Source organism: Athene noctua, chromosome 27, assembly GCF_965140245.1.
Source record: "Athene noctua chromosome 27, bAthNoc1.hap1.1, whole genome shotgun sequence".
In the NCBI taxonomy this organism is placed as follows: domain Eukaryota; kingdom Metazoa; phylum Chordata; class Aves; order Strigiformes; family Strigidae; genus Athene; species Athene noctua.
The window spans coordinates 4748354-5017536 of NC_134063.1; the positions used below are offsets into that span (position 1 = coordinate 4748354).

Here is a 269183-nt window from a genome sequence, read left to right on the forward strand (position 1 = left end):
GAACTGTAATACCAAAAAAATCAAGCCTACACCCAAGGTTAGTTCAGCTGTTTTATCACACAAGCACTTCCCCCTCCGTGTAACTGAGGGGGGAGAGGCAAGAGAAGGGGCTGATGGAAAAGGCAGGAACCTCTTAGGTAAGATTTTCTTGATGGAGAAAGCAAAGGTGAAACTAAATATCAACAGAAGGCATTCTTGAGAGCATGTTTCCTTAAAGTTTACAGGGAGAAAGGGTTAAGAGACCAAGACCAAGTTGTGACATTTTTTCCCCTTATAGAGTAGCTCCAAAAATTATTAGAACACCTTCAAGCAGTTGTTCCACATTTCAGGTTTCTGACACCACTCTGGCTCTTGCCACCCAACTTCATGGTGTCATAAAGCAGAGCAAATTTCACCGCAAGACAAGCAGATAAGCTTTAGCTTATCAACTACAGTGGATGACACTTCAAGAGCTTTCTGAAGGGCTATGGTTTGGATGCCAGCTTTGTGCAAAATTTTTAGAAGAGCAGTCCCCACTCTTCACTTGCCCAGGATCAGAAATGATACTGGTACATCTCCCTGTGAGAAATCATGGGGAGGCAAAGGAGCAAAGTCCTGCTGACACGGTCAAGCCCACCATGAGGATGTCTTTTCAGTTCCCATTACTGTAAGAAGAATTTAATTTTGGAGGCCACACAGCTCTCCAACTGAGCTAAGGGCAAGAAATCCTGTCTTTGGCATATAGTTTCAGCTCTCCTCCCACAAGAATTCCCATTCAGGAACAATCATTTCTAGTTTGTTATTAAAACTGTATTTGTTGCAGGAGAAGGTGACATATCCCACCTGCAGCAGCTGTTTCCTGACTGGAACTGACACACCTGTATGCACAGCCCCCATGGGAATACTCTACATTAGAAAAAAAAAAATAGGTTTTTTAATACATTTTCAGTTCAGGCCTTCAGAATGGCACTGACACAACTGAAGGTAGAGGATATTTTATTTATTTTTTTAAAATCAGCATTGCCACCGGAGAAAAATTAAGCTACCAGCCTTTTGCTAAGAGTGGTCCTTGATTAGGTCTGAATACAGGAAAGGGAAGTCCCCTGCACCCTGAAGACATTCAAACACTAGTGCGAACGCACAAATGCATCATTTTAAAGACCAATTCATACTGTCATAAACTGACAACCATGAGGAACATTCTTGCTTGACACTTCACAAGAGAATACAAATTCTAGTTTACTGAGCTCAGTTTACAGATACTTTTGCAAGCATAGGATGTGCTGCCAGTAACGGATGCTGTGACTGAAATCTTTAACTTGCATTTATTATCAAAGTCATACTGTTTACATCTGTAATGTCAACAAGATGCCACAACTACAAAAAAAGATTGTGCACATTGCAGTTTCAATGCAAAAAACAGTAAAATGGAAATCCATTTGTTAAAAAAGTAATTAAAATTACTCCAGAAGCAACTGAATTGTTTTAACACCTTTACATCCAGTCAAATTAAAATGGTTAACAAGAAAAAATACAAATTCAAAAATCTGGTATCAGTGTTAAAAAGGCAACTACTTAAGCATTTCTATCAATTCGCACGTCAATCTCCCTCCCACGGAGCTGTATCCCATTCATCATACGGCAGGCCCGCTCAGCTACTTCTGGGGACTCAAATCTAACCACACCACATCCTTTAGACTTCCCATTCTCCATCTTGATATCAGCATACAGCACATGACCTTAAAAAGAAAAGAAAGGGTCTTGTTTAACCCAGCAGGTACCACATAACTGTCTGGCAAATCACAGTTCTCTACCTCAAGCCACAGAAAGCACACCTTTAGATGCTGCCATTAATTTGAAACTTAAAGCTGCTGGACAACTTTACCACGTCACTGTTTCAAAGAAGTGCTCTCAGTTTAAGTGATTAATTAAATCAAACGGGTTCTCTCAATTCCCACTCAAGCAGCAGCATCAGAAGTAGATGAACAGAACAAAGCACACGCTAACAAGCCCTGTCCAACTCGTCAACACCCACTTCACATCACAACTGATGAGGCTGGGACTTGATTTTGCCATCAGACAAGCAGCACAAAATACTGAGGAGCAAGGTCTGGGCACAGCAACTGCTGCCATAAAAAAACCTCCCCGAAGCTGAACAGCACACCTCAACAGTCAGTAGCTGCATTCAGAATTTTTTCAATTTTTTTTTTTTTTTTTTTTAAGGACAGTTTTCCCAAACAACTATGTTCACTTTGATATAAAGAATGTGTGCAGGTGTTTTTCAGCAACTCTCAGGACTTCCATATCTCTATTTCTATCTCTTTCTGCAACTGCAAGGAGGTTATTAACCTCGGCCCCTGAGAGGAGGAAGAAGGCAGCAAAGGCTTAGAAAAAATATATGTTAAGTGGGTTATCAACTAGCCAGGCATTTGTTTCTTTTTAACTCCACAGAATTCTTGCTGGTATAGCTGGGATAGTAAACATCCTCACAACACTTGTCAGTGTTAAGATCTGGCATTTCAGTAAGTTTGAGTGAAATTTTAAATACCAGTGTCAGGGACATACAGAGCCAGGATATACTGTTTAATTCCTATTTAATTCTCAGAGTAATTACCAGTAACTTACCACATTCATTAAATTTATCTTTCAGCATTTTCCATGTAAAATCAAAAGGCAGCTGTGAAAAAGAGAAGAGCAGACCGTTACTGAGGATCTGTTGAACTACTTGCAAGCACTGCCAACTCTTCAAAACATGTTTTCCATCCTGGGACAGCCATTGTTCAGCATCTTCATTTACAGATGCAGAAAGCTCTTCTCCTGCTAAGGAAATGGCTTCAACTCACAAAAGCCTACCTAACTCCACCTTTGGCAGCATCTAGTATTAGATACTCTGACAAGGCAACCGAGCGCAGATGAGATCAACATGTCAGTACCAATTGATTTCAGGAGGAAGGAGAGGTAGGAAGAAGGCTACTCACATTTCTCACAAATATCTGACAGGCTTTTCTGGCCACCCCAGCTGCAGGTCCTCCAGTTCCTCCAAGGGAGCCTGCAAAATTGCCTGCAAAGTTTCCACGTTCCATGTCCATTGTTCTTTCAAAATTGCTTCCCATTGCAAGTCCCATTCGATCTATGCCTGCTCCCATGCCCTGCCCCATAGCAGGACCCATTCTTTCCATATTAGTGGCTCCAATGCGCTCCAAGCCCATTCTCTCCATGCTAGCAGCACCCATACGATCTATTCCTATTCTTTCCATGGGAGTGGCACCTATGCGATCCAAACCAGCTGGCATTCTCTCGATCACCTGCCCCATTCCAGTTCCCATTCCAGCAGGGACCATACGCTCCATGCCTATGCCCATTCTATCCATGCCAGAACCCATACGTTCTACACCTGATCCCATCCTGTCCATCGTGGTGCCAACGCGGTCGATGGCAGCACCCATCCTCTCGATACCAAAGCCTATTCCAGAGCCCATTCTTTCTATGCCAGAACCCATCCTCTCAATAGCTGGGCCCATCCTCTCAATGTTAGGAGCAATATGATCTATGCCCAGAGGGGCCATTCGGTCAATGCCTGAACCCATTCGCTCCACGTTGGAGCTCATGCGATCCAAAACAAGACCCATCCTGTCTATCTCTGACCCTACTCTCTCCATCCCATGCCCCATCCCGGAAGGAATTCTTTCTATTCCCGAGCCCATACGATCAATGCCAGGTGCCATCCTCTCAATCCCAGGAATGCTGGCATTTCCACCACCTGCAACACAACACACAGATTATCAGTAATCACACAGGGACAAAAAACCCTAATGCATGCTTACACTACTGAAATGCTTCAAGCTCTACCATTACTCAGAAAAGTTACTGCAAGCTGTGTGCTCTGTTGCTGCAGAATATGAAGAAAAGTTTTATTTCGGATGGTAAGAAGAGTACTACTGGTGATTACGCAGACCATCCTGACTACAACACGTGACTTAGGGGAGCAGTCATCTCAGACCACACGCTACAGTTGGGATGGAGAAAAGTTTATCCCTTCGCTAAGGAGCTTAACTTCTGTATGCACAAAGAAAGCCTTTCAAGAAAAACAAAGGAGAAAATTTTGAAGGCATAGGCAAACCTAGGAGAAAATCAGGTGACAAAACTGATTATTTTAAATATAATCTTAGCTGCTGGCTGTCCTGTGCAGTACACTGGGGATTACACAAGAAGAATAATAATTCAGTAACTGAAATTACAGTTCAAATACAGATTGCTTAGAAGAGGATTGAAATCACATCACCCTTGCGACGCGACTCAAAGATTGCTTCTGCCAAGCCAGGGAGATTTCTATGAGAAAAGCTTGCCCAAACCTAAGAGCCTTCTTATCACCAGAACCGAAAAAAACAGAAAGCAAATTCCACGCAAGAACCACAGCAGAATGACCATTATAAAGTCACAAACCATGCTTGGCTTTTTAATGTGGAAATATAAAAAGGCTGCCTGTGCCGTAAAACATAAGAATAGGGTTTCTGTATCTGCTACATAAAATCCCTTGGCTGAGTTGTCCTGACTCTGCTATAGAGTCTTCAAGTTCCTGCAGTAAAAGGATCACTCCCCTCCAGCTTAGGCCATTTTTCTGTTGTACGAAGGATCTTGGCCATCTATCAAATCACGTTTAGCACTGAGCTCTGCAAAAAAACCCTAATTCAGTTTGATTCTTATATAAGGGAGCCTTGAAGAAAGCATGCTTAAATATTTTTAATATTTAATGAAGAGAAACAAGATATGTAACCCTGAGATGAGCTCAAGAAAACTGAAGCAACCACATTTGTGAACAACACTCATCCTGCTTCAGTATTTTGAGCTTCAGTAGACCTTAAACAGCAGTATGGATCCAGGTTACATGATGTTTATACTTGTACAAGCAAATTGGCTTTTTTTTTTTTTTCATTAAGAAAAAACAGCAATAAACATTTAGTATTTCTTCAGCTGAAAACTGAAGCATTTTGGTTTTAGTCTCCTAGAAAAGGGCTAATCCTGTACAGGCAGGCAGAGTCAGCTCTTGGTTATGAAATGTTGTGATTCAGTCATTAAGCAAATGAAGTTAATTCTGTAAATTGGGAAGGGGAAGAGGTCTGCCTACTTGGAAATATTTAGGTTCAGCTTTGTTTCAGAAGTTCTGCAGTTTTGAGTAATTCATTACTGAAATAGTCTGATATTTCCAGAGAATCACTGGGAAACTTGCTAGGAACCCAGATGTTATACAGACAGCAGGAAGGAGCAGGACTTTGTTTTCACTGAAGAAAATATAGTATCTTGGCAGTAGCATTTCAAAAATGGACAACAGCCAAAGCTGACAGTCTAAAACCATTTTTTCTTCCTATAATCTTTTATCAGAAAAGTTTTAATGAATAACATTGCTTATCTATTTAAATATTATCTCCCTCAAAACTATTTTTTATTGCATTATGAGAGATATATATAAAAAAAACCAAAACCCAGTGAGTTACCGTAACTGAATTGCTGCTTTAAGTGCTTTGAGTTTTTTTGAAGGCTGTATTTGCTTTGCAACCTTAATTTTAAGAATATTTGTCTTTTTTTAATGACTTATACAAAGATCACCTTTCTTTGCATACAAGATCCATTTTTATAGTCATCTGAGTTGTACCAGCAGCACTATACTGCATTTCACTTTCTTTAAAAATTAAGTTACATCAAGTTAGCAGAGCACAGCAATAACAGAGCAATCTCAGGAATGGGCTGAATCAAGCTGTACTCGCACAGAACAGATGCTCACAGAAGACATTAGAAATGTTCAAGTTCTGAATCTTTCCATTAATACCTTTTGTCATCTTGAAGCTGCTACAGACAGAACAGCCCTGCACTAGCCTTGCTCAGTTCAAGTAATATTTTACACTGAGTTATCTGCTATATTGATAGTCTTCCTTTTCCCACTAGGGTTCAAAAGGAAAGACCAAGAGAACACCCCTGCACTGCACAAGTTGCAAGGCATTCTCTTCAGTCATCTGATGCGTGAGTCTATACCAGATTCCTAAAACGTCTGGGAGGAATGGAAGGAAATTAAGGTTTGACCATATTTCTCCTCCCCTCTGCCGAGGCTGCAGACTATGTTTTAGTGACAGGATTGGGTCATGGATCATTCAGAACCTTCCTCTTTGCCACACACATATGGGAGTTTAGCATGAAGTTTCAAGGCACAAGACATGTGCAAGCCCATGAAAACTGTGATGTTTCCTGTTGCATCTGAAATTCCATTACACAGCCCCACAGATCACTGCTACCATATCCATATCTGCCTTCTGTAGAGCTCTTAGGAGTTTGATCAAAACCAGACTACTACAGCAAATATATATAAAATACAGCCTGTTTTGTTACAACAAAACACACACAATTTTTACATACAGTTCAGATATGAAAAGCAGGTAGAAGTAGTACCTAGCTTAGTGTATTTACCTATTCCTCTCTCCAAGGTCTCTCCAAAACTACGAGACATTCCCATTTCATTTCTTCCAAACTCTCTTTCAAATCCTCCACCCATGGCACGATCCATCTCTGAAAAGATTAAGTCAGACATATTCTTCAGGGTGTCAAACTGACTCCTGAGAGAATATTTTAATACAGGCATAATTTTTAAAGATTAACAGCAAGGTAAGTTTTTTTCCTTAAGTTCTCCTGATCATTTTATCATGCCTTCTTGAGACCAAATAAAGCAGGACGCATCTCAGTAAGGACAAACACATTCGAGGCAGCCACTCTGCTCTGGAGACGTCTTTCTGGTGAATACAGACAGAGCACACTTCATCTCTTTCTAAATTAGTCCTTCAAGAGAACCTCAACGCATCAATTGTTGTCTACAGCAGAGGCCACAACCAATTTGTGCACACTGTGTTAGCTGTAAGCATTAAGTTTTTCCAGTAAAAGCTGAGAAGAGGGAAATGACCTGTCCAGAAAGTCTCTCCAGTGTTACCTTTCCAGAGAACACAGGTCAGGAGTTGAAAATAAAAAAAAAAAAAAAAAAAACAAAAAAAAACCCCACACAAAAAAAAAAAACACCTAATGCCTACCACTCATTCTGCCCATGTTCATTCCAGCTGGGAAGCGACCAATGTTTTCCATGCCACCAAAAGGACCTTCCATTCCTAAAAGAAAATATTTTTCAGGGATTCTTTAGCAATGCATTTCAACTTAACGCTACACTTCACCCACATAAGCTGTTTTCACAGAACATTTCCACAGGCACCAAGACAACTCCGTATCACAGATGCGCAAAACAAACTTTGGTGAGAATTTAGTCACACTATCTCCTAAACCAAAGGCAGTTTTAACAAGTTACATGACAAAAACATTGGTCATGTTTTATCTGAGGTGTTAACCCTTCCCCATCCACCTACAGCAGTTATTAATACTCAAAAAGAAACAAGTTATTACTAAATTAGTGACAATTTCAAAGAACACAAATGCCTGCTAGACGTATATGGCTACATTTACATGACTTTGAGAGCCCAAGCTATATACATGTCAAGAAAACACAGCTTACCTCCCATTTTATTCATTCCAAAGCCCATGCCTTCCATTCCCATTCCTCAAAATAAAAGAGAAAGCTTTATATAGCAGACGTAATTCTACAAAAGTTCAGCCATTAGACTGGCTGTAGAAACAGAGACCATACAACATGTCCACTGTTTGGACTGAAGAGCTTACATGTGATAACTCCGAGTAGATTGCAACATTCCTTCTCAGAAAACAAAGCAGCAAAGGGGAAAAAACCCATAGGCATTTATAAATTGAAAGCTGAATGTGTGCTACTTTTTAGGTGGCTCTTTTACTTGTGCTGTTTAAACATACCCTAAACAAAGATTTGCAAGCCCACTAATAAGTGTTAAAAGTGACAGATGGTTTTAAAAGTTTAATGTATATTTGCAGTGTCTGCTGCTCATGCTCAAGAGTCAGAAAATGAGAGCTGTGCCTTGACCACAGTGAAAAAAAAAATGGAGCAGTCGGTTAAATTCAAGTTTCCATTATCAAGCTCATTACTTAGCTCAACAAAAACTCATTTGGCTTTAACACTCCTAATACACTTCAACTTTTTGTGTAGGCAAAACAAAGCTATCTACCTTCTACACAGCTTAAAGCTCTCATGAAACAAAAGCATAGGAGTAATCTTCTTACCTCCAGGTCCCATGTTGCCCATTCCCATGCCTTTGTTTAAATGATTTGCATCAATAGGTTGACCTCCAGGTCCTAATCCCATGCCAATACCACCAAGACCATCTGAAGAAAATATTCAGATATCAAAAAAGCCTTCTTTCCATAGTTTGACAAAACAGCAAGTTTTATTCTTAAGTAATTGACTTCCATTCTCCAAAAAGCTTGCTGTGTTCCCACTTTGGGGTGTGTACTTAAAGCATGAAAGCGTATAGTAAATCCAGAGTAGATGTGTCTTGAAATATACTAAAAACTATCTCAAATATTATTTTTTTTTCTCATAATCCATTTTCCAGCTTACTACTGAGAAAACTTGCTTGGTTGGTTGGTTTTAAGCTGACTCCTGAAAAATAACTGGCTAGAACACTGCTTATTTTGTGCAACTCCTCAATCTAAGGAGAATCGAGTGGGCAATTTGGTATAAAGATCTTCTAACCTTTGCACAGTATTACCCTTGATTGACAAATGGCTTATTTCCACCTTTGCCAAGGTTCTTCCCTTGTAGGAAAGAATTTCACCACAAAGTTCAACCTATCATTATGATAGCCACCTATAGAATTCAGAGCACACAGCCAGCCTCTTCTCTGAGCAAACAAAGTATATCAATCCCAGGCATAATTTTGAAACTTCCTGTACCCAAATGAATTATTCCCCAGTCCAAAGAAAGAAGAAAAAGCCCTCATATTTTCCTCATAGTTAATCAGGAAGAAAGCGTTCTCTGCTTGCACTTGCATTAAACAACAGCTTAATGGCATTCTTTGCCTATGAAAAGAGGACTTCCTCATTTACAGCTCAGCATAATAAACACAGGCAGTGTTGAATCTTGTTTTAAAACAACACAAGATACCCCTTCCCCGCCCCAATAAAGGCCAAGAAACAGGCTTCCACTGGTATCTGTCAAATTTTATACAAAGATAATTAAATTGGAACCCAATGACTTTCTCTTGAAAGAGAAGTATATCGTTATAGAAAGTCAAGGCAGCAGTAAAACCCATGAATGATACTGCTGCTGAATAAGGCTTTGACCAATACACAAAAAACTGAATTAAGGGATGGATTGGTTGATGATCACTAACATTGTGCAAGTTAGCAGCACACAACAGGTTTGGTTCCCATGCCTAAGAAAACAGCAACAGGCTGAATTAACAGAATTACGTTAAACAGCCACACTTTACACTTTTGCTGTATTTAAACAAATTAAGCCTGTGTTCTCCCACCTCTTAACTCTTCCCTTCCAGCCCAGACTCTTCCTGTTCAATACTTTCAGTATCTTATCACAGCATGGTTGAGGTTGGAAGGGACCTCCTGGAGATCATCTGCTCCAACCTCGCTGGCTTGAGCAGGGCCACCCAGAGCTGGTTACCCGGGACCGTGTCCACGCAGCTTCTGAGTATCTCCAGGGACAGAGACTCCACAGGCTCTCAGGCAACTTGTTGTTCCAGTACTCAGTCACCCTCACAGTCATGTTTCTTTATATTCAGATGGAGTCTCCTGTGTTTCACTTTATGCTTAATGTCTCTTGCCCTGCCACTGGGCACCACTGAAAAGAGCCTGGTTCCCTCTTCTTTATACCCTCCCTTCAGATATTTATATACAATTTAGAAACCTGAAGACCTGGTAGATTCTCAGGTCCTCAATTCAGCCCTTTCAGTTGAAGGAAGAACATTAGATATCCAGAATACCATCACATAAAAGGGGGCACACTTTTCCCTACTGACTGATTAATTACGTTTCCACTAAATCCCACTATTAACAGTAGTTTTATAAGGCATCAGGGTCTTCAAATTGCCACTGAGAGATCTGGAAGCCTTGAGAACATGAATGGGATACTGTTTTAAGACAGGCTTCTAGCTACGAGCTGAAAGAGGTATCCAAAAAAAAGACTGAGCAACTGCTCCTTACTATTTCCCCCTTTGATATTATTCAGACCATTTGGATCCCAGTTTTCCAAAGCCTGAAACAGTCTTACTGGGGCTGGGATTGGGCCCCAGTTGCTGAACAGCAAAATAAAAAACAGAACATGTTCAATCATGCAGGAGAGACTTACGAGGAAGTTGTTGAGGTCGCTCTGGAGGAAAGAAGTCTCCTTTGGGAAAGGCTCGTTCATCCTAAACACAATTCAGTACATTAAAGTTTGCGAGAAAAGTAAGAAATTATTTCTTCCTTAAAAAAAAATTAAAATACAGAAATGTAAAGCTAAATCGATCTTCACTGTATTTATGACTGTCTTATAGCAAAATAACCAGAATTAACCTTCCCCAAAGGCATGGGTTGACATCATCAGGAATTAGGCAATTCACACATTCCCCTCCCCGCCTCACCTGGTATTTCAACCCAGCCTTGAAACCACACATCATCCAACATCAAGAGCACAATTATCAGTTCAAAAAGCCGTAAGAATTTGAACATACTTACCATTTTTACATGCATCGGTCTGTCAAACAGCAGCTGCCCATTAAACATTGCTGTTGTTTCATTAAGGATCATTGTTCAAGTGCTAGAACCACACAAAGCCCTAAAACTTTAAGCATTATCTGATGCAGAGTACAGAACCCCAGTCAGAAAACCACACCTCTACAGGTTGCTTCTTAAGATATTGTCCACAGATTATCAAAAATCCTTCTGCCTTCTCCAAAAGCTTTGAAATGCAAATAACTGAATATTCAAAGAATGGCTGTTAAGATTAAAATACAAGTTAAAAATACTCTTCTGGTTAAGTTCATTAAAAGATCGCTCAAAATGTGACTCCAAACCAGTCTAGGTGTCTAAATGTTTCGTCAGTAATTTTAGCCACTTAAAACAGGAGAAAAACATGCAAAAGTTCTCAACATTTCCATATCAACAAAGAGCCAAATTTTGAAATACACCACACTAGTGAATCATGTGAAATTTGTATAAGTCTTTCTCCCACACGGCTTAATTTTAGGTACACATGAAGAATGGAATTAACATTGAAATAGAAACTTTGGGAGGGGAAAGAGGGAAGTATTTTCCTCCTTTCCATACCACAGCCACAAGTTGAGAGATCACGCACACTGTAGCATCTGTACTTTGTGGTGGTTCAGTTTGGTTTTTGTAGATTCCTGCGTAACAAACCTTAGCTTGCACTGTGTAAGGATCAAGGAACAGAGGAACACACTAGGTCATGCCATCTGACACTGCAAATGGGTTTGTTTAATTCCTATGATGGAGGTAAAGGAGGAATGCAAGACAAAAGTTTTCTCAGAAATAGCATTTTAATATTAGCTACAACCTAGAATCGTTTGGGCTAGAAACACGTATATTCAGTGTGGGAAAGAGAATCCACTTTGTTAATGATTCTAAGCAAACAGCAACAATTCTTTCAAGATGGCCTTTCTTCTCTTTTCTCAGTTTTCCTTATATTTTTCATTCACTGCAATGCCTTGACTTTCTCTGACACAGCAATATCCTTACTTGTAATACTACAATTTATATTTTCATCTTTTGTTTATTAAGTTACTTGCCTACTATTTACCATCGTTACTCTTCAAGGATACATATAGCCTGAACAGCCTCTATAGCTTGCTCAAAAGTGACAGTGCCGATCCCACGACTTTTGCCATCTTTATCTTCTAGTATGTCTGCCCGAACCACAACACCGGCCATGCTGAACACTTCTTTCAGTTTCTTCCAACCAACCTTGTAATCCAACTGAAAGACAAGTGATATTGGAAGTATGAAAAAGATTTCCACCAACAAACAGCTTTAATGTTTGTACATTTTGTTTCCCAATATGAGCAATCTTAACAAACAGTCTTCACAGAGATAGGATAAAATTTAAATAGTAAAGAACTCTACGGAGTTTAATGCAACATTCTTGGATTTGTTCAAAAGTACAAATTAGCAGACACCATAACATATAGGATTCATCCTAGTTTACAATTTAACTAGCACAGATAATCAACAAGACTAGCCACAGAGTAAGTTACTACTCAGTTTTACTGGACCAGAGCTGGAAATCTAAGGCTTTTCTTCTAATTCACCAGACTTAACTCTGTTAAAACCAAGATATTCTGTTCATGGATTACACAGCACTTACATTTGCAACAAAGACAGTGCTTCCCAGTCTCCCTGCCTGTAGGGCATGAATGATCTCATTGGGTATGTTGGGATTGTTGAGTATACTGGGCGGGATATTGATCATGCCGGGGCCGCCAGGGCCTGGACCAATACCCATTCCACCAGCTGCTGCCATGACCTTCTGCATCGCTCTCCTGGCGTGCTCACCATCAGGATCCTGCAAAAACAGAAACAACAGACTTGGTTCCCTCCATATTCCATTAAATGCGCGGGGGTTTAGTGGCATGTCTAAAACAGTCAAAAGAAGGGCTTTCCCTTTATACAGGGCTATCTGCTCCCTATAGCTCTCCAGCCAACTACTTCACATGTCTTTGCCGTTCACCAATTTATTTTCTTTTAACCAATATGCCAGCACTCTTCAAGTTATCAAGTTATTCCTGTCATGCATTTCCACCGATTCTGACAGTGGTTATCTCTTACTCAATACCAACAATAAACCTCAGTTACATCTGTTCCAAAGACTGATAAACCCAGAACAGCACTGGAGAGGCTTTGGAAGACAAATGCCAACTGATCCTTGGCATCTTCAAAACAATGCAACAATTCCTTTACTTTGCACTTGGACTTCTTTACAAAAGAAGACACAGTGTGTACAATTTCAAGAAGGTTGGTTTGGGCAACATTTTATTTTTACCCCCCACGTTGGCTTTCTAACCCAAAACACCCCACCTTCTAATGTATCCCCCTATCACTACATAATCTCACAATTTTAGGACATGCTAGAGAACATGAAGCATAGGATGAAGAATTCAAGGAAGGAATTAAGATTAATTATTGTCACTTCACTTTATACTGAAAGTGAAGGTAATTACCTTCACAATACAAGGCAAACTTATGTTACTTAAGTTGCAAATGTCACACTGTATTCAGTGAGCAAAATGCACCAGCACTGCAAGACTGCTGAAGGAAGTGAAATGTCAAATATAATTGATTAGTCAGAAATACAGGTGCTTTAAAAATAAAAGCTATTCAAGTTAATTTTAATCTTGATCCGAATTTTAAGACTAAACAATAGCACATTTTGAAAACTAGAGAAAAGATAGCTTTCACATGATTGTTTCAGCTACAGAAAATCATAGTAGTCTGAGGTGGAGAACACATTAAAGTGAATACAAGTCACTTCTCAATTTAATTTTCCTATTTCACTGTTAAAATAGGGTATTGCTTAAAACCAGATTAGCTCCAGTAGAAAGTCAAGGAGCAGTTGTCATACAAACCAAAGCCTTCTGATCAGGCACAGAGCTTTATCTATTCTGCCACATAATAATTTTTATCATGTCACTCGAATGCCTTCATGCTCCTCAGCAGTGAGACAGCCAACACGGAGAGGTACGAAGCAGACAGCCGGCAAAACTGATGCTAATGGTCATCCACAATAATCCACAAATTCATTCCACACAGTCAGACCGGGGCACTCTGGCTGGGATAAGCATTGCTAAAGTCCCTAATACTGACAAAATGCTTCTTCACTGATTTCAACTATCATTTCTGTTCTGTGTCATACAGGCGGAAATATTTAAGTATGACAACAGTTTCATGAAAAGTTGGGCAAATTACAAGTACCTCTTCAAGAACTGAACCAAAGGGCAACCTGACTTCCAGTACTAATGGTATATCATTAACAGGAAAACTGACCCAGATGTGGCTCACTCTCAATAGCTTTTTCTTCCAAGGGTCCCTTAGGAAAGTCAGTGCCTGACGAATTCCAGGTACAACTATGTTTTTCTAACCTTCCATTTCACCTCTTCTTTCCTTTAAAAGGTAGCAAGAAGTCAATAGTGCCAGAAGACAGCTTGTAGCCAGAAGCAGGCTGCTGCCCCCAGAATTCATTACTCTACTTACAAAATCTGCCAGATCTGAGAAGTGCTGCCATTTGCTGTCCTCATCCTTCTTCCCGAGCGCTCCTCAGACTACAGCAAGAAGCAGGTTACCAAGGGCAAACCTTCTGCACACATTCTCTTTCTTACACTCATGCAGACATCTTCCACTCCCCACCATTATGTGGGCAGGGCACAAAAGCACATCAAGCCTGCTTAGCCAAGAACACAGCTCACATACCCTAAGGCCAAGAGTCAATGCTAACACTGAAGCAAGTCCCTTTTTATTTTTGTTCAACTGAACCTTCAACGCAGCTACAGGTCCCAGATTGCTGGAATAAAATTTTAAACTTGTCAGTGGTTAAGAATTAACTCCTGGCAGAGCTGAGCGTGTCATACTGGTTGACAATAGCAAAGCCATTAAAATGGAAATAGATTTTTGAAGTATTTCAGACAGCAGCTTATTCTACAGAATTGTTTGTAGAATACATTTATTATGATGCAGAATTAAAAGGGAAGGCAGTCAAGAACAAACAATACTTATGCAGGTTTCTTCTTCAAATAACTAAAAAAGAAAGTATACCTGCAGTTAAAGCCAAACTCTTGCTTTGTCCAAGTTCTGCATTGCTACCATCAGCACCTATTCTTTAAATCGTTTAGTCTTGATAATCACGTTCAAACTCAAATTCAGCAGTACATGCTGATGGTAAAAAAAGAGTGGACTGTCTTTTTTTAATCCTATTTGATGAGTCCTGCCTTTTGTCAATTATTCTTATCTGCAAATGAGTCCGCCATAAATCTTGACTAAGAACTACCCCTTCACCTTCAAATTCAACATACTGAAAGAACAGATGCACGTCTTACTTCTTTCACTTTCAATGGTCTTCCACCAAGACTATGCTTGTTCAAAACCTCTGCAGCCTTTTTCATGCTTTCTTCCATCTTGAATTCAACAACACTGTGGGGATACAAGACATCTAAGAACATTGCTTATTTTTTAAGAGTTTCCTCATTTCTTGCTATAAATTCATAAGTGAACTTACGCGCATCCCTGATGAGATGATTTCACAGGCGAGTAACAGGGAGGAGAGGAGGGAAGAAAGAAGAAATAAAGTAAGTAAAAGCACAACACACACAACTTTTTTTTTTTCTTTAAAGTCAAATCACATTAGTTAGCCCTAATAGTGAAAATAAACATAATCTTACCCAATAAAGCCTTCAAAACTTGAATTCCATAAGATATAATTTCTTATGCGTTAACAGGATTAAACTGAAGTTTCTGAAGTTGTAACAAACAGAACTAAGTCCCGATTCTCCAAGAAAAATACCACACGCTTCATGTGACCTGTTCTTCCCTGTCATACAGCAAAACCCTTGCCATATTCTCTCACCCTAAATCCATATCCTTCAGGAAAGCGTGCTCCTACTATTTTTCTCCCTGTAAGATACTGTCACTGGACTAAAGGACTTAAGTACCTATGATGGCAATATACATTTACGTTTAGGAATTGACTTCTCTTTACTGGCACAGGAAGTGTAGTTTACAGAACCTGCTTTTGCACACTGGCCTTACAAATTCAGCAAACCACTACAGTGACGTTTTCCAAAACACAAGTATTACATTAATATTCCGTACCACTATACATACTGCTAGGGTCCGTGGGTCATTCAAACAGCCAACGCCAACTGAACACAGTGGAAGACCACCCTAACACTGTTTACAAGGCCCCATCCCACCTCCTCCCCACCCCAAAAGAAGCTTTAAGCAATCCTGTTATAGCCACTAAGCATACACACTCTCTACCTTCCTGACTGCGTTTCGTTCCACGCCACCATACAGTTACATTTGTCATGTAGAAAATCCACAGAAGAAATCTCTCAAACACTTACCCTTGACTTTCCTTCAGCGTCCATTAAGAGCTCCACGTATGTTACCTCACCAACTACAAATCAGATTCCAGACGACACATATACCAAGGGAGAAAAGCCAAGAAAACAATGGGAATTTAGAACAATCAACAACCGTGTATGGAGCCTCTGCCTTATAAGAAAGCCCAGAAACACTCCATGTTCTCTAGACCACAAAACTGGACAATTACAGGTATGCAGTAAAGTCTTAAAACAGTTAAACATGTTCTTGATTTTTCCTCCACTTCAAAAGCCAGCTATTTCCACAATATCAGTTTCCTTGATCTTTAGTACCCACTCGTTACTTGAGGCAATCCAAATCCATGGGAAAGTCTGCAAGAACAAGTTTCCTTCACTTTACATAGTATGCAATCTTGTCTCTGTTGTCCAGAACTTGAACAGTTACTTGCTTCTTTCTGGATTTAAAGACAAACTTCCAAAAAGAGAGTCAGACTGTTCAGAGAGACCAAGAGATCACTGACTGCCTACTATTTATTTCAGCAGGTTTTCAGCTTTTTGTTAAGCCACAATAAAGTCCATTTTTTAGCTTCAATAAGGAGTATTAAACAGTCTGACATTTGCTCTCAAGACAAAACCGTCTACAGCAAAGGGCAAAACACACTGGAAAACTACATCTGCACCTTTCCTCACAAGATTAGGATTGCCTTTTTATAACCACATAACCATATCATGTACCTCCAGAATACAACTACCAAAATGGCTGCTGCCTTTGAAGTGACTGGCATACAGAAGAATCATCGAGAAAAACGTTTTTGGCTTTCTTTCTGGTTTTAGAATTCCTAGTTTTTAAGTTTAAGACAGGAGGACTCCAAGTTGCATTATATGAAAGGCAGAAAGCAGTCTTTGTGGGAAACCACGACCCAGTCTGAAGGTTGATAACATACTCTGAGTGAGGAACTGGAGTCTCACACTCAAGCAAGGGACAGACAAGAAGTGTTCAGCCTGATCTCCCTCAGGACCAGTCATTTACAGGACACTTAAGTGTCATTATGCAAAACGACCATCCTGCAAGGTCCCTCTTACTGAAAGAAAAGGAATGCTTAATGAAATCACTACTTTTTTTTCATTTCCATTTATTATTTAAACAAATAATTTAGCAATATCAGCATTCCAGCCAAAGAACAGTTAGCTAGGCAGAATAAACTCTGATCCGTTTGTGTTTTTATGAGGATAGTGTTTGAGGCTGGTAGAGACTACCAAGCAAGTCCCTTTGAAAGGGACAGGGCAGATCAGTGGTCGATCACTATCCATAGCTTCACCAGCTGAACAATAGTTCTAACGAAATTAATTCCATCCTATAATGTGAACAATATGAGATCACACAGCATATGTGGAATTGTCTCCGCAGTCTGTGTAGCAAAAGGGGCTGTGCTGTAAACAGCCCTCCTGGACTAGTCCTTGGTGGCACATGGTGGCCGTGCACCGAGTCCAAATACTCAGCATTACTAAGTCATTCTGAAGCCATCCATCTCAACAGCAGCAGCCAGAGTCCAACCAAACTTTGATCAAGAATGCAAGTGTGATTCAACAATTTATGTAGGAAGACAACAAATTCCCAGATTACCTACAATACAAAACCACTCCATTTCACAGAGGCCAGAAGTCACAGGTTGGAAGTCTGTGACTTTGCTCCTAATAACACTCCTGAGCCCCTGGATTGAGGGCTCTCCTGTCCCAACCACTAATCAAATTCAGCTACAATTCTTACTTCAGATCCACACAAACACTTCCAAAGTTTGCCAAGCTTGAACATAACAGATTAAATATGATTTAATAGTTACTATTTTAACAAATCTGAGCTCTGAACCACAGATTTCCAGGAGTCTATCACAGCAGCAATTGTTTGTCACACTCCTAAGAATCTACTATGTGCCAATTTTGCTCAGTGCTTCACATGTGAGCCTTATAGACACCTACATTAGAAACTAAACATACATCTTGAAGTAGCTGCTTTCCTTCAAAGGACATCTGAACTTCCTGAATAGCCAAATTAAAAAAAAAAAAAAAAAAGCAGGGGGAGGGGAACACCACAAATAGTGTAATAGCTCAGTAGCCAAGACACCAAGTCCATAGTACAAAACAACTGCAATAAAAACGTATTTTTTCACCTAAAAAACATGTGAAATGATTCAACGTGACACTTCTTGCAAAAGACTACTGTGTGAGGCTGGCAAAGGAATTTTCTTTTTTTTTTAAGAACATACGCTGGGTCACATTTTATTTGGCTTTTTTCTAGATCCCAAACCACAGTGTATCAGAACATCAGGCACTGGGGATAAAGCAGCAGTAGCAGACAAGGGTAACCTATGATAGCGCACAGGCAAATAAGCCATGGAAAAGTACCAAGAGCAGATATCCACGTACTAAACCTGCTTCAGAGGGCAGAAGAAATGCACAGTGATCCAGGCAGATTTTCTTTCTGCTAGAGAACAGTTGGTTTATATCGGGAAAAATATCCATAAGTGAAGAAATTTCATTCAAGCACAAGAGACTTACTTAAAAAACTCAAGTTTATTATTGGACCAGCCTCCAAAGGGAGATAAAACTTGCAGAAAATACGAGCTCTAAGTCAATGCAAGTATAATTAAGGAACATGTTCCCCATGGTGTCTTTAAGACTTATCTTAAGAGCAGACCGATTTGGTTTTTTAAACCTCACACGTGAGAAAGTTCAGAAACTCAGCGTTTCCTAAAACAAGAGACTGAGCAGAAATTATTGCAGTAACTAGAAATACAAGTCACAGGAATCTCCACTGCTACTTATCATTACAGTCATATTTTCACTCCCTCTCAAACTTTGTATCCACTTCCCAAAGTTCATCTGCACAGAAAATTAAGGTGTTCAAGCCATGCTGGTCTGTCAGAATTCAGATATTTTCCAGCCACTGTTCAGGAAGTTCAGATAAGTATGTCCAGATGGTGACCTGAGGCATGGCTGAGCTGGATTCGCTAACCCAAAGGACATACTTGGGAAGTACAGGATAACCAGCTCAGATGTAGATGTCAACTTTGAAGACTCTAAAGTTGGGCAGTATGATTTTAACAGTTAGAGACAAACCAAGAAGCTCTGAAAGGCATGAAAAGTGCAGAGAGGCAAGTCTCAGCAAGAAGAGAAACACAGAAACTGAAAAAGGAGTAAATGCTTTATATCACGGTAATTTCTTTGGCCTAGAGGGTCAAAAGTAAATACTAGAGAAGGAAGACTCTCAAGACATTACCAAAACTATACGAATGTCCCATCATCTTCTGAAGTAAAGAACTACAATCAATGTGACTGATTCAGAGGATGCTGCCATCAAGAGCCTCATACTTTCAACGTGAGGCAATTCAGAACTGGTCACGGCTCCTCCTTCATTTACAGTGTTTAAAGCTCAAGACAGACAAACTCTAAAAAGTTACATGGGGGGTGTGGGCTGGGGAGAGAGAAGAGAAACACACACACATGTACAAAGCTTTAGTTAAAAGGGGAAAAGAAAAACATTCTTCCCAAATTAGAGAGAAAAGAGTTCGCAAGCTTTCTTAGACAGTAGGGGAAGGGAAATCTCACTTTTGCATGAGAACCCAGAGAAAAATATGGGAAATTTTGGCTCTTTAAGAGCCCAGGGAGGAAAGAGGGAGTGAAAAAGCTCATTGCAGCCACTGATGAAGGGCAGTGCCTCCTCAAAAAGATAGTTGAGGCCAGGGAAAAATAGAGCAACTCAGAGCATCTACTGAAAGTAAGGGGAAAGCGAGGAAGATGTGGAACAGCACTTCCATGTTGCTCATCCATCCTTTTCTCTTTGCCCACCTAAAACTTCAGTCTGCAAGCACGCTGTGACAGAATCTTGGGCACCAAAACCCAGGGGACTCCCCAGTAACGGCTGTCTTCAGGTACTGGAGTAACAGCTATTAGTACTGAAGTAACAAAAGTGCTCACCAGTACTTAACCTCTGGGATTGTGTACAATAGCAAGAGGGTGTGAGTTACACCTTTAGGAGGCCACAAAGGTTCCAAAAATTTCTGGAAATGGAGCAAGAAAGAAGGCAGCACAATGAAGTTTAGCAGCTGCTCTTCTTCACAGAAAGTTTAAGCTGGGAAAGCTCTGTTGACACAGGTAAGTGTGCCTGCTCCATAATACAGCTCTGCCTTATGTAAAGGTGGGTACAACCACGCTAACACAAACAGTTTTCGGGGTGTCCTGGAATCTTTGAATGGGACATGAGCATGGCCTTGCCTGCAGCTGCCCCCAGCTTTGCAACAGAGCAGAACATAAATATTGCCTCATTTTACAGCTAATCTTTCTCCTTGTATTGTATGCCATCTTGCTACTCTGGTCAAGAAAAAGGTTTAAAACACAGAAGTCTGTATTTCCTAAAGGAATCGATAAATATCTCCAATTCAAATACAAGTTCTTTTTTATCATATGGTACCACCTCACTTACGCCAGCTGCCATGAAGCATTACCATTTTTCTCCCTAAGACAGAGCCATTTGTTGGGGACAGATTAAGACATCTGTTTAGCATTCAATGGTGTTTACGTTTAGACTCCACTTACATGCTGAAGAACTGCTGCCTCATTCTTCTCCTGAAGCCATTCACCAATTGCCAGTTATCAATGCTGATTACATCAGTTTAGTAGAACCTTGTGTTTGTCAGCCAATACAAGGGAGTTTCAAACAAGAACATTTTTTAATTTCATTAGTAAGTATGTCATACTGCATACCTGTAATTGAGTTTCACCAACAAATACACTGAAATGACTGAACCAAGGCATTACTCTTGAGAGAGATGTCACCTTTAGAAGACTGTACGCATCTGAAAAAACCAGGTTGCAGAAATATGAGCAGACCTCAAAGCTCATGTCTCCTAAACCATACTTACTGACGCAAACCAGCCGATTGAGGTGAATTCCTCCTACGTTCAGCAACCTGCTATGCCATTGCTGCTAACAGCTTAAGTCTTCACAACTGCCAAGCGATGGAGCAGTCATGGAACGCCTATGTTTACCCTTTGGGTACACATCTCTTTCACGTGCTCCCAAAACCTTGAACGTTTGGCCTGTAATTCTTACACTTACAAACCAAGAATTCTAACATTTAGATTTTTCCACGGTCACATTCCTGGTTCTTGGAACTACTATGCCTTGTATCGAGAAGTACCGATTGAGCAAGTTCAAGCACAGCACGAGAGCACCAATTTGGTAGAAGTCAGTGACTAATTAGAGTGAATCGCAACTACACAGCAAATCTAGACTGTTGTATTTTAACAAGCAGTCCCAAAAACCAAGAACAATGCTTCTCAATGTTTAGCGTAACAAGCCCTGCAGACAGAATGGAGAGGTTTCAATGTTCCCCTAGGAGTATCTGCTGGAATGAGCAGCTGAACAGCAAGGCAGGAAACAATCTCACACCGGACTTTTCCATCCACGTGAACTGGAGAGAAACCACAAGACACTTGGAACGGAATTCAACATAGTACTTAAAATTAGACATCTACACATACAGATACTCCTATTAACCAATGTATCTCGTGTAGCAAAGTGAAAGCATAGTTTAAGGCAAGGGACCATTCATAATTAGGGCCTGTTAAAGCAATCTTTCAGACTGTAATTCTTTGTGTTACAGAACACCATTGCTGAATCTCAAGCATCAACACTTCACAGCCTCTAATTATGGAAGTTTCCCAGGGCTTATACTCCTGAAGTTCATTACGCGGACTCAGTTCCATTTTGCCTCCAAAGACAAACATTTTGAAACCCTTTGGAAATTTGTTCTCCCATTCGTTAGGCCACACCTTGTGAACACATTAACTATCAATCCTTACCCAATTCAAACACAAGTGAACACTGATCACTATTTTGCGAGACATTTATGACAGATGCTATGTATTTTAGAAGTGACCCACAAGAGGAAAGGTTGTATTAGTTACTCTTAGCTTGTTCTGAGACCTTTTAACGGTGGAGAAGCCAAGTATTTTCTTGCCACTCCACTGCATTTCCAAGGTGACTTGAAAACTAGTAAATTGAGTATCAGCTTAAAGCAGTAACACTACATTTAGACTCGTCACCACCTGAGTAGTCAGCTCAACTTCATCTTCTTCAAGAGATGAAGATGCTAAGGTCAACAAACTAAGGCGACTCCCATTCATATGGGACAGTTAAATAGAAGTGGGGAAGGGGGAAACACCATGACCATGATATCCAAAGCCCTAACGGTGCTGCAGCACATGCCGAAGTACAAACCTGGTTTTTCTTTTTTGCAGGTCACCCTTAAATACATTTTACTGCTATCAAACGGCAGTATGGATCTTTATCAAAGCACAAATCGCTACAAAGTTTGAGGACACAGCTATATATACACACACCAGATCAGCAGTAAATATCTACCTTTATTACCCAAAAGACATTGAAATGCTTCAGAAAGTTTTGTTGCTTGTCAAGACTAGAACCTGATGAAAGCCTCATTTTTCCCCCCTCAGAAAAATACTCTTTTAAACTCCGATGAAGCACTATTAGCTATATGCCAACATGCCTGTAAAGGAACTATCCATCTGGAAGGCTGCCAGGGAGCAGATGTTGTGCAACACCCAAAAAGGCTTCAAGAAGACCTTTTACAAAACTCATATCACTAAGTCCACCCAGAACTTCAACTCTTAAGTTTACAAAGTCAGCCACAAGTAAGATGACAGACATCACTTGGCCACCTGAGTTGTACATTACCTTTCTCTTTGACCAGGTCTTTCAGAGACTGCCACTTCACATCAAATGGAATATTTGTAATAAAAGCTCGGTATCTTTTAGCAGGATTAGCATATGGCTCAAAGCGATTTCCTCCTCTTTTGACACTTTTCTCTTTTCTTTTTTCATTTTGGCTTGGTCGTTCACCTTCACTGCAAGCAAAGAAAGATAATCACACACATTAACTACTCTGGCATTGGATCAATGTCATACCACCTCTTGGAACATAACTTGTTACATTCTTAAAACTAAACCAGAACTGGCAAAGTTTCATCCATTTTTGTTTGCAAAATTGTATACCTTTCAACCAAAGCTGGAACACTCCAGTGCTACTGTGTATTGTAACAAAGATTTCCTAATAGCAGACAACTTACATCACGAAGACCCACTATTTTCTCCCACATTTATCCAATGTAACCAAAGATTTCCATTTCTTAAGCTGAATTTCTTTAAAGCCGACCAAGCCTCGCTCCTCTTCATAATACTCCAGACCAGATATCCACCCTATTTATTTTCTCCTCAGCACGCTATACTACTTAAATACCTTTAAGTCAAATAATACATTGACTCACCATATTTTTAGTCTTACACTAGAAAAATTTTAATAAAATAATCCTCTATCTATCTATGCACTCAGGTCAATGACTCTTACCTAACACTTTTATTCCTCCTCCAACACATACAGGTTTTGGATTACACAAATTCAAAGCCTCTGTGCATTACAACAAACGTATTGAATAGTTCTTTTTTCAGAATACCAGCTCTAACAGGACAAATAAAATAAAAATCAGAAATGAAGACCATTTCTCAACCAACCTAGAGGACCATCAGGCATTAATAGGACACAAATGCCACTGAATAACAGTATTTAAAAAAAAAAAAAAAACCCAAAAAAACAGGAGAATTGAATACTTCAGCCTCAGCCTGACATGATTTCCTTAACTAATCCAATTAATCTCATTGTTCACTTTGTGCTGGTTGAAAATATGCAGAAATACATCTTTAGAAAGAATTTATGAGAACACGTTAGTCAAAAAAGCTGGAAAAGTTTCCAAAACTTATCTGTACACACACTGAGCTTTTGCTCAATTTAAAACCTTAGTAGCCCTGCAAAGTCCAAGTCACGCCAGAAAGTCTGGCTCTGATGTGAACACAATTCTGCAACAACACTGTCTGTTGCTTCAGAACCATTTCAATCACTGAACAGATACAAGAGCCTGCAGGGGAAAAACAAACAAACAAAACCAAAATACAACAGCTACAAAACAAGTATATAGATGCCTGTTTCATATTTGAGTGGGTTCCCCATTTTTATTACATAGCAGCCTACACTTTTTCAGCCACAAGAATATGTTACAAGGAAACACACAGAAATATCGTACTTTATGGATACAGCCATAACCACAAACAGAATGTGGCTCTAAGTATGGCCATCATCTATCACTACTCGCCAAGAGAAACAGGTTCTGCATGTAAGTAATATGCTGAAAAATTATTAAAAAATTAAATTTAAAAAATATTTTTAAAAGTACTCTTTTAGTTATGTACAGTACTTATTTTACCAAAAAGTGACATTTTTAGACTTTCCTCCACTGAACTTTAAAGTTTCTTGAGAAATGAAGTAATTAAAAAGCCCAAAACAGATTCAAAATAAGACAATCCTTCTAACACTTTAACTTCTGCTTGCCTGAAGAAATAACACAAAATTTAGTGCTTGTGTTAAAAGCTACACCCAGTTTTTTATGGCTGTTCCTCAAACTGGAACTATTTACATTCCCCCTGGGTTGAACTGCTGTATAACACCCTTAGAAGTAATGCGGTATGATGCAGACATTTTTTTGCAAACCTGCATTTAAGGCTCCCAAGTCAGCTTAAAAACACCTCAAACTTTAATATACCTGTAAACAACTCAGAAAAACCACAATATTTGCTGTTAAATACAAGCGTTAGCCTAGAACATATTCTTTATCATATTCAGTGTAACAAAATCCAGCCAGGTCAAAAGAAGTGTCAAGGAAAGTACTTCAGAGGTTTGATCTTTTCCTTTTACAGGATTTCAGACACCACCACCATGGGTTTCACACACAAAAGAGACAAGAACAGGCAGGCACACGTCCACAGAGATAGTTTAAAAGATGTGGTTACTAAGTATGAGAACAACTGAATGTTTAGGGCAACTTTGAAGGGAGTTCTAGTTCTAGACAGCAGAAAGGAATGAGCTCCACATCACTTCCAAAACATACCATGCCTGTGAGTATCCCTCAGTTTGAAGCACAAGTGAGATGAAATTCCCACAGTAGCTTCCCCATCCCAACAAGGAACCACTCTGAGTAACTGTGATCCATTTACACCGAGACTAATGTAAAATCTACAGAAAATAATGCACTTAAGCAGTTATTTTCAGAAGATATTTTATCCACTCTGATTTTTTTTTCCTTGGGTTACAGAACTGAAATGCTTCATCAAGACTAAATGAAACTTCTCCCATTTGTAATACATGTCGAAGTAAAAGGGAAGCTCTTGTTTCCTCCAAAGAAATAGACTATTAGGCACATTGCTCTGCAAGATTTCTTCAAACATGCCACCTAGACCTAGTAAGTGTACCAGAAATCACTGAACACAGCAAGAATCAAAATCCACTACAGGCAGATCCCCCTCTTCCCCCCGCAAGGACACAGAAAATATGTTCATGTGACCACTGGCATTATCACTGTAGATGCATTAGCTTTGCTACATGGAGCTTGATACTAGATAAAAAGATAAGCTGTCTGGAGAAACTCCAAAATATAAAGGGGGCCGGGGGGGGGGAAAATCAGAACAAAGTAGACATCTGTACTTATGCTTCCAGTATTAAACCATCTCCTCATATAAATCAAACTACAGATTACGTGTTACCTAGACCTGCAGGCTCTGTTACAGTCGCCAAGAGTGAGCTTTCCGAGACATAAACAGAATCCAAGATATGAATGTCCTCCAAATACCAGCTACCCAGAGGAGGAGAGAAGATGGGAAGATCCTTCCCTAGCCCAGGCTAACATGACATGTCATCGCATCATGTGCCATGCTGACACTGGGATCCCCACCCTCTGGGATCAGGGCTGCCTCCGCTCCTGAACAGACATGCCTGTCTCTGCCTGGCAGGAAGAAGGCAGAAAGAGCTGCGTGAGTGTTTTTTCAGTTGCCATAAGCACAGCTGAACTATTTTGTGCTGGAAAAAAAATAGATACAGACGTTTTGCCCAAAAAGTGACACTTGGAAAGCCAACTACCTTCCCGGTCATGTGAAACACAGTGCACAAACCCTGAGAGCAGAGGCAGATGAGAGCGTTTTTTTGAACTGAGACACACCATCATCTCATCACCATATCCGTATTATCTCAAATTAACTACAGACCATCGATCTGGCCTCTATCATTCAGCTCTGGGCCACACTAGATATGCAACATGCCTGGGCATAACAGCCTGCAGCAACCAGCAGCCTGACTGACACACAGCTATGTAACACACCTTCAGGAACAGCAGATAAAGAAATCTGACCTCAAGTCTGAAACATTACTCACAGAACCATCAGGTTCAAAATGCCAATTCTTATCTCCGCAGCATGCAAGGCCTGGGGCCAAAAATTACCCAAAGAAAATGTGTTCTTTATTCCACAGATTCTGTATTAAAAAAAGGCTTTGCTAACTATGAAGTTTTCCAAAATAATGTTAGCATTAACACAGGAAAGTGACCAGCAATTCAAGCTTCTTCTGCTCATCATCCTCACATTTACAGACCTTGAACTGTAACCCCTGCACTTTTTTTAAAAATCTCTGTAACATTCTACTGACATCAGAAACACAATCCTTATTTAGTGCCTGGCATCACCTTCAAGCTCCTGCTCTTGAGGCATTTGTCTCTCGTGTTCCTAACCCACTCCACAACCACGAAACAGAGCACACTTTGCTCCAAATGTTGCAGCAATATGAGAGATGACTGTCCGAGAGGAACTTAGTTATTACAACCCGCCATTGACAGAACAAAAAGTCAAAATCCATCTCGCTGGCACAGCCTGTACGTCATGGAGAGGCTTTAAGTTGTCCACTAAGGCCCAGCAAAAGCACTTCCTAAGCGGGATACGCAAAGATCTGCAGGATCTCCCTGGCCGCCGTACCCCGGGGCCTGCGCAGTGCACACAGCGCCAGGACGAGCAACCGGCTCCTTCCCCGCTTCGACCTCAGGCGGCGGGAGCCCCCGGACGCGCCTTCCCGGGGCGGCTCCACGCCCGCCAGCCTCGGCGCCGCAGCGGGTAGGGCCCACCCGGGCTCCCGGGGCGCGCCCGGAGGCGAACAACGGTCCCAGCCCCAGCAGCGGCCCTGACCCCAGTCCCGGCTCCGACGACAGCCCCCCCATCCCGGCTCCGGCCCCCCCTTCCCGGCCCGGCTCAGGCCAGGCCCGCGGCGCGGGAAGGCCGCATGCGCCGCAGCAGGCCCAGGCAGTAGCGCGGCCCCACAGCGGCCACCCTACCTCTTGGGAGGCGCATCCCCGGCACTGCTTGCCCCGTTAGGTGGTGGCGGAGCTGCCGCCGTCGCCGCGGCGGCTGCCGGTTCCTCCATTTTGCCACCGGCGCTTTCCGTGGCCGCCGCTACCGCCGCCGTCGCCGCCATTTTCCCAGCGCTGCGCCTTTGTGTGAGGAGAGCCCGCCCCGCCGGCTGCGCGCGGGGCACGCCGGGACGGGGGCCGGGTGGCGACGGCGCCTGGCGGCGCTGCGCATGCGCACTGCCGCACTCGCTTCCCGCGCAGCGCTGGCGGCGCCCGAGAGCCGCGCCCGCTCCTGCGGCCTGAGGGGACCCAGGGGAGACGTGTCTACCCTGTCCCCGCCGGCGAGGTAGGGCGGGCCCTATTATCAGGATTACATAGCACACTGCTGCTGAGGGACCTTGGGCAGGATTAGAGCACTTACCGCCATGCATCACCTTACGCACACACACTATTTCCCTCAAGCTAAACCCTCCAGTTCTGTGGTGTCCCCTTGCACCAAGAGGGTTGTGCCCAGAGGGCTCCTTTCTGCCTTCCAGACTGGCAGTCTCCTGTTCCATGATGCCAAACTCGGCCTTGTACTCCAGACAGCTCCTGTGTGGGCCACACAGAGCTCCTGGGGGTGGCTCAAATGTCAAAACGGGGGTCCCAGGCTGGGCAGAGGCCACACAGAGCTCTGGGGCACAAGGGGAGCCCAGGAGCAGGTTGTGAGAGGCCTCGAGGAATGCTGAAGGGGCACAAGGAAGTTTGGGGAGACTAAGGAAGGACTCGGACATCCTCGGTGACATAGAAAGGAAAAAGACTGTTTGGAGGCATAAAGAAGGGTTGTGAGGGAAGCAGGGGTGCCCTGAGGGGGCATGGGAGGGCCATGGGGCACAAGGAGGATCTCTTTGCGATGGGCCTAGGGAGGCCTTGAGGGGTAAAAGGCAGCTCAGAGAACTAACGGGGTCCTTGGGGTGGGATGGGAGGGAAAAGGGAAGTCTAAGGCAGAGACAACTCCTCCCAGCTGCCCCATGCCACAGCACTCCCGATGTGATACCTGATGGCATCTCCCCCAGCAGGTCACACAGGAGAGGCCATTCCTCCCACATCCAGGAGGTCTGAAGGGGCTCTGGCTGCAGCCACAACCTCCCCTGTGGCCCCAGGGCTGACCCAGGGGGCTGAGGAACCTTGGGGTGCTGCAGGAGCCCCACGATGAGTAACCCCCTCCCCGGGGCAGCCTGTGGAGGCACTTTTTACTGAGTGCAAAGGCACAGAGACATGAGTTAAATTAATAAAGCAATTGTTTATTAATTAATGCCTACACACAACACCCAGGAGTGAACCTGTCACCCGAGGAGCTATTACCAATGATCAGCCTGGTAGGGAAGGGCCAGCTCCTGCTCCTGCTTGTGATGCGGCAAGAAACAAAGGACCTGCCAGCCTCCCCCCTGCCCTCTCCCTCAGGGATAGGATTCAGCACTGGTATTTGAGAGGAAAACCACCCCGTTTTCACCCACCTGTACTTCTTCCTAACCTCCAGAACAGAGCCCTGCAGGAAATTTTCACAGCTCACAGCTCATTTTTTACAAAATACAGTGATAAACTCTTAACCCCCGAGTAAGAAACCATACACTACAAACTCAGAACAACGAACCATAAGTGAAGGACTCCAAATCCTCACTTTTAAAGCAAGAAACACCAAAGCACACACAAGCAGAGAAGCAGCGGAGTTTCCCTTCACTTGGAAGCACAGAGCACTTCCACTGAACCTACCTGCAACACCAAAAGCACTAATATATCTGCGTTAGGGATAATTTTTTTTTTTCCCCCACCCCAACGACTGACAAGAAAACGCCTCACAGAACAAACTACTGCAGCTGGGGGAATAGTTCATATACAAAACAGACTCTTTTTTAGCCCATTCCTGACACGATGAACATCAGTCGTCGGAACGCTGGGCCTGCACCTCGTATCGCGCTGAGGAAGCCGAGCCCCAGCTCCCCGCTGCCCCCCCAGGACCAGCCCGGGCGCGGGGCAGAACCGGTGGAACCTTTCATCGGGTTGCGGAGACCGGCGGACGCTCGGCGTCACGGCGGAGGTGGGAAGGGAGCCCTGACAGACAGACAGCAGAGACAGCCAGTAGCAGGCGACAACCCGCCGGGCGGCTCTCGTCTCACCAATGAGCGGCGGAGGAGGGCGGGACTTCCCGGAAGTGGGTAGCGGTGCTGGGGGCAGCTGTGGGCTGGCACCGGTGTCTGAGTGGGGGTCGCAGCTATGTCGGAGCGGAAGGTGTTGAACGTGAGTTGGGGGGGGGGGTCTGGGGGGTCCCCAGGCCGGGGCTGGCCCTGGGGAGGGTTCCCTGATCGCTGCGGTTGGGCCTCAGACCGGGGGTGCTGGGCAGTCCGCGCTCGGCTGGGGCGTCCTGAGGCGGAGAGGGGTCTCCGAGGGGACTCGGAGGCTGGGAGGGGGGCGGTTGGGGCGGGGATCCCCACACTGGGGCTCCTGGCAGCGCTTGGAGGGGGCTGGCGGGGACAAGAGGGTTAGGCCCTAAAATCACGCTGGGGGGGGCCTGAGGCCCTGGATGTACAGACACACACACCCCGGTTCCTGGCTCTGGCGGGCAGTGGTGGACGGGCCGCTTGGCCCCTGAGAGCGTACCTGGCTAGTAGGGGCATGCTGGCTCCTGCTGCGTGGAGCTGCTGCCTGCGGCTGGTACAGCAGCCGGGAGCCTGCCAACCACTGTTCTCGCTGCTCTGAGTGACTCCATGCCCAGCACACGCATGTCTCTGCTCTGTCTCTGTAGAAATACTACCCGCCGGACTTCGATCCTGCTAAGATCCCAAAGCTCAAACTCCCAAAGGACCGACAGTATGTGGTGCGGCTCATGGCCCCCTTCAACATGCGGTAAGAGGGGCTGTACCGGTCAGCAGGAGACAGAGGTGGAAGAGAGGAGTTTGCTTGGGTATTTTGTCACCTCCATATGCTGCAGGGGAGCTGCTGCCAGCAGCCGTTAGAGGTGGCACAGACCGCGAGAAAAGGGGCGAGGGAGAGGGAAGAGATGCTGTGGGTGATTTTGAGGTTGTTTGAAGAGTAGGGACTGGATTTCCAAAGGTGAAAATAACCATCACTGAGCTGACATGGCTTGAAAATCACTTGGATTTTTATTGGTCTGTTTCTTCCCCTTTTTTGACATGTTATGGACTTCTCTTTCTCCTTTTCTAGATGCAAGACATGTGGTGAATACATCTATAAAGGGAAGAAGTTTAATGCCCGTAAGGAGACTGTTCAGAATGAGGTGTACCTGGGACTTCCCATCTTCCGCTTCTACATCAAGTGCACGCGTTGCCTGGCAGAGATCACTTTCAAGGTGAACTATGTTTGGTACTTTCTGTGCTCTCACTTTCTGGGGAGGTTGTGCCGTCCATGGACGTTACTGGGTGCTGGCCCAATGGCGAAGGGCTGTCCCAGCAAAGAGTCTTGAGTGTGTGCTTTTTGCTATATCTTCCCTTATGATGGCAGTTTATAGTTCTGAAGTCTCGCCCATCTGTGGGTGGGCTGCAACAGCACATCGAAGGCCATGGGTGATTGTCTGCCCTGTAATGTGAATGATATTGGAAAACATTTACGTGCGGCTCTGGAAGTGGCCACAGGATGGCTGAAGCAGAATTGCCCCAGTACAATGATTTTGCTGCTTGTTTCTTCCTTAGACAGACCCTGAGAACACAGACTACACCATGGAGCATGGTGCCACACGCAACTTCCAAGCTGAGAAACTATTGGAGGAAGAGGAGAAAAGAATGCAGAAGGAGAGGGAAGAGGAAGAGCTCAACAATCCCATGAAGGTATGAGAACGTGACCTTCTCTGCAGATGGCAAACCTCTCTCCTGCACTGGCTAGCTTTCCCCAGTGAAGCAGGTGACTTCGTAGCCATTGTCTTAGTTCTTCAGGCTCCCAAGGTATTGCTGTGCTCTGGACAGGCAGGGGACAACCCTCTGCTCACAGGAGGTTTCATCCCGTGTTGGAACTTGTGACAGGCTACATCTTGCCCTAGTTTTTCCTGTCCTATTAAGACCCAAAAATGGGGATGGTGATGATCCTCTTAGTGCTTCCTGCCCTGCACTGGGGGGGAGGCAGTGCTGGAGATTGCTGGCAGGCTCTGCTGCCTCACATAAGCCCGATTTGCCTCTGGTCACCAGGTCCTGGAGAACCGAACCAAGGACTCCAAACTGGAGATGGAAGTTCTGGAGAACCTGCAGGAGCTGAAGGAACTCAACCAGCGCCAGGCAAATGTGGACTTTGAGGCCATGCTGAAGCAGTACAAGGAATATGAGGAGGAGCAGAAGCGCAAGGAACAAGAGGAGGATGAGCAAGAGATGAAGTGAGTGAGCATAAAGCATTCACAGGAGTGTGAAACCAGCCCTGGCCCTTTCCTCAGCACCCTGAGAACACTGAGGTTCAGTTCAGGGACAATTAATTTAATTTTTTCCCACCCCAAAGACTGACAAGAAAATGCCTCACAGAACAAAGGCCAATTGCTGCAGCTGGGGGAATAGTTCATATACAAACCAGACTATTTTTTAGCTTGTTTCTGACATGATGAACATCAGTCGTTGGAGCACTGGGCCTGCCCAGGGCCCGCACCGCGCTTTGCTCTGAGGAACCTGAACCCCAGCTCCCTGCAGCTCACACTCCCTGTGCTGCCCTGGGCTCCCCCAGCCCCAGCCCGGGGAGGTCATGTGAGTTGTGTAGGTGGGATGTAGTCCTGAGCGGGCTGTAAGGAGACTGGGGACAGTTTGTTATGGCAGAGTGTTTAGGGCAGTGGAGGTGAGGGGTTTTGATGTCACTGGTGGGAAGATCTGGGCTGCTGCAGGGGCCTGACTCCCCCTGACAAGTGTCCTCCCATGGAGAGTTTCTGCACCTGACTGAGGCTGCAGATCCCAGTGCTATCACCTTTGGGCACTGCTTGACCGTGACTTCTTAAAAAGCACCTGAGAAGGTGGATCCCATTGCAGTGCTACTGAACTGCAGCTCCCCTTACAGCAAAGAGCGCAGGCATGGCGCGGGGCCGGCGCTGCTTGGCGTGGCGGTGGAAGGCAGCCAGCTCTAACCCTCTGTGCGTGGCCTCTCTCCTTGCAGAGCTATGCTGGAGGAGGCCCAGAACCGGCGCCTGCTGGTAGACTCCGACTCTGACGAAGAGTCTGCAAAATCATGCACGAAACCTGTGGCGAAAATTAAACCTACGGACATCTTGCAGGAGGTGAGTGGGGGGGCAGAGACTCTTCCACCCACCGCACCTCTTCCCCCAGACCAAACCCGCTGTCCTGGGCTGCGTGTTGCCTGTTTTGTCCCTGCTCTGTGTGACGCTGAAGCCCTAATTCCTGTCACGCATGAGCAGCTTAGAAAGCCTGTGTCCCTGTGCGCTGGGCTGAAAGGAGATGGGGATCAGTTGGTGATTTTAGACTGCCTGTGCTGACAAAGCCTGGGCGGGAGCTGCCCCTGTCCTCGCTCAGGACGTGGCTTCCCTTTCAGTTTGAAAAGGACAGGCTCGCCTGTGTCTTGGTCATACTTAAGGCATGATTTCAGCACTCTGAACATTACAGCAATGAAACCACTGCCTGGGACAGCCTCTCCTTTGCTTCTGTTTTGTCCGTGTTGGAGACATGCAGAACAAAAGAGCTTTCAGTGCCCGGCTTGCAAGGGAGGGATTATCCCCACAGACAGGCCCATGCACTGCTGCTCTCCGATGTCAATCCGTGTCTGCAGGGACCTCTGTCCGCTTGGATGAATCAAAGCTGCCATGTCTCTAAGCCGGCCTGGGGTTAATCTGAGCGATGTTCCCTGGCCCGGCACTAATCCTCATGCCTGGGGGAGTTTGATTCAGTGGCTGGACCACCTGCAGGCACGCAGTCCTGCCTGGGCAGAGGTTGTGCAGCCCTGTGGCATGCATCTGGCTCCTTAATGTCCCAGGGCTAGCCTGCGGCCCTGCAAGGCTGGATTTAAGCCACAGGCAGCAGGACATTTGTTTCCAAGGGCTGTTTTGCAGCCATTTAGATCCATATCCCTGTTGTTTGTCTAGCTTGTGCCAGCTGCTGCGGGGGAGAGTACCCTCCTTGGCCGCTCCGAGCAGCTATCCTCATGTTTCTTGCTCTTTGTGCTGCTGTTCTTACCACTCCTCCTTCTCCCTCCACCCCCCCTCCAAGGCCAGGGCACCCTAACACCCCTGCTCTACTCTGCAGGAGCCTCAGCCCCCGTGTAAGAAGCTGAAGACTGAGACCTGGGAACGGAGCGTGGGCAAACTGAACACCAAGTCCCAGCTGGCCGGGCTGGTCACAGTGAGGAAGCAGAAGCCGGGTCCTGCCCTGGCTAACGGGACAGAGAACCATGGCACCACGGCCAACACCGGTAACTGCCCATGTGGGGATGGGGTGGCCTGAGCTGGGTCGTCAGGGAGGGGTCTGGCAGCACCCAAGTGCTGTTTAGCTCTGTCTTCAGAGCCTGAATGCTCTCAGGTCAGGTCCTTGTTGTGGGACAGATTGAGCCATGATGGTGTCAGAGCAGGGGGTCGTCCCTGTTTCCAGATATCCTGATAGGGGAGAGGTTCCTCCCTGGCCCTTGGGGTTAAGCCAAGGCCTTGAAGACAGACTGTCAGGGCCAGAAGCTTCAAAACAGCGTCTCAGTGCACAGATACTATTCTGGGAACCATCACGACAGCAAGATAGAAATGTGAAAACAAGAAAATTGCTTTGGTTTGGAGCCTGATTAGAAAACCTGCCAAACTATCAGAGTTTGGAAGCTTTAGAGAAGTGGTGAAAACAAGCAGAAAGGCTTTCCAGCACCTCATCCTTCACTGCTGCAGGAAGTCAGGTCCAAGAGGACCCATGGATTTGGGGAACGAGCTGATAAACTGGTAGATTCTGGGCTGATTGGTCCTAGCCTTTGGCTTAATAAATCCCTCTGCCCTCATGGGATCCCTGGGGAAGGACAGCTCTCGTAGTTGCCCCATTTTGAATCTGCTTTCCCCAGCCACCTGCTCCTGGCTGCTGGCAGGGTCTGTTCAGCCAAACGATGCTGGAGGAGCTGCCCGTCATTCAGGAACTCGGGGCTCGCTGCCCATGACGCTGCCTCATGCTCACAGCTGGCAGCTCGCGTGGCCGGAGCCGAGAGCCGGCTCCTCTCTTCCTTTCCAGTGGCTCAAATCTCCTGGGGGGTTGCGGAGGGAGAAGGGGGTTTTACAGACCTTGGGCCAACCTTGCTGCTTCTTCCTCTTGCCGCAAGGCGGAAGCAGGAGGCTCCAGCCGAGGGGGTGTGGGGTCTCCTTGTCCACCCGATTTAACCTTGCTGTCCTCAGCAAGATTCAGGCTGGGGGGACGAGACACCGGCTCAGGCTCCAGCTCTGACTGCCTCGTCTTCAGCTGCGAGCATCCAGAGCAGCGAGGGAGGTTTGTGTTTCTGCGTGAGCCGGTGGGGTTTGCCCACAACGGCTAGGGCCATACCTGATGGGGTTTCCTCTCTCGCTTGGCTTCCAGGCTCATTTCCCACAGCAACGGGCACCACATCCTCCTCCCTCGGCTTGTTGGGGGCGTATTCAGACAGCGAGGACAGCGCGAGTGACTGATGAGTGACTGCATGGGGATGGCGGGCCTGTCCCCTGCTCCCAGCTGTGACAGCAGCTGCTCTCCAGAGCCCCACGCAGAGCTGGCCTCGCAGCCGCCAGGGCTTCCAGGCCATCTGGAGTCCCAGCATCTTCACCTGCCCGCCCTGGGGTGTGTGTCCATCCTCCAAGAGGGACGAGGCCCCAGCCACCCTCGCTGCCAGCAACTGGGACCCAGATGAGCCAGTTGAGAAGTCGGCTTCCTTGGAGGAGGAGGAGGAGGGTATCACTGCTGCGTTGCAGCCAGAGGAAAGGCTCTGCCCAAACCCAGCTTCCAGCCAGCCCCGGGAGCACGGTGTGTCCCAGCCCTGCACCCAGAACGTGTTCGGCAGCGCAGGGGGCGGCTGGGACTCTTCAGTCTCTCGGATCTGGTGGTGCCCGCTGCCCTCATCCCGCGCTGATCACACCTGGCTCTGGGTCTGGGATGTGCTGACACTCCTGCGGCAATAAATGCACCTCGGGGGCCTTCCCTCCTCCCCTGCGTCCCCACAGGGAGTGGGGGGAAGGCAGGACCTCAGCACCCCTCTTTTGCCCCGGGAGGACCTGCCACTACCACCTCTCTGGCCCTGGGTGTCTCCTGACCCCCCACCTTTGTGGTATGAGCCCAAATCCCCCCCTGTTGTTTTGCTGTCAGAGGTGACACGTTCAGCAGCACAAACCCAGGGGAGGGGGGGGCTCGTCTGGCCCCACACTGCAGGGACAGGGCTGTCCTGGCTGGGCTGCCACCCGCCTCCTTCCCCTGCCCCACTCCTCCCACGCCATCCCCCGCAGTTGGTGACAAACCCTCCCCGCTGTTCTGAGAGCAACGGGGTTTGCTCGGTGTGCCGGCGGCCGCGACCCCGCAATAAATGGGCTGTGTCAGAGCCAGTTGCTTCTTCATCTTCCCAGAACCGTCATTTGTACACGGGCAGGGGGTCCTGCCCGCATGGGACTGGCAGGGGCAGCCCCAGGGACCCCCACCCCGATGATACAGGTCCACAGAAGGACTGAGCCACCCTGGGGTGACCCCCAACCCCATCTGGAGCTCTTCCTCCTCACCTACATCTCTTAATTTCCTCCTTATCAAGGCACCCGCTTCTAATTGACGATCAGCTTCTCGCTAATTAACCTACTCTCTGAGCCTCACAAATGGCATGGGCTGCTGGGCCAGGGGCTCGTGGGGTGATTCTGAAAGCTGGGGAGAACTGGCAGCTCCCCCCCCCCTCCAGTCCCAATTAGCATTCCTCTCACGTGCGTTGTAATTAGCCTCTTCAAATATTAATGCTGGATATCGGGCTCAGCCCTGGGGTTTGTGTTGGATGGGGGCTGGCAGGAGCCACTCTGTGGGGCTGGCAAAGCTGGGGGGCCCCTGGCCATGCTGTCATCCCCCCCCCTCTGCTGTGTCCTGCTCCCACACTTGTGCCCCCCCCCCAGGTCCCTGCACCCCCCAGCACCAGGCCAGGATCCCTGGAGAGGGACCTTTGTTCTGGGAAGAGACAATACAAGGAGCCCAGTCGGGCATTGCTGGGGGGTCCCCAGCCCTCCTGCCCCCCCAGTGTGGTCCCTGAGGCTCCCCCCAAACCCCCAAGCAGAGGGCGAGGCAGGGTGCTCCCTGCCCCACGACATGAGCTCCCTGGGGTGGTGTGGGTGACCCTGCAGCTGGGGGGGCTCCATGTTCACCCCCCCAGACCCCCAAAGCCCCCGGGCTCAGCCCCCCCCCGCGCTTTCCCTGTGTCCCGACCGCCCCCCCAGGGGCAGCCCGGGGGGTCCCCTACAGACAATGTGCCACCCGCCGGTGCGGGGGTGTCCTGGTGCTCCCCCACTGTCACACGGAGCGGGGGGAGGCGTCCCGGTGTCACTTGGGGGTCCCGGTGACTCCCATCACCGCAGGGCGGGGGGGGGGGGGGGGGGGGCAGCTTTCCCCTCCCGGTGCCCCCCGCGGGGCTGCCGGCGCGTCCCCCTTATTGTCCCCGCGGGGTCTCGGTCCTCCCTCCCCGATCCCCCCTCCGCAGGTCTCGGCCCCCACCCCACCCCGTGCCGGTGCCCCCCCTCGGCGAGGCGGGCGCGGGGTGGGGGGTGGGGGGGGCCGGGGGCTCCGGTCCGCGCCGCGCGCGGCGGCGACACAAAGCGGCTCCCGGCGGCGGCGGTGGCGGCGGGGGGGTCCCGGTGCGGCCGCGGTCCCGGTGCCGGGCGGCCCCGCCATGGCCAAGTGGCTCCGGGAGTACCTGGGCCGGGGGGCCCGGCGCTCCCCCCCCCGCCCGCCCCAACCCGACTACAGCGGCGGCGGCGAGCGCCGCCCCACCGGCACCGGGAGCGGGCCCCCCCCCGCCGCTCCCCCCGGCGCTGCCCTCCGCGGCCCCGCTGCCTCCCCTCGGCACCGGCTGGTGCGGGTGGGGGGCGCGGGGCCGGGGGGCGGCCCCCGCCGGCTGGAGCAGGTAGGAGCGGGGGACACCGGGGGACAGCGGCGGGGGGGGGTGGGCAAGACCCGGAGGGAAACGCGGGCACCGGGGGAGCGCGGTGAAAAGACGGAGGGGGGGGGGGCTGGGGAGAGGAACCGGGGGGCACCGGGGAGCAGGATCCAGAGAAACGGGGTCGGGGGGGGACAGGAGAGGTGTGAATGGGGCAGAGGGGACAGACGGGGGAGCAAGGCCCGGAGACTGCGGGGGGGGGAGATGGGGAACAGGGGGTGGGAGAAGGACTGGGGGTACGGTGGGGGTCTGGGGAAGCGGGGAGAGCTAAAGGATCTCGGGGGGGCAGTGGGGCACCTGGGGAGGACCTGGGGTCACTGGGAGAGGGAACTGGGGGGAGCGCTGGGGGTGGTGGAGTCACTGGGAGAGGGGTCGGGGGACAAAGGGACCGGGGGGGGGGGAGTGTGGAGAGGGCTGGGGACACCCGTATCAGGGACCTGGGGGAGCCTGCAGGGTTCCGGGGAGGCGCCCCAGGGATTGGGGACCGGGGGGGTGTGCAGTGGGGGTCCCATCCCACCCAGGACACCCACCCGCAGGGCCCCGGCGAGAGCGAGTACTCGGAGCCCTTCGAGGGGGAGCAGGACCCAGCGCCCGAGGGTGGCTGCGAGGAGCCCGGCGAGGCCGCAGGTGGGTGACACCCTGAGCACCCCCCCCACGCCAGCCCCCAGCCCCACGGGGGTCCCGCGGCCAGGCTGCCTCCTCCCGGCCCGGCCCCGTCACCTCTCCCAGCCCCTCCTTGTCCCCAGGGTGCCCGCGGCAGAGCGAGGGCCGGCGGGCCAGGCCGCGGCGGGGACCCCAACTCTACGACACCCCCTCTGAGGAGTGGGAGACGGCAGGGGAGGGCCCTGGGGTGGCGGCCGCCCGGGAGAGCCGCCTGCCCCGCGACGACGAGCGCCCGGCCGACGAGTACGACCAGCCCTGGGAGTGGAAGAAGGATCATATCTCGCGGGCGTTCGCAGGTGACGGCATCCCAGGGGACTGGGTGCCACCCTGGAGTCCCCCAACCCCGTGTCCCTCAGCCACTCCTGCCCCCCCAACGTCCCCCAGCACCCCTGGGGCCCACCCCTTGGGGACAGAGCCGTGGTGGTGGGGACATCTGGGATGTTCCTTTGTGGTCCGGCACTGAGAGGTGCCCCCCAGCAGTAGGCAGGGGTGTTGGGACCCTGCGGTGGGGTGACACCCCCCCGTACTTTGCCCCCACAGTGCAGTTTGAGAGCCCCGAGCGCTCCCCCAGCCTGTCCCGGCAGCTGCCACGGCCCCCCCGGCCCCCCACAGGCGCCAGGCCGAGCTGCCCCCCCAGCCCCAGGCACGTGGACACCTCGCTGCCCCTGGAGAAGCAGACGTGAGTCTGGGGGGTCCCTCCTCCCTGGGGTGCTAGCAACATCCCGGCCACACCTTGTGGCACCGAGGCAGCCCTCTGGGGTGGGGGGTCCCCTACGAATGCGTCCCTATGGTATTGGGTGTCCTATGGCATGGGTGTGTCCCCATGGGGTGTAGGGTGCCCCATGGCATGGATGGTCCCTTTGACATGGCTGGGTGCTCCATGGCATGGATGGGTGCCCATGGGATGTAGAGTGCCCCATGGCATGGGTGGGTGCCCATAGTGTGAAGGGTGCCCCATGGTATGGATGGTCCCTTTGACGTGGTTGGGTGTCCCATGGCATGGGGGGGTGCTCATGGGGTGGAGGGTGCCCATGGGGTGTAGGGTGCCCTATGGTATGGATGGGTGTCCATGGGGTGTAGGGTGCTCCACGGCATGGATAGGTACCCGTGGGATGGAGGGTGCTCCATGGCATAGACAGTCCTCATGGCATGGGTGGTCCCTTTGCCATGGTTGGTTGCCCCACGCCATAGTTGGTCTCCATGATGTAGAAGGTGCCCTGTGGCGCAGATGGGTCCCCGTGGGGCGGGTGGGTCCTCATGCTGCAGAGGCTGCCCCACGTTGCTGATGGGTCCAAGTGGTTGAGATGGTGCCCCACAGCATGGAGGGTGCCCTGGGGTCCCAGTGCTGTGTTGGCAGGGTGCCACATGCCGGGGTGACACGTGCCACCGCACAGGTGGTACCACGGCCCCATCGGGCGGGCGGGCGCCGAGACGCTGCTGGCGCTGTGCCGCGAGGGCAGCTTCCTGGTGCGGGACTGCGAGACCAGCCCCGACGACTACTCGCTCTCGCTCAGGTGAGCGTGGGGCTGGGGGACACACACACACGGAAACAACCCCAGGGGACAACCCAGGCATGGGGGGGAGGCGGGTCACACCGGGGTGCCCAGGCAGAGAGGCTGGACTGCCTACGTGATGCCGGCGTGTGTTTGCGTGTTCCCCCGTGACCCATGTTGACATGCACACGCGTGCAAGGGTGGCCAGTGCCTCAGTTTCCCCTCCCCGCCTGCAGGAGCAGCCATGGCTTCGTGCACGTGAAGCTCACGCGGACGCGGGAGCAACACTTCGTGCTTGGCCGCGCCGGGGCCGCCTTCCCCTCGGTGCCCGAGGCCGTGCGGCACTACACGGCGCGGGCGCTGCCCGTCCGCGGCGCCCGACACCTCTCCCTGCTCTACCCCGTGGCTGTGCAGCCCCTGTGAGCCCCGCGCTGCTGGGGACCCCCCCAGCTGTGCCCCTTCCCCTACTCCCCCAGCCCCGCAGCGAAGCACCCCCATTAAAACCCAACGTGCAGCCCCTGCCCGCGTGTGCTCGGCGATATGTGGGCACGGCGACGCTCTGGTCCCTCTTGGGGCTCAACTCTATGGTCAGGCTGAGGGAAGGTTTGGTGGCCCGGACACTGGTTCCATCCTGGTCCCACCATGTGGGCTCCCCTCTCCCAGCCCCCCCCCCCCCCCAAGGAGCCCAGGGCAAGGGGGGTGTCCGGACGCGGCCCCCCTGTCACCACAGCACTTGGCCTTGGGGAAAAAACATGGGGGTGACGCTGCTGGGGGTCAGCCGCTATCATCCACCCGTGTGGGGGGTGGGCTGATGGCACCGGCCCCCCCCGGGGGGATCCATGGCGGGGGGAGCTGGTGTTTCCTGCACAGTCGGTGCAGCCCTCAGTGCCAGAACGAAACGAGGCCACAGGACCGCAGAGGGGCTGCCCTGAAATGGGGGGGGGACACACAGGAGTCTGCTGCCTCCCAGCTGGGCGCTGCCCCCCCCGGCCCGGCACACCAGGCACGAGCTGCCGACGCTCGGTGCTCGGGGGGGGGGACACCGGATGCCGTGGGGTGGGTGCTGCGGGCGCCGCACGGAAAGACAACGAACAGGGTGGCAGGATGCTGCAAAGCAGGTTTAGTGGGGGGGTTCTTGCAGAAGGAGCTGGGGGGGTGCCTCCATCAGCAGCACATCGGCTGCAACTCTCAGGGCTGAGGGGTGACAGGGGGGGCCCGTGCACGCTGCAGCCCCCCCTGGTATGGGTTGCTTTCCATCACCGTGAGGGGTGGCAACAACTTCTTGGGGGCCCGCACCGAGGGGGCCATCACGTTCATGTAGATGATGGCGTCTGGGGGGGCACTGGGTGTTGGGGGGGCACAGAGCTGGGCATGGCCAGCCCTGGCCCCCAAGGCGTGGTGGCTGGCACAGCTGGGGGACCCCCGGGGGGACCCATTGGGTGCCCCCAGCCCCGGGAGGGGCCTGGGGTGAGCCCCAATGGGAGGGAGGGAGGGAGGGGGGGGGGGGACAGGCACGGGGGTATTTGGGCACAGGGGTATGGGGGGCAGGTGGGCGTGGGGGTACATGGGGGGGGAGCGGGTATTTGGGCATGGGGTAGGGGAGGCAGAGAGGTACAGGGGCAAATGGGGAGGGGGTATTTGGGGTATTTGGGGTATTTGGGGAGGGGGTTACCTGAGTTCCTGCGCCAGCACCAGTGGCTGAGGATGGCCAGTCCCACGAGCAGGGCTGTGCCCCCCAGGGCCCCCACCAGGCCCCACACCAGCCCTGCAGGCACACGCAGCTGGGGCCACCTCCTCGTCACCGCTGGCAACCGAGCAGGTTGGCGCTGGGATGGAGGGGACAGCGGGGACAGCGGGGACACACTTACCCACCCGACGTCCTCCATCAGCTGCTGCTGGTGAGGGGAAAGCGGTCAGGGGTGTCCCTGTCCCCATCCCTGTCCCCGTCCCTGTCCTTCCTGCACTGTGATCACCCCAAACCCACCAGGCATCTCCCGCTGGGGACCCCATCATCCCCCACCATGGCGCCATGTCCCAGGGACCCCACTAAGGCCCCCCCCCGCACCCCGCCCCTGCCGGGACAAGGCCCCCCCGGGTACCTGTGCTGACGCTGAGCTGGGTGCCGTTGCCGGTGGCCATGTCGTGGCGGGGGATCTCGAGGGTGACCTGGCAGAGGTAGCGCCCGGTGTCGTCCCCCCGCGCCTGGCTGAGGCTGAGGGTGGCCCGGGGGGGGTGCCAGGCCAGGTGGAAGCCGGGGGTGCAGGGGGCCAGGGAGGTGAGGGTGGTGGGGCTCAGGCGGGCAGCACACAGCACCTTGTACCCCACGTCCTTCACCCACTCCAGCCGGAGCATATCCCAGGGCTCGGCCACCAGCACCTCGCACCCCAGGGCCACCTCGTCACCTGCCATCACCCGCATCTCCTCTGGGTCCTGGCTCACCCGCAGGGCACCAACTGCTGGGAACAGCAACGGGGTCACAGGGGGGCTGTCACCCCCCACCCCAGGAGTCCCCAGGGCCCCCCATGGGGCTGAGGGTGCTGGGGCACCCCAGGGACTGGGAGCCAGGCCTGCATGTCCTCCCTCACCGTTGCTTCTGGCCACACACAGCTCTGAATGTCCCTCTGTCTCCATCCTGTCCCCTCCCCCTGTCTGTCCATCTGTCCCCGCTGCCTCTTTCCTGCCCCCCCCAACCATGTCACCCACCTCTCTCCATCCACCCATCCCCACCCTGTCCCCACGTCTGTCCCTCCCTCTGTGTCCCCAACCCCTCTCCAGTCCCTCCTGATGTCCCCAACAGCCCCCCTGTCCCGGTGATCACGCCCCTGTGAGCCAGCCTGAGCTCCCCACCCCCACCCCCCCCCCGGGACCCAGGCACTGTCCCCTCTGTCCCCCCAGCCAGCCCTGTCCCCCCACTCACCGCCAAGGAGGGGGATGAGGACCCTGAGCCCCCACATCCCCACACCAAAGCCAGACCAGCCACCCTGCTCTGGGGGCCCACAGCCCCGAGGGGTGTCTGTCCCCAAGCTGTCCTTGTCCCCAAAGTGCTGCTGCCCCTGAAGTCTCCTGGCCCCTCGTCACCCAGGCTGGCTCGCTGTGACGCCACGGCTTCCTGCCACCGTGCTGCGCAGCCCAGGGCAGGGGGCCGGCGGCGGGGACAGGGACGGGGACAGGGACAGGGACGGGACAGGGACAGGGATGGGGACGGGGATGGGAATGGGATGGGGACGGGGATGGGGATGGGGGACACCAAGCAAGGGCAGGGGGTGGCACCTCCTTGGGCCCCCAACCTGGGGGAAGGGTCCCAGGCCGACTCCATCTTGGCCCCGCGTGCGGGGATGTGCCACTTGGGGACCCCCGCTGGGACCCCCGGGGGGTGGACACCTGACCCCCGAGTGCCCAGTGAGGCCTCACAGGGAGCACTGGGGGGGGGGGTGTCCCGTTCTGGGAGACTCCCACCCCCCCGGTATATCAGTGCCCCCCACCCCAGCACCCCCGCGGCTCCTGCGCTCTGCCCTGGGGGGCCCAGAGGTGCCCCTGCCTTGGGGGGGGTCCCAGACCCGGGGGGGGCTCAGGGCCCCCCATTGGTGCTGGTTTGGGTGTCAGCGGGTCTCCCCCTCCAGGGAGGGCCGGGGGGGGTCTCAGGCCCCGCCATGCTCGGGGGGGGGGCGGCGGGACCCACCCCGGGGGGGGATGGCTGAGCGTCCCGCCCCCCGGACTACATCTCCCAGCATGCCGCGGGGCGGCGGCCAGGGCCACGCCCCCTGTCGGGCCGGAGGACTACGCTTCCCGTCGTGCCCCGCGGACAGGAGGGGCGGGGCGGGGCGGGGGGGCGCCGCTCCCCCTTTGTTGGTGTCGGCGGGGCCGAGCGGCGGCGGGGCCGGCCCGGTATGGGCGACCAGGTGGGGCCGGGGGCGAGGGAGGGAGGGAGGGAGGGAGAGGGAGGGAGAGAGGGAGAGGGAGAGGGAGAGGGAGAGGGATGGAAGGAGAGGGGGGATGGGAGGGGGGAGGGAGAGGGGGAGATGGAGGAAGGAGGGAGAGATGGAGGAAGGGGGGATGGAGGGAGAGAGGGATGGAGAGGGAAAGGTGGAGGGATGGAGGGAGAGGGGAGGATGGAAGGGGGGAGGGAGAAGGAGGGATGGAAGAAGGGGGGAGGAAGGCGGAGGGGATGGAAGAAGAAGGAGCAAAGGGATGGAGGAAGAGGGGTTGGAGGGGGTGAAGGTGTGGAGGAAGGAGGGATGCAGGGGTTAAGGATGGCGAAAGGAGGGAAGGAGGGGTGCCGGGGGGAGGGAAGGAGGGATGGAGGAGGGAGGGGTGCGGATGGGAAGGGGGGGGCAGGAAGAACGGAGGGATGGATGGATGGAGGGGGGATGATGGGGTGGAAGGAGGGCTGGGGGGTGGAAGGGTGCGGGAGGGAAGGAGGGAGGGGCGCGGGGGGGGATGGAGGGGCGCAGGGGGGGATGGAGGGGCGCAGGGGGGGATGAAGGGGCGCAGGGCTGCCCCCCCTCGCTGCCCTCCCTCTGCTCTCGCACACACACACACACTCTTGCCAAGTCATCCCGCTCCCGTCATGGCAGAGCCGGCGGGTGCCCGCGGCGCCTGGCACGCCTGGGCCCGGCGGGGCCGGGGAGCTGGGGGGGGGCTGGAGGGGAGGGGGGGCCCGGGGGGCACTGACGGCGGGCCGGGGGGGCCGGGCAGGAGGCTATGCGGAAGATCATCACCACCTTGGCCATGAAGAATGAGGAGATCCAGAACTTCATCTACTCCCTCAAGCAGATGATGCAGAATGTGGAGGTACAGGGGACCCTCCCCCTCCACCCTCCCCCTGGGGACCCCCACCCCGGCACAGCGGGGTCCCGCTCCCCGGTGGGGTGACACCCGCTGACACCCCGGCCGTTGTGACCAGGACAACTCATCGCGGGTACAGGAGGATCTGGAGAGCGAGTTCCAGTCGCTGTACGCGCTGCTGGACGAGCTGAAGGACGAGATGCTGACCAAGATCAAGCAGGAGCGCGCCAGCCGCACCTACGAGCTGCAGGTGAGCACCCACCCTGTGCCCGTCCCCCTCACCCACCCACCGCCACCCTCACCCCCCTCTCCCCTCCCCACCCCAGACCCAGGTAGCGGCATGTGCCAAGGCCCTGGAGAGCTCGGAGGAGCTGCTGGAAGCGGCCAACCAGGCCCTGGGGACGGCCAACGACCACGACTTCGTCCAGGTGAGTCCCCCTGGCACGGGGAGATGTCTCTGTCCGGCTGCCCCCCACACTGGGGGTGTCCTGACCCCCCCTTTGCCGGCCGGTTGATGCCACCCCAGGTCTGCGCTCACCCTGGGCGGGCACCCTCCTCTCTTTCTGCGCTGGGCACTGGGGCAACGCTGGGCTGGCTGTGCCCGCTGCGGGGCTGGGTGGGAGCACGGAGACCCCCCCGGGGTGAACCCCGACCAGCCTGGTACCCCCTTTCTCCCAAGACAAAGGGACACCATGGCAGGGATGCAGGGAGGGGGGCATCAGCGGGCATATGGGATGCTGTGCCATGGGGTACTGCGGCCGTGGGGTGCTGCAGCGGGGGTGCTGAGCTGCTGGGCTACCTCAGCGGGGACGTGGGCACGCTCTTGCCACCCTGGCACCGGAGCGGGGCTCCGGGCATGCTGTTCCGCTCTGGCTCCTGGCACTGCTGTCTCATCTGCTTGTTTTTTTTCCTCCTCTTTTCCTCTGCGCTCGCAAGGCTGCCAAACAGATCAAGGATAGGTACGGCACCCCCGTGCCCCCCAGTCCCACTAACCCCCACCCTCCTCCCAGCCAGGGCCGCGCGGCGGGTGAGCAGTCAGGGCTGGGTGGGTGTGTGGCTCCCGGCCCTGCTGACCCTTGTCCCCGTGTCCCCCACGCAGCGTGACGATGGCACCCGCCTTCCGCCTCTCGCTCAAGGCCAAGGTGAGCGACAACATGAGCCACTTAATGGTGGATTTCACCCAGGAACGCCGCCTGCTCCAGGCCCTCGCCTTCCTGCCAGGTATTGCCCAGGGGTGACAGGGACATGGGGACACGAGGGGACAGGGGACAGCGGGTGGGTTTCTCCTGGTGCAAGAGAAGGGCAGTGCTGGGGGGCACGGGGGGGCTGTGCCAGCCTGGCAAGGGGAGATCACAAGGATGATGGGGGTCTGGGGTTTAAGGGGTCTGCTGAGTGCCATGGGATGGGGTGAGGAGCTGTGGGGGGTGCCAGGCCTGGGGCACCTTGTGGTACTCCTGCCAGAGGGGTGAGAAGGTGCCAGGGATGGAGGGACTCAGGGGTGTTGGATGCTGTGCCCATGGGTCCTGCGGGTGCCATGCTCTGGGTCTCTGAGATGCCAAGCCCAAGGGACCTGTGGGTGCCCCAGGGGTCCCTGGGGGTGCTGGGGACACCCCGGCTGGCAGCAGAGCTGCAGTGGCGGGGTGGGGTGGGGGGGGACACTGGCACGGCTGCTCCTGCGGGCAGTGCCCAGCACCCCCGAGATCGACCTGGCGGAGTCACTGGTGGCCGATAACTGTGTGACGCTGGCCTGGAGGATGCCCGACGACAACAGCAAGATCGACCACTACGTGCTGGAGTACCGCAAGACCAACTTCGAGGGGCCGCCCCGCGCCAAGGAGGACCAGCCCTGGATGGTGGTCGAGGGCATCAAGGGCACCGAGTACACCCTCTCCGGTGAGGGCACGGGGGCAAACCCGGCCCCAAACGTGCCAGGCTGGGAGCAGGCACTGCGGGTGGCAGGGGGCTGGGGCTGTCACAGGGGGCTGGGTGGCAGTGCCAGGCTTTGTAGAGGATGTGGGGGTCATGGTGTCCCCCCCCAACCCCACTTTGTGACCCTGCTGTGCCCACAGGGCTGAAGTTTGACATGAAATACATGAATTTTCGGGTACGGGCATGTAACAAGGCTGTGGCGGGCGAGTTCTCCGAGCCGGTCACTTTGGAAACGAGAGGTGGGTAGCAGGGGGGTGGCAGGGCACCTGTCACCCCCCCCTCCCAGTGCCACCCCGTGCTGCCCCTTCCCAAGTGTGCCAGGGGTCCGTGACCCCTTGGTGCCAAGCCGAGCAGGGGTGGGGGGTGGGGGGGGGGGGGGGGGGACACGCGCTGACGGTGGCTGTCCCCAGCGTTCATGTTTCGGCTGGACGCCAGCACGTGCCACCAGAACTTGCGGGTGGAGGATCTCAGCGTGGAGTGGGACGCCACGGGTGGCAAGGTGCAGGACGTCAAGGCACGCGAGAAGGACGGCAAGGGCAGGACGGCCTCTCCCGCCAACTCGCCCGCCAGGTAATGTCACATCCCCACGCAGTCCCTTGTCACCCCAGCATCGCCCCCCCTCCCCGGGCAATGCCAACCCAGCCCTGCTTGCCGGCGTCCGTCTGTCCTAGGGCGGTGCAGTCGCCCAAGAGGATGCCCTCGGGGCGAGGGGGCAGAGATCGCTTCACCGCCGAGTCCTACACGGTGTTGGGTGAGAGCTGGGGCCACCCAGTGGGTGCTGGTGGGGACCCTGCAGGCACCCAGGGGTGTGGGAGGGGATGGGGGCACACGGGGGGGCCCTGAGGGTGTAGAGGGGGTGATGTAGGTGGGCGTGGAGCACCCAGAGGGGGCTGGCGGGGCTGGGGACAGGACCTGTGGGTGCAGCGGGCAGAGCCGTGCCCCGTGCCCGCAGGTGACACGCTGATCGATGGCGACGACCACTACTGGGAGGTGCGGTACGACCGGGACAGCAAAGCCTTCGGCGTGGGGGTGGCATACCGCAGCCTGGGCAAATTCGACCAGTTGGGCAAGACCTCGGCCTCCTGGTGCCTCCACCTCAACAACTGGCTGCAGGTCAGCTTCAGCGCCAAGCACGCCAACAAGGCCAAGGTGCTGGACGTGCCCGTGCCCGACTGCATCGGCGTCTACTGCAACTTCCACGAAGGTGGGTGCAGGGTGGGGATTGGGCAGTGCTGGGGTGGGCGCAGGGACTGCTACCACCATGGGCACCACCACTGGTGTGTCCTCTGTGGGCACTGCCACCATCATGGGCACCAGAGTGTCCTCTGTGGGCACTGCCACCACCACAGACACCAACATGTCCTCTGTGGGCACTGCCACCACCATGGGCACCAACATGTCCTCTGTGGGCATTGCCACCACCATAGACACCAACATGTCCTCTGTGGGCACTGCCACCACCATGGGCACCAGAGTGTCCTCCGTCGGCATTGACACCATTGTGGGCACCAGAGTGTCCACCGTGGGCACTGACACCACCATGGACTCTGTGCTGGGGGTGTGCAAGCTCTGTGCCCACCTGTGACCCCCCCACCCCTGTGCCCGCAGGGTTCCTGTCCTTCTACAACGCCAGGACCAAGCAGCTGCTCCACACCTTCAAGGTCAAGTTCACGCAGCCGGTGCTGCCTGCCTTCACGGTAAGGGGCAGGCAGGGCCGGGCAGCTCCTCAGGGGCTGCCAGTGGTGGGGCTCAGCCCCCCCCAGCCCCGTGCCAGGCCTCTCCGCCCCCCCCAGCCCAGCCGCCCTCCTGTGCCCGCAGGTCTGGTGCGGCAGCTTCCACGTCTCCTCGGGCTTGCAGGTGCCCAGCGCGGTGAAATGTCTCCAGAAACGCAACAGCACGGCCAGTAGCTCCAACGCCAGCTTGCCCTAGAGCTGTGCCCCCCCCCGCCGCGGGCAGCCCCCAGGCAAGAGCACTGAATGTACCCCGACCCCCTCCCTACCGCCCCCCCCTCCACACACTGCTGGCGGGGCTGTGCCAGCCCTCAGAGCTGGGGTGCACCAGCACCCACAGCCCTGCCAGCTGACACCCCCCCCCCGCCCCCCATTTCTATGCCACCCCCCCACCTCCGTCGCTGGCACCGGGGTGGGCACGTCGCCCCTCACCGTTGAGAGCTGCTTCTGGCCTGAAGAATAAATTGGGATGTAGGTGTGACGCGGCCGTGGCTGGGGCATGGGGCGACGGGTGGCACCAGCCCACGGTGGGGAAGGGGTTATTTTGGGGGAGGGGGGTGTCCCCCAGTGCCACCCCCACAGCACGAGGAGCCGGGATGGTGCTGAGCGGGGCACTGCCTTTATTTGAGATGGTGCCTGGGGTGATGCCCCCCCCACATATATGGGTTGGGGATGCATTGCTGCCTCCCCCCACCCCGGGCTGTGCTGCCTGCACCCCACTCCCCAGTGCCACCCTTGGGGGTGCTGGGGATGGGGGGGCAGCTTTGCCCTGGGGGGCTGGGGGGCATCGCTGCCCCAGCTGGTTCTTGGCACAAAGTGGGGGGCAGCCAGGGCCCCCCCTCCATGCTGGCACCCCTCAGTCCTCCATGAGCGCTCGGCGCAGCTGCAGCTTCTGGGCGAGCTCCTCCGTCATGCCTGTGTCACAGTGGGGGGGTGACACCTCAGGCGTCCGGGCCCCCCTCCCTTCACCACCCCCCCAACCCCACTGCTCATCCCCACTGTCCCCCAGAGCCGGTGACAGGACCCAGCCTCTGGATCCTGGCACCCCCCTGTGCCCCCCCACCCCAGCAGTGGGACCCAGGCGTCTGGGCCCCCCCTCACCGGAATCGTGGGGTGGCAGCAGGGCTTGGCGGGGGGCAGGATGGGGCGCTGAGCTGGGGGGGTCTCGCTCCCCTATGGAGAAGGGCAGAGGTCAGTATGGGGGGTGCCCCCTCCCTGCCTCAGTTTCCCCAAGCCCAGCCAGCCTCACCCTGCTCGTTCATGTAGGTCTGCTCCTCTGGGAGGGCCCTAAATGGGGGGGGTTCTCTCGGCCCCCTCGGGGGCAGCAGTGCAGGACGATGGGGGCTTGGGGACGGCTTCAGGCTGCAGGGCTGGGGTGTGGGAGCAGCCTGGGGGGGCTCACACCCCCCCCGGGTCTCACACCCCCCCCGGCTCTCCTCCCCGTTCTCACCATCCGTCTCCAGGAGCTCTAGAGCAGAGCAAGGCGGGGGGGGGGGGGGGGGGTGTTGCATCACAAACCCTCTGCCTGCCCCGAACACCCCCAAACCGGCCCCCCCAGCCCTCCAGTGCCAGCCTGAGACACCCCAGCAGCTCTGCCCCCCCCCAGTGCTACCCCACAGCACCCCAAGACTCACACAACTCCCCAGCAATCCCCCAAGCACCCCAAAGATGCCCTCCACCGCCCACAGCTGCTCCCAACACCCCCAATACCATCCTGCAAGACCCCCCCAGACCCCACTGAGTCCCCGCAGCCCCCCCAGTAGCCCACCGAGCCGGGGCAGGGGCCGCAGGCTGCCCTTGCTGCTCTCCACGAAGTACTGCACCACCTGGGCCAGCGAGGAGCAGCGATGCTGGGGGGGGACAACATGGTGTCACTTGGGGACCCCCCCATAGGTCCCCCCCTGTAGTCCCCCATTCCCTGTCCACCACTCCTGGGCCCTGGGGGGGTCCCAGCCCCTTGGGGTGATGTAGTCTCTTGGGGGTACCAGTCCTTTGTGTCCCAGTTCTTTGGGGGGGTGTCACTGTCTTTTTGAGGTCCCAGTACTTTAGGGGTCCCAGCTTTGGGGGGGTCCCAGTTCCCAGGGATCCTTGTTTTGGGGGGGATCCAGATCTTTGGGGGTCCCAGGCCCTTGGGGGGGTCCCAGTCCCTTGAGTCCCAATCTTGGGTGCTCGTTTTCAGGGTTCCTTGCCTTGGGGGGGGGGTGGTGGTGTCACGAGTCCATGGGGGGGTCCCAGGCCCTGGGGCACCCAGTGTTGGGGTTCTCAGCCCCCATGAGTGCCAGTCCCCGTGTCCCACGCCCCACGTTCCCTATTCACTGGGAGACCCAGTCGGGGGGGGGGGCCAATCCTCGCAGGGCCCGGCCCAGGGGCTCAGGTGGGTGCCTGGGGAGGGGGGACACACTGCCCCGTCCCCCCCCCATCACTCACCGGCGTGTCCACGTCGATGATGTAGCCCTGCTCCACGTGGTTCACCCTGTAGTGCTTCAGCAGCACCGCGCTGCCGGGGGGGGAGGCGCTGTGTCAGGGGGGGGGCTGCCACCCCTCACCCAGGGACCCCCACCCCATGGGGACCCCCACCCTGGTGCCACGGGGACACGAAGGCGGGGATGCAGACGACACCCCCTTCGCACAGCCCTGTGCCATTCCCCCCCCCCCCCCCCCCCAAATCCGTGTCCCCCCACCGGTGCCCCCCCCATCCCCACTCACCCGTTCATCTCCTGGCGGGTGGTGACCGAGACGCCCCGGCCGTGCCCCCCGGGGCGCAGCACCATGTTGCCCCCCCCCACATTCCGCTCCAGCAGCCGCTCGGCCTCCAGACGCGTCACCTCGAAGAAGCAATCGGGCACCCTGGGGACAGCGCTGCCCTGTCACCCCCCCCACGCCACATCGGGCCACCCCCAGCCACGGCATCCAAGCCGCCATGCTGGTCCCCCCCCTGCGTCCCCCCAACTCACAGCGGTGGTTTGGGGGGGCTGGGGGTGGCCCTGCGGTCCCTCTCCTTGCGCAGCGCCTCTGAGAGCTGGAAGAGGTGCCCGGGCAGCAGCACCAGGTCGGTGGGCACCTTCATCTGGGGGGGGGGAGCCACGGGGCAAGGGGCACTGAGGGGTCACCGCCACCGGGACCCCCCCGCCCCCTCCTCCCGGGATCCCGCCCCCCACGGCCTCGGGCCCACCTCCACCATGGTCAGGATGAATCCCCGCCACATCTCCTGCGCCTCCCGGCTCTCCGCCTGCCCGGGGGGGACACAGGGGGGACATGAGGGTGGCCTGTCCCCTGCACCCTCTGTATCCCCACACCCTGTCCCTTGTTGCCCCCCCCCAAGCCTCCGCATCCCTCTAAGCCTGTCCCCGCATCCCATAACCCCGTCTCTCTGCTTCTGCATCCCCTGTACCCCCAAATCCTGCCCCTGTGCCCCCCGTCCCCAAATTCCATCCCCTGTGCCCCTCAGTCCCCAAATCCTGTCCCCTCTGCACCCCCAAATCCTTCCCGTGCTGGCTGCTGTGTCCCCCGCATGCCCCTGTGTCCCCCTGAGCCCCCAAACACTGACCCCCTCCACCCCTGCACGTCCCCACCTGTGCCCCCCAACATGTCCCCAGGCCCCCCTGTCCCCCAACCCCCCACCACGGACACTGGGTCCCCCCCTCAGCCCCCTCCTCTGCCCTGCCTGGTGCCCTCCACGTCCCCCCATCCCCCTGTGCCCCCAGCCACCCCCGGAACGCCCACTGCCCCCCCCGTGGGGTGCCCTCACCTTCAGTGTCACCTCCTGTCCCCTCAGCCTGAGGACGAGGCCCTCGCTCCCGGCCAACACGTCCACCAGCTCGCCCAGGTCCAGCACCTCGAGGGGCTGGGGGCACCCAAGTGTGGGCCCCCCCAGCAGCCACCACCACGGACACGAGTGTGCCAGGCCTCAGCCCCCTCCAGCCACCCCCCCCATCCCCCTGCCCCTCACCTCCAAGGGGGGGGTCCAGCCTGGGGGACACCCCCGCCAGTGTCACCCAAAGGTCCCAGCCCAGGGGTCTCAACTCAGGGGTCTCACCCTGGGGGTGCCCCCCCGGGGTGGATCCTGGCTCAGGGGTGTCTCTAGGGTCCCTAAATCGCAGGGGGGGGGGGTCCTGCCTCGGGGGTGCCAGTTGTGGGGGGGGCACAGAGGTCCCATCCTGGGGGTGCCCACCCTGAGGGGGTCCTGGCCCAGGGCTGTCTCTGGGGTCTCAGCTTGGAGGGGGGGTGTAGGGGGGGGTCCCAATCCCGCGGTCCCACCCCGGGCGTCCCAGCCCGGGGGTCCCAGCCCAGGGGACATCACAGCGGTGCCAGGCTGGGGGTGCCCACCCCGAGGGGGTCCCACACATGGGGGGGGTCCCGCCCGGGGGTCCTGCCCGTCGCGGCCGCCCCCCCCCGTACCTCGCTGTCCCGGGGCCCCCCGTAGAAGGCGAGCGTGAGCCCCCGTAGCCCGGCCCACACCCTCCGGTAGCCCTGCGGGACGGGACGGGGCTCGGCTCCGCCACCGGGCACCGGCACCGGGCTCCGCGGCGGGGGGGGACAGGGGGGGGGCCAGTCACCGGGGGGGGGTCAGTGCCAGGGGTGCCGGGCTCGGTGCCGGGGGGTGCCGGCCCACCTGGTCCCGCGGCCCCCGCTTCTCCACGAAGCCCTCGTAGCTGGGCCGGGGCCGGGGCCGGGGTCGGTCCCGCCGGGGCGGGGGCACCGGCCGGGCCATCGCCGCCGCCGCAGGAGCCGGTCCCGGACAGCCCCGCCCCGGGGGCGAAGGGCAGCGGGCGGCTCCGCCGGGCCGGGGCGCAGACCCGGGAGCGGCGGGGGGGGTGCCCGGGCTGCGGGCCGGGGCTGTGTCCCCGCGCCCCCCCGGGGCGGCAGGTGCGGGCCGTGTGTGTGTGTGTGTGTGTGTGTGTGTGTCCCGGTGCCGGTGTGTCCGTGTGTCCCCCCCCCCCCCCGCCATCACCTCCCCGGGGCGGGGCGCGCGGGGCCGCCCCGTCACGTGGCGCCGCCGCGCGCACGGGGTCGGGTCGGGGGGGTGCGGGGGGGGAGCGGCGGGAGCGGCGGGAGCGGAGCATGGCAGGTACCGGCGGGCGCGCGCGCACCGGGCCCGCCCCGCGCGCAGCCCCACGCGCCGGACGGGGACACGCGCGCACACGCACCGCCCCCCCCCCCGCGCATCCACCTGCGCGCGCACACGCGCGTCCCTGCGCGTGCTCCCCCCCCCCCCTCCCCCCAGCCCCGCGGGACCGGCGGGGACACGCGCGGGGTGGGGGCACCCCGGGACACGCGGGGGGGGCACGGCCGGGCGGGGCGGGACCGACACCCCCCACACCCCCCCCCGCACCCCTCTGGGCTCCGAGCGCGCTCCGGCGACCGGCCGGGACAGGAGAGCCTCGTCCCCGTGTCCCCAGCCGTGTCCCCGTGTCCCCCTGTCCCCCAGCCGTGTCCCCCTGTCCCCCTGTGCCCGTGTCCCCAGCCGTGTCCCTGTGTCCCCGCGTCCTGCTGTCTGCATGTCTCCCTGTCTGCATGTCCCCCAGTCGTGTCCCCTGTCCCTGTGTCTCCGTGTCCCTGTGTCCCCCAGCCCTGTCCCTGTATCCCCCTGTCCACATGTCCCCCAGTCATGTCCCCGTGTCCCTGTATCCCCAGCCACGTCCCCATGTCCCCAGCTGTGTCCCCATGTCCCCTCCTTGTCTGCGTGTCCCCCAGCCATGTCCCTGTGTCCCCATGTTCCCTAGACATGTCCCCCTGTCCCCGTGTCCCCCAGCCCTGTCCCTGTGTCCCCCAGCCGTGTCCCCATGTCCCCTCCTTGTCTGTGTGTCCCCCAGCCATGTCCCTATGTTCCCTAGACATGTCCCCAAGTCCTCTATCACCATGTCCCTGTGTCCTCACACCCCCACATCCCCTCCGGGCCCCCATCAGTGTCCCCTCTCCCCCATCCCCCTTCTCCTGTGTCCCCCCCCCCCCATCCTTGTGTCCCCTCTTCCTGCGTCCCTGCGTGCCTGTGTCCCCATGTCCCTGCGCATCCCTGTCCCAGTCTCCCCATCCCGGCGGGGGAGGACCCAAGGGTGCTCTTGGAGGGGGGGGGACACACACACATACCCATGGGTGCTGCCCCCGGGGGGACCCCACACAGCGTGTCCTCCTGCAGCGCTGGCGGCCGCCTCCCCCGGGGGGGACGAGTGCCTGGAGGAGGACGAGGACGAGCTGGAGCCGGGGCTGGACGAGGCGGAGGCCGAGCCGGAGGCCGGGAGCGGGGCGAAGGCGGCGGGGGGCACGCGGGGGGCCGTGCTCACCCGCCGCGGCATCACCCTCCGCGTCCTGCTCCGCGACGGGCTCCTGGAGCCGGCCCGCGGCGTCCTCTCCATCTACTACCTGGTGAGCCCGGGGACACGGCGGGGGCGCGGATGGGGGACAGGGGCCCGGCGGGTGCCTCCGTGGCTCACCTCGGTGTCCCCAGGGCAAAAAGTTCGTGGGGGACCTGGGGGCGGACGGGACCATCACCTGGCAGGAGACGGGACAGGTCTTCAACTCGCCCAGCGCTTGGGCCACCCACTGCAAGCGCCTGGTGAACCCCGCCAAGAAGTCGGGGTGCGGTTGGGCCTCCGTCCGCTACAAGGGCCAGAAGCTGGACCAGTACAAAGCCGCTTGGCTGCGCAAACACCAGCCCAACGCGCCGCCCACCGAGGAGGTGGGTCGGGACCCCCCCGCCGGGACCTTGGGGTGCCCCCCCGGGGTGGGTGGTGGGGTGGGTGCCAGCCCTGTGCCGCCCGCAGAGCCTGGCCAGCGAGGGCGAGGAGGAGGAGATGCCCGAGGAGGAAGAGGAGGAGGCGACGAGGGAGGGTCGGGCGCCTGTGCCGGAGCTGACAGCTGCTAAGAAAGTGGAGGAGAGGAGCAAGAAGCAGCAGTGCAAGAGCCTGGCGGAGCCGGCGGGGACGGGTAAGGGGGTACAGGGGGTCCCCGGGGGGGTGACACGGACCCTGCGCAGCCCGGCAGCGGTGACGTTGCGCTTCGCAGATCACGGCCCCCCGGGGAAGAGGCTGGAGAGCAAACCCCGGGTGCCCGTCCGGTACTGCACCCTGGGCACCCGCGACTCGGCCAGGTAAGGGGGGGACGGGCACCTGAGCCCCACGGGTGCCCCCACCGGCCCCGCGGGTGCGGGAGGGGCTGGGGGTGGCCGTGGCAGCGGCTGCGGCTCTTCCAGGAACCCCCAGACCCTGGTGGAGGTGACGTCCTTCGCCGCCATCAACAAGTTCCAGCCCTTCAACGTGGCCATTTCCAGCAACGTTCTCCTGCTCCTGGTGCGTCCCCTCCCCGGGCGGGGGGGACAGGCTGGGACATCTCTGATGGTGCTGGGGACACCCACAGGGAGGGGGTGGGATGGGGGGTGTCCCCGGCATCATTTCAGGGCCAAACTGTTGACTTTAACCTTTTCCTTTAGGATTTCCACAGCCACCTGACGCGGAGCGAAGTGGTGGGCTACCTGGGTGGGCGGTGGGACACCAACACGCAGCGTAGGTAGTGGGGTGGGGTGGTGGGTGGCCCCCCCCCAACCCATGACAGAGCCACCCACCCATTTTTCCCCCCGTCCCGCCCCAGTGCTGACGGTGCTGCGAGCCTTCCCCTGCCGGACCCGCCTGGGCGATGCCGAAGCCGCCGGTGCTGTGGAGGAGGAGGTAAAGCAGCCCCCGGGGTGCTGGGAAGAGGCGGGGGGGTCCCGGGGGGACCCGGACCCACAGTGTCTGCCCGTCCCCCAGATCTGCCAGAGCCTGTTCCTGCGGGGGCTGTCGCTGGTGGGTTGGTACCACAGCCACCCCTTCGGGCCCGCGCTGCCCTCCCTGCACGACATCGATGCGCAGATGGATTATCAGCTCAAGCTGCAGGGGAGCGGCAACGGTTTCCAGCCCTGCCTGGCTCTCATCTGCGGTGAGCGCTGGGTCCCTGCGGTCCTGGGGGTGCTGGGGCTGCTGTCACCCCCCCGTCACAGCCCCGTCTCTCCCCCACCAGGACCCTACTATCATGGCAATCCCGGCCTGGAGTCCAAAATTGCGCCTTTCTGGGTGATGCCACCGCCGGAGGTGAGTGAGTCCCGGCCCCGCAGAGGGGACTATTTGGGGTGGGGGTGGCCCCAGAGCTTGTGGGGTGACCCCTCCCCCTGCACCCCCACCCTCCAGCAACGGCCCAACGACTACGGCATCCCCATGGAGGTGGAGGTGGCCTACATCCAGGATGGCTTCCTCACCAACGACGTCCTGCAGGAGATGGTGAGAGTGGGCTGGGGGCCCCAAAAACCTCCATCCACCCCAGCAAGGAAAACTCCCCAGACGCCATCGGGGGCTGGCTGGGCCTCCGCCACCCGTCCCCGTCCTGCCGTTAGCCCCGGTGACAGTGACGATCCCTGCGCCATCCCCGCCGGGCTGCCGCAGGGGTGGGGGACCACACGCCCGACCCTGGCTGAGCCCCCGGTGCCTGCAGCCCCTCTCTCCCCCCACCCAGACGCTGCTGGTGGAGTTTTATAAAGGAGCCCCCGACCTGGTGAAGTTTCAGGAGCTGTGGAGTCAGGATCAGACCTACCTGGACAAGCTGAAGGTGAGGAGGGGGCTTTAGCCAGGGCATCAGCTCCAGCCATGCCGCTATTTTAATTTTAATTAAAAATTAAATGTCCCCTGCCTCAGGGCTCCCTGGCCTCCCGCACCCCCAAAGACCAGAGCTTCACCCACATCCTGGAGCAGATCTACAGCCTCCTCAAGCTCAGCAGCTGAGGGGCTGGGAACCCCCCTTCGACTCGGACCAGGGGCCTTCCCAGCAGCCCGGGCTCGGCTCGGCAGCCCCCGCCAAGCCCGAGGGGCTCACCCAGCCCCGGCGCGGGGCAGCGCTGTGGGGGTCACCGCATCGCCCGCTGCTCCGGGGAGCTCACCCGAGGGGTCCCGGGACCCCGGCGGCTCCTGCCCGGGCGTCCCACGGCGGCGGCGGGGAGGGTGGTGGCGGCGGTGGTGGGAGTCTCGGCTGTACGTTGTTTGTGGAAGTGGTAGTTGATTAAAGAGCAGTTCCTGAGAGGCGCCGGCGTGCGGCTGCGCTGCCTCGGGGACACGGCGCCAGCGCTGCGGTGGGGGACGGTGCCGGTGGCCTCGCGGGGTGCAGTCGCCATCCAGCTACCTGATTTGGGGGACCGAATCGGGGCGGGGGGACACGTTCCTCTGGGGCTGCTCCTCCATCCCGCCGTGGCCCCCCCGGAGCCCAGCCCCGCGCTCACAGAGAACGCAGCCATTAGAAAGAAGAAAACATTTAATACTTTCGTTCAGAGATACAAGTCGAGATTTGTGGGTCGTCTTTTTTTTTTTTTTTTTTTTCCCCCTAAAAACCAGGAGAAACCATTACCAAAAAAGGTCTAACAAGTTGTCCCAGCTGACAAAACGCATTTCAATCCACCTGAGCAGGAGCCAGCGTTCCCGGGATGTGACCCCGGTCCCCACTGGGGAGGGGACAGAGGCAAGGGCCCCGAGGGGGGGCCCTTGGGCTCCCTGCGCTGCTGGGAGCGAGGGGGAGCTGCCCCGTGCCCCCCGTGTCTGGGAGCAGGGGGCAGCGCTCGGAGCACGGCGCGGCAGGGGATCGGACACACATCGACATGCACGGCTAAAAATCACTGAAAAGGGGCTGTGGAACTGTAACAGGAGCCGGGAGCAGCAGGGACAGGGATGTGCTGCAGCACGGGCCCCATCGGAGCCGGGGCTCAGAGGAGAGGTGCCAGAGCCTGGCCAAGGCCGAGGAACGGGGAAGAAGCCACTTTTCTAGCAAGAAAAACCACCAAATTGAGGCATGGGGCGAGCGCTGCCGCTCTCAGGCCCCATCCTGATCCCCACGGTGAGGGACAGGCGGGGAGGCTTGGGGCTGTGGCAGAGGTGGTATCGTAATACCTTTTCCCACCAAACCTGGTGGCAGAGGCGGGGACGTTGCTCCCCCAGAAGGAGGGTCGCTGGGGGGGGGGGCAGCACAGGAAAGGCACATGAGGATCAGCCAAAGCTCCAGCCCTGCGGCCGTGAGCCCCCAGTTGAGAGTAACTCCCCGGGGAGAGTAAGTGCAGAACCTTGGAGGGAGAGGAGCCACGACCTGCTCTGCCCCACGGTGGGTAGACCCCGGGCTGGGGCCCAATTCTGCCCCCCCCCAATTATCCCCCAGCTCTGACAGACTCGATAGAGTTTGTAATAAAGAAAACCCAAGGTCCAGAAGCAACCTGGTGTAAAATACTTAAAATCAAGGGCCAAAGGAAGCAGCCACCCCCTTTGGAGTGCAGAGGGGGCAGGGGGCTAACAGGAGGCTGGGGACATCCCTGCTCTGTCCCTGCGGGGCGGGGAGGGACAGCACAGAGCCCCAGGCCGGCCTCAGCACCCCAAGCAGGGCTCAGCACCCGCGCCACGGGGCTGGCTTAGTGTTTGATGGGTGGCGTAGTGTTGTTGTGCCATGGCATCAGGGAGAGCCGGGGTCCTGTTGGGCTGTAGGGAGGCTGGTCAGCGGTGGGGAGAGGGGTAGTGTTCAGCGGGGTGGGGGGGATGTTGAAGGTCTTGCCCCTCGGTTACGCTGGGGCCTGCCTTGCCCCCCCACCCCTGGGCCGTGCATCTCGTCTCCCCGCGCTGATGCTCAGTGTGAAGGATGCATCCCCCCTCTCCCACCTGGCTCATCCGGATGCTCGACCCAAAGGAAAGACAAAAAACTGGAGAGGGAGAGGCCTGTGACAATCGTACAGGCTGGGGGGGGGGATGGGACCTGGCAGGGCGCGCAAAGTACCGAAGTTCAAGCACCAGAAGGACAAAAAAAAAAAAATTAACCAAATTCACAGAGGGTAGGGGGGCCGTTCGACCCTTCTGGCTTGTTCCCTGGTGGCAATCTCACCCCGAGGTGACGTGGAGATAACGCGGCCCCGCCGCCGGAGAGGGCCGGTGTCAGGATGGAGGTGGAATGGAGGCTCGGCCCCGCGCGAGCGGAGGGGGGGGAGCGACGCCGTTTCACTGAGGTAGCGGAACCAGCACTTCCACGTAGTTGAGGGGGAAGAAGCCCGACTGGCCGTTGATCATGCCCTCGTACCAGTTTTCGTCGATCTGGTTGGTCAGGGTGATGATGTCGCCTTCCTTGAAGCCCAGCTCGCCGTCGTTTTCGGGTTCGAAGTCGTAGAGAGCCTTGCAGCAGGGCTGGTCCAGGGGGGCTGCGGGGAGAGGTGGGGGCAGAGGTGAGCCGGACACCCTGCACACCCTCCTCCTCCTCAAGCCCCCGGCTCGCCGGACCCGCACACTGCGCGGGGCCACCGGCCCTGCCAGAGCTGGGGCTGGCACCGATGGCTTCACAACCAGGCTCTGGCGTGCCCAGGAGAAGCTGCCCCTTCACTCTGCCCCCACAACAGCAAATCATTAACTTTAAATCCCTCACTGGCTTTTAGCTCACTAATCCCTCCACTTTCTTCCAACCACGTCCTTCGTGAGCTTCTCCCAAAGCAGACCCCTGCCTCCAGCACCCTGTGCTGCTTGGGCTTCTCCTGCTCTAAGCTGAATTCCAACCTAAATTAGATTTTAAAAGCCACATTCTTTCTCCAGAGATGAGAGAAGCTGCTGTGCAGGTCATCAGTCAATGGGGTTACACGTCAGTACGTGGTGGAGGAGGACCCCAGGGGTCCCTTTAGAGAGGTCACCCTGAGGCTGAGGGTGATGGGAGGGAGATGTCTGCAACTGCCTCCCCGGGCACAGGGCTTCCAATCCATTAGCAGCTCGGTGATGCAGGAGAGGCCCCCCCCAAAATGGGCAGAAAACCAAAAAGTCTCTTTCCCACATCTCAGTTCTGTGATTTTAGCATCAGACCTGACTGCAAAGGGGGTATTTTTACAGCAGGAAAAGCTGCTGCCTGCTCTGTCTAGGCACTAATGTTTTAGGCAGCTGTAGGGATCCTTCTGAAAGGGACTGAGCTAATACAGACCCCCGGGGTCTGCGGGACCCCCCCTCCCCTCCCCACTGCCCGGGGCTCTCCCAGCCAGGGCAGGGGAATGGCACAAAGGGCAGCCAGTGCATCGGGTCTGCTGAACATCCACAGCAAGGAGGGACCCAGCATTAGAAGAGAACTTGGAAAACACCAAAAGCGGCAGCCAAGCAAGTTCATGTTTTTAAGATTAACTTCCCAAAATACCAAGCTGGTCCCACCACCACAGCACTTCCCCCACACCAGGCTCCTCAGAGTCCTCCTGCCCCTGCGGCTGCACCACCACGAGCTTTCCCCACCACAGTGCCTCCAAGCCACAGACCCAGCCTGGCCACGGGACCCCAACGGGACCCCAACGGGACCCTTCAGCAGGAATGCTGACCCATGGACCCCACATCACACCACAACCCCCCATTCAAGGCTCCTTGTTGCCCAGCTGTGACCATAAAACCCACTCAGTGTGCCAAGGCTCTACCTGCTCCCCCAGCCCAGCCCTCCAGCAGCGGGGTACAGGGGGGGCAGCATGAGCCAGAGTGAGAGAGATCCAGGCTGGGGTGCTTGTAACCAGAACAGGGCAAATCCTCGAGACGTCTGATACCTCAGGGAAAAGCATCTGATCCCTGTGGCCTCACGTAGGACATGCCTGCGTGTTGATAGCTGCTACAACTCCTCCCCATGAGCAAAGGCCCCAGCTTTGGAGTGGTAAATACCAATATAGCGTGGCTGTTTTAATTTGGGGCTTAGCTCAAGGCTTAGCTCAGCTTAGCTTAGCTGTCCTGGTGGCCAGGCTCAGCATGGAGGTATTAGCAGCTCCAAGCAGCAGCGTCACGGAAGGAGGAGCGAGGAGGGGTGGGGAGAGATGGTCACACATCATGCAGTGCGGAGGGAGGAAACTCACGGATACTCCTGACGGAGGCCCGGGACGGCTTGTCGGATCGGAAAGAGGAGGAAGCTGCTTCCAAACAAAAAGAGACATGCTTAAAACAACGTGAACTGGAGAGAGGGAAAGGCAGGGCTCAAAGGGAGGATCTGTTAGGAGAAACAGGGTGGCCCACATGCTGTGTTAGAAGCCCGCCTGCCTCGCCAGGACCAGGGAGGGACGGATGCGGCGTGATGGAAGACGGGGAGGGAGCAGGAGATGCTTCATTTTTCCTGTCTGCCACTGCTGGCACTGACTGGGCACTGCAAGCGAGCGGCCCGAGCTGGGGACCCTGCTGGGACATCCCCAGAGCCAATACAACAGAGGCTGCTGGGCCCCAACAGAAAACAGCCCCAGTCTAGAGGCATTTCTGACATTTCTCAGAGCCACCAGCTCGTGCAGGCACATCCAGCACACCAGAAACATCATTTCCAGGCAGAGCAGTTCCCCTCCAACCCCAGGAGGCTGCTCCAGAGGCACCTATGTGCACACACACACAACACACGACAACTTTACCTGAGACTTTGGGGGTAGGATTGCAGGAGAAGCCCCCATTAGATTGGTCAGTCTCTCCAAAGTCGTATGTCTCCCTGGGTTTGGGCTTGTATTCCCGCTTGGGACGTGAGGAGGCCTCCCTCATTCTGGAAGAAGGAAAAGAAATCCGGATAAAATTAAATATGAAGCAGAATATCATGAGATCAACATATTTATCCTCCTCGGTGGCTCCACAGAGAAGCAAATTGGTTTGTAGACAAGAAACTGCACAACCCTCTGTGCTGGGGCGTTTTGAAGATGGATCTTGCCCAAGGTTTGGGACCCAGGCCTCAGAGAGAGCCACACGCCCCAGGATTTGCCACGGAGGTGTCTCAGGCACTTCAGACCAGCAGAGGACACTCGTGCTGCAGTTCCGAAACACATTTGGCAGGATCCTCCCAGAATTTCTTAATTCGAACCAGACACAGGATCCACTCAGCAGTTTCTTCAGCGAGGAAAGAACAGCAGGGCAGCATCGCCAAATCGCCCTGAGAAGGAGGGAGGCTGCCGGGCTGAGGAAGGCAGGTCCCTGGCTCCGCAGGGAAGCCCCAGATGCAGCGAAGCCATCGCTCCTTCCTCAGCCAGTGTCAGGGGACGTGTTTGCTCAGGTGAGACAGAGCAGCAGGAAGAACTGCGCAAGTCATGGCAGTCATGTCATCCAGCTCGCTCAGTATTTCAGCAGCACCTCTGTGTTTCTTGGCATTTTGGCAGCAACCACACATTCCCCAGGGCTGCTGCAGAGGTCAGGCACTCGAGGAGGGGCAGGGAGAGCAACAAGACCAGGCAGCTCCTTGGCTCTCCCTGCTCCTGCATGCCAGACACCCATCTGCCTTTCACCAGCTCCCGTGGATCAAAACTCCAGAGCAGGCGCAGCAGCACCACGTCTGCAGCAGGATCTGCCCGGAGACAGGAGGGAGAGGAGGGCTCCCGGCCCTCTGCAACTCCCTGCCAGGAGGGGGCAGAGAGGGGGGATGAGTCTCTGGAGCCAAGGAGCCAGCGCCAGGCCCCGAGGGAATGGCCTCAAGCTGCCCAGGGCAGGGTCAGGCTGGCTCTGAGGAAGGATTTCTGTGCAGAAGGGGCTGTTGGGCGTTGGAATGGGCTGCCCAGGGCAGGGGGGAGTCCCCGGGATCCCTGGGGGGGTTGAAGAGTCGGGCTGAGCCAGCGCTGAGGGATCTGGGGGAGTTGGGAACGGTCAGGGGGAGGGTCATGGTTGGGCTGGAGGAGCTTCAAGGGCTTTTCCAACCCAGATGATTCTGTGTGATTCTGTGAAAACGGGGGTTCTGGCAGTGGGCTCACAGATGGCAGCCTTTAAGGAGGTGATGCAGGTGCTCTTCCACTGGCCATCACATCATCCCCACCATTCTGCAGTCACCTTCTGGTCTTCAGTGCAACTGGGAGCCCTTGACACGGACCTTTTTGGGCCACAACCACGGCCAGCGTCCAGGCACCCTCCTTAACCACAACTGAAGGTAACGGCACAAAGACTCTCGGCTAGGCAGTTCCGGGTGACACAGGGTGACAGGCACGTCCAGCTTGTGACATCTGAGCCATCTGCTCCAACAGCATGATGCAGCTTCTGATTTGATCCTGGCTCTGGCCAAAAGGCACTATGTGGGGACACTCCCACACCCAACGCCCGCAGCGCAAGGAGCCACGAGCCCTGGCATGAAGGGCATTTCACCCTTCTCCACCCCTTCCAAATTCAACTCTGGCCTCTCTGGGAGCAGCACACCCTGCTCCAGGCAGGGCTCAGCCCAGCAGAGACCAGCTGCCCACGGCGCAGGTGCGGAGGCTTTGTTTCAGGTGTCAGAATGTGCCCGTCACTGAAGGCAGGTTGTGCATTGCTCCTTCCAACCCGGAGATGGTCTGAATTGAAGCTCTAGTGATTGCAAGAAGCAGCTTTAACACCAGGAGACAGATTTAGAGGGATGGTCAGGTATTTACAGACATGTATCACAAGAACAGGTCATGGCTGTGAAAAGAGAACACCTGCAGCACCCTGGGACTCACCTGCGTTTGAGTTTTTCTGCCAGCTCATCCAGGATCTGCACTGCCTGCCTGTGGTAGTCCAGCTGGGCATCCACCAAGGCCGAGAGCTGGCTCACCTGCTCAATCTGCAAGAATCACACCAAGGGGAGGATGAAGGGCTCTGCCCAGCTGACACGAGACTCCTGCATTGCACACGGGGGCTGAGACCACACTGGGGAATGCGTGCGAAGGGCCCCTTCCCCGGGGAGGTGAGGAGAAGGTTTGGGATTTCAGACACCAGGTGAGGCACTGGCTGAGACTCAGCAATCTACTGCTCTCTGGGCTTCCCTAGCTGTTCAAATCCTTTCCAAGAAAGCTGAGTTACCTGCCCAAACTCTCTCCTACCAGCAGACTGAGAAGAGACCAATTTGGTACCAGCCACAGCCTCTCCTCTGGCCAAGAGCTGGATTAGAAAGAGGGGCCACAGAAAGGGTAAGAGGAGTAGCAAGGCACGTGCTGGGCACTCAAGATCTGGGTTTTCAGAGAGCAAAACCACTCTTGCAAAAACAAAGAGTGGAAATTAGTGTCTAACTTCTACATCCCTTGAGAGATCCCACCCTCGTATTCCCAGAAACACACAACCCACCCAGGAGCTCTCAGCCCGGGGCAGAGGAGCTGCTGCTCCCCCCCAGGCACTCACATCAGTTTCTAGGAGGTTGTGCATACTGGTCTCTGCTACTTCCTTGGACTCTTCAAATTTCTCCATGGCCTGTCGAAGTTCCTCATCGGGGATTTTGCCCTGTCGTTTCTTCTTGTAGTCGAAGTCCAAGCGTCTGCCTTCCAGCTTCTTGAGGTGGTGCTGGGAAGAGGATGGTTATGAACAGTAAAGGAAAAGAAGGAAAAGCCAGAGACTGGGAGCAGCCAAGCTCTCCTGCTGGGAAGGCAGCTCTAGTTACAGGCCAAGTTCATTGCAGAAACCTGATCTCGGAGCACACGCTCTGTGGCTCCCACCTTTGTTCAGACTCCGGAGAGGCTCCAGTGATGGAGAACAGCAAGGCCAGGCTGCTGCGAGGTGGCAGGGAGGACCGGGCCATCCAAACTCAGCTTGGCAGAGGATTACTGCCATGGCTGCAGGGGCTTTTTACTAAGAAACAGCCCTCAACAAATTGGCATGACGATGTGATTTCACCCCCTTCCAGACAAGAACTAGAGGAAAACACTGCAGGGAGCAGCCTGGTCTGTTCCCCACGCAAGCCTTTTGGGAAGATGAAGAGTTGGCCTGCTTCTTTCAGCTCCCCGGGAGCGACGGGGATCTCTGGAGATCAGGAATTGGGATGGAAGTTCTGGGCACTGCATCCCCTGACTGCTTAGGGCAGGGCTGTTTAAATGAGCTCTGTGGCAGCCTGCAGAATTGGAGCACAGATAAGTACTGAAACAGTAGTTGGTGGTTATTTTATCTGGGACACCACTGTAAGTGAAAATTCACTTGAGAGAGCTGCCTTGTGAATTACAGGTTGGGATGGATCCTGTTACAAAGCCTGGCCGTGCTTCGCATGGACCTGTGGCAGCACACGAGAGCTGTCAAGCTCCGTGTCTCCCCAGCGAGACACCGCTGGGCCTTCTTGAGGTGCTGCCTAGAGGGAAACTTGCTCATAGCCTGAGTGTTACGGTGTAGGATCCAGGCTACTAACACAATAGAGCCAACATGGTGAAGTTTAGTGACAGACAGCCCAAACGTAACACGGCTGGGAGCTCACAGCACAAAGAACCAAATTCAGCAAGCCCAAGGTGCGTGTTGGGACGCGTGTTGGGACGTACTCCCACAGCACCCTCCAAAAACTAGGGTAAATGAAGAACCATTCAAACCTGCATCCAGGCTCATGAGCTGCTCAGGAGCAGTAGCAGCAGCGGTGCTGAGCAGGGAGGAAATAAATACTAGTGAATCTGGAGAGAGAAAGCACGCACAGTTCAGGGGAACAGACCTTGGTGCCCACCACGACAGAGCAAGCGGTTACATGCACTAATAGTCAGAAGAGGCCAGAAACAAAAGAGATGAGGAGGAGAGAAAACATGGAGGTGTTTACCTGGATCTCTTTCAGGTCTTTGTCACACAGGTTCTGGAGGGGATCAATAAAATTTTGTTTGACTTCAATATCCAGAGAGTCCTTCACTTCAGCCAACCGCTTCATAGACTCGCCAGCATCAAGAAGCGCATCGCCTTCGAGTGAGAAAAGGAAGGGAAGAGAAAGGGAGAAGGGAGAAGGGGCCAGCCAGTTAAACAGAGCCCAAGTGTGTGGCGGCTGCATGCAGAGCCATTCTGCCAAGACACCCAGCGTGTGCAAGCTCCGTCCCCCGTCCAACGACCCCACGTTTCTATCTGGAGCAAATCTCCAAGCCTGGCACGGAGCAAGCGGTGCCCGGCGTGCGAGCAGGCAATTCCCTGTTGCTACGGACTCCACACAAGACACTTGACTAACATGCTTCATTTTTTCCCCTCTGAAAAACAGGAACAATCTCTACCAACCACACAGAGAAAGGAAAAGGTATGAATATTTTTAAAAGCAGTATTTTTAAACTCCCTGCTGGCTCAGGCAGTTGCTGAGCTGCTAACTGGCCAAGCAGTGCTTTAACCTTGCTCTGCTCCTTGGCCACAGATGGCAAGAGAAGCCTGGGGCAGAGGCGCACTCGGTCTGATCCAGCCTGGCTATCCTTTTGTTCAGACAATTTAAAGCCCAGAGTGCTCTGACCAACTTTTCAAGTTTCTCCAGATGCTGGCAGCAAAGCTGAAGCCTTGTATTCTTTTTAGACACTAACCTGTACCGGGCCAACCTCATCCCTTCTCCTCCCCTCTGAATTAGAGAGCTCAGAGTTGCTTTTTGAAACCTATTTAGTTTCATGCTTTTCTGAGGCTCCTGCCACAATGACAGTTAAGCCAGACGGACTCGCAGCAAAGCATATTTAGTCCTGGCTTTTTATTCCAGTGAAAACCATTTATAGATTAAATTATTCCTGTGCAGCTTTGGCAAACCAACCATTTCAGCACTACATTAGCAGAGGAGAATACATAAGTGAAATAGAGGGTAAAGTGAAAACACCACTCTACTGTCCAGCTGAAAAAATAAATATACAAGAAGAGTTATTTCCATTGTGATAACTCTAGATAACCTGTCCTAAGGAGGGATGCGGTACTAACGCAGACATTTATCAAGTTAAGTGTTCCTTGACAGAGAGGCTATTAAAGGAAATCAGGTTTGGTGTGTTCTTCTAAAAACTTCCTTCCCCCTTGCTGTCTGTAACAACTCTGGTTCCTGCAAGCCAAGAGAGATGCAGTGCTCTGAGTTGGCCAGAGACACTCTCGAGAGTCCTTCATTGCTCCCACAAAGTAGCCAGAGCTTTTTAATTTTCCTGAGGCAAGAAGGCTCCTCCCTGCACTGGAAGCCATCAGACAGCTGTGCACTGTACCAGGTCTGTCACGTGCAGAGGCTGATGTTTTAGGGGATTAAAACTGACGTCACCGAAAGGCTTCAGCCCCCTCCTCCCTGCAAGTCACACATGGTTATGAGAAATCGCCACGCAAAACGACTTCTTGGCCACAGCCTCCCTATAGCAGAGCTCTAGCTGGAAACTGCACCATAAAACTCCCAATCTTGCTCAATCTAGTTTCCACATCACTGTTGTTCAGCTTAGAAGCAAGGAAGCCTCTTTTTCCTAAGTGTAAATTTATCTCAGTGTTTAATAAGAAAGCATTATGAGGTGGTTTTGCACATAAGGCCACGGGTTGGAATCCAGGACACTTGGGCTCTGCTCACGCCTTCCCTCCCGCCCTGGGTAGAAGGCTTCAAACTTCTTTTAAGAGCCCCCCAGTCCCGTGAGGTGACACAAAGGGTCACGCAGCCTTTCCAGAATTGAGAATAACCGCTTGGAAATTTGGCAGCAGCCTTCGCCATCTCATCTACACGCTCCTAGGGGGAGCTGGCCCGAAGGGACACTCACCGAAGTTGGAGTCCTCGCCCAGCTCCTTGCCGTATCGGATCATGCTCTCCCCCAGCAGCCCTTCCGACTGCGGGTAGCCGGGGTTCTTCACCTGCCCGCGGATCTTCGACATCGTGTTGAGCATGGTTAGCTTGGCTCTGGAAGCTGGCACAGAAACAGCCACAGCCGTGTTTGCAATTACTTGGACTTGCCAGCAGCTGCTGGCCACTGCCAACTTTTTTTTTTTTTTTTTTTAAAGATACATCCAAAGCCAAGAAGCTCTATTGTCTTCATCTACCAGAAATACCATTTGCTACAAAAAGAGAAGTTTATTTTCCAAGACAGCAAGCAAAAATAGTTCCCCACAGCTCACCAGTGAAGGCCAAAGGAGTTTCCCCAGCCCTCCCATAGTCCCTGGAGTGCTCTCTGAACGAGCTGGCTGGAAGCACGCAGGTCAGCAAGCTCCAGAGGCGATGCCTGCAAAGCCAGTCATCCCTTCCCAGCCCAGGGATGCCACTTTTTCTGGACACCCCAGGAAAAACAGGTCCCCTTCAGGGCGCCTCTAGGTCCAAGGCTAAAGATGTGTCTGTTCTTTCACTGTTCAACACCAACAGCAGCATCTTACAGACCAGGAACACCACAAGAGGGGTACCAGGATCTTCACTTGACTTGCCTAATCTTGAATGTGGGCTGGTGACCAATATCTCAGGGCAAAAAAGGTTCCCTCTGATGCCTCTCTGTCCTCTCTGCCTCTTTCCCTGGAAAACTGGGGGGCAGAGGGAAGGAGACAGGAGAGGTCCAGGCACTCACCTGGGTTCGGCTGGAGGTACTCTATTGTTCTGGTCAATACTTCTGTAACTGCCTTGCTGGTCAGGTCCACTTTCTGTGGGAAAGACAAGATGACCCAGCAGCAGTAAGGATCAGCTTGGGACTTTAGAAAGGTCACGGAAGAGTTAAATGGGCAATTTTAGAGATTTCTCTTGTTCCCTACTCACCTTTTCCATTTCCTTGAAGTCATCATCTAGCTTGGTCCCTTCAGCCCCTCCAACTTTCTCGCTGACCAGCTGCAGAAAAAGAACAAGGGAGGAGAAATCAGGCATGGTACTAACTGCTTAAAGCTCCTTATACCTCATGTAGCATGTCCCTGGGACAGAAAGGGAAGAGGGGTGATCCAGAGAGCATCTGCAAGAGAAAGGAGGGGGCAGGAACAGTCCAACACACATCAAAAAGACGTGGCTCTTTACTAACAGCGCCCCACTAAAAATCCAGGCATCTCCTACCCTCCCGAAGCGCGGCTCAGTCAGGATATTCCTCACCCAACAGAAGCTACGCAGCTCCTTAAATCACACCACACGGCTCCAACTCCAACGCTTGCTGGAAAAAGCTAGCGGCAGAATTGTCTCTCGACTCCATTTTGAGCCAAGGCTTCAGTTACACACACGGCAAAATGCAAGTAAACAGGGAATGAACACACTCTGCTCACAGCAGCCAGCACAAGAACAGAGTCTGGAGAGAGCAGAGACCTCTCAAAGCTCTAAACCAGCACTCCCAGGGGAAATGCTGGAGGAGCTCAGGATCTGGGGCACAGGGGTTTTGAATTCTTTGTAAGCAGAGGATAAAGGGACCTGCAGAAGCTACAGTAAAGTTTTCAAATCCATTTATCAAAGCGTCTCTGACGCCTGTTCTAAAACTAGTGAAAAGGTGAGATGTTTGACAAGCTGTAAAGACAGGGCTGCTTTTGGCTACTTGTGTAAAGGGCTTATCAGCTTTCTTCTAAATATTGCTTGGTCTAAGAAAAAAAAACCCGCCCCCTAAATCTCACCATGCAACTGCTTGAGCTGAAAGACAGTAAATGCCTTATTATATCCACCTAAAAGTGTCCTTCCCTGCAGCCCAAAATGGAAAATTTCCTTCCCAGCCCCATCCCGCTGTGGCAAAGCAAGTGGCAGTGCCTAGGGATGCAGGACATACACGTGGGCAAAATTAGCGATTATCTTGCCCCAGACTGGTCCAAACAGACAGCAAATTACCTACAGAGAGATCACAAGTGTTCTAGGAAACAGGCGCTGACTCCCAAGCACTTGATGCCTGCTGCAGGGCACTGCCAGGATTTATCCTGTTTGTAGTCAAAACTCCAGCTCTGGACGAACAATACAGGTTTGTTTACTTCAACATCAAATAGTTGATTTTATCTTTTTTCCTCTGGAACCCTCCTGCTCCCACAGGGATTCAAAATTATTCCTTATTTTTTTAAGGGGGGGGTGGGTGGGGTGGGCGGAAAAAGCCTTTAGGTAATCATCCAGTTTCAGAAGCACCTGGAGACACGCTGCCAGCCACGCTGCCCTGAGTGCTTGCACCTACCATACAGCGCTCAGCCCCCCCAAAATCAAGTTACCAAGCAGGACACGCAGAAGAAACGCTTGTTGTTACAAAGAACAACAAGATCTTCAGCGTTTCAGCAAAATCCCATTTCCAGATCCCAAAATAGGGAGGAGGAAAAAAAAAAAAAAGCGTGCGTATTCAAAGCCCCTCGGTACGCCAAGCACCCAGCTCTGGTGCTGAGCACAAACAGTGTGGCTCAGAGCACAGACAGGGCCGATACGCTTCTTGCGGCTGGGTGGGGAGACACCAGCAACCCTTCAACACTGCTGAGGCAGCGCAGACACCGTGGAGGAGAGACTGGGGAGCGTGGAGAGCTCTTCTAACCGACCGCTCAGGATGGAGCTGCGCAGCACCAGTCACTGCAGGGCCAAAACAAGGGTTTGAGGAGGCTGGCAAACGAGGCAAGAGCCTCTTGGGGCCTCGCTGCAGCAAGGGGAGCCTTTTTTTATCTCTTTTGGAGGAAGCACAGTTCAGCAATGGACACAAGATGCCAGACAATGAGGGATTGCTGGAGTTCACCCTTGACATTTAGACACTGGGGGGAAAGGAAAAGGTTGCTGCTCTCCTGGTTCATCCAGCTCAGCTCTGGATTTCATTCTCCTGCTTAGCCCTCAGATAAGGTCTTCGCAGGTCCACAGGACTCAGCGAGAGAGCGCCAGGATGGCCCAGTCCTGCATCCCGGCGAGCACACACAAGAGGCTCGAAGGGATATCACCATCCCATAGCTGCCTGCAGATGGGCAGCTGATCCGAGCGTGATTTCTTGCTTTTTTTGGATGCCTGCTCCGTGCTTGGGGTGCCAGCGCACACCCTGGCAAGCCAGCCCCGAGCTGGGGAGGCACACGTTCCTCTCTAGACACTCCGAGTCTAGAAAAATAACCCCACGGAGCAGTTGCTCTGCCTGCCAGGGCAAGCGCAGCAGAGCAAAGCTTGCTCCCAGCTGCCATCGCCTGTCCCCTGCCAAAAGTCCCGCAGCCTCCGCAACCAGAAAGGGCCGTGGATGGCTTTTTGGAAAGGTCGCACCTCCGGAAACCTCCTTTAGTCCTTAAGACACCTGGGAAGGGTGCAATTATCCCAAGCAATTGCATTCCCACTTTTCTCCACCCACCCACCCACGGATCTGCAGCCCAGAAAGCTGCAAATAACCCCTCTGGCAGGGAGCTCGGCTGTAATCAGGGACTGCATGCCATGTCAAAGGCACTGATCACCACAGTGATTTTTGGAGGCTTAACACCCTCCCAGAGAGCCAAGAGATGTGAAGGAGGAAAAAAACCCTCACTTGCAGACTCATTTAATCCTCTTTTTGACGTCCAAGAAACGCTACTGGTGCCCTGCTGCGAAAGAATAATAAGATTGAGGTTCTCTCACTGCTGGCTCTAATTAAACTGGGAGGATTCGTCACAGGAGGAAAGAAGGAGGGACTGTGTGCCATCCACAGTGGCTCCATCCCTATCCCCACACTCCCAAATCTGTCAGGCAGGAAGACAAACTAATGCAGATTCCCCCACGGTGCTAGCCAAGACACGAGCCAGGAGAAGCCCTCGCCGGCTCCTTGTTTAACCTAGAGCTTCACGACACGACTGGGAGCCAAGTTTCCAAGTGCCACATCGTGCATCTCATCGCGCTGCCTGCAAAGAGCCTGCGAGGGCTGGCAAATAAGCAGCTGCCTTTCTCAGGGGAGCTTTAAGGTCACCGGGAAGCTCACCCCTTTGCTCGCAGGATGGGAGAGGAAGGAAGTGTCCACGCGCTGCCTGTAGCATCTGAGCGAACCGTAAGATGGTTGGTGAAATGCTGTCAGTGCCCATCCCAGCACAGCTTCCCTCGGGGAGCAGTTCAGGGGCTTTTTTGAGGATGTGGCAACAGTTCTTCTGCACTTTTATTTCTCGAACAGCCAAGAGACACGTCTGTCTTGCACTGCTTGGGGACCTAACTGCTCACAAACGCTGCTATCAAGACAGATGTGAACGCAGGGAAGGGACTGGCAAGGCAAGACATGCAAATCGTTAACCAAATCCAGTGGCCCAAATACTCTCTTGCAGACTTATGCTGAAGCGCATCAGCTGACTCAGAGTGAAAGATGAGAACGAGTCTATACTCTCTCATTTCTTTAATCTCCCAGCCCTGCCAGGATGGGACACAGACTAAAAGGTTAAACCTGAAGCAAGCCCTGCCGCAGCTCGCAGGGTGAAGTGACAGAGCAGACGCCCTCCTCAGCCACGCTGCCGCAGCAGCCGAAGCCAAATGCTTCCTAGAGCAAATATTAGCACAAGGTGATATTGTTGGGCGTCACGGCGCAGTGAGATAAAAACTGCTTCCAAATGGGATGGCTGTTTACCTGGCATCCTAACCAAACCACGCCGCAGGGTGGGGGAAGAGGGCTGAAGCAGACGGTGCACGCAAACTCCAACAGAGAAGCCAGGAATCAATCCCTCGCTTCCCATCCATGTTTAATTAAAAGGATACTGGCAGTTAAAATATGCCCTAGATAGCTCCGACCTGAGATCAGAGAGTAGGGAGGTGCACTTAATTCAAGGCTGATGTAGGGCTCCTGCGCTGTGCCGGGGTGCAGCAGCTCCCACCCTTGGTGAGCATCACCGGGAGCGTGGCATCCAGCCTGCTTCACCTGCAGGACAGCTAATTCAGAGGGCTGAGATACGGCCACTTCTTGCCATCGACGGGCTGCTCCCAACTGTGCTTTGCAGTTTCTGCAGCTTCATTTTAAAGAGCATCAACTCCTGGGGGCTTCCATTGGTTTCCTTTGCAGGGGGCGTGGGAACACGAACAATCCCGACTTCCCCTCGCTGTTCAAAACCCACCGGAGGGCTGCCCGTGGTGGAAGATCTTCGGAAATGAAAGACCTATTGTTTAAACTAACGACTGCAGCAGGAGGTTGGCTATGGGGAGAGGCAGGAATGGTATGTGTACACAGAGGGGGAAGAACGGCACGATGAAGAGGGCTTCTCTTTTACAGCTGGGAGTGGGAGAGTAACAAGGGGAGGCTGCACAGCCACTCCCAACTTACGACACAAAATCCACGCGCCCCTCCTCAAAACTCACCATTCCTTCATCTCACCCGCTCAGCTCCAGGACAACTTGCAGCAAATAAAGAAACCTGAGTGTCCACCCCTTGCTATAGCGCACTGGGCATCCTTATGTGAACCAGACGGATTGGACAGACAGGTACCAGTCTGCCCACACCGTCACTGAAACACAGACAGATCCCAAAGGCCTGGAGAAGGACCGCGACACACCCGCTCCCATCCAAAAATCGCATTTCCCTCCTTGCTGGCTGCAGCATCGCCCCCATTAACATTCCTGCCAGGAGCCTGGAGCACAGGCCCATGCCCGGCATGTTTTGCCACGCGGCAGGTGTGTTTGGCCGGGGTGTATCTGGATAAATTTAGGAGCACAGAGGATCGGGAGAGGTTTTGTGGGGAGTAGATGAGGCTGTTCCCCAAGAGGAGATGGGCAGGCCCAGCTCAGAGCAATGGCAAGGGCTGTTCTGCACCGTGGCCTTGCTGCATTGCTCCCACAGGCTGCTGTTGGCAGAGGTGTGAAAGATGCATAGAAAAAAAAAAAAAAAAAAAGAAAAAGGAGATTTCTGTACAGCATCATCAACAAAATTCATGACAAACTGAGAGGGAAGATGCCATCAGCCAAACCTCCCCCAACTGAGGAGCACCTGCAAGGCACCTCGAAACCCAGAGGAGGGCAGATTTGCAGCACACCCCACCCTGAAGGTCCTTGTCTGCCCAACCCACGGATGTGGGAGCAATAAGTGACATTTTCGGCAACTTTCCCACAGGCCTTTATACAGTTTAAAATGGGAAATTATCCCCAATTCCCTCAGCCTCAAACAAGCAAAACACACTAAGAGAAACACAGAAAAATATTCTTTTTTTAAAAAAAACTTGCTTTCTTTTTCCGTAATAAACAGTCAGTCCTGTTTATAACACATCAAACATACGCCATCCTTGCATCCAAAAACAGTTGCCTGCAGTAGAATGAAAACCTTATTCCTCCAGTCGCTGGCATTATCAAAGCCTTCCTCTTCCTCCCCACCACCCTCCGCCTCTCAACAGAAATAAAAAACCCACAGACAAGCAAACAGACGAGCAGCTCTACCCTGGCTCCCTTCATCAGGAAAGAGCAAGTCTAGTGGAAAAAGCCAGCCCACAAAACAATTAAAAAAAGGTGCTGTAAATGTCTTGAGTCCCAGGTGAAGAGGGCTTGAGTAGAACACGACAGCCTGGGAGAGACACGTAGAAGCAGTAATTAAGGAAAACCAGGATTAACTGGGATTGCTAGCGCCCAGTTTCAGTCATGCCCAGTGGCACAGATCTGTGGGATGCTCCATAAAAGCTAAATAAAGCCATCGCCACCACCCCAGCTCAGCAAGGCGTGACTCCCTGACATTAAGTGTAATTTTCAGTCATCTTCACCGGTAACTTTATTACCACAGTGTAAGAGGCAGCTGGGCAGTCACAGCTCCACAGAGCCAACGTGAAAATTTACTCTGTCGCTGCGTGTGTGTTTAAGCGTTAAAATAGACGGGTAGCAAATGGGTTTAGTCACTTGGCTGCAGTCAGGGGGGCTTGGCAACAGTGGGGCTGCAGAGCCCCAGAAAAGCCTCCTCGAAGCACATTTCGTTTCTAACAGCGTGCTGAAGCCCAGCTGCAGCGCCTGGGAAACACCCTGGGGTCCCCCCTCGAGCACCCCACATGTCTCTGCCGCCACAGAGGCTCCTTGTGGGACCAGCTTGTACCGGGAGGTGTCTCAGGGCCGATGGCAATCCCCTGCAGATGTCTGAGCTCTGATGTGCTGCCTGTCCGTGTCAACACAAAACGTCTCATTAAAAGTTAATTGTCACCTTCCTGGCGTAATTCTTGCAAACGGGGCAAGACTGGAAGGTGCTGGTCCAGCAGCAGACACCAGTTGGGATCCAGAGCATACACCGTGTGGAGCCTCGCCATTTCGCCATCTCCAGCTCCTGGCCACAAAGGCAGCGAGCACACAGGGCTGGGAACTGGGACGGGATGACCGGGCAGTTCCCGTGGAGCAGCAGCAGCTGATGCAAACCCGAGAGCTTGCACACCACGCACACCTCCCTTCTCCCCAGCCAGCCTGCAGGTCTGTCTGTTCACATTAGCTTTGTAGATCTGACTGTATTCTGCTTCCTTAGAGGCTTTTAAGCTTTTTTTTTTTTTTTAAATTAAAAATGGAAGGCATCCATTCTTAAGGAAGGACGCTGCTGAGAGGCAGCAGACACCCCAGTTTAAGGAGAGATCGGCACGCCCACAGCAAAGCACACGCTAACGTGAGCAACTTCTGACCTACTTTAAGGAGAAGAAAACAGATCTGAGCATTTATTGTGTGGAACAGGGGATGAACAATTACCACTGGCCTCGTAACGAAGAGGAAGGCACGCTCTCTAGCAGATCCCCATGCTCCAGATAGCTGGGGGACTGGAGGCACCCAGCAGCTCTGTGGTTCTTGTGGGGCTGAGCACTGCTGCACCCACTGGACCTTCTCACCCCAAAAGCTGTCACTCTAAGGAGAGAAGACTGACAAGTGCTAGAAGAGGAAAGAGCACGAGAGGAAGTGATTTGCCTACTGTCAAGAGCAGGTTAGCAGCAGAGCTAAAAACAGAAGGTGGATGTGACTTGGCAGACACCGTCTCACCAACTCTCACATCCCCGTTGGGCTGTGGGACAAACCAGAGGAAGAGGAAGGGCAGCCGAAGCTCGTGCCCTCCTGCCTCTCTGAGCAAGACCCTGCTGCTGGCTCCTAATGTCAACCTACCATTGATCTAACCTGTCGTGGGGCACCTGACTGCTCCACTGGCCACCTAAGTTGTCCGGGTCTCCCTGCTAAATAGCTCACAGGAGCACTTCTACTCTGTTATCCAACTCTTAATCTTCTCTTGAACTTTCTTGCATTTATTTTTCCCGTTCCCACCTCTCATGAGGAGGGCCATTCCCATCCAAGACTCACCACCCAAGCACCAGCGATGCAGTTGTGCAAAAGCACGTAGAGGTGCTCCGCTGCCTCCGGACACGTGCACCAGGGAAACGTGTCTAGAAACAAACTGAGCTTTCCACCCCCTCGCCATCTGAGATGGGGATCTAGCCACTCTCCACCCAACGCCGGAGGAATTGCCTTGATTTTGAGCAGGAAGGTCAGCCCAGAACAATGAAGAGCTCCTTCCCTTCCCTCCCGACAAGGCAGAAAGCCTTCAAAGTGACCTCAGGTTGTAATCTTATCGTATAGAAACTGCAGAGAAAGAGCTGCTGCATGCAAAGACAGCTTTCTAGGGAGCCACCTGTCAAATCACCTACTCAAAGCACTATCGAATGACTCATCTCCATCCAGCAGATGGGCTCAGAGGAATGAGGACAGCATGAATTAAAAAAAAAAAAAAAAAAAAAAAAAAAAAAAGTAACTTAAGCAGCAGCCAGCAGGTCACACTCGCAGAGCTCAGGCCAGAGAAGGGCGTACAGATGTACTGCAATGCAGCCACTGCCTGTTTGCTCGGGGGATTCATCCTTTCCTTGTCTGTAGCATGACAGTATTTACAATCCTGGTTGTGATCCCTGTTTACGAGGCTTTGTGTTCATCTCGGTGCTCTCCAAGCTAACTCTTCCTCCTTCCCGAGCCAAGCAGAAGGTGGCAGCTCGACTTGCCCTGGCTAATGCCGAAGCAGGGAAGGGCCAGCCTGCCAAAAGGGCACAACGCTGCCGTAAAAGCAGACTCACCCCAGAGGAGAAAGGTTTCAGTACGCAGCTCTTGCCATGGGGAGACATTTGAAATGTTGAAATGTTCTTGCTACAGGGAACGGGGCACCTCCCAACAGTCAGCAACAGACATTTGCATCATAAGTATTTTCTCCTATTATTAGTTACTTCTCGCATGCTATGTACCAAAGTGAGACATAATTTCTATTCAGCTGGAAAAAAAAAAAAAAAATCGGGTCAAGTTAGCAGGGAAAACAAAAACACATAAGGAAAAAAGCGGCAGCTCTCCTCTCTTCCCCCGCAATGCCCTTCTCACCCACTTGCAATGACTACAGCAATTCAGAGGAAGTCCACTAAACCGAGGGGAAATGTGGAATATTTGCCTTGCATCCAGATTTCCTGCTCAACCTCCCCATGTCCTATCTCGGAAGAGCCTTAGTGAATCACAGCCTGACTTTTGCAAAGCTGCTGAGCCATCATTCCTCAGCAACTCCACCCGGCCTTCGCAGACCCAGGGGAAAAAGACGAGCAGCTCCTTGCATTTGAGACTTGGAGCCGCTCATTAGAGGGGATATAACAGTACAGAGCACTAGAAGTGCCTCCTAGTAATTGCAACCCTCGGTTTCCTCTTCTGCAAAGCTTCAATGACAAACCGAGGCAGAGCACAGAGCAGTCCTGCCCTTCAGGCAGAGCACAGAGGATCAGCCCCAACTGTCCGCCTGCACGCCGCTCCTAGGGATTGCACGAAAAGCAAGGGGGGGAAAAAAAGGAACAGGAGGGCTTACGACACCTGTAAGTCCCTGGGGAAAATACCATGGCCGTAGGACAGCTTGAAAAAATGCAGCAGACTGGATTTCTGCTCCTGTGCAAACCAAGACAGATGAAAAAACACCTCCCCAGGGCACATGACACTAACTGGCATCACCCAGCAAAAAAAAAAAAAAAGAGCAACAGAGCCTGGAGACTATCAAGGAACAGCGAAGGAAGCAAAAGAACCTCTGGATTTGCAGTACGATGAAACCAAACCAGGATGATGGAACACGTAGAGCAATTGCCTAAAAAGTTTAGTCATGGCTGCATTCAGTTTTGGGTGGCAGACAGCGTTCATGAGCTCAGGGAAGAGTCAAGGTGAGTTCCAGGCAGGTTTACTGACAGAAGGGACATCAAAAAAGATGCTGAGCTCACGCAGGAGCTCAACTGCATCAAAGAGAAGGTAAAAACCCTCTTCCTGGCTTGGAGGGGCAGAGGGAGCCCCATGCAGAGCACATTTAACAGGGACAGTGTTGGCCAAGCAAAAATTCCAGGACGGATCTAGCAATGTCTCAGTGTACACAAACATCAAAGAGGGAGAGAAATAATTGAGAACACTATAAATACGCATTTTCCTTGTTAATTTGAATACAAGGAAAAGCTTAGTGGCTATCAGACCAGAGCACAGCATCCTAAGGAAAAGGAAAGTGGGAACAAGTGAAACAGGTCCCTAAGATTGCCAGGAGCAATCCAGCAGCGACGTGCTGGACCAGATCAAACTCCTGCACCAGTTCCTCAAAGAGCTCTACATGGGGACGTCCTCCACATCCAGGTACTCTGTCGTGCTTCCAGCCCATGCAAAAAGACGCTGAACCCATTTTTGTTCTTGCTGCACATCATTAACACTTGCTAACGCTCATTTCAGAATGGTACAAATGTGAGAAAATCCCTCCCAGCACTTTGCAGTTTGCTGTCACTCTGCAGCTGACACTATGGATGCGTCACTACTGCCTTTCTCCCTGCAGGCAGCGCAATAGGTGTACCACAAATCCGGGGGGATAACATTTAGATTACGTTATCCCTACCAAGCACAGAAGTACAGACACCCTTGGTCTTTACAGTTCACCCAATACAACTGAGAGGAGCTTTCCTATGAGAACAGCTACACCAACATCTGGCACTCCAGATTTGTGCCTGCCCAGTGCCCCCTAAATCCACCCCAAAGCATGTGCATGGACACAATGTCACCAGCAAAGATGTTTTCCAAATGCTCCACCGCAGAGCTTAGAGTGAAGAAAATCAAGGGGGAAAAAACCCATTTGGCACAAACAGCACTATCTTACGCAGCGGATTTGCTTCATACACAGATAATTGTTCAGCATTTTTTTTCTTGCCTTTTTCATCATGAAGGTACCAAAGATTAAGTTTAAATATAGCGAGTCTTGTAAAGCCAAAACAGACTTGGTCAAGAAAGTGGTTAATAAATTATCACTGATGAATAAAGTCTGGGCCAACAAGAAGATACAGCCTGGTTTTCAAGCTCTAGGATGAATTATGAGCCATTTTCTCAATTAGAAAAAGCCCTTTAAAGCTTTAATCATGCAAATTTTATCTTCTGTCTGAAAGACAGAATTTCATTATGGAGATGCATTTAACTTATCTTTTTTTTTTTTTTTTTTTTTGAGCAGAAAAGCAATCTAATTAGTGACAGTATCATGACCTTTATTAATAGCCAGGTTTTAGAAGATAGGACGATTCTAAAATTCCCAGCGGCTTTAAAAGAAAAAAGACTAGTTCTATTAATAAGGTATCAGCAACAAAGCTAATTCCACACACCAGAGGCTAGAAGGCTTTTCTTCCAGAGTCTGTCTTGACGGACTCTCCATCTGCTGCAAGAGGAGCAGCAGGGCAGGTCCAGGACCTCAGGGGGACTCTGTGTGTGTGTGTGTCCCCGGACAGCCCCAGCGTGATGGGGACACCCCTGCCTGCGCTGCAGCAGGTTGGAGAGATGGCAGCACCCCAGGCACTATCGGCAAACCCACATCCAGCAATGCGGCTGCTGGAGAGGATCCCAAGAACAGCTTAACCAACCCTCCAGCTTGGGCCAAATACGGCCCTTTCCTGTCAACAGGAACCTGCTCCTGAAAGCTATGGGATTGCTGACTACAGGGATGGGGGGGGGCTGAGGGGAAGAGGAACAGGAAACTTTAAAAAAAGAAAAAAAAATTAATTATTGCTTTTATAATCAAAGGGAGAGGCCAGGAGGGGCTGAATCTTGCACTAAATCCTGTCACACAGAAGCTTATGAAAAAAGAAGCTACGTGATGCAGCAGGGCTTTCCCAGCCCAAGCAGCCCAGATCCTTCCCCCTCTGCTTCAGCTCTGCACAGTCTCCTCTGCTCCCCGGGGGCAAGGCTGGGACACAGCCATGGCAGTGGAGGGGGGGACAGACAGCACAGGAGGGAGCAGATCTGCAGGAAAAGACCCCCCCGTTGACAGGAGCAACCTCCCACACACTCCAGCTCCGGGCCCCTGACTTCACAGCTCAGGCTGATGATTTAATCAGCGCAATTAAAAAGATGGAAAGGACCACAAGCACAGCCCTCTGCAACACAGGAGTCTTATGAAATAGCATCAGTGCCTAGATGCATCACTGAGTTTCCATGTGAATGAGTTCAGCTGGCCTTACAAACCCGAGATTACAGATTTATTTTATTTCCAGTCTTTTCGGTAGTTCAGCATCCTGCTTGGGAACGGTACAAACCAGCAGCCTTCTCCAGAAGGGACAGCAACATCAACGCAGGCTCAGGTCTTGTAATAACCCCTCACGCCCCACTGCACACAATTCTCTCCCCGAGGGGCACCAAGCCTGCCAAGGCAGCCCTCAGTTTTGATTTTTATATTGATATTTCCGCAGTCTTGGGCGGGAGGAGCTGCCCCGCTCCCATCCCTCCCATTTTACCACCCAGGGTTTGGATGGGGCTGTGAGTCCTGGCAAAAGGCACTGGCATATGTAGGGATGGGGGAAGAGAAGGACGAAAAAAAAAAAAAAAATGTGCTAAAGAAATGAATCAGCTTTTACAAGCCAGTCTGACTGATCTCATCCCTATTTTGCTCTTTCCCAGGAGGAAAGTATTGGCAGGGAGAAGGGGGAGGAAGGATTTCCTTCCACTGCATCCAGAAATCATCCCCCTTGGCACCGCCCACTTTCAATAATTCACCCATACCCTGTGAAAACAGATAGATAAATAGGTAATTTTAGACAAAAAGCCCCAAGGCAAACGGGCAGGCGTCACCAGGCAGAGCAAGATGACGATGAGGAATCAGCACTCCTAATGCCGCACAATTCCCCCCCAGCCCTGAGTCACGTATCCTTCCTGCGTCCCAGATTCCCCCAGCTGCAAACACGGGATAACACTTTCCCTGTTTGACATTAGAAACGAGAAGGGGAGCAAACGAGTATGGAGAGCTGGAGTTTTCCACCGCTGTTTTCTGTCTTTGCCTTCCAAGAATCTGAGTTCTCGTTACTATTAGAGCCCAATGGCTGCGAAAGCAATCTTAAAAAGGAAAAAAAAAAAAAAACAAAAGCCAAGTTAAAGTAACTGATGCAGAGACACGAACCATCCCCTGCCTGCGACTCCAGACAGGCTGAACAATACTGAGAAAAGCTGAAAACTGCTCCGTAATGGGGCTGCTCAGCTCAGCTCCAACAATGATTAACCAGCCGAACAACATCACCGTGCCAGGCGTTTCATCAACAACAAATCATGCAAGAAAAGGAGAGGGAGTTAATATGAAAATATCCTGCACACAGTCATTTTAGCTAGACATGACAGCAGGCATCTCTGTGAGTATTCAGTTGTCATCACCGAGGCTAGAAGAGGGATGCACTGAAGTCTAGTCCCCTTCTCCAAGAGGTTTGGTTTGCTGAGAAGCGCCCTCCTTCCCTTTTTCACCTGTCTCATGTGGATCTGCAAACACGTGCATCACCAAAACACACAGCCACAGCAAACTGCTCAGGGCTTCAGGGTGTCAGGCAAGGATGCTCAGGCTGAGTGCCGAGTACAACTCCCTCCTGGACAGACCCTGGCTGGCAAGCTGAGCAGGCAGGACATCACGCTGCGCTCGAGCAAATCCGGCTTTTCTCCAGCCTCGGGAGCAGATTAATATTGAAAGATAAGCTAGGGAGGCTGCAGGGGACTCCAGCCCAGGTTAATATTAATAAAGCAAACATCAGGTGCTGTGGGAGGGGAGGTCAGGCTGGCAGGAATCAGCAAAATCCCTTGACTCCCCAGTCCAAATTCCCATTTATAGATAAGGAACTTAGAGCCTGACACTGCCAATGACCTCCCCCAGGAACTACCATCACACCACCCAGTCCTCATTCTGCTTTTGTCATCAAAGCACAGCCACCACCACGTCAGAAAAGCCAAGGAGTGACCCACTCCCAGCACCTCCTCCTGCTCCTCAGACCCCGACGCTGAAGGACAGGCCAACTCACTTGCTAGCGGCAAGGCATGGGTGTGCAAAATGCACCGGAACAGCTCAAAAAGAACATGTGAGCCCAAAATAGCACCTCAACCCCACCCTTGGGTGCCTGGTTCCTCCATTGGCAGCTCTGCGTGCTCTCCTGGGTGAAGTCTCAGTCCCAGCAAGGGTTTCCTCAGGATTTCACTGCAGACGATGCTCGCACCTTGTGCCCCGGCCTTCTGGGAGAGCAGAGGAGCCACTGCACAGAGCACCTCGGGTCCACTCTTGGCTTTACTAATTGCTGGAGGATGCAAGACAAGTCAGCATGAAGTTCTCATGCCAGTGCAAAGCAGAGACTGGCCTCTCTCAGGGGGTTGTGCCTTGCTTTAATGTCTCTGGGCACTGGCATTGCCCTAAGAGCCTCAACTCGCACCCACTTGCCAGAAAAATGCAGCAGGTGAAGATCTAATAGATCTAGAAGATCCTAGATATAAGAAAGAAATTTTTTACGCTGAGGGTGGTGAAACCCTGGAGCAGGTTGCCCAGAGAGGTGGTAGATGCCCCATCCCTGGAAACACTCAAGGCCAGGTTGGACGGGGCTCTGAGCAGCCTGCTGGAGTCGAAGATGTCCCTGCTCATGGCAGGGGGTTGGACTAGAGGAGCTTTAAAGGTCCCTTCCCACCCAAGTCATTCTACGACTGTGTGATCTCTCTGCCACTGCAACAACCACCCTGCAGCACTGTTGGCAGCGGGAGCACCACTCTCTGCTCTCCCAGCTCCACAGATCCCCTCCAGCCCCACACCATCCATGGGTTAAACCCCGGCAGCGGTGAGTTGGAGCAAAAATGTGCAGATGAACCTGGGGTGTGTCAGCCTCCACCAGAGCTGGAGGGCAGGCACAATGAAAACCATCTGCAGCAAGGCAGGGCACCGACAGAGAAGCTCTGGCCGGGGAAAGGGGCCTCGTGGGTTTGGTTTTCCATGTGGAAGGTTATCCTGCATGCTGCGCTTCCCATTTCTCTTCCAGTGGGAGATCCTGTGTTGCACAGCACATCTGTGATGTCCCAAGAAACCCACCGCCCAGCTGCACACAGAGCAAAGGCAGCGAGCAGAAAGCCAGCTCAGGCCTGTAAGAGAAAGCCCCAGAGAGCCAAATGCTGGAAGGACTGACTTAACCTCGGAAAAAAAAGGTAGTTGTTAGAAGGTATCACCTGGGGAAGGGAGGAAACAAAATGCATTTGAAGGCACAGTGCAAAGCCACTGCAGAAAGTATCTCACTCAACGAGAAATAAAGGAAATCCCAATCCAGCACGGGCAAGAGCAAATGACCACGAAGGACAAAAATAAAAAAATAAAAAAAAAAAGAAATGCCATCACTGCACAGCAGCTGCGCTCTGTCCCTTGTCACCAAACGGTCCCTGTACAGCATGTCTAGGAGCTGATTCCTCTGCCTCAGCCTTCTGAGCAGATGCCATCGCAGCACCTGGGCGCCAGGCTGCGGGAAGAAAGCTCTTAGTGCTCATTAACAACGGAAAATGTACATGTACCCGGCCGATGTACGGAGCTTGGGAATCGCGCAGCCTGTCTGGGCTGAAATGGCTGTCGGAGGCTACAGGGCACATCCCAGGCCAGGCAGAAAGCAAGCGGTAGCTATTCACATTCAAAAATATCTTGAGAGGCCTTGAGAGCAGTCATTAAACTCAGGAAAAAGCATGTACATCAAGGGCTTGCTAGTTTTAATTAGTACTCGCCTCTCCTCCTCTTGGAAAATGGTACTTTGCATGTGGAGGAGGAGGTTGCTGGTCTGTGTCTCGGGCCAGGACTCGCCAGACACAGCAGGGCATGAGCCACCGCTTGCTACCCTGGTTCCTAAGCCCAGGCAGGCCTAACAGGGTTTAGGCTTGGACCACACAGGCTTTGGGAGCACGTTAATCCTGTTCAGGATGAGAGAGGCGCCCAGGGCTAAATACCAGCTCCGTTTTAAAAAAGAGATGCCGTCTTCCCTCGCTCACCCTTGCTTGGGCTGAGTCTGCTCCGCGAGCTGAACCGCTGACATAAAAAACATGTCTTGCATCCCCAGAAGGGCTCTGTAATACCTGAAATGACAGTATTTGGCAAGCTCATTCTTGCTGTGGCTTGGTCACCTGCCGAGCCATGACTGCCCAGAGCAGAGCAGCCCATCTGCCCTGCTCCCTGTGCCAGCTCCCCACGTCCACGGGGCAGCACCTAAAGTAGCCACAGCAATACCACACCGACATGGGCTACGGAAAAGGGACCACACACCATTCCCGGGATTACAGCTGTCCCCAGCGAGCGGGCTGTGCTGCTTCTCCAGCCTCCACGCTGGTGTATAAGCCCAGGTAGGACAGTCCTGGTGTGACAGAGGGAGGGGACACGTTTACCAACACCATATCGCAACAGCACTGCTCCACCCTAGGGCTTGTCCCTTCAAACCAGTAGCTGATAACCCTGCTGGTGCCAGGCAGGGCTGCTGCTCTACGGCCAAGCAGTGACAAACCCGTTGATGCTCAGAAAGAATCAGATTGACCCAGAAACCACACAGGCAGTCGCCCTGCTTTGTGCAGCCTGCCCTATCCAGCGGTTCATGGAAAGTTTTACAGGTTTTAGGACTTAACATCAGTCTGTATAAAAAACAAATGGCGCAAGCGAAGCCATTTCTACACAACAAGGTTCCTGCAAATTCCTGAGCGTCGAACTGGCTGCTGATGGATCAAGGCTGGAGGGAGCCCCGGACCAGGCGGTCTTGTACCTGCAGGCAGGGGCATCCCACCCTGCTCCCAGCTCGTGAAGCTGCAGCTCAAAGCTGCTGTTGTTGTTTTTCCTCCTTCCTTTTGCGAGAGTGTTTTCTACAGCTTTTTTTTTTTTTTTTTTTTTAAAAAGAACATTTTGCCGTGAACTAGCAAAACCTGTTCTGGACGCACACACAGAACTACTCACCATCTGCAGCATTTGCCAGCATGACTTTTTCTGTCTTTTTTTTACATTTTTTATTTCTTTTTTTTTTAAAAGGATACTATCTCGGCTCTCTCCTGCATGTGGGCGCCCGGCTGCCTCACCCAGTGCCGACGTGGGCCCACAGGAATCAGACAGAAGCCCACACGCCAAGTCCTGCTCCCTTGGGCTACCGAGGAAGCTGAACTGGCCCCCTCATCGTGTGGAGAGGCAACAGGAATCCCAAACCTGCCGCTCCAACGGTGCCGAGGTCCTTGCAGACCTTGGTCCTGGCTCCGTTTTCCTTCAATTAACAACAGACGTGGAATGAAACATAACATTTTAAGAAAGATCTTCCACATGTTTGGTTTTGGCAGCATCTGATAGCTTTAAGGGAGCCAAAAAATAACTAATCCTCCTCTCCTCCAGCCAAAGGGAGGCCTGAGGAGTGGGACCGGTGGAGGGAAAGGGAAGGAGGGTGGAAAGGGAAGGGAGAAGAGGAGAAGACAGAAAAATGGCTGAACTGTAACCAGTCACTCCCAGTTTCCAGTGAAAGCATTTCTAAGGCATTAATACCTGTGACCCCTCACCGGGGCACCGCAAAGGGGGTGACAGCACCTCTGAAAAAGGACTGTGTCCCTCTCAACTCCTACAGAGTGAGGCGCTTCACTGATAACGGCTAAAAACCTCACACCAAACCCAGCTTCTTCGGATTAAATCAGCTCCCAGAACCCTGTGGCAACAAGAGCCGCAAAAGAACTCACAATGTAGCTGCAAATACACTCGACGTAATTGCAAGTACACCTTATCTCCCAATTTAATACACCACCAAACGCAGGCTGAGCGCTCAAGTGAAGTACGTGCACACACGCATGAGGCGAGCGGGCCACCAAGTCTGCGCGTTGGGCTACTTCTCTCTGGGCAGCTGCGCTAGGTTTCATTTTTCCCCAAGCAGCCAAAAAGGTTCCTTTTAAGAAAAAAAAAAAAAAAAAAAAAAGGACACCCGTAACAGAAAAAAACCACAAGAGGCCACACATAACTTCAATCTACAATAATTCTTCCCAAGCAGGATTTCATCAGGTGTTTTGAAATGATGTTTTTAGATTTCAGAAACATGCTACTTCTGACTCATCGATGAGCTTTCACCTCTAATTACCCTGCAACACCACCACGGTACATCCACACCAGCAAAATCCTCCTACACTGAGTTTTCAGCACAACCTTCCCCCGTGGAAGTTGTAAAAAAAACCCACGATGCAGGGGTTTGCGAGAAAGGGGGTGAGGGAATGACTTAAGGAATCTGTTATTTTGCTTCGCTGTTTAAGCAAAATGATTTTTTGTAAACACGGCCAAGAAAGGAGGCAACACACGTAGCAAACACGCTTGGGCTGAGCTTAAAGGGGTTTAAGCTTTGTGCCAGCAAAACACGGTCTGTTGGTAGGTCTGCGCAAAATGCATCTTAAATTTAAAACAAGGGCAGAAGAGCAACGACTGGGGGAAGCAAGGAGTATTTGTGATTCACGAATTGTTCCAAAAATACGTTAGAAAAAATCCTGACTGTTGATTTCAGCTGTGTTCACAAGCTGAAGGAAGGATAACTCTACTGGGGGGGGGGGTGTCAGGCTTATGAACCCTATTAGAAGCAGATTCCCACATCTGATGGGGGAAGAGCTGCAGCCCCCCAAGCTGCGAGGAGCCACGTTTCACAATCTTCACTTTAGGATGCCATAAACTCAATCAATTACAGGATCAATTTTCGCTTGGCTAAAAATTGTGCATTTGACAAGTTTTTTTCCACCATCCCCTGGCCATTCCCCATACGGGCCGGGGCTCTGGGCTCCCCTGCCAGCCCCCAAACCCCTTCCCCATCCTGCCCTCAGCTGCTCTCCAGGAAGCAGGAGCTTCCCGAGGTTGGGCTGCAGCTGCCTTCCGAGGTTAACGGGGCCGGTGACTCCCAGCCACGACCTCGAACCCTGCCCGGCCTCCACCTTCCAGGGCTTTTGTCCTAAAATCCCACTCTGCTTAGGAAGTCCAAGGGCATCGGGGCTGCTGAGGTGCTTCTCTGCCATCGCCCAGAGCCCGCACGGGGCCGGGGCTGAGCAGGCAGGATCCGTCCCCTCACCGTGCTGCGGTCACGGGCCGGTTTTGGGGAAGGTGGGCAGCACACCCCCACCGTGACACCCACCTGGACCTCGGGTGCTGCCGGCACCCAAAACCCCGGGACCTTCCAGTCCACAGTGGATGCGTTTCTCTGCTTGGGGTCCCTCCGACAGCCCCAGTCCGGGGGGTACGGGACTGGCCCCAGATCCCCCAGGTTTTCCCAAGGGTTTGAGGAGTATCCGAGCGGCCACACCGGGGACGCTGCCGCATCCTGCCCCGTCGGTCGCCCACACAGGACCGACCCTGCCCCGTCACGGCGGGAGGGGACGACACACCGAGCTCGGGGACGGCCGGGAGCCACTGGAAAGCCGGGGGGGGGGGACACCTGGAGAACCGGACGCTGGTAGGGAGGTATGAAACCATGAAACCGGGACAACTAGCGGGAACATCGGGCACTGGCGACAGACCACCGGGCAGGAATACCGGGGAGCGATGCCTGGCGGACACCGGACCGGGATGCCGGGAAGGTGTAACGGAATGTACCAGGGCACCACGGAACCGAGCCGGGCAGGCGGCAGCGGGGTCACCGAGACGGAGTAACGGGCGCTGGTAAGGGAGAAGCGGCCACCCCCGGGGCCGCCACGGCGGCGGGAGGGGCGGTGGGGGAGGTCGCGGGTCCCCGGTGCCTCACCTGGCTCGCCTTGTAGAACTGCTTCTTCAGCCCCGCCACCGACATGCTGCCGCCTCTGCCGGCCGCCGCAGGACGCCTGAGGGCGGCGGGACGCGGCGGGACACCTCCGGACGCCTCGGGACGCAGGACCCGGCCCGGCCGTTGCCGCTTCCGCCGCCGTCGCCAGGAAGCGCCCGCCCCGCCCCGCCCCCTGCCGGCCCGGCGGAGCGTCGCCACCGGCACCACCGAGAAGCGCGTTGGTGCCGGCCGGAGCGCCGCCATGGCCGCCACGTGATGCCTCCGCGCCCCCTGGCGGCGGGGCGATGCCGCCGCACGTTGCGGCGGTGCTGGGGACGGGCGGAGGGGGGGGGGGGGCTCTGTCGCGACAGCGGGGCCGGTCGGTGCTGCCGGGTCCCGTCTCTTTACCCCAGACACATCTTCCTCCTGTAAGCTGGCGCCCGGCCAGGCGAGCTGGGGAGCGGCCCCGCTGCGCTGCCGGACGCCGCCAGACGCTTGCCATCGCCCCCGGGCCCCCGCCGTGTCCCCTCGCGAAGGCCGCGGTGTCGCCGCTCGGTGTGTCACAGCGCGATCGCGCTCAGGGGAGGGGGGCGCTGCGAAAAACACCGTTGGCAGCTCCGCGGCTGCGGCGCAACGTAACTTTCCACAGGAAACAGGTACCTGTGCAGGGTGAGCCCCCGCCTCAGAAATACCTTCGGTGTGCGTGTGGGGGGAAAGCGCTAAACCCGAGGGAGCTGCGTCCCTGAGGGGCGAGGGGAGAGGCGGAGGCCGCGCCGCAGGCCAGAGCTGGGCACCCGCAGCCCAAGGGGGGGGCCAGGCCCCCACCCCTGCCAGGCTGAGGGGCCCAGTACAGCCGCAGTGGGGGCTGCAGGGAGGGGACACCGCGAGGGACACGGGGACAGCCAGACCGGGCCGGGAAGGGGCGTGGGGCGGGCGCGAAGGGACAGCCCGTTCCGGCCCCGGCACCTGCCACCGCCGCGGGGAGGATGCGGAGCGACTACCGGTCCCGAGGGGCGCCGCGCCGCGCCCGCACTACAACTCCCAGAATCCCTCGCGGCACCCGTCTGCGCCTGCGCGCCGCAGCGGCGGTCGATCATTGGCCGGCGGCGGCGCCGCCATTTCGCGCCCTGGCTCGGGCCCCTCAGTGCTGCAGCGCGGTGGCGGCTCCGCCCCTCCGCCAGGTGCTGGGGAAAGGCCGCCCCGACCTCCCCGGAGCCGGCCCCGGCGCCGCGGCACCGCTGCCCCGGCTCCCGCGCGGCGAGCATACAGGCCTCTAGCCTAGGCGTGAGGACCCAGCGGCACCCCGCCGTCCCACACCCAGCTACCCAATCAGCGCCTCCGGCGGGCCAGATTGACAGCCGCCGTCGCCAGTCAACGACGGCCGTCGCGCTAGCCAATCGGAAGGCAGCGGCGAGGCCGGGCACCGGGTCTCCCCACCCACCCTCCTCGCGAGACGCGGGCGGGAAGGGGGCGGAGCGAGCGGAAGGGCGGGTCACGTGGGGCGCGCTCCGCCTATCAGCGCGGCGAGGCGCGGGGTCGCCCCGGCTCCCGCCAAATACGAGCGGGAGCCCCCGGGGCGGGACCCGACGGGACGGGCCGGGACGGGCCGGCCGCCGCTGCCGGAGGAGCGGCGGGAGCTGCGGCGGCCGCCCGTGGCAGGTGGGGCTGAGCCGGCGCTGCGGTGGGGCCGGGGCGCGGGGTGTTTCCGGCGGCGGTTGGGGTGCGCGGGGCCTTCCCGGGGTAACAAAGGAGGACCGGCACGGCCGCCGCGCCCCGGAACCAGGCCCGGGCCTGGCTCGCCGCATCACCCGCCACCTCCTTCCTGCCCAGCCGCCTTTCCCTCTGCCTGGCCGTAGTGCGGGGGGCCGGCGGCCTGCGGCCCGGAGGGTGGGAAGATCCCCTCAGCCTGATGGGTACCGGCGGGGCTCGGCCCGGCCCCTTTGTCCGGCCTCGCCGTGCCCGCGCTCCGCCCTGGGGAGAGCTGTCGGGCGCTGCCGTGGGTCGGTTGTCTCGGGGAAACCGGTAGCTCGCTGGGAATGTGTCACTGGTGTTTATTTATTATGTTTCTCCCTTACAGCCATGGAGTGCAGAAACAAAGCAGCAGTTCCCCCGCGGAAGTTGGTACAAGGTAAGGCTGCAGAGGGAGTGTCTGTCACCCAGGGCAGCTTTAGTGTGCTAAGAAGGTGTCAGATGTTTTGTGAAATACAGTGGCTTTGCAGTAATAAACTGGCCTGAACTGGCTAGCCCGTTTTAATTTTTGTGCTTAAGAACTCATTAAATATCCTGCTATTTGATTCCCCCTTGCCCCAGTGGTTTGTATGATATGACTAAAATAATCAAATATTGTTGTTTCAGCTCGGTTGCCATTCAAACGCTTGAATCCTGTACCAAAGGAAAAATACGATGCAGATTTAGAAATCAAAAAAGTAAAGAGCTCACAAAGTGGTTTTGGTCCAAGTAAGGATTCCTCCCTAGGTGCGTCGCATGCATCCCTGGACAACGTGGAGAATGACTGCCACTTGGGTTCAGATGTGAATTTTGCTCCAAAACTTGATAACGGAAAGGGTCCGTTAGACTATTTTATACAGAAAAACACGAAAGATAACACAAATGAAACTGTTATTGTTATTGACCTGACGAAGGACTCTAGCCATAGACTAAGTGATGACACAGACAATGTTAATTTTGATTCGAAAGCATCTTCATCCCTAGCTAAAACTAATGGCGCGTTAGGAAAAGAGATAAACCAGTTGAGTTGCTTGAATTCCCCTCAGATGATGAATCAAACGGATGATTCAATGGAGACTGATGCGCCGTGTGAAGCTGTAGCCAATAAAGGTGAAGACTTGGTAGGTGGAATCCAGTCGTGTTCTGGGTTAACAGAGTGTAACAATATGGAAAACATGAAGGTAAACCAGAGTGAACTGAAGGACGTTATCTTTGAGGGGAAGATGCCTGTAGTGCTCCTGGAGGATATTATGACTGCAAAATCTCCCCTAGTCCCTTCTTTGGATGAAAGCATCACATTGGAAAATGAGACCACAGAATCCTCTCACGAAGGGGACTCAGGACTTACCAACTCCTCACTAAGCTCTCACTCTGTGAGCTCACCTGAGGTGCAGCCTGCTGCAGAAACAAAGAGAAATAATAGTCCTTTAGCTGCCTCAACGCCTGTTAGGAAGGTTGGTTATTTTCTTGGCTTTTTTTCTCAAAAGCTGTTGCATTGCAGATATGGTTTCCTGCACTTGTAGTGAAAAGGATGAATAGATTATTCATGAAGATCATGAGAAGTGTATGGAAGGTGGTGTTGATTTATTAATAACATAACTGAATTATTGCCCTTTTGAATTTTCCTTTAATGCCTACTGCTAATGGATTTAAATTTTGCCTGGTTTTGAGCTGCTGGTATGTTTGCATCTTGTAAATGTAACTTTAAACTCTGTTACAGGTTAATTTTATTTTTTTTATGAATGGCTCATGAAGTGCATGCCCTGGGACTTAATGTTTTGGTAATTGGGATAAGGACAGCATTCGAGAGCAGTTTTGTCCATTAGTTGATGTTTTACAACCTCTGTTCTATCCCCGATGAAGCTGCTGTAATTACTGTGAGAGAATGTCACCCCAGTACCAGTCCATGCAGATGCTTTTCCAGCTCTGAATTTCTAGAACTGTGGCACAGAAAATGCTCTAAGCTGAAACTACAGTGGATCAGTGGAACTGCAGATCCGTGTGAAAGGACGGAGGATGAGTTGGATGAGCCTCTGTCTCTCGGAACTGAGTGTTCAGAGCCTGTGCCCTCAGCCATCTTGTTACGGGTTCACCCTTGAGCACGGGGAGCTGCTGGGGGGAAAAGTCACTGGATGTGCAGCACTCCTGGGGATGGGCGGTGCTGTTGGTCTGGGAAGGCTGGAGCACAGGAGGGAACACCTCGAGATGAGCTCTGACTGAGCTAGGTTGTGATCTTAGTTCCAGCTTAGTAGCTCTGCTCCAGCAAGAAACCCCAAAACACTGCTTTTCTGATGCTGTGTTGAAGGGGAAGATTCGAAGGACAACAGTGCCTGCACAGGTGGCTGAAACGTTCACATGGCTCAAGTGCCTGTTCACAGCTCAACCATTTTTGGGGGGGAGATCAGTGGTGGTTTCTCTTGCGGGGCACAGTCATCCACAGTGAAACCTGCAGAGTGGTCCTGGTGAATGTGCCTGGCCACTGTAGCTAAACCTCCCCTATGGTTAGGCCGGACTGTGTCCTGTGCATTTGTTTTGCTCAACTTTGTTATTGGAGGGGAAAATGAGGAAGGTATCGAGGGTTGGGTTGATGTCGCGCTGCCAGAGGTGGAGAATTGAGTATGTGGCTCAGGTAAATGAAAGTGAAGCAGCTGGTAGTCTTCCTGTTTATGCCATCTTCAAGCCTTTTAAGAAATATTTTCGGTAATTATCCCCCTGGGGTTTAAGGAGAAACTGTCTCACAGGTGAGGAAAACTCACTGGCCTGGAGGAGGTGTAGATGAGTTAGCTGGGCCTTGGAGCTCACAATGTGACAGGTCTCCCATTTCTTCTGCTATGTGCTTATCAAGAAAAATTACCAATTCTTATACTGTTAAAACTCGCAATCTTTCATCTCTAAAATAAGTATATAAACTCAAGCAGGCATGAAGTATTTCCAGTGTAGCAGAACAAACAAAAAAAGTACTTGAATCCTGATGTAATACAATAACGTGAACAAGTTATTAGTTTCCTGTGGCGTGAAGTAAGGCTGAAATAGCTCACATGCTGCTTGCCAAAATGGGAAGTCTGCACCTCGACCTGTGTAGTTGCCTGTCCTGACATGTTTGTTTTCCCAGGTGGAAACAGCTCTGATAAACTAAAACTCCCAGTTGAACAACTCTTATTTTGTGTCAGATAAATAATCTCCCAATGCAGCTTTACACTGTGTAAACTTAAATGTGAGTACAGAAAATAAAGCAGTTGCTCTGTGTTAGTCTGTTAATCACAGAGTTTAAACATGGTACCTTATACTGCGAATGGCAGGAGGAGGAAGAGGGGGATACAAGAAACCAAGGCATGGTATGCTGAAATATTGACAAACTGCGCCTTTGACTAGTCTATGAACAATGTTCTTAAACATGAAATTCAGTTTTCCCCCTATAAATAACAGCTTTAAGAGAAATGAGAAGTGTGAACTTAAGGTGACGCGCTGGTACTAGTGGAATAGCAAGAGGGCTGTGATTACAAGAAGAAACAGTGTTAAAATATGGATAATGGTCCTTGTATTTGGGAAGTTGTATCTAAATATTATAGCAAGAGTAAGTGGTAGGATGCAAAAAAGCAAACCTAAGTTTAACTCGAAGGAAATGACTTTGCTATAATTAAATGTCCTCTGTTGTGCTCTCGTGATTTGGAGCAGCTCTAGCTTCTGTTTGTTTTTCTGCACATGATATTCCCTTGCAAATGATACTTTAGAACTGAGTAGACTAGAGGGATTTGTTTATGCAAAAACTTGGTAACGCGAGCGCTTAATGTAAACTGAAGCATTTAGATGTATTCAGACTTAAATGTAAATCAGTGAGATTAGATATGCTTGAACTGTGTTCTTATATCCTATACTGCAGGAATACTTTAGTTGCTGAATATACTAATCTGTGAGAACGATGTTAATATAATTCAGATGAAGCTTGCTGTTCTTTTAGTCAGAGTTCTAGTGCCTCATGGAAAGGGGATGGTGCAGGTCTCTAAAACTTGCATTTTGTAATTCCAGGTATCTCAGAAATTCCACAAAAGTTCGGCAGAGAAGGAGAAGCTGAGATTGCAAAGAGTAAGGCATTTTCACTGACATAGAAAAGTTAACCTGCTGTGCTTTTGCGTTGAATAGTAAGCAAAGCCCTTTGCGTTTCATCTTAGTCCACTTAGAACGTCTCTCTTCCTGATTTTCCTCACTGATGAATATGGAAGAATCTTAATGCATGCAGTTAAAGTACTTGGCTCGTTCCAGAGCTTCTTAATGCATACGTAATGAAGTGTGGGTGGCCTGCACTGCATTTCTGTGCACTTTGGTAAGAGATTAAGAAACTATAAATGTTGCTGACTGCTTGTCAAAATGCTTTTGAGAATTTTTTTCAAACCCCTTCCTGAGGGAGAGTAGGTGCAGCCTGCTAAGTGGACAGATACAAGTGAAATCTTCAAGAGCCTTCTATTTAGGGTCAGTTCCTGCTTCATCGTTCTCACCCTTCCCCCTTTGAAGCCACCGAACGTAGGTTCTGTTCCTCATTAATAAGTCAGGCAAATGGGCTGATGGTTTTTATGGCTTGCTGAAGAAACTGTTGGATGTCGCTGCTGGAAACGCTGAAGCTCCACGCTCTGTTTGCTTGACTGCAGCTAGTCAGCAAACTCTGTTCCGTAACAAAACGGCGGTGCGGTGATTTTGCTGTCCATTCCGCTTCCAGCCCTAAAATGCTAAATATAAAGGAGGCTGATGGATCACATGAGGTTCTTGAACAGTCAATGCTGGATGAGTGGGCTTTGCCTGCTGGAAAACTGGGTGTTATTTTAGCTGCAGTTGGGAAGGCCTGTGCTTATGAATTCTTATTGTGTTTCTTAGTAACTAGTTTATAAAGTTGGTAGAGGACTGTTGTGTGTTTTATATATGCTACATGTGATTGAGCCTGCTCCTGAGCTGCTTGCTTTTTACAGCGCCCTATATAGAAGTCCAATCTGTTGTTTTCTTCCATTCTATATGTACGTTAAAAATAGCACTAATGTGAGGGAGAGATGAGAATGGAAGCTTCATTATGCTAAAAATTAGACCCACCAATCCTGCTCTTAACTTCACACCGTTTTCCAAACTACCCAGTAGATTTTCACTGATTACCATGACTCAGTTCTGACAATACTGGGGGTTTTTTTTACCATTGGCACCATTTTGTATGTTGGTTGCCATCCGCAGTTATTTGTACATTGTGACACTGTTCGGTAAGTCTTGATGTTGCCAAGAAGAGATGTGAAATAAATAAAACAAAACTGAAAATACATAGTGAGGATATTTGTGTGTCTGAGCACAGACATACCCTTGTTTTCTGGTGAAGTCACCAGTGCCTACAATGTAGGGAAGCTATCATTAATTTGCCATTTTTTTAGTGAGTGTTGCACATTCTCCTTTGTGTCAGCAGACCCATAATGAGAATTTCAGTAGATTTGGGATGAAATACTGTTAATGGCAACGCTTTCAATATAATCTTCCTCCATTGTTCCTGTAGTGCCCCTTGAATAAGCTTAGAGCACCCAGTGATGTCTGATGAGCTAACATGGGGCTAACACAAGTGGCAATTTTTTTTGCGAGCTGCACAATCAAGTTTGGAGACTTGTGTTAACTGCCTGAGGTAGTGAAAAACATCATCAGAACATCCTGATGGGTTTATAATGCAAAATCAGATCAAATGCACTTTTCAAACTTATGCCATGGTAGCCCTGCGTGGATACAAAAGCATGAAGGCTTAGCTCGTGAGGTATGTATTTCCAAAGAAAGTGTTTTGGAAACAATCTGAAATATTAAAATAACATTTTAAAATAATGTAAAAAAAAAATCCCATATAATTTTGCGTAATGCTACACCGGTAATGAAGATGACTCAGATATAAAACAAGTAGAATACAAAGCTTTCCTTGATGCCTAGAAAATAGAAACACCTCCATTTGTTAGGAGAAAAGAACAATTATTGCCTTAGAGAGGCAGTGTGGGATAGCTCAGCTGGCTGAGGCTACAGGTAGCTGTGGCTAATAGCCTCGGGTCCCTTGAGAGCTAGAAATGATGCTGCAGGTCAGGCACTGGGCGGGTGCAATAATCTACTCTAGTATCTCAGCTGAAGAAATGAAGTCCTTATTTTATTCAAGTTTTTATGGCAGCAGCTATTGCTGCGCACAAAAAGACACCTTGCTTAATGGCTTCTTTCTGAACCAGGATCAGGAGCGTGCTGACAAGCTGCAGAAGTTGCAAGCAGAAAGGGAAGAAAAGGGAAGGCTGAAAGAAGAAGCAAAAGCCGCAAAAGAGCGAGCCAAGGAGGAGGCGAAGAAGAAGAAAGAAGAAGAGAAAGAGTTGAAAGAGAAAGAAAGGAGAGAAAAGAAAGAAAAAGAGGAAAAGGAAAAAGCCGAGAAGCTGAGAGTGAAGGAGGAGAAACGCAAGGAGAGGCAGGAAGCCTTAGAGTAAGTGATTGGGTTTTGCAGGTCCTGGGGAATGGCGTGGAATGATGTTTCATACCCACCTGAACTGTCCCTTCTAGAGGCTGTGCTGGTCAAACAGCATGTGCCTCTTTGTCACAGGATATATTTTAAATATTTGAACAACTGTGTGCACCAGACCCTCATCTCAGCAGTACTTTTTGCTTTCAGGCTGACCTGGGCTTCTGGTTTGAAATGGCTGAAAAGAGCTGCCATGCTCCACTGAGTTTTGCCTTTGTGACCAGTCTTGCTTGTACTTTTGCAGTTTGCTGACATGATACCCTATCTGGAAGAAGTTGCTTGTAACTTGATAATGTCATAAATACCCTTCCTTGGTATTGAGGGAAATTTGAAGCAGCCTAGCCACTTTGTGGCTATAACAGGTCAATATTTGCTCTAGAAGGAGTGAAGGGAGTCTTCTGTACAGTTAACCAAGTACAGTCCTTGACTAAATGGATAGATTATCCTCTTACCTAGCATGGGGTGGGGGGTAGTCTTAGTCAAGATTTGGGGCTTCTCACCTCTTCCTCAGTGCAAATAAACACTTCATGATGTATGATAGTTAACCTGAATTTATATTAAAGGGCAAAACTTGAGGAGAAGAGGAAGAAAGAAGAGGAGAAACGGTTGAGAGAGGAGGAAAAGGTAAATGCTTTCTCTAGCTTGTCTCTAAATTGTTCTCCTACAGTGAAATGATGTTAAGGGGCTCCCTGGCAGCCTGCTGCTGGCTGCCCAGCCACGTGCAGCGGGGCTCCCGCAGTTCCTGGGGTTCTCCAGGCATACTGGGAGTGAGCCCTTCCATTTGGGATGCAGCCTCTCCAATGTGATCTGGTGGTGCTACTCCACCAGTTACATCGTGCAGGTTTCTTGTCTGTTACTTTTGTACATACTGGTGTCTTTCCTTTTACCTGTTAAAGTCTTTTCTAGGTTTTTTTTTTTTTCAATGCCCGTGGGTGAACTCTATCCTTTGTCTTAGCAATGACACTGGAATCCACATAGCTGTGTTAGAGAATGCAGTTAGGTTTTTGTTGAGTTACGGGAGCTGGTAAATGACTGCACTTTGCTTTATACCTCACTAGACTTCATGTTGGGTCATGCATGAGCTCAACTTGAATTATAAGGCCTTATATTACTTTGTGTTTATAACTTGCATTTTGATTCTGATTTCAGCGTATTAATGCACAAAAGGCCGAAATTACCAGGTTCTTCCAGAAACCAAAGACTCCACAAACCCCGAAGGTGAGGTATTGCTGTTCCTGTATTTTCTTGGTCTTTCATTAGTTGTCTGATTTCCTTCAGGTCCATCCCTCAGAGCTTCTGAGATGGACAAAGCATTAGTATTTCCTACTTCCTAATTTCAAAAGTGTAAAGGATTTTGTAAAAAGTCTGTGACAAGTGCAGAGACTACAAAAGAAGTCTGTAGTTGCTTTAGTAAAAAAATCTCAGTTCTGTCTTCTGCTGCATTGGCTGTAAAGACCTAGATTCCCTTGAGAAGATCCATTGGAGTCTCAGGTAGGAAGGGCTTAACCTAAATCTTCACTCAAACCTCAGCACCTGGTATTGAGGTTTGTTGTATATCTTGAATGTGTTGGTGCTGCAGTTTCTCAGGTGTTCAGACCTTAACAACCCTCACTTAATATTTCAGATTCTTGCTGGCTCTTGTGGAAAATTTGCTCCTTTTGAAATTAAGGAGAACATGGTCTTGGCTCCCCTCTGTCGTATTGCCCTGGATCCAGACTTCTTAGAACAGCTGGATAAGCTCCTGCATGCACAGAATAGTGAAGTTTCTTTCTTGAGGGATCTAAAGTGTCGTAAACCACGTAAAACTGGACCTACTTTTGTCAGTAACAGCACCGACATAGTAAACAGGTCAGTCTGTGTGGTGGGGGTTTTCTTCACTTTTTTATATAATACACTGCAGAATGGTGTTGATGTAATCTTATTCTAATATTGGAGATGATGAAAAGATGGAGCTTTTCTTTGAATACTCGTTTTGTATGAGAATTGTTTCCATGGGGAGTAGTATGTTATGATCTAGAAGTCCTTCATTCCATAAAATGCTTTTCAGATCCTTCCCAAAGGAAATCTTGTGCTTCAGGCAGCTGCCTTTCAGCACTGGACCCTACTGGCCTTTAGTAGTGTTTATCTTTGATAGTTTTAAAAAGTAAAGATACTAATAGCTAAAACAGAGGTGGTGTTAAGGAGGGAGGTAGCTTGTCTGGAACTCATGTTCTTGGAGGAGAATTGGGAGAGCCAGTTCTAGGGAACTCAATCTCTGTGTTGATGTTGGGGCTGAGCTGGAGCTTTCTATAAGCTGTTTTCTGGAGTGGAATGGGAGCACTCTGTGAGTACTGAAGTCTGTCTTTTCTTTTAACAGTGATGTGGTGGTAGTGGATAACTGCAAAACAGATGTTCTTCCTGAAAGAGGGAAATTTGGTAGAATGAAGCTTCTGCAGTTTTGTGAGAATCACCGTCCTGCATATTGGGGCACGTGGAACAAGAAAACCACTATAATCCGTCCGAGGAATCCTTGGTTAAAGGACAGTGTAAGCACCTCACAGGCAGTGTACTTGGATCCTTTTCTTTATGCTCTTGAAGTGAATATGTGGTTGGCCAAGTTCAGTTGTTCTCTGGGATTTCTGATCCACTTGCATGATGCCCCGTGCTACCGAGTTTTGAAACACTGAATGGGGTCTGGTGGTGTGCTTTCACATTGTTTATAGAAATGGCATGTTGGAATTTCTTCTAGAAACTACTGGACTATGAAGTAGATAGCGATGAAGAATGGGAAGAGGAGGAACCTGGAGAAAGTCTCTCCCATAGTGAAGGGGTAAGGTTTCTGTATGCTGAAAAATTGCTTTCTGAACCAATTGCAATTATTGCTGTAATTTCTAATAAATAGAGTTTCTTTTTAGGATGATGAAGAGGAGGGAGAGGATGAAGATGATGATGATGGGTTTTTTGTACCCCATGGGTACCTATCTGAAGATGAAGGAGTGACAGAAGTAAGTGGGTGTCACTGGTTTTCCATCTCCGTTTCCAGTAAATGGTGTAATTAATATTGGCAGAGGAAGCAGGTGTGTAGTCTTGGCATTGATGTAAATCCATCTCAGATCTGCATGGTTCAGGAGCAGGCTTCTGTAGCTTGGGAAACTGGGTAAAAAAGCTGGATTTAAAAAGCTTTTGTTTTTCCTGGAATAGGATGTATTGAGTTCTCTCTTGCCTGTGGTTTTAGGAGTGCGATCCAGAGAATCAGAAGGTTCGTCAAAAGCTGAAAGCAAAGGAGTGGGATGAACTGATGGCCAAGGGGAAGAGGTTCCATGTTCTACAGCCTGTGAAAATCGGCTGTGTGTGGGGAAGTGCAGGAAACGACAGCGGCACAAACGCGGACCTAAAGGTTCTCCAGCAGTTCACAGCGTGTATCCTGGATTCACCTGTGGCAGAGGAAGAACAACAGATACAGAAATGTAGCAAAAAAAGAGCGAAAGATCAACAAAGTAAGATCTGAAGGGTTAAATAGTTGTACTTGTGCACTGTTGTACTCTGGAGAGAACAGATTTTTGTACTGAGTGTCCAGTTCAGAATGACCTGGTTTTGACAAGTCTGAAATCCAGGGAATCTCTGAGAGTTCTTGGAAAGCTTTCCAGCATTGCGTCCAGTATGGCCTTAGTTACGCTCTCTGAAAACTCTTGCTCTACATAATCCAGGAAATAAAGCCAACAAGACTTCAGCAGAGTCAGATTTAGGACTGCTTACTGAAAGTGCTCAAGCCCATTGACCCGTTTATTGTTCGGGGGAGAGGATTTAGTTTGTGTGACGGGTTTCAGTTCTGAGTATCTGCTGTGCATGATGAGCACAAAGATGTGAATGATGCATGTAAAGGCTAGAACAAGGATTGAAGCTTGTAACTTCAGGGGGTCATTGTTATTGGGGGTGAAATTTCTACATCAGATTTAGCTCCTGTTACCATCCCATATCTAAAATTAAGCTCAGCCTATTTGTTGTCTTTCTGGAGTGTGTGTACTGTTTGGTTCTGTCAGGTTCTTGACTTTTAAACAGTTCTTCCCCCACAACCCTTGTGCATCCTTTCTCCTCTGCAGTCCTTGGCCAGCTTCTGCCTCTGCTGCATGGCAACGTGAACGGGAGCAAAGTGATCATCCAGGAATTCCAGGAGTGCTGCCGACAAGGACTGTTCAGCGACGTGACGGCAGCCGCCGAGTGTAGCGACACGAGCCCTGCGAGCCCCCACGCCTCCCGGCCGCAGACGCCTGTCGGCGAGGACAGCGGTGTCCCTTCCAAAGCCAGGCTAAAGCGAATCATTTCTGAGAACTCTGTGTACGAGAAGAGACCCGAGTATAGGATGTGCTGGTACGTCCACTCGGAGGTGCTGAAGAGTTTTGATCGAGAGCATCTCCCTGTCCCTTGTCAATGGAACTACGTCACCCAAGTCCCTTCTTCAGGGAAGGAGGAGGGTGGCAGCGTGCCTGGCGTGGCGGTCCTGCAGCCCACCCCTGTGTCGGTGAAGAGGAAGTCCACCGGAAGCATGTCCATCACTAAATTCATGAAAAGGCCCCGAGGTGCTGAACAGGTGAGTTCCTGTCGCGGTGCTCTTCCCCAGTAAAGAACAACGGAGCTGTAGCTCTGCGTCTTCTGTGGGCGAACGTCCTGGTGTGCCCCCCAGATTGACCTAGGGGAGCGGAGTCAAAATAGTGACTTACACACACTGTCCTTCACAAAAAAAAAGACCCTTTTTGTGGGGGAAGGAGTGAAATTATCTGAATCTAAAGATCTGAGTTTCTTTTGTGTCTTTCCAGCTTGGACTGTCTGTTCCATTTGAAATGTTGCTCTCCTGCTGTTCTTCCATTTTCTGCTATTTGGCAGTGATTGCATCCAAGCTGTGAATAGTTTCTGAGTGTCTGCTTGGCCTTGAGTTTACAGCTGTATATAATTTGTATGCAGGTTTTTATGTGTGTGTATGGCTGCCAGATGTATAGCCTGAGCTGGTGACTTACATCAGTTGCATGTGTATTGATTAAACGTGGTTCATGAGTGCTGCATCTCAACTCGTAATAGTCTGCAAAGTCTCCAGCTTGTACTGTCACGCATAAAGCTGAATTTCAAGAGCTGGCTTAAAAATACAATAATTCATAGAACAAAATGAGATGGATTTGGAGTAGTTGCTACTCCCGCTCTAAGCTTTGTTGTGGTCTTCCTGTTGTTTGCTTCTGCTTTTCGGGGTAACCACAGGTAGCACTAAGAGTTTAATCATCCAAAAGGATGCCTGAAAAGTATGTGATTGGTGCATTAGCCATGTGATGCTCTTGTGCATTTAAGACACTAAGACTTTAGGTCCTGAAGTTTGGTGTTACAAACTGTTTGCTTCTAAACCTACAGGTAGGACGGGGCTTGTGCTGTCAGTGGATCTGTTCCTCATCCCCTGTGGACAAGGGGGTGATTAAAGAAGCCACAGACAAAGCTTTTTGTGCTTTGCCTTCTCACCTTATTCTTGGCTGCTTTTGCTTTTCTACTGAGAAAGCTCTGCATTCAAGTACTGATAGGTATCAAAGACTTGTGAGAAGCTGTTCAGCCCCCAAACTCCATCTGCTTGGGTTTTTTCTTAAATGCTAAATAAAGGCAAAGATAAAAAATCTTTGCTTGGCACCCACTGGAAATTCTGCTTATAACCGACTACTTGAGCAGAAATAGCAAAACAAAAGCTTTTAGTAGAATTACATCACCTGCCTGAATCCTTCAAAGCTCTCGAAAGCATCTTAAAACTGACCTAAAGGTGCTGTGCAGCTCAGCAAAGGTGTCAAGAGTCCAAAAAGCCTTTTGTGACTGATGTTTAAGTCATCACTGCTCAGGTACTGAGATCCCATCCCTCCTGTCGAGTGAGGCTGGAGCTGGGGGAGAGCCTGGGAACGATTGGTAGGTCGAGGCTGCCAGGTTCTTTACCCCTGGCATGTGTTCCCTCCTATGAAGCTCACACCAGGGCTCGTATCAGTAAAGGTGCTCTTACCTAAGCTGCGGAGAGAGAGAAAAACTCAGTACTGAAGTGGGCAGTACCTGCGCATGTGTAGGAGGGGATTACTTAATCTGAGAACTGTGACTTTAATGAAAGACGTAAATTGAACATTTCTTCTCTTGGAACAGCGTGTAGGGGGTGGGGACCAGGTTCTAGGTCTGAGATTTTCATTCCGCAGTTCCAGTTGAGGGAAAAAACCCAAAAAACACTTGCAGCTGTTCAGTGCTGGCCAACTTCAGTTTGTATCACTCCTTGTATTCATTTTCTCGATTCAAAATGAGTAGTTTGTGCTGCTCCCATGGCAGAAAATGGGGTCACCAAGGGAAGAACTGTCACCCCTTCCTGAATAAAAGCTAATTGGCAAAGAGGAAGAGGAGTTGGGGGGAGAACATGCATTGAACTTGACAAGCAAAAGTAATTTTCCATCTTCAGAAGGAAGAAAACATCCAAAATATTCAGTGGGGGGGGGGAGGGGAGGTTTCCCTTCCAAAAAACCAACAAAACTGAGTCAGATTTCAATTAAGGTTTGAACTGACTTTTGATGTGTAGGCTGTTCATCGCATTGTGTAACAGTGAAACATCCTGGAGCAGAAACTTGGCGTGCTTCCTGCTGTACGTGCCGTTGCAGATGAGGCCTTTTATCAAAAGTCAGTGTCTGTTGAAGCCAGGAGTTGCTTATTTTTCTTCCCCACAAATATGCCCAACTGATCAGACTGTGCTGCAAGTGCTAATTGTGAGGAGTGCTCACTGGAGTCCTTCACCACAGCACTGGCTGTGCTTCGTCTCGCACATTAGCTTGCTGAGACACAGCTGGTACCTTTTTTTTTTTTCCCTTAAGGCTGAAGCTGCGGAAATGGATGGATTTCAGGCAGACACCGAGGAAGATGAGGAAGATGACGACTGCCTGATTGTGAATATACAGCCAGGCAAAGGTGGGAAAATAAAGCGATAGCAGTCTCTTGGCAGATGCTCTCTCCCACGAGGGAGAGTATGACAGAGTGGGAACGGTGTGTGGCTAAACCTGTTGCAGTTTTTCTAGCACTTTTTCACCAAGCCTTGTGCTCTTCTCTGTAGATGTCTTATTCTAGGTACTTCTCTGCTTTTTATGTTTCATTCTAGATGTTTCTTTGCTATTTAAAGTCTTCTCTAACCCACTCTTGCCCTTTCTTACCTCCTCCCTCCAGTCGACTAAATAGCACAAAGTGCTTGTGACTAGCATGTGGCTGCCAGTGTTACCTTTTTTTTCTAGTAAGAAAAGTGAACATTGAGGTTAGTATCAGCAGATCCACTAACTGCTGGTAAATGTTGCTGAGCAGGGCTGTCTCAGGGCTGTGTGTGCTTGTGTTCAGAGCCCTTTCAGGACTGACAAGGAGCACAACTTCCCCTCTGCGGCCTTCTTGAAGTGCACGGTGAATTGGCTGAAGGATGTAGCATTGGATCATAACCAAGCTCTCGGATGTCTGACAGGCTCTGGTCAACACTTTGCTCTAGAATCTAAGCAGTTGCTTATATTTGTGTCCCAGTTATCCCTTGGAAAACGGCTTTCAAAGCTTTGCTGCTGTAGCGTATCCTTTCAGGCTACGGATTCAGCAACAGTGGAATGAGGCTGTGGAGTAGCTCCTTTCATCTCCGTGAGGTTTTAACTATATGTACTCGATCATACAGATCAATGACTTAACACCAACCACATGATGTGCATTCAGCTCCTCTAAACAGCTTTCAAAACCTCCGAGCCCTTTCTTACCGCTCTCACAATAGAGCTCTTTCACAATGCTACTGGCACAACCTGAATTAAGGAAAGTGGGTTTTTTTTGTGTTGGGCAGCTCCTCTGATAGATAAGGGCTCGTGCATATTCCTGAAGCCTTAAATTCTATAGAGTGTTTGACCCATTCTAGACATATCTGTGTTCTCCTTTCTATCTCAGCTGGTGCTGTATTCCTCCTCCCACGTTCCATAACAGACAATATAGTTGTTTGACAAGAAGCTTTGCATTTAATCTTAAGCTGCTTTTGCTTATTACAAGACTGCAGTGAGATGAAAGCCTTGCTTCAGGTTTGTAACCTCTTGTTCCGAGGATGGGGATGCTATTCAGTGGTTTGCCTTCCTCGGGCTTTGTTGACACACGTGCAGCTATATTTGTTTAACTCCGCCCGAGTCTAAAGCACTGAAAACATTATGAAGATTTTTTTTTATGGTTGAAGTGATTTTTATTCTGGATTGATGTGAACCCAATATTAAAGTGAGTTTTTAAATAGTATTTAAAGGAACCTTGCAACAGAAGGGGGCAGATAAGCTAAGGCAGGTACAGTATATAGTAGCCAAATTCTACTAGATTAATGAGGGTATTAAAAAAAAGACACATTTTTCTACTTTGCAGATTCTATGTTGGCAGTTACTGAAACGGCTTCAGAATCCAGTGAGAGAAGAACCACTCACCAGGACACCAGTATGGTCAGCCCACCTAGTACAGTTTGAGACTTAAATGCCTACTAACTTCTCTGTATGTATGTAGAATGAATTAGAAAATTTTAAACCTTGTGTATCTTTGAACAAGATACTTGAAAGTATTCCATATTTCTTGTAAAGAGAAGACAGCACTTTGTTCTGCTTCAGACCAGATGGAAGCTTAAATTTTTAGTTCTAGTTTTTAGCTTAAATACTGCATATTAATCTGTCCTTAATAAAGCATTATTGAAATTTTGATACTTCTTTGTAATGGAAGGTATCTAAATTATCTCTAAAAACTAGTGGAGGGATTTTGAAATAAGCTTATTGTGATGCCACTGGGGGAATTACTCTGTTCATAATGTTGTATAGCATGGCCTTGGGTATAAATGATGTACAATTATATTTGAATTTATGCTATCTGTATTTTTGCTATCTGTTTGTGGTCTTACTTGCTACAGAGAACAGCAGCAGGGCTTTATCTTTGGAAAAGAAAAGAAAAATGCACCTTGTTTCTCCTCTATTGGGATAGGCCAGTATTAATTACATATTGGGGTAGATTATCAGTCTCCTGTACACAGTGTTGCAATAGAAGCTGTAATTAACTGGCTGTAGTTTCAGGCTTAATCTCTCACCAGTGGGCAGCATAAAGAGCTGTTGCCTGTTGTTGGTCTCCTGGTCTGTGGGTGCCCTGGAGTGAAAAGGTGGGTAATGCCACAGCTGCACCAGTAACACCAGTGCCAGCTCCAGCACTGACTGGAGCTTGTCTGGATTTTAAACCTTGCAGAGCAATGCAATTCAAGTAACTTTGAGCAGAAATGAGTCTTTAAATATTCCATTTAATCAGACTACACATAATTTTATCTAAATATATTCTCTCCAATAGGAGTTACAGTGCACACGGAAGCAAAAGGAAAAGCTGAGTTCTAAGCCCAGCCTAATATCCAGCCTCAATTAATTGGTAATCCAGCCTAGTACTAGCACCTCATCCCTCCTCCAAGGGAGGAGAGTGGTGCTTCATCAGGGTCTTGGAAATACCTCAAGCAGTCACTGCTAGAACTCGGTTTTAAAACCATTCAGAGCAGCCCTGTAAGTGTCTTACTGGGCCAGACTGCCTTAGTGGATGGTTACTGGAGTGGTGGAGGTGGCTGCAGGGTGGGTGTGACATGGCAGAATCTAGACTCCCGCTCTGCAGAACTAAAACAAGGTCGTTTCTGAGGTCATGTATCTGGAAACTCCAACAGTCTGTATAGGAAAAAGAGGGAACAGTCTAAAACCACCAGCACTGAATCCACTCCCCTTTATTTCATGACAGTGTCTGGACTCTGGAGAGAAGTTCTGGTTTCAGGGGGCTTGCTGGCTGCTCCTCTCCTGCTGCCTCAATGTCTGCCATGACTGCTGCGTCCCAGGCCAGAGTCAGGAGGGCTGAGGGCACCTGGAGCAGAAAAGGCAGGGTTATTAAGCTATAGCAATGTTATACTTTGACCTCGTAACATGGTGTGTATGTTTACAGACCTGGAAGAACTTAGGGCACTTCACCTAAAAAGGACAAGTGTGAATTTCTTCAAGAAGCTCCTCAGGGGACACTGCTCTGGGCTTTCTCTTGGAAGCCCTGTGCTAGAGCTGTGCTTGCCTCTGTTGCCTTCCCTTTTTCCCCAGGGTGGATGCTAACCCTGTGATAGAACTGCTGACAACCTCTGCAGCCTGTGTTTGCTACAGGAGGTAGGTCCTTGCAGTTCTTCCAGACAGACCCCACAGCCTTGAGCTAGAAGCTTTCACGCAGTTACTTCTTTGCTTGAGCTCAAAGAGAAGCGGCCTGAGCACAACTCGCAGCACTGAGCGCTGAAGACACAAAGTTCCCTAAGTTACGAGCAGCACATGACTGACAACCTGAAGACCCCTGTGGAAGGAACCAGCTGTCTCTCTTTACTCACCAGCCCACATTCATTGAAGGCCAAGTTCTCATCAGTCAGTTTGAGACCTCCAGGTCCCAACAGCTCAAAGGGCAGCCAGTCATCTCGGAGTGCTTCTCTCACAAAGTTGTAGAGCGTGGATACTGATTCTCGTGCATAAAAAGTCCCTGCCATGAGAAAACAAGGTGAGATATTGAAAGAGTCTGGCATTTACCAAATCTGATCTTTTGTGGTAGGTTTCATGGGGCTCACGTACTGTTGCTAACTTTATGAACTACTTCAGTGGCACAGAAACAGCCTGACTGAACTCAGAAGTATAAAAGCAGAATCCCCAAAGAAAAAAAAAAAAAATTACTTCTATTGTTGCAAGCCCCTGCCAGCCTGTAACAAATAGTTGGGAAAGCCTGAAATGATTTCCAGAGTTCTACTGCAAAATTTGAAGAGGATTTATACTGTTGTGTAGCCTGACATCACACAGGCAACCTCATGCTGGTTACTATAACAAACTGATCTAATGAGTCCAGCTTGCTCGCAGTAGCCTGGGAAGAGCACGCTTTAATTAACAGCGCCTTGAGATTCTTCCCTCTCCACTCAACCCCGGCTTACAGTCCCAACCTTGTGCAGGTGAGGCAGGTGGAGGGCTTGGAGATGGGAAGAGTTCTTAATGAAAAGTCACCCCACTCTGGTTTTTGTTGCTTTATTCTACCATCTGTGTTCAACACCCCCTCAAGCCTGCTTATTATTCAAGCTCTTGCACTGCAAGTATTCTCAGAAGCTTTTGGGGGTGGACAAAGAAAAGGTGAGAAGTCTTTTACCTTGGAGGATGTATCCATCAGGAAACCGGACTCGCACCAGGGTGTAGTTGTACTTGCGCATCTCCCTTTGTTCTTCTTTCTCTCTCATGGCTCTTGTCCTCAGCATCGAAGCCTTCTCAACTGCTTCTGTCCTTTAGAGAAAACACAATTTTTAACATGAAGGAGAGGTACAAGACTCCTAAGCTGGCACTGCATGCCCCCTGGGCAGTCAGGGCCCTCCTCCTCCTAAGTCTACTCACCGGAGCCGCTGCTCTCGCTTGATCTCTTCTGCAGTGAGGTTGTAAAAGTCATTTGGCAGCTCAAACCGAGCAGCTTCAGGTGATGGTTTAAAGAGACAGAGCTGGCGATCCAGCTGGGCTCTCACAGGCTCAGAGCTTAAAAGCTGCTCTTTGTAGTCCTTGAGGTCTTCCAACTTGGTCAGCATTTCTTCCTTCAGTACATAGTACTCCTCTGTGGTCTCTACAACCAAAAGGAGATGATTTGAGTCTCTTGTTCTTTATGTGAGTAATGTATGAAATACAAGGGCAAGGATCTCCAGAAAATGTAATGTCTTAAGAGGGAAACTGCAGGGTGAGTGGCTGTTTCTGTTACAGCCTCAGAGTAACAGCTTTTGTGAAGCTCTTGGCAACCAGAGCTGCCTCGCTTGCCTCCCCTGACATGTCCCACCACCACTCAGACTCCTGACTCCAGTTTAATACACTTAGATTTCTTGCCTTGTCCTGGAACAGGCAGTGTTTTTGTCTCAAACCCAATAGCCTGGAAAAATCTGTGTATCCCTTCCAGGCAGCTTATCCTTTCCTGGAAGAAAAGGAAAGAATTTAGATGTAGTCTGCTCCAGGCAGGGATTTTCCTAGGCAGAGCACTTGTAGGAGTCTTCACCTCACCTGAAACACTTTGTTCTGCAGTTTGATTTTCCGGTACTTTTCCTCCTCTGGATGGAGATAGATATTATCCAAGTATCTGCAGAAAAAGGAATGCCCTGCATGGATCAAAGCAGGCACTTCACAACAGGCTACCTCAAGGTGTAAGAATAATCTGAGACACCTCCCAGTATTTCTCATTGGTAAGAGCTGAGAAACAGGAAAGTAAAATACATGAGTGTTTCATGTCCAAGCCAGACAGAGGCTGATCTCTACCCCAGTAGTTCCCAAACCTCTTGGATTAGTGAACCAACTCTTAAACCACCTCTGAGATGCTGACCTTATTTCAGCTGACACTTAAGCTGGTTCAAGTGTTCAGCTTTTGGTTTTCTTCAGACTTTGCCTGGAGAAAGGCAAGAAAACCACCTGCCTGCTGGCCTTGCAGGGAAGGGATGAGCTGTTGGTGTGCCACAGCCCACTTACTTGGCCATGGTCTCCACGCCCGCTCGTACTTTCTCCCGGTCCTTATTGAAGGTGTGAATCTCCATGATCGAGGCAGCTACCGGGTCTACGGAGAAGTACTGCGGGAGAAGAAGAGAAGCTGATGCTACTCTGCAAAAGGATGTGGGGGGTTGTTGGGGTTTAACCCTGACCAGCATCTCAGCACCATGCTTATTCCCCCCACAGTGGGATGGGGAATGGTCAGAGAGGGAAAATTCCCCATGAGTTGGGCTAAAGACAAGTTAATCAGTAAAGCAAAAAGCTGTGCATGCAAGCAAAGGAATTTCTTCACTACTTCCCCGTTTAGCTGTTTTCCAGTGTGTAAGCAACACTTTCCATCACAAATCCAAAACACAGCACCATCTGAGCTGCTATGAAGAAAATTAACTGTCCCAGCCAAAACCAGTACAGGCCCAGAGTTCCCAGTGTTTCCAGCAAGCCGAAGGGAGAGCACTCAGACGGGCATTGGTACAGCTACAGCAGAACAGAGTTGCCCTTTGGGAGACAGTGGAGATTTTACAGGGAGAAGGCAGGGAAGTCGCTGCTCGAGGGGACCCATGTCACAAAATGAGTGAAAAGAGGAGGAAGGGAAGCCGTGTGGCTGGCAGATGTGGCACTTACCGACTGGATGGCTTCTCTGAGGTGCTTTTCCTTCTTGTCTTTCCTTACAACCGCACCAGTCAACGGGCAAATGAAATAGACCCCCGAGACAGAGGGTGCAGCTGCCCCTTCCTTGTCTGGGGAGGCAAGGTCCTAAAGGAGACAAAATCAGGTCCTAAACTGAATACAAAGAGGTTTTTTTGGGTATTCTTGTTTTTAAATACCCTGACACATCCGCACGGGGCAGGGACAGCAGCACTGAAGGGTGCTGATCAGGGCCTAGCAGTGTCTTGTACCTCTTTCTCTGCAGAGAGCCCCTTCTCGCTTGCAGCTGCCTCGGCCATCAGCTCTTTTCTCACTACGAGAGACAAACCCAAGTTACGGCGGTGGACGGGCAGAGGGTCAGCAGGTTTCAGAGGACTTCAGAGCGTGCAGCACCGCCCGGGGCAAGCAAACACCTACCTGGGTGCTCTGGCCTGTGAGTCTATGGATGAGTGTGACCCCGTTTCTGTGCCACTCAAGCAGTCACAGAAGCCAGCTGTGCCCCAAAATCTCCGCAAAAGCTGCACCCCAGTAGTTGCCTACATGGGATCTCCCGCTCCAGGCTCAGCTCAGAGCTACAACCGTCCCAGCCAGCACCCCTGTCCAGCTGCTCCATCCCCACAGCGGCGCAGCAGCTCCCTGTCCTCCAGCCAGCTCTTACCCTGGTTCTTGATGGCTTCCTGGGACGAGGGCAACTTGCCCTTGGGCTTCAGCTCCATCCGGGCCAGCGCTGCAGCCGCTGCCATCTGCGCTTCATCCGTCGGTCCCTGACGAGGCTTCGGCGCCGCTTCGGCTTTCGGCTTCTCCTTGGGGACCCTGGGCAGGACCGAGCAGCAAAGCTCAGGAGGAGGCGGGCTCCGTGACCCGCACCCGCCCCGTGACCCCGGGGAGGAAGCCGGGAAACCGGCTGCCCCGGTGCGGCAGCATCGTTGTCCGGTGAGTGGCGGGAGCCCCGCGGGACGGGCGGCTCGGGCACAGCGGTGAGTCTTGGCCACCGGCCCCCACGGCCGGCGACGTCGCTCCCAGCCCGGTGTCCCTGGGCAGCCTCTGCCCGGACCGCCCCTTCCCCAGGTACCGGGCAGCACCGGGCCCAGGGCAGCCGCGGGGCCTGTGGATACCCGCTTCCCCCCCTGCCCCGCCGTTACCGGCGGGTCCCCTCTACCCCGTTACCGGGACGGCTCCGAGAGCTTCTGTCCGGGACCCGCGGTCTTGAACTTCAGGTCGGCCTTGATCTCCTGGAAGAACTTGCGCATGGCGGCGGGGCCGCAGCGGCACCGGGACCGGCGCTGCCCTCCCCGCCCCTCCACCGGAAGGGGCGTGTCCGTCACGCTGGCCCTAGCGCCGCTCTAGGCTCCCGCCGCTCTATGACCTCCGCGGTCCTCCAGGGCTGAAAGGGAAGGGGGTGGGGGCTGCGTGTGAGGCCGGGCCCGGGCCCCCCCAGGCCGGCACCCACCGCCCCCCTACGCTCCCCTGGGTTCCAGGTTCCCCCAGACCTACACCCACAGTCCCGCCGGGAGGAGCAGCAGCCTCAGCCTGACCAAACCAAACTGAAACGGGCCGCGGCACTGGAGGAGACCTCGCCAGGCCGTGGGCTTCAGCGCGGGCTGAGGGAGCCTAAAATACAAGAACTTTTTCTGTTCTCTCTGCCTGGGCCCACAGCCAGCCCACCCTCACCTGCCAGCCCCTGCCTGCCCCCCAGAACATCTGCCCCACCACCCCTCAAAGCAGGTTTGAGATCTGCTGCTGAGCTCAAAATCTGGGGATGAACGCACACCCCTGCAAGTCGGGTAGTTTCATGAGGTTTATTTCCATGGTACAACTCTTTGTTCTCCTCCTGGCAGAGACTCAGGACAGTCGCTGCTGCGGAAGAGGCTGTGTCTGAGAAGGCAGTTAGCAGGATCAGGTGCTGCCCATCCCCAGCGAAGCTTGTGTGTTCACCTGTGCAGGCAGCGGCTCTGGAAACAGCACCCTGGCACAGCACCTTTGGCAGCAGCAGCTCAGCCACCAGCCCTGCATCACCCCAGGGACCAACAACTGGGCACTGAGAGCCAGAAGTACGTGGATGAAGGCCGCAGATCCTTGTCTGCATTGCCAGCGGGCACACGTGCACCGAGCCGTGGCCCCACTGGGCCCCCTGTGCTGTGGCACAGGAGGTGCCAGGGAGAGCACCTGCTCCCTCAAGACCTGCCCAGGGATGTTTTTTGCTGTCCCAGCACGTCACACACCGCAGGCTCTGCACCGCCGGCAGCCCGGCGTGCAGCACGGCCAGGGGTACAGTACAGCTTGGCAGGAGCGAGCGCTCGCTTTCAGGGTGACATAGAGAAACACGGACCCCCCCAGGACCTGCTCTCTCCCTGACACCCCTTACTTCACGAATTCCTACGAAGTCCAGAGGAGTTGCCTCTCAACTCACGCATCGCCATCATGCTGCAGGCGACACGATGGATGGAATGGAATAATTTACATTGGGAAAGGTCTTTAAGATCATTGAGTTCATCCCCATCGCCTCCCCCTAGGGCCACGATCACCCTGTAACTAATTTTTCCCCCCGAGTGTGGTTTGTGTTTTGTCCCTGCCTGGCTCGTGCCAGGCGCTGGGAGCTCCAGCTGCCACCAAATCGCACACAGCCACTTCCTTTCAGGACCTGTTTGCGTTTCCATGACCTCACAGGGAAGCCAGATTGGGTTAAAACCAGGTTTAAAAATCAAGGCAGATTCTTGACACTGTTTTCCTCCAGCTTAGCTGCCCTGAGTTTAAGTTTTAAAACCAAAAGCGGGTGTGACTCTGCCCCCGGCAGCTCTCGCTGGTGCCCCCGGACACCTCCCACCCCCCCAACCCACATGGTTGGTCCCACCGCGGTGGCCGCTCGCTCCCAGGGGAAGGACCCCCCGGCTGCGGGGTCTGGGTGGCAGAGCCGTGTCCCCAGGCTGGGGCTGAGGGGTGCCGGTGGTTGGGGCAGGGTGGGAGCTTGTCCCTGGGGGAATCACACCACCCCACACCCCCCGGGTCTGGCGCGTCCTCCCTGTCCCTCCGCCCCTGGCCCCCACCCTGCACCCCAACACACCCTTGTCCCCCGGCCCCACCCCCTCCCCTCTAGCCACGCCCCTCAGCTCTCCCCCTCCTCGGCGCCTCTGGCGGCGCGGCCCAATCCCGTTATCCCGCCGTGCCCTCGCCTTGCTTCCATTGGACCAGACGGCGGAACGACGCGGCGCTGAGCCAACGGGAGCTGGCGCTGCGGGCGGGGGCGGGACATCCTGCGGGCCGGGCCGTCCCCGCCCCGCTGCCCGGTGCTGCCCGCGGCCTGGGCCTCCGCCGCCGCCGCCCCGCCCCGCGGCCGCCATGCCGCACAGCTTCAAGCCCGGAGACCTCGTCTTCGCCAAGATGAAGGGCTACCCGCACTGGCCGGCCCGGGTGAGAGCGCGGGACGTGCCGGCGGGGGGACGCAGCGGGGAGCGGGGGGGCCGGGCCAGGCCGGAGATCCTGTACCGGAACGGAGGTCGTGTACCGGGATGAGGGGGCCGGTACCGGGGTGAGGACACGCACCGGCTCCTGTCGCGGTGTGGGGGGCCCGTGCCGGGATACGGATGCCATAACGGTATTTGTACCGGGATGCGGTGACCTGTCCTGGATTGGAGACCTGGTACCACGCACCTGTCCCGGGATGGGGGCCCGGTAGCGGCATGAGGGACTTGTTCCAGCACCCGTACTGCGATGGAGATCCCATAACGGCACCCATTCCGGGACGGGGACCTGGTACCGGCTTGGAGCATCCCGTACGGGGAGGGGATGGGGACCGGTGCTGGCATGGGGCATCCCATACCGGGATGGGGGACCCGTATCGGTATCTGTCCCGGGACGGGCACCCGGTACCGGCATGAGGGGTTTATACCCGCACCCGTATTGGGATGGGGAGTCCCGTACCAACATCCATACTGGGACGGAGACTCCCATCCTAGCACGTGTACTGGGTTGGGATGGCCTGTACGGGGATGGGAGCTGTCATACCAGTACGTGTACGGGGATGGGAGCTGTCATACCAGTACCTGTACTGGGATGGGGATCCAGTACCAGGACAGGGTGTCTCATACCAGGATGGGAGGTCCCATTCTTACACCCATACTGGGATGGGGACCCAGTATGGGAATGGGCTATTCTGTACTGGAATGGGGGGACCCCATACTGGCAGCTGTACTGGCACAGAGATACTGTATGGGCATCCATGCCAGAATGGGAGCCCAGTACCAGGATGGGGTCCCGCCCTGGGATGTGGGGTCCCACCCCAGCACCCATACTGGAACTGGGGTTTGATCCTGGGAAGGGGGGGTGTCATGTTGGCACCTGTACCAGGATGGAGAAACTCAGAGTGGGATCAGAGTTTGGGACTGGAATTGGGGTCCTGTGCTGGGAGGGGATCTGGCACCAGGCTGGGGGTCCCATACTGGCACCCACACTGGGGGAGGAAACAAGGGGTCCCACACTGGTGCCTATACCTGACACAGGGTGGGGGAGACCTGGGAGACCCCTCCCTAGGAGGATGTTTGATAATGCTGTGCAGGGGGACTCAGGAGCCCCCTCCTGCCTCAATGGCACCCCAAGCCCTCCCTTTTCACCTGCACCCAGGGGAGACCCAGACTCCCTTGGGGTAACGGCTTGGGGCCTCAGCCATGCTTCACCCACCAGGACCCCTGGCCTGGGGACCCTCTCTCCAGCTGGGGTGACCTCTGCCACCTTTGTTGCACCCCAAGACTTCGGTGCTCCAGGCATTCTGGCCCTATAGGGGTGCCTGTCAGCCCCCCTCTGGCCCCAGCATCCCAGAAGAGTCCTGTCCTTCGCCCTCCATCCTCATCCTCCCACTGCCAAATAGAGACCCACTGAGGGGGACAGAGCTGGGTACCGGGGACAGGGGGGACACACGCTGAGGACAATGCCTGGCTGTGACATGGGGTGGGGGGATGCCTGCTTGAGCGCTTGCGAGGTGCAGGGTCGGAGGGTGCTGGTGCAGTTTGGGGGGTGCAGATGGGACGATGGAGCGTGCGTGGTGGGGGACGACTGGTCCCGCCGGCCGGGTGACAGCGTTGTGCCGTGGTGATGCCTGGAAGAGGCCCGGAGGAGCGGGCAGAGCGGGGGCTGGTGTAGGATGCCCTCACCGGGGGAGTGCGAGGCGGCTCGGGGGCTCGGTGGGGGTCTGTGGTGCTCCCTGCTTGGCAGCTGAGGGCGAGGCAGGTTCGTCGGCTGAAGGCGTCCGTTGGGAAGAGACTGGCAGGTGGAAACCATGTGGGATCGGGGCCGGCAGGTACCGGGGAGGCTCAGGGTGCCAGAGACGACGCTGCTTGGCTGCACCACGCCGTGAGATCTAGGATGTCGTCCCCGCGCTGTCGCGGCTGACCTGGTGCCGAGAGGACTCGGTCCTTCCAGGAGAGCCCTCGCGTTGCCGGCGTCTGCAGCCCCTTCTGCTTTAGCTCGCTTGCTTTTTTGGGGAAGGCTCCCCACTACCCTGAAGACCTCCCCAGCACGCGGGGCAGCCCCTGCACACCCCAAGGCTCCCGCCTGCGGCTCTGCCCGCAGCCCAGACCACGTGGAGCGGACAGACGGGCGCTGGAGCCAGCGCGTGGGAAGAAGATGGGGTGGCCCATGCGTCCCGCTGGCAGCGGGGCTTTTCCTGCGGCCGGTCTCCAGCCAGGAAGGACCCTCAGGCCGCCCCGTTGGAGCAATCGCCCCCCCCGACCCTGGGCTGGAGGGGGCTTCCCTCGGCCGTCCCCCCCCGAGGCGGCCTGTGCGATGGATCTCTGGGGAGTAGCACAAGGCCCGCGTTTCCCTGGGGTGGAGAGACGACCTTGCGCCGAGCTCTAGCCGTAGAGCAGCCGTGCCGGATCCCTTCTGTTACTCTTCTAGAGATCCCGCCGGGCCCTGACGCCGCAGCGGGACTCTTGTGCGTAGCAAGGTCCCTGTCCGGGTGCTTTCTTGCCGTGCTTGCCTCCAAGCGGGTGCGGGTGCCGGAGGCCGACGCTGCTAGCCGGGGCTGATGTGCCTCGCAGAGGACGCGCTCAAGCCGCTCTCTCTGACCACCTCCTGCTTTGGGTTTCCTTTCAGATCGATGACATCGCGGACGGCGCTGTGAAACCCCCACCGAACAAGTACCCCATCTTCTTCTTCGGCACCCACGAGACGTAAGCGCTGCCTCGCTCCCCTCTCTGGGCTTTTGCCCCGCTGCCTCTGCTCCGGGCTCACCTCTGCTTTGTTTCTCTCCAGCGCCTTCTTGGGCCCTAAAGATCTCTTCCCTTATGAAAAATATAAAGACAAATATGGGAAACCAAACAAGAGAAAAGGCTTCAACGAGGGATTGTGGGAAATCCAGAACAACCCTCATGCCAGTTACAGTGCCCCTCCGGTGAGTGGGGGCCTCGCGTGGCGGGGGGGCAGCGAGGACGTGGGCTGCCGGCGCCTCCATCTCTCCTTTCCTCCGAGTCGCTCTCCTCCTTTTTCTGCTTCTCATTGCTACGGTGCCTACGCGCTTCCAGCTCGCAGATCAGCTTTCTCGGGGTTGAAGTAGATTCCATTCCCTGCCCTCTCCCTTCCTGAGGGAGTCAGCTCTCCTCCTCCTCTTCCTCCTCTGGAGGAAGATGCCTTTTCCCCATCTTTGAGGTGGAACCGGGGATGTGCTTTGTGCCGCTTGCCCAAAATCATGGAGGATTTCACTGTCAGAGCGAGAACTTGAGGCTTGCTCGTCCCCGGCTCCCGGACCTGCGCGTGGACTGTTGGGCAGTCCCCCTCTTCATCCATTTCTGAGATCCTGAGCCGAAAGCTGCTGGGCTGCTACTTCAGCGGGCTTCAGAGCTGGCCGGGAGACGGCTCTTTGCTGTCACTTGCTTGCGTGGGCATTTCATAACCATAATTGTGTAATACAATTTATTGTATAGCGATCTTCAAAGAAGGCGTCCAAAGCATCTTCATAGGCAGTTGGTCTGAAGAGGCAGAGGAAGGTTTTTAAGGTGAGCTACAAGGTGGTCTGGAGGTAGGCAGGCTCAGGGAATGAGCCCCCCCGGCTCTGCCGCTGCCAGTGCAGGAGAGAGGATGTAGTTTGAGTAGCTGTGGGAGATGGTTGGACCCAAGACGGCAGATGTAGGGTAAGGTGAGACCATGGAGATGTTTGCAAACCTGGAGAGCAACTTCAGCTTGTTGGGCGGGAGGTTGGTGATGGTGAGGGAAGCAGTACCCGCTTTGTCCAGGGACCCCACCGTGAACTCCCAGCAGGGTTAAGAAACCTGTTGGTGAGGGGCTTACGGTGATTGAGGGACCGAGGCGATGCCAGTGGCCCCGGCAAGGCTGAGGGTTCACCAATGCCAACTGCGTCTTGTGGCCAAAATGCCTGGAGGAGCAGAAGAAGAGACTGAAGTAGAGGTCTCTTTAGGTTTTGAGACCTAAATGGAGTGAGGTGCCAGGATCAGTCAAGGACGAGGAGAGGCTTTCCAGCAGGAAGGCTCCAGCATTGGAAGAATCCCAGCTCTAGGAAACCCCTTGGGTGCGATGTCCTCATGTGAGGAACCTCATGATGGGCTGGTGAGAAGCCAGGAGACCTTCCCTACGTGGGAGTGAGGGAACAGGACACAGCAGATCCCAGCTGGGAAGAGCGGTGGCCGCCACACCGGACTCCTCACGTGGACCTTTCCACTGGGGAAGGCGTGCGATGTGCTGTGGGGCGAAGCCATCTGAGAAGGAAGAGGCCCAACCCGAGTCGAGGGCTGGTGGCCAACCCAGCGGAGGAGAACGGCCACTCCCTGATGCCGGAGGAGAGGCTGAACCAAACCACCCAGCCCCTCTTGTCTGGCGCCGTTAGGGCTGGGTCTGCTCACCCAGGAGGGGCTCTCAGGTCTAGGCTGCTCCAGGGGCCTTTGGCAGAGGGTGAGGATCAGGGGGCGAGGGGAGCGAGGCGGCAGCAGCGGGTGGAAGCCGAGCTGGGGGATCCAGAGGGAAGGTGTTGCTGGTGGTCTCGGGGTGGTGTGTGAGGGGCCTTGGGAAGGGGGTGCAGGGGAATTAGAAGGGGATTGACTGAGCGTTGTTGGTGAAGGGCTGGTCACGTTGTCCGGAGCCACGCTGAAGGGTTCTGTGCCGGGAGGGGAGGCTGCCCCACGCTCCTCTGCACGCGCACCTCTCTGCTCAGCGCTGCCGTCCATTGCTCGTCACCCTTTTGTGCCCCTTCTCCTCTTCCCCCCGATGCGCCGCAGGCCCCTCGGGGCGATAACACAACTCTCATCCCCGCTGTCTTTAGCCTGCGAGCTCCTCGGACAGCGACGTTCCCGAGAACGACCCGATGGGGGGAAGCGATGCAGGTGACGATGAGGAAGAGGCTGTCATGGCTGCAGTTGCCACGGAGAAGATGGAAAGCGATGAGGACTCGGATCGAGGCAGCAACCACAGCGGGCTCAAGAGAAAATCACTGGCTATGAAAGTGAGTGTGGGCTGAGGCGGTTCCCCGCGGCCGGGACGGGGAGGGTGTCCTGGACAGGAGGACACTGGTGCGGTCGTAGGGTCCACCGCTGGGCTGCAGGTTTTGTCCAGCATGCAGCATGCCAAACCCACTGCGGCTGGAAATGGTGAAGAAACCAACTCCCTCTGGGCTCTCCGGTGGGAAATGGGGTTCAGCACGTGTTTGGGGGTCTCACAGCTGTCTCATGTTGTCCTTGAGATGGTGGGATGGCTGAGTCCTGGTGTGGTTTTCAGCCCAGGAGCTGCATGGTTCTTCCGAGTGCATGTGGCTGCTCTTGCGGGACCAGTTGGGAAGAGTTGGGCAAAGCCCCTTCCCGGCAAGCACCGGCTTTCTGCTGCAGGTGGAGGGGGAGTGGGGTTCTCTCATGTTGTCACTTCTCATATATCAGATGCCGGTGGCAAAACGGCCTCGGAAATCCTCCAGTGACCTGGATCAGGGCAGCCCCTCCCTGACAGAAGAGGAGAACTCAGAAACATCTTCTGAGTCAGAAAAAAACAGTGACCAGGTGAGAGGATTTGGGATACGCTTGCATGGAGGCTGGCAGGGCAGTGGGGAAAGGGCTGTAGGAAGAGCATTGCTGTCTGGGGGGATAAAGGCTTGAGGGAACTTGACTGGCTTCTGAAACCCTTGTGAGACTGTTCCCCATCTCTTCCTGTCTGTGTTTTCCTCCAGGACTTCACTCCTGAGAAGAAGCCAGTGGCCAGGGCTCCCCGGAGGATGCCGGCAGTGGGAAGGAAGAAGAAGGTAAAAGACCCCTAGTCTGCAGTGCTGCAGGCTGGAGAGGAGTGCGGGCTCTGTGCTGCATGGAGGGGGCAGCGGGGTGGCAGGGCTCTGCCAGGGGCTGCGTGTGGGTTCAGTGCTAGGAGGAACCTCCTGAGGCCTCAGTGGCCCAGCCAGGCCCCATGCTGCTGTGGTATGGGGCTGAGCTGCTGCCACCCCCCTGTGCCTGCAGAAAGTGGAGTCCGGCTCCGACTCAGACTCCAAAGTGGATTCGGATTCGGAAATGGGAAACGCGACTGTGGACATGACCAAGTCGGACTCCAACTCGGATTCAGACTCGGATGTGTCTGTGAAGAAGGCTCCCCGGGGCAGGAAGCCAGGTAATGCTGAGGAAGCTTCTTCCACAACTGCTGGGTCACCACTGGCTTCCTCGGGGCACTGGAGAGAGTGTGAAGTTGGGGGCTCCTGGGGTCTCCTTCTGCTGTGGACACCTTCCAGCCCATATCCGAACAGCCCTCTGCTCTCCCTCCTTTGGGGCTGTTTTAACAGAGGGACAACCAGGGCCCCTGCCCAACATCCCCCCGTTGTCTTGCAGCTGAGAAACCCCCTCCCAAGCCCCGTGGCAGGAAACCGAAGCCCGAGCGTGTCCCGACCAGCTCCAGCAGCGACAGGTGAGGTCAGCTGGGACACTGTCACCCTCAGGGCGGGTCACCCACCTGCCCTCGGCCCCAGGGGTGGGTCCGAGCGTGCTCTGTCCTTCACAGTGACAGCGATAGCGACGTGGACCGCATCAGCGAGTGGAAGAGGCGAGATGAAGAACGACGGCGGGAGCTGGAGGAGAAGAGGAAGAGGGAGCAGGAGGAAGAGATCCGTCGGCTCCGGGAGCAGGAGAAGGAGGAGAAAGAGAAGAGGAAGGAGAAAGCAGAGAAAGGCGAGGAGGTGCACTCAGACTCGGACAGCAGTGCAGAGGATGAAGTGGCCAAAAAGGGCCGGAAAGGCCGGGCCAAGGCCCCATCCTCCTCGGATTCTGAACTGGAGCTGGAGAAAGAGGTGAGTGCAGAGCTGTGGGGAGCTGGGGGCGGACAGACAGCCCATCATCTCCCTGCCAGGCCGGCAGGAACCTCCAGGAGTGGCAGGGACCTGTCTTGGTCCTGTATTACCCTGGGGTTGCCCGTGCAGCGCTGCGGGCGGTCGTGTCCATTGGCACATCTATGCCATGCACATGGGAGCTCTGCCCCTGGCCCAGGACACCCTGTCCAGCTGTGTCTGGTGTCTCCATGATGTTTCCCTTCCCACCACAGTTACCAGATTGGCCCCATTGACCCCACCCGGAGCCGGGCAGAGCATCAGCCGGATTCGGCTGAGGCACAGGGCAGGGTTGCAGAGGGCTCTGGGGAACAGTGGTCAGAGGCCAGGTCTCCCTCTTAGCCTGGCGAGTTCCTCCCTGTGCAGGCCGAGCTGGGAAAGCAGCACAAAGATCCTGAGCTCTAGAAGGACGTGTGTGTCTGCCAGCCAGGCACTGCAGGCTAGGGGGGGCCATGTGAGGTACCAGGATATTTACTTTTGGAGCAGCACACTGCTGTGCTGCAACCCCACTCCTTTTTTTATCCTGCCTGGGGGATGCCCCTGCACCCAAAGCGTCTCACAGCAGCGGTGTGATGGGTGCTGGCCGCTCGCGTTGCTGGATCGTGAAGGGTCTGGAGCACAGGACTTATGGGAGCAGCTGAGGGAACTGGGCGGGTTCAGTCTGGAGAAGAGGAGGCTGAGGGGAGACCTCCTGGCCCTCTGCAACTCCCTGCCAGGAGGGGGCAGAGAGGGGGGATGAGTCTCTGGAGCCAAGGCCCCAGCGCCAGGCCCCGAGGGAATGGCCTCAAGCTGCCCAGGGCAGGGTCAGGCTGGCTCTGAGGAAGGATTTCTGTGCAGAAGGGGCTGTTGGGCGTTGGAGTGGGCTGCCCAGGGCGGGGGGGGAGTCCCCGGGATCCCTGGGGGGGTTGAAGAGTCGGGCTGAGCCAGCGCTGAGGGATCTGGGGGAGTTGGGAACGGTCAGGGGGAGGGTCATGGTGGGGCTGGAGGAGCTTCAGGGTCTTTTCCAACCAAGATGATTCTGGGATTGTGTGATCATGCCCAGCTGTGGCCATGGCACTTCTCCCTCCTGCAGCGGGGAGGGCTCTGCTGCTCATGCCTGCATTGTTCTCTCCTCCAAGGTAAAGAAGCCAGCGAAGAAGCAACCCTCAGAGTTGTCAAGGAAACCAAATCAGAAGGAGAAGAGGGGCCGAGCAGAGGAGAAACCACGGAACAAGTCAGCAGCTCCCCTCCCCACCTTGGCGCTTTCTTCTTGTGGGGACAGGCCCTCCCTGGCTGGCACCCCGGCATGGGGATGGGGCTCCTGTGGAGGGGCTGGGCTCTCCCCTCCTGTCTCCTAGAGCTGAAGGGGCTGGAGGAGGTCTTGGGGGGCACCAGCCTGAGCTTCCCTGGTGTTTTCTGTCTCACAGGGGAAGATCCTTGGGATGTTGCTTTGGGGCTTTGCCTTTCTGCAATCCCAGGAAGCTGGGGCATGGGGGAGCTGCAGTCTCAGGGCTCCTGTCTGCCTGTGAGCTGGGTGTGAAAGCACGGGGAGGAGCGTGGCAGGGCTCTGCTGCCTGGCTGGCAGCGTGGGGCAGGCTGGGGGGATGCAGCAACATGTGCCATCGTCCTTCTTGTTAGCCCAGCACCGAGCAGGGGGTTTCAGCGGAATGATCTCGCCTCTTTCCTTTTCCTCTCACAGACCTTTGAAAGTGGAACGAGGCCGTAAGAAATCTGACCTGATCCCTGAAAGGAGGATGGAGAAGAAAAAGGGTGAGAGAGTTGTTGCTTGCCATCGCAAAGGGGAGGAGAGGGAGAGAAGGGATCCAGTGTTGGTTTCCCTATCCCAGGGAAGGGATCTTTCCCACAGGGATTGGTGTGGTTGTGCTGGGGCCCTTCCCAGCACTGCTGTGGTCCCAGCAGCGCATTGGGAAGTATTCACAGGGTGTGCAGAGACAGTGAGCTTCCCTTTATACATCCCCTCCCTTGGCACACCCCAGCCCATCCTCTTCAGAGAGGCCCTGGGGGCTATTTGACCTTGGAGACACTGTAGGAAACCAAACCCTCGCTGGGGGAGAGGTCCTGGGCTCCGGGCAGTGCCGTGCTCTCTTCCGGTGGCCTCATGCCTCAGCCTGTCTCTCTTGCTGCCCCAGAGCCCACAGTCGAAGAGAAACTCCAGAAACTTCACAGCGAGATCAAGTTTGCCCTGAAGGTGGATAACCCGGTGAGTGCCCCAGAGCATTGGCCTGGCCTGGGAGCTCCCTGCTCGTCCTATCCTTGGCCACCGCTTGAGCCTTTCCTGGCCCCGGTACCTGGCTGAGCCTTCTCTTGCCTTTGTGGGTGTTGGGTGGCATCAGGGGACCGTGCTCCACGCAGCGCTGCCCCAGGTGCCCGCAGGGAGACTTCCAAGCAGCTTCTGAGCTTGGTGCCATCCTTGCAGGACATCAAGCGGTGTCTGAATGCACTAGAGGAGCTGGGCACGCTCCAGGTCACCTCTCACATCCTCCAGAAGCACACTGACGTGGTGGCTACGCTGAAGAAGGTAGGGCAGGGGGCTGAGTCCCTCCCCGGAGGGAGCGAGGGGCCTGTTTGGGCCACCCCAGCTCTAAGGGTGTCCCTCTCCCCTCTTTCTGGGGCAGATCCGTCGCTATAAAGCAAACAAGGACGTGATGGAGAAAGCTGCCGAAGTCTACACCCGGTTGAAGTCGCGTGTCCTGGGACCAAAGATGGAGGCGATCCAGAAAGCCAACAAAGCCGGGCCTGAGAAGGACAAGGGGGAGGCGGAGAAGGGCCAGGAGAAGCTGTCAGGAGGGGAGACGCGGAACGAGAAGGGGGAAGAGGAGACGAATGCTGGTAAAGCTCCCTGCACGCCTCGGGGTGGTTCCCTGCTCAGTCTGGGCACGTTGTGATCCTGGGGCCCGTCCCATCCCGCTGGGGACCGGGGACATGAGGAGGGGCAGCTCTTGGCCTCGGTGGTGGGGAAGGGGGATCAGCAGCTGCACGTGGCACCTCCATTCCTGTTTGTTGGGCTGCCAAGAGTGGGAAAGGCCCGAGTATCAAACACTCGCAGCAGTGAGAGCAGAGGGCAAAGCTCCACGCCCACGCCCTGGCTTTGGGTGCCTCTGGGCTGATTTTTGGGCCAGGATGGCTCCTGGCTGCCAGTTTGAACGCTGGTTCGAGGCACCGGGGAGACGGAGGAATGCGGAGACGCCCTTGGATGCCGGCACCGGCTCTTGCGCAGGCGGCTGGTGACTGGGATCTTCCACCCTGGTAACTGGGTCCCTGCCTGGGGACGTCCTGGTGATGCTGCAAGAGCATTCCCCGAGGAGCTGATGGCGGGAAATCCACTCTGACGTGTCTCTGGGCTCGGCGATGGGGTCTTTGGGGGGGAGTTTGGGGCCCTTCTCATAGCTGTTGGGGTCAGGCTGGGGTCCCCTTGCTCTTGGCTGGGTGGCCCTTGGCGGGATGGGGACAACCTGTGTCCGTGGGTCCGCGGGTGGGGGTGGATCCAAGCAGGGTGACCTGAGCTTTTCTCTTCCCTTTAGACTTGTCGGGTCCTGTGAATGGTGAATCCCTGTCCCAAAAAGCAGAGGGCACAGAGGAGAAGGACAAAAGCCAAGAGCCAGGAGCTGGGGAGCCGGAGGCATCCGCGGAGGAGCCCCACAACAAGTGAGTGTGTGAGGGGCAGGGCTGGGGGTGCGGGAGCTCCCCTCGATCGTCCGAGTGGGGCTCTCCCCTGGATGATTTCGGGGGTTTCAGGGGTTGTGTTGGGCTTTTCCCAGCTCGGGAAGGAGCGTGGGGTGCGGGAGAGGGGCAGCCACGGGCAGGGGAAGGCAGAGAGGAGGGGAGACACTGCCTGAGGCGCCTCTGCTCTCCCCAGCAGCGTGCAGGACTATCCCAAGGCCGAGCGAGCCGGGCCGGAGCGGGAGAGGGCTCGCGGGGAGTCAGAGGCTGTGGATGACGCGGAGGAGAGCTGAGGACGCGGCTCCCGCCCGGAGCAGGAGGAGGTGGAGGGGCTGCGAAGGGAGAGACCGACCTCTGCCCCCTCCCCTGCTTGAGTTACTTCACTAAGTCACGCAGTAGCTGATGTCCTAGGTCTTGTCCTGTGCCCCCGGCCCTGCGAAAGCACCGACCGCGGCGGGGGCTGTGCTGGTTGTCTGTATTTGTTCCCTCCTCCCCACCCCCCCTTTTTGTTTTTTTGGTTTGGTTTTTTTTTTTTTTGTTTGGTTTTTATTTTGTTTTGCCCTCCTACCTAATTTCTTGTGATTTCAACCGACATGAAATGAATATAAAGGGTTTTTTAATGAAAAACAGAAGGAGCCCTAGTGTCTGTTTCTTGAGGAATCTGCTGGGGTCAGGGGAGGGCAGGAGCGTCCCCCCAGCACTGGAAAATGCCCCCATGGGTCCCTCCCCCTTCCCTCGGGCCCTGCCCCACCCTATGAGCCAGGACCGGGCACCCATAGGTGGCCCTGGCGAGGGGAGCGGCATGGGGTGAACCCGGGCTCTGCCTCAGTCACGGGGGCTTCTCCCTGCTGCCCCCTTTTCCCACCATCATCTTCCTCTGGCCAGAGGCGTCCGCTGGAGCCGAGTCCCTCTGCTCCCGGGGAGGCAACAGGGCTGGGCACCAGCTTTTGGGTTAAAAACAGAATAAAAATTGTGTGTTCTCTCCTAACTCACCCAGGGAGGGACTGAACCGTGGCAGCATCCTGCCTTGTGCTGGGCAGCATCTTTGGCTGTTTGTCTGCTCTTTTGCAAAGATCCGAAGCTTTTGTACGTGTAAAATAAAGATGTTCCCAGCTCAACCAGACGCTGCGTCCTCGAGTTGTGTTTGTGCCATGGTGGCAGGGCAGGAGGATGCCCCGACCCCGCTTGGAGGCTGCTGTTGCCGTAACTCTGCCCTGGGGACGGTTTTGTTGGGCTTTTTTTTTTGGTTTTGTTTTTTTTTCCAGGACTGATTTCATGCTCCAGCCCTCCATAAACAAAACCCAAATAAAAACCCCTAAAAAAAGCCCCGTGTGTCTCTTGCCCAACTGCCGGGAAGTGGGAGGCAGGGGGGAGAGAGATGGGGGGAGATGGGTGCTGCTGCTGGGTGCGGGATCGGGGGCTCAGCGCCTTCCTCAGGCTGGGGACATGTGGGGGCAACGCAGACCCTGATGTGGGGTAAGGTGTTTGGGGACACGGGGATTTGTCACTGTGCCCCAGGAGGGGCTGGTTAAGCCCTGCACTGCCCCAGCAAGGGGCTTGTGTGAGCCATCGCCCTTGTCAGGGGGATTTAAAGGCCTGGTCTGTGTCCCCCCCAGACTCCCCCCTGGCCTTTGGCTCTTGCAGCCCCCATGGTTGCAGATGGTGGCAGTGGGGGCAGGGAAGGAAAAACACAAAGACATGGACGTGAACATGAGCAAAACCATGTTGGTGCCACCGAGGACGCAGCAGTGCCAGGGTTGAATTTGGGGGACCCCTAATTTTGGGGGTGTGGTGGGAGAGAGTGTGCACCAGCAGCCTCAGGAGCATCCTCTGGCCACGGCCCTGTCGGGTGCTGGAGCAGGAATACCACCAGAGCTTCACACGCCTGGGCCACCAACTCCTGTTCTTGGGCCACCATGATCCCCAGCAAGTCCCACAGGGACCTGGCCCACCTGAAGGCACCATGGAGCTCGGCCACACTGGGCTCGCCACGCTGCCTGCCACAGCAGGGCCTGCAGCCACCGCGACAGCATCTGAGTGTCACTGGGGGTCTCAGGATATAGGGGTCCCCAGGTCATTGTGGGGGGTGACTCTTCCTCCAGAACTCTCCCCCCCTCCATGACCCACCCTCAGCCATGAGCTCTGCTCCAGCAGTGGAGGGACAAGCTGGTGTCCTGGAGACTCAGCCCCAGCCCCTGCGAGGTCACACACATCACATCACAGCCCCTGCCGGGGGTGCATGGAGCCATGGGGACCCTGAAACCCCCTCCCCCACACAAAGAAAGTTGAGTCCAGTGCAAAACTAACCAGAGTTTATTGCTTCATGCACCGTCCCTGACACTACAAGACCAGGGGCTTGAAGGCACCGAGGATGAGGGGGCACAGGGGATCGAGCCGGGGGCTGGAGGTGACCCCGGTAGGCACTTGGGGGAACCAAGGCACGTAACTGCCCGTCCCTGGCACAGGTGACAGGGGACAGAGCCGCACATGGGGCAGGCAGGAGGGGGCCCCTGCACAGGCAGGCACTAAGGTTACAGGCAAGGTAGGCCAGGCAGGGGTTAGTAGATGCTCCTAGTGAAGCCTGGGGAGGGGGGGACCAACATCACCCCACCCCAGAGGATGCTACTTAGTCTCCAGGTCCACCAGGTGCTGGCCCGAGGGGGCAAAGGGTCCCACCAGCCAGGTCAGGGGGGTGTTGTGGGCCACGTGCTCCACCAGCTCGTCCATCAGCTGGCGAGCTTTGGCGGCACGGGCCCGGGCTTGGGCCAGCGCGCTGCTCGTCACGTCCTGGAGGGAGGTGGCGGAGGTGAGGGCTGCCCGTAGCTCCTCCACGTTGTGCCGGACCTGCCCAGCCTTGTCCTGGATGCTGGCAGGGAGGCCCTGGAGGCTGGACACCAAGGGCTGGCAGGAGCTCTGGAGCTGCTGTGTCAAGCCCTGCAGCAGGGCCAGCGCGCCCGACTCCACCGGCTGTGCGGGGGGACAAGGGGGTGGTGAGAGGTGGGGGACACAGCGGGTGACCCCAGGGACCCCCCTGCTTGTCACCTACCTCCGGTGGCACCATGTCCTTACCACCGCCAGGTTGCTTCTTGCTCCACTCCAGCCACATCTGCTGCAGCTTCTCCTGCCCTCCCTGCAGCTTCTGGTCCATGCCCTGCTTGAGCTGCTCCACCTGGGAGGAGAGGCAGAGCCCGGGGCACGTGTGAGAGACTGAAATGGCAAATGATTGTCTCAAACCTTGCTCGTGTGTGTGTGCAAACCTCAAGGACAAGCTGTGGCCTTTAGGTTAGTCTGAGGAATGTCCCCCAAGGAAGTGGGAGGTATGGAAGGCTGCACCCCCCACCCCCTTGCAGTTGCATTGTCAGACTCCTTAGATAAACCTCAAAGCCGGGGGACATGGACTGCTGAAACCAAATGTTTATCACGGGCTCCATCGTGTAAACCCGGTATTCTGTGGCTCTATTGTGTAGGCCAGACCCACCCGGGCATTGCTAATGAACTGATAAGAGGTGAGGTTGCTGCCCCATAACAACAACCCGCAGGATTAAGAAACATGAAGTCAGCAAAAACCTGTGGGAACAGAGGAAAAACTAAAAGGGGAGCAGGGTGGGTACGACCACCGACTCAACTGGACCCTTAAGGGGTGGTGCACCCCGTTTCCCCTCAATGCACATGCAGGGCCCATGCTCCACCTTTTTCCTCGTCTCTCATGGAAACAAGTTTGTGGAATACCTGCCCCTCCTCATCTAGTATGCTAATCAGCTGATAAGATGAATTTTAAAAAGGTGATGGTAAACTTTGCTGTGTGTGCACCCACCAGTGAAGAACTGGAGACTGAGGACCAACGGAACGCTGCTGGATCCATGGTGGTGACTATTCCTGCAACTCTACTCTGGACACTTTGTTTCTGTCTTTTCCTTCCCCTCCATCCTATCGCTACTACTCTTTTAATAATAAAAACTGGTTTGGTTTGGGTATACAGCATTTGACCTCGTTTTTGTCTTAATCTCGCTCTTGGGATCATACCGAAACCTCCCCTGACACTGGATCGGGACAGTGGGTGCTCTGCTGCAGCCCCGGGGGGGTGTGGGGGGACATGGGGATGGGACCTACCAGGTCGAGGGTGCGCTGGAGCTGGGCCAGCACGTCCTGGCTGCTGCGGCGGGCGCTCTGCAGCTTGCCCAGCGAGTGCTGGAGGGCTCGGTGCCGCAGCTTGGTCGAGAGGGAGCCCAGGCGCACAAAGTAGCTTTGCTGCTGCTTCTGCTGCTCCGTTTCGAAGCCCTCCACGGCTGTGGCCAGCTTGGCTGTGGGAGAGGAGCTGCTGAGGTGGCCCCACTGCCACCAACCCCACATAGAGCCAGCACTGCCCTGCCCAGGCTCTAAACAACCCTCTCCAAGGGGACCCCCCAGCCCACGACACATCTCCGGGGGGTTGTGGTCAGCCCCTTACCCAGCTCCTCATCCGTCATGGGCAGGTAATGGTCCACCAGCTCCTCTGACTTCTCCAGCACGGAGCCCATCCCGCTCACCACCATCTGGCCCACGGTTGAGCCCATGACGGTGTTGACGCCACTGCTCACCGCCGACTTGGTCAGCTCCACACTGCCCTGCACGGCCCCTTTGGTCATGTCCATCATACCCGTCACCCGGCTGGTCACCGCATCCTTGGCCCCTGCCATGGTGCTGGTCAGGACATCCTTGGCCCCTGTCACCGTGGAGGTCACCAGCTGCTTGGTGTCTGAGATGAGCTGGTGGGGAAAAAAAAACAAAACAAACTCTGTTAAGTGGTGCTGGAGGGGACCTCGAGTGTGTTTGCTCACCCCACCCCATTACCTTCTCCGGGGGCTGCTGCAGGATGGGCAGCTTCTCCTCCAGCTTATCCAGCCCTTTGCAGGCGTATTCGTTGGCGGTGGAAACTAGAGGTGTGAAAAGAGATGGGGTTTGACACCCTGCTGCCTTGCGAGAGCTCTGCTAGGGACAGTGTTTGGGGTACCCCAAAAACCATGGCGTGCTGGCCCCCTCCCCAGCTTCTCCTCCAGCCTCTCCAGCCCTTTGGGGTGTGTTTAGTGGTGGTTTAAACTAAAGATGAGAAAACAGCTTTTTGTTATCCTGCTGCCTTGCAACAGCTCTGTTAGAGCCACTTTTCCAGCACCCCAAAATTCATGGGGTGCTGCCCCCCCTCCCAGCTTCTCCTCCAGCCCTTTACATCCATACGCCTGGGCAATAGAAACTGGAGACACAAACCCAGATTATTCCCATCCTGTTGCCTTGCGAGAGCTCTGCCAGGGTCCGTCTTTAGGCACCCCAAAACCCCATGGGGTGCTGCCCCCCCCCAGCCCCACTCACTCTGCGGCTCCAGCTTGGTGAGGATGGGCTGGGCCCCGCTGACCGCCGCCGCCGTCAGCGTCTTCACCCCCTTTTCGGCGGCGTCGCAGACGGATTTGACGTAGGGGTGGCTCTCCTTGGTGGAGGCGTAGGCCGTGGAGACCATGTCGTAGGCCGAGCTCACCAGGGGCAGGCTGGCCACCCGCGTCCCGATGCTCTGGGGACACGAAGGGACCAGGATGAGTGTGTGTGTGTGGGGGGGGGTGATGGACCCCCAAATCTCATAGGGGATGGGGGGAGACTCATCTGAGGATGGTTTTGGGGTGCTCTGACAACTCTTCAAGCCCACCCAGGGGTGGGATAACCCAGAGTGCTGTCCCCAAGCAGGGACACCCCCCTGGACACCCCCACCACAACCTCCGCCTTGCCCCCACTGACCTGCTGCTCCTCCGCCTTGGGCTGCGCCGTCCCGGGCTCGCTGGTGGCCATGGTGGGGCTGGGGGGGCAACCATGAGTGGCGTCAGACCCCCCCAACGCCCCCCACTCACCCCCAGGATGGGGGAACCCCAAGTTACCCACCTCCCTCCCTAAGACGGGACCGGGACCGGGACCGGGACCGGGACCGGGACCGGGACCGGGACCGGGACCGGGACCGGGACCGGGACCGGGACCGGGACCGGGCTCACCTCCGCAGGCTGCGCTGCGCTCCGGCCTCGCCCCGCTCCCTCCCCACCGGCCTTTATAGCCCAGAGCCCGGCCCCGAGCGCATGTGACCGGGACCCGCCCCGTCGGGGCCGGCCCGGGGCGGTCCGGGAGCAACGACCCGCTGGGAGCGGCGCGGCGGCGGCTGCCCCCCCCCGACCCACCCCCTGCCGGGACAGGGACCGGGACCCCTCCCCGGGACTGGGATCGCGACACACACACCACACACCGCCCCCGGGACCGGGCTGCACCGACCGACCGACCGCTCTGGCACCGGATTCCCCCCCCCCAGTACCGGGCTACACCGACACCACCACCCCCCCCGCGCCTGCCCCCCCCCCGGGACAAGATTCCCTGCACCGACCCCCCCCGCGGGCCACACCCGCACCCCTACACCCCCCCTCCCCCCGAACGGATCAAGCACTGACGCCCCCAAAATCCCCCCTCCCCTCGGGGGGATCCCCCAGCACGGGGCTCCCAGTGTTCCCCCACCCAACTTGCCCAGTGAATCCAAACTGGTCCCAGTGGGTGCTGGCGGCAGGAGGACGGGCAATGCCGGGGGACCCGGTGCCACCCCGCTGGGTGCCGTGGCCACGCTGCACCCGCAATGTCGGGGTTACCCCGGGCCCAGCCCCGCGGCGGCAATAACCGGGACAAAGTTCGGTGCCACACGGCCGCGGGTCACAGTCCAGCCGCCCCGGGCACCCCCACGCACCCCAGCACCCCCCCCTTCCCCATCCCAGCACCCCATTGGTGAGACCCTCCCCGTGGGGCTGCACCCCCAGCCCTGCCGACCCCCGCAGGAGCCCGGTGGGACGCGGTGGCTCCGCCGCAGCCGCCGCTACAGGCCGTGAGTCATTTTAAGGCCCAAAATGTCGTTTTCTTCCTCTTTAAAGTGCTTTGGAGACAAGAAACCCCTGACGCGCCCCCGGCTTGGGGACACCGCGGGGAACCCCGGACTGGCACAGGTCCTCCACGTGTCACCGTCCCTTCCCTCCCCGAACGAGTCCCCGGTTGTGGCATCAGGGGTCCCATGCTGCGTCACTGAGTCCATTGTCACCTCGTCCCCGGCGGGATGGGGTCACTGCTGCGGGGGGGGGTGGGGGGGGGTGTTCTCCCCCAGTTTGACACTGCTGGTGGCTCAGCGCTGGCTGCAGAGCTGCGGGGCAGCGGGCACCTGGTGTGTCCCCCCCACAGTGACACAACCCTCCCACTTGGCCATTTCCACGGGACAATCCTCCGGATACTCCACCAGGGCCGGGGCGAAGGGTCCCACCAGCCAGGGCAGGGGCGCGTGCTGCCCCACGTACTCCAGCAGCTCGTCGATGCTCAACTGCGCCCGCATCACCGTCTCCCGGCTCTGCGCCAGCACCAAACCCGACAGGTCGTGGAAGGAGCGGGCGTGGGAGAGGGAAGCCTGCACGCCCTCCACGCCGTGCCGGACGTGTCCCGCCCTCTCCTGCACGCTGCTGGGGAAAATCCGGGCGGCGGCGGCCAGGCGGGTGCAGGCGGCGTGGAGCTGGCGCAGGAGCCCGCGCAGCATGGCCAGCGTCCGCGCCTCCACCTGCAAGGCAGCCGGGGGATGCCGAGATGGTCCCTCTGCGCGGCCCGGCCCGGCCCCCCGGTACCTTGGTGTCCTCCCTGGGCATGATCCCCCACCCCAGACCTCAGTGTCCTTCACAGTTATGATCCCCCACCCCACACCTTGGTGTCCTTCATGGGCATGGACTCTTACCTCATAATGTGGTGACCTCCACGAGCATGATCCCCCACCTCATACCTCAATGCCATCCCTGGGCACAAGCCCCCACCCCATAGCTCAGTGTCTTCCGTGGGTACCCCCCCTCATACCTTGGTCTCCTCCACGGGCATGGCCCCCACCCCATTCCTCAGTGTCCTTCCTGGTACCCCCACCCCACATCTTGTTCTTCACAAGCACTGTCCCCCAACCTATATCTTGGTGTCCTCCATGGGCACAGCCCCCCCACGCCGTACCTCAGTGTTCTCCCTGGTGTCCCCAGCCCGTACCTCAGTGTCCTCCCTGGTGTCCCCAGCCCGTACCTCAGTGTTCTCCCTGGTGTCCCCAGCCCGTACCTCAGTGTCCTCCCTGGTGTCCCCAGCCCGTACCTCAGTGTCCTCCATGGGCCGCTCCTCCTGCTGGCTCCACTCCAGCCACATGCGGTGAAGGTGCTGCCGGGCGCTGTGGAGGGGCCCGTCCACGCCCTGCCGGCCCTGCTCGATCTGTGGGAAGGGACAAGGAGGTGGGAGCAGCCCGAGGGTGGGGGTCTCCGGGCTGGCACGGAGCTTGGCACGGGTCCCACCACGCCCTTACCAGCTGGATGATGCGGTGGAGCTGGGCCAGGACCCGCTGGCTGTGCCGTGCCCGCTGCAGCTCCCCCAGCGAGCGCCGCAGGGCTCGGTGCCGCAGCTTGGCCGAGAGCGAGCCCACACGCACGAAGCAGCTCTGCCGCCGTCTCTGCCGCTCCGACGTGGCCACCTCTGCCGCTGCGGGGCGAGAACCGCGTGGCTGGACCATCCCGCGCCGGGCACTGAGCATCCCACCACCGGCGCTGGATGAGCCCCCCGCCTCTGAGCTCCGCACCCCATCACGGGCACACAGGGGTGCCCATCCACGGGATGTTCAGCCACCAGGTCATGTGGTGGTGTCACCAAAAAGCCAGGTGGCCTCTCCGGTCACCTCTGCCGTGACACGGGGCCAGCTCTGCCCACCGCTATCCCGTGCCGAGCTATAAATACTCGCGGCGGGCGGCACTGGGCTATATTTGCTTTCTGGTTTCCAGGTGAGAGTTCACCCACCACCGCGCCGTGTCTCCCAGCTTCGGGTTCCCACCGGGCGGGGACCGTCCCCTGCGTGGTGCTGTGGTGGCCATGGGCACTGCGTGGGGCTCGGCGCTGCCCTGGCACCACTGTGAGTGGCTCAGCCGGGCCACCGTGTGCCGAGCAATGGGGTGGGAGTCCCAGGCTGGGGAGGCCACCCCCAAATTTAGGACATGGTTTGCGGCACGGCGCAGTCAGCACTCACCCAGCTCCTCGTCAGTCCCGGGCAGGTATCGCTCCACCAGCTCCTCCGACTTGCCCAGCACCATGTCCACCCCCGTGGCCAGCAGCTGGCCCACGTGGGAGGCCACCACAGTGCTGACGCCGGTGCTCAGCGCCGCGCGCGTCCTCTCCACGCCGCCCTGCACCGTGCCTCGGGCCAGGCCCACCGCGCCGCTCACGGCGGATGACACCAGCTCCCTGGTCCCTGCCACCACCTGGGAAGGGACAGCAGAGGGACACTTTATCCCAGCGCCTCGCCTCAGTGGTGGATACCCCCCCCGTGTCCCCCAGGGGTGATGTTACCTTCTCCGGGGGCTGCTGCAGGATGGGCAGCTTCTCCTCCAGCTTATCCAGCCCTTTGCAGGCGTATTCGTTGGCGGTGGAAACTAGAGGTGTGAAAAGAGATGGGGTTTGACACCCTGCTGCCTTGCGAGAGCTCTGCTAGGGACAGTGTTTGGGGTACCCCAAAAACCATGGCGTGCTGGCCCCCTCCCCAGCTTCTCCTCCAGCCTCTCCAGCCCTTTGGGGTGTGTTTAGTGGTGGTTTAAACTAAAGATGAGAAAACAGCTTTTTGTTATCCTGCTGCCTTGCAACAGCTCTGTTAGAGCCACTTCTCCAGCACCCCAAAACTCATGGGGTGCTGCCCCCCCTCCCAGCTTCTCCTCCAGCCCTTTACATCCATATGCCTGGGCAATAGAAACTGGAGACACAAACGCAGATTATTCCCATCCTGTTGCCTTGCGAGAGCTCTGCCAGGGTCCGTCTTTAGGCACCCCAAAACCCCATGGGGTGCTGCCCCCCCCCAGCCCCACTCACTCTGCGGCTCCAGCTTGGTGAGGATGGGCTGGGCCCCGCTGACCGCCGCCGCCGTCAGCGTCTTCACCCCCTTTTCGGCGGCGTCGCAGACGGATTTGACGTAGGGGTGGCTCTCCTTGGTGGAGGCGTAGGCCGTGGAGACGGCGCCGCAGGCACAGCTCACCAGGGCCAGGCCGGCCACCCGGCTCACCACGCTCTGCTGGGGGGGATGTTGGTGAGCCGGGGCCCCCCGGTGATGCCCACAGCTCCCCCCGAACCCTCCTTGCACCCCTACCTTCATCTCCTGACCATGATCCACCGACACGGTGTTTTCGGCCGACATGGCAGCGGCGGCTGCAGCGGGAAGAGAAAGATCTCGGGGTGTTGTGGGTGGCTGAGCCCAGCGGGTACTCCCGGGGTGGCCAAGCCCCATGGTCACCCCTCACTCTGCTGAGGAAAGCGGCACGTGGTGGGGCTGAGCCCCCCAGCACCCCCCTCCACAGCCCCTACTCCTCTGTGGGCTGAGACCTGCCAACTCATGACATGAGTGGGAGGCAGCTGGACACCTCCGAGCACCCAAAGTGGTGCCATGGGGGTCTGGAAGGAGTTTGGGGATGGGGCTGGCCTCCTGCCCTGCCAGGACGTGGGAGGGTTGTCCCCCCCTCACCCCCTTCTGGGTGTCCCCATCCGCGTTTGGGGCCAGGGAGGGGTTTTGGGTGATTCAGCCAGAACCGGGCTGGGCTGGATTCGCCTTTCGCAAGCCTGCGGCGGGGACGTGCCACCGGTCACTGTCGCCTGGGCCGGGGCAGCCCCAGGACCCACCGCAGGGAGCAGAGCAGCCGGTACCCCCCGCCTTGCCCCCCCCGCCCCCGGCAGTGTCCCTGCCCTTTGGGGTGTCCCTTTGCCCTCGGCCCCGCGGGGGACAGGGCAGCGTCCCTGCACTGCTGCCCCCCCGGCCTGGCCCTGTGCACCCCGGGGGCAAGTCCAGGGGCACTTTTTTTTTGGGGGGGGGCAGGTCCCCATGGGTCCCTGGGGGTGTCCCCTTGGGTCCCGGGGGGCAAGTCCCGAGGCAGGCGGGTCCCCGAGGGTGTCCCCGGGGGTCTTTGGGGGTCAGTCTCGGGGCGGGGGGACACGGACACTGATTCCCTTGAGGTCCCTGGTGTGTTCCGGGGGACCCACCGCCGAGAGGGGGGGGACAGGCAGGGGGACACCTGGGACCCCCCCCGGCCCTGCCGCGGGGCGCTCAGCAGGCGGGCGGGCTCTGCCCCCCCCAACCCCCCGGAGACCCCCGGGAGCCCCCGGACCCGCTTTTCCCCCTCAACTACCGCCAAGTCCCGGGGACGGTACTTACGGGGTGTGGGGGGGGTAAGTCTGTCGCGATTCCCGGTCGCGATCCCTGGCCCCCGCCCAGCGCCGGATTCATAGTTGGCGGCGGGAGCCAATCAGCGAAGGGGCGGGACGTGCCGCCACCAATGAGAAGGGAGGGGCGGGCCGAAAGGAGGGCGGGAGTTGGGGGGGTGCCGCCACGTGTGGGGGGGTGGGGGGTGTCCCCATGTGGGCCCGCGGGGGCCCGATCCTGCCCCGGAGGCTCCGCAACGTCCCGCACCCCCGGGGACACCGGCGGGGACACCTCGTCCGGGGGGGGGGCGACCAGGGTCCCCGCGCCAAGGGACCCCATGGCAGGTGTCCCCACCCCAAGTGTCCCCTGGCCCTGCGTCCCCACCCCAAGTGTCCCCTGGCCCTGTGTCCCCATACAAAGTGTCCCCTGGCCCTGCGTTCCCACCCCACGTGTCCCCTGGCCCTGCGTCCCCATTCAGGGTGTCCCCTGGCAAGTGTCCCCACTCCAAGTGTCCCCTGGCCCTGTGTCCCCTTGCCAAGTGCCCCCATACCAAGTGTCCCCGCCCCAGGTGTCCCCATTGCCAAACACCTCCCTACCAAGTGTCCCCTGGCCATGTGTCCCCATACCAAATGTCCCCAAGGCAGGTGTCCCCATGCCAAGCAGAGTCCCGCAGGGTCCCCGGCCTCCCCCAGCCCCTGCAGGTGCTCAGGCCAGGGGACAGCAGTGTCCCCCAGCAGTGGGACAGGGGGGCGGGCAATCCCGGGGGGTGGCCCTGTGGGGGCCTGGATGGGACAGGCACGGACAGGGGACACGGTGTGGGACAGACACGGCTGGGTGACATGGTGTCCGCCACTGCCTTATCCCCAGGGACTTCACAGGATGACACACAGGAGAAAGGGTGCGGTGGCACCAAGTGACAATGTTTAATGTGCTCATGGCGGGTGGGGACAGGGACGTGGGACAGCCTGAGCCAGGTGGGCAGGGGCTGGGGGCCACGGGGATGGGGACAGAGGCTCTTGGATGAGGATGGCAGGATGGGGACAAGGGCCTTTGGCCTGGGGACAACAGCAGCCAGGCTCTCCCTGCCTCAGTTTTCCCAGGAGAGCTCGTCTCAGGTGGGGACAGCATGGCAGGGAGGGAGGTGACATGCCCAGGCACCCGGGGTGACACCAAGCCCCTTGCCTAGGGGTCCAGTGGGCGCTGCCTGTCCCCCTTGGGCTCACAGCTCGTGTCCCCAGCCCGGCTCACGGCAGCCACCTCCTGTCCCTGGTGGCGCGGGGGGGCGGCACAGAGGGTGTCACGGGTGGCACTGAGGCGCGGGGCCACACGCTGCAGCAGGGTCAGCAACGGGCACTCGCAGGCCCAGGGGTTACCCGAGATATCGAGGTCCAACACGGGGCCGGGGGGCCAAGGGGGCAGCTCCAGCGCCCGCAGGCGGTTATGTGCCAGGTCGAGGACGCGGAGGTGACGCAGGGGGACGAAGATGCCGTCGGGGAGCACCTGCAGCGCGTTATCCTGGAGGAAGAGGAAGTGCAGGGCGGGCGCGGGCGCGAAGGCGGCGGGCGGCAGCGTGCCCAGCCCGTTGCCCTCCAGGTTGAGCCGCTGCAGCGCCCGCAGCCCGGCCAGCGCGCCCGGCGGCAGCGATGCCAGGCGGTTACGGGACAGATCCAGGCTGCGGAGGGAACGCAGCGGGAGGAAAACCTCCGGCGGCAGCTCCGCCAACGCGTTGGCAGCCACGTCGAGCCACTGCAACCGGGGAAGGTGCCGGAACCAAGCGGGTCGCAATGCCCGCAGCCGGTTCCCCCGCAGCACCAAGTGCTGGAGGTGGGTGGTGCCGGAGAAGAGGCCGGCGGGGAGGTCAGCCAGGAGGTTTTCGGTCAGGTCCAGGACACGCAGCGTGGGCACGGGGCGCAGGACGGCCTCGGGGAGGGCGGCGAGGCGGTTGGAGGAGAGGTGGAGCTCCCGCAGCCGCGGCAGCCCGGCCAGCGCGGTGGGGAGGAGGGTGGCCAGAGCCGTGAACTCCACCGAGATGGCCACGGTGGTGGGGGGCAGCCCGGTGGGGAAGGTGCTCAGGGTGGGCTCCGTGCAGACGAAACGGGTGGCGTTGGGACGAGGGGAGCAGGGCGCGGCGGGGCCGAGCGCCAGCAGCGCCAGCAGCAGCGGTGGCAGGATCCGGCCCGGTGGCATCGTGGCGCTGGGCTGCGGGCAAGCGGCCATCGTCACCCGAGGGTTGTGCAAGCCCTGCCGCTGCCGGCCTGCCGCCAGCTCCCCGCCCCGGGGCGGGGGACAGGCCACGGCTGCAGGCAGGGAGATGCCCTAACCCCCCTGTCCCCCCTTCCCTGACCCCCCCAGCCCTGCCCTCACCTTCCCAACCGGCTGACGAGGCTCCTTGGGGACCGTCCTGGCTGCTTGGTGACCGTCACCCCGAGGGGGGGGGATTGGTGGCTCAGCCTCACGTGCCAGTTGGGAAATCACCACCTTCGCTGTCAGCTCGCAGGGTGCCAGCATCCGGGGGCAGGGTGCTGGTGTCCCCGTGTCCCCATTGCACCCCGTGGCTGACAGCACTGGGACCCCCCCCCCCCTCCACCCTCGCCCCTCTCAGGGACTTTATGGGGGCCCAGCACCCGCTACATCATGAGCAGCACATGGACACCCCCATGGGGGAAACTGAGGCACGGCCCCTCATGGGTGCTTGGGGGGTGGGGGGGTGCGTGTGTGTGAGACCCCACATCGCACCCGCTGCCTCGTGGCAAAACCCTGCGAGTGGCTCCGTGGCACGACGAGGGCTGAGCACGGAGGAACTCATTGCATGGGTGGGAGAGGCGCTGGGAGTGGGGAGCGCCAGGGGGGTGTGGGTGCATGTGTGGGTGCAGCAGGATCTATGTGTGCCCACGGTGGGGGGGTGAGAGCATGGAGACATGTTGTGGGGGGGGGCGTGTGCATGCACGGGGGGTTTTGCCCACCCAGAGACCCCAGGCAGCCACACCTTGTAGCCCTCCCAATCCCGTCGCCCCCCCCTCCCTGCCAGCAGCACCCCCATGCCCAGCCCCGGCCAGTGTTGCCCCCCCCGAGGCCAGGGGGGGCCGGGGGGGGGGGTAAGAAGGTGCCGAGGCGGCGGCGGGGGAGTCGCCTCTGGTAAATGGGCGTTTATTGGGGCCGCGGGGTACAGACCGCGGGCGGCCGCATGCATGGCCGCGGGGGGGGGCACCCGCCGCCCCCCACCCTATTTACAGCCTGCCACCCCCCTGGGGACCTGCCACCCACCCCCCTGGGGACCCGCCACCCCGGGGCCGGGCAGGGGTGACACCGAATGGGCACCCTTTGCCAGCAGAGAGTGGGTTCGGTGGGGACCCCCCAGCCCCAGCGGTGCCCCCACACCCCGGCTGTGCTTTACGGGGGGGGGGGGGGGGGGGGGCGGGATGGATGACCTCCTCTCAAGCTGGCAGGGTTGATCCCAGGCCAGAGGGGGTGAGTGGGCCCCGTCCCCAGATAACACACACATCTGGGGCCCCCCACTCCCCGCACCCCAAATGTTCACCGTGTCCCATCACCGCAACAAGCGCGCCCCGGTGGCACCCCCTGGCCGGGTGTCCCCAGGGTGCTGGCAGCACCCACAAGCCCTTCCCCCCCCCACCCGAGTGCCGCTGATGGGGCGGAGGGGCTGCGGGGTGGGGGGGCACAGCCCTGCTCTGTGTCCGTGCGTCCATCCCGCTGCCCCCCAGGGATCCCCCTCCCAGGGTGCCACGGTCCCTGGGTCCAACCTGGGGTGGGGAACAGGATGGACAGACCCCCCCACCCCCCAATCCCCCCCCTCCAACCCCCGGGGCCCGGGGCAAAGCAGCCGGAGCGCGGGGCACTGCCCCACACCACCCGGGGACACCCCCAAACCCTATCCGGGGGCACTCAGGGGGTGCCTGTCCCCCCCCCCCCCACCTCCGCCCTCACCCCATGCTCGCACCTCTGGCCCAGCCACCCCTCCTTGTCCCCGGGGAACCGGGGGACCCCACTGGTGCCCTGGGGGGGGGGCAACGGGACACACACACGCACACGCACACGCACACGCACGCGGTGGGACCCTATTTTCCCGAGGGAGTCCGCTCCACGCCGTAGCGCAGGAGGTGGTGCAGGTCCGTCAGCGCCCGCGGGGGCCCGGCGCTGGGTGCTCGGGGTGCTGTGCCGTGTCGCCCGTAACCACCCGCCGGCACCTCGCCGCTGTTGAACGTGTGGTTCCTCTTGAGGTGGGCACCGGGGCGGCCCGTGCCGTTGTTGGCGTTAAAGTTCAGCTGCTCGGGGTGCCAGGGTGGCCCCTCGGTAAAGTCTCCCCCCTCCCCGCTGGGTGCCGAAACCACCCGTCGGCGATCGGGGCTGGGGTGCGGCGTGCCGGCGAAGTCACCGTAGGAGCTGCGGGGTGGGCGGCGGGTGCCGGCGGGGGGGTGTTGCCGGGTGCGGGGACCCTCTTGGGGATCCCGACCCCAATGGCCATCACCCGAGGAGTCGCTGAGTTCGGCCTCCAGCTCCTGATCCACCAGGATGGCGTGGCAGGAGAGGGGGATGCCGCGAGCCGGGCGCCCGGAGCCGGCGTGCAGCCGACCGGTGCCGGCGGCGGTCGTACCGGACCCACCGGGGTCCCGCAAAGCGGCGTTGATGATGTTGTGACTCTGCTCCCAGGTGCAGTTTTGGAGGGCGCCGGGGCAGCGTTTCTGCTGCAACGGGGTCTGCTCTGGCGTGGGCAGAACCCCCGAATCCAGGTCGTGTTGGGTGACCTTCCCCAACTCCTTGGGCCAACCGTTGGGCATGAGCGGGGCCAGCAAGGCGCCGGGTTGCCCGCCGCGGGCCCGCCGCTCGCCCAGCCGGCTGACGCTCACCACCGACTCGCTGTGGGCCAGGATGGTCTCCTTGTCCTTGCGGCGCGCCAGCTCCTTGCGGTCCCGGTGACCGATGAACCAGCAGACGCTGAAGCCGGAGATGACGGCGCCGATGACGAAGGCGGCTACGGAGGAGATCACCAACAGGTTCACCGACACCAGCCCGTCCGGCTCGTCCACGAAGCTCTCCGTCACCAGTCCTGGGTGAGTGGGGGACACACACGTGTCAGGGGACGGCTGCGGTGGGGACATGGTGGTGGCACCGCCAGCCCCCGTCCTCGCCCCGCACTCACCCTCACACTCGCCCAGGTGGGACGTGCTGCCGCCGGCGATGTCCTGCTCGAAGGTCACCCTGCGGGGGTGCAAATGGAGAGGGGGTGGGTGTCAGCGGTCCCTAATAGACTGGCAGAGGGCTCCCAGCTTGTTTTGCTTCAGCAAGCAATGAGTTTGCTGGGTCTCAGCTCTGTGGGGAGCCCCTGAGACCCTGCTGACCCGGTCCCGTGTCCCCCAGCGTGTCCCCCCCCTGCCCCCCGGGCCTGGCAGCGTTACCTGGGGCTGGGCTCCAGGAAGATGCAGGAGCCCTCGGGCGTCCAGCCGCAGTAGGGGTCCCGGCTCCCCAGGCAGTTCCTGGCAGGGAGCAGAGACATCAGGATCAGTCCTGACATGGTGGGGATGACACACCCCAGCCCCCACGAGGGTCCCTGGCCCACACCGTGCCTCAGTTTCCCTTGGCTGTGCTCCCATCCATGCTGAGCCCTTCCCAGCTGGATCCCAGCACAGGGCAAATTCCTGGGATGTGAGGGCAGCGCCCCCTGCTCCTCACCACACCCCCACACCCCCCCCCAGCAAGCCCTGCCCACCCTGGGGAGCGGCTGAGGCCGTCGCACTCACTTCATGCAGCCCGAGTGCTGCTGGCAGCGAGCCACGGGCACCCTGGCCACGCACGGGGGGAAGGCCAGCAGCAGGGACCCGGCCGCCTTGTCCAGCTCCAGCCCCAGGAGCCGCCGCTCGTCCTCCGTGTCCTGGCCACACCTGGGGACAGGACAGAGCTCAGCGTGGCCCCAGCCCTGGACCCTGCCTGCTCACCATGGAGCTGGCCCCAGTGCAGCTGTCTAGAGGAGGGCATCTCACCCGTTCCCCCCACCCCTCTGACCCACCCGCACAACCCTGGCATCCCTCTGACCCATCCCCTCCAACCATCCATCCCACCCATCCCCAACCACTTCATCCACCCTCCTGTCACTTTACAACAATCAATCAACCCCCCTCTGAACATCTCATCCACCCACCGACCTGCCCATCCATCAATCCAACCACCCCCATCCATCCAGCTCTCCAACCACTCACTCACACACACACTCACTCATTCACCCACTCATCCAACCACTCACCCAACCATCAATCCAACCACCCCCATCCATCCAGCTCTCCAACCACTCACTCACACACACACTCACTCACTCACCCACTCATCCAACCACTCACCCAACCATCAATCCAACCACCCCCATCCATCCATCCATCCATCCATCCATCCATCCATCCATCCATCTCTCCAACCACTCACCCAAACCATCCACCCACCCATCCACCCACCAGTCCATCCAACCACTCACCCACCCATCAATCCAACCATCCCCATCCATCCATCCGTCCAGATCTCCAACAGCTCACCACCTACCCATGCCAACAACCATCCATCCTTCCATCCATCCATCCATCCATCCCCATCCATCCATCCATCCTTCCATCCCTTCATCCATCCATCCCTCCATCCATCCATCCATCAATCCATCCATCCATCCATCCATCATCCATCCATCATCCATCCATCTATCCATCCCTTTATTCTTTTCCATCCATCCATCCATCCATCCCTTTCCATCCATCCCCATCCCTCCCTCCATCCATCCATCCATCCATCCATCCATCCATCCATCCATCAATCCATCCATCCATCCCTTTATTCTTTTCCCTCCCTCCCTTTATTCTTTTCCATCCCTCCCTCCCTCCCTCCCTCCCTCCCTCCCTCCCTCCCTCCCTCCCTCCATCCATCATCCATCCATCTCCATCCATCCATCCATCCATCCATCCCTTTATTCTTTTCCCTCCCTCCCTCCCTCCCTCCCTTTATTCTTTTCCGTCCATCCATCCATCCCTTTCCATCCATCCACCCACCCACCCATCGATCCACCCATCTGACCACCCCCACCCACCCACCCAGTCACTCACTCCTCCCCTCTCCTCCCACCCAGCACCCACCTCCCGGGGTGGTAGGTCTCAAACTCCTCCAGGAAGACGCTCTGGCTGCCGGGGGGTGCGGGCGCGGGGCTGGTGCTGGCGTTGGGCTGGATGAGGAACTTGAGCACGGTGCCCGTGCTGGAGCCCAGGAAGACCACGGTGTGGTTGCCCCACGGCCCCGCTGCGTTGTCCACCACGATCTTGCGGAGCTGGTACCTGCACGGTGTGAATGGAGCAGGGTGCTGGGGTGTGTGGGAGCCCATGTGTGCCCAGGGAGGGGGAAACTGAGGCGGGGTGGGGGGGCTGGGACCCCCCCACCAGAGGATGGACAGGCTGTGGCTGGCCCAGAGCAGGGAATGCCCAAGGAGTGTGAGGGGTGTGCAGATCCCAAATGGAAACTGAGTCCAGATCCCGGCCAGGACCCAGCCAGACCCGTCCCAGACCCTCCCCGTGACTCATCCCAGACCCCACTCAGGATCCTGCCCACACCCTGCCCGGACCCAGCCTGGATTCCACCCAGATCCCAGCTGGGACCCAGCTCAGATCCCACTAAGGAACCAGCCTGGATCCCCCTGATCCCTTGGCAGAATCCCAGCCTGTCCCCAGCCTGGTGTCCCCGTCCCCAGCCCCACATCCCCAGCCCCAGCCCTGTGTCCCTAGCCCCATCCCCACATCCCCAATCCCATGTCCCCATTCCCAGCCCCACATCCTCGTCCCCAGTCCCGTGTCCCCAGCCCCAATTCCATGTCCCCAGCCCCAGCCCCACATCCCCAGCCCCATCCCCGTGTCCCCAGCCCCAGCCTCACATCCCCAGCCCCGTGTCCCCAGCCCCAGCCCTGCACGTGTCCCAGTTGCCCTGCCGGCGGGAGGCTACGGCCTGAGAGCCCCACTTGATTAATTCCCCATCAAGCAGCAATTAAGGCAGATTTAATTAGGACAAGACAATCTTGACTGCAAAGTTTATGAGATTTATCAGGTCTCCTGGCGCTCTCCAGGCGCTGGCACGCACGTGCAAGGGCAGCACAAGAGGCTCTAGCCATCACCCAGCAGCCCCCAGCAGCCCCCCTAGCCCCTCCCGGGCCGGATCCTGCCCCGGGCGCTCACCGGCTCATGGTGCGGAGGATCCAGGGTGCGTTGCCCAGGGATGGCACCGCCTCATCCATCAGTGGGTGCGTCTTGACGAAGTTGAGGATCTCGTCGGGGAAGGTGCTGGAGGAGTTGTAGCGCATCCCCGGGGACGCGCAGCACCCAGGCCTGCGCCCACGGCATGGCTCAGCGTCCCCACGGCCATGCTGGCCTTGTCCCCAGCCCTGTTCCCAGCCCAGCTGGTACTGGCCATGGCTGTCACTGTTCCTGTCCCCATCCCCATCCCCTCTACACTTCCTGCTGGCATCATCCTGTCCCCACCCCTTGCCAACCCTGTCCTTGTCCCTGTCCCCATCCTCATCCCCATTACCATCCCCATCACCCTCCCTGCAGGTACCAGTCCTGGCTGTCCCTGTCCCTGTCCCCATCCCCGTCCCCACCTCCATCCCCATGTCCCTTCCTGCTGGTTCCAGCCTGGCTCTCCCCAGCCCCGTCCCAGTGGCATGTCACTCACCGGGGCTTCGGCACCATGTCCTCGGGCACTGGTGTCCAGATGGACTCGGGTGATTTCTGCTCCCGGAAACGTCCCTCGAAGACGGCGGCCACTTGGGTCATGTCAAAGGCGCAGACGGCCGAGCCGGGGATGCTGGAGGGACGCGGGCACAGGGTGAGCACCTCAACCTATCCCTCACGGACAGTGGGGCACGTGGAGGGGTCCCAGCCCAGCCTTGGGGGGCTGAGCAGGGCACACGAGGATCAGACCTGTTGGCAGGCGTGGAGAAGACAGCCAGCACCACAGGGCGCCCATCCAGCTCCAAGATGTCTGTCACGGCTTGGATGACGTTGAAGTAGAAATGCGAGTCGCCCGGCACGGAGCAGTTGAGCCGGGCCTTGAGGAAGGAGGTCCACTGCTTCTCCAGCACCCGCTGCGAGCCCCCCATGTCGTTCTTGCACACCCGGGCCACCCGAGACACCACCACCTGTGGGGTGGACACCCATCAGCACCTGGTACCCAACCTCAGTGACCATCCCCTTGTCCCTGTCCCCACCCCGGGTGTCTCAGACCACTGCAGGGATGTCTCCCACCTTCTCCAGGTAGTTGAACTCCATGGCGATCTCCCGGAAGAAGAAGTAGACGTGGCTCCTCCATTCCACAGCGTGCACGAAGTAGGGTTCTGCGGGGACAGTGGCAGGGTCAGGGATGTCCCAGGATGGCAATGAAAGGGGCCATGTGCCACACCTTGGCATGGCACATGGTGGCCACCACGCCGGGGGAAGGCACCTTTGAACCACTTGGAGTCGTGTTTGACCGTGCGGAGGGTCGGGCTGTCCCCCAGGCTGCGGTAGATGACGGCGTCGATGGCCAAGAAATCCGTCACCGTGGCGGTGAAGAGCATCCCCCCTGTGCGGGAGAGGGGCGTCAGCCCGGCGCGGGGCGGGAGACGGCGGGCAGAGCGCCCGGTACGGCGCCAGCGGTGCCAGCACTGACCTGTGAAGAGGGCCACGTTGGCGTGCTTGGGGTCGTAGGGACACCGGGCCATGCCGCTGATGTTGTCCCCGATGGGCTCCAGCGTGTCCATCTACAGCGGGCGAGACGGGGCCGTGAGCGGGGCCCGGGCTGCCTCGGCGGCGCAGGCAGGAGCATCTGTCACCCGGCCACGGCGCGGGGGGACACGTGGGGTGGGTGACACGGGGGGTGGGTGACTCACGCTGTAGTTGGCGCAGACGGGGTTGAAGGCGTTGGTGCCACAGACGAAGAGCAGGCTCTCGTTCCGCACCAGCAGCACCTTGACGAAGTTACGGCACTCTGCCTGCGCCGGAGAGAGGGGACCGTCACCCCCCGGCACCCCGGCCCACCCACCTCACCCCTGGGTGCTCCCATGGTCTGCCTGGTGGGGTGTTTTCACCCCCAAAATGGCATTTATGGGACCTGGAAATTGGATTTCTGGCAGATGCCGGGCTGCGCCTGCTCTGATCCACAGGCCCGAAATAATTAATTACAAACCCAATTATCTAAGCGGCCAATAAATCACAGAGACACAACGGCTGGCAGGGAGCGAGGAGGAGGAGGGTGACACTGGCCGGGGGGGGACACACGGGGTGGCTTTGTCCATGTGACACGGGGTGCAGGAGGGTGCTCAGCCCCCATCCAGGGAGGTCTCACGGGGTGTGGCCCCCCCCAACCCCGTACCTCGTGTTTCCCCTTCATCCGGCAGATGCTGATGTCGTGCTGGTTCGAGCGCCACGTCAGCTTCTGGTGGGGGGGCAACACACACACAAAACCCAGCGTGGGGCTGGGGAGAAGCTGACAGCCCCCCCCAGTGCCCCCCCCAACCCCCAGTACCCGGGGGCTCAGCACTTACCCGGTGGTAGCGCATCTCGCCAGCACTGGCGGGCTCCAGGCTCACGCGGTAGACATTGTCCCTGGGGAGGGGGACACGGGTGTCACCACCCTGCGGGGCACCCCTGGGATGTGCCCCCCAGTGAGACATGTTGGGGGGGGTGCGGGATCCCTCACAGCCCCCCACCCCCGGGAAGGTTTGGGGTGCTGGGATGGGCAATGAGCATCACCAGGGCAGGGACAGCCCTGCCAGAGCCCCCGCAGCCCCCTGGGGTGCCCCATGGCAGATTTTGGGGTGCCCCCAGGTCAGGTAGTGGGGTCTCTCCCCAGAAAAAAGCACTGGGGGGGTGTTGGGTGCCCGCCCCCATCGCGGGGAGGCTTTGGGGTGCCGCGGTTCAGACCTGTCCCCGATGAAGAGGGTCCGGTTGACCTTGAGGATGCGCTGGATGTTGAGGCGCTGGGTGCCCCCCACCTCGGGGCCGGCCGGGCGGCTCGTCCCATGGCCCACGAAGACGGCGTAGTGCTTCACGTCTGGGGGGGCACACGGGGGGGGTCACACGCTGCTGGGGCCCCCCCCCAGACAGCCAAGGTGACTGCTTTCACCTGGCCCTTCCCATGGGTGCCCCCTCCTGCATTCACCACAAAGCACCCCAAAACCCCTTCCCATGGGTTCTACCTCTCCTGCCTTCACCCCAAACCCCTTCCCATGGGTTTCACCTCCTGCCTTCACCCCAAAACCCCTTCCCATGGGTGCCCCCCTCCCGCATTCACCACAAAGCACCCCAAAACCCCCTCTCAAGTGTGCCTTCCTCCCGTCTTCACCCCAAAGCAGCCCAAAACCCCTTCCCATGGGTACCCCCTCATGCCTTCACCCCAAAACCCCTTCCCCTGGATGTCCACCTACTGCCTTTACCCCAAAGCACCCCAAACCCCCCTCCCCTCTCCATGCTGAGACGTGTCCCCCCTTGCACATCGACGCAGCACCCTGACCCCCACCCCGCACCCCGAGGTGGGCACTCACAGTCCTCGGGGGCCACGGTGATGGGGCCGGGCTCCTCGGGGAAGGTGCCACGGGCCGTCCTCTCGGCCACGAGCAGGAGCAGCAGGACGAGGGGGACGCGGGGTGGTGGCCCCATGGTGGCCCCCGGCGCGGGTGGGCACCCACGACACCTGCGAGCACGGGGAGAGGTGGGAGGGGGGGCAGCACCCACCTCCCGGGGTTCCCACCCCATTGCGACCCACTGACACCCCCCGCCCTGCGGCACCCACAACACAAACCCATCCCCGGTGCTGGGGTCTGGGGGGGTCTGGGGGGGCGGGTGGGGGGTTTAAGGCGCCGGCGCTGGGCCGGTGCCAGCAGCGAGGGGCCGGCACGGGCTGCGGCTGGGATCGGCGATAGCGAAGCGAGTCCTTCCCCGGCTGAAGAATTTCAAATATGCTGGGAAAAGCGGCCCCCGTGCCCCCGCCGAGCCGCTCCCAGCGCCTGCGCGGCTTCACACTGGGGCTACTGGGCCCAAACTGGGGTTTTACTGGCAGCTCACCATCACCAGCCCATGGGGCAACTAAACCCGGTGTGCGGTGGCATGACAGGGCTGGGGACACGGGGACAACGGGGGAGGCCGGCGAGACTCTTTCCCCATCTGAAATGGCTCAGAAAACCCCAGGAGTGCCACATGCCACGGCACCCCCCAGTGCCACCGTCCCCACACCGCGCTGGGCCGCTGTCCCCCTCCTGCTACCCGGGCTGAGTAATTAGCAGCCAAGCAGGGATTTAATTGATTATCAATTCCATGAGAGCAGGGAGCGGGAGCGATCGAACCGTCGCCCTCCCGCCGCCGTGTCCCCTGCGGGGAGCGAGGATGGGTGACATTGTGTGGGGCTGGGGGTCACGGTGCGTGGACGCCGGGATGTGCCAGCGGGGAGACTCGTCCCCAGCCCCTCTGTGGTGTCACCGGTCCTGGGTGAGACCCAGCACGGTCCCCTCTGGAGTGTCACAGCCTCTGGGGACATCTGACCCTGACCCTGCTGTGTCACAGCCCCTGGGTAGGATGTGGCCCCAGTGGGACCTGACCCTGGTGTCACAGCCCCCGAGGACAACTGACCCTGTCTCCATGGTGTGTCATGGACCCCAGGGACACCCAACCCAGTCCCCACAGTGTCACAGACTCCAAGGACACCCAACCCAGTCCCCACAATGTCACAGGCCCCAGGGACACCCAACCCAGTCCCCACAGTGTCACAGACACCAAGGACACCCAGCTTTGTCCCCACAGTGTCATGGACCCCAGGGACATCCAACAATGTCCCGGCAGCATCACAGTCCCCAGCAACACCCACCCCTGTCCCCACAGTGCCACGGTCCCTGGGGACATTGTTAACACCATGTTGATGGCAACAGTGTCACGGGGCCGGGCCTCAGTTTCCCCACCTGCCCTAGGAGGAAACGGCACCGCCCCTTATTAAATTTTTTTTATATATTTCTATTAAAAATAACCACCGGGTGCCTTCAAGAGCAAACTGTGCCTCAAAGCCCCGCGCAGCTGAGCCGGCAGCGCAACCCCAGCAAATGCCAAAAGCAACCCAGAGGTTTGGTGTTGCTGATCATTTCATGGCGAGGAGTGGGATAGGGGGGGGATTTTTCCCCCTCCAAAAAAAAGAGGGAAACGAGCTGTTTCTGGCACAGGGAGCTGCCGGTTTGTCACTCACAGCACCCACGGCTGTGGGTGCCAAACCGGCCAGATTGGGCCCCATCCCCTGGGGCATCAGCCTGAAAAATTGCTATTTTTTAATCCATTTTTTTTTGTACCTGAGCTATTTTATAAAAGCCATTAACAGTTTAATTGCTGTAATTTAAAGCCTCAGAGGCTTTTACTGATGGAGCTGAACTAGGGGGCTCCCCCTATGGCCCCCCCCCCCAGCTTTCCCTTTAGGGGTTGCTGGGGGCTCCTCGTCCAGCCTCGTTACCCAAACGACCTGTCCCACTTGGGTAATGACACCCCCGCGCCGTAACTCCCCCACGCTGCCTGACTCCAGCAGTAACCAAAAATCACCAAATTTAAGGGTTCCTGTGGGATCCTCAGGCACCGGAGGGGGGGGGGGGGAAAACGACACCCCAAAAAGCATCCCCGGGGAAGGGCTCAGCATGTATCAGCCACCTGAGAATCCACCCACGCTGGGTGGGATGTGGGGTGCAGGGAGGTCGTGTCGCCGCCTCAGGCGCCTGTAACCCCAAGTGGGGGGTCTGGTGTCACCGTCCCCCCCAGCCTGAGTGGTGACAGCGAGCGGGCGCGGGGTAACCGGAGCCTCCGGCGCCATAAATGCCGGCGATTGTGCGGGCAAAGAAAAGGCAGCGAAGGCAGTGGGGAGGAGGGGGCCGGGGACGAGGGGGCCGGCAGGGAGGGGGGCACGGCGGGGAGGGGGGTGACAAACAGGGACCCATTCACGGCGGTGGCGGAGGAGAGGGGCTGGTCACCACGCACGTCCCCAACAGGGCTGGGGGGAAACTGAGGCAGCGGGTGGGGATGGGGCGGCCGCACCGGGGGTGAGCTGGGTGGTCTCGGGGGGGGCCTCTAGGCCGGATTCTCTGTCACTGAGAGGCTGAATAGCCTCAGGTTTGTCCCTTGTCCTTGTCCCTCCTGCAGCCCCCGGCTCCGTGCCTCAGTTTCCCCGTTTGAGAGCGTGCTCAGCTCTCACCCTCCACACACAAAGCCGGGGGGGGCAGCCGCTCACTCAGTCCTTCCCCCACCACAGCATCTCCCCGATGCCCAACAGAGGGGCAGGAAGGGGGGAGGGAGCCCCCCAGTTTCCCCCCCGCCCCTTCCCCACGCCATAATTTCCAGGGGTTGATAAAAGGGGACTGCAGCGAGCCCCAAGCGCAGTGGGGTCCCTGTGACCCCAAAGAGGGGGCTGCCAGCCCCCCTCCCACCTGCCGGGGGGGGTATGCCGCCTCCATTCCCCCTCCCGGGGATGGGAGCCCCTTCCCTGTGGCATCTGGGCACCCCCCCCAGCCCCCCCCCGCACCCCGCTCTGCCCACCTGAGCTCCGCCGGCCGCCTCCGCCGCTGGCCCTACGGCCCGGCCCCCGCTGTCCCCACCGCTCGGACGGGGGGGCCCGCACGCCTGGGTCCCATAGCTGGGGGTGGGTCGTGTGTGTGCCGTGTGTGTGTGGGGTGTGTGTGTGTCCCCCCCCAGGATGCTCCAACAGCACCGGGGGCTCCAGCGTCCCAAAAGCAGCTCAGCTGTCACATAACCCCCCCCAGGGACCCCCAGGGGAGGGGGGCCCATGCCCCCCACCCGCGCCAGGTGGGAAGGTAGGGCTGATGTCACCGTAACCGGAGCCATCCCCCCCCCCCAGCCACCCCCGGCAGCTGTCACCGCAGCCAGGGACCTGAGGGGGGGGGGGGGGAACCCATGGGACACCCCGAGCGGCCCCGCGGCCCCTCCAAAGGACCGCGGGAATCGAGGATCACCGGGACGAGCCCACCCGGTGAGATTTCCCCCCCACACACACCCCACACCCCGAACCACAGTGGGGACAGAGGCACCGCGGGGTGTCGTGTGTGTCCCCCCCCCATCCTCATCGGCCATCGCAGCACCCGGCGCTGATCCCGGCTCGGCTCGTTCCCACGGGATCCCCGACTTCATCCGCGCCGGCTCAGCCTCCACCCGTGAGGAAGGCACAGGGAAACGGGGGGGGGGGACACCAGAAAAACGGCGGCGGGGGGGGGACGCTTGGAAATGAGGGGATACGGAAATCCCTTAATATACAACTTGGGGGGCAGAATAACGGCAGCGGAGGCCCAGCTCAACCAGCCACTGGTGCCTAATTAACCAAGGTTCGTTAGGAGGCATCTGACGCGCGTTATTCAACACACACACCCCCCCCCGTATGGGGGGGGCACGTTATTATCTCAATATCTAAATCCCTTCCCTTTTCGTAGGGCTAGTGCTGGATTTTATCTGCTGTTTGGGGTAATTTCCTTTAGAAAGTTCTCAGTGCCAGTAAGCAATCCGCAATTAGATATGCTAATGAGGCCCTTAGAAACAGCGTTATGGAAAATGTCACACACACACACACACACACCCCCCAGCCCCCCAAAACGTGGCACCCGGTCCCCAGAGCATCCCAGTGGGGTCACATGGGGGGGCCCATTGCCATCGAGGGGGTTTGGGGGTCACCAACAGCAGCCACCTCCACTGAAACTGCCATGGGGACACACCCCCCACCCCACCCCTAAAACCCAGCTGCTGCTGCTGCCGGGGCTGGGGGGCTCAGCCCCCCCCGCTGGGTTTCCGTTCCGGGGCCGGTTCAGATGGCAGAGCCAGGAAGCAGCTGTCCCCACGGCGGGGACGGAGCAAATGTCACCCCGGCCACCTGGCACCGCGGGCTGGCCCTGGCCCTGGCCCCCGCCATGTGTCCCCCCCCGCACCCCGCCAAGCAGCACCGCCCAGGGGGTGTGTGTGTGTGGGGGGGGGGCCTGCAGGCAATTATCACCCCCAGAACCTGGGGGGGTGCCAAGAGGATGGGTCACCCCTGATGCTGGGGTCCCCATGCGGGTGACAGCGATGCGGGGGGGGCGCATCGGCGTGACGACTTGGGGGGACGACACGGCACCCACCATTTACCTTGGCGCTTCCGCGGCCCCGCCGGCGGCTCAAATGTCCCCCCCCGGCCTCCCGCTCCGGTTACCGGCTCCGCTTACAGCTGCCGTTTATAGCCCCCGTCCCCTGTCCCCTCCCCATCACCCACCCCCCCCCCCTGGCTTGGGGATGACGACAACTCAGGCGTCCGGGCCCCCCCCAGGACATCCCTAGGCACTGAGGGGGGGTCTGACCCCCCCCGCCACGGGCTGTGGGGATGGTGGGGACCCCGCGGTCACTTTGGGTGGGTTTGTCCCCACACCCGTCACCCACGTGAGTGACACGAGGCGCTGGGTGCTGCCAACGCCTTCGATACCTGCTGGGTGACACCCATGGGTGCTGGGTGCCCTCAGCACCTCCCTGCCATCACGCCAGGGCGGTGCTGGTGGCTGGCCAGAGCCGCATGGTAATTTGCATATTAAATACATACTCATCTGCATATTAAGGAGGGCGCCCTATCGAGGAGGCATCACGCTTCACACCAAAATAAACCCCGCGGAGGGGACAGCGGGGGTGGCAGGCAGGGGCACCCGGGGGTGCTGTTCACAGCCCCTGTCCCCAAGCACGTGGCTGCCCTGTGTGTGTCCCCCCCCCAAATTCACAGTCCTTGTCCCCCCAGGGCACATGGATCCTGTCCCGCTCCCCCCACGGGTCTGTCCCTACAGACACACATCCCCCCAGGTCTCTACTGTCCCCCCAAGACTGTCCCCCCCACGTTGTCCCCACGGACACTCATTCCCTTGTCCCCAAAAGCACTCAGTGTCCCTACAGACACACCCCTTGTCCCTCCTGTCCCCCCAAGACAGACACCCCCTTGTCCCCAGAGTCACCCCACCCTCCTTGTCCCTAATGACACTCACCTCCCTTGTCCTCCATGGTCTCTTGTGCCCCCCCAGGGGCTCTGCGCCCTCGCCGGGTCCCCTTGAGCTGCCAGTTCTCACCCCACACCCCACTCGGGCAACCCCACGTCCCCAGGGGCCGCCCAGGCTGTGGGTGGCCTCAGACAGGTCCCACCGGCAGGACCGGGTCCTGCCGCTCTGCGTCACCAGCCTCGTGCCTCAGTTTCCCCTCGGCGTGGGAAGGGGAAACCCCCTGCTCCCCCCCCTCCCTTCCCAGTGCACCCCATGGAGCCCCACGTCCCCCGGGGTGTCCTGTCCCTAGGGTGTCCTGTCCCCGAGGGACGCACAGCTCCTGGTTCAAGCTCCCCGCGGGAGACCCTACAATAACAAACCGCCGTGTTTACCCCCCGCTCCGAGCAGGAACCCTCCGATAACAAACCAGGGCACGGAGCCCCATCGTTAACCCGACGGGAGGTTACCGTATCCACCCGCACCGCTCAAAAAACCCCCCCCAAAACCCAACCCCAATCCTGAGACAGCAACCCTACAATAACCAACCCACAGACCCCAGCAGCTGGGCAGAGCCGGAGGAGGTGCCGGACAGGCTGGGAGTGAGTGCTCGACCCCTCAGCCTGCTCATTTTTTAAGCCTTAATAAAGTGTAGTTGTTGTTTTTGGTGGGTTTTATTTCCATTTCGGGCTCCCCCGCGCCGGCTGCGCTTGGCTGCTCTGCTCCGGCCGGGAAAATGGGGCTTTTAATTGCTCCAAGCCCAGGCGACGGCGCCTCGAGTTCAGATTTCTACGCTTCAAAACACTTATTTGTAGTTAAATAAGATTAAATATCCGCTCGGTCACACAGCATGGAGAGGGGCGAGGGGTGCGGGTGAGCGCTGGGGGGGGGGTTGCAGCCCCCGGGATCCCCGCAGGTCCCTATCCCCAGCATCACGCTGTCCCCTCAGTGATGGTGGCCCCGGAGCTCGCTCTCAGAGCACCCACTCTGCAGCCCCCCCCTCCCTCCTTCGAGCCACCCACCGCCTAGAGACACTCAGGGCACCCACTCTGCCACCCAGGGCACCCACTCTGTGGCCCCCCCCCCTCTGTCCTATGAGCCACCCACCTCTTGGGGACACCCAGGGCATCCACGCTGTGGCTCCCCCTCTCCCTTTTTCAAGCCACCCACCTCCTGTGGACACCCAGGCCACCCACTCTGCGGCCTCCTCTCTCTGTCCTTTGAGCCACCCACCTCTTGGGGACACCCCTGCCACCCACTCTGCCACGCAGGGCACCCACGCTGTGGCCCCCCCTCTCCCTCCGTCAAGCCACCACCTCCTGGGGACAGCAGGGGATGGGGACCCCTGTGGGGACACAAGCCACGGCCAAACCTGCTCCCCTCACCACACGGCCGGTGTGCCAGGAGGGTGGGCAACGGCTGCCGGTGTGTGGGCCACAGGAGGCCTTCACCCGGTGGCCTCCTCCTCCTCCTCCTCACGGCGAGGCTGCAGGCTCACCCCTGCGCCCCGGCTCCATCCCGCTGTGGTGGTGACACCCACCCGCGCGCTGCCGGGTCCCGCTCCCGCGATGGCCGGGGACAAGTGGGAGCCAGAGGGGGTGACACCCAACCCCCCTCCCGCACTGTGAGCCACCGGCACCCCGGCACGGGGGCACCCGGAGCCCCCCCAGGCGAGCGGTGGGATGCGTGGGAGCAGGGCTAGAGCGGGTGCTGGGTGCCGGCACTGCGGCACAGCCGGGTGTGGGATGGGCTGTGGGCTGAGGGTGGGATGGGGTGCGGGGTGGGATGAGGGGATGCGGGGTGTGGGGTGAGCTGCGGGGTGGGATATGGGATGTGGGATGGGAGATGCAGGACGTGGGGTGGGATGGGGGGAGGGATATGGGATGCAGGCTGGGATGTGGGCTGGAATGCAGGATACAGGCTGGGATGTGGGACACTGGATGGGATTGGGGTGCAGCGCGGGATGTGGGGTGCTGGATGGGATGTGGGATGCAGGCTGGGATGCAGGCAGGGATGTGGGATGCTGGATGGGATGTGGGATGCAGGCTGGGATGCAGGCAGAGCTGTGGGATGCAGGCAGAGCTGTGGGATGCAGGCTGGGATGTGGGATGCAGGCTGGGATGTGGGATGCTGGATGGGATGTGGGATGCAGGCTGGGATGCAGGCAGGGATGCGGGATGCAGGCTGGGATGTGGGATGCTGGATGGGATGCAGGCAGAGCTGTGGGATGCTGGATGGGATGCAGGCAGAGCTGTGGGATGCGGGCAGAGCTGTGGGATGCTGGATGGGATGCAGGCAGGGATGCGGGATGCCAGCGGCGGCGCGGAACAAAGGGCCATTGTTCGCGGGCGCGCGCCCAGCGCCGCCGCCTCCGCGCTCGCCGCCTCGCCGGAAGGTCAGGTGTTCCCTCGCTGCCCTCGAAACGGCTCCTTGTTCTCCTGCCAGCGCCCGCACAGCCCGCGCGGCCGATGGCGCCCACCAGGCCGGCCCAGCCCCGGCCTCCTCCCCGCCGGCACCGCGTGCTCCCGGCCACCGGCACCGCACAGCTCATGGCAGGACGGGTGACAAGGTCCCCGTCCCCTGGGTGGTCCCGTTAGATGTGCCGGGTGTCATGGGGTGACACGTGTGTGCTGGTGTGTGTGCGCACCATGTGTCATAACTGTGCGTGCGCCAGTGTCGGTGTGTGCAGCGGGTGTCCGTGTGTGTGCCAGTGTGTGTGCAGCAGCTGTCACGTGTGTGCTGGGGTCAGCGTACGCAGTGCTGGCACACGTGTGCAGGTGTGTGGGCACCACGTGTCACGTGTGTGCTGGTGTGTGTGCACTGGGTGACATCTGTGTGCAGGTGTGTGTGCACCACGTGTCGCGTGTGGAGGTGTTGGGGTGTGTACTGGGCGTCATGTGTGTGCACCATGTGTCATGTGTGTAGGGGCTGGGGTGCACATTGGGTGTCATGTGTGTGCACCATGTGTCGTGTGTGTAGGTGTTAGGGCGCACACCAAGTGTCATGGGTGTGCACCACATGTCGTGTGTGTAGGTGCTGGGGTGTGCACTGGCTGTCATGTGTGTGCACCACATGTCATGTGTGTAGGTGTTTGGGTACACACTGGGTGTCACATGTGTGCAGGTGTGTGTGCACCACGTGTCGTGTGTGTAGGCATCGGGGTGCACACCAGGTGTCACGTGTGTGCAGGTGTCTGTGCACCACATGTCACATGTGTAGGTGTTGGGGTGTATACCGGATGTCATGTGTGTGCACCACGTGTTGTGTGTGTAGGCGTCAGGGTGCACACTGGGTGTCACGTGTGTGCAGGTGTGCGTGCACTGGCTGTCGGGCCTGTGAGGGGTGTGCCGGGACGAGTCGTGTGTGTGTGTGTGTGTGCGTGTGTGCGCGCGCCCAGGGCCATTGTGCACACGTGGGGGTACACACATATCCTCACCGAGCACCGCCGTATGTGCACACGCGTGTGCCCAAAGCTGTCACACGTGTGCGGTGCATGTAAGCCGCAGGCGCTGTGCAGCGCATCCCACGTTGGGGGGGGCGAAAGCAGAGCACCCCCACAGCGGGGCAGGATCCCGCCGCGCCAGCTCCCAGGAAGGTGACACGAGGGACGGGGCGCAGCCGGGGTCGCTGCTGGGGCTACCGGCAGCTCCGCGTGCCCCCCCCTCATCCTGCCCCGCGCAGGGTGGGGCGAGGACGGGCCCAGCTCCCGGCCTCCCGAACCGCCGCCTCGACGCTTCCCAATTTCCCGGCGCTTTATCTCGACGTCCCCCGGCGGGAGATGATGGATGGGGCTGATAATAAATCCCGGTTATGTTCCCACCGCCCAAACCACGGCCGGATTCGGTCTCTCCGGGAGGATCGGGGGGGGGGGACGGTACGGTACGTGGTGCTGCCACCTCCCATCCTGCCCCCCCCCCCCCCTCCAACGCCTTGGGTTTGGTTTGGGTGCTGGGCACGGGGGCGGCTGCACCCCCGCCCCGTCCTGGTCCCCGGCAAAGCCACACGCTGCTCCGTGCCTCAGTTTCCCCACCTGAGCACCCCACGGGCCCCACATCGCCCCATCAAGGACTCACCCGCAGCCGCCGCTCCCCCAAAGCCACCGTGTGTGTGTGTGTGTGTGTGTGTGCGTGTGTGTCCGTCCATCCGTCCGACCAAATCCATCCGGCACCAAACCCAGCACCGAGCTCGGTCACGGCGCTGCCAGGTTTGATGAGATTATCCCGGCAGGCGGGATTACACAGGGAAAAGCCGGGGATTAGCCACGGCGCATCGGCACGGCGCTGCCACAACCACAGCCGGCCTCGCCACCAGCGGGCCAAACTGGGCTGAACTGGGAGGAACTGGAACCGAAGTGCAACTTCCAAGCCCTGGGGCTGGGGTCCCCTGGGACGTCCTCTAGGGACCGGTGGCTTCACCAGCCGCTCTTTAATTAACCGGCTGCCAGGAACCGGCACAAAGAGACAAGAGGGATCTTTTTCCACCCCCCCTTTTTTTTTTTTTTTTAATTTGACAAAATTATAATTAAATAGGGAGTAAAATCCTGTTAGCACAAGGCAGCCCCACTGGGATCTCCTTCGCGCCAGACGATTGCTCTTCCTCTCCCTCCCGCCTTCGCAAAGGGAATCCAAACCGCCATCACCCCTTCTGGGGGACACAACCAAAACCTGAAGGTCCCCGGGGACGAGCTGGGGGGTCCCCAGGGCCACCAGGTCCCCTCTGCGGTGGGGCTGGGTGCTGCCGGGGATATGGCGGCACCCTTTTGGGTACCGCGCTCCCACAGCCACATCCTGGGGACGGAGGGGTGGGAAGACGAGACCCCGGAGCCCCCCCGGGATGCAGCACCCGTGATGCCAGCGGTGACGGGGTGACGCCGGCGGCGATCGGGTGCAAACGGGTTAAGCAGGCTCAGCGGTACAGCCCAGATGGAGCCGAGCTCGCTCTTGGTTTTCTTTACTACTATTTATGTTGCCGAACACACGCCGGATGCCACCACACCGGCACCACCGGCGAAACCATCCCGCCCGTGCCGGTGACAACCTGCTCGCCCGGCACAGCCGGAGGTGCCGGCACGGGGAAAGCCACCGGGCTGAGCCCGGTAGGAAAAACCTCACCAAAGGCGACGCTGGGAAACAGATACGGCTGGAGCGGCCCCGGCGCAGGAGATGCACCGAGGGGCTGGCGCAGCTCAGCCCACTGAAAAATTAAATTGCATCCAAACTGGCAGGTTTAATTAAAAATATTTGAGCTTGTCTAAGGATACAAACTGCATCCGGCACTGCAGCAGGGATCTGCATCCAGCTCCGGTACCCGGCGAGCATCGCGCCGGCACGGGCCTCGTGGCCGGGCTGAGCCACCCCCAGCACACCGGTAGAGCTGGTGGGGAGGGAAGAGCCCTCCCAGGAGCCACTGGTTTTAACTGGGAGCCACACCATCACGTGGCATGTGCAGAGCAAGCTGTAAGGGATGTCAGCTCCGAGGGCCGAGGGGGTGTGCGAGGGGGGGGGAGACGGTGACACCCAGCCCGACGCGTCACCACCCTGCCCCGTGACTTCGGGCTCCTGGCAGGGCTCGGAGGGCTGCAAAACCCCCCCGAAACCTCTTGGTTTAGGGAGAGCACCGGGGTCCCCGCGACCCCTCGCAGCCGGGGGTAGCTCTGCCTCGGGGAGCGGCACAGCCACACGCCTGCACACGCCTGCACACGCCTGCACATGTGTACCCGAGCACGCACGGCCACCGCCAGCCCGCTGCGGTCACCGGGCAGCGCGGCCCAGTTTGTCGCCTGCCAGGAGTTGAATTCGGTGGTTTCTCTTTGTTTATGGGAACAGCAGCGAAAACATCTTGAGAAGCGGCTCCAGAGGTGGATGGGGGGGGTTGGGGGGGGGGGGGGAAGGAGCTGCCTCCCCCGCAGCCAAAACACCGACAGCACCGGTGCTGCTGGCGGGGGCTGAGCTGCCCCCCCCCAGCATCCTCAAAGCCTGAATCTGACACCCCCCCCCCCCGGGACCCATCTCCACCCCCCCCTGCACAAAGTCTCCCCACCGCAGCCACGTGCCCCGGTGACAGCGGTGACCCAATTCCCGTGTCACCCCGGGGACGCTGCAAAAGGGGCCCGTGCTCAGCACCTCAGCACTTGCCTGGATCTGCCCCCCCCCAGCACACCGTGGGGACACGAACCCACAAACAGCACCCCAGGGCTTGCTGGGGGGGGGGGGGCAGGCACACAAACTGGGGGCCAGATCCTGCACCGGCCGGCTGCGCGCTGAGCCGGGAGCTGCCCTCTAGTGTCACCAGTTCAGGCCCTAAATTGTGGCTAAAATTGCCGGGGGGGGGGGGACACGACACAGAGCGCCCCCCACCTCCAGCCAATGCATCCCTTCCCCACGGTCATCTCAGTGGGACGGGGTGGGGGGCTCAGCAATCCCCCCCCCATCCAGTGCATCCCTGGAGCAGGATCGGGCCCTGCTGGGCCAACCCGGACCCACAGAGGTTGGGGTGCAGGGACCCGGGGGGGGGGGACACACAGCGGTGCCACACGTGCCCCCATCATCCCCATCTCTCCCAGGTGCTGGGGACAAGCAGAGGTGGTTGTCCCAGAGGCAGGGGGGGGTCGCTCATGGCAGGTCCCCCCCCACTGCTCCCCCCGGGGGGGGTGGAGGGGTTGGGCGCAGCATCCAGCATTGGGGAAGGGGGGGGGGGGGCTGTCCCCCTCTGCACCCCCCCCCGGCTCACGGCCTGGTTTGGTGGAGGGGAAACTGAGGCACAGCAGGAGGCAGTGCTCACCCAAGGTCACCCCGAGCTAATGGCACAGCCCTGTGCCCCCCCCCCCAGCTCTTCTAGGGGGATCCTGGGACCCCCCAAACCCCCCCTACAGGGACGGGGCTCCCCACTCTCTTCCACCCCATGGGGAGGGTCTGGAAGGGCCGGCAGGGGGTCGGGGGGGGGGCCCAGCGCCCCAACTGCTCTGGGTTATGTGGGAGCAAAGGAGGTCAGGCCTGGGGGGGCTGGGGGGGGGGGCGGGGTCAGGGGGGGCCCGGGGCACCCTGCAGTGAGGGTGACAGGGCAGGATTTGGGGTCAGGCTCAGCACCCCCAACCCCACGTTATTTTAGAGTTACCCCCCCCGACAAATCTGCAGACGGCGTGATGGTGCTGAGCCCCAAAAGGGGGACGGGGGCCCCCCCAGCCCCACAGATGCTGCCGGCATGGGGGTCCCCAGCCCTGCCCTGACGCCAGGGGGTGCCAGCCCCCCCATGCACAGGGGGTGCCCCACTTCTGCCAAGTGTGACCCCCCCCATCCCTTGTCCCCACCAACTTACAGCTCCAGCAAGACAGAGACAGGCACCCCCAGATTTTTGGGGACTTTTGCCCCCCCAGCCCTGCGGGTTTATTTGGCGGGGGGGGGACACACACACCACCAACCCCTCCCAGGCTGAGCCCTTGCTGCTCTCCTCGCCGCTCTTTTTGGGGCTTCATTGGCCGGCCCCCCCATTTCAGCCCCTCCACCCCCCCCTGCTCAGCAAAGGTTGCTCAGGGTGGGGGGCACACAGCAGCACCCCCCTTTTCCTGCCCCCCCCCCCCCCCAAGCCCTGGCTGCTTCCCAAAGAGGTGGCGGGGGCAAAACGGAGACCAGTGAATCAGGGACACCCCCCCCCCCCAACCCCATCTCCATCCTCCCAGCTCGGGGGGGGCCCCCCCCCCGGCCCCTCAGCACCTCGCGCCCGTCACCCTGTCCCGGGGCGGGGGGGGGGGGTGTCGGGGTGCCGGCCCGGGGTGCTGATGGGTGGGATGGGGGCGGGGGAGGGGGTGGGTGGAGGGGATGGTGGGGGCGGGGGGGTCGGGTGCGGGACTGAGGTGCTTGGGGGGGGGCTCAAGGGTGCGGGGGGTGCGAGGATCGGGGTAGGGGGCTGGGGAGAGGGGTGCGGGATCGGGGTGCTGGGGGGAGACCGGGGTGCGGGATCGGGGTGCTGGGGAGGACCAGGGTGCTGGCGGGGGGGGGGGGGGGGGGGGGGCATGGGAGTGCAGGATCAGGGTGCGGGGAGCGGCTCCGGGGTGGCGGGGGGTGCGCTGGGGGTGCGGACTGGAGGTGCGGGGGGTGCGCGGGGTGCCGGAGGGGTCTGGGGGGGTTGGATTGGGGTGCCGGAGGGGCCCCCCCCGAGTGCTGGGGTGGGGATGGGGATGCAGGATGGAGGTGCTGAGGCGGGGGGGAGGGGGGGCGCGGTGCAGCGAGAGGGGGTGGGGGGGCAGAGGGGTACGAACTGGAAGGGTTGGGGGTGCCGAAGGGTGCGGGGGGGCCGGGGGGGCCCCTCCAGCCCGTGACCCTTCAAGGTTCCGCCCGCTCCGCCCGGAGAGCCGCTAACAAAAGCGCCGCTTCCCAATGCAGCAGCCGGCAGCGGCGGGAGGGGGGAGGGCTGGGGGGGGGCACCCCCCTTTCCTCCCATCCTCCCCCCTCCCCGGGAGGGCACAACCGATGGGGGGGGTAAGGGGGACGAACCGGGGTGGAAGGGGAGGGGGGGGGACACCGGACCGCATCGCCGAGGGGGTGCGAGGGGGCACCGGCCGCGCTCTTACCTCGCCGTCCCGGTGGGGTGGGAGGGGGGGTCCGGGGCCGCGGCGGGGGGGGCCCGGGGCACCGCGCACCTGCGCCCGCCGGCAGCGCGGCTCGGCCCGGCCCGGCCCCGCTCCGCTCCGCGCCGCCGCGGCGGGAGGCGCCGGGGCACCGGAGCCCGGGCGGGGCGGGGCCGCGGGCGGCGCGGGGGGGCCGCGGCCGGAGCCGGAGCCGGGCCCGCCCGGTGGCTGCGGCTGCACCGGGGCCGCTCCGGTAACAGCGGCGCTGGAGGAGCCGCCGCCGCCGCTCCGGGAGCGGCTGCGCCCCCCGCCCTGCCCCCGCCCCGGGGAGGCGGCCCGGCCCGGCCTCGGGGCCCCCCCGCCCCCGGCGCGGAGAGGCGGGGGGAGCCGTCCCCCCGCCTGCCTCTCGCCCCCCCCCCCCCCCGGAAAAAGGGCATCCCCACCCCCCTCCGCCTCCGCTGGCACGGGAGGGGCTGGGACCGACCCCCCCCCGACCCCCCCCCCTCAGTTCCCCCGTTTCCCTGGTGCGGGGGGGGGGGAGGGGGTTTAGGACCGACCCCCCCACCCCCCCGCTTCGGTTTTCCCCCTTTCCCAGCACAGAGAGACGGTGGGACCCCATATCCCCCCCCCCCCGGCAAAGGGGCTCCCCCTATTTTTGCTGCCAAGCACATCCCTGCCCCCCTGCCTCAGTTTCCCTCAACGAAACCCCCCCCGGCACTAGAGGGGGGGGGCACAGCTATGCCCCCAGTTTCCCCTTACACAAGGGGGTCCCCTCACCCCCCCTTTCCCCCTCCCTCCAGCCCCCTGCCTCAGTTTCCCCCCACACCGAGGGCTCGGAGCTGCCGAACCTCCCACCCCCGGGGTGTGGCAGCGGCCGGGGTGGGTGCCCCGGGGAGGGGGGGGGGGGGCACCCCCTGGGCTGGGTCTGACACGCGGGGGGGGGCCCAGCGCAGCGGGAGAAGGTGCTTTGCTTTCACCGCTTCGATGCTTTACCACCGTCGTGTGTGTGTTCCCCCCCCCCACCATCTGCTTCCCCAGCCTGTTTTAGCTGAACTTTTCCCCCCCCCTAAAAAAAAAAAATAAAATAATCAGGGTAGTCAGAAATAAACCAGCCCCCCCCCCCCCGGGCAGATGCTCGGTTATGGGTGCCGGGGTGCGCCGTGGGCGATGCCACCGACCTCCGGTAGCGGTGTCACGGCTCCGCACACGGCTGGGTTTCCGGAGAAGCAAAATCACGGATCCGGCGGAGCTGTGGGTGCCATGGCAGCGCCCCCCCCCCGCCCCCCCCCGCCCTCATCCCTGCGCTGAGTTGTGCCCCGTGCTCAGCCTGCCCTGGCCTGCAGGAGCGTTCTCACGCCGCTGGTGATTCACCTCTTCCCGGCTCTCCTCCCAGTCCCCGGGGTGGGGAAGGGGACAGCCCCCCCCCGGGGTGGGGCGGGGCGGGGGGGGGACACTGGGCTGCCCGTGGTAGAAGTTGGGGGGGTCTCCAGGGGAAGGAAACCACAGCCGTGACTCAGCGCCTGAGTCAGCGCTCCCAGGGGGAACCGAGGGGACACGGCCGAGCCCCTCGACCTATTCACACACTCCCGGCCCTCAGCTCCCCACGCTGCCCAAAATCCGGCTAATTAAGGCCAATTAACACTCTGAATTAATTCCTCCCCAGTTCCCACGTCTCCTCCAAGCATCGCTGAGAAGCTTTTTTGCCGAACGTCGCCGCCATCCCGTGCCACCCCACGTCCCGCGGCTGGGATGGGCACAGGAAACCTCCCGGGAAGGGATTTTATTCCACAATTTGGAAAAAAAAAAAAAAAAAAAAAAAAAAAAAAAAAAAAAGCAGCTGGCGGAGGGTTATTCTCCTCCGCAGTCGCCCTCCCGGGATTTATTCCCAGGCTGTGGGGTTTTATTTGACCTTTCGGAACTGGAGCGAGTCGCCGAGGAGCCGATTGGCTCCTGTGAATCCTGCAGCCACACGTGTGACGAGCGGTGCCGTTCTCTGCCGCGGGGTGGGGTGCGGGGGGGTTTCCCAGTGGGCTGAAGAGGTCTGGGGGGGTTGTTGGGGGGCTGTCGGCCCCTCTGTGTGTGTGTGTGTGTGTGTGTGTGTGTGTGTGAGCGCCCCGGTGGCCTCGTGTATGCTGAGTGTGTGGGGGGGTGGCTGTGGACCCCAGGCCTGTCCCTCTATACGTGCGTGTCCCCCCCCCCCGCCCTGCCCCCCTAAACCCTGCTGGGGCCTAGGCAGGGGGGGTGGGCAGTGGAGCCTTCACAGCAGCCCCCATCCTCGCTGGCAGACACCCCCCCCCCCAAATATCAGGCCCCCGATGGGGTCTCCTCCCCAGGACAAGGACACCCCCCCCCGCGCACATGGCGATGGGGGGGCCGGGGGGATGCAGGGCTGGTCCCCAAAGGGGTCCCCCTGGGACAGGGACACTGGGTGCCCCCCCCAGCCCCGGGGGGGCCCTGGCATGGGGCACGGCAGCCCCCCCCCGGGTGGGGACCAGCCATCAGCATCGTTATTTTGGGGGGGACATTCCCCGCATCCAGCCCCGGGCGCCCACCCCCGGGGTGGGGGCAGGCAGGTCCCCCCCAGCTCCGGTCCTGCAGCGAGCTTAACCCCGGCTAATTGCCTGGCTCCTCATTAGCGGCTGCTCCGCTGCCCGCCCGCATCGCGGGAAGGGCCTCGCCGTGCCCAGCAAAGCCTCTTCATGGATGAACTGGGCGAACTGGGAACCCTGCGGCGCTTCCCGGGCCGGGGCTGGGCCGGGGGCGCTGGGGACGGGGAGTCACCCAGCGCCGGGCCGGGAGGGGAAACAAAACCGGGATGACGGGTGGGAGCGGGAGAGAATTCCCAACTAATTATTCCCTTAATTCCGCTTTATCGTAAACACGAGTGTGTGTGTGAGTGTGTGTGCACGTGTGTAAACACGCGTGCATGTGTGTGCGCGTGCCTGTGCGTGCTCATGTGTGTGCGTGTGTGTACGCGTGTGTGTATGCATGTGTGTATGTGTGTCTTTGTGTGTGTGCATGCCTGCACACACGTGTGTGTGCGTACAGGTGCGTGTTCATGTGCATGTGTGTGTGCATATGCGCGTGTGTGGGCATATGTGAGTGTGTGCATGCGTGTGCCTGCATGCGCGTGTGTGCATACGTGTGCGTGTTCATGTGTGCATGTGTGTGCATGTCTACATGTGTGTGCATACACGTGTGTGTCCATGTGCATGAACATATGTGTGTGTGCACGTGCATATGTGTGCATCCATCTGTGTGCTCATGTTCGGGCTATGTGTGTGTATGCCTGCACACACATGTGTGTGCATGCACATGTGTGTGCATGTGCATGTGCATGTGTGTGTGCATATGGGCGTGTGCATGTGCATGCCTGCATGTGCACATGTGTACATATATGAGTGTATATGTGCACATGTGCATGTGCATACATGCATGTGTGCATGCCTGCATGCATGTGTGTGCATCCATGGGTGTGTCCATGTGCATGTACACGCGTGTGTGTGCATATGTGCGTGTGCATGCCTGCATGTGGGTATGTGTATGCACACGTGTCTGCATCTGCATGTGTGTGCATGCGTGTGCATGTTCATGTATGTGCGTGTTCATGTCTATGTATGTGCATGTGCGGGCCCGCACCCATGTGCATATATAGGTGTGTATGCACGCACACACCTCTGTGCACACACATCCACACACATGTGCGCAGACGTGTGTGTACCCACGTGTACACGCGTGTGCCCACCCCACGGCTCGGCAAACGGGTCACCAGCTGCGGCCGAGGCCTCTGGGGCGGGTGCTGGGGTGCGGCCCCTGGGTGCTGCATCGCGGAGGATGGGGGGGGGGGGGCCTTCTGTTTTGGGGACCCCCGTGCCAACGCCACCGCCCCGGGCACCCCCTTACAGAGCCGCCTTTGTGCTGCCGGGCGTGGATGCGCGTGTGCACACGTGTGTGCGTACGCACGGACACGCGTGCGGCTGCGTGCGCTCAGCTGGCGGCGGGGCCGTCGCCCCCCCAAAACCTCTCCAGCTGGCACTGGGCCCCCCCAAAATCCGCCGCTGGGGACCCAGCACCTGCCGCCGGCCGTCGGCCCTTCCCCTGCACGCCGTGGCGCTCGGGGAGGAAGAGTGGTAATTAAGTTAATTTGCACATGCAAATCATCCTCAGTTTGAATCTGTTAATTTTATAATTTGATGTTTAATGTACATATCTGCTGTGTTTTCCCAGCCAGAAACCCAACATTTTCTGGGTGCTAATGATGGGGGCTGCGCTCCGGGGGCGGGGGAGAAGGACCCCACGGGTGCACAGATGCTGATGATGCTCCAGTAATTAATCGCCGCCGGTAATGGGCGCACCCTGCGGTGTGGGTGCTGGGCGAGGGGCAGCACCCAGCACCCAGCCGGGCTCTGCCTCCGTCCCGCAGCCCTCGCAAAGCGCCGATTGGAGTTTGGGGTTTAAATATTTACAAATCCCTCCCCGTGCGCCGGGCTGAGGCCGTCGGGGAGAAGGCGACGAGGCGCTGGGCACGGCCCTTCCCGCTGCGAGGGAGGGAGATGCTGTGTACGCGTGGGGCAGCCCCAAAAATGACTGAATTTGCCCCGTTCTGAAGGCAGCGGGTGGCCTTCCCAGCCCTCCCGCCAGGGCGGCGTTCTGGGATGAGGGTGGGGGTGAGCTGAGACCTGACAACTCGTGTCAGCCAGCCGCCAGCCTCCCGGGGCTGGAGGGACCTGTGGGCCACCGGAGCGTCCCCACCCCGCTGGGGCCACCGGCGGCGTTCGCAGCAGCACCCGGCTCCCTGGGGAGCCCAGCACCAGCCTCAGCACCCCCAGGATACGCGGAGGCCACGGCATCCTCGCCCCTTCCCCGCGCCAGGGCAGGGTCAGGCTGGCTCTGAGGAAGGATTTCTGTGCAGAAGGGGCTGTTGGGCGTTGGAATGGGCTGCCCAGGGCAGGGGGGGAGTCCCCGGGATCCCTGGGGGGGTTGAAGAGTCGGGCTGAGCCAGCGCTGAAGGATCTGGTGGGGTTGGGAAGGGTCAGGGTGAGGTTCATGGTTGGGCTGGAGGAGCTGCAAGGGCTTTTCCAACCCAGATGATTCTGTGGTTCTGTGATGCCTGATGCATCCCTGAGAGCTCTGCTGCTCGTCCCCAGGCCCCAAAGTCCTCCCTGAAGACGGGGCACGGCAAAACCCGGGGCTGTGGCTGAGGCTGAGCATCACCCCCAGGCCAAATATCACCCTGAGGCCAAGCATCACCCCAGGGCTGAGCATTTCCCCAAGGCTGAGCATTGCTCCGGGGCTGAGCATCATGAAGAGCCAAGCATCACCCCAAGGCTGAGCATCACCCCGAGGATGAGCATCACCCCAAGGCTGAGCATCACCCCGAGGACGAGCATCACCCCAGAGCCAAGCATCACCCCGGGGCTGAGCATCACCCAAAGCCAAACATCACCCCGAGGATGAGCATCACCCCAGAGCCAAGCATCACCCCGGGGCTGAGCATCACCCAGAGCCAAACATCACCCCGAGGATGAGCATCACCCCAGAGCCAAGCGTCACCCCAAGGATGAGCATCACCCCAAGGCCAAGCATCACCCCGAGGATGAGCATCACCCCAGAGCCAAGCGTCACCCCAAGGATGAGCATCACCCCAAGGCCAAACATCACCCCGAGGATGAGCATCACCCCAGAGCCAAGCGTCACCCCAAGGATGAGCATCACCCCAAGGCCAAGCATCACCCCGAGGATGAGCATCATCCAGAGCCAAGCATCACCCCGGGGCTGAGCATCACCCCAAGGCCAAGCATCACCCAAAGGCTGAGCATCACCCGGGGGCTGAGCATCGCTCCGGGGCCGATCATCACCCCAGGACCGAGCACTGCCCCGTGCTGCAGCAGCCACGGGCTGGCAGAGGCCGACAAGCCACGTCCCTGTTTGTCTGTGGTGCCGGCTGGGGTTTTGCATACGCCGGATTTGCAGGGTCCCTTTGAAGCTCCGGTTGCTGTCGGCCCCTTGTCTCTGCCTCGGCGGAGATAAAGCGGCTCCCCGCAGCCCCCGGGGTCGGGCAGGGTGCTGGCACCCGCCTGCCCGCGGCTGGATCTGGCCAGGTGATCCCCGGATCCCCAACAAGCCCTTGGGGAGCTGGGGAGGGTGATGCCACCTTTCTACTGAAAACTAATTGCGATTAATCCCGTCTCATTGTTTACTCAGGGCTGATTTAAGCACATTTCAGGCTAGACTGAGCAGTTGAACATTTCTAATGTATTTTTCTTTCTGCTTTAATGACCTCGTTCCTGCCACCCCGCTGCTGTCTCCCTGCTCCAGGAGACAAGCGGTAACTTCATCAAGTTCATCCGGAAAGAGAAAAACCCTCCGTGGCTGCTCTGGGGGTGACCAGGAAGGAGCAGAGCCCCCCCCGCCAGCCCTGTCCCGTGGGGACCCAGCTTGGCCTGGTGCCGGGCGGGACAGCCCCTTGTCCCCGTGAGTGTCACCCAGCCATGGCCATCCCCGGGCTCCCCCACGGCCAAATCCAGCTGTTCCCGTTGCCGGCCCAGTGCAGCCCCTGCGGCTGTTGTCCCCGTGATCCCAGGGTTCCCCCATCCAGATGTGCCCCGTCACCCCCCTCCAGCTGTTCCCATCGCCATCCCAGGGCTCTCCCATCCAGCTGTTCCCCCCTCCCCGACCCCATTCCAGCTGTTCCCACTGTCACCCAGGGCTCCCCCATCCAGATGTGCTCCCGGGAGCCCAGTCTCTCCCAGTCCAGCTGTTCCCCCCAGCCCATGGCCCTCCCCTCCCAGCCTGTCCCCATGTCCCCTCCAGCCCCCCCCCAGCCTCCCACCGAGCCAGGGCTATTTTTAACCTCCCCTTCAGCTCTCCTGCTCCATTTCCATCCGGAGCCAGTGACTTTCACAACCTCCGTTTTCCAACCCAGAGACTTTCTGTTCTCCTCCCTCCTCCCGGCAATGAGACGACGCCGGGGGGGGGCCCAAGGAGGTGTCCGTCTCCTTGTGTCCCTGCTGAGGGACTTTGCCACGCTCCCCTTTTCCTCAGAAAAAACTGCTGCCTGACCTTGCTCCTCCCCAGCTTTTCCCCTTCCTCCCCATGAGGATAAAACCCTTCAGGTTTCTGAATCCTGCTGAGGAAGAGGAGCAGAGCGAAGGCTTTTGGGGTGGCAGGGGGGGAATTTGCCTGCTGGGGTGACGGGGTGAGGAAGCACAGTCCCCCCGCATCCACCCTCCAACACCACTGCACCCCACTGATCCTTGCCGCCTGTCCCCCCTTTGGAAAACTCTCACTCCCATCCCGTGCCTCAGTTTCCCCAGCAGCCCAAAGCACCAAGAGACCCACCCCAGCCCAACCACGGGTACCAGCACCCCCAAAGCTGGCTGTGCCCATGGCAGGCAGCCGGCGTGGATGCCACCAGCCTCCCCATACCGATGCCCTTTGGCACAGCAGCTCTTGCCAGGGAAAAGCCGGCCCCGGCAGCGATTGTGATTTTCCCCTCAAGCGTGGCTAACGCCGGCGCTCGCCGGGTGGCACAGCCGAAGCCAAAGCATTTTTACCCCCCCCCAGGGTAGCTCAGGCAACACCCGCTGCAGAAACAAGACCTGGAGGGGGGAGGGAAATCCCCGCCCATGGCCAAGAGAGAAAAGAAATCACAAGAATTTCACACAAAATAATGGCACAAACTTGGAGGAGGCTGCTGAACCCATCCTGCCGTTTATTTGTGTTTTTTTTTCCCCCTTCCATCCGCTATTCTCCAGCTTTCAGCCCAATCCTGAAGCTCAGATGTCTCCTCTCCAAGAGGATAAAACCTCGGGAGCAGCGGACACACATGGGGCTCTGTTCCTTGAACAACGACTAAATTCACTGAATTCAAGGACAATCAGAGTCAAAGAAGCTGCTTTTTTAAAACTGTTTATTTATGCTATTATTACAGTGAGTTAGTGAAAAAAGATTCACTCCCAGCTTTGAAGTGGAGCAAACAAACCACCCGAAACGGTTAAAAAAACCCCCAATTAAATGGAGAAAATCCTGCCCTTCCTCCCTGTCTAAGGACTGGAGTTAAGGTCAGCTCTTTCCTTTCCTTTATCTGTGATTTTTTACCTTGATAGCAATTTTCCCTGGGCTGCCAGCTGGTTGGTAAACGGCCTCTTTTGTCTTTAGCCCATCCTTTCTTTTCAGGAAAATGGAATCCTATCTTTCTATCGGTGTATTATTTATACGCCGGGGGTGTGGTACCCAACACCACGGGGTGATGCTCCGGTACCCGCCGCATCCCGGCGTGGGGGATAAACCCACACCAGGTGCCACAGGAGCCACGGGGCCAGTTGCTTTGGGCATCAGTCCGTGGCTTGTTTAAAGTCCCCGTCTGTCACCGCGAGCCCCCGGGACACGGTCCAGCGAGCGGTTTGAGGCGGTGAAGTGCCAAGCCGGCACGCCGCGGGCGCCTGGCAGGCGCCGAGAGCTTTTGTCGGCGTTTCCCATGGCCGAGCATCACGTCGTTGTGTGTCCCCAGCCCTGACACACCTCGTCCCCAAAGGGGTGTATGTACCAGGGTGGGGGGCTCCAGCACCTCTGGGCGTGAATCACACTGGGAATGCTCCCCACTTTGTGTTCCAGCCCCAAAGGCTGGATCCCACATCCCCCTGCCTGGGGAAGCCTTCGGCCTCGCTGCCGGCCAGGGCTTTGCTCTGATCGATGCTCCAGACTCTCTTTAACACCTCGCAGGGATCGATGGACAAGGCAGGGAATTGCCGACACTGGAGGGACACGGATAATCCCCCTGGCAGGGCTCTGCCTGCAGCCACTTGCCTTAACCTGCCCGTGCTGTGGCGGTCACCTGGCTCTCCGGCAGTGTCACCCACCTGGTGCCCATCACTGTGGCTTCTGGGCACCGCCATGGTGCTGCATCCCCAGGGCTCTGCCTATTTTAGCCACCTGCTCCCATCTCTGCCTCTCCTCCAGCTGCAGAGAGCTCCAACAGCCACTGAGAAAACACCCAAATCTCCCCAAATCTCCCAAAACTGGAGCCTGCTGGTGGCACTGAGGCTCTTTCCCCAGCTGCAAGGACACCATCGCCTGTCACCGACCTTCCCCTGACAGACCCCACTCCCCACTTCCACGGAAGATTTAATCACTAAAAGGCAATTTGGCACCTTAAAATTAGGCTCTGCAAGTGGGTGCTGAGGTGCTCATGCTCCTACGGGGCTCCTGGGTGGGTGCATGTCCCCAGTGGGGTCTGAGGGCTCCCACACCACGGGGACAGTGTTATCCTGCACCATCCCTGCGGCTGGAGCACTGGAGCAGCCTTAAACGGGAGCAGGAACTGGATCAGCCAGTGCCAGAGACCTGCTGAGCCCCGTCACAGCTCAGCACACACATGAGTTCATCACGAGCAGGATCCAGGTCCTCAAGGGGCAGCATGACCGGGGATCCCAAGGACCACGATGGCCTGGTGGGGAGCTGGATCCCATCCTGGGAAGTCGGCTTTCGAGGAACGGCGGTGCGGGGAGAGGGAAGAGGAGGCTGGAAAGGCTCCAAGATCAGCGGCGCTGATACGAAACCATAAATTATCCTCCCGGCTGATCCGGCTGAGGGGAAAGGCAGCCCCTCCGAAAAGCCGGGGAAGTGGCAGAGCCGCGGCTGACCCCGGCATCGCCACCGTCTCCCTTGGCTGTGGCTAAATCGAGGTGAGCTGGCTGCCATCATTAGCGGGAGCCGCAATTTCTCAGCAATCCAAAGCGAATAATTAACGGGCGCCAGCGGCCGGGGCTGCTCCCCACATCCATCACGGCACGTGGCCCCGGGGCCGGCAGGCTTGGTGCCTGCTGTAAATCACCGGCACGGAGGCTCTGTGCCAAAGCACGCCGGCCAGCACCGCCGCTCGCCAGCCCCCCAGCATCAGCTGATCCCTTGGAGGAGCAGAAACCCCCCAGATTTGTCAGGGGGCTGGGGAGCCTCCACGGTGGGACACGCAGTGCCGGGATGCGCCGGTTGAGCTGGGATGGCTCCGGTTCCCTTCATCTCCCTCCGGTGAGCGTTAACCAGCGCCGCTTCCCGGCATCCCCGCAATTTAATTACAACCGAGATGAAGCAGGGAATGATACCTTGCCTTTAATTAATAACTCAGCACGGCTGAGAGCATGAAAGTGGGTGCTGGTGGCTCAGGATGCCCAGGTTTTGGGGTGCAGAATCCTTGCACCTCACAGGCACCCTCAGAGCCCGAATGGGAAACAGGAGCTGAATAAATGACATTTAAATAATAAATCCCAGCTATTAAGGGGAGGCCGTACCTGGGAGAGCCGGCCAGCGCCGGCGGCCAGCTGGGTAATTAGACCGCGGCTGAAATGATGAAAAGATATTTGCAGGCTTTGAGGCTGAGGCTTTGAAGCTGTAAATCCTGTGAAGGCAGCATCCCCGCACGCACCCGCCGGGAGATATTTACCCAGGACCTGCTTTCCACCATCCACACTGTGCCCAGAGCCTAGAAAAAAAAAATTCCCCCCCCTCGGGGGAGATGCTGAGCCCAGAGGGATGCCTCTGGGTACCCCGAATTCTGTGCATCTTGCTCCAGGGAAAGGCAACCAGGTACCACGGCAGCGTGGTGGTTCAGCCGGAGGTTAATCCTGTGCCGGGGAGAACCAGAGCCTTGTCCTGCGGGGAGCCAGAGGGAATCCATGAATGTTGGTGCTTCTGGGATTAAGTAAAAGGCCCCGGTTCAAACCAGGGGGTGGATGAGTTCGGCAAGAGGGACAAGAGCCCCTGGGGAAGGGTTGGCATTGCTGGGGGGTTCCACCGGCCTGGCTGGGGCTGCTCCTCCAGCACGTGGAGGGGCCTTGATTTAACCCCCCACACACCGTGATTGAATGCGCACACACAGACGCTCCTGCGTGCACACCCCCCCTACACACACCCCTGCACCCTCACCCCCGCCCTGCACCCCGTGCTCCCCAGCACCCCACAATGAGCAGCAGCAGCGCAGCCTCCCCGGCCCTGGGTGCTGCAGCCGGACATACAGACAAGCTTCTGGGGTGCCAACGTGTCACCCCTCATCTCCGCAGCCATGGAGCAGCCTCTGCTGTGCTCACCAAGGCCAAGGCCAAGTTCGTGTGGGGATGGAGCCCGTCCTGGGGGGCTGCAAACGGGCACCCTTTGGTCCTTAAACAGCCCGGCTGTGACCGTTCACCCAAAGGGATGCGCCCAGGTCCAAGCAGAGCCAGGATCATCCCGGGATGCGGGTGCTGGAAGGCACCTGCCCTCAGAGAAGGCACCCATATGGAAAGACCCTTGAACCTAGCCTCCTGCCTGCCCCAAAAACCCTCGGCAAGGGGGTCTCAGGCCAGTGGTGCCGGGGGATGCTGTAAGGGATGCGGGTGGGAGCCGGACAACTGGGCCGGACAGCCAGACCCCAGCAGGAGCCAAGCAGCAGCTCGGCACAGGGGTAATTAGCAGTTTGTGATTCCAGATCCTCATTAGGGGCTGGCACCCCCCCGCTGTTGCGCTCTGTGCAATTAGTCGCTAAGTAACATGGGGATATTTATACCCGGCGAGGAACCAGGCCGGCACGCTGCCGGCATCGCCGGGATGCTCTGCCTGGGGCCTGGCCAGCACGGGGATGGTGACATTTTGGGACAAGCAGCCAGTTTTTTCAGGCCAAGGAGCTGAGATCAAGGTTCAGGGGGAACCCTGGGGTGCTCAGCCATCAGGGCAGCACCCTAGGGTGGTCACCCACAGGGACACGCGTGACATTGTCACCCCGGGGAATCCCCAGCCCTGGCACCACCGTGGGGAACTGTCTGCTCTGAGAGCCATTTCTACAGGGAAGGTGTTTTACCTTCCCTCTCACCCCACCCTAATTAATTGTTTTAATTAAGGAAATGCCACCTCCACTCCCGACTGCCATTTGCCTGCAGAAACGTTGCTAATTACGGCGAGGGAATTGCGCTGTGGCTTGTTAAACCCGTTCGCAGGCAGCTGGGAGGGGGGTTGCGTGCGTGGGGGGGGCTAAAAATATATGGGAAAAGGGAAAATATATGAGCTCTAAGATGCAAATCACTGTCCAGGGAGTGCAAGGGGCTTGGGGGGGTCCCCTGCGAGGGGAAGGGGTGTCCCTGGTCCAGGGATGTGAGTGGAGGTGGAGGTTGGGCACCTCCGTCCCTCACCTCTGCCTGGCACGTGGGCACTAACGCAGCACCCGTCGTTACCAGAGCCCGGCTTGAGAAAGGGGGGTTTAACCCCCAAGTTTGCAGATGTACAGAGCTGTCACCAACATCTTCTTCACTGGCTTTGTCATCAGCAGCCAGGCGCTCACGCTGCTTTCTGCTTTTTAACAGGTTTCATGAATTTTAATGGACAGTTGCTGCTGGGTTTCTTCTTCTCTTCCCATCGCTTCCCCCTCCCTGCAGCCCTTCAGGTCACCCTTCTCTTCCCCAGGGCATCTCCAGGCTCACAACCAGGCCTGGGCATCCTCTGAGCCCCCCCAAAAACCTCTGCAGCATCCCCCCCCTCTGCCCACACAACTGGAGATCTCACCCCAAGGGCACAACCATCGGCGCGGGCGTTCGCCGCCGCGCTGCCAGCACAACGGTGCTGCTGCTCTGGCCAGTGACTGTGGGCATCTCCGTGGCTTTTCCCGAAATTCAGTGGATGTAAAGGCTCAGGAGACACCACTTCAGAAACATCCGTCTTTATTAGCAGCTGTTTAACACCTCCCCGAGGGACCATAACGAAGGGAAGCAACTTAATCACCGTCATGCAGCAAAGTGCAGGCGAGCACGTCTCTCCCGGCCGCCCGGCCTTGGCCTTTCCCACCACCCTCACTGCTGCTTCCCCAGGGCTGCGGCATCCTCAGGTGGTCCCACCTGGTGACAGTGTCCCTCCTGGTCCCACCCAGCTCTGGGACAATGGTCGTCCTGGTGTCTTCTGCTCCTCTGATGGTGTTTCTCCCAGCCCGATGTCACAGCATTCTTCCAGGTCCTAAAGCCTTGTCCTTAACGGGGCTTCCACTTTCTCCTGATCCTTCCCGGCCCCGTGACGATGTTCCTCCTGGTTCCCCAGCAATGTCCCTCCTGGCCCTGACAACGAGGCCCCTTTGGTCCTTCCAGTCCCCTGATGATGGTTACTCCTGGTCCCTTCTGCTCCATGCAACAACATCACTCCTAATCTTGCAACCACGTCCCTCCTGGCCCTGTGGTGATGTCCCCCCCCGGTCCGCCAGGCACATCCCTCTTGGTCCCATGGTGATGTCCCCCCTGGTTCTCCAGCCATGTCCCTCCTGGTCCCTCCTGGTCCCACGGTGATGTCCCCCCTGGTTCTCCAGCCATGTCCCTCCTGGTCCCACGTGACAATGTTTCTCCTGGCCCTGAGCGATGATCCCCCCTCATCCTCCTGGCTCACCGATGATGGTCCCTCCTGCTCCCCTCTGGTCCCTTCTGGCTCCATGCTGCTCCCAGGCTGGGGGTGCTCCCGGCACCCCCCCACCCCCCTCGCACCCCATCTCCAGAGCCCACAGCTGAGCCACCACTGAAGTTTTTCAGGAAGGGAGGCCGGATCCTGCCCTTCTCCCTGCGGGACTTGGGGTGTGGGGCCAGAGCGTTGCAAAGTGAAGGGGTTTGGGTTTGGGTCTGCAAGGGCTTACCCAGACCACCTGCCGGGGATGGGGACACTGGGGATGGCTTGTCACCGGGGATGGTGGCACCCCCTGAGCACCCATCACTGCCCTACAGTGGGGGGATAACGTGGGGGTGCGGTTCTGCCCCACCAGCTGCCAAACCCCAACATCCCTCCCTGCAGCTCCAACACGGCTCCTGTGGGATTTCCAGGCAGCTTGGTTCCCACCCCACAGCACCGGCCCCAGCCCCACATGACACCCCAGTGGCTTTCACCCACCCTTGGGCCACTGCCCATCCCACCCGGCCGGATCCTGCACAGGGGGCTGGGAAGGGGGGGGGGAGCTGGGCCAGGCTTTATTCCTTCCCCATCTCCTGTATTTGAGTCCACTTCCAAACACAAAGCACTGCTTCGAAACAACTTGTGGTTGCCGAAGTGATTGAAATAACATTTTCTGGCAAAGACTTCACTTTGTTTTTTAAAAAATGCTGCTTAGAAATCGCTCGGTGCTGTCGGTCCCTCCCCTGCCACCGCCAAATCCCTGGAGATTTTGGAACTGATCCCATCTGGCTCCAAAATTCCCCTTTTTCTACAGGAAATTTCCTGGCTCCATCCCCCACCCTGAGAGCTGGTGTTGGACCCGGGTGAGTCTTAGGAGGGATGGAAACAAGCCTGGGCTGCCAGCGGCTGCGCTTGGCTCCCTGGGCTGGGTAAAACCCGTTCCAGGAAGGGTGTGTAGGAGTGGGGGAAGGAGAGGGATAAGCTGGATCAATCCTCCCCAGAGCTTCTGCCATGACGCTGAGCTGGGTACCGCTGTCCCGGCACAGTGGAAGGAGCATGGTCTCACCAACAACTGTCTGTCCTTCCATCCGTGGCCACTGAACTGCCCTGCATGTACATGGGGAGATGGTGGAGATGGTGGTTGTGGTCATGGGGAAATGGTGGCCGTGGACATGGGGAGATGGTGGCTGTGGCCATGAGAAGATGGTGGCCGTGGTCATGAGAAGATGGTGGCTGTGGCCATGGGGAGATGGTGGCTGTGGCCATGGGGAGATGGTGGCTGTGGCCATGCGGTTTGTTTCAGGTGCTTGAATCTGCAAGTCTGCCCCGGAGATGGCTGGATCACAGCCCCATCTCCTGTTTTGCAGCCTCCATAGGTGAGGCAGGGTGAAAATGGGCCAAAAGGGAGAAAAATTGGAGGTGCGGTAAAGGGAAACTGTTTGTCCATGGTCCCTTTGCCAGAGGATGCAAGAATCCACCAGACCAAGCTCTGTGCTCCCCATCAGCCCTCCCCAGGGAGGATCTCCATCTGCCTAGCCCTGCCTTCATCCCTCACTCTTCATCTCCATCCTCTCTAGCCTGCCTTCACCCCACAACCTCTATCACCATCCTCCCTACCCCTGCCTTCATCCCCCACTCCTCATTTCCATTCCCTCAGCCTTGCCTTCATCCCCTGGCCCTCATCTCCATCCCCCCGCACCCTGCCTTCACCCCCCACCCCTCATTTCCACAAACCCAGCCCTGCCTTCATCCCCTGGCCCTCATCTCCATCCCCTCCAGCCCTGCCTTTAGCCCCCACCCCTCATCTCCATCACCCCACAGCCCTGCCTTCATCTCCCACTCCTCATTTCCATTCCCCCCAGCCCTGCCTTCATCCCCTGGCCCTCATCTCCACCACCCCCACAGCCCTGTCTTTATTCCCTGGCCTTCATCTCCATCCCCCCCCAGCCCTGCCTTCATCCCCACCGCAGCATCCTCACGCTCAGATGCTGCCACCAGCTCCCGCATCCCCGCGAGGCGAGGGAGATGGAGAGGAGCGCGGGGAACTGGCGCGCTGAAGATCAAGAGGAAAATGATCAAAGGAGGGATGTGGGTGAGCGCTGGCAACCCCGTCACCCTGGAGACGGGAAGCAAATATTTGGGCTAATAGCGCTCTCGGGGAGCGGGGCCGGGCGCTTCTCATTGTCAGGCGACAATAGCGATGGGCAGCCGCCCCGCTGATCCGCTGCGGGCCCGGCTTCATTAGGCAGCGCTGGCGCAGGGGGAATTTGGGGTACGGGCAGGTTCGTTAAGGGAATTGGCCATCAGCCAGCGCCGGGTGCTCGGCCGGGGGATGCTCAGCCGGGCGATGCCCGGCCAGGAGATGCTGGGGGTGTCTGGGAGGGCAGAGGGGCCATAGGGATGATGCTCCCTCGCCGGGCCACCATGTCACGAGGCCAACAGCACCGGGGGTACCGCCAGCCCTGATCTGTCACCTCCCACAGCGTGCGGTGTCTGTCACATCCCCGAGATCAACCTTTCCGCACCGACAGATCTCCCGGCTGCAGCGAGCTCTCCTCCAGCCTTCCTCCCGCCAAGCACAGCCTCCCTCCCGCTCCCCCCCCCCACTCCGCCGGGCGATGCTCCTCCTGCCTCCCCGGGAGGGAAACTGAGGCACGGAGGGCTCAGCCGGGCAGCGAGGGGCTGGGAAGGGGCTGCTCCAGCCCACTGCGGCGCATCCAGCAGCCCCAGGCCCAGCAGCCCCTTAGTGCAGCTGCCCCCCACCTAGAAACCCCCAGCCAGGGCGCAGGATGCGGCCCTCGGCCTCTGTCTTGTCCCCGTGGGTGCTGGTGGGGATGGGGCTGGAGCAGCACCAGCAGCGGCCACACTGGGGGGATCAAATATATATATATGTGTGTGTGTATATATATAAACACACATACATACACACACAGACACAGACACACACATTTTTATATATATATATATATATTTTAAATAAACTCAAGCATCTGGTTGAACATAGAGAAGAACATTTCTTTTAAAATATAAATACATCTCCATATATCTCCAGTTTTAACCCGGCCGTGGCTTTGTAGCCCACGCCCTTAAGGCGATGGGTTATGGAGAGCAGCCAGGCTGCCATCTCCCACCCTCCCGCCTGGGGACACCCTGCAGAGGTGACCGCATGGCCCTTGGTGGCCCCAGGGCCACCTGCCTGCTGACAGCTGTGCCAGCAGCAGCCTGGGCACCCGCGGGTCTGTCTGCACTGGGCAAGGTGGGGGGGGCACGGCCCAGGGGTGGACAGGAGGAGGGTAACGGTTTATTATTAATAACATTAGGGATACTAATAATTATATTTCGATTTTTATTCTGTATTTATGTTATCAGATATGTATTTATATGTATATTTTTATATCCTCTATTTTAGTGATGATCGTGATGGTGGTAATAATACCAATAATTATAACAGCAACGACAATAATAATAAAAATAATAATTCTTGAGCTGGCAGAGGGCCTTTGGCTCATGCCAGGAGCAGAGCTGTCCCCGTCTGTCCCCGCGGCGCAGTACCTGCCGTGCCGCCCGCCCGCCGGTTCCAGGAGCACGATGGAATTGGAGTGACACGGAGGAAAATCAATCTGAATGAATGAGGTCACCTGCCTTATAAATAATTCATCAAAGCCGCGTGTTAATACACCGCTCCCCTGTGTGCTGCCGGGAAGGCAGGTGGAGGAGCGGCACAGCCAGGCTGGGTGCTGCCTGACAGGGCTGGGTGCTGGGTGCCAGGCAGCACAGCCGTGCTGGGTACTGGTCCAGTAGAGTCATGCTGGGTGCTGGGTGCCAGGGCTGGGTCCTGGTATGGCATAGACATGATGGGTGCTGGGCACTGGTGCTGGATACTGGTCCAGCACAGCCATGCTGGTGTGCCAGGACTGGGTGCTGGTGCTGGAGGCAGCACAGACATGCTGGGTGCTGGTACTGGGAGCTGGGTGCTGTGCTGGAGGCAGCACAGACATGCTGGTGCTGGGTGCTGGGTGCTTGTGCTGGAGGCAGCACAGCCATGCTGGTGCTGGGAGCTGGGTGCTGGTGCTGGAGGCAGCACAGACATGCTGGGTGCTGGTACTGGGAGCTGGGTGCTGTGCTGGTGCTGGAGGCAGCACAGCCATGCTGGTGCTGGGTATTGTTGCTGGATACTGGTCCAGCACAGCCATGCTGTGTGCTGGGTACTGGGTACTAATCCACCATGGCCATGCTGGGTGCTGGGTGCTGAGTACCGATCCACCACGGCCATGCTGGGAGCTGGGTGACAGGGCTGGGTGCTGGCTGTTGGTGCTGGGTTCCAGCTCATCACAACCGTGCTGGGCGCTGGGTGCTGGTGACTGGTGCCAGTGCAGCACAGCCATGCTGGGTGCTGACATTGCCCAGCCACTCAGGATGGAGCCCAGCACCAGCAAGGCTCAGGGTGGGGGTGACACCATCCTGGGGTGCTTGGAGGGTGCTGGGCCCTGGCGCTGCTCCCAGTGCCGCAGCTGTGGCGATACCAGTGGGACTGGGACCTGTTCAGCGAGGGGAGCGGGGCCGGATCCTTCCCGCAGGCAGGAGAGTGGTGGGACCCTGACCTGCTGGAAGAACCCACGAGGTCTCTTAACACCCCGCTGCCAGCACGAAAACCCCGGCTGGGATGGAAGTGACCCCCCAGCACCCACCTGCTGCCACCAGCTGCCGCGGGCACTTGGCCCCACCGCGGGCAACGCTGGCAAAGGGGCTTTTGTCCCCTGGGACCAGCAGGCAGGTGACGGAGGTGCGGGCAGGAAGGGCAGCACACCCAGGGATTACAGCGGGAAGACAGCGATGCAGTGTGAAACCAGCAAATGTTTTAATTCCCTTTAATTCCCCGGCTGCAGCGTCTCCGCGGGCTTGGCCACAGTGTTTGGGGTCATTGTGTGTCCCCCCCCACTCTCCATGCACACAGGGCTCTTCCCACCCTCCCTCCTCGGAGCTGTTTTGGAGGAAGGCGAGCGAAGGAGCCCGGCAGCACCAAAATGTTGCAAAAGAACATCTTGAAGCCATTCTGCCATCTGTTGTGCTTTCAGCGCAATTAAGCAGGCAGCAGCCGTGCCAGGCAGCGGGGAGCATCCCTGCCTGCAACACGCGTCCCCCCCACCAGGCCTGGGAAATAACCTCGTGGGGCCGTGGGTGGATTTTCGGGTGCTCTGCCTCCCCCCCTGCCAAACCCCGGCTGGTGCTGCTGGGATCCGGCAGCCGGGAGCGAGGGCAGGTGCCGGCAGGGCTGCCTGTACGGAGGCAGCTCCGCTCTCCCTGCTCCCGGCCAGCCCAGGTGCCCCTCACCGGGGGACAGCGGGGTGCTCTGGGCCACGAGCGGGACATTTCAGGGTGAAGGTGAGAAGTGGGAGCGGGACAGCGGCGCTGGCACCCTGATGGAGGGTTCTTCCCACCCTGGGGGCTGCAGCACCCCAAAACCTCCCCGCCCCCCCCCCCCGCCAGCCTCAGGGCCTGGGGACACTTGGCTGGGGGACCCAGCTCTCCGGTGACAGCACGTACTCAGTAAGGCCACGAAAAGGTGCCACAGACAGGGCTCAGCGCTGGGCTGAGACCTGCCCAACTCGTGTCATCGGCCCCGAGCCCCCGCTGCCATCGCACCAGGCCCCAAGGCAGCGCTCGGTGCAGGGATTCGCCTCCGGAGCCGCGGCTGCTGCCGGCTCGTCCCCGCTTCCTCGGCTGCCTCCGGCGTTAACTTTCCCGGTAACATTGCTTTATCCCCTTGATCTTGACGGGAGACGGGAAGGCAGGGGAAGCGTCCCCGGGGAATCGCCGCCACACGCGCCGAGCTTTAATTAGGGATGGGAAATCTCCGCCGACAGCCGCACGGGTAAGTGAGCCCGGCGCTGGAAGGGATTAGGACCAAAATTAAATCGTCTGTTCCGAAATGGCGAACAAAATGCTCAGAGCCCAGCTCGTGGTGATGCTGTGGGACTGGGACCGTGGGTACGGATTTGGGGAGCAAACCTGCACCCCCCCGGCTGTGGGGATCTCGGCAGATGGTTGAGACGAGGCAGAGAAATGCGGGATGGATCCAGCAAACGGCAGCAGCTGCGGTGAGGACGGCTCAGTTGGGGATGGAGGAGCCGGTCCCCAGCCCCCTCCACCTGTCCCCGACCTGGCAGGCGAGTGGCCCTGGGGTGGCCCCGCCTGGAGGCAGCAGGGACAAGGCTGAGTGTGGCCTAAGTGCTCTCCTGGTGGGTAACACCCTCGTGGGCAAGTTGGGGGGACGCAGGGCTGGTCCCCACCACCCTGTGCTCTCTGTGGCGGGGCCACCAGCGCAACAGTCCCCCCAACAAGGGACACACATGGATGGGGGCCCCTCATAGCACTGGGGACACGGCTGTCACCTCCACTCGCATGGCCCAGATGACAGAGGCACGTGGCAGGCGGCTGTGCCAGGTGCCCAACCACCGGCTGCCAGTCCAGGGCCAGTCCCGTGGTGACACCCACCAGTTTTGGGGTGAAATCCCGCAGGTTTCAGGTCACCAACGTGCACAGCGGGTGAGGTCACCGCCCGAGCCCCAGGGATGGCGGCGTGGATGCAAACCTTTCCTCCTCCCAGGGGTGCCTGGGCCGGCGCGGGGGTCCTGGCAGGCCGGGGGGTGGAGGGGGGGGCCGCAGTTGGCTTCAGCAAACGCTGTGGCTGATGAAATCTGCGATTACAGCTCTCGCTGCCGCGGCGCTCTCCTGGCAGCGCCGGCCTCGGCTACCGACCGCGCCGCGATAACAGGCTCTATTAGCATAAAACACCGGCTCCGAGCCCGGCCGAGATGGGGAGGATTAAACAGCCAGCTCCTTCTGCTAATTAATAATCCACTTGATTAAGAATTGTCAGTCAATATGTCACCAGCACAAGGACAGGCTCTGTGGCCATGAGCTGGGGATGCTGCTCCATGGGGCCACCCTCCTCCTCCTCACCCCAGCCAGTCCCATGTCCCACCCCAGCCTACCTACCCAGACCCCTCTCTCTGTCCCCTCTTGATTGTCACCATCTGACGTCACGGATCACGCTGATGATGTCATCAGCATCCTGCCCCCACACCCCCTCTGTCCTCCCTGCTGTCACCCAAACGGTCCCTCTGCCCAGCAAGGCGACATCACAAGGGCCCAATCTGTCTGATGGTGTCATTTGTCACGCAGGCTCGTGCTGATGTCACAGGCTCCCACATTCACCCCAGGTGCCACCTGAGTGGGATGTTGCTGGATCCCACTTGATGAGTTGGGCAGAATTTGGCCATGAAGGATCCTGCAGCAGGACACCCCCAAAACGTCGGGGTAAAGCCAGATCTTAGTCTGGTGCTAAGTAAGAGCATCGTCCCCACCATCCCCAGCAGGTGACATCAGGGACACAGCACCCAGCTAGGCTGGGGTCAGAGGGTTTTGGGGGGCAACGTGCTCCCCCTCCTTCCAGCCCAAATCCCCCCAGTGCTGCAGCAGAGTGCGGGGGGCACAGGGAGGGGGCAGTGTCCCCCGGGGCAGCTTTAGCACAGGCAGAGTGCAGCAGGGAGTGATAAAAGCATCTCCCCTGGCCCCTGCACGGGAATACGGAGCAATTAGCTAATTGCAGCGGGAGGTCACAGTGGGGCCTGTCCTGGCCCCCCCAGCGTGGCCGAGTGGGCTCCGTGTGCCGCAGCCGCATCGCTTTGTGCTTAACCTACATTTGCTTTTGTCCCGGCCGGCGCAGTTGGAGCATGCCCGGGGCTCTGTGGTAGTCTCGGCTTGGCTAGGCTCGGCTCGGCACGCCACCCCACACTGGGGTCCCTCTCAGCAGCCCCCAGACCCAAATTAAGCAGCCAGGGCTCAGCCTCTCTGCCCCTCATGGGGCTGACGAGCCTGGGTAAGCGGGTCACACTCCGGCGGAGGTGGTGACATGGTGACATCAGGCATGGTGTCACCAAGACGGGGATGGTGGTTCACCCCCTCCCAGGGTGGGGGTAATTGCAGAGGCCCCTTCCCCAGGGTGTCTCCCCTGAAGCATCCTCCTCCATCCCTTTCTGGAGGACGGGAGCGCTCAGCAGCCTCTCGAGGAGCTGCACTCGCTGACGACAGCTTCGACCGAGCTTTAATTATCTAATGAATCTCTCGGCGTTCGCAGCCGCCGTGCTGTGAACAAGCAAACAGAGGCAGAAGGCGCCCGCTCCAGCTGTGGCATGGGGGCCAGATGTGCAGCGGGGGAGCACCCAGGAGGGGTGGCAGGGGATGCTGCTCAGCGGGCACTGCCCTGCTCAGGGATGTGGCCCTGGGGGACCCTTTGCACTGGAAGGAGGGGGTGGGTGTCTCAGCATAAAGGAGCACCAGGAGAAAAGGGGTTAAATCCCTGGGTTGGGGACCAGCCCCCAGCGTTCCCCCAGTGACAAGGTGATGTTGGGGTGCAGCTCATATGTCCTGCTTTACCCCCAGGGACACCCATCAGCACCCAGTCCTATCACCCTTCATCTCCCATCAGGCTGCACCCACCCCCCCAAAGATGCCCCCACCCCATGACCGAGCACCCTCAGTGTCACCCCTCTGGTGCAGCGAGTCCTGGGTCCCCATTTCCACCCCATCCCTGGAGGGCTGCCCCCCCCTCCCTGCCTGGAGCCAGCCCCTCAGAGCTGTTTCTTACAGTGGCGGCTCCTTAAATCTTTCAAACCCAAAGCACAAGCTCTTTGGGGGAACTCACCGGGACTGGGTGCACCCTCCCAACCCGGGAAGGGGCTCCTCTGGCCCCAAACCCCTGGGGGAGGACACGCAGGATTGGGGTACGGCTGTAATTACCGACCGTGGGTGCTCACGGGAGCCTGGGGACCAGCGGTGCAGTGGGAGCAACACCTTTAATTACCAGCCCCAAGTGTTAATGACAATACTTCTATTGCTACTACCAATTAGTGGCTCCTGGGGGGGGGCCACACGCCGCCATCCCCACACCCCTCCATGGGTCCTGCAGCTGGTGACACTGATGCCACCAGGATGCTCGTGGCAGTGCTGAGCTCTGCCCATTTTTACCTCCTCCTCAGCGACGTCTGTTGGGTTGTTCCCATCGCTGAAGGGTTCAGTAACCCCAGAGGGGATCCGCAGCCCTTCAGGAGGGGCTGCCCCAGCTTTGCGTGCAGCAGCACGTGGTGTCTGGAGGCGGCGAGGAGAGAGCAAGAGAGCCAGCACCTCCTCAAAAATTACCTCCGGAGGCTGCAGGAGCTGGGTGCAGGGTCATGGCAGGGAGAAAACACATCTGTGGGTCCAAGAGATCCTTATTTTCCATGGTGGTTTCTCCCCCCTGGGTGCCCTCACTCCAGCATCATCCATCCCATCGTTCCCAGGCTGCAGAAGCTGGATGGTCCTGCCACAGCCACAGCCTGTCCCCACGGCTTTAGGACAGCCCCGTGGGCTTCCCAGACACCCTTTGGGTGCTGCCAAGCACCCCTAAGTGACACCTCTGCACCCCCTTTCCCTCCATCCAACACCAGCTGAACATCCCAGTGAATCTCTGGGACAACTGGTCCAGTGCATGCCGCGGTTCTCCTCCGAAGCTGGTGGCTGCCAGGATGGGTTTTGCTTTTACAGGGATGAATTTTTCTGCCTCGGCTGCTGGCGAGGAAGGTCGGCGCTGGGGAAGGGGCCGAGGCAGCGCAGCCGGTGCCGGTAACGCGGCAAGAAGGGGCCATTGTGGTGAGGCGCAGCTGCACGGGGTGCGGGAGGGGAGCAAAGGGAATGCAAAATGCTGGCGATGGGAAGGGCTTAGGGAAATCACCGCCACCACCCCCCCCGACGGTGTTTTCCCCTCCCCTGCATGTGCCACGATGACAATAAGGCCTTTATGGGGAGCAATGCCATCCCCCGTCCCAGGAGCTGCTGGGGTCTGGCATGTGCCGTCCCGGTGGGGCCACGTGGGTGCTGGGGACACCCCGTCCCCACCCTGTCCCCCTGCACAGCCGTGGGCTGACCCTGCTCAGCAAAGCGGGGTGGTGGTGCTGGGTGCTGGGGTCCTCCCAGGGACCTGCTGTGCCACCAGCACCCTGGAGGCTGACGGAGATGGGTCCTTGAAGCGGCGTGACAAAGTGACACTGGGGACGAAGGGGAGGACAGACAGCGTCTCCTCTGCGACCCAGCGGGCAGCAGCTCCTGTTTCTCTTGTTGAGCTCTTGTGAATTATTCAGGCGCTGCCTCTCTGAGGATGCTCCCCCCTTGCCTGGAGCGGAGCCCCCCCTGCACCCAGGTGGGGCCGCAGAGGTGGGGAGCAGCAGGGCTGGTGCCGCTGGCCTGTGCCGGCCGCCGAGGCGGGATGTGCCGTGCGAGAGGGAGCGGGATGAGACGTGTGACCTCCCCGAGCACGGGGCGATGCTCAGCGTGCGGGAGAGGAGCCTTTGCAAAGCACTATTTCATTTCAGTGAAAGGAGGAGAGGAGGAAAGGGGGGGAGAGAGACAGCACGCGAGCTGGCCCAGATCCTGTTCCTTCTCTTTTTTATTCTCCGTTTTCCTGCAGCGCCAGCTCTCGTCCCCTGCTGATGGGCAATGGCTGCTCTGTCCATGCTGGCAGCACCCGGTGCCACCCGGCAGGGATGGGGGAGCCCTGGTGTGCCCCCCAGCTGAGGACCACCCTCAGCTGCTGCTGACACCCCAGGAGGGTTTGGGGTGCAGCTCTGGGGCTCAGATTGGGATGGAGAGCTGTGCACTGCAGGGGACTGTCCTCGAGGTGTTTCCAGGGAGGAACCGGAGACAGGAAGTGGGGGTCTGCATACTGGGCATACTGGGGGGAGTAGGGTGCCCCCCACATGCCCATCCCATCCCCCTCCGCAGAACCTTCGGCAATGGCCTGAGCTGGGTGAGCACAGCAGCCCAGGCTGCAGGGATGTCCCTGCGATGGGGACATGGGGTGGGGCAGAAATGGGGACACAGGACAGGGCAGTGACAGGGACATGGGATGGGGCAGGAACGGGGACACAGGATAGGGCAGGAATAGGGACATGGGACAGGGCATCAATGGGGACATGAGATGGGACATCAATGGGGACATGGGATGGGGCAGGAATGGGGACACGGGACGGGGCATCAGCGGGGACAGGGCAGGAATGGAGACACGGGATGGGACATCAATGGGGACAGTGGACCAGGCAGTGATGGGGACACGGGCTGGACAGAAGCTGACCCTGGCACCAGGAAGGCGCCACGTTCTGCCGGTGCTCCCTCGCTCCATCCACCACCTCCCCCCGATCTATCATGTCTCCTTGGCCCGCAGGCCCGTGCCGCGCTGTTTCCAGCTAACGGCTTGTTTCCCATCACTGCAAGTGGCCACCAGGAACAGACGAGCCCGGGAGGGTGATTTATGCTGGGCAGGTTGACGCTGCAACTGTTCAGGAGAGCGGGAACAGCTGCTCCGGCTGTTCCGGCACAACGTGGGGCCGGGAGCAAATCCTGGGGGGCAGCGGGAGCGGGGCCTGGGGGTGGGCGATGGCCTGGGGACAGCAGGGCCGGAGGGGGCCGGGGAGGATCTGGCTGGTCTGAGGTTCATTTCCCAGCCACTGCGTGAGACCAAGATACAAGTCAAAGCTCCGGTTAATCCAGACTTTAATCCGCTCTAAATCCCACCTTTAATCTGTTTAATGCCACCTTTTGGAATTAGGATCCTGCACGGTGGCTCCTTCCCACCGAGCTGGGGGGAGGAGGAGGATGCTCTGACAGTGCCGGGGGGCTCAAGATGGGGGTGCGAACCCCGGCACGGCTTGATGGGACCGTGGGGCTTGTGGGGGCCCCAACAGAGGGACGAGTTGATGCCCACGACCCCTCCAGTTGCTGCACCCTGGCCTAGAAACTCCTCCACGAGGCTGCGAGTGGCTGGAAATGGGGCGCGGGCTGCCCGGCTTGGGGGGGGGTGTGTGTCCCGCACCACCCCGGTGAGAAACCGGCCCTGCGCCCACTGTGGGGGCTGCTGCCACCCACCACCCACGACGCCAGGCCCCACGGTCCCCCGGCCGAGCGGAGGAGAAGCCCGTCCCCGGTTTGTGCTGCCGGTTTTAAGGTCTGGGGGCAGCCTCCCCCCCGCACCCCCCCCCCTCGTCCCGATCCCCCCACGCAGCAGCCGCCTGCACGCCCCGAAGGGTGGGAGCGGGGCGGAGAGGACCCCCCGCCGTCCCCCCCTTCCCCACGGGTGTCGTATCCCCACGGTGCACCCACGTGCGGGCGAGGGGGGACTCTGCTGGTCCCCCCTCTCTGGGGGCACCCGGTCTGCCAGCGCCCTCCTAAGCTCTTGCTCAAACGCGCGCCGGTCCCCGGCCCGCACCCCACGCCGCTTCCACGCGTGACCCACGGGCGCCCCCGTCACCCCCCCCGCCCCGGGTCCCCGTCACCCGCGCGGCTCCGCACGGACCCGAGGGAAGCGCCGCGCACGGCCCGGCCCCGCCGCGCCAACGGCCCCGGCCCACGGGGACCGGACCCGCGGGGCCGCCCCGGTCCCGGGGCCACGCCCGGGGGGCGTCGGGGACACACACACACCCCTACCGCGCTCTCCCATTGGCTGCTTCGTAGCAAGCCCCGCGCCGCCATTGGCTGGCACCGCCCGTGGGTCCCGCCCCCGCCGCCGCCGCGCCCGGCCCCGCTCGGGACTTGGCAGCAGCCGCGGGCGGGAGGCCCGGACCCGCCGGGCACCGGGCACCGGCTGCGGGGGAACCGCCGCGCCCGGGCAGGGAGAGGCGCCGGGGGAAGCGAAACCCCTCGCCCGGCCCCGCCCCGCCCCGCCCCGCCCCGTCCCGCCCCGCCGGGGGCACCGGAGCAGCCCCGGTCCCGGCGCCGCGCTCCCCCCGAGGCAGGAGCAGGTAAGGGCCGGGCGGGCTCTGCTGCCCGCCGGTGCAGCGCTGCCGGGATCGGGCCCCTCTCGGTTCCTCCCCGTTCCCCCGGGGTGGGCGGGAGCCCTCGGTAACCGGTTCGTGTTTCCCGCTCCGGGACCGGCAGCGGGGCGAAGCCTCTCGTCCCGGGAGGCGAACGCACCCCGTGCCCCCGGGGCATCGGCCGTGTCCCCCTCCCGGTGTCACCGGACACCGGCGGCCCCGCTCTGCCCACGGGGCAGCGCGGCCCCGGGGACCCTCGTAGGGGCGGGGGGGGACCGAGGGTTCGGGGAGCCCCGAGGGGCGGGAGGTGCTGGGTGGGCAGAGCCCGGGGCTGTCCCGGGAGTCCGTGGCTGTGCCTCAGTTTCCCCAGGTGGGTAAAACACGGGGAAAGGGCGATCTCCCCCCAAAACCGGTGGGAAATCCGAGGCGGGGGGGCTTGAAGCGCCGCCGGTTCCAAGGAGCGACGGCTAACGGGAGCTTGGAGAAGGCACCGGGCCCCCCCCAACCCCGCCATGGGGACCGGGCGAGGGCAGGGACGGGAGCCCCACGGCAGCACTTGGCTTCCAGCATGGCCCCGTCCTCCCCGGCCGCTGCCCATCCCCTGGGCTCCCAGGATGGAATTCCTCCATTCCCGGGGAGACGGATCCCTTTGGCGAGGCCGGATCCTGCCCGGAGCAACAGAGTTGGGTGTAAAACTCCCCAACTCCCACCAACCAAAGCGTGACCGGCTCCGGAGCGGGGAAGGATTTGGCCCATAAATACTTTTTGCCGACCCCAAGCCCAGCACCGGATCCGAATTGTCCCGCGGAGCTTTTCTTCCCTCCCGGAGCGGCTTTGTCCTCGCTGCTCCCGGGGCAGGAAGCATGTGATGTGCCAAGGCCCCCCCCGCGGGACGGACGGACAGATGGACGGCGCTTTGGCCTCTGTTTTTGCCCCCCTCCTCTCCGTTTTCCACTTCCCCATGAGTCTCCTGAGCCTCCGTCTGCTCTGAGCGAAGGAGAAAGGAAGTTGGTGCCGGAGAGAGCGGTTTGATGGCAGCTCGAAAAAGAAAAGGAGGAAATGGAAGGCGAGACAGATGCTCCAAAATAACCCCCCCTTCCTCCTCCTCTCTGTAAAATACCCCCCCCTTCCTCCTCCTCTCCGTGCTGCAGCTGCCTCCCCCCCCAAAGCTCTGTAATCCCGGGGGGATTCCTTGATACAGCACCGGATCGGCTCCCCCATCCCGAACCAGCACCGAGCAGCACCCCGGGATTGAACCGGGGGTACCACCGCCCCCCTTCCTCCCCAACACTGGAGCAGCTGCTGTCGGCGCCCCCTCCATGTGCCAGGATCCCATTCCCACGCGGTGCCGGCAACCGGGAAGCGCCGGCGGGATTCACCACCCACGCCTGGGGTTGGCATCGCCGGAGCCCCCTCGGATCGGCCGCCCGGCTCTTTGCACAGACACGTCGGAGTTGCCGGGGCAGATCGGCGTTCCCAGGCATCGGTGCAAGCCGGCTTTGGTGCAAAGGAGAAACCACAAAAAAAACCCTTTCTGCTCCTTCCCGCAGGTGCCCGCGCCGTGGCTGCGTTCGCCTGTGCAGCCCCAGCGTGGGCACCTACGGGAAGGAGATAACGGGATGGGGGAGTTCAGATCCCGGTGCCATCGGTCGTGGGGACAACGTGGGGACGTGGCCGAGCGCTTGGCAGCGCCGCTGGCACCTGTGCCAGGAGTGAGCAGGGCGAGATGCGCCGTGCGGAGCCGAGCCGAGGCGATGCCAGTGTTCCCCGCGCGTCCCCGGTCCTTCCCGGAGCCGTGCTGGCCGCGATTTTTACCATCTTTGCCAAGAAATGAGTTTTTCCTCAGGCAAGGTGTTTACTCAGTGGCTTCCTCTTTGGCCTCACCCCGCTCGGCACACACGCGCCGGACCCGGCGGCTCTCGGTAGTGTTTGCACCCATGGCAACGTGCAAGGGACGACTGTTGCAAAAGGCGGTGTGCGTCCTTCCTCCTCCTCCTCCTCTGCTGCCCCAGCGCTGGTAAAACGGGGTCTGGAAGCTGGAGGGGTCAGGGATGGTGGGGGACAGGCTGGTGACGGTGGTTGGGCTCTCCGGTTACATCCCCGTGCCACGCCGGCTCTCCGACCCGTCTCCTGTAATCCACCACAGTGGCAGGTTTTAATTAATTAATAGGGTTGGAGGCGTGGGGAGCTGGTGGAAAGCGTTGCTGGGGGACAGAGAGCAGAGCAATGGGATCCCATCCACCCCCCTGGCATTGGCCAAGGATTCGGGGGGGGACTGGGGGTGCTGGGGTGCAGAGCAGGGGTGGTTTTTGGAGCAGCGGGAGGAAACAACACATGGGATGGAGGGGAAACGGGGGAGATCTCCACCATTAAATATTTATCCCGGCTGGGGAGACAATACTTCTGTGTTGGAGGAAACTTGCAGCAAGACAGTTACAAGTTAATATGGCCCTGGCAAGGAGGAGGAGGAGGAAGGGGAGGCAGAGGTGCCTCTGCTCTCAGCTGGAGCTTTATGGAGCCCTCCCCTTGCACCGCACACTTGCTCCGTGCTGATCCGTAAATTATTTAAGTGCTTTTGCTTTCCCGCATGAAATATTCAACCCGCTGCCAAGGGAGCTGGTTGGAGGGAGCTCGGGGAGTGGGACATGAGCACATGGAGCCGCTGGTGGGTACCTGGTGCCTGGGACGGTGGGGGAAAAGCAGGTAGAAATAACCCTGGGATGGCATCACTGCTGGATTTGGCCCCTTTGCTGTAAACGAGCTGGTGCTCCCGTGGAGGCTCTGCCACGGCACGTGCCAGCGGTGCTGGCCCCAGGTGCTGGCAGGGTGACGGGGTCTCATGTTCCCCTCACCCCCAGACAGGGGCTTTAATTGATGCTTTTTAATGAGAGGGCCAGATCCTGCTCTCATTTGCGCTCACTGTGGTATAAGAGATGTTTTACGCAGGGTCCCTGTGGGATGGGGGCTGAGGGTGCAGCTGGGTGTTGGATGAGGTGCTCGTGGGTGCTGGCAGGGCTGCCTGTCTTCTGCCAGTGCTGGATTTGGCCCTTGGCTCCCCTGCCCTGCGGTGGCACGGCCGGGATGCTGCTCTGCCCCAGCACTGGCACGTGTCTGTCCGCAGACCAAGGGACTTTGTGGTTTCACCACATCCCCATCCAGATGTCCCAACCTACGGCTGAGCCCTCACACCACCGCTCGGGACTGCAAACCCTGCTCCGAAACCTGCAAACTGGGTGGAAAACCCCCCCAAAAAGGGCTGTGACTGTCCCCAAAGCCACTGTTGGGACCACAGCCCTGCTGCGCTCTTCCGGAGCAGGGTGGGACTCGGTGAAAGCAACGCCTGGCTGCTCCTTTTCAGTAGAAGAAGCTGGTTTTTGAGGGCGTTTTCATTAAAAAGAAGAAGGGGGAGAAAAAAAAAACAAGCCCTGAGCAGGCTGGAAACTTCAGCGACAGGAAGGAAATGGGGTGGTTTATTTCGGTCTCGAGTTTGCTCGTCGGGGCAAGGCTTGCCTCTTCCGCGCGCCGATAGCAGCCCCTCCGTGAACAATGGGGTCATGGGGCCCTTCCCGGCAGGAAAACGGCTCGTTCCGGTGAAATCTCCCAGTTGGTGCTGAGTCAGCAGGTCCTGGTGGGACAGTGCGTGGTGTGGAGGGTGCTGGGTTAACCGGCCAGGTGCTCAGCAGGAGCGAACATGCCGGGAGGTGAGCTTGGGTTTCCTTGAGGTTTGCAGCAAGCGACCTGCAAAACTGCCCCCGGGTGCTGGAGAAGGAGCAGGTCGTGATTTTAGGGTCCAGGAAAGATCCCCCGCTGCTGCTTCATGCCTCAGTTTCCCCCCACGAGCGACGCTCGTCTCTCTGGTCCCCAGCAGGAGAGGGCTGTGGGGCAGTCAGGGGTTATTCCGTGCCGGGACAGGAGGGTTGATCATTACAGTCACTAATTGGGAGCTGTGGGCAGCTCGCAAGAGCTGGTGCTTCCTATTTTTTACGGGCTCCGGCGGTGGAGTTTGCACTTGCTTTATGGCTCCGGTCACCCAACTCAGGTGTGGGAATTCCTATTTTTCTGGGCACTGCTCCCAGTGGGGAGCCCAGGGTACCCCACAACCGCTGGGGGATGCAAGGGAGGGGACTTCCAGTGTCCCAGCGCTGCAGCAGAGCCCCGCTCCTTCTGGAGGAGGCTTCTCTCTCCAAGAGAGAGAGAAGATGGAGCCACGGTGCCTCTGCCCATCCTGCCCGTCCCCCTGGACTCAGCTCCAGCAGCATCTCGTGCACGGAGCCATCGGCATTAAACGAGTCCGACCCACCTGGGAGCTGCCGACAGCTCTGTGAGAGCAGCCTTTGCTTTGTCATTTCTGTCTTATTAAGCGCAAGAGCCTCAGCTTGAAGCTCACGCTGACAAAAATCAATGTTTTCACATCGAAGGAAATACTTACAAACCTTTGTGTTTTTCCTAAGGGCTGTAAATAACGCTGCATGCGGCAGCTCGCGTGGCGCCGGTGACGGCAGCTCCGTTACTGCTTAATTCACACCCTCGCAGAGCCTCGGCCGCCCTCGGGCTCGGGGAGCCGGTGGCTGGATGATGCTGGGGAAGCCAGAACTCAGCTTGCACCATTGATTGCCCTTGCACCGTTGCTCTTGCACGACTGACTGCAGTGAGACAGAGCCTTGGCCACAGCGGGATATCCGAGCCCCGTGGGAGGCCGGGGATTGTCCCGCGAGCCCAGTGTGTGCTCCGTGGTGGGAGCAGCAGGATCGAGGATCCCCGGAGGGGATGCAGGACTGGGTGGCAGCTCAGCTGGGGGGTCCCACAGAGCTGCCCACAATGGGGACAGACTCAATTCTGGTGCTGGAATAACCCTAACTTTCCTCTCTGTATCCACGGCCAATTCATCCCCCTCCATTCTCACACCAGCAGCATCCTTTAGCTTAAATAGCTCTTCTCCCCTCCCTGGTGATGTATTTATAGCGTGATCCCATCCCTTCCCCGCTCTCGCTTTGCCAGGCTGACCGTGCCACATGCAGGCTCTTGCATAAGCAACCCCCATCTCTGCCCATCCATCCCGGCGCGGGAGCCGGTTGTTATCATGCTGTTCTCGCCTCCCCGTGATTTGTAGCTCTGCTGTTTCCTGGGGCAAGATACATCTCCAGGGTCAGTGGCGTTTTATTCATTCACGGCAGTTTTTGAAGCCATAATCTGCCCGAGATGATTGATTTGGCCCTGCTAGGGTGGGGGGAGTTGGGCTGTAGGTGAGCAAGGGGTGAGGTTTTTGGTTTGCCAAATAATTCACCTCCGCGTGATGCTTGTGCCGGCTCTGGAGGAAGCTGAGATGGCAGCAGAATGAGTCTGAGCTCCGACAGCGTGAGCGTAGCGGGGCGGGCAGCGCCGGGGAAAAGGGCTCTGACACGTGTTGATGGGTGCTGCAAACCGGCCGTGCCGCGCCGGCCTCGGCGAGCACCGGGCTGTACGCCAGCATGTGGCTGTGCCGGCTGTGGCGGGTGACTCAGCCATCACCTGGGCTGTCCCCAGCTCACCCTGCAGGAAATGAGTCACATTTTAAGGAAGAAAAAAATGTTAAAATGATGGGGCAAGACTCCTTCCTGTACCGGGAGGAGGGCGGCACCGGTCGCAGCAGGGAGACGAGGATGGAGGGTCGTGGGCAATGCTCAGGTAGGGAGACCTCACCGGCCCCCAGCGCTGCCTGTCACGCTGCAGCATCTCCCCAGGGTTCAGGGGAAGGAAGGTGGGAGCACCCTGTAACTCATCACACCAACAAAACCCAGGGTGTGAGCTCAGCTTTCGCCTGCTTGGGCACCCAGGAGCTGCTCTTGGTTTTGCCGTTGGCTGGAGATGCTCTTTCTCTTCCCAAAAGGCTGCGTGGGGAGGAGAGGGGATGGGGACTGATCCAGGCCATGGGCTGAACTCTGTGTGCCTCTTTCTCCTGCAGAGATGGACACCTTCAGCACCAAGAACCTGGCCCTGCAGGCCCAGAAGAAGCTCTTGAGCAAGATGGCTACCAAGACCATAGCCAACGTCTTCATTGATGACACCAGCAGCGAGATCTTGGATGAGCTCTACCGGGCCACCAAGGAGTACACCCACAACCGCAAAGAGGCCCAGAAGATCATCAAAAACCTCATCAAGATTGTCATGAAGCTGGGCGTGCTCTACCGCAACGGGCAGTTCAGCCCCGAGGAGCTGGTGGTGATGGAGCGTTTCCGCAAGAAGGTGCACACCTTGGCCATGACGGCTGTCAGCTTCCACCAGATAGACTTCACCTTCGACCGCAGGGTCATGTCGGGTGTGCTGACAGAGTGCCGGGACCTGCTGCACGAGGCTGTCAATGGCCACCTGACGGCCAAATCCCACTCCCGCATCAATCACGTCTTCAATCACTTTGCGGACTACGAGTTCCTCTCGGCTCTCTACGGGCCATCCGAGCCCTACCGCACCCACCTGAAGAGGATCTGTGAAGGGGTTAACAAGATGCTGGAGGAGGACAACATATAAAGTTGGCCAAGATGGGCCATCAGCAGTAACTGCTGGACCGCGACCGAGGACAGACATACGCCTGTTTTGACCATCACCAGGCTTGACGTCCTCCTCTCCTCTGTAGTGCTAACTCACTTTCTCCTCGTTTCCACAAAAGACTGAACCTCTTGACTTTGTCTAACCCTCGCCCAGGGTCTGCAAACCCTCCCTGTGCTGGGCTTGAGTCCTTTCCAGTTGATCCTGGGCTTCTGGGCTCCTGCTGTACAGTTTTGTTTTTCTTTGCCCACCAAGTGCTCTTAGCTCAGAGTCCAAGGAACTGGACTCCTCACCTTGAACTCTATCCTAACCCTCCTGGGGGAAAACCAAACCAAAGACTAGCGGTGTGTCACACCTCTAAGGTGTCTCTGAGTGGGTGGGCAGTTGCTTGGATGAACGGTGGTGAGACCCTATGACCGGAGGGTTGTGGAGCCCTGTGGTTGTCTTTCAGCACTTCCATGACACGGTGGGAGCAAATCATGGACCAGGCTCATGCTGCCCAGGGTAGGAAGATGCTTCTGCACCTTGCAGGCTAGCACAGGCTTTGGCCTCCTAAAAGACAAGTCCTTGACACCAGAAGGATCCCACCTCGCCTGGGCTTGTCCCTTGGAGCAGGGAGGGAGCAGGAGGGACCTGCTCCTTCCCTGCATCCCAGGTACACCCCTTCATCCGAGACCCAACTCCCTCCGCCAGCCTCCCACCATGGTACCACTGTGCTGGCTCTGACGCCTTCCTCAGTGGTTGTCCAAAGCTCTCCCTAGGATTTCATGCGTTTTACATGTCCTCAGCTGAGTTATGGTTGTTGTTGTTTTTTAGCAAACTCTGTAGCCCTGATGAGTTATTTAAATAAACTCACCTGTTTGGCCTGGGTGCTCCATGCGGCTGTTACAAAAGCAGTTGACAGTGATAAAATGAGCACCAGGGGCAGTTGGTTTTGTCTTTTAAACAGCGATTGCTCTCTGTGACCTGGGGTTTTTACTCTCCATCCCCCAGCATCGCTGCCAGCCAGGCTGCTCTGCTCCATGGTACAGCAGCTCCCAGTTTAGCACAGCTGGTGCTGAACTGGTGGGAGGAAACGTGGTGAAAACGTGGTGAAAACGTGGAGAAAACCCAGCACAAACGATAGCAAAGGTCTGGGGTCCCGGGAGGAGCAAATCTGCTCCCACGCAGACACCCACACGTGCTCCTCCGCCTTCCCGGGTCCCCTCGCTGCACAGTGGGAGCTGAGAAAGCACAACCTGGGGAGCAGAAAGCAGTGGGCAAATTTGCAGAATTCAACATAGGCGTGTTGTAGAAGCGTTGTGCTCTCAGAGCATGGATGCGCCCGCCGTGGCCCGCTTCCAACATGCTGAGCTCGCCTTTGAACACTGAAAATTGCCCTTTTCGCATACAAGACGCCGCACAATCTCAACCGGCCTTATCTCCGCGACCTTCTTGTGCCTCCTGTTCCATGGGATGTCTCCAGGCACGGGAGGCTGCCAACGCTCGTGGGCAGAGAGCGGCTCCACAGCTCCCATTTGCTGCTCCCTTTCCACTGCTGGCTCGAGGCACCGATAACTTTCAGCCTTCAAGATGAAATAAAAGAAATAAAATCCCCTATCTCTGTCATTTCACAGGCCTGGCTCCAGCTATCACAGCCAATTTAATTGCGTGACACAGGTTGGGGTGGGGGGTAAAGCCCATTTACAGGTGTGCGCGAGGAGAACGCGGCCAAGATCCACCGAGGCGTTGGCCCCTCAGGAAGGGCAGGGTGAAGTCGGTCCTTGGCGCGTGGCCTTTGAGAACAGACGTTTCCGTCCGGGCTCATGGCAGCTGTCAGGTATGTGCTGAAGAGGAGCCGGGGCTGGAAACAACTCGGTGGAGTTATCGGCAGCTGCGGCGAGCAGGCAAAGCGGAACGGGTCTGCGGCGGCACTGACAGCCAGCAACGCTTGGCTGGGCTGTTCTCGAGGTGCGTGTCAGCACCAGCTGCAAGATGCTCTTTAATTGCATGAAACATCTCTGCTCGGATGGGCCCTGACTCACGGCTGTTCCCTTTGTCCCCAGGGTTTCGTACAGCCCAGGACCACACAACCCACCGAACGCCCAGCCCCAGCTTTCCTGCGCACGCAGGGGCTGATGCGAAACTTCTCCCCCACACCGCACGGCAAACACCCACCTCGCTCCCAAACTTCTGCTTTTTTGTCCCGGGGAAGCCCTGGAGAGCATGCTCTCTGCCAGAAAAGCTTATAGCATGGGTTTCCCATCCCAACCCGGCTGTATGTGTCTGGGAAATGTCCCTTCAATTCCCTTTGCCCTGGTGAAACAGGGAGAAAGGTCAGAGACCTGCAACACCAGTGCCCTAAGCGCGGCTCGGAGCTCAGGCAGGAGCACACTGGGGACACTCCTGGGCCCTGCAGGTCAGCTGCACATCCAGAATGAGCTGCACAGCAGAGAAAGAAGCGTTCAGGAACAGCCTGGAGAACAGAGCTTGTAAAATCCCCAGTGCAAAGCACCCCCAGACTGCCAAAAAACCAGGGAACTCCCCCCAGAATGGGCAAAGCAGCTACCAACGACAATAATCACAGGGCACCAAAAGCACTCGTCACAACAGTGCTGGGTGAAGTAAATTTGCAGCTGGAGCCTTGCTCTCACGTGCTGAAACTCCTCTTGGGTGGGCAGAACCCCCCATAAATCCTCTGTAGCCTCCAAACTCCTGCGTGACACCTCAGCCCCTCTTGGCCAAGGAAACGCCAAAGGCATCCAGTCGGAGAGGGCAGGAGTCACAGAGCAGAGCAAACTCAGGCCAGAGCATGATGCTTTATTTCTTTATTTGTGTCGTATTTACACAGGAAAGGAACTCCACATTCCCTCACTGTTATTACTCTAGATACGAAAAAAATCACTTCTGTACGTAGAAAATAGTCCTGCTGTTGTACTGAGACATGAAAGTGGTGCTTGGATTGATTCCTGGGTTGTGTCAGAATAAGCAGCTCTGCCTTCCCCATGTCAGGTTATCCCAGCCCGCGCTCTGCACTAGGACAGGTCCACAACACCCTCCCCAGCAAAGCTGGTCTTCGGTAGCCACGCTTGGCAAGGAGTCAGATAGCTTTGGGCCAACTCTATCCCTTCCTTCCCCCTCCCATCCAATTTAATTATTTCCTCCTGTCATGCTTGCAGAGAGAAAAACCCTGTCTCCCCTCCAGGGACTACAGAGTTAACAACTTTCCGTTAGCAAACGGTGTTTAAATCCAGCCATTTATCTTTTTGCATTGCTCTTCCTAGCGAGGGAGATAAGGAGCCCCCGTTCAGGGAAGCTTTACCATATTCAGCAGATCAACCAAGCAGAAAGCGGGCGACAGAATGGCTGGCTGCAGATCAGGAGTCTCAGAGGAGGTTTCCAGCTGCAAAGCACATTGTTACTCTGACACAAGACAGAATGCATCTGTCTTAACACCTCCAAGCCTCACTTGTGTTGGACCCGAGCACATTTCAATATGGAAAAACATAAAAGGTTTGGCCAACCAAAAAAACCCGCAGTTAACAAGCAATCCTCTGTAACTGCCATGCTCTTCTGGCCAAAACACCCGGCCCAACGCTGGCCTCGGGGTCACAGCTCGTCACGGGGCGTTTTTGCTACAATCATGAGTTTGGACAGTTCAAAACGGAACTTGCCTTCCCTGTGAGACACTAGAAAGAGAGAAAACAAGCCCAGGATAAACAGATGGTAAGGCATGAACAAAACAGCCCTGCTGGTTCCCTTCCAGGACGAAAAAGCCAGCAAGTCGGGCATTGCACTTCCTTCTTATGCACGCGACAAGCATGTTGTGATAAACCCATCCTTCCCCCACGCTAATTTAACATTTACACTGGAACGGGACCTGCAAAATCCCGCTGCCAGCTGTGGATCAAGAGCACTGTACCCCTGACTCCACAGCCGGCGCTGTCCTATCTGCATTAAGCTTAAATACTCATCTCCTGGTAGACAGCCAGGCTTGTCTCCCACACCAGCCCCTTTCTCACACAGTTCTCTGGGTCACAAACCTGTTGTTTCGGTGATTTCAAATTCTTCCTGTTTTAAGGGGATGTCACTTTGTCCACCCACTGCAGCTTGAGACTGAAATGGGAAGGAAGAAGGTTTAAACAGTTGAGGCAATCAAGCTACTGCATTTAAAGCAAACAAACAACAGCACGTTCTGAAAAAGAGCAAATTTGCACTTTAATAATGCGGAGTGAAAGAATTAAGTCCAAAAAGGAAATCTGAAGGAAAATCTCTGGCTCTTTTCCCATCTCCTATTAAACCCCAAACTTGTGTCCTCCAGCTGACTGAAAGCCTCACTGCTGGGAAATGGAAGAATGAACCAGACAAAAGCACCAGCAGAGGTTTGATTTACTTTGCCACATGCAATATGTCGAGGGAAACCAAGATTCCCCTTTTGGCATCGAGGGAGCAGAAATAAAATGGTGCAGGAGTGCCTACCTGCAGCCACTCTCCTGACTGCCACCACCCTCTAATTAGGGATGTGATGGAGTACGCTTTATTGCATGGATGTCTAACAAATGTTTTCCATGTCCAATTCATGTTTTATAGCAGCCTCCCACACGCCTGCTTCCAAGCAATCAGCTGGGACTTACATAAGCCATGGCATACTCTATCTTGGCTCCTTTCACTTCAGCTTTAAACTGGGTAAAGAAGAGATAAGACTTCCCTTGGGGCCTGAAACAAGAAAGAAGAGTCTTTGGCATCGGCAGAGAGGGTGGACGTGCAGATGAGCTCAGGATTCACGGCCCCCTCCCTCCACAGCCACCTCTGGTTCTCTTGTAGCTCCTTCTAGTGAGGAGGGCGGAGAGGTGGGGAAGAACACGGCATTTATAAACCGCTGTCTGGCTAAAGAGCCCACCCAGAGTCACAGCATCTCTCGGGAGAGGAAAGCCCTCTGGTGCTGCCCTGCAGAGAGGCAAAGCCAGCCAGAAGGCAGGGTCCCTGGCCCAGATCCCACCTGCCTTGTTGTTGCTTTTGTCTCAGAGAGTTTGAGGGTAAAGAACACACCTCCAGACAGAGCAGGAGAAGAGCAGGTTGTCTTCGCTGACTCCAATGTTCATCTGCCATTGCTGCAGAGGGGAAAGGTCCAAAGAGTTTATGCGGGTAAGAGCCTCGCTCTTCCCATTCACCCCCAAGGCCAGTCACCTCCCCTCCCAGCTGCAGGCATGACACGTTTCAACCATCCTAAAATAATACAACAGAACTACACAACAGTTGCTGATGGCCCCTTTTACTTTGTGTTGCACAAAGGTCAAGGCCTGGTTGCCCTCTCCTCTCCACAGTTCCATTAGTGCAGTTACAGAAAAAAGTTGAAGTCTCGTTTTCTCTAAAAGGACCTGATTCTAACAGAACTGGCAGATAACAAAGTGTGTATCTGCACAGCACTTAACTGCAGCAGCAACACAAGCTGCAAAAAACCTTCAAGTCTCCTAGAGAACACAGGAATTACTCCTATGCGGTCCTTCCTACCAGCTGGGGTATGAAAATGTCACTCTGCGTTCTCCAGAGACATCCAGCCCAGAGATCTGTTAAGCCTTACAAATGTCACGGCCTCGCAAACCGCAGCATCGTTGCAACACACAAAGGACACTTCGTTCAGGGAGCAAATCCAACAAATTACTTTTGCAAACACACAGCATTAGAAACGATGCAACCACCCTTCCTCACAGCTCCCGGTCCCTGGAATCAGCTCATCACAAACAAAATCGTTCTGAACAGCTTCTCACTCTGTGCAGCCACAGAGACCAAGTGTAAGGGAAACGCTTGGTTTGCCCAACTCACCTCGTTCGTTCCTCCCTGAGCTGAGTATGTGAAGGTGCAGGTGTAATCCCCCTGGAAGAAGAGAAGAAGATGATGAGCAGCCTTGCTCCAGCAAGACCTTCTCTTTATTCACCCCCAGACAGGACGACGGGAGATCTGGGGATACCTGAGAGAATCCCCGGGGCTGCAGCACAGGGGAGCCCCTGGCGGTCTCACCCCGGGGGTGACAGAGGGGGAACATGCACCATGTTTGCTCCCGGCCCGGGGGGTGTCAGCAGGACACCGTGGTGCTGGGGTGAGAACTCAGGGTGTGGGGGCCCAGGAACCCCTTCTCCATTGCGCCCCTTCCGCCTGGCGAGGCTCCTTCCTGTGGGGACCCTCTTTCTTCAGACCCTCATCCCCCTGGCGACCCCTCCCCTCCCCTCGGGGTACCTCCTCCCTTTGGAACCCCCCTTGGGGATCCCCTTGTCCTTAGGGGCCATTCTCCATGGCAGGCCTTCCTCCCTGGGGACCTCTTCCTCTCCACGGAGACTGTCTCACCCCGGGGACCCATTTTCCTTGGGGACCCCCTTCTGCTGGAGACACCCCCCCACCCCCTCGTGGGGACCCCCTTCCCCCCGGGAGCCTCCTGCCTTTGGAGACCCCCCTTGGGGACCCCCCTCCCCTGCCCCCGTCAAAGGCCGAGTCCCCCCGCCCCTAGCAACCCGCCCCTAGCAACCCGCCCGGACCCCCCCCTACCCCGCCACCAGCTCGTCCCGCCTTCCCTCGCTGACAGCCAGTCCCCGTGGCGGAAGGCGGGAGCGACGTGCCCCAGAGCCAATCAGAGAGAGGCGCGTACCCTCTCCTCACTCCCTCCCTCCCCGCCTCTCACCAGGCTCCGGGAGAAGGAGTGAACCTCCCCGCCGGGCCGCACGTCGAAGTCGGCCGTGCTCGGCTCCTCCGCGGCCCGGGCCGCCAGGCACAGCAGAGCGGCGGGCACCAGCGCGGCCCACAGCCGCCGGCCGCTCCTCCCGCTGGGCGCCGCCATCTTGGAAAGGAAGCCCGGGCTACGGCGGGCGGGAAGGGTCAACACGGGCTGCGGCCGCTCAGCGGGCGCCCCGGCGGCCATCTTGGGTGTGGGCAGGGAGCCTGGGCGGGTTAACCCCTTGGGGGCCGCGGTGGGGACAAGAGACCGCAGGGACGAGGAACCACGGGGGTATAGGACAAGGGGACAAGGCGACAGCAGTCTGTCCCCAGCCAGCGCCCCTCTGGGGCCACGCTCTGCTGTGTGGTTGCTCCCACGGGGGACATCCTGGGGAGCCCACACTGCCACAGGCCATGTCCCCTGCCACAGAATCATTGAGGTTGGAAAAGACCTTGAAAATCATCTAGTCCAGCCCCTAACCTCACACTGACCGTTAAATGCCGTCCCTGCAGCCCCTCTCGCCCCAGCCTGGCCCGGGCTCACCCTCCAGGCTGCTGGGTTGTGTGTGCCAGGCACCAAAGCCCCCAGATTATTCAGGACGAGAGAGGAAATAAAGAGCAGAATGGGGGGGAAAGGTTCATTTTCTGCTGTGTCACGCAATTTTAATGGGGTAAAGACATTTTTAAAAGAGCTGGGTGTGCAGGGGCAGCAGTGTTGGCTCAGCTCCTGCAGCGTCGGGCAGAGCTGCTGCCACAGCCAGAAAATCCATCCTGGCTGGTAGCCTTTGGGAGGCAGCTGGAAGGAAAAAGGGCCGCAGGAGGGGAAGGAGATGGCCAGACTGGGAGGAATGGCACGGAGAAAGCGCCGCTCGCCAAGCATCGTGTGCAGGGAGCTTCGCCTTTCCCACCAGGAAAAGGACGGGCTGCATCAGCCTCGCCTCAGCCACCAAACCCTGCCTGGCCACCGTTTGCAGGCCAAGGTGATTAGCTGTACCACTTTTAATTGCTTCTCACCGCACACAAACAAAAGCTCCTTTCCAGAAGGAAACAGCCGTAGATCCACAGCCGGGGCAGAGAGAGCTGCCTAAGGAAGGAGGGATGCCCTGGCTCACAGCGCAGGGAAGCTGGCCTGGTTGGCCACCCCGCACTGGTTGTCGGCACCCTTCAGCAGGCGGATGTAGCCCTGCTCACCCCACACCTCCGACCAGCTGCAGGAAGAGATGGAGAATGAGCACATCCGTGTTCCCACGCATGCAGAACCGTCCCTGCGCAGGGAGGATGAGCGAGAGGCACAGGAGCCAGAGCACCCTGAGGGACAGGGATGCTCCTGCCATGCAGCTCCAACCCTGGCAGGAAGGGGGAGACAGGCTGTGTGTGGGGGTGAAAGGGGCAGTGGGTTTGGGGGGACAAACCTGTTCGGCTCCTACCTGTTCTTTAAGATCCAGTAGCTCACATTGCGCCCAAGCTCCTGGCTCGTGCCGTAGCCCACAGCCAGCATCCCGTGGTTCACCTGCTGGCTGCAAAACATGCTGCTGAAGATGCCTGGGAAGGACAGAGATGGGGTGAGTCGGGGTCCGGCCCTGATTTCTTTTTCTCCAGGTGAAAGCAGGGTGGTGGATCCTATCCCTCTGAGCTGGGTGCCCCAGGAAAACTCCAGAGCTCAACAAGCGCTCAGCAGCCCATAGCGAGGCAGCCCTGCCTCAGTTTCCCCATCCACGCCATGAAAAGCGAGACAGTACCTGACGTGTAGAAGTGGAAGTGGAAGCTGCTGGCATCCACCGCCACAGACACGGGGCCCATGGCTGCCACTGCCTGCTCCAGTGCTGCCTCGCTGCCCTGGGCCACCAGCCAAATGGCGGAGCAGTTGGCCGCCCTGTCCTGGGGGTTGTATTGGCAGGTGGAGGTGTCCTGAGGGGAAGGAGAGTGACGCTGGGGCTGGGACCCACCAGCACTGCTCTGCCGTGTCCCCGGGGCCACCAGGTCTCCCTTACCGTGGCCGTGTAGGGGTAGACGTGCTCCGAGTTCAAGCCGCCGTTGTCGTGCACGTACTGGAAGGCGCGAGTCATGTATCCGCCGTGGCAGCCGTTGTTGCCCAGCTTTCGGGTGCAGTCGATGAGGTTCTGCTCGCTCAGCACCACCAGCTTCCCTGTCTGGTTGAAGACGAGCCCCTCCAAGGCCCCTGTGGCACTGAACGCCCAGCACGACCCGCAGTGCCCCTGGGTGAGATGGGGACAGCAGAGGGGTCACAGCCTCACCCCTAAAACTGCTGGAGAGGGACACTGTGACCCCCCGATGCTGCTCTCCAGCTTCTCAGCTACAAAACTGCAGTGGCCAAAGCGACAGGAGCTGCTTCTCTGGGTTCTGCAGGTTTTCGGTGCTCAGGAGAAGGATGCTGCTTGTTTCTGTTGCCCAGACTCCTGGCACTGATCACACAGACCCCCACCCCGTGCCTACCTGGTTCTTTACAGGTGTCACGTAGCCCTTCTCCCGCCAGTCCACCTCTGCCGGAGTCTTCAGGGCTGCTGACGCTTGGAAGACCCGCACCGGCTCCTCCTGCCACGCTGGGCTGAAGCCATTCAGGAGCTGGTTAAACTCCTCATCGGTCTGCAGGTCACCAAGGGAGAACTCGTGTGATGCCACGAGTGCCCAGTCAGCAGCACCACGATTCCCCCCTGGCTGGCCGACCCCTGGCAAGCAGCCCAGCCCCAAGGGCACCTCAGCGAAGCAGGTTGGGGGCAGCCGGTCCCCAGATCAAGCCCTGGGTGCATCAAGAGGTCCCCGGTCCCCAGCTCAGGCCCTGGATGCACCCAGGCGGGAGCAGCCCCCGGGTGCAGGGAGGGGAAGGTGCCGGGCAGGTACCAAGTCCCCGTAGTGGTTCATGGCCAGGCGGAAGCCGTGCTGCCCCCGCGCCTCTTCCCAGTTGTGCTGCTGGATGCGCCGCAGGTTCTTCTCCCAGACCTCTCGGCGGATGGCCTCTGCTTCCTGCCATGAGGCAGAACGTCAGCAAGATCAGAAACGTCCCCCAGGAACACAGGGACATGGGACGGGGTGGGTGCACGTGGGTGGCTCTAGATTAACCCCCCCCGAGCTGGTTCTGGGGGAGCAGGACCTACCCCTGGGTACTCCTTGGCGTGGAGGCTCTTCCACCCTTCCCAGGCCTCCTCCAGGGCAGGGTCCAGCGCCACGGTGCAGCCCAGCAGGGCCAGCAGCAGCCCCAGCGGCACAGCCATGGCACCCGGCTGGGGGCAACGGCGAGAGTGGGGTCAGGGGGGGCCCTGGGCTGAGCCCCGTGGCCACCAGCCAGGGCCATGGGCTCGGAGCAGGATGAGTCCTTCCAAGCCTGGATTAGAGGTGATGGGGGAGGCAGAGAAATGCAAACAGAGCGGCCAAGCCAGAGGGGAGAGAGAGATGTTGGCTCCTCCAGCTGGATCAGCTTTTGCATGGCCACGCTGCTGTTTTGACAGGAGGTTTAGAAGGTCTTAGCCGTCCTTTGGGTGGCATTTAACTGTCCTTTTTAGGAGAGGAACGAGCAACTTCACGAGAGAGCACAGCCTGGGTGGCAGAAGGAAGCAAACACAGACAAAAGGGCAGCAAGAGCAGCAGGGATGATGCTGCCTCTCCCCACTCATTTTATTTGGAAAATTCCACCGGTTTTCTCTGCCACCAGACGGTCCCTCTCTTCCCCTTCCACAGCAGCATCCCCTCCGCAGCAGCTCTCCCTGCACCACCGACAAGGAGCACAGCCCCTGCTCAGGGACTCAGCACCCAGCAGGATCAAGCCCCAAGCAAAAGGATGAGCAGGGTTGTATCCAGACCCCTCCAGAGCAAGGTTTGCCTCTTCACTGCGGACAACTCAGCCTCCCAGCTCCAACCCAGAGCAGCTTTGGGACTCGAGGCGAAGCAGAAGAGCCCAGCGGAACAAGAGCTGCAGCTGCTGGGCCAGGACAAAGCGGTTTTCACTGGAAAGCCAGCAGAGACCTGCACCAGTCCCCAAGCAAGAGGCTTGAGCTGGAACCAGAGATAAGAGGTTTTTCTACAGAGGCGGGGAGGCAGAGGAGCCGCCGCTCCACGCTGGTGACTGAAGCTTCCCATCTGTCCCAGCACAAAGGGGGAATGCCTGTGCGTACGTGCTTCACCAAAATCCCTGCGCGAGGACTTTCCAGTATCAATTTACACCCTTTCTTTTTCCCATCGTACACACGCAGCCCTCCCCCCGCCCCAGCCCAGCTCCTGCCACCGCCAGCCCCCCTCCACCCCAGCCATTTGTCTTCCTCACATCGCCGCCGCACGCCCTGTGCCTCCTTCGCTGGAGACTGGTATTTCTGAGCAGCTTCAGTTATCCTGGGGGTGCTGCTCTGCAAAGCCACGCAGCGCACGGCAGGGCCACGGCAGAGGAGAGAGATCAAATGCCCAAGACACCCCATATCACCAAACACAGAGTTTCCACTGACGTGGCTTTCCAAGAGCAGGAGCCGTCGTCACACCTTTATTCCACATGCTTTGGGAATGGAGATGCCAGAAAGTTTTCCATCTGAGCATCTTCAAGCAAGCTTTTCTGAGCTAATTTTGTAGCTCAAGCAGTGTTTTTGTTGTAAAAAATAAGTCTTCAAGAACATCTGTTCTCCTTTCACATCCTCCACCTAAAAATAAAGCCCCACACGTTGGGTTTTCGTGGGAGAAATGCCTCCCAAGCCTCTCTCATGCTTAGTCCCAATTCTTGAGGAAGAGGCATTTTTGCCTGGTTTCCCCAGCACCCGCCGCTTCCTCCGGCCGTTACCACTCACTCAGGAAATTAACTCAACTTCAGGCTACAGCTGCAAATCCTCTCTCCGAAAGAGACACCACGAACCCAGCTGCACCACGCTTCACACTCCCATCACCTTTCCCAGGACAGCTGGGTGGAGGCCTCCCACATAATTTGTGTTTCTATCCCCAACAGAGCCTGTTACATATTGAAAAGCTCAGGATTGCGGTAGGTGATTTCCTGGTTAATGCCTCTCAGGATTCTCAGTCCCCAAAAGAAGAAATCCAACTGCTTTTTATGGCGTCAAATAATCCTACAGCTTCAGAAGCAAGCTTGGGGGATCAAAGGAGCTGACAGATTTGTAAACTCTTCTAGACAAGAGCGTTTTAAGAGTACGTTGCAGACATTTTAAGAAACACTTGCTCTTTCAGGACAGGAAAAAGCAGTTTAAATTAAGATTGAAAAGAAACAAACTCTGCAAAATAAAGCTTCTTACCATCCACCAGCACCAACCCAGCTCTAAAGATGTCAGGGAGAAAGGGGAGCAGCTTTTCTGTTGGCAGGCTTGTCTCGAGTAAACTTCAGAGATGTGCAATTTCCTCCATTACGTCCCCTTCCGCCCCTCCGACCTCAAAAGCTGCACCAGGGGTTACGCAGCGGGGTGCGTAGTAGAAGCTAAAACACAACTGCGATAGTCAGGATGATTATTTGGGTGCGGGGACAAGAGGGGGGCAACAAATAGGCTCCCATCTATGTTCAGAAAGTAAAATGTTCCAGCTGCAAGATGCTTTGCATTTAAAACAGAAGCCTCCAGCTTGCATCCTCAGGGTGTTTAATAGCCGTTTAATTAATGCCTGACTCTGGTATAGAGAGGAAAACAGCAAGGCCAGGTTTTGGAAGCTTTAAGCTCCAGAGAGGGCGAGCATAGGCAGGCCCAGCACCTGCGAAAAGCAGCTCCGCGTGTCCTAGCGTGGGATCAGAGCTGCGAGCGCTTGGAAGCGCCGGGACGGGAGCAGCTGCATCCCCCCAAGTCACGGGAGGGAGTCGGGGCGCTGGGCGAGGTACCGGCCTCCCGCGCCCCGCCTGGGACTCACAGACACGAGATGTCAGCCCGGCTCAAGGTCACGCAGCGCCTTAATGGCCGAGCCAAGAACACAGGCCAGGATTCCCAACTCTCCACCCTGCATCTTCAATTGCCTGGATCATGCTTCCCCCGAGGACCATCAGGGATTTAATATTCTCTCCACCGCTCGGCTCAGAAAGCGAACAGAGCGCTTTGCTTTTACCACAGACACAGCTTTGGCTATCGTCAGCCAGCTGCCATTTCCTCCCGAGCCCACTCCTGCACTCCAAAAACAGGCACAAACACCAGCCAGCATCTCTCTTTCCAATATTTTAATGAGTCGCTACATCTTACACTCATAATTATAAAAGAATAAGAATCCATAAAAATATTTTCTTTTCATAATACGCACTTAAAATACTCCAGGGCAAGTCAATGTGGTTCATTTGGGTGTGGGTTTGTTTTGTTTTGTTTTGTTTTTTTTTTCTCCTTTTTGCCCCTGGCAGAACCCTTGGCTTGAGGGGGGTATGTGCTCCCCTGAGGTGCGATTGCTCAATCCCCCCTCCCCAGAACTGCAGTTCCTGTTGACCAGGTAAATAAAAACCAGAAGAGAGCATTTGCTGAGTAGACGGGCAAGGGGAACAGTCACTGACCCGCAGAGAACTGAAGCACAGCCAATTTCAGTGCACATCTGAAAGCTCGGGGTGTCAGGGAAGGAGAAGGTGGGATCAGGAGGCAGCACAGAAAACAGAGGGAGGGAGGATTTGCATAAATATCATCCATCTTGCGTTGCAAAAACCCAAATGCTGCTGTGATCTCTGGAAAGATGATCTCTGGTTGTAGCCAGCTGCTTCAGCTGCCATGCTACCTGTTGGCACAACTCTGCTTGCGAGCGACCATTAGAGAAAGGTATCAGAGGACACTGTTACTGACCCCAGCCACTTCCTCCATCTGCTCTGCAAAATTAAACTGAAAAATAATAGTAAAAAAAAGACTAGTGTTGCATGCTTCTGTAGAGCTCTCTTCACATCCCAGGGCTCCACGTTGTTGCAGCAGGGCCAGGACACAGCAGCAGCAGCGATCAGCACCCCTGGGGTTTGACAGTAGGTAGTTCTCTCTTCCCTCCCACTCCTGGCTTAAGGCAGCTTGCTGATTCGGCTCTTTCATTTCCAACACAGGCACTGAGTTCTTGCAGGTAAGAGTACAGGAACCGCAGAGGCGCAGTGGAAGGGGAAAAGGATGCGGGAGAGAGAGATGGACACAAACCTCAGCCTCGGGAGGCAGACCACTGTCCATTGATTCCCAGGATAGAGGGAGTAGCAGCAAAAAAAGCATTAACAGCCAGGCCGGAGGAGAGGAAGAGGACGAGCAGCCGAGCAGGGGCAGACCTCCAGCTTGGAAAGTGAAAGAAGGTGGCACTGTCCAAAGGGAAGGTGCCCTCCACACTCCCCCCTCGTTCGGGGGGGGGGACACCCAGCCCAGGGGTGGGCACTCAGCCATTTGTGCTCTGGGTGAGATGGCCGTGAGGGAGGTGGTAGTGGCAGGGCACGGCAGGGGGAAGGTGAGCTGTCAGTGTCCAGTTTGCAGAGGCTTGTGCTCTCAGAGGTATTCTTGTAGAAAGTGCAGCAGCGTGATTTCATAGTGCTCTCCTGACTCAGGGCACCGAATACTGTGTCTCTCGTTGGGGTAGATCTGTGCAGAAATAGAGACAGAGGGTGGTTAGCCCGGAGCAGCTCACTCAGCACGGACAAACCTCCCTCGTGTCAAACTCCTTCCCTCAACCCAGTCTCCACCAGGACAAAGAGGTGGCAGGGAAGGTCTAGAACATCAGCCCCCACGTCCCTCGACACGCTGGCGTGTGCCACTAGTCTGCTCGGCAAGTCAGTCACCTCCGACGCCACCAGCCAAGCAAGACAGCAACAGTTCAGGAAAGGAACACAGCAGAAGGAAAGTTCTAGGCCTGAGGGCAGGAGCCCTGTTTGCAAACGCTTTTAGATACAGGCCACATCTGCCAGCAGTGAAACAGCCACAGTGCCACCTCCCGGCCACCTCCTGGAGTCAAACGAGGCATTTACTGTCGTCTACACCACAACAAGGTGTGGGAGCATCTTTCTTCGCCTCCTCCCACGCCCAGAACACACAGCAGAAAACTTCTGCTCTTCCCAGATTCAAGGCACCTTCCCACTTCACTCCTGCTCCTCCTACCTGCAGCTGGTAAGGTTTTCCAGCCCGGATTAGCTGTGATACCAGGAAGTTGGTGTGAAAAAAGTGCACATTTTCATCCAAAAAACCATGGAGGATCAGCAAACGATTTGGCCTGGAGATGGGATGATAGGCACATTTAAAAAAAAAAAAAAAATCATATAAAAAGCTCTGCAGTGGGTCTGAGCAAAGAGCTGCCAGTCAGCAAGCCAAAACCGAGCAACAGACAGTCAGCCAGGATAGCGTGAGGCCACGGACGCGGTCCTCAACCCCTCCCTGGCAAAGGGGGCTGGGGGTACAATGCCCCACTGAGCTGCAGAAGGCAGCGACCAGCCCCACAAATTCAAAATCAAATGGGATCAGAACCCATCCATCCTTTTGGGATTCAGCAGAGGTACAGCTGGCGGCACCAAGCAGAGCAGGTTTTCAGCAGATCGCCCAAGCCCGCGGTACTCACTCGTTGGGAAGCTTTTCGACGTGTAATGCCACAGAGCCAGCCTCATAACCTTGCTGGTTGTTTTCTGGGATATCCATGTACCGCTCAGTATACCCGGTGTCATATGCCATCCAAACTGTGACGGGAGCACCTGCTATAGCAATCTGTCAAACAAATAGGTGGCAGGAGACAGCCTCAATTATCACATGCTAAAGAGTTCAAGTGTTCCCTTTTTTCCTGAAGAGGCAGGAAAAACAGACTCTGGACTGCTCTGTCACTCAGACAAGGATTTTTCTACAGCAAACCCACATAAATCCCAGATTCCTCCTCCTGCTATTCCTCTTACGGTCACAATGGGGTAAATTCCTGCCATACCAGCACTAAAGGCTTCCCCTTTTCAAGGGGGGCTTGTGGAATGACCCAGAAACTCTGCTGGAGAGTTGGGAAGGGGATTAGGAATAGCACATTTGACAGAGTGCTTAGGGATATGGTGTAGCTGAGAACAAAGTCTGTCAATGTGAGGTTAATGGTTGGACTAGGTAAGCATCAAGGTCTTTTCCAACCTAGATTCTGTGATTCTGCATCAATTATCTCACTGGATGCTGAACTAAGGCCTCCACTGGCAGTGACTGGGGAACGTCCCCAGCCCGTGCTCAGCAGCCTCAGATGGGTACAATCTGTAAGCAGAATGCAGGACTGCAGCCAGGAGCTACAGGCAGGCCTGAGGGACATTTTTACCTGTCCATCAGAAACATCAAGCAAAAAAAACCAACTCCAGATGCCAAGAGCTACAGAAGCTGAGACCGCTAAGTGTGCCCAGATGACAGCCCCACGTCCGGACTTACCTTGAAGACACTGGGTTTACAAATAAGACCCATGAGGGAGAGAAAACCCCCGTAGGACCAGCCATGTATGGCTACCCGACTCAAGTCGATGAACCCGTATTTTTCTGCTACATAATGTAAACCTTCCACCTGGTCCTCTATCTCCACCTGACCCTAAAAGACAACAGAGAAGTTCAAGTTAGTGGCTTTCTAAATCTAGAAACTTGAGACAGAAAAGACAAGAGCAACACTCACAGAGGCAATGTGCAGCCAGGCAGCCTTAGAAAGAGAAAATGAGCAGAGACTCATCACCAAAAGCAGTACGTTACCATTTGGTTTTTCAGGGCCCCTTCAAATTTGAGTCCTCGCTGGCATGAACCCCTCCCATCAATCACCACCACCGCATAGCCTAGGGATGCCAGCGTGTTTAGCCGCAAGTACTTGATTCCTTTGAAGGAGTTATTCACTAGCTGCACCTGCAGGAGGAGGAAAGAAAAGTTTCAGAGCGGAGCAGCTGCTTTCCAGTACCTTCCTCTGTCTCTCCCACTGTGTAGAATCCTGAGCTGGAAAGCAGCCACTAATCAAGCTATCGGAGCCATGAAAATCAGACTAAATGCTGGAAAAATCACCAGAGGTTTGAAGCAGAGGTCAGAACTGAGGTCTAGGGCTCACTGCTAACCAAAGTGTAAGTCTTGATGCGTGACCGAGTAACACAGAGCTCTGCCCCTGGCAGTTATCCCCTGTCTGACACCAGCAGTTAATCTGGGTTATTACCTGAGGGCCTCCATACACAAAGAGCACTGTGGGATGCTTCTTCCCAGGCTGGACATCATGAGGTTTGTACACCATTCCATAGAGTTCAACATCTGACTGAGTGCGGAAGTGAAAGATCTCCGGCGGGATGTAATCTGGGGGACAACCTGCAGAAGGAAGTTCAGACACTAGCAATACAGTAACTGGCAGCAGGCTCTGCCTCCTACCCGGCCTTGAACACGCTCATTCTGTTCAGACTTGACCCTAGACCTAGCCAGGCCTCTTTCAGTACAAAACCCTACCAAGCCTTCGCAACGCCTCCCAGAGAAGCCTCTCTCTGGGAAACACACAGCCTGCACAGGGCAATAGGCTGCATGAAGAGTGAAGGGATCAGACAAGAAAACATCATCAGCTGGGCATTCTCAGACAAGGGACTCTATCCCACAACAGCAAGATGTGGAAGGTTAAGAACAGAGATGGGTCAAACAGAGAAAACATTTGCAGGAGGGCTTCAGGTGCTGCTGTGAGCTGTATCTAAAACTTTAAGGCCTAGAGCCCTAGAAAGAAGTGGCCATGGCATTCCAGATACTTGCCCCCTCCCTCTGCAGACAAATCATGAATAAAGAAACATCTAAACCCACTGTCATGCACACCCTGCACCCTGGAGCACCGCCTTCTCCTCAAAGCATGAAACAAAAACATCTTAAAAGCCCATACACTATTTCCTGGATGAGCTATCCACTGGAGATATCTCCCCCGCAACATAAGACAATTAATTTTCCCTTAAAGTTACTTGGGCCACCTCCCTCTCCATCACCTTTGGCCACAGCTAGTAGACGAGTACAACGGAGCCAAGCTAGCAGTGACACGGTCTATGGGACTTACTGGCTGCCTCCATCATGCTAGCCCAAAACTTGGGCTGCTTGTGGAGCGGGTCATCATCGGAGCCACTGAGCTTGTAGACGTGCACACAAGGTGGAGTGCTCACGCTGCTGTAGTGGCTGATGAACATGTCAAAGTTCTACAGGTGGGAGAAAGAGAAGAGTTAGGAGAACGAGGTCTTTCATTTCCCACATCTAATCTCCATGCAGCTCTCAGACACGAGGTCCCACATCTCAAGAAACCAAGACAAAGGAGCCCTCAGGACTCATTACTGGTCATGATTCATTACCATTCCTAGTTAGGATCCCTGTCAGTGAGGAGATGAGGGCATCTTGTATCTAAGAAACAACCAACCTGGCTCATCGAACAGCTGTGGGAGAAGCCTGGCGTGGTGAGTCGCACAATTTCTCCAGGAGACTCATAGCTGACGACGTAGAGGTGGTGCTCCAAGGGGGTGTCCTTTGTGCCTTGGAAATACACCAGCTTCGTAGTCTCGTTGACCCAGATCTGTGTGGAGAAGAGAGGGCTCAGCGACAGAAGGATGACAACTACTGCTCCTTTGCCAGTTCAAACAGTCTGTCCCCAGGCAGAGTCAGCTTAAAACACAAATAGACCATGACAGACTGCTGGTGGCATTAGGGACCGTACACAGCGCCTGTTGATATGATGGGCTAGAGAACACACAGGCAGCACTTATGGAGAACTGCATACAGTCCAAGGAAGGAACGAGAAGTAGTCACTCAGCTTTTTTTAAGAGACTCAAAACATTTGCTTACTAACAAGCACAAAAAGCTGGGCTCTGCTCCCCAGAGGTGAAATTGGGAAGATTCTGTGCTTAAATATGGTGTGATCCCACAGTATGTCTGGATTACAAGGTTATACATGTATTTTTTTCCATCAATCATGATAATGCATTCCCATCTGTGGAAGGATCAGTCTAATAGCTCTAACAGTACCAAACTTCAAGCCACATTAAAATATGTTTTTAATGTTCAGATAAAGCTGCTTTAAAAACCACCTGGCCAACCAGGAATAGAGGCTACAGCTTTTAAATATTGCACTGATCCGGCAACAGTAACGGAACTGTTTTCCACCTTACAGTTTCCAAATGCTGAAGCCCAAATGCTATTTCTGGCTAACCCACAGTTTGAGGACCACTGTGGACAGCAAAGGGAAAAAAACATCCAACTCAATTGGCCAGGAAAACCAGGCAGAGCCCTGTGGAGCAACAAATGCATCAAAATAATTGCTGCTAACACAATTTTAAGCATAACACATGCAGGGAAGAGCTGTGGCCAAAATCAACAGCATGTACAGTGAGAATCCACATGGGGAAGGACAGCAGGTTAATTGCAGATTGAGGAAAAGCAGCAGAAACCAAATGCATGGAGCTGCAGACCTTTTAAAAAGCGAGAAGTGAAAATCCAGATTAATTGGAAATGAACAGACAAGGTCTTTATTTTGACAGAAATCACCTGGGAGCATTAAAGATCAGACTCAGAGTTAATTCCTGAAGCAAAAATGGAACTAGGTTTCTACAAGATTAATAAAAATTCATTTCTGGCTATTCTACAACCAGTAACAGATACAGTTTTTCCATATTCTAAATTGCTTCATACTCTCTAGCTGCCACCTTCCTAAAGGCTCTACTGAGCGATCAGCTGGAGATCAAGAGTTCACTTGAAGCGCTAGGACATATTTCCAATTCACGAGTACTCATTGGGGTTCAAAACGCTTCGGCAAAGGCAGCAATCCCAAGCTTCTGCACAAAATAGTTCTTTGTTGCTCTTGAATCTCAGACTTGTTTCCTTTTTTATGGCCTGACTCACTCATGGGATTTACCTAAGGAGCAATATGAAGCCTGATTAAAAAGGCAATCAGTTCAACGTGCACTGGACTACAGCACTTCTGGGAAAAGCAGAGGCAGCAATAAAAAGAGAAACAAAATGAAGCTTAAGTAGTTCTAGTTGGTCCCAGGCATAACAGAGGGCGTAGGCCAGGACTGTGGGCAGACAATGCAGAGCTCTGACACTGCAAGAGAGCATAAAAATAACCACTACCTTCGATCCGTGCCTCGCCAACACCTCCCATTCCCCACCAGTCAGGGCAATCTCCTCTTTGATAGGACATTTGAAGTCATCTAGAAGAAATAACAGGAGAATAAATCACTGCCTCCTCCAAAAGACACCACAAGCGAATCAGCGAGGGAGCTCTCAAAGCTGAAACGCCGACAAAGTGCAGCTCTTACCCTCACTATGCACATATGGCTGCACCCAGTCGTAGCTGCCTTGCTTTAGGACTGCTGTGACTCTGTACAAGTGACAGAAACCTGTTTTGCATTCGTTGGCTCGGATAAAGCAGAGTTCTTCCTCCTCTCCCTCCGGTTGGATGAAAGGATAGAAGATATCGTGAACCTGTCACACAAAGCAAAAGACCCGCGAGTGATTTGTACCGAGACAGCAGAGACATAGCCAAGGGAGTCAGTGCTAAACTACTGGGCTTTCAAAGGAAAGGAGAGGGGGGAGAAACAGCTCAGATGAGCAGGTAGTGGGAGAAAGCCATTCCACGCTTTTCTATTACCACAACAAAACCTCTGAGCCCATGTAAAAGACCATGTGCTCTGGGGTCTCCATGGCTCCCAGTGAAACCAGCCCAGTCTTGCCTTCGAGCTAGACGTTTCAGCTGTGTCAGTCCCCTTTATAGGGGAATGCCACGGTGTCAACTCCAGGCCCCTTTGTGACTTCAGTACCAAGATGCTTAATCTGAGAGGCTGAAGTTTACTCCCTCTCCCCTATGTCCATCACCTATCTCAAAAAGTACAACAAATTCCAGGGATGAGGGTCGCTCATGCTTCAAGAAGTCATTTAACCTTGTAATAAAATGCCCCCAAAAGAATGGCAGTGTTTACACCCAGAGGTGTCAGTGTCTGAAGCGACACCAAGAATGTTAGCAAGAATTAAATGAACAGTTCCAACTGCAAGGAGATGGCAGGATCCTCACCTCTTCCAATGCTGAGCGCATGGAAGTTTTTCTCTTGGCTTTATCAAACCCCCTGAATTAACACCAAATCTGGCACTACTGAGTAGCAGAGCAGTCTGCTGGAGCATGGACTAAACTGGACACACAGCCAATAGTAAAGTGGTTAACTGTGGGGGGAGAAAGGGGCAGCCTGTGCTCTCCTCCCAGCCCTGAGCCTCTTACATTTATCCACACATCAGTGGTTTCTTCATAGATCACAAATGGCTGGACATTTTCTGGCACAGTTTTGGCAAATTCAGCGCGTTGCTCCTCATTTTCTGGGACTGGAATAAAGAGTGCTGGAGGCAAAAGGATTAGCTGCAGCCGCTGCTGAGGTCTGTCTAGGAACATAGCCCAGGCGCTGGGGAAAGAAGTTGGAGGTGAATGTCAGTACCACAAAATAGATGTTCCTTTCTAACACTCAGAACATGCAACCTTTCCCCCCCGCCCCCCCGCTGGCAGAAAGGATTTAAGCATCTGAATGCAAAGCCTCTCTCATCATTGCTGCTTTCTAATCTTCTGGAAGCTTTGCCAACAAACACGTATTGCCAGATATCTCTGGTATTTCACAGGGGTATCGTTCAGACGAGATGTCTGACAGATTTGCCAAAAGCGTCTATTCCAAGGGAGCACTGTTAACAGAACCCTGACTCCAGAATGTAACTCCTCCTTGGACAGCCCCTCCATCAGGAAGCACTATTTGTCTTCTAGCAAGCTCCTGACGAGCTGAAGCGATCACTCTTTAAGCGATCCATTTGTAGGTTCCTCACTGCACGCTGCACTAGCAGGGAAAGGCACAGACCTAAGACAACTGCCAAGTGAAGGAGTCGTTTCAGTCTCAGCCTTGTTCCTCTCCGAGGAGAGTCATTTGAAGTGGTGCTGCACTGCAGGCCTCTCAACATGACAGATGGCAAGCCACCGCTGCATAGTGCGGCTACCCCAAGGCCTGGAAGTGCATCAAGGGAAGTTTCATCATTAAGACAGACTTTCAAAAGAGCCAGTTCTCCCTAGCACCTCAGTGACTGTGGATTTCATGAACTGATATATTCAGCACATTTAGATAAGCTCTGGTGCAGAACATAAGAATCACCTATGGGATTACTTTCTGTAAAGCTGTATGAATTTAGTTTCCAGTGCAGAAAATTAACGACGAGTTACAGAATGCAGTCTTCAAAGACTGCTAAGTCACCTTAACTTGATCTGCACAGAAACTAGTTAACAGTCAAGCAAGCTTTTGAGGGGAAAAAAATTAAGAGTTTTAAAATTTCAAACCAGTCAGACTGGTGTGAATTCTGTAACTCCCGAGGCAAGGCTGGCCAGCACAAGGCTGTGTATCACTTTTGGAGCAATAGCAAGCTAAGGGAGCACGGTGGTCACAGAGCAATCTTTCCTCTGGTACATGCTGCATGAGGGACTCAGCACCACACAAACCGCCTGCTTTCCCACGATACATTTGGCATCGATCACAAACTGGACCAACGAACAATGATAAAACTGCTTACAGTACATTCTCATTTTCAGCAGGAAGGATATTATACTTGTGTTAAACATTTTCAACCCAAAAGAATTCCCTAGGACTGCCCACTTAACATATCAGTGTCATTTAACTTTGTGGTTGCAACTTAAACCCCACAGCTCTGGTCTATATTTGATTAATTCCTACTTTTTTTTTTTTTTTTAAATACACTGAGTGCCTCATGGCTTTCAAACCAGGTCACGATTACAACATGAAGCATGTCAAGGGCTTGCAACAGTTCAGCCAGGGAAGCCCTTGGGAGTGTTAAGTTTGGAAGAAAAAAAACTTATGTACTATTTGCCATCTCGGGTCCATCCGGCACGGGCAATGTACTCCACAGTTGGAAACAAAGCAGCAAATGGTTGCACCAGCTCCTTGTCCTGCGCACACACGATCTGCAGTAAAAGGAAGGTCCAATATCAAATCAGACTGCTACCAGATCTCTCCACCTCCTCCTAAGGAAACTCAGCAGAATGGGAGAATAAGGAAGAATTGGCATCAGCAAGGGTCAGGCCAGGAGAAGCAAGCCTTTCTACAAGTGGCAGGAAGAGAAGGGAAAAAACAAGCTTCAAAGCAAAATGATTTTGGCATTCAGCCACAGAAAGGGATAGAGCCAGGGACCGAAGCCCAGGATTAGACTGGGCTTCAACCCTCCTGCTCTACTACTGACAACGTGGTATACCAGCCTAATCCCACATCTCGCTTCCCTCCCCTCTCCCAGCTGCCTCTTCAATGATACTTTTCAGCATTTTAAAGTTTTTCTGTTTCTTGGATAAACACAGTATAGAACCAGGTGTTACAAGAGGATGAAAACAAAGGCTAATACTATCTAGGATTTCTCAGTGACCTTGTCTTAATTTTAGAGAGCTTCAGAAGCAGACAACCCTCCTGTGCACTATCCCATTATGAATTGTGATCACTTACCTTACCCTTGCTGTCTGTTTTAAATTCTGCCAGTTTTAATGTAATCTTGGGGTTTTTGCTGCCTGCAGAGAAGGAGTGAAAGAATACCAAGATGACCAACTTGAACACTCCATGGTTATACACAATATAGCTTCTAGAGAAGAACCGATCCTAGTCCTACTAAATGGCTGTGTGTGAATATACAAATATCAAATTATGTACGTGAGCAAACACCACTGTAATCACAGGAGACATTCCGGGTATGGGAAAAGTTTACTTTTGCCTTGCCTAGTTGGCTGTGCATGTTCTCAGGAGGGAGAGGAAAGATGGGATTCAAAAATGTATTCCACAACATGCCACCAGATACGTTCCATTTTCTCAGCAATCCTTTCGTTTAAGCTAAACTTTAAATCCCATTCCTTTCTTGCAGTAGATTTTGGGCTCAGAGACTCAATTAGGTTTCAACATTTACAACCAGCTTCTACATCCTACTAAGTACCCAGATTAATCATGCAAAGTTTATAGCACAAATTCCACTGCTGCTGCCAGCAGGAGTCAAGAGTTGCATCAGCAGCCCTGCAGTATTTCACTTACCTGTCCTGGGGTACCGATAGGAGTCCGTTTTTCTCTCCTCCAAGGCAGGTGAAGGAACATGAATTATCTCCACCTCTGACTCATCCACTTCCTCATACAAGATCCGCAGTGTTTTTAAATCCTCTGAACCTAGGACAGACAGCAAGCATGTTTGCTACAGTGTTTTCCAGCTGCTTCTGACTTGCCTGGAGCACTGCAGCAGAACTCTCCGGTACAGAGCGTGCATCTCCTGTACAGCCACAGCTCCTAGAGACCACCCGCAAACACTCCTCGGTTACAATCCCTCCGTGTTCTGTTCCTTCAGGTGGCCTCCCCAGAAACAGACCAAACCCAGGCCAAAGGAAAACCTTCCTCAAAATATCATTCATAGCAGGGGCTGGCAGAAGTTACAGGGTCAGAATTCAATAAGCAGAACACTGACTGACCTTCTGTGGAAGCTGTGGGACACCACCAATAGCCCGTGAACCGATCAAACTCTTCCTGAATGACAAAAGTGGCTACACCAGCAGACTTGGGGTCATCAAGAACATTGGATAAGCCTGGAGAGGAATAAAGGAGACTGCATTTACATCTCCTTGGAAAAAGCTGATCCAAAAGAAAAATGTACTTGTAAGAAATAAGCCACGGAGACATGAGCCCTTCCAGCCCAAATTTGTCAGAAGGAATTTCCTTCTGTATCTGGCAAGAAGCACCAGTTACCTTTATGGCAGTATGTCATCCGCCTCTCCTCTCCTGTCTCAATATTTGCTACCCACAGATCATTGTTATTAATGAATGAAAAGAAGGCAGGGTCGGCTGGGCAGATCTTGGGATCCATTCGTGGGCCAGTGCACTGAGTCTTGATCTCCAGAGGCTTCATTGGAGACACCTACAGCAACCGACACACAAACAGCTCTGTACCAAACCAGCTTCATATTTAAAAGGCCTAAACCACAGCCCATGAAACAAGGGCAAATATAGCCCTTAGAGAACACAAGAGAAATGACCATAATCAAACAGATGCAGATGTGCAGCCATCTCCAATCAAAACCATTAAGTTTGTTTCAGGTGATATTCATAAAATTGATAGCAGACTCACCATGAAACCATTCTTGCCCCCATCTCGACAATGAAAGAGGCTGTTGCTGGCCTGGAAGAGGAACAGGCCACTCTCGCTGTGGAAATCGTAAGACGTTATACCAAAGACACCAAGCCGCTTGCGTTCCCTCAAGAGTTCCTCTTCTCTAGAATACATCCCATGATGAGGGGTTGCCTAGTATTGAAGGAAAGGAAAACATGAAAGAATCCACAAGCAGACAAAACTTTCACAGAACAGGAATGATCCAAAACTGGCACCAGCTGGTCTGTGAATGCCCAAAATAGAACATACCAGCCAAAACCAGGCAGCAGTCTTACCATAGGGGTCTGTAACCACTGTACTCTAGGCTACAGGTGTGGTCCAGGAGGACTAAACCAACCACATGCCCCAAAGTTCCCTCTACATAAGAGAGATAAACTGCAAAATCTATCATTTCTGCAGCTGGCACTTCAGCATGAACTGAGGACAGCTGCACTTGCTCTGCTTATGCAAATCAGATGTAACCAATTAACTTAATGACGTTATCTACAGCCTTCACAAACAGTTTCCATGTCAGACACTGCAAACAAAAGCTCTTCCGGGGATCTTGAATTACCCTGAAGGAGACTAGCATTCCAAATGGGGTCAAGACAGCTAAATTCTTTTCCACCAGGAGCCTTTTTAGCAGGGAAGACAAACACCATTCGCTCTCTTCATCAATACTGTTAGTGACAAAGGACATTAAGATACTGAAATCAGGGAGGAGAAAATTCACCCCCTTTCTGGTTCACTTGCAGTGGTGTAGGGCAGAAGCAGCCATTTAAATTCAACCTTCTGACTTCCTTAAAAGCAGGAGAGATAACGGACTGGCATTCTGCTGAGCACGGCAAGAGCCCAGACAAGATACCCAGAAGAAACGTGCACTGTCCTGATAATTTATAATCTGAGGCAAACGATGTGCTAGTTTAGCGAGTCCTCTTTGCTAGGTCAGCCCTTTGCTTGCACATCAAGTGCTGTTTTGCACTCACTGCCAGCTCCGTTGCACACACAAGTGACTATCCTGCAAGCTTGATACAACATTCCTACAAATACCACTCTCCGTGCCTTACAGCTGGCACACTAGTACCTCTACTGTTCAGCAGAGCAGTACCCACCGTACCAGCCCCACCATCAGCCAGTTTTCCCAAGTACTGTCAACCCAGGCTCTTCACACTTACCTGGAAATGATCCAGCATCTGTTTCCATGACAAGAGTAGCAAGGCCTCCTTCCGTACCTTTTTGGGAATCTCTGAGTAAAGAAGGGAATTCTCTCGGCTACCATATGGCATTCCTATTAGGAGGACAAAAGCATCATCCTACTTAAGATTAGTTAGCCAGGACAAACAGGACCAAGAGCAAATTGAAAAAAAAAAAGAAAAAAAAAGTCTGGTAACAGAGGAGCTGGGGCTGTCCAGAGGCTTTTACCAGCTGTCATTCCCAAGCAGCTCGCAGTTCAATCACAGAGTAATATCTATTTTTTTTTTAAATTTAGATATTAATTTATTTTAAAATTTCCCTAAGCAAGATTTAACACTAACCAACCTCCTCAGAATTGATTACGTCCAACTTTCCTCTCCGTGGACTGTTCAACCCATGCCCTAGATCCACTCTAAAAGAGCCACTCCCCGAATGGGTGACTCAACATTACTCTCCACATTTCTCAGCCAGAAATTTGCTACAGGGACCTCATTCAGGCCAACGCAGCAGCCTGCAAGAGGGAAAGAAAAAGCTTGGAAGCTCTAGAGAGCCCATTCAAATGTGAAACAGCGTACTACACAGTCCAAGACTTTGTCATTTTACATAAGCCTTTGACTGTGATTATCAAATAAACTACTGGCCTTCATCCAATTTCCAAAACAACCATGAAAAAGAAAATATCCTGACACACAATTTTGGCAGTTTCAACAAAATCAAAGACCATGAACTTGCCCTCTACATATGCTGAATAGACTCCCTAGATCAGGATTTTACACAGGGAAATGTGCCCTGATATTGTCTACTCTGCACATGTTCTGGGCAGAACAGAAAGATTTCTGAGCTGGTTAACCCAGCAGTACGGTTACTTAAAATTAAAACTGAAATATTAATAAGTGCTCAGGAAGCAAAGCAATATGTGAGCATATAATCCTCAGAGATACAGAAACACCAAAGTGCTGAGCATGTGGTGTTTAATATAAGCAGCATCTGCCATGATACAACATAAAATTCTATGGGGACAGCCCATGAATGATTTAAGATGTCCAAACAGAAAAAACTGCAGAGAGGAACAAATTACTATATATACCCAGATTCGACACTCATGCAACTGCGACCTGGACTTCCTTTCTCCTTATATTAGTACTTTCAACGATGACCTCAGGCTGACTACAATCAGCATTTACAAGAAAAAGATTGCCTTCCCCAAAAGGCATTATACTTTTCTCCCAAGTGAAGAAAAGTATTCAACCCCTACAGTAAAGTTCTTCAGAAGTCTTCATCCTACTCCTCGGCCTACGGTCACTAACAGTATTCACATAACTTGAAAATGTTATTTAACGTCGGGATGGTAATAGCACGCTGATGTTAAACACTTATGAACTGCTGAAATGGATTCTGAGTATTTAATAGCATGTGGTATTCAATTCAAAAGATGCTCATTACGGTAAAAGAAAGAATCAGTGTTCACCCTTTATTACAAATGCCTGCAAAGAGGTTCGCCAGTATTATCTGGCAGATACTGATCTTAAATGATGGATCAACCTGCTCTATGCCCTGTACGTTTCTTTAAGGAATAAAACACTGAAAAGACACTCGTGTATCTTCATTCCTGGTTCTGGCTCCTATACAGCCACACCCGTGCAGAACACCAGCCGGCCAGTAGCTGGTCTGGTTGTCATCTCATACAACAGAACATTAACAAAAAAATTTTAAATTAGTCACTTAGATCCTTAGTTCTCTTTAGTCATCTAGATCAAAAACTGTATCAAAGTTAATCTGGCCTTGAAACACATTCAGCTTTAAATCAAGTCTCACTGCTGAGACTCAACAAGAAAAATATGCTAACTCTGGATACTGCCCTTTCTTATGACACAAGTGCTACTATAATGTGTAAGAAACTCTAACAAATCAAGTCACGGGCACCCAGGAGCTGTTTAATGACAAATCAGTCCCTCAAAGCCAGCACCCTATGTCCTAAAGTGCCCTACACTCAAAAAAGCCTCAGAAAAGCAGGGTCACTTCAGGAAAGCAGTCGCTGCACGGAGTTGCACATCAGGCAATTTCTTTGCTGGCCCAGTAATGATCAGCTCATGCCCCAGAGCATAACAAACTCTTTATAGTCTATAAAGCTTCCCATGTTACCAACCACAAAATTATCCAGTTACTAAAATCCAACCACTCTGTCACTAATTACACTGTGGCTCCAACTATAATGAGGGACCTGTACAACACAGCATTCTGCTGTCTTTCAACCCTACGGTAAGGAAGGGGGTATTTCCCTGCGAATAGCATTAATAGTTAATTCCCACCTCATGTCCCCTCCTCACCCCCCTCGAAAGCATTCTACCTACATGGTAATTAATAAAGCAGGGAGACACCACCACCCCGTCATTAATACCTAGAACTTGCGACACATAGTAATTAGACAGCAAACTCCTTGGAAAGTCAGACTGGTTGATCAATCAAGTACGTCCCATTTCTCTTAAGCTACAGAGGCACAAGATAGACCTGAGCTTGAGGAACATCCCTTCTCTTGCCCCATCACTTGGGCTGGCCCGGGTTGCCAAAGGCCCCCTCCTGCATTCACACCTCTGTCACAAGGCGGGTCTGGTTAGCCAACGCTTCTCCGCGTCGCTAAGCGGCAAGGCTGTGGTTAAACCTCCTGTCTGGGACTGGAGAGGTCTCTGCTCAGTTCCAGGCTTTGCCATAGATGGAGCATGCAAACCTTGAGCAACGTGACTTAATCTCAGTTCCCCCATCTCATAAATGGAGATGCCTCCCATCCTTTTCCTCGCCTGTTTAGATTGGAAGCTCTCCCGTAACATATTCACACCCGGCGTCTGGCACGCTGGCTTACCCAGGTAATAAAGACGATGAGAGTGCGGGCTGGACTCTTCTGTTTTCCGGACAAACTGGAAATCATGGGGAGCTTTGTTCACTATCATGCCCGAATACTTCCTGCTGCTGTGAATAATGTCACGCAGCCCATCCCAAGAATGCTTTTGCACCTGGAATTGGGAAGGCACATCCTCCATCTCGACCACTTCAGAGCTGTCTGATAGCGTGTCCACTGCAGTCATCCTCTCTTCCCCTTCAGAACTGGACAAAAAACTGAGGAAGGAGTTGAGGGAAGAGAATTAAGCCTTAAAAATCAAGCAGACACATTTTGTTGCTTAGAGAAAGCTCTAAGCACGCAACAAGCTTAAGAGAACACGCACTCTTTAAACTACAGATACTAGGATTCCCTGCACTCAAAGATGACATTTTAAACATACAGCAACGTATTGAAAGGAAAAGTCCATCTCCCACCCCGATCGAGTCCTGTAAATGAAAATATTGACTTCAGAAAACTCACTCTCCTGGGACTAATTCTAGAAATAAGCTGTTAAAGGAAGTACAAGCAGCAGATTTGGGAGCAGAAAACAATCAGCTTGACTCAAAGGAAAACCACCCCAGGAATTTGGATGGATAAGTCACCAAAGCTATGAGCTATCACAAAGGCACATAAACTTCTGCCCTAGAAGATAACAAAAGTGAAGTCCCCTTCCCATCCTAAAGTAAAGCCACTCATCACTTAGAGAGCTTTAACCGCCTCACTTACCTGAAGAGCTACTGCAGCCTGGAATGAAGTAGGAGAGATGGCAAAACAGGCAAGAAAACAGTGCAATTGTCTTTGCTAACAGAAAGAAGACAGCAGCAACAGACCCTGGTTGTATCCTGCAGAATGTGGCACGCGTTCCTCATACCTCTCCAAGCTAGCAGTTACTGAATACGAGTCTACAAAAACCGCCTCCACACGCAACTCCAGCAAATGTTAATTTGAGGAGAGGTGGACTAACAGACTTGCCCAAGGTCAATGATGTAATCTACTGCAAAGCAGGAATGAGCCTAGGACTAGGGAAACCAGTTTCTGTCACTCCATTCAAGAAGCTGGATTTCCCTCCGTGAGGGCATTTTAGTAGTTTTGGTGGTACCCAGAAGAATGTTCCTCCAAAGAATTTCAGAAGAACTTCATTGAAAATAATTGGGCTGGAGAAGTTTGCTCCGTGGAGACAGAATCCCTACCTTTGACACAGCATCAAGACAGCAAACCAATGACTGAGAATTACTCCAAAAGAGGCCCTTGTCCTCAGCAGCCCTAAGATTTACATTTTCAAATTAGATGTTTCTCGAATGCTGCCTGTCATTTGGGACAGTGACCTGCATTCTGACAGGAGAACAGCTTCGGAGATGTAGCTGTCATACTTAAGGATTAAGCAAGAATTACACATAAACCACATCTTGAAGACTTCGGTTTCAGTAAGATGCACAACAAATTATTTCGCAGTGAAGAGATTCGGGGGAAAGGAGAAGGATGGTTATTTGTACCCCCACAAGAAAATACTCGCCTCTGCCCATTTTCTACCGTATTTTTCAGAAGTCCAAGTGTTACACCAGCTTGCACCTTCTAACAAACTCTCTAAGAGAAGTTCTCACCTCGTTTAACATCTTACACAATTACAGCAGGAGATGAGCAAACCTAAAGCAAAGTAGATCTGGACTTCCTTAAACTACAGGCACATGGCAAAAGGGCTGTAAATATAACCATATCCTCAAACTGCTAAGTCCCTAAATTGTACAAAAAGTGCGAATAATAACACAAGAACAAGCTCCTGAAATAAATCGGTAAGTACTCCTGGTACCTACTGCCCAGCAGTAAATCCACAGCTTGAAAATGAATAAAGAAGAGTATTTTCCAATCAAAGCCAGGCAGGAAGCCCAAGTAAAACCACAAAAGAGAGCGTGACGGGATGTTCTAAAACTGCGAGTGTGCCTGTGGTCTCTACTGCCTATATCCAGGGTCTCAATTACAGCCACTAAAAAAATCACATCTGAAGGCAGAAGTGTGGCCTATCAGAAACACGACAGGAAGGCCACAGAACCCCATAAGCTGGGTACAATTCTCTCAACCCAACCCCACTGCAAGTCAAGTCAGTCAATTAAAATAATTTGGCTTTGGCTGAAGATGCCTGACCTTTAGGTTACTCTCACCCAGGTGGTGAAACAGTCTTACTTAGTCAGCTTGACTCCTCACAAGGGAAAGCTGCACCTCTAAGGGCTCAAAACAGTCCACAAATGTCATACTGGGAACGGTCCCAAATTGAACCAGAGGATGGAGACCCTTCCAAACTACGTTGCCATGATTTTATGATTCACTAGGGACGTGAAAGGCACAATTTTTAGCTTGGTACTGTTCTCATCCTGCCAATTTTGACACTAGAACAGAGAGGAGTAGTGGGATAAGCAAAGTAGTCATCACACAGTTTCATGAAAGGGTTGGGAAATGCCACCATCGTAGCCGGGGTGTGGGAGAGCCTCACAAAACTGAGGTTCTGACACAATACAGAGTAAAAAGAAAATGCAACTGTTTCATCCATTGCTACGGCCATCTCTTGGACAAAGCATAGCAAGTATTTGGCAACACTATATACATAAGTAAACAAGTATAAGGAGTAACCTATCTAACTGAAATTGCAGAGTGAATTTTGGGATTAAATTACTCAAAGGTGAGTTGGATCAAGACATCAATTCTACTCATTCTTAGACAGTCTCGAAACTTTAACATCAATATAGTACACGTGAGATTTACACCTTACTGGAAAAAGTGTCCTCACAGTCCTCACACTGATTTAGATGATTCAGTGTTGCTGCAGAAGCACTGCTAACTCCATTCCCCAAAACACCCAGCTATCCCTTGGAAGTCTTTTTCATGTTTTTTTCTGCCCTGCCTGGCCAGGTTAGATGGATCAGGCACCCACCACGCCTTCCTTCTGGGGGAACATGTCAGTCTGAAGACAACAAGCAAGCACAGGTGGGACACCAGCTCAGGAAAAAAAAAAAATAAAATCATAAAGCTTGGAATTGGAAGTCAGTAAAACAAGTTATCTTCCTGAGTCACTTCCTGACCCACAGATCCTGACACAGAGCTTCCTGGGTGGAGTTATATATTTGGGATTTTGCAGAAACCTCATTCACTCCAAGAGGCGATTATTGCTCTGTCCCACACAACCTAAAGGTCAATAAAAGCCCTGGGAGTAACTGGGACACATACCTTCTCCAACTTCCTGCAGTCTCGTTTTCCAGACGAACCCTCTTTATCTTCTGCATTAACTACTCAGCAAGCTGGGCAGGACAGGAAACTAGGAAGGAAGAGGAAAAAAAGCAAATTTCATATAGCTGCAGTTTCGCCCATCATAGGAACAGGGCTGTATAAAAGCATCCTCCATAGGTCACATTTCCAACTGAGCAGGGAGGCACAAACAAAATCCTTGGTTTGCACTTTACAGTCCAAATCTGTTCTGCCAGCACATGCTGGATATTAACAGCCCAGATAAATCTGTGAGAGACTTCTTCACCTGAACAATAGGACTCAGTGAACTCTGTGGCCTGTCTCTTTCTTTCCTAAAAAATTCTTCTTAAAAATCTGAGAATCCTCAGTACTGACTCTTCCTTTCATTCCCCTCTCAAAAATCCTGAAATTCTTGGAAGTATCAGGTACTAAGAACCGAGAAAAGAGAGGTCTGGGTCCCTACACTTACAGGCAAGAGTCAAACAAAGGACACCATAAGGAGCAAGACAGAGGGTCAGCAGCCCCACTACCGTCAGCGTCACAGTCCCACCTGGGACATAAAATCCACATTTGTCTTCCAAGCCAGACTGCTGCTTCTCTCTGCCTCAGCCTGATGCCACAGAAGAAGCCTGGCTCACCACACAAGCCCATTTTCCATGAGCATAAGAAGGTACTACCTTCCCTATCGTCCTCTCTACCCAAGTACACGGAAGTATAAAGATCTCTGTCTCCTCTTCAAGAGAGCTCTGAATCACAGACACACCCGAGACCTGCCACTATCTGTTGCCAAGGCCCCTGGTTTGCCCAAACAGCCATTTCTCCACCAAAACCACACTCACAGAGGAACAGGAGAGACAAAGCGTCACAAAGAAGCGCCAGCAGCGAAGCTTCTAAACTGCAGAGGAGAACAGAGAGGGACAAAGTAGCAGCATCCAGCAATTTAAGTGCAATATTCGATGCAAGCACGAAGGGCAACAGAAGCGATGCTCAGGAATGCTGAGTAACCTGGTCTGATCTCACAGCTGACCCTGCTTTGAGCAGGGGGTTGGACTAGAGTCTTCCCGAGGTCCCTTCCAATCTCGGTTATTCCGGGATTTTAATGATTCAGAGGAATATCTCACCCTCATCCCACCCGCCACAGCTCACACGTTTTCACAACGAAAAGGAACAATAAGATCCTTTGATGCTGAACCCAGAGAAAAAGAAACTGAACAAAACAGACACGAGAGATCAGAAAACTGGCATGAATCATGATACTCATTTGTCAGCGAGACCCCGAGGGGCCTGCTGGTGCATTCAGGAAGAGCCAAAGCAACACGGTCACCTAGAGGAGCCCTTACAAACGAGTCCCTGTCGTGGCTGGGGGCTTTAAGATCCCCTTCCCCAGAAATAAAAGCAGCCAAGGGTGGAATAAACCCGTGGGGACTTCTCTAGGGAGGGACGAGCTTTGGCAAAGGCTGCCAGCAGCTCGTGTCCATCTCTGCACTGTGAGTGGGGCTGGAAACCCTGACAGGGAGCTCCTGCCCTTGCTGCAGAGGGAAGGCCGGGCCACGGGTTAGCAGAGCGGGGGGAGCCCAAGGGACGGAGCACCCTGTCCCCCCCCAACCTGCCTCCACTGCCGGAGTGGCTCTTTGCCCGTGGAGAAAGAGAAGCGAGCGGCTTCTCACCTGCCTGGGAAGAGCACAGGCTGCTGGGGGGGGGGGGGGCAAACACACCCCCGCCAGGGCAAGGCGTCCCGCCCCATCACCCCATCCCTGGGGGGCACGTTGAGGGGGGAACGCAATGCAAACCACCCCCTCAAGTCCAGGCAGCCCTCCCACGGCTGGGGGGCAAACGGAGGGAGAACAAACACCCTCCCAGAGCAAGGGGTGGCCGCCTCCCACACCCCGGGGGGGAAATAAGTCATGGGGGGGGGGGGGTCAACTATACAACCCGCGCCCCCCGAGTCCCCCTCCCAGCCCAGGGAGGGGGGAACGCGGCCCACGGCGGGAGCAAGCGCTCCTTCCCTGGGGTCAGCGCCTCCGCGCTGGGGTAGAGCCCCACCTCCGCCCGTACCGGGGCTGGGGGGGGGGGGGAAGCGCCCCCACCCCGCCGGTCGCGGGGATCCCCCCACCCCGCCCCTCCCGTCCTCACTCACCCCGGGGCGCGGCGACCTCCCCCTGACGGGCGAGGGGGGGGGGGGGGCGGCTCCTCTGTGGGAGGGCGGGGGGGGGGGAAAGGGGGGCGGCGGCGGCAGCAGCGGCTCCGTCACTCCCGCTCCATGTCCCGGACACTGGGCAGCCCCGGAAACGGGGGAGGGGAGGGGGGAGCGGGGGCGGCGGCCTGTCCCAGCGCGACCTTTCACCCGGCGGCGGAAGCGGCGGGAGCGCGCGGAGCGGAGGGAAGGGCCGACGGGGCGGGCGGGAGGGAGCGGGGCGGGAGGAACCACTGCGCGGGGGGGAGGGGGGGGGGAAGGCCGCGGCAGGGCGGAGCTATTCTCCCCACTGAGGGGGGCAGAGAGAGAATTGGGGCTGACAGGGGGAAAAAAAAAAAAAGCACAAAGAGAAGATCTTTTCCCCACCCGGCCTCCGAGACGGCTGTAACCAGCATTAGTGCCGCCGTGGGGTACCGGGGGGGCTGTCGGCCCCCGCCGCGGCCCTGCCCCCTCCGAGCGGGATGGTTGGGTCCAGGCGGCGGCGCTTGCTGAGGGCGCGCGGGGAGGCCCTTCCCGCCAGGCGTTGGTGGTATAGTGGTTAGCATAGCTGCCTTCCAAGCAGTTGACCCGGGTTCGATTCCCGGCCAACGCAACGCTTCTTTTTCTCTTTAATAAAATTATTTCGTTTTTGGTTTGTTTTTTTTTTTTTTTCCTGCTCCACACCGATTCCAAAGGTAATTCAGAACGTGTGGCCCGCGAAGCACCCCGCCCAAGTTACGTTTTACCCACCTAAACCGGGCGCGGACATGGTGCGGTTACTTCTTTCCCAGCTCGCGGCGGGACCCCGAGCCCCCAGGGGACGGCGGAGAAATAAATGTAAACCGCGGGAAAAAACAGAAGGAAAATAAAAAAAAAAACAAAACAGCTGTTTCCGCCCGGGATCGAACCGGGGACCTTTCGCGTGTGAGGCGAACGTGATAACCGCTACACTACGGAAACCCGCGCTGCCGGGGCTCTGCGGGCGGCGCCTGATGTTCGTGCCCGCGCGGCCTCGGCCCCGGCCTGTCCCGGCCCCGGGGCAGCGGCGCCCACGGGTCCCTGGCGCCGCCAGCGGCCCGCTCACCCGGGAGGCGGCTGAGGTGCGTGTCCCCCCGCTGCATTTCGGAGGCGCTTCCCGCCGAGGGGAGCCCCAGGGCCTCACCCCAGAGCGGCCTTGGCCTTGCACCCTGCTCCAAGCCGGGGGGGGCCGGGAGGCCCGGGCCTGGGCACATCCCCTGGGCCCACCGGCCCGGGCGTGGAGGACGGGACGTGCCACCGCTTGGGCCACTTTTCAAGAATCATCTTTTCTTTCTGAGGCAGCTGCCACCAGATGTCGGTAGAATAGTGGCGACGGGGCGCGGAGCTCCCTGCAGAGCTGCTCGGGAGGGGACTGGCCCTTTCCTGAGCACAGGGACAGGCCCTTGGCGCTCTCCCTTCGCTGGGGCAAGTTTTCCCTCCCTGCATTTGAATTTTCCCTGAGGCCCAACGGGCCACACTCTGTTCCCCTCACCCGTGTCTCCCCAAGGCTGTGGGAGCTGCGCCAGAGGGTGGGACAGAGCAGGGTGACCGACCGCCAGCGTCACACCAGAGTGACCTTCCATCACTGAGGTTTTGGGTAAAGAAAGTCCCTGTTGACCATCCCATGTGGTTCTAGGGGTATGTTAGTGCCTCTTCTTTTATCTTAATGCAGTGTTAACAACTCATACACCCGTGGCAATTGTTCTTTTTTCGTAAAACCTCAGCCCCTGGAATCAGGTGGTAATGTGAGAATTAGTTTTCCTGTTTTGTTTGCTGAAGTGTGTTTTATGCTCTGCTGGCCGCAGAGAAAAGCTTAGAAGGGAGAAACGAATCATAAACCCACATGAAAGCGAAAAGAACCTCACTTTTATTAAAACTTACTTTTAATAAAACGTACTTTAAATAAAACCTACTTTTAATTTTACAATTTTGTAGCTAATCTCTTGATTTGGAGCCAAAAGGATAGAGAGCAGGTTGTCACACGTCCTTTGACTCCAGGATTTGCCAGTACTTTACTCTCATCTGACTTGCAATAAAGATTAGAACATTACATTAAAGTCCATGACAAACTTGAAGCCTTGGGACTTGTTTGCTTCACCTTGCTGTTAAACATCCCGGTGTTGCTCTCTTTTTGCCTGCAGCCAGCAGAGCCTGCGGGAGAGGACTCCGGCAGCAACCTTTGCACCGTGCAGCTGCTGAGAGCGCTGGGGGCAAATCTAATGAATAGCTGGGGGCAAAGTCCTCTCCCTAGAGCAGAAGGAATTGGATCTGTGAGTGACCCAAGACCATCAATTGAAAGATTCAAATGCTTCGTGTTTTGTTCTCTCCCACAGACCTCTTTCGGTCTGGTGATGGGTGGAGAAAAGAGAGCTGCAGACTAGACAGTCCGGGAGAAGAAGCTTTTGGAAGGTACCTGCGGGAGGCAGAGGGAGAAATTAGACGAAAGATATTGTGCTGCTGGGGTTAACTCCAAAACCTACATAGTTGAGATATTGTGGTGGTCCCTCGGTAAGGCAGCACTGGGCTCTGGTAGCCTGAGACATACTGTGTGGATGGGTCGTGGGCTCTAGATCCTCCTCGTATGGCTCTGAGGGCCCAGACAAAGCTCCCTCTTCATGCTGGTTGCGGCTTGCTGGAATGGCTCCCGGGGATGTTCTCGCTTTTCTTACAAAGATCCATTGTCAGTGACTGCTCAAACTTTGCCCTGCAGGACAAAGAGACTGGCAGTGTTTCAGCCTCCCCTCCAGCCCCTGACCTATCCCACTTCCTCTGCTCCCAAGACTTACCACCCCTGCGCACTGCTCGAGTGTGAGAGCCCCCTCTGCCTCACCCCCTCCCCAAGGACAGTCTCCACAGTGCTAGGAAGGACTGTCACATAAATACCCAGGAAAAAGAAAGCAGGGGGCTTATTTGGAGGTGAAGGATGGATATTCTCTACTATTATCACCAGCATCTGCCCTTTCTGAACAAGGGAACCCTCCCCCAGCCGGCCTTTTCACCAGTGCGCTGAAGGCGGCCATGCTCTGCTTTGTTTGCCTGACACGCTGCGATGGCTGCAGAGTCCCATTCTCCCCTTTTCCTCCCTCCACTCCCTAAACAGCCTGCACGGCTCTTACAAGGGAGGGGAGCTCGGAGCACTGTGGAGCAGGAGAGCTGACAATCAGGGCTGGGAGACAACGCCGCCTTGCACAATACCCCCCCAATTAGCCATTCATTTCTGCTACCTCTGAAATGGGGAGCACAGCCCTTGTGCTGGGAGATAAAACAAGAACGGCTTCAATAGCACTGATTTAAATTAGGTCAGGCTAGCTTTTGTGTAGCAGGGACCACACAATAGCAGTCACACGACTGTGGAAGGGAGCAGCATAAAGGAAAAGAGGCCAAGCAAGTGGCACAGATGCTAGGAGTTGGTGGGTGCTGGGAGATGAGGGGTGTATGTATGTGAGTGATAGCAAAGGGGCAGACACTCCAACCAGTGCGTGATGCTAATGCATAAAAGGGGGCACTTGGTCAGCAGGGGATAGAGAGGTCAAATACTGTCTCTGCAGAAACAAAATTATCAGCTACTTCTGCCACGCCAAGGGGTGCGGGAGCACAGCCACGCGTCCTTGGAAACTGGTCTTTAATCCTAACTGGTTATGGGGCAAAGGGTGACAATGGTGTTGACCCACAACATCCTCCCCAAGCACTGGCACAAGCCGTGTCGATTATATGGGGGAAGAGGGGCAGAGACCCTCTGGGGCCTCTGTACTAAGGGACTTACTTCTTGTACCTCAGGCCCAGACACACTGCTCTTCCTCTTGGCAAAAAATAAAATGCAAAGGGACAGTAGTTTTTCTGGAGCACAGAGCAAGTCAGGGTATGAGAGGTATGAGGGAGCCCCAGAGACCTGGGCTGCAATCCCCAGTATTGACCAGGGTTTGCAATTTCTTTCCCCTCATAAGTTCATTAAAAGTCCACACCTAGCCTGAACACACGATGTGCTCCGAAATCCTACACTCAGTTCATCATTGATAGGTTTGGGGAAAAATCAGCAACTCCTTCAAAATGATCTGTTAACCCAGGTTCTCAAAGACATCTGAGTGGCTGCCTGCCTTCAGAGAGAGGTCCTGGAGACAGTCCTCACCCCAGCATCATTAATACTTGTATCACTGTTATCACAATAGTTATGCAGATGTTCGTGTTTATCTGGCAGTGGGAGAGCATGAGAGCAGCACGCTTTCTTTAGCAATAACAGTGTGCTCAGAGCTATCAATAAGAGCCTGATCTTTTCAGGCTGGGCTGAGCAAGCAGTTGTCGTGGTCTAAATGAGTTTATCCAGGTAAGTCCATATGCAAAGGAAGGTCAGGTAAGTGTAAAAGCAAGAGTTCACCCCTGTAAGTCTCTCAGGCAGAAACCTCTCACACTGAATGGTCTTTTGTGCCCCAGATTGGACTTCTACGGGTAGCACTTTGCTACAGTTGGCCAAAGAACTACTAAAGGGAGAAAATACGAGTGTGGAAAAGTTGAAATGCATCATCAGCCATTTAATATGGTGTTCTTCAGTCTTTTTGAATCAAACCACAACTTGATATTCTTTGGCAGTTGCAATAAAAAGCCATAAACAAAGACAATACTATTTAAGCAAAATGTTTATTGTATTACAAAGTCATAATTTTCTTGCTAGAATTACAAGCATTATAATTTCAACTACTGATAGTAAAAAAGTGGGTGAGCCACGGAACTGAGTGTGCCAGTCAGTGCCAAAAAGAGAAAACTAGGTTAAACTTTGAATGATCAATTATTCTCCTTCATTTGTTCACATATGAATGATTTTTTTTAAAAACCCAGGACAACTTAGAGTCATTCTGTGGTCCATCTTCTGACCCTGGATGGCCCACACAGGTCACAGGTTGATTTAAACATACTGCTTCCTACATGCATACGCAGACAGTAGAATATTCAGTGGCCAGAAGCTGATATTGGAAAGATACACACTAAAAATAAGTTGTCCTTTTTTAACAGTAAGTGTAATTAAGCACTGAAATAGTTGTCTGTTGGAGGGAGGTGGCCCTGAAGGCAACAAGCCAAAATGAGACATGTTGCTAAAAGGTATGTTCGCATTCAGCCAGATGGTCAGAGCTTTGATGCATGAAGCACCAAGTGAAATTATCTACCCAGTTTATGTAGGAAGCCTGTCTGGAGCAACCATAATAGCCCTAATTTCTCTCAAAATACAAATATATGGTTGCTAGTTTTCACTGCTTTACTGCTATTCTATTTGGCATATTTTTACCCTTTTAGCTGTGAGAACACAACTAAACCAACACAACAGCAAAGTCCCACTTTGTTTTTAATTTTGTTTTACTTCCTAAATCCCCTGTCCACACTGCAGTAAAGACTGGAGGTACCCGGATACCAAAAGCAGTTTCTCTGTGGTAGCACAAAAATCTGCGTTATCTGATTTGTCCTGCTGCTTTACTCCGCTCACTTGCACCTCTGGTGCCTCTCCCTGCACATGGTGCCATACAGAGACAGAAGGAGCAAGTCTCCAGCTCTTACAGAAAACTTTCAGATGTGATCCCTGTGGGTTCCACACAAGGAGACATAAAAATTTTACCTAATCGTGTTAATAGTCCACACATCCACATATATAAATAAATCAGAACCATACAATTAGGTATATATAGCTAGAGATCATTATTCTGAAGCAAATGGCATGATCAGAATGTTCCAGAGTTGTGATTTTGTAAATCCCAGTGTTACTGAGATGGACTCTATAACCTGAAATGCTCATTTGAGTCCTTCAGCTCTCCAGCAACCCAAAAACCACTGCAGAAACAAGTATGTTTTGCAGAAGGCTGGTTTATTCCCTGGATATTTATTTGCTGGCTTGGGTTGGGGTATTTTTATTTATTTAATTATTATTATTATTATTATTTGTTTTGTTTATTTCTTCTTCTTCTATCAGCTCCAGCTGAGACAGGAGAGGGTGGGAGGAGGGTTTTGTTCCTCTGGAGATAACAGGAGGCTGTGTCTGTGCAGCCATGGTGACAAGATCCAGGGCGCTTTCTGGCTTCCAGGCAATTTGCTCCCCACCCCTGGCTCCCAAGTAAAAGTGGGGCAGAGAGAGAGAGAGAGAGAGGAGCTTTTGTTTCTCAAGTGCTTCAGCTGTTGCTACTAATTAAGCAAAGAGCTCTAGTGCCTTCCCACCTCCCAAACCCAAGGAGGATCTAGTTGGGGCAAAAGGAGAGTCAAGAGGTTGCACTGCTGCTCCTCAGTGCCCTGCTCTCACTATAAGGCTCTTCTTCATCCTCGCTCTGCCACAGCCTTGCTGGGTGACCTGTGGCCAACTGACGCTTCAGATTCCCTGGCTACAGGGGGGAAGAAATGAGAGAGACCAAGCTCAGCATGAGGCCAGATGGAAACTACCACCCTGCTGTCCAAGGTGTTATTATCGGTTTAATGCAATATGTTCCCAGCTTCTCAGACATGCTGGCTATCAGCAGATTGCTCTTTCCTTCTCCAGCCTTCCCTGGATGTCATCCCCTTCTCTCTTTCTCTCCCTGAGATGCCAGACCCTTCCCTGAGGTCTAACAGCATTTCTGCAAGCTCCCCAGAGTGCCTCTTTTTAACCTCCTCCGGTGTCTCCAGAACGTGCTGGAGGAGCCAGATGAACTGTCAACAGCCAGGAATCAGGCAAACGGCCTTTGCACTGGGCAGCGACACTTTTTGGGACAAGGAGAGCAGGGTGGGTAGGGAGAAAAGCTAGTGGCAGCTGTGAGGGCCGCAGGGGAAGGAACTACATAGCCTCTGCCCAGTTCTGCAACAGGGAACACATACTGTACCAAAGCATTGCACGCGTGTGGGAAGGACTGCAGGGAGGGAAAGAGGGTGGAGATGTGGAGAGAGGAAAAAAAATGTAGGGAATAGGAATGCTACAGGAATCCAACAGCCCACGGAATCGAGGTCCGAGCCCTGGCTCAGCTCTGCAGGATGCCCAGTCACCAAGGACTGAAGCAACCATCAAGGTCGTGGCTGTTCCCCTGTGCCTCTGCGCCCACTGAACTCAGTTGGATATCTTCAGCCCAGGATCTCACAGAGAGAAATTTAGGGCCTCGCTCAGGAACAGATGGTCTCCCTCTTGGGCCCCATCTGCCAGGCAACACTGGAGCAGTTGGTCGCTGCAGTGCTGAGCGGAATCTTGTTTACTTTCCCCTCATGTCAGCAAGGTGATACGTAGGGTAACTCAGCCCTGCTGTTACAGGCCCGGATTTGCAGGAGTGGCCAGGACCCAAAGGTTCAAGAACATCACTCGAGAGCCATCTTTGAGAGGGCCAGGCACTGTGGCATCAACGAGCCCTGGCCTAAGCGAGAGTCCAGCCTGAAAACAGGGCTGTAGTTGCAAGAGGTCGGGATGTTGTTTGGGAAGCCCTTGATTCATGTGCAGGAAGAAAACTACAGGGCTAAAGGGGAAATCTGGAGTAAAGTTTCCCAAGGAGCAGCCTGCAGGGAGGTGCCAGGAGCAATAGACATGTGAACCTTGCCCGTGATGAACTGGTTAGTGCCCAGAGTGCTGAGAAACACACGGTGGGTTTGGTGGAGGTCTTTGGCACTGACCTTACCTGGAGCCAAGTTATGAGCATGCATTCACAGTTCCTGAATTGAGGGAGGGGGAATAACGAGGCCGCAGCTCTCCTTCTAAAACCCAAGTAAGTGCAATTTTCAGGATGTCTTAGTCATCTAGAAATCCTAGTGAGCTCAGCTTACTCAACCTTGGTGTTTCTGGCCAGGCAGAAATCTAGTGGCTACTCTGGAAACGTTCAGTCTTAATGCTTGGAAATCTCTAGTAGAAATCCTTGTCAGCAGGAAAGTCTAGGGCCTGCACTAGCCCTCGTGCTGGACTCTTCCCTCACCAGCTTTCAAAGATGAGGCTTCGTATGCAGAAAGTGTTGAAGAGATGGACCAGGACCTTTACAGCCGCTCCTTCTGTCCCCGCTCAGGCATAGTCTCCATCTACCAGGGATGTGGAGAAGTGTCTCCAGACAGTATGAGGTACACACAAAATAGCAACTCAGACCAGCTCCGCTTTAGCAGCACCAGCCAAGATTGCTGCAGCACAACTGATACAAGAACTTACTCTTTTCTAGGTTCTGATACCGAAGCCCAGTCTCAAGGACTGCAGAGAGTATTGTGCATCCATGCACTAGCGCATGTTTTCCGGAGACCTTGGCCCCAGAAGTCGGGCTGGTGGGGTCCTGCTCTCTTAGGTTGCCAGGTTAGGCAGTCAGTACTCTAATGGTGCTTGGTGAGCAGAGGGCACGGAGCATCACTTTATTCCCTCCCCTGAGGGTTCCCATCCGTAGAGGCTCTGGCGAAGGATGCTGCCTCTGTCGGCTCTGCAGTAATCAGCCCAGAGACAGAAAGTGGAAACTTTCTGGTTGCAGCCACTTAGTTTCATTAGAAGCAGCAAAAGAGAAAACAGGCCTCAGGTGGGGCAGTAAGAGGCAGAGACATGCAAGAAGTGCAGGCGAGGGGATTTGCAGCTTTGTTTTACACGTCAGTTAGCCCCTAAGCTTAAACCAAGGCCTGGAGAAGAGGGGTAGGAAAGAGGGGCAGAGAGACAGCCTGAAGCTTGGGCCTGTAGCCTGTATTGTTCAAAGAGCTGTCAGGAGATCATACAGCTCTGTACAACCTGCTCTAACTCTGTTTCATGAGACCAGAAATAGGTTTGAGCAGAAGTCCCATCCTGCTGCCCTAAGGCTCCCTCCCGGCCTCAGATCTCTTCTGGAAGAATTTTGTCTGAATTTGGTTTTTTAAGGCCTTGTGCAGTAGAAATTGTATCCCCTTTCCAGTGCTCTGTACCAGGACTTAATTGTCCCTGTCAGTGCAAAGAATTTTCCCTGATGTCTAGCCTAAGTCTTCCTGTTCAACACAAACATGATACTGTTCAGAGGTAGAATATTAGAGCTGGAGTTGCTACCATAATAACGTATTGATTTCAATGAAGCTGAGCTCAATGGAGAGGAGCCTGCCCGGCCTTGCTCCATCCCCCTTGCGCCCCAAGAGAATGTTTTGTGTTAGACTAAATGCTCTCTAAGTGCCTCTCAGCCTTGCGCTCATTGTGAGCCATTCTGCATAGACACATTGAAGCAGGCAGGCACAGGATCAGGCCTGTAATCACATTTCCTTTTGGCAGGAGGGATTTCATCAGCCTTGCTCTCCCTGGGCAGCTTGAGCTGTGTGGCTGTAGGCTCTCCTGAGCAGACCTCACAGCTCAACCGGGCAGGATTTCTTCTGCCAGTAGCAACCCTCTACCTCTCGCCTCCCATTTCATTCATGTCCTCGCCCAAGGGCAGAAACGAATTCAACTACACACCTCTAAGCCCTATTTCCCTGCTTAGATTTTTCACTAAGCCATCTCAAATAAAGCAACGTGTGCACCCCAGTGACTTCGGGAGGGCTTTGGGAGTGGGACAGAGCTTGCACGTCTGGTAGGCAGGCAGCGGTTGGGGGTTTGCTTGCTGACCCGAAGCAGCAGCTGGGATCTTGATTCAGAGAAGATCCATTGTTTGATGACTCTGGTGGTTAATTCTGCACCACAGCATCTCCAGAGCTGAATCCTGCATCCAGCTCCCCTGCCTCTGTGGGTAGCAGCATCTCTGCCCTTTTTTCCAGCTGGGAAAGGAATCTCCTTGGCTAGGAGGGGACCATAGGCATTAACAAGATGCTGTAGGTCCTGAGGACCAACATTTGCGTCTGGTTCTCAGTGCCTCTGCAACAGCCTGCCATAAGATTGAAAAGAAGAGCTGAAGGTTTGACAATGGCCATGACATGGCAGAGCTGTGACTGAACTAGAATTACCGAAATAGAAGGCAGGGCTCAGAGCAGTTTGTTAAATACTGCAGTAGCTCCTGGATTCTGCTTCTGTTTCCACCAGTGGCCCTGATCAGATCCTCTTGCCTTTATAGTTCTCTATTCTGTGGGGAAGCAGGGATCTGCAGCCAGGCAGCAGCAGCTATTTTGATAAATATGGCAGGAAAAAGTGACCAAGAGGTCCCAGAAGAACAGATCCCAGATTCCTGAAGTCCCACTCTTGAAAAAGTATTGTCTCTTCTTTCTCATCTGTGCCTAGTTTATGGACACAGATGTTCTATTATTCCCACATGGATGAGCAGTTGTTTTTATGTGAGCTCCTGTCCATGAGATGCGCATCTTCTAGTTAGAAGGGTTTGTTTGTTAGCCTGGGAGATTTCAGTAGAAATAATCACGTTTGGAGACACCTGCACCGTTCTGCAGTGAGCTCTGGCCTGAGACAAAGAGGGGCTTGGACAGGGAGCCCAGTCAGCCAGGAGATGGAGCAGCTTGCCTCCTCAGCATGGTGCAAGCTGGGGACTAGGGAGAGAAAGCCTGGGCCCTTAGCGGGGCTCTTCTCTTTGATGAAGCAGATGTGACTTGCTTTTTTATGCCACAACCGCTGTGTGTTTGCAAAGAAGCAAAAAGGCTCACAGATTTGTGGCTTGGGGCTGGGACACGGGGCCTTTCATTTTCTTCAAGGGCTCTCGAGGAAGATCTCGTTGTACCTGTTTGGAATTAATTCTGCCAATCCTCAGTCTGATCACAGACTCCCCATGCTGGAGTTCAAGAGATGCCTTCCATTTTCTTTCTTCTATCTGGGACAATCAATATCCTGGGATGAAGCTGCATCAACAGCCAGGACCTGATTCTAGTGAAGGCTACACGGGCCTGGCTGGGAGCCTCCAGGAAGCAGATTCTCCAAGTCTCCCCGTAGCAGCTTCTGACTGACAGCTTTGTCCCATTCCCCAATGCACATCCCTGGCCCCCAAGCCCAAGGACCCCCTCTGTGCCCCATCAGCAGAAAGTGCTCTTCTGTTTGGGGCTACCTCAGAGCTGCTGGCACAACAAAGCTGTTTTGGTTTTGGCTGAGCGCTCAGCATCTGAGCTCTCATGTGGTTGGAGCCCATTTTTTTGCAAGAATGAAAACAGTGGATTAATGAGCTGCTTGTGGCTAATGTGCAGGGTTTCTCAGAACTGGTGCTATTAGAGCCCAGCGTCATGTAGGAGGTAAATGGCAGCACATGGTGAATAAAGCAGCGATATAATAGGTTTAAGTAGTCCATTTCCCTTTGGAGTGTTACTGATAACATGCCCAAATGCATACAAGACCTTTCCCTTAATGAATAAGACCGCTCTCTGGCAGAGCACACACTTCAGCTCCTCACAAGGGGTTTATTTTTCATCATTTTCATCCAAAAAAGGGCTTGGGTGTTTGAGTTACAGTGGGGTGCAGGGAGGGTAGGACAGAGACAGAGGGGAAGAGCAGAAGAGAAGAAATATGGATGAGAGTAGAAGGGGAAGAGAAATGAAGAAGGGACATGAATAAATGCAGAACGGGTGTGTTGTGGTTTGGACCAATATGGTCTCTGGGAACCCCAGTAAGAGGAACTCATGCATACACACCCACACAGAGAACAGTTAACAGACATTTGATCTCGTATATTGGAAGAGACACATCTTTATTTGGAAGCATTATTATCCACTGCCAGAAGTGAAAGACTACAAAATATTCAGAAATCAGTGGGCCAGTGCTCACTGTTCTCTGCTTTAGCTATTCAATGGCCAAACGCTGCTGTTTGCCAGTCCCAGTCAGTTCAGAATTTTTGGTAATTCTACCCACATCAGTGGAGTTTCTCGGGACTTAGCCTCTCTGATCAGCACTGAGCTCACTAATTACCAGCCTAATTCTGCGCTAGTTAAGCATCTGTCAGCTTGTTGGAGATACTCCACGCTGACACCAGTGCATGTGAGAACAGAATTTGCCTCTACACCTTTCCTCATACGCTGTTCCCTTTTCTCCTGGGATGGGCATGTGGAGCAGCGTTGCCTGAAAAATCTCTCCGAAGCACAATGACCACTTTTTCTGAATTTGCTTCTAACCAGTGTGGTGGGATCTGAATCAGACCGTCTTGTTATGCAGCAATACATACTCTTGTGCCAACTAAAGCCTTGTTTTCACCACCTCCTTCTGGAATCTCTCTGCAACGGGGACAGTGGGTTCAAATCCAGTGTCAAATGATCCTAAATTAACTGTTTAGAACTCACCTTATGAGGTGAATTCCACAGAGGTGTAATTCTGTTGGGATCTAGGGGCAACAGCACCTAGTCTGTAGCTGAATGAATGAGATGAGGATCACTAAAGATCAGCGCTCTTAAATGTCTGATTTTTAAGATTCCTCTGAAAGCCTAAATTGGTGACTCACGGTATGTTTAGGAATATAAACACGGTCTGACTGATCTGCAGCAGACGTGTTCTTACCCCAGTGTACTGGCCCTCGTAGTAAGTAGAGGAAGATACTTAGGACACTCTACGAGGGTACATGAAGAACAAGGCTTCTCCCACCTGTAGTTTTGTGGCTTCCAGCAATCTGCGAGGACTGCCTGGATGTTGCATCCAGACTATTAAGTTTAATCACCACTGATAGACCAAGCCTCCATAAACTTGTCTAAAACCTTTTGAACCTATTTATACTTTCAGTCTACACAATATCCTGTGGCAAATGAGCTCCAAAATTTAATTATGTGCTGTGTGAAAAAGCACTTCTTTTTGTTTGTTTTAAACTTGCCTGGTAATTTCGCTGGAGCGCCAACTTCTCCTGTTGTGAGAAACATCACCTGAAATATCTAAGGGAGATAGAATCCCAGATTTTATTGAAAGGTCATGTGATTTTGACTTCTATGTGTTAAAACCACTTCTGAAAATGGAACATAGGTTCTACTTCTAATGCTTATGAAAATATTGCCTCCAGTGCTCTTGTTTGCTCTTCAGCTTGTTTTTATTTATCTTATTTTTTTCCTTTAACCTCTGCTTACAAGCTGCTCTAGCCCCTGACAGATCCAGTTCTCAAGCTCCTTGTTTACTCAGTTAGCATGGGCTTTATTTTTACAATATTCTCCTTTTAACTGCTTCAGCAGCTGAGAGTCTGTTGCTCAAGACATGAACACAAACTCAACCAAGGACAGGCAAGTTTGTCTGAATGACCTCTTTCTCCTCATTATATTCCTGATGGTCTCAATGTCACAAGTTCAAGTACATGCACATGGGGTTTAATACAACACAGAGATAAAGACAGGGAGACTTCCACACTCTCCCCTGAGGTATGAACATATTCTGCTGGTACTTGATTGTGCCTTTTGCAGACACCTCATTAAAAGTGTGTTCATTACACATAAACATATCCTTGTACTTTCGCAGGCGTGCCTGCTCACACACATAATTTGAACACGGTGAGAGACAGCTCACCCTGACACAAATATGTCTGATTCCTTACATACGCTGGTACAGAGACCTTGACTCTAACAAGCAGTTATTCCATTCGTAGCCTTTTCTGCCCTCCATGGACTTACACCTTCCTGGCTGCATTGTTAACTTACACTGTCTTATATGCAGTTTTGAACGTGCCTCCTCTTGCTTAAGCCTTTGAGCTTAGTCCAAATAATATTTCTTCTCAGTCTGATATACCTCCTGTATCACATGTGGTGTAAAACTGAGCTAAGAGCCAGAGGAACCAGACCCTTTGAATCTTTCTCTTCCCATCATGTAAATCCAGTTTGCTACATGAGGCTGTTCACATCTTATATTCTTGCATGTACACGCTCTAGTCTGGAAAATTAGATAAAAGATAGTGGATAAGCATCACCTGAAAGCAGTTTGATCCAGAGAGTGAACAAGGATGCGTTTCCCTTCCTGGGAAAAAGGTGAAAGATTTTGGAAGGTAGGGGTGTGAGGAACCCAGCACGTCTGAGACCTGCTTCCCTGAGTGTTTATGTCCTTCAACAATGCAAACCGTTGTGTCAGCGGGGATAAATCGGTGTTGTTCGACAAAAATCAGTTGAGTGAAGCTGACTTTCCTCCTGCCAAGGATCAGGTGTCCATGAGATTTGAATAGAAGGTCTCCTGGCACAGCGCTAACAACCTCTGGAGCCTCACTGCGGCTAATGCTTACCCCACGACTAACAAAAACTGGAGCAGCGTTAACGAGCTTGGGAAGTTACTGTGAGAGCACAGAGTGCAGATACACACACCCTCCCCATCTTCCTCCATCACAGTGAAAGGGAAAAGAGGAAAGACAGGCTGCTGTTAAGACTGCCTGGTGTGTTTGGAAGACTGGTATTACAGACAGTGCTACTTGCCAAGTCAACTGCATTTGCTAGTTCAGGGACTTTATATTTACTGCCAAGAACTGCGGGCCTGTGTACGTGTGTATAGCTCATGCTAGGCTTGTGAGACAACGCCGAAACAACCCCTGCAGCTCTGAGGCAGGGCAGAAGGGATGAGGGGGTACACGCTAGTGGAAGCCCCTGGCAGAGGTGTCGGGGTGTGCTGGTGGACGCTGAAAACATACATTTACAGGTGCACGCGCAGCAAGCGATCCCGAGCTGTGCATCAGCGGCTGCGTGCTCAGGGTGAGCGTGCAGCTTGTGGGGAGCGTGGAGTAGAAGCGTGAGTGTGCGTGCACATGCGTAAGGGTGTCTCCGTCTGTGTGCAAACAAGCAGGAACGCCTACAAACAAGGGTGTGAGTGTAAGTCTGCAGAAGTGCGTGCGCAGAGAGAGAGAGATGCCTGCAAGTAGTGCAGAGCGTGTGGCTGTGTAAGGACGCGTGTCTGGAGGGGAGGTGTGAAGAGCGGCTGTGGATGGGGAAGCTGCCACGCCTGTGTGTAGGCAGCACTCGGGCTGCGTGTGCGGGGAGAGGGATTTGGGGAGGGAGATGAGACTGGTCTACACGGGAGCTCTGTGCCAGTCCGCATAGGTAGGCTGGATCTGGGCGTGCAGTGGCAGAAAGCTTTCTAGGGGACTGTCTCTCTGTCCATAAGGGCCTCTGTAATACGAAAGAGAGTTTTAAGCACAGCTCAGGAAAGGGGTCTCAAAATTGTGGTAGAGCTCCTCTGTGAAAAGAGGAGAATACACGGGGGCTGGGAGCATGTCTCTGTTAGCACGTAGCTGTTGTTTTGTTTGTGATGTGTCTTCGGTTTGATGGGGCGTGTGTAGGATTGTGCATGAGCGATGCGTGCGTGGGCTGGGATAGGTGTGCAGCAGCTACGGCTGCGTGCACAAGGGAGGGTGCGCAGGAGAGGACGGCGGGGTGGGCTGAGCAGAGGCAGTCCCGTGGCTCGGGGATTGGAGCACGCACCGCTCCGCTCTGCTCAGGGGGCTTTGTCCGAGCCGCTCTGCTGCGGAGCATCGCTAAATTCAATGTGGGCGCTTTCTATTTTTGAGTGTTTCTCCACACACCTTTGCTCCCGTCTTCCACCCGGCTGGGCGTCAGGGCCTCCGAACCGCCGCTCTCCCGCACTTGTTGAGGAGCATCGGCAGGAGAAGGAGCGGTTCCCTTGGAAACCTCTGGATGCCCAGCAACAAGTCGCTGGCAGCTGCCATGTGACCAGGTGCATTAATCAGACATGTTGTATGAATCAGGTCAGTTGGGGCCAAAGTCCAGCTTGCTCCCCCTTCGCTTGGTTGCTAATTACTGAGCGGCGAGGGCTGCTCTGAGTAGGGGGTGGAAAACAACTCGAAATAATTAAATAAAACAGTGACCTTTCCTGTTGTGGCTTCTAAGTTTATCCCAGACTTTCTCCACGAGAAAAATCTGTCCAATCCCCTCTTCCACTGAAACGAATCTAGAATGCAAATGAGCAAGGCAGAGGAGTCTCCCAAGGTGGAAAAGCCAGAGAGAATGAACCTGCCATAGACACGATGAGTTTCCAGGTCTCTTCTCGCAGTAAACCCTACATTTCAGATAAATCTTTTGAATGAATAGCTCAGGATTGAGCCAGATTGGGCTTGACAGGTTTGCCTCATGTTCACAACACTGATCCCTTTGAAAATCAAGTTTCTGAAGTCTCACCTGAAATTGCTGGCCAGAACAACTGGTTACATGGCATGGAGAGGACTTGAGTCCAGTCCTGCCTGATACCTCTAAAAGAAGAGGCTACATCTCAGGAGAACAGGCAGTGCCTGTACCCTTCTCATCCCTTGTGAGCAACTATAAAATGGCTGTTCTTCACAGACATGCAGCTGGAGGGTTTATTCTTCGTTGTTCCTCATGGCCTATTTCTTTAACCTCAGTGGGTCCTTTCTTCATTTGACTTAGGAGCAGAGACTCCAAGCAGAACCTTGAGGAAAATCAAAGATGATTTTGTAGCTACAGGTCTGGGCCAGGGGATAGCAGCAGTTACCACATTAAGACTGAACTGAGAGCAAACTGAGAGAGTCCGTGTGAGCAAATGAGGTAAAGGGAAAATTAAGGATGAAGAGATCCGCCTGGGGTAATAATAGGTGTAAGCACTCATCTCGGCCCCTTACTCCAAGTTTACTTTCTAGTAGGATCTTCTAAGAGAGTTAGGTATGCAAGTCTCACTGTCCTTTTGATGTGTGTTCCGGAGGGACTTAGGCATTCCTCAGCATTTTCCATAAGATGCTGTTTAGTTTCAGCTCCTCTCTTTTACACGTTTCCCCTCAATTCCTGCTTCACCTGGACAAAGCCAGAGCAAAGGCTTCCATATTTGAGTCTGGAATGAAACATCTCTCACAGACACACGTTCAAGGCCAGGCTCTAGCAAGGCTGTAACATCTTGTTTTACCCGTACACCGGTCTACATTCTTCATGCTATGACTAATGCACTGCAAGGTCATCGGGTACTGCTCAGTCTCCATCTCCTCCTTCAGGAGATCAGTGTTTGAGCCTCCCAGGGTATTCACTGATTCATGTTGAACACAGGTACATTCTGCTCAAAACCATCTTTTATCTTAGGCAACAACAAAAATGTCACAGTGGCCAGTCAGATTCTTGGCTGATGTAAACCAGCTGAAGGATTTGGCCCATAATCCACAACGGTACTGAAGACCAGAAAAAAAAAAAAAAAAAAAAAAAAAAAAAAAAAAGAGTTGTAAACAGAACGCCTGGCTTTATTCTAATCATGCTGTAATTTGAATAGCATCCAATGCCACTTGAAAATGGGCTCACTTCATGTCATCTGCTTTTAGATCCAGATCTTAAGAGCCCGGTATTTACCCGCAGGAGATCTGTTTATAGCAGACAGCGATTTCCCCAAATCAGATCTGAATGCAGATCTCAAGCATTACCTAGACCAAACCTTTAACTTTGGACCATTTTGATTTCTAGCTAATTAATGTTAGAATCAATTATTACTTTTCCTTTAGTATCATGCAGTAACATATCCTGTGCACAGGACATGCCAGAAGGCAAAGCTTTACCTCAACCATCTGACCATCCAGGACAATCTAGGGCGGTCTTGGAGAACTCATGTCTCCAACCCATGTATTTTCAATCTAAGAGGTGCAAGACAAACCCATCCGAGCTGACACCCCCCAGTCAAAGCCAGAAACGTATGCATGTTCCTGGATGTAAGGGCCAGGAAATAAATTTGTTTTCACTGGCAAGTGATTTGTTTTTTGGCACACTTGAGGGAATAACTGTCTGACCTTCTTGCTCTAGCAACATGAGAGAACCAGATGGATGCTGGATACTCAGCTCTGCCCTGCAACTCGGCTCGGTATCTTTGGGAAGAAACGGAGGGCTGGGGTTTTGTGTAAACTCCAAAACCAGGATGATAAAGGCTGAGAAAGGGTGAAACTCGTCCATTGGGCTGGGAAATCAGAGGGTATGAGCAACCCAGGTAGAATGAGAAGAACAGGCTGGTCAGGGTTTGGTCCTGGGAGATGCTGAGCAACTTGCATCCACAGAGCAAAACATGCAGGTCCTTGGTGGGACGGAGGCGCAGGAGGCCCGGCTGGCTCTGTCCTCGCATACCCCGAGCGTGTGTCCCTCCCGGGCAGCGCTCGCTTCCCCGCCGCTGCCCCATTTCCGAGGGGTCCAGGCGTCGCCGCCCCAAGGGACAGACCTGTTGCTGCGTGCCATCCCCCCTCCGACCCGCCTTTACGCGAGGAGGAGACTTTTACACTGAAGCGCAGGCAGCTCTCCATGATGTAATCTGGGCAATCTCTGCATTTGCAAGGAAAAGCGGCCTCCCGTTGGCCAAAGCGAAGAGTCTCCGCCCGGGCGCTCCTCCCGCCACCCCCCCCTCGGTGGCTGATAAAAGCCCCGAGGCAGAGGCCGGGCAGCTTTCCCAGCCCCTCCGCCTGCAAAGGTGACCCAGGGACAGGTGAGCTCCAGCGAGGGTGCGGAGCCAGGCTCGGCCGAGGGCGACGGGGGCCGGCCCGAGCCGGGGGTGCCCGGGGGATGGCGAGGGGCGCCCTGGCCACCTGTGGAGCCGGTCGCCCCTCTGCCAGGGAGCCGGGCAGCTCCCCCGGCGGCGGGGCCGGCAGAGGGACCTCGCTCAGGGGGCTGGGGGGCTGCAGCGTCCCGGGGTGCGCAGGGGCAGGGACCGGCCTCCCCCGGCCCTTGCCCCGGGGGCAGCGGGGGCAGGGGCGGAGGGCAGCGGGGGGAGGAGGGCCGGGCCGCCCGGCCTGGCGGGGCCGCGATCAGCACCACGGACAGGGCCCGAGCGGCGCGTCCCGCCCGCGGCCGCGCACCGGCACCGGCACCGGGCATCGGCACCGGGCATCGGCACCGGGTATCGGCACCGGGTATCCGGTATCGGGCACCGAGCATCGGGCACCGGCACCGGCACCGGGCACCGAGTATCGGGCACCGGCACCGGGCACCGATCATCGGGTTTCGGGCACCGGGCATCGGGTATCGGGCACCGAGCATCGGGCACCGGGCACCGGGCATCGGGTATCGGGCACCGGCACCGAGTACCGAGTATCGGGCACCGGCACCGGGCATCCGGCACCGCGTACCGGGAATCGGGTATCGGGCACCGGGTACCGCGTATCCGGGTACCGGCACCGGCCACTTGGTACCGTGTGCCGGGCATCGGCACCGGGCATTGACGCCTGTCACCGGGCATCGGCACCGGGTATAGGGCACCGGGCGCCGGCACCGGGTACTGGGCACCGGCACCGGGCACGGGCAGGTCGGGGCAGGACTCTCCCCGCCCGGCCCCCCTCCCAGAGCTGCGGAGCGCCGCTGGACTCGCTCACCGGGAGCGGCCGGGGCCAGGGTGAGCCCAGTCCCGAGGGGACAATAGGAAGCGGGGTCTGGGGGGCAGAGAGCTGGGAACGGGCGCGGGCACGGCCCCGGTCAGCCCGCGCGATGCCCGGTGCTGGCGCAGAAGCGCCGGTGCGGTTTGAAGGTGCCGCTGCTGTCCGGGCAGGGCCCACAGACACCAGCCCCAGAGGCGCCCGGCGAGGCTGCGGGCGGGGGGTCGGGGTCTGCCCGAGAGCCGAGGGCTGAGCGTGGTGGGAGGGAGGGAGGCTGGAGCAGCCTGAGCCGCGCTCTCCCGAGTAGCCCCAGGTAAGACCCAGCCGTGGGCTAAGCCTGGGACTAAACCCGGTCGGGAGCCAAGAACGACCATATGACTCTGGATGCCATCGACACCGTCCGTCTCCACCAGCTTTCTGCCAAAACCCCCCAAATGATTGATTTGACATGGGGCTGGCTGGTAGTTCCTGCATAAAGTTGCTCTTAAAATTCTCTAGGACAAATAGAATATTTCACCAAGATGCTGTTGGGAGTAAATTCTTCAATGAACAGTTATTTGAAAATATTTTTCCTCAGTAGTTTATTCTAGCTGGGTACTCATAATTTGTCTGGCTTTAGTGGTACATCTAGGGTCCATTGACAGGTTGTATTACGTTTAAGTGCTCAATGGATTTGTTCATAAAATGCTCAGTGTCCCCCCCCAAATCAAGTAGGATAAAATTAACAAAGTTTTTCTGTTTTAATTTTGACAAAATTTAAACAACAAAATACCTAACTCTGCCTCAACTCAGAAATTTGCACGAGCTGTAATAAAACATTTTTTTTTTTCCTCTGTTTAGATTATTAAACCATGGATATAATTTAGAAAATAAAAAAAGATAAAATGTTAAGAGTAAAGTGTTTGAGCACTTTGGAAAGCATTTCATATTGTCCTTGTCAGCTGAAGTGGTTTGCTGCATTGGTTTTATCTCCATTTTTGGAAGACTGTTCACTAAATGAATCCCTATTCATTGAAAATTCTCACCCAGCTCTGTTAAACGTATGTTTAAATACTTTACTAAACAGAGGCTCAACAAGGCAATATAATCCAAGGCTCAGCCTGTCCCTGTCTCCTGTCTTTACACCTGTATTTTTCTTAAGTAATGTTGGTCTCTGAGAGGAAAAGGAAACAAGCTGTTCTCCATTTTAAGGAAATTCCTATTTGCTGTTTTGGCATTAAATATTTGGGAAAGAAGAAAACCACTTGAAAAGAAAGTTGATATTTCCTTTAAGGCCTTGAATATACACACGTCCTTCAGAAGTATTCGTTAGATACACGGAACAAACTAATGGTGGAAAAGCTTGCCTGTGGAATTTGAATGGAGAGGTATCTTTCTGGTCTCTATCTGTAAATCTTTTAACATCTGCCATCAGTTCTGTGTCCGCACAGTGACTCAGTTTGTGATCTTTCCTCAGAGCAACAGAGTGCTGAGGTTCAGTTTTTGTAACGCCTTGTCCCTTACAACATCAATATAAGGTCTTTTCCCTTTGAAGTTCAGCTGTAAAATAAGGGCAAGAAATCCTGTTCTTTATCTCCCGCCTCAACGCAGGCATGCAAAAGAACTTGAGGAGAAGCTAGAAAATGATAATGCACCAAATACCTACTCCTGCTTTTATGGGTTTATCTCCGCATTTTGGGAAATTGCCTAATCAGATTTCATATTTAATATAAAAAAATAGTAACAGATGATATCATATCCTCAAAGCTAACTAAATTTTATATTGTGCGGAGTGTATTGCTTAATCAAAGTCGCGTTTCAATTTGTTTAGGGCATATTTTGTAACCTTTTTTTTTACTGGCAATTTTCTGTAGATCTCAAAAAAAAAAAATCATCTCATAGAAGGATACAATCCTGTCTCCTTTCTGAGAAATCCTAACACAGAGGTCTCTGAAGAACAGGGGATTCAGGGTAAGATCTGAACTTAATTCAATTTAATTCCTGACCCTTAAAGTCTTTAGCAAAATGCATAAACTGGAAATCAATCTGGGAGGAGGTTACCACATTGCCTGCTAGAAGGAAACATTTTAAGTTTTGCCAGAAATAAACACTGTATAGATTTTTGTTATTTAATTTTGCTAAAGGCAAGATCCTCTTTTCCCTTTCCTCCTCCCATCAGAGAGACAATGTGTTCCAGTCTCCAGGCTCTGTATGCCTTGCACAAATATTTGTCTGTGCGTTGCCTGCCACTCCAGTAATGAGCTGCTTTTCCACTGCAATCATGGCATCTGGTAGGATTTCAGGCTGTGAGTAGCTGGGAGACTGGGAGGTGCTTGGGAATCTCAGCAGGAAAAAGAGAGTGGATTTCAGATGCAAGATCTGCAACAGCTTTTGAGCTTGGATAAACATGTCGAGGTTCTTCTCTCTTTGGCAGAGATTTGTTCCGCCCCAGACACCTGAACTTGGCGTGCAGACCTAGGCGCTGTGCCTGCTCCAGGCACCTGCATTCACATGCAATTTTACATTCAGTCTCGTTCGAACACCTGCATTCATGCGCACTCGATGTGCGTGTGTCTGCGTGCGCCGGGGTCCACTACTGCACTGCGACACAAGCGTGGTCCTGCCGAACCCGATTCCCTCCCCTGGACAAGAGGAGACAGGGGGTCTGGCTCAGCCAGGCTTTTAAGCACACACTTCAATTTAAGCACCTGCCTCCAGCCCCAGTTCAGCAAACACTTCAGCAGGATTTAGGTACGCAAGCGAATCGGGGCCGGAGTCAGATCTTACGGAACAACTCTGAGCAAAGAATTTGGCTTTTCTGCTCGCCGACATCAATGGGAGTTGTCTCCGTTAAGATACTAAATTCAGACCCCTCCAGAGCAATCCATTACTAGGAAAGCAAAAGAAATAAACCTCCTGTGGAACTACTCTAAGGTCCTGATAAGGACCCAGAGCACAGAAGAGATGAAAAACAGGTGATAAAATTGATGCAGACATTCTGTACGGGCAGGCCTCCCCTCAAAGGCTGCTCTGATGTTGTGCAGCCTCGAAATGCGTCACTGTTTAACACCTCTTAAAAACTGAATGAGTTTAGAACAAACGTTAGCATCCTGGTGGGATTTGTAATAGAAGTCAGCGTACACTTCACCTGAAAATAGGAGTGGGGTACCAAATTCAGTGGTAAATTCTATTAAAATGATCTATCTTTAGGTGCTGAAATGCCTTTGTAAATCCTGTCTTTAGTAAAATAGATGCTGGGATATTCATTTAATAAAATTTCCTAAATTTAATCCTAGAGACGAAATAGCGCAAGAAAAGGAAAAAAAAAAAAAAAAAAAAAAAAGGCTAAGGAACAGTTAATACAATATTCGATATTGATGTTTGTGTTTGAATATCCTAAGGCTGCCCAGGATATCTGGAGACTTCAGCACTCGCTCCGATTAAACGGACCTGCCCTCCAAGCAGCTTTGAAAATCCTGGCCACGGCGCCCTGCTGACAAATCAGGGCTGAGCGTACATTATCCCGACTCCCATATGTGCAGAAAGCATCCAGCCCGTGCCGCCAAAGAACCTCCATCCTGTAGCTGTAGGTTTGACCCTGCAACGGGAAAAAAAAAAATTAAAACCACCTTACTGCCACATTTTTGTTGGACTCAGCAGAGCCTTAAGCACGCTACTAGCTTAGTACTTGTTATACTGCTTGCATGAATAGGGCTATTCACATCTCCGATCATTACACACTCCTGCCCTGACTCCAGTAGCCCTTATTTACAGAGACCAGATGGCTCCTGCGAGTTTTGATTGTGAGATATGGCCCCCTTCCTGGTGTATAATGAGTATGGAGTTTTTAGTTTTCCCTTGTTTATAAACAGACCGCGCCGGCGTGCGTGTAGTAGTGCAGCTGAGGGTCAATAACAAGATTTTGCCTTCAGCAGCCTCCGAGCTCTAAGGGGAGGCTCCAACAAGAGTTGCCAAGCAAAGATTTTTCAGATGGGTTGCTGATTGACCAGGGGAGGAGCTGGGTGGGTTTTGTTTGCATGATTACTTGTTTGCTTTTCGAGTGCATGTTTGCAGCCCTGCAGAATCTTGCATGAATTCAAGCCCTACAGTTACATCACCACGGTGAGCACAGCGAGCAGCCCGGCTGCATGAGACTGTAATCTCTTTGGGGCATGGACATTTTGTTCTGTGTTTGTTCAGCACTTAACACAGTCTGTGACTCAGGCTTGAGGTTTTTATGAAGTGCAAAGAATAGACATTTCATGGTACAGTCTGTGGCTCTGCATGTGAATGCATGGACATGCAGAAAGCCTTGTGTGTCCTACTCAGCATCACACTTCAGGATGGAGGGGAGAACTTTGCCTTTTGTTTTATTTTAATTTGGAGATCAACTCAGAAATTTTCATAAACCAAACCTACAGTAACTTGCACAATCTCAGGCCCCGCTTTGGGAAAATACAAATACACTTGCAGAACCTTCAGCACTTAACTCCCACAGGAATCAAATCCATGCCTAAAGTTAAGCACTTGGCTGAACTGAGGATTAAAGGATGTTTCCATAATGTTATGCAAAGATCTGCTTTTTATCCTGTGTTACTTAAGGCTGTACAGTCTTCCCAAGTCATGTTCAGACACAGAACACCCCTCTGTGACTTTCCAAAGCCTTTAGTGTTCTCGGGTGCTCAACACGACATATTTCAACTAGTCCTGATTTTCAGGGACCTCTAAGCACCTGCCTCTCTCATAATCACTCCCCTTTCAAAGTGTCTCAAACACAAATATAAGGTATTCCAAATTGCTAACTTCTTTTGAAAATCTAGAGCCATGATGAACAGTCCACCTACAAGGTTCCAACCCAGATGAATATTGCATGGATTCAAGCCCCCCCAGATTGAAGCAATAGTCAGTACGTGCTACTGTAAGATGACAATACACCCTGCCATTAAAGTAGAAAGGAGAGTTTTCTCTTAAGAAGAAGGAGAAAATTGCACAGCTCCCAGGGAGAACAATTGCAAATCTTTTCAGTTAAACTCACAAAATTATTAATGTTGTGGTCTGTAATTCTGTTTAATCAAATATTCCGTTGCTCTGTGTTGCCAGATGAATGTACGTGGAGAAATCAATGACACAAAGCGATAGAAAACTTTACTTAGGATCTCCCACTTGGTTAAGGTGTCACCATCTGGAAGGTAAAGGCTCCAGAAAAGGACCAAATGCTTTGCAAGCTGCAGACTCAGACTGAATCTAGGGAATTTCTCCTGAGCAAGGAGAGCGAAGGACAGTTCAGACAAGCCTCCTCTGGATTCAGAAAGCGCCGTCATAGTCCTGAATGTTTAATGAGCTTATCAGTTGCTCATACAGGTTGTTTAGATTTGCTCAGAAATAATCTATATTCTGAAAGCATAAGGGGTGAAAGGGAAGTTACCCTGATCCCATCGCCAGGTGCAACCTCTGCTCTCCAGATCACAACATGATAAGGGAGCAGAAGGAGAGCTGCGCCCTCACAGCACCTGCTCCTAGCTCTGAGCGCTGCCTGGCTCTTGTGACAGTCACTGTCCCCAGCTGGCGACGGGAACAGGGACACACTCGGAAGGAGAGGCCAAGACTCACTCTGGCTCTGGCTTGGCCGTGCAAACAGCGTGGCAGAGGTGTGGAAAGGCGGCTGTAGCTCGCTGATTTTACCTGCTTGTCTTCGGCGTACCATAGGGCCCGAGGCACAGTGATGGCTAAGCACCAAACCCACAAAAGAGAACAGTTTGGTTGATTTTTGCAATCCTAATCTTAAACTTAAACCTATTCCTAAGTAATGTACCTTAGATTCCTTTTCTGTAAAAATGGACATTGTGATACCCATTTCACAGGGGTACCAAAAGACCAAATTAAGTGATAATTTATAGAGCTCTGGAGATCCAAGAGCAAATGGAACTAGAGAAAAGAAAAAGGTTATTATCTTGTCATGTTTGGCCTGGGAGGAAGATTATCCATCTATCTTGCCAGGCCTATTTATCATCTTATTTTCTCCTAGCTTATCTTTTCTCATCTTTCTAATCCGCTCCATCTAATTCAGCCAACATTTTATTTTAGCACAGTTCTCACTACGTGCTGATGAAGGTGTGTTTGGCAACAGACGTATGTGCAGATTTTACATAACCTGACAAGGTGCCACACAGGTAGGTAGAACAATAGATGCCAACTAACGAGTCCACAACTTTTAAAAATAAATTAGCTGATTTTTCTTTTTCTAGATGACAGGCATTATATTTTTCTGCTGGCCTATCCATAAGGGAATGGCTTGGAAAGAAGTAATTTTCCTGAATTTTCACGGAATGGACTCCATTCTCTGTAACGTACAACTGAGCTAAATAATGCATATATGTGCTGCTCCCTGTGATGTGTGTGCTACACACACACACAAAATATGTATTTAAGTGGATGTCATGTATGAAACGGGTTTCTGTGGTGGGAAGTACTGGGATCACGCAATTTGAATCACGCAGGATTCTAAGATGAATTTGAGGTGGACCGTGTTTTTCAAGGAATGCTTATGATTTGGCTGAACTGACTCAGAGAAAACAATGAAGTTCAAGGGCTTCCAGTCCCTTACAGGGTTCAACAACCAAATCACAGCGTGCTGAAGGTTTTTCTGAATACCATAGCCCCTTGCATTTTTCCTTTTCATCTATAATCAAACGGCACTTTCCCCCCCTTGTTGCTAGTGAATGCATTAGGGTCTAAACTTTATAATCTCCAGAGCTGTTTCCTGGAATAGATGCAAGCGGAGCACTTGGTTAGGGACAGCCAGGAGGCTGGGAGAGATGATTACCTTCAGGCAGTCTCAGTGGAACGTCCCAGGGTTCCTACAGGCACAGGCTAATGCGGGACTTACAATGCTGAACAGACTTCCATTATGGGGGCTGGCTATGTTGATGCACATCCACACATAGAGAGCTCCTTGTTAAAATGCACACCAGTGGCTCCAGAATACAGCAGCTCAGTCGGGGTTCATTAACAGCAAAATCATTCCAAGGGACATTGTTTCAGAGAGGAAAGAATTTCATTTCTGTCAGGGTTAGGTTTTAGTTGCATATAGCCTGGAGATTTTGCTAAGGATTGTGTTGAAAGTCTACTTAGACGGAGAGTGGAGCTTGGCTGTGCGGCCATGCCGAAGGCTTTACTAGGGTTAACTTGAGGTGTCCAGGCAGCATCTACCACAGTGGGAGCCCAGCTTACACGGGGAGGGCATGTTAAAGTAAATTTATATTAAAGAGGTGGCTTTAAAGCGCCTGTGTACTACAGGAATCAGTAGGTGATGTGAGAATTGCTCAGCTCTGTGTCATAGACTCCGCACTGCTAATGGAAGATCTCTGCCCATGACAGTAATGGGAGAGCAAGTGTGCTTTGTTCTGCTCTCCATATTCCCTTTCACCAGCAATTGCCCCGGACCTGTACGGCTTTTCAGACAGCGAAGGGCTGCTGTGATGCGGAAATCTTAGTCCATTTTAATCAGCAGGTATTAAATAAACAAAATAATTATCGCTAATAGAAACAAATGGGTTGCTGCACAGCCTGAGTGTCAACTTCCTCTTACTTATTTACCAGGGACCATGCACTCGCACACACAAGACATCTAATAGTTTAGTAATACAATGCAAGTAAACATCTAATTACCAGGTCTAAGAGGGGAAGGAATAAAAAGCAACTAGGACGAAGCTATCAGTCACCACAGCTTTGATTTCTTGTATGGAGTCTTGCATGAAACATGCTGGTAGCTCTCATCTCACATGTATGACACTGCTTCTCAGGAATAAGCCTGGTGCCTGTTCATTCAAAGCTCAGCTCTATTTTTAAAGTCTACTCTCTCTGAAAGAGCTGTCTTTAAAAAAAAAAAAAAAAAAAAACCCACAAAAAAACCCACAACAAAAAATTGTACAGCAAAAGGGACAAAATTGCTCCTCAACAAAGGGGCCTATCAACAGCCTGTCAATAATGTGCCAAAGGCCAGAACCTGCCTTTCAAAGAGGCTCTGCAGCCTCGATGTGTACTTTGAGAGCAATTAAGGGACGTGAGCGACATGATGATTATCTCATGGGTGACATTTTCATTGGTTCTCTGGGAAAGAGAGAGATGGGTTTGAGATGGCTGTGATCAATGTTCATCCCAGTCCCACATAAATGGCAGGAGAACATGTGGTAGATGGGCCTGGAAAGCAAAATGCACAAGAACAGGAAGGAGGCGGGGGAGGAAGACATGATGAAGGCAGAAGGATTTTAAAATCCTAGAAGCTGAAATAAAGAGCTACAGAGAGAAGTAGAAGGACACAACCTGGGAAATGAAGAGTGGGAATGTCAGGAGGGCTGGCAGATCTCCAGAGGCTGGGGAGGGCAGGAATAGGAGAGGAATGGACTGCAGGATTCCTGGTGGAGAAGTACAGGGTCCCCCTGAGTGAGGGGAAAGTCCAGAGAAAGTGGCCCGGAGATGCTGTGCTTGCCCAGGGGAATCCCTTGTAGGCACATCACCATGCCTCTTCCTTTTCCCATCACAGACCCTGCACCAACGGGCAGCCCTGTCCCACACCAAGCCCATGGTGCCACGCACCTCATTACTTTCTCAGGTCACAGTTGCACTCCAAGCCTCAGGGAGGAGGAACAGAACATTCCCAGACAGACTAAAGAGATGTCTTAGGACAGAACTGGGACTGTGATTACTCTGCTTTTATACCAGCATATTCCCATCAGTGTTGTCCGTCTGTCTTTCCTTCATCCCCTCTGTCGTCGTGCTGCAGGTACCAAGAGAACTGAGAGCAGGCAGGAGTGCACAGAGGCAGACCGTGCTGGCTGGGAGATGAATGCTGCTCGGGTGCAGAGACACGACTTACACGTAAGAACCTCAGCCCAGACTCTCCCGCAGGGACGTTGCTGTATTGCCCTCTGGCACGGACACTGGTGCGTGCTCGGGGACCAGTACAGAAGCGAGTGCCAAACAGAAGCCTAGATGTTGCATCTGCCCAGCTGTTTTGGAGCTAGGCAAAATGTTTCACAGAAAACATGTATGCAGAAATGCAGATTCGGTTACACTATTTCCCCTGTTTGCTGAATTGCTTGTTTAGGAAAACAAACTTAATTTTGGCAGAAGAAAATGCTGCTTAATTTGCTATATAAAAAAAATCTCCTTCCTGCTTTTCATTTTATGAAAAATGTTAATGTTGAGCAAAAGCAAAATTATTTTTCAAATATTTGGAAAACTTCCCTGTCCCAAAAGATACTGTTACATTTCCAGCTCCTGTCTTTTCCAGTGGTGCATGTATTGGCATGTATAAGCACGTATATCCATTTCCATGTGCATCTCCATTTATACACAAGTGCATGCTCACACGCTGTGCAAACAATTTTCAAGCAAATCCGGCAGATGTAAGCTTCTGCTCTGCATTCTCCAGGATTGTCTTTTGAAGAGGATCTTAATAATAAAAATAATGTTATGTTACTAGTTAAACATTGGGAATAACTCTCCATCATAGGCAAACTATGCTGAAGACAGAAATCAACTGACATGTTCACTCTGGAGGAATCCCCCGGGGTACCAGCAGAATGCATTAACAGTGCGTTTCTCCAGCGAGCTGCGGTGGGAAGAGCACGGAGCAAGAAAGAAGGTAAAGTGGTTAAAAACAACTTGTATTTTTAGACCCCAGTCTCCCACAGAAATCTTTGAAGATGCTGAGCTCTCCACTTCTGAAAATTTGGCCTATTTGCAAGCAGAAATAATGTTTTAGAAGCTCATCTGAGACTCCCTTTTTTTTAAAAACTGTCCATAATATTCTTCTCTAGACTAGTTTGCTGTCCTGATAATTAATCTAGCTAATGGCTGGGGTGTTTTTCCTTCCTCAGCAGTTTTGCTTTTTGTTAACACAAGCAGAGAGAACATGAAGAAACAATCTCTCGAAGGATACAGACTGACAGCAATATTGCCATCTGACTAAAAAGAACTCAGATATACGCATAATCCTCAGGAAAATTCATCTCCACCCTCCCAACAGACCCTGGTGAGAGCCCTTGAAGTGGTAATTAAAGTCTATTGAGTGGCAACTGCACCTGTTTAGAGAGGAGAGTGCGGTAAGAGGTGCACAAAGGGAGATGAGCAGCACGGAGAGGGAGCGTGTGTGAGAGGAGCTGCTGGAGGTGGGGAAGAAGGGAAGTGGGAAGAAGGAAAAAAAAAGCGTTTGTTGGAGAAGTCAATCCTGTAAGATGTGCATTTCCTATTCTTCCCTTTATTTGCTTTCTGCACCCCTTCACACACGCAGCCGGCTTCTACCCCACTCTCACACCCACTGATGGAAACTCCAGGGGGTTTTCCCCAGCCAGCCTCAGCCCTGGACCAGCTGCTCTTCTGGTGTAAATCAACATAGTTCCACTAAAGTCCTTGTGGACTTAAAATCAGCTAGTGCTCATTTACGCCGGCTGAAGATCTGTCCCAGTGACACTCATTAGCAGTCACCGGGCTCCTCAAACTGGCAGGCGGGACATGCCAGTTCTTGTCTTTTTTTCCTAGAAGAGAGCACATCCCTTTGTGTCGCCTCTGTCACCCCAGCACAAATCCTACAGCATCTGGGAGGAGTAAATCAGAGATGTTTCTAGATTTTGGCGGATGTGTCTGAGAGCAGAGTCGAGGCAGAGACAGAGGGAAATGGAAGAAACTAGAGAGGTGCAATGCCGTGTTACCAGCACGGCTGCTGGTTTTGCTCCCAAACGTTCTGACCCAGTGTTACCTCAGACATCCCCAGGATCTCTAGGTGAAGCCATGCAAAATAGATTTATTCATAAATATTACTGGTGGCAGTGGATTTTTCTATGCCCTTGCAGGCCACCACTGACCCAAGGACCACAACTGGGGAACCACTGGTGTGTCCAGTGAATTGACACTTTGCAGCCAGACTTGAGGGCCAAACTCTGTGGTAGCACAGGAATAGGGCACTTCTGTTACCTTCAACAGACCAGTGCTGACTTGTGCCACTAGATAATGGCACATCGGTTTGCTAATGGCACAAACCAGCAGATTAAGTGCCAATACAATGTGGAAAGAAGGACACAGAAAGTGGAAGAGGGAAATCCTCCAGTGTTTGGGGAGGAGAGTAGGAAAGAGAGGACATTCTTTGGTATAGAAATCTGGGCTGCCCTAGCAACCAGGGAGCCAGAGACCAGCGCTGCATAGTGATCTAGATGCATGGGCCAGGGAAATTGTTATCCTGAGACCCACGGATTGACAGCAGAAACCCTGGCTCCTTCTGCCAGAATCCCAACTTCATCTCTGATGTCAGTAAACAGGGTTTCGTGCTGTTTGCCCTACTGGGCATTTCAGATGAGCCTATAAAAGCTTAGTCAAAGGCCCTGACAATAGCTTTTTTCTTCTTTTTTTTTTTTTTTGTGGAAGTAAATAATTATTCCTTACACTCTACATATGCTCACACACTACTGAAGCCTGCTCATTTAATTCCCTTTATCCAGCCCCAAAATGGCTTGCTTTCTGTGGTACCACGCATTAGCGAAGGTGCTATAGTAATATAAGCTATTCCTTGTCACTACAATTCTGTATGTGCCCCAGCAGTCAACTGGACTAAACTAGGATTCCTGGGGTGAGAGCAGAAGAGGGAAGAGGTTCATCCTGAGAGCACCCTGAGGCTGAGCGGAGCAAACGATTCAGGCAGAATAATTTGACTAGTGTTTGCAAATTTTTCTCTCTCACTGGACTTGATGGCAGCTAGTCCCCTGTGAATCCCTGACCTTCATACTCTGCAGGCTGCCTAGGATGGCTGAAATAAACCACAGGAGTTTTTTCCTGCTCCCCAATTGTCAGAGCACGCAACAATTGTGGTGTAAGTGTTGCATCTGCTTTCTACAAATACCGTTATCAATGCCTCTGTAGCATGCTCTCCCGCTAGCTGTGCCAGGAGGTGCCTTCTTGTGAATGAAGATAGAAAGGAACATACATCCAGCAAGAGCCAACTCCTTTGGCTGTTACGGGTGGGATTTGCAATTAGTTGGGTATCTGATCCACCCATATGGCTACAGTTAACGGGGACAGACAGATATCTCTGGATAACAAGTCAACCTACCAGTCAAGTTGTGCCTTAGGCTGAGATTAATTTTTGCACTGACTCCAAAGGGAGCCTACGTGACTCACTTAACACTAAAAGCCTAACTGTTAATGGGCTAAATTTACATGAGAAGACTCATACATACAATACCTTGCTTGCCTCCTAAATTCTAGTCTTGTGCATTAACAAAATCATTGGGTAGATGGATACCATGTGGTATATTGCCTCATTTCTATCTTTTTGCTCCAAAACACTCCTCTCATTTTTTCCTTTCAGCCTTCCTGTTCCTCTGCCTTTTTCTCTTTCCACCTTCTCTCTGATTGCTGAGCAGCTTTTTGACTTTTCCATCAATATGTCTAAAGACCATTTGAACCACTTTGTTCCCCCCTTCTCTCCTCCCTCCAGTTCCAAGTCAGGCAAGCTCATCGATCAGAGGAGCTCAGGAAATATCTGGTGTTTTGTTGTCAGGATGATAATAACATTGCAGTTGTGAATGGGCTGCTGCAGGCCTGATCATGGACACCTGCAGGGTTTGTTTAATTGCATTTAATGACAAATCCTATACAGAGGAGCATTGCCAGAGAGATTTATTATCCACCAAAGAGGCAAAGCACAACAGCTCAAAATATAATTTGCACTGAGCATTTTTCCCCCTGCCTCTCTTTAAACCATTGTAATAAATAACAAATCGGGTAAAGTGGGCAACACCAGTCTGGGAAGGAGGTGGGGGGCAGAGGACAGAGATTGAAACCAAAGGAAATAACAGCAATAAGGCCACGCTGTTCTTTCTACCATCCCTGTGGTCTGGTACATAGGAAATACTGTTTGTTTAATTTACAGCCTGGAAGTGCAGCTGGGGATCTCTCCATGATGAGCCAGCCTCTTCTAAGATAGCTGGAGGCTAAGCTCTTGAGTCCCCACTCTAACCAGGCTTTTTTTTTCACCATGTTTTGTAGCTAAGTTTAGATCCTAACTATATAAACAATTACAAAGAAACTACAGCGGCCCCTCAGTGCCGTGGGGTTCATCTGCCACAGTTCCAAGGAGCTGTAAGCTTCCACATTGTTGAAATCTCTGGGACAAACTCGAAGTGGCAGATACCATCCTGAAAAATATCACATTGAGAAATACGGCCCTACAGAGAGAGATCACACTATCTGAAGTCTAGACAAAAGTCTCGCACGCCTCTGAGCCTGGAATTTATGTTTTCTACTAAATACCTTGCTCAAAAGGGAATGCATGTGTGTAAAAACGGCAGAGGACTTCATCCCTCGCTCAAGCCCAGCAGCTACTTCGCCTGTCTTTATTACATGATTGTCCACGGATAATTTGTGGCAAATCCCTTCCTGGACTCGCTGTATCACTGTGCTGGGCTGTGTTGTTCCAGAACAAGGACTGTAGAGTGTTCTTGTCACCTGAAATGACAGTCCAGGTTAGCACTTCCCAAACTATCTTCTCTCTCTCAAGTTCATTCATCTTTACAATTCATTCTCTCTTCTAATTATCCTTGGCAGAATACGGAATTGGGCAGCTTATTTCTAAAAATTGTCTCATCCCACAAAGCATTTTCATTTGAGAACACTCTGTGGTAGGGCAGAGAGGAAAATATGTGACAATTCAGAGGAAATGCCTTAATTTAGGAAATTCAAGGCCAGACCAGCACAGAAAAGTATCACAATAAAGCTGTATTCAGTGTGAGCAAGGAGTGCACACTCACTACTGCTCCACTTTATATTCACATTAAATTTTGCACTTTAAACGATGCACCCCGCGGAAGATTGGGGACGACAGCAATCTTGTACAAGAAAATATCACACTTCTGCAGCGTTTGGTCTCTGTTTTAGTGGAGGCAGCCATCAGCAGTTGGCAACGTCATTACACAAACATGGTGTAGGGTAACACCTGGACCGCAGTTTTATCTGATTTCCTGGACAATGGCAGTGTCGCTAATACCCCCTGTTAAATAAGACCACCTGGACATCTCCTGGTATCGGCTCTAGCTATCACAAACACACTTGCTACCTAGGCTAGCACAATGAACTGTTATCTCCGGAGCAGCACAAATCCCCAGATTGAAACAACCCATCTGGAGTTTGATTAAAGTGTCCATAGAAAGCACATATGTTTAAAAAAAGAGAGAGAGGGAGGGAGGGAGGGCAGGAGGGACTGGACTGCTCTCTGCGAGCTTGCATGGGGCACAACCTCTGTCAGCAGCAGCAAACCCTCTCCTTTTGCTGAACACTCTTTCTCCTTCTATGAAAGGAGCCTTTCACCACAGCAGCGAGCTGAGGCCGTTGAAGGATACTTTTGTCTCTCTCACTTTTTGTACGACTGCTTACAAAAGTACATTTAACAGGCTTGGTTTGAAGACGGAAAGGATGCCGTCCCTTGTCTGGTTTCAGGGGCTGAGGTAAGTAAGCCTCACTCAGACAACAGCAGTCGAAAGGAATAAAGTAAGATCCTTTCCGTGGACGTGAGCCAGAATTGTCCTTTCACACCTGATTCATGCTATATGTGAGGTATTAACAGAGAAACCTGGGTAGTGGAAGCAAAGCTAAACCTGGGGTGAAATAAAGATTGCTCATCAACAACTTCAGAGAAAAGGAAACAGCAAAAAGATTTTGTTTTTCTTGCTTAAATCAGTCTCTCAGTAGGATTCCAGGAAACTTGGCACTATCATTATCTTTTTCTTTGCTAACTGATTCCTTTTCTCTAGCATTCCTGAGTATATATTGCATTTGCTTATTTTAGTCAGCCCAAAATACAACTGAGAGATAGACAAGTTGACAGACCACTCCTGGAGAAGTTTATCATAGGGTAAGGAAAAAGGAGACCCTGCTGAGCCCTGATATCCCTGAAAAAAACATCATCCAAGTTTTCATAGGCATATATAGTCTCCTGAGTGAGAAAATAGAGCAGAAACTCACAGGTACAGTCACAAAATTGGACAGATGATTATAGTGAGATTTGACACGGTCTCACAAAGAACACCGTTTGTTTGGTTTGTTGGTTGGGGTTTTTTTTGTTTTTTTTTTTTTTGTTTTTTTTTTTTTCACTGCAAAGGGCAGCATCCATCCCTGAAATGAGAAACAGGTGTTGAAAGAATGAGAACAACCAAGGAAAGGTAACAGAAGACGACATGAAGGAGGATGCCTCTAATGAGGAAGCGCTGCTCTTGGTGGTCTGGCTCTATGTGGAAGACTAGTGATTTTGTTGTTCTGATTTATAAAGGTGACAACAAATCATAGCCTGCCATACAGCCCAGACCTGCACCCTCGCTGGCAGGAGAGCCCTGTCTGCCACGCAGCCGCTCCAGACCTGAAAGCTAAGTATGTATTTAAGTGCTTTGGGATGCTGGAGGTTTTATCGTGACTTACTCTGTTCTTCAGTTCCCATCCCCTTGAAGTTAACCAAATTTGAGCTCTGAGTGAAGCAACTGAAGTGTCTGTGAAGAACGAAGCTGCGGGGCTCATCCCGCAGCCCTGAGCAGCCCTCCCCAAGCAGGGCACTCACCCACTTGAATGTCAACGCAATTTCACCTAGAAATCAACTATCATTAAGTGAAGTATCTCGCTCAAAGACCCCACAACAAATCTGTGGCAGGGTAAGGACTCAAAACACCAGCTGCTGAGAGCACGGAGGTCTGCTGGGTGCTCAGAGACCTTCCTTGTACCGTGATGCCCAGAGGCGATTGTTTTGAAAATCTAGCCCTTTGCTTCCTACAGGGTTTTAATACATGAAAAGAACAAATTTTCAATACCACCCAGAGCCTCTATTCTCAAAGATATTTAGGTGTGAAAATGTAACTCCTGAATCCTGCCGAGGCCAGTGGTAAAGGTAAATGCTGAAATGTCTTTAAAAATTTGGGTTGTTGGTGACGTAAAGCCTTTTCTTTGGTTTTTGGTTGTTGTTGTTGTTTTTATCCTAAACAAGATATGCTCAGCATTGCACACTTGTCATTGTTTTTATGGCATTATCTAATTTAGGAACCTAAGTCCTTTCAGCTTTACCTTCAACTAGGTCATTTTGGTTGAAACAGAACCCTACTTGGACAATTATCTGTAGAGCTGGTGCAGCAGAGCACCAGGGCATATTACAGCAGATGTCTACAAGGCAAAGCCAGTCAGTCCCCTGACCGCCAAATCTCTGTGCTTTGCAGTTTACAAACATACTTTACAGTCCTTGAAGCCAGCCAATAACATCCAGGTTCCTCGTGGGTCCTAATACGCCTTTGTTTGTAGCTGGGATTGAACAGCAACTGCAACTCCCAGGTTCTATTTCCTATGTGTCTATTGACCTGTTGCAATTTCTTATGCTGGTCTCTGCCTCTGTAAAAGGAAATGGTGATTCTTGCCTTTTAGGAAGATGGTTGAGTTCTCTGTCTACCTAGAAACCTGTACGTCCCTCACTGCTTTTGTATCTGAGCACTTCATTCCACCAGGACTCCTGTGCGGCAGCCACGCGTTACACAGGAGAGCTGTGGTGGGGGTTAGAGGTGATGACTTGCCAAAACGCAAAAAGGCAGTTGGTGGCTCCACAAAAAGCAAACTGAGCCTGAGGCTTCGGTCCAAATCTGCTGCTCTTGCTGCCTTGCCATTTGCCTCAGGGCCAGTCTTTTGTCCTTTCTGTTTGGGAGAAGGAGGGGTCTAAAGATGCTCTTACCATCTTAGATAATCTGTGAGGCAGGAGCAGAGCAACGCTTATCTCAGGAGATCTATTGCCAAAAGAATTTAACAACTGTACAAATTGCTGTCCTTTGATGATGCATGAAAGAAAAGATCCATGTATCATAAGCAAGAACGACTCACACTCCCCCTCTCTTTTACTCCCCCACTGATATATTAAATCTGCAAAAATTCAGAGGGCAGCAGTGCAACCATTAATGTTGAAATTGCCTGGCTGGTGTCTAATGTAAATGAAACTACATTGATTTAGTGTTACCCAACATGCTTCTCCTGCTTGTTCATCTTCTGCAGTCTGATCAAAATCCTTCCTTCCAGGTAGCTGTGACCTCATGCCCTATATAAGCACAGAAAATAATGTCATCACAAGCCTTAATGATGAAGGTAGTTATAGGACAGAAGCCCCTGCAGCAAGTTGGGTATTGGGTCATTGTTCCTGCTAATGTCGTGGTGCCATTTCTCACTATTTTTAGAATTGCTCCCTTTGTACAGCAAATTTCTCATGTAGTTGCTTAACTATATAGAGATCTTGTCTTCACTGGACTTAGTAGCAAGAAGCCGCCACCCTCTTGACTTCTGGAAATCAAGACAAAACCCTAAAAGCTGAAGAGACTGATAAAAAACCTTGGTACACAGCTACCTGCAAACCTAAATTTAAACTCTGAAAAAATGAGGATCTTGACTCAGTCTGCTGCTAACCTTTAATGCAGTGACAGACTGAGCACAAAGACCTTGCAGAAAATTTTGCAGGCATCTAAATTATCTGCTCACAGTTTCATAAGTAACTCAGCGATTCAGTAAATCAGCATGGACTTAGTTCCTAAATTATTTATAGGCTTTTGGAACTCTTAGTACAGATCCAAACTTTGCCACATTGAGGGAAGAGATGTGGAACAATGGGTGAGGAGGAACAATGGGTGAGGAACTCTTGAGCCTTTCATGCTGAAAATGTTCCAAACCATATATCTGAGCCCTTTAATTATTATCTGCTTCGTATATTATGGTTGTCCCAGACACTTTAGCATGAATTGAAGCTCTTTGGCTTTGGTTGCCCTATAAGCACACAAGATGCAACCTGTAAATTCTGAGTTTGCAGTCTAAATAAGCAAGACAGTTGAAGAACAGTTATTATTTCCACATTATTGGCAGGGAAATAAGACATAGGAAGCTTAAATGACCAGCCCAAGGTCACAAAAGGACTCTCTAGCAAAGGTGGGGTCTCAGCCTAGATTTCTTAAGTCCCTGCCCAATACTTTAGCCATCCATTCACTTGCTTCTTAAGTACCCTGTCATTATTTCTATGAAGAAAATTATGCAACTCCTCCAGCAGCCAGTACTGTGTAATTCAGCTTGTCTGAAAGGGAATATGAAATGGCAGTTTTGAAAAAAATTAACCCTCCTGCCACACAATCTGGCAGCCCTGTCAAAACGTCTCATTTTTTATCTTCTCTTCCTCGGGTGGGTATTTAATTTCCCTCTATATTCTCAGACTACTGGCTGGGGCTTTATCCGCACTACCCTACAAAACCTTCATAGGAATCTCCGGGGCCTTGTGGAGGATGTATTCTGTAGATGAGGGACGTGATAGTTTTGAGCCCTTCATCTCTACCCCAGGTGTTCAGATCCACCCCGCGTTACTCATCACTGTCACTTGTATAGGAAGGTTTCCTGGCAGCTTCTCTGACAAGCAGCAGTAGCTCGAAGTCTGCAGGAGGACATGGGAAGCACCCCTGTGTACGCTCACCCCTCGCAGCGATGCATCACTCAGCTGTGCTTTTAGATGGGGTGTTACACACTGGCAGATCTTTTATTCCTGATCGTTGTGTCAGTGGAAGTAGGAGCTGCACCTCTGACGCCAATCTGGTGCAGGAGACAGTCTCCACCGTTGGGTGATGTCTCCAGCACCCTGGTGCCCTGGTTTGGGACACTAATTCTTGTGGTGGTGACCTCAGTAAGAGAAGTCAAAGGATGCAGGAGAACCAATGGGACAAAAGAATTTGACCAGGACGAACCGGAGTGCCTCTGGTTTCTGCCCCCAGCACGGTCAAAATCCTGCCCCAGACCTTTCAGGCCACCCCCACCTTCGGCTGTCATGGACTTCCCAGACCAAATAATCCATTTACAGCTGGGTTGGGGCGAGGTATCGAGGCTCGAGTATGTTTTATATTCACACATCTACAGGGAGAGGCTGTTGTGACACTACTCCTTGTGCTCTTTATTCTCTCATTACTAAGCAATTTCTTTATTCACGGAAAAAAACATTTTCATGAGCTGCTGTTCTGCCCTGTGATGTTTGTGGCAGCCCACCCAAGAACTGGGGGCAGGCTCTGATGTAAATTTGGGACCTCAAAAGCCTACCTGGTGTTCCGGTGAAATCCATATGCATTCTATGGAGGGGAAATTAATAGGAAGCTTTAGTTAATAGATACTTCAGATAAAAGTGCGAGTGCATCTGATCACCATAGCAACATGAAAGAGCCAGCGGGGAGAGGAAATGTCACCGTGTTTGTGCCTTGACCTGCAGCATAAACAGCCTAAGTGCTGCGGATTTCACACATGGATGTTGGCAAGAGGGGACAGAGACGTGCCCAGGTACAGAGCCCCGCATGCAGACAGCCCGCTCACGCCTTCAGCTGTCAGATATCTGCACGCAGCGAGCTGGCGTGCGCAGACACGCACAAGAAAGCTCACATGTTAATATTAAAATGGGCCAAACTCATCGCTGACAGCTTGCGAGAACACAGTTTTTAGCTCGTAGCCACAGATGCGTATTCACACATCTGTGTGCAGAGGGGACGGGGGAATACTCCCACCTAGCAAATATTCCAGCGCACGCAGCCGCTCCTCCTGTCCCGGCGTGCAGGAAACTGCACTGGCACAGCCCAGACACGCTGCAGACACTCGATACCTTTGCTCCTTTTCTTTTCCAAGCGCGAAGCTGCAGCGTCCCCAAGCACACAGCACATGTAGATGACACACTCGCATGCAGCGTCAGACCTTGTGTGGGAATTCTGCCACGGACACTTTGGCTCCGGCTCGCAGGAGCGCTGAGCACCTGCTGCTCCCGTTGACTTTAACAGCTGCTGAAGTGAAAATTAGGCCCACGCTGTCTGTTATGCAAAAGCAGTTTCTTAGCAACAAAAGTGATATTCTGTGTGAAGGCAACATGCATTAGCAGGATAATCCTAGGTAATTCCAGACAAGACCTAAATGGGTGGATGGATGGACAGACTGAGTAATAATAATGACAGACAGAGTAATAATAATGGAACTAATGTAGCTAATCTAATTTCCCTGGAAAGGAGAAGAAACAGCTATAAATAAACTACAACAGGAGAAACTCTGTGCCAATTCCCCATATAAAGCCTAGAGCCACTTAAATGCAACTTATGCCCTAAAAATAGGTTCTGGTAACTAAAGCTTTTCTCATCTAAGCTAGGCTATTTATTGCCTTGAATATCTTCCCCTCACTCCAGTCATGTATGATCATTCAGGAATGGAGAAAGCCGTACATATTGTTCTACGGCAGGGATCAAAGGGAACGAATCTGTGTTTGCTGTTACGGATGAGCCGTTGCTACCTCCTTGCCCAAGGCAGAAAAGCTGTACTTTAAAACGCTCTCCCAAACCCAAACGATTCGCTACAATTAAACACACATCAGATCAATGCTGCGTAGCTATTGTATTTTGAAGTTCAATCTCTTCAAGGAATTGAACAGAAATAAAACCTCCCATGGAACGCGCCCGCGCGCTGTGAAGTTACAGGAAAACTTCTACGGGCCAAGTCGCGTCGGGTTTGCGCAGAAAGGGAGACCCCGGGTCACCGACCCCGGGTTCCCGGCCGCCCTGGCACAGGGACCAGCGGCTCCTTCCCGCCCCTGAGCCCCATCTCCCGCCCGGCCCCGCTCCCTCCCGCCCGGCCCCGGTCCCTCAGGGCCCGCAGCGCCGGCCCGGGGGCTGCCAGGCGCCGGGCCCGGCCCGTTGCTGTTCCCCCGCTCCGGGTACGAGCGGGGCGGGAGACGCGCCGAGCCCCGTGGCCCCCTCAGCGCCGCCGCCCGGCGCCACCCCGCTCCCTGCCCCGGCGGCCCTTGCGGTGACCCGGCGCGGGGCGCGCTGGGAACGGCAGGCCCGGCGCCGCCGGGATCCCCGGGGAGCGGCTGCCCGCCGCGGGCAGCGGGACTCCACGTCCCGGCCTGCCCCGTGAGGGACGGCGGCTCGGCCCGCGGGCTCCGGCCGCCGCCCCCCTCCCAGTGCCTGCCGGGACACGGAGCCGCCGGGCCGCCGGTCCCGCGGCGTTGGCCGGGCCGGGGCGGGCCCCAGACTACATCTCCCATCGCCCCCCTCCCGCCCCGCCCCTGGGCCCCGGGCGGGCGCCATTTTGTTTCGCCTCACAACCTAAGATGGCGGCCGGGCGGAGAGCCTGAAGGTTGCCGTGCTGAGGTGAGGGGTGTCTCGCCGGGCGCCGCCGGCCCCGCAGGGCTCCTCCCCGCCCCGGGGGGGCCGCCCTCGCCCATCCCCTGCCCCGGGCCGAGCTGGGGGCGTGGAGGAGCAGCCGGTCCATGGCCAGGAGGTGGCCGGTGCGGTCGCCGCGGCCCCCGTCGCCATGGACCTGCGCACGGCTGTGTACAACGCAGCCCGCGATGGGAAGCTGAAGCTGCTGCAGAAGCTGCTGGGCAGCCGGAGCCGGGAGGAGCTGGAGGCGCTGACGGCAGGGCCCGGCGGGGGTGACGGCCCCGGGGGAGGGAGCACCCCGCTGCTGATCGCCGCTCGGCACGGGCACCTGGAGGTGGTGGAGTATCTGCTGGATCACTGCGGCGCCCGCGTGGAGGAGGGGGGCTCGGTCAACTTCGATGGGGAAACCATCGAGGGGGCCCCGCCGCTGTGGGCAGCATCTGCGGCCGGGCACCTGGGGGTGGTGAGGAGCCTCCTGGATCACGGCGCCTCGGTGAACCAGACCACGCTGACCAACTCCACGCCGCTGCGGGCTGCTTGCTTCGATGGGCACCTGGAGATCGTGCGCTACTTAGTCGGGGAGCGTGGGGCTGACCTGGAAGTAGCCAACCGGCACGGACACACTTGTTTGATGATATCTTGTTACAAAGGGCACCGGGAAATTGCACGTTACTTGCTAGAGAAAGGGGCCGATGTCAACCGTCGGAGCGTCAAGGGGAATACGGCCCTGCATGACTGCGCCGAGTCCGGCAGCCTGGAGATCCTGCAGCTACTGCTCCGCTCCAAAGCCCGCATGGAGAAAGACGGCTATGGCATGACTCCTCTGCTAGCTGCCAGTGTCACCGGGCACACCAACATTGTGGAGTACCTCATCCAAGGAGGGCTGCAGCAGGAGGAGGAGGAGGTTGCAGGGAACCAGAATGGGACCTGTGCCTCAGGTGGGAGCCATCAGAGGGGCTGCAGCGCTGGCAAGGAAGCTCCTCGAGGCTGCGATGAAGAGGGGTGTGGGAGATGCTGCGCCTCAGCTTCCAGTCAGGATGAGCAGCAGGCCCCTAACGTGTTCTGCACTCGAGAGGCTGCCGTGGAAGCGCTGGAATTGCTCGGTGCTACGTTTGTGGATAAGAAACGTGACCTTTTGGGAGCCCACAAGTACTGGCGAAGGGCGATGGAGCTTCGCTGTGAGGGTGGTCAATACCTGCCTAAACCTGAGCCCCGGCAGCTGGTGTTGGCCTACGACTATTCCCGGGAAGTGAGTTCTCTGGAGGAACTGGAAGCCTTGATTACTGATCCGGACGAGATGCGCATGCAGGCGCTGCTGATTAGAGAGCGCATCTTAGGTCCTTCCCACCCAGACACGTCCTATTACATCCGTTACCGAGGAGCGGTCTATGCTGACTCCGGCAACTTCGAGCGCTGCATTAACCTGTGGAAGTATGCTCTGGACATGCAGCAAGGCAACCTGGAGCCTCTCAGCCCGATGACTGCCAGCAGTTTCCTTTCCTTTGCTGAGCTTTTCTCTTACGTGCTTCAGGACCGCTCCAAAGGCACTTTAGCTACTCACTTGGGCTTCTCTGACCTCATGGGAGTACTGAGCAAAGGGGTCCGGGAGGTGGAGAGAGCTCTTGTGCATGGCAAGGACCCTGTAGTTGACTCGGCGCAGTTCACCAAGACGCTGGCCATTATCCTCCACCTGGTCTTCTTGCTGGAGAAGGTGGAGTGCACCCCAGAGCAGGAACACCAGAAGCGCCAGACTATCTACCGCCTGCTGAAGTGCAGCCCCCGCGCCAAGAATGGCTTCACTCCTTTGCATATGGCCGTGGACAAAGATACCACAACAGTGGGACGTTATCCCGTGGGCAAGTTCCCGTCGCTCCACGTTGTGAACTTGCTTCTGGAGTGCGGGGCTGACCCAGATAGCCGTGACTATGACAACAACACCCCGCTGCATGTTGCTGCCCGCAACAACTGCCCGCTGATCATGAGTGCCCTGATGGAGGCTGGAGCCCATATGGACGCCACCAATGCCTTCAAGCAGACTGCTTATGAGCTGCTGGATGAGAAGCTGCTCACCAAGAGCATGATGCAGCCCTTCAACTACATCACCCTCCAGTGCCTTGCTGCTCGCGCCCTGGACAAGCACAAGATTCCCTACAAGGGTTTCATCCCCGAGGAGCTGGAAGCCTTCATTGAACTGCACTAGGGTGGGAGAGCTTAAGTCCCCAGCCTTTCCCGTCACCTGTTTCACCCCACAGAGGTAGTGCAGCCTGAGATCTCAGGCCATCCTTGCGTAGGTGCCGACGGCCGTCGCTGTGCTGAGACGGGCTGCGAGCTTTATTCTCATCTGTCACCATCCAGCTGGCATGTGCCGGGGTAGGGGAGGAGGAGGCTCAAGAGCTCATGGCTGTCCCTCATTGTTGTCGTCTTCAGGTACCAGATATCTCCAGT

At 55.2% G+C, this 269183-nt stretch overlaps 21 protein-coding genes, 2 long non-coding RNA genes and 2 other non-coding genes across 47 annotated transcripts in view; 11 read left to right on the top strand and 14 right to left on the bottom strand.

The window, feature by feature from the left end:
• Positions 1-1285: 1285 nt before the first annotated feature.
• On the bottom strand, positions 1286-15275 carry LOC141971087 (heterogeneous nuclear ribonucleoprotein M-like). Of its 4 annotated transcripts, none has more exons than XM_074928191.1 (13): positions 15149-15275; positions 14970-15063; positions 12248-12445; positions 11706-11859; positions 10603-10652; positions 10235-10295; positions 8152-8253; positions 7520-7564; positions 7047-7121; positions 6436-6534; positions 2958-3739; positions 2605-2656; positions 1286-1718 (listed from the first exon to the last, which is right to left on the bottom strand). In XM_074928191.1, the coding sequence occupies exons 2-13, from the start codon at positions 15045-15047 to the stop codon at positions 1555-1557; spliced, it is 1860 nt and encodes a 619-aa protein (XP_074784292.1). In that variant the 5' UTR covers positions 15048-15063; positions 15149-15275; the 3' UTR covers positions 1286-1554. The 4 variants fall into 4 exon arrangements, with proteins under 4 accessions (XP_074784292.1, XP_074784291.1, XP_074784289.1 ...); XM_074928190.1 differs by having other exon boundaries at positions 14946-15063; XM_074928188.1 differs by lacking the exon at positions 15149-15275 and having other exon boundaries at positions 14970-15082.
• A 604-nt stretch (positions 15276-15879) lies between these two features.
• Positions 15880-27437, bottom strand: LOC141971088 (heterogeneous nuclear ribonucleoprotein M-like). Its single transcript, XM_074928192.1, has 3 exons — positions 27254-27437; positions 22731-22900; positions 15880-16048 (listed from the first exon to the last, which is right to left on the bottom strand). The coding sequence occupies exons 1-3, from the start codon at positions 27391-27393 to the stop codon at positions 15984-15986; spliced, it is 375 nt and encodes a 124-aa protein (XP_074784293.1). The 5' UTR covers positions 27394-27437; the 3' UTR covers positions 15880-15983.
• A 2001-nt stretch (positions 27438-29438) lies between these two features.
• Positions 29439-35769, top strand: YJU2 (YJU2 splicing factor homolog). Of its 2 annotated transcripts, none has more exons than XM_074927928.1 (8): positions 29439-29545; positions 30051-30151; positions 30470-30614; positions 30955-31089; positions 31444-31625; positions 32384-32504; positions 33484-33661; positions 34789-35769. In XM_074927928.1, exons 1-8 carry the CDS (start codon positions 29522-29524, stop codon positions 34860-34862), a joined length of 960 nt encoding a protein of 319 aa, XP_074784029.1. In that variant the 5' UTR covers positions 29439-29521; the 3' UTR covers positions 34863-35769. The 2 variants fall into 2 exon arrangements, with proteins under 2 accessions (XP_074784029.1, XP_074784028.1); XM_074927927.1 differs by having other exon boundaries at positions 33484-33649; positions 34774-35768.
• A 1194-nt stretch (positions 35770-36963) lies between these two features.
• On the top strand, positions 36964-40011 carry SHD (Src homology 2 domain containing transforming protein D). The gene is made up of 6 exons (XM_074928035.1): positions 36964-37312; positions 37882-37972; positions 38092-38304; positions 38549-38687; positions 39403-39522; positions 39738-40011. Exons 1-6 carry the CDS (start codon positions 37079-37081, stop codon positions 39922-39924), a joined length of 984 nt encoding a protein of 327 aa, XP_074784136.1. The 5' UTR covers positions 36964-37078; the 3' UTR covers positions 39925-40011.
• Positions 40012-40614: 603 nt separating this feature from the next.
• Positions 40615-42543, bottom strand: TMIGD2 (transmembrane and immunoglobulin domain containing 2). The gene is made up of 5 exons (XM_074928172.1): positions 42419-42543; positions 41601-41957; positions 41370-41393; positions 41174-41266; positions 40615-40832 (listed from the first exon to the last, which is right to left on the bottom strand). Exons 1-5 carry the CDS (start codon positions 42453-42455, stop codon positions 40690-40692), a joined length of 654 nt encoding a protein of 217 aa, XP_074784273.1. The 5' UTR covers positions 42456-42543; the 3' UTR covers positions 40615-40689.
• A 761-nt stretch (positions 42544-43304) lies between these two features.
• Positions 43305-48426, top strand: FSD1 (fibronectin type III and SPRY domain containing 1). 3 transcript variants are annotated; one of them, XM_074927828.1, is made up of 13 exons: positions 43305-43400; positions 44197-44292; positions 44405-44536; positions 44613-44714; positions 45223-45245; positions 45386-45507; positions 45970-46179; positions 46356-46454; positions 46626-46785; positions 46887-46966; positions 47168-47419; positions 47824-47912; positions 48034-48426. In XM_074927828.1, the coding sequence occupies exons 1-13, from the start codon at positions 43389-43391 to the stop codon at positions 48142-48144; spliced, it is 1488 nt and encodes a 495-aa protein (XP_074783929.1). In that variant the 5' UTR covers positions 43305-43388; the 3' UTR covers positions 48145-48426. The 3 variants fall into 3 exon arrangements, with proteins under 3 accessions (XP_074783929.1, XP_074783931.1, XP_074783930.1); XM_074927830.1 differs by having other exon boundaries at positions 44426-44536; XM_074927829.1 differs by having other exon boundaries at positions 43362-43386.
• A 124-nt stretch (positions 48427-48550) lies between these two features.
• STAP2 (signal transducing adaptor family member 2) lies at positions 48551-52862 on the bottom strand. The gene is made up of 11 exons (XM_074928302.1): positions 52558-52862; positions 52344-52415; positions 51694-51789; positions 51118-51174; positions 50900-51012; positions 50652-50792; positions 50373-50442; positions 49714-49795; positions 49195-49413; positions 49047-49118; positions 48551-48860 (listed from the first exon to the last, which is right to left on the bottom strand). The coding sequence occupies exons 1-11, from the start codon at positions 52654-52656 to the stop codon at positions 48802-48804; spliced, it is 1080 nt and encodes a 359-aa protein (XP_074784403.1). The 5' UTR covers positions 52657-52862; the 3' UTR covers positions 48551-48801.
• A 123-nt stretch (positions 52863-52985) lies between these two features.
• Positions 52986-56990, top strand: MPND (MPN domain containing). 6 transcript variants are annotated; one of them, XM_074928297.1, is made up of 12 exons: positions 52986-53013; positions 54082-54308; positions 54391-54621; positions 54707-55032; positions 55135-55231; positions 55372-55444; positions 55530-55606; positions 55688-55856; positions 55938-56008; positions 56105-56194; positions 56427-56519; positions 56606-56978. In XM_074928297.1, exons 1-12 carry the CDS (start codon positions 53007-53009, stop codon positions 56690-56692), a joined length of 1548 nt encoding a protein of 515 aa, XP_074784398.1. In that variant the 5' UTR covers positions 52986-53006; the 3' UTR covers positions 56693-56978. The 6 variants fall into 6 exon arrangements, with proteins under 6 accessions (XP_074784398.1, XP_074784397.1, XP_074784396.1 ...); XM_074928296.1 differs by having other exon boundaries at positions 53000-53013; positions 54067-54308; XM_074928295.1 differs by lacking the exon at positions 52986-53013 and having other exon boundaries at positions 53937-54308; positions 54707-54869; positions 54948-55032; positions 56606-56933.
• Positions 56991-57306: 316 nt separating this feature from the next.
• SH3GL1 (SH3 domain containing GRB2 like 1, endophilin A2) lies at positions 57307-87533 on the bottom strand. 2 transcript variants are annotated; one of them, XM_074928300.1, is made up of 10 exons: positions 87359-87533; positions 68277-68345; positions 68092-68164; positions 67303-67446; positions 65394-65527; positions 64010-64168; positions 63352-63455; positions 61324-61448; positions 60787-60840; positions 57307-59127 (listed from the first exon to the last, which is right to left on the bottom strand). In XM_074928300.1, the coding sequence occupies exons 1-10, from the start codon at positions 87401-87403 to the stop codon at positions 58931-58933; spliced, it is 1104 nt and encodes a 367-aa protein (XP_074784401.1). In that variant the 5' UTR covers positions 87404-87533; the 3' UTR covers positions 57307-58930. The 2 variants fall into 2 exon arrangements, with proteins under 2 accessions (XP_074784401.1, XP_074784402.1); XM_074928301.1 differs by lacking the exon at positions 60787-60840 and having other exon boundaries at positions 57309-59127.
• A 1314-nt stretch (positions 87534-88847) lies between these two features.
• CHAF1A (chromatin assembly factor 1 subunit A) lies at positions 88848-105179 on the top strand. The gene is made up of 15 exons (XM_074927883.1): positions 88848-89014; positions 89433-89483; positions 89711-90537; positions 93110-93166; positions 95305-95546; positions 96146-96206; positions 96732-96800; positions 97207-97430; positions 97939-98107; positions 98311-98391; positions 98477-98566; positions 98797-99058; positions 99662-100149; positions 102425-102518; positions 103965-105179. The coding sequence occupies exons 2-15, from the start codon at positions 89435-89437 to the stop codon at positions 104060-104062; spliced, it is 2811 nt and encodes a 936-aa protein (XP_074783984.1). The 5' UTR covers positions 88848-89014; positions 89433-89434; the 3' UTR covers positions 104063-105179.
• A 139-nt stretch (positions 105180-105318) lies between these two features.
• Positions 105319-110062, bottom strand: UBXN6 (UBX domain protein 6). Of its 2 annotated transcripts, none has more exons than XM_074927885.1 (11): positions 109934-110062; positions 109425-109579; positions 109018-109079; positions 108743-108874; positions 108104-108201; positions 107645-107720; positions 107474-107558; positions 107000-107219; positions 106761-106891; positions 105967-106112; positions 105319-105467 (listed from the first exon to the last, which is right to left on the bottom strand). In XM_074927885.1, the coding sequence occupies exons 1-11, from the start codon at positions 110014-110016 to the stop codon at positions 105339-105341; spliced, it is 1317 nt and encodes a 438-aa protein (XP_074783986.1). In that variant the 5' UTR covers positions 110017-110062; the 3' UTR covers positions 105319-105338. The 2 variants fall into 2 exon arrangements, with proteins under 2 accessions (XP_074783986.1, XP_074783985.1); XM_074927884.1 differs by having other exon boundaries at positions 109425-109597; positions 109931-110062.
• A 1973-nt stretch (positions 110063-112035) lies between these two features.
• On the top strand, positions 112036-123341 carry HDGFL2 (HDGF like 2). 4 transcript variants are annotated; one of them, XM_074927804.1, is made up of 16 exons: positions 112036-112174; positions 114854-114930; positions 115013-115151; positions 117030-117209; positions 117637-117753; positions 117921-117992; positions 118201-118348; positions 118564-118639; positions 118733-119018; positions 120173-120267; positions 120733-120803; positions 121184-121254; positions 121471-121572; positions 121670-121883; positions 122576-122699; positions 122911-123341. In XM_074927804.1, exons 1-16 carry the CDS (start codon positions 112103-112105, stop codon positions 123005-123007), a joined length of 1941 nt encoding a protein of 646 aa, XP_074783905.1. In that variant the 5' UTR covers positions 112036-112102; the 3' UTR covers positions 123008-123341. The 4 variants fall into 4 exon arrangements, with proteins under 4 accessions (XP_074783905.1, XP_074783906.1, XP_074783907.1 ...); XM_074927805.1 differs by having other exon boundaries at positions 122914-123341; XM_074927806.1 differs by lacking the exons at positions 114854-114930; positions 115013-115151.
• A 1670-nt stretch (positions 123342-125011) lies between these two features.
• On the bottom strand, positions 125012-128793 carry LOC141970932 (perilipin-3-like). Its single transcript, XM_074927908.1, has 8 exons — positions 128723-128793; positions 128475-128532; positions 128058-128253; positions 127545-127627; positions 127162-127459; positions 126825-127015; positions 125761-125883; positions 125012-125681 (listed from the first exon to the last, which is right to left on the bottom strand). The coding sequence occupies exons 2-8, from the start codon at positions 128523-128525 to the stop codon at positions 125337-125339; spliced, it is 1287 nt and encodes a 428-aa protein (XP_074784009.1). The 5' UTR covers positions 128526-128532; positions 128723-128793; the 3' UTR covers positions 125012-125336.
• Positions 128794-129596: 803 nt separating this feature from the next.
• LOC141970933 (perilipin-3-like) lies at positions 129597-134038 on the bottom strand. Its single transcript, XM_074927910.1, has 8 exons — positions 133945-134038; positions 132889-132947; positions 132615-132813; positions 132102-132184; positions 131782-132013; positions 131071-131243; positions 130866-130979; positions 129597-130302 (listed from the first exon to the last, which is right to left on the bottom strand). The coding sequence occupies exons 2-8, from the start codon at positions 132934-132936 to the stop codon at positions 129880-129882; spliced, it is 1272 nt and encodes a 423-aa protein (XP_074784011.1). The 5' UTR covers positions 132937-132947; positions 133945-134038; the 3' UTR covers positions 129597-129879.
• Positions 134039-134851: 813 nt separating this feature from the next.
• Positions 134852-137203, bottom strand: LRG1 (leucine rich alpha-2-glycoprotein 1). Its single transcript, XM_074927911.1, has 2 exons — positions 136297-137203; positions 134852-136131 (listed from the first exon to the last, which is right to left on the bottom strand). The coding sequence occupies exons 1-2, from the start codon at positions 136438-136440 to the stop codon at positions 135115-135117; spliced, it is 1161 nt and encodes a 386-aa protein (XP_074784012.1). The 5' UTR covers positions 136441-137203; the 3' UTR covers positions 134852-135114.
• A 124-nt stretch (positions 137204-137327) lies between these two features.
• SEMA6B (semaphorin 6B) lies at positions 137328-159617 on the bottom strand. 2 transcript variants are annotated; one of them, XM_074927899.1, is made up of 17 exons: positions 159519-159617; positions 145487-145635; positions 144867-144996; positions 144488-144548; positions 144316-144378; positions 143834-143935; positions 143614-143704; positions 143407-143526; positions 143211-143299; positions 142887-143104; positions 142639-142770; positions 142143-142292; positions 141060-141254; positions 139689-139829; positions 139347-139424; positions 139091-139149; positions 137328-138997 (listed from the first exon to the last, which is right to left on the bottom strand). In XM_074927899.1, the coding sequence occupies exons 2-17, from the start codon at positions 145599-145601 to the stop codon at positions 138009-138011; spliced, it is 2733 nt and encodes a 910-aa protein (XP_074784000.1). In that variant the 5' UTR covers positions 145602-145635; positions 159519-159617; the 3' UTR covers positions 137328-138008. The 2 variants fall into 2 exon arrangements, with proteins under 2 accessions (XP_074784000.1, XP_074784001.1); XM_074927900.1 differs by lacking the exon at positions 159519-159617 and adding an exon at positions 150090-150106.
• Positions 138865-142147, top strand: LOC141970938 (uncharacterized). Its single transcript, XR_012635240.1, has 3 exons — positions 138865-139001; positions 141053-141250; positions 142034-142147. It is a non-coding gene; the product is annotated as an uncharacterized LOC141970938 (long non-coding RNA).
• A 25910-nt stretch (positions 159618-185527) lies between the features above and the next one.
• Positions 185528-193855, top strand: TNFAIP8L1 (TNF alpha induced protein 8 like 1). Of its 2 annotated transcripts, none has more exons than XM_074927914.1 (2): positions 185528-185731; positions 191685-193855. In XM_074927914.1, the coding sequence occupies exon 2, from the start codon at positions 191687-191689 to the stop codon at positions 192245-192247; it is 561 nt and encodes a 186-aa protein (XP_074784015.1). In that variant the 5' UTR covers positions 185528-185731; positions 191685-191686; the 3' UTR covers positions 192248-193855. The 2 variants fall into 2 exon arrangements, with proteins under 2 accessions (XP_074784015.1, XP_074784016.1); XM_074927915.1 differs by lacking the exon at positions 185528-185731 and adding an exon at positions 188376-188408.
• Positions 193856-195057: 1202 nt separating this feature from the next.
• On the bottom strand, positions 195058-199154 carry MYDGF (myeloid derived growth factor). Its single transcript, XM_074927913.1, has 6 exons — positions 198918-199154; positions 198068-198118; positions 197294-197355; positions 196879-196960; positions 196288-196360; positions 195058-195933 (listed from the first exon to the last, which is right to left on the bottom strand). Exons 1-6 carry the CDS (start codon positions 199152-199154, stop codon positions 195854-195856), a joined length of 585 nt encoding a protein of 194 aa, XP_074784014.1. The 3' UTR covers positions 195058-195853.
• Positions 199155-199656: 502 nt separating this feature from the next.
• On the bottom strand, positions 199657-204253 carry LOC141970935 (procathepsin L-like). Its single transcript, XM_074927912.1, has 8 exons — positions 204190-204253; positions 202063-202188; positions 201809-201931; positions 201404-201553; positions 200941-201165; positions 200689-200857; positions 200377-200491; positions 199657-200157 (listed from the first exon to the last, which is right to left on the bottom strand). The coding sequence occupies exons 1-8, from the start codon at positions 204190-204192 to the stop codon at positions 200058-200060; spliced, it is 1011 nt and encodes a 336-aa protein (XP_074784013.1). The 5' UTR covers positions 204193-204253; the 3' UTR covers positions 199657-200057.
• An 827-nt stretch (positions 204254-205080) lies between these two features.
• Positions 205081-226538, bottom strand: DPP9 (dipeptidyl peptidase 9). Of its 3 annotated transcripts, XM_074927903.1 has the most exons (22): positions 226424-226538; positions 224269-224356; positions 221186-221288; positions 221035-221089; positions 218159-218271; positions 216963-217136; positions 216584-216752; positions 216310-216423; positions 215885-216013; positions 215312-215373; positions 214682-214782; positions 213055-213232; positions 212102-212267; positions 211914-211993; positions 210208-210360; positions 209857-209992; positions 208993-209138; positions 208548-208694; positions 208240-208392; positions 207416-207558; positions 206962-207073; positions 205081-206448 (listed from the first exon to the last, which is right to left on the bottom strand). In XM_074927903.1, the coding sequence occupies exons 2-22, from the start codon at positions 224322-224324 to the stop codon at positions 206356-206358; spliced, it is 2583 nt and encodes an 860-aa protein (XP_074784004.1). In that variant the 5' UTR covers positions 224325-224356; positions 226424-226538; the 3' UTR covers positions 205081-206355. The 3 variants fall into 3 exon arrangements, with proteins under 3 accessions (XP_074784004.1, XP_074784002.1, XP_074784003.1); XM_074927901.1 differs by having other exon boundaries at positions 221035-221288; XM_074927902.1 differs by lacking the exon at positions 226424-226538 and adding an exon at positions 225126-225143 and having other exon boundaries at positions 221035-221288.
• Positions 226539-227000: 462 nt separating this feature from the next.
• On the top strand, positions 227001-227072 carry TRNAG-UCC (transfer RNA glycine (anticodon UCC)). Its single transcript has one exon. It is a non-coding gene; the product is annotated as a tRNA-Gly (tRNA).
• A 274-nt stretch (positions 227073-227346) lies between these two features.
• TRNAV-CAC (transfer RNA valine (anticodon CAC)) lies at positions 227347-227419 on the bottom strand. The gene has a single exon. It is a non-coding gene; the product is annotated as a tRNA-Val (tRNA).
• Positions 227420-247400: 19981 nt separating this feature from the next.
• LOC141970939 (uncharacterized) lies at positions 247401-255929 on the top strand. Of its 2 annotated transcripts, none has more exons than XR_012635241.1 (5): positions 247401-247491; positions 251605-251690; positions 254303-254397; positions 255035-255166; positions 255402-255929. It is a non-coding gene; the product is annotated as an uncharacterized LOC141970939 (long non-coding RNA). The 2 variants fall into 2 exon arrangements; XR_012635242.1 differs by having other exon boundaries at positions 255405-255929.
• Positions 255930-266651: 10722 nt separating this feature from the next.
• The window catches only part of FEM1A (fem-1 homolog A), a 4233-nt gene continuing 1701 nt past the window's right edge, over positions 266652-269183 (top strand). Inside the window, exons 1-2 of one of the 2 annotated variants that reach the window (XM_074927905.1) lie at positions 266652-268992; positions 269166-269183. The exon at positions 269166-269183 is cut by the window's right edge and continues 1701 nt beyond it. In XM_074927905.1, the coding sequence (XP_074784006.1) occupies positions 266890-268938 (2049 nt within the window). In that variant the 5' untranslated portion in view covers positions 266652-266889 and the 3' untranslated portion in view covers positions 268939-268992; positions 269166-269183. The other variant, XM_074927906.1, reaches the window with a different exon arrangement.

Bases quoted from the DNA above. Each gene is read 5' to 3' on its own strand.
- LOC141971088 (XM_074928192.1), bottom strand. From the start codon at position 27,393: ATGGCGGCGACGGCGGCGGTAGCGGCGGCCACGGAAAGCGCCGGTGGC. The intron at 22,901-27,253 runs GTAGGGTGGCCG...CTTTGCTTGCAG, and splicing joins GGGGATGCGCCTCCCAAGAG to TGAAGGTGAACGACCAAGCC. The intron at 16,049-22,730 runs GTAATGTACAAC...TCTGATTTGTAG, and splicing joins AGACCTGGTCAAAGAGAAAG to TTGGTGAGGTAACATACGTG.
- MYDGF (XM_074927913.1), bottom strand. From the start codon at position 199,154: ATGGCCGCCGGGGCGCCCGCTGAGCGGCCGCAGCCCGTGTTGACCCTT. The intron at 196,961-197,293 runs GTGTGTTCTTTA...TTCTTGTTTCAG, and splicing joins TTCTCCTGCTCTGTCTGGAG to GCCCCAAGGGAAGTCTTATC. The intron at 195,934-196,287 runs GTTTGTGACCCA...CTCTCTTTCTAG, and splicing joins TGAAATCACCGAAACAACAG to TGTCTCACAGGGAAGGCAAG.
- SEMA6B (XM_074927899.1), bottom strand. From the start codon at position 145,601: ATGGGGCCACCACCCCGCGTCCCCCTCGTCCTGCTGCTCCTGCTCGTG. The intron at 142,771-142,886 runs GTCTGATCCTCG...GCGTCCCTCCAG, and splicing joins TTCTCCACGCCTGCCAACAG to CATCCCCGGCTCGGCCGTCT. The intron at 141,255-142,142 runs GTGAGCGCCCGG...CACACCGTGCAG, and splicing joins ATCCTCCGCACCATGAGCCG to GTACCAGCTCCGCAAGATCG.
- HDGFL2 (XM_074927804.1), top strand. From the start codon at position 112,103: ATGCCGCACAGCTTCAAGCCCGGAGACCTCGTCTTCGCCAAGATGAAG. The intron at 112,175-114,853 runs GTGAGAGCGCGG...GTTTCCTTTCAG, and splicing joins ACCCGCACTGGCCGGCCCGG to ATCGATGACATCGCGGACGG. The intron at 121,884-122,575 runs GTAAAGCTCCCT...TCTTCCCTTTAG, and splicing joins GGAAGAGGAGACGAATGCTG to ACTTGTCGGGTCCTGTGAAT.
- UBXN6 (XM_074927884.1), bottom strand. From the start codon at position 110,016: ATGCGCAAGTTCTTCCAGGAGATCAAGGCCGACCTGAAGTTCAAGACC. The intron at 108,875-109,017 runs GTACAAGACACT...TGTCTCCTTTAG, and splicing joins GGCTCTCTGCAGAGAAAGAG to GACCTTGCCTCCCCAGACAA. The intron at 107,559-107,644 runs GTGAGGTGAAGA...CTTTTCTTCCAG, and splicing joins TGCAGAACAAAGTGTTTCAG to GAAAGGATAAGCTGCCTGGA.
- STAP2 (XM_074928302.1), bottom strand. From the start codon at position 52,656: ATGGCCCGGCCGGTGCCCCCGCCCCGGCGGGACCGACCCCGGCCCCGG. The intron at 51,175-51,693 runs GTGAGGGCACCC...CCCCCCGGGCAG, and splicing joins GACAGGAGGTGACACTGAAG to GCGGAGAGCCGGGAGGCGCA. The intron at 49,796-50,372 runs GTGAGTGATGGG...GTCCCCCCCCAG, and splicing joins TCATCGACGTGGACACGCCG to CATCGCTGCTCCTCGCTGGC.
- LOC141970932 (XM_074927908.1), bottom strand. From the start codon at position 128,525: ATGGCCACCAGCGAGCCCGGGACGGCGCAGCCCAAGGCGGAGGAGCAG. The intron at 127,460-127,544 runs GTAATGGGGTGG...TTTCCCCACCAG, and splicing joins TGCAGCAGCCCCCGGAGAAG to CTCATCTCAGACACCAAGCA. The intron at 125,884-126,824 runs GTAGGTCCCATC...CTCTCCTCCCAG, and splicing joins TCCAGCGCACCCTCGACCTG to GTGGAGCAGCTCAAGCAGGG.
- SH3GL1 (XM_074928300.1), bottom strand. From the start codon at position 87,403: ATGTCGGTGGCGGGGCTGAAGAAGCAGTTCTACAAGGCGAGCCAG. The intron at 68,346-87,358 runs GTGAGGCACCGG...CTTTTTCTGCAG, and splicing joins AGTTCTACAAGGCGAGCCAG to CTGGTCAGCGAGAAAGTTGG. The intron at 63,456-64,009 runs GTGAGTGCCTGG...TGATTCTTGCAG, and splicing joins ACAACCTCCTAGAAACTGAT to ATTGAGCAGGTGAGCCAGCT.
- DPP9 (XM_074927901.1), bottom strand. From the start codon at position 224,324: ATGCAGAAGATAAAGAGGGTTCGTCTGGAAAACGAGACTGCAGGAAGT. The intron at 212,268-213,054 runs GTAAGAGGCTCA...TTTGTGTGACAG, and splicing joins CCACTGATGTGTGGATAAAT to GTTCACGATATCTTCTATCC. The intron at 207,559-208,239 runs GTAAGTCCGGAC...TTTGTTTGACAG, and splicing joins GTAAACCCAGTGTCTTCAAG to ATTGCTATAGCAGGTGCTCC.
- LRG1 (XM_074927911.1), bottom strand. From the start codon at position 136,440: ATGCTGGCACCCTGCGAGCTGACAGCGAAGGTGGTGATTTCCCAACTG. The intron at 136,132-136,296 runs GTGAGGGCAGGG...GCTTGCCCGCAG, and splicing joins CTCGTCAGCCGGTTGGGAAG to CCCAGCGCCACGATGCCACC.
- YJU2 (XM_074927927.1), top strand. From the start codon at position 29,522: ATGTCGGAGCGGAAGGTGTTGAAC. The intron at 30,615-30,954 runs GTGAACTATGTT...TTTCTTCCTTAG, and splicing joins TGGCAGAGATCACTTTCAAG to ACAGACCCTGAGAACACAGA. The intron at 33,650-34,773 runs GTAACTGCCCAT...CTTGGCTTCCAG, and splicing joins TGGCACCACGGCCAACACCG to GCTCATTTCCCACAGCAACG.
- TMIGD2 (XM_074928172.1), bottom strand. From the start codon at position 42,455: ATGTGGGGGCTCAGGGTCCTCATCCCCCTCCTTGGCG. The intron at 41,958-42,418 runs GTGAGTGGGGGG...TGCTGTTCCCAG, and splicing joins CCTCATCCCCCTCCTTGGCG to CAGTTGGTGCCCTGCGGGTG. The intron at 40,833-41,173 runs GTAACCCCCTCC...GTGCCCCCCCAG, and splicing joins GTGCTGGCGCAGGAACTCAG to ACGCCATCATCTACATGAAC.
- LOC141970933 (XM_074927910.1), bottom strand. From the start codon at position 132,936: ATGTCGGCCGAAAACACCGTGTCGGTGGATCATGGTCAGGAGATGAAG. The intron at 132,814-132,888 runs GTAGGGGTGCAA...CATCCCCCCCAG, and splicing joins ATCATGGTCAGGAGATGAAG to CAGAGCGTGGTGAGCCGGGT. The intron at 132,185-132,614 runs GTGAGTGGGGCT...TCACACCTCTAG, and splicing joins CACCAAGCTGGAGCCGCAGA to TTTCCACCGCCAACGAATAC.
- SHD (XM_074928035.1), top strand. From the start codon at position 37,079: ATGGCCAAGTGGCTCCGGGAGTACCTGGGCCGGGGGGCCCGGCGCTCC. The intron at 38,688-39,402 runs GTGAGTCTGGGG...GCCACCGCACAG, and splicing joins CTGCCCCTGGAGAAGCAGAC to GTGGTACCACGGCCCCATCG. The intron at 39,523-39,737 runs GTGAGCGTGGGG...CCCCGCCTGCAG, and splicing joins GACTACTCGCTCTCGCTCAG to GAGCAGCCATGGCTTCGTGC.
- LOC141970935 (XM_074927912.1), bottom strand. The intron at 201,166-201,403 runs GTAGGCACGGGG...CATCTCACCCAG, and splicing joins TGACACCTGTAAAGAACCAG to GGGCACTGCGGGTCGTGCTG. The intron at 200,492-200,688 runs GTACTGTCTCGC...TGTCCTTCCCAG, and splicing joins CTTCCACTTCTACACGTCAG to GCATCTTCAGCAGCATGTTT.
- TNFAIP8L1 (XM_074927914.1), top strand. From the start codon at position 191,687: ATGGACACCTTCAGCACCAAGAACCTGGCCCTGCAGGCCCAGAAGAAG.
- LOC141971087 (XM_074928190.1), bottom strand. From the start codon at position 15,047: ATGGAAGAAAGCATGAAAAAGGCTGCAGAGGTTTTGAACAAGCATAGT. The intron at 7,122-7,519 runs GTAAGCTGTGTT...ATTTTCTTTTAG, and splicing joins TGGAATGAATAAAATGGGAG to GAATGGAAGGTCCTTTTGGT. The intron at 2,657-2,957 runs GTGAGTAGCCTT...TCTTTTTCACAG, and splicing joins GTCAGATATTTGTGAGAAAT to CTGCCTTTTGATTTTACATG.
- MPND (XM_074928294.1), top strand. From the start codon at position 53,943: ATGTCCCTGCGCATCCCTGTCCCAGTCTCCCCATCCCGGCGGGGGAGG. The intron at 54,309-54,390 runs GTGAGCCCGGGG...CGGTGTCCCCAG, and splicing joins TCCTCTCCATCTACTACCTG to GGCAAAAAGTTCGTGGGGGA. The intron at 56,195-56,426 runs GTGAGAGTGGGC...CCCCCCACCCAG, and splicing joins ACGACGTCCTGCAGGAGATG to ACGCTGCTGGTGGAGTTTTA.
- FSD1 (XM_074927828.1), top strand. The intron at 44,715-45,222 runs GTGAGTCCCCCT...TGCGCTCGCAAG, and splicing joins ACGACCACGACTTCGTCCAG to GCTGCCAAACAGATCAAGGA. The intron at 46,967-47,167 runs GTGAGAGCTGGG...CCGTGCCCGCAG, and splicing joins CGAGTCCTACACGGTGTTGG to GTGACACGCTGATCGATGGC.
- CHAF1A (XM_074927883.1), top strand. From the start codon at position 89,435: ATGGAGTGCAGAAACAAAGCAGCAGTTCCCCCGCGGAAGTTGGTACAA. The intron at 95,547-96,145 runs GTAAGTGATTGG...TTTATATTAAAG, and splicing joins GAGAGGCAGGAAGCCTTAGA to GGCAAAACTTGAGGAGAAGA. The intron at 98,567-98,796 runs GTAAGTGGGTGT...CTGTGGTTTTAG, and splicing joins AAGATGAAGGAGTGACAGAA to GAGTGCGATCCAGAGAATCA.